The following is a 288,358-nucleotide window of genomic DNA, read 5'->3' as shown; positions in this document are numbered from 1 at the left end:
ATGGACAGAGATGTGATAGACACACACACTCTCTCTCTCTCTCTCTCTTTTTCTTTCTCTGGAATATTACTCAGCCATAAAAAATGAAATCTTGCCACTTGCAACAACATGGGTGAACCTAGAGAGTATTATGCTAAATGAAGTAAGTCCAACAGAGAAAGACATTTACCATATAATTTCACTTATATATGGAATCTGAAAAACAAAACAAAGAACACCAAAACAGACTCTTAAATACAGAGAACAAACTAGTACTTGCCAGAGGGGAAGTAGGTGGGAGTATAGGCATGTGATTTTTTTAACTTTTTAATAATAATTGTTTTTTCCTCTAATTCCAAATTTTTAATGAAGATAAAAATAAAGAGGGAATAGAAGTATGACAAAGAGCAATTGGTTCTTTGGCCTTACATTTCAACTAAAACACATAAACCAAATAACTTTTAGGATATCTACATATCACAGGTAATGGAAAATTTCACCCATCCAAAAAATATCACCCAGTTGTTTACAGAAAGCAGAAAGCAAATATCCTATTACTGTAGGACATTAACTCTATTATTACTCTATCCTCCTACTTTGTTATCAACAGGTATGATTTATACAATATTTGGGACAGACTTATACAAAAAATATATTCAGTGTGTATCTAAAATTCAAATTTAACTTGGTGTCCAGCATCTTTATTTGCTAAATCTGGCAACTCTATATTACTGGAAGTACCACATTGGGTAATAAAAACCATCATCAAATTCTACTTTGTCACCATTCTTAAGAAAATATCAATAGCTTTATTCTTTTGCATTTTCTATTTTTTTTAGGATTTTATTTGTCAGAGGGAAAGAGAGCGAGTGCACAAGTTGGGGGAGTGGCAGAGGGAGAAGCAAGCTCCCCACAGAGCAGGGAGCCTGATGTGGGACTTGATCCCAGGACTCTGGGATCATGACCTGAGCCAAAGGCAGAGGCTTCACTGACTAAGCCACCCACGCATCTCCCTTTTGCATTTTCTTTAATAAAAACTTGTATGATGCCAGTGTTCCTCCTTCTTGGGTTGCTTAAATCTCTCCACTGTCTAAACACAACAACCTCAAATGTTGAAAAATTTTTTTTAAGTATTTATTTATTTATTTGTCAGAGAGAGAGAGAGAGAGAGAGCGCACAAGCAGGGGGAGAGGGAGAGGGAGAAGCAGACTCCCAGCAGAGCAGGGAGCCCGATGTGGGGCTCAATCCCAGGACCCTGAGATCATGACCTAAGCTGAAGGCAGATGCTTAACCGACTGAGCTACCCAGGCACACCTGCTGAAAACTTTTAAATGAATTCTTTTCCAATGGGTTTATTTCAGATTCAAATTACTATTCAAGTGTTTTAACACTATACCAAAACTCAATGATTCTCATAACTGGGCTTTCAGGAGGGGAAAATATGATTGTGCTTAATGCAGAAGAGTTGGTGAAGACACTGGAAATCCTAGCCTTACAGAAATAAAGTATCCTCTTGACCAGTGTATGTACAGGGAAGCTGAAGGAGTGGTATAATCCCAGGCTTTGATGTGAGATCAGCCTGGTTGGATTCTTGGCAAGGGCAATCATTACTCAAATGAACTTTCAGCAATTTGCTTATCTGTCATCTATGTCTTCATTAAAAAAAAATGGGTCAATAGATATGTAATGGTATATTTCAATATAGTAACAAATGCAAAGTAGTTGTTGTAGAAAAAAATTCTGAAATAATATCCTATATATTGTTCATTCTCAGTAACATTTACGGTCCTGACCATGAAAACTAAAGCCCCAATTGTACAAGGCAGATGCCCAGCAAGAACAAAGAGGGCACTGCCTCCATGCTCAGGTTTGTGTTAAAATAGAAAGCACTGTAGTATGCTGCTAAATGTTTAACAAAAGTCCTTATTTGTAGCCCCTAATGATTTCTGTGGTGAAAATACTCCTACCATGCCTAATTTCAATCCACCAATGTGATATCATTGCACACAAAGTTAGCAAAGAGAGGTGCAAAAGCATTTGGGCTAGAAGAATGTTTTCTTAGTATTCCCAAAGCTAGATTTTACTTTTTAGCCTGAGGAAAAAGAAGATGCAGGATATAATGTGGTACAGTTTCCTGCCACCCAGTATAAAAACACAAATTCATAAAAACTTCTCTTAGGCTAAGTGATTCAGAGGTAGGAAAATTCAAACACTGTGTTGTTTGAAATTCTATGAGGCCTTCCTTAGATTAGGAAACCTGAAACTGTGTGCCACTGTTAAGCAGACAAAGGACCTAAGGTAAGTCCTCTGATCCCTCAAGTTCTTGTAACATGCAGGAGCTGCTTGTCCTTAAGACTCCAGTGGGAAAGATGGAAATGTTTGCTGGGGCATGGATGCTGCTATGGGATGCCCAGAGACACCGCCTTAAGGGACTGTCAACTAAGGACTTTGTTAGGTCCCTAATTCTCTCCCCTGTATCATGGGAGTCAGAAGCCTGAAAACTGCATTTTCCAGACTGCTATGCCTGAGGGAAGGAAAGCAGAAGGGAAGAGAAGAAAAAAGGAAAAAAAAAGGAAGGGAACAGAAGGGAAGGAATCCTCAATCTCAGTATTGCAAGCAGATCTCACCTATGGCTAGATCCTACTCCCAACCTCTCTGATAGAAACCTTCTCAACCACATGTTCCTAAAATTCTCCTAGTATTTGGATCTGACTGAATTGGAAAGGCCTATACTGGTTTATTCATTGTCACTGAACTGTAGCATGGTTATTTTCAAAGTTTAAGAGGTATCACACTAAGGTTTAGAATTGCCCTCCACTTTTCTTTCTAACACCATAATTCTCTCCTTCTTTCCTTTATTTAGGCACTCAGTGTTTATTAAGGCATTGTGCTTATTCTGATAGTCCTAGGCTTTCAAACAGCTTATTCACCTAACAGGGGTAGGAGATAGGTTGATCAGAAACTAAAATATGTAGTTAAGTGTTACTACCAGGCTAAAACACGTTAGCCCAAAAAGGCTGTCAACTTGGTTTCACGGGGTTATAGAAGGCCTTCTTGGGAACATGATTTCCAAGAAGAGATATGGTTCATTAGAGAAGTTGCAAGTCGAAGAAGGTAGGGTGAGAGGAAGGAGCTCCCCCAGCTGAGGGTACTTCTCAGGAAAAGGGTGTGAGCAAGAAGAGTGTGTGGAGCTTTGGGTTTAGAGCAATGGGCCCAGCACAGAAAGCCCCTTGGGATGTGAAAAGACCAGAGGTACCACTCCCCCTGCTCCTGACCCACCATCAATGGCCCAATCAATTGGCCAAGGAAGAGGAGCTGGAAAATACAAGAGAGCCACAAACCTCAATGCAGCACTTAGAGAACAGCGGTTAAATGTGGTAGAGCTGAAAGGCTGTGAACAGATGGAGGACAGAGACTGCCACAGAGAAATAGATGGGACACACAGGTAAAGCAGTAGGAAGTTCTTACTGAGCAAGCAAATGCCCACAGGAACCACAATTCTGCATCTAATGGGTGGCCTTCCTATCCACCCATCCCCCAACACGCTCACCAGCTGGATGTCCTATAACTCAACTCAACTCTGACACTATCTACCTGGAGATGGCTCCAGAGCCAGTGGTTAAGGGCTCAGTCTCACAAGACTGCCAACTTTAGATGCAAGTCTCAAGTCCATGTTGTCACCTGTGTTTCTGAATGACCGGCTATAGATAGGTTTTGTTTTGATGACCCCCTACTTGGGTTTGTTTAATTTGACAGAGTGACTCATAGAACTCATACAAACATCTTACCGTATTACTCGCTTATCTTTTTATTTTTCATTGTTATGTTAATCACCATACATCATTAGTTTTTGATGTAGTGTTCCATAATTCATTGTTTGTGCGTAACACCCAGTGCTCCACGCAGAACATGCCCTCTTTAATACCAGCCACCAGGCTAACCCATCCTCCCACCCCATCCCCCCGGAACCCTCAGTTTGTTTTTCAGAGTCCATCATCTCTCATAGTTTGTCTCCCCCTCCAATTTCCCCCCCTTCATTCTTCCCCTCCTGCTATCTTTTTTTTTCTTAACATATATTGCATTATTTGTTTCAGAGGTACAGATCTGTGATTCAACAGTCTTGCACAATTCACAGCGCTCACCATAGCACATACCCTCCCCAATGTCTATCACCCAGCCACCCCAACCCTCCCACCGCCCCCCATTCCAGCAACCCTCAGTTTGTTTCCTGAGATTAAGAATTCCTCATATCAGTGAGGTCATATGATACATGTCTTTCTCGGATTGACTTATTTCACTCAGCATAATACCCTCCAATTCCATCCACATCGTTGCAAATGGCAAGATCTCATTCCTTTTGATGGCTGCATAACATTCCATTGTATATATATACCACTTCTTTATCTGATCATCTGACAATGGACATCTTGGCTCTTTCCACAGTTTGGCTATTGTGGACATTGCTGCTATAAACATCGGGGGTGCACGTACCCCTTCGGATCCCTGCATTTGTATCTTTGGGGTAAATACCCAGTTTACTGGTTTATCTTAAAAGAAACTCAGGAAGAGCCAGATGGAGAAGATGTAGAAGACAAGATAGGAGGGAAGGAGTGCACCACTCTTCCTGAATTTCCATTTGTTCCCAAGCTGGAAGCTCTCTTTAGCCTATCCACTGAATTTTTACACAGGCTTCATTAAAAAGGCATGACAGGTTAAATCATCAGCCACTGGTGACTGCACTCCATCTCTAGCCACTCTCCCTTCCCTGGAGTTCTGGGGGTGGGCCTGAAAATTCCAACCCTCAAATCAACTGATTGGCTCCCATGGCAAGCACCCCATCCTTAGGGGTTTGCCAAAAGTCACTTCATTTACATAACAAAAGACCCCCTGATTGCGCTCATCAGAGGAAATTGCAAGGTTTTTAGTAGTAACTCTTTGCCAGGAAAGGGAACTAAGTCCAAATATACATTTATTATAAATCACAACATCACAATATCACAGGAGCTATGCAAAAAACCCCCCAAGATTCCAGGTCCAATTTACTTAACATTCCTAGGACGTTTGTTGAATATAAGCATATGTAAAAAATTTTCATGTGTAATCAGCTTTACTACACAGAAACCTCAAATATCAACAATTCAAGATAATCTTAGAATAAAATTTTTCCTCAAACTCCCCCAGGGGTTAAAAGGGTACACATTATTAGAAGTACAGATATTTTATATTGATTGACTACAAGTAAGTTTAGCATATAAAAATATACTGCTATTTTTTCAGCCATTTTCTACAAATATTTTAAGTCAATGAACCAACAATACTACTTGTTTTCAGCGTTTGTTCAGAAACTCAGACACAAGCAGTTCATTAGAGAAGGGAAAAAAAAAAAGATTATCCACTTGAGGTCTCTAAGGAGTCATTTGTTTATTCTTGGTCAGAGAGGGCTGTATCTCTTTCTTTATGAAGCCTGGGGCCAGCAAGGAAGGTTCCAACTTTCCAACATGAAGGGGAGGATAAGTGCAGTTCCAGGATAACAATCCAACTCATTAGTTCAAGAAGATGCCTGGAGTTGCAAGCGCTGGAGAAACGTGCAGTTTCTGGCCATAACATCATTTGCCAACACCAGCCCAATGCACCGTTATGGGTATTCTTCCACAGCTAGACAGTGACCAAGTAAGGAAGGCCACTGGGCACAAAAATCTTTCCCCTACAGAATACAGCAAGTATATCACATATACTTGGCTTGCTCACAAACTGAGATGCTAAATAAACCTCTTCATTGTTCATATCGCAAAAAGAAATACAAAAAGGGAGTCTTGGCATATCCAAACATTACGAGTGTATGATATGATGTGTTGTATTAAGTTCAAGTGTCTTAAGTGCAAAAATATCACCCTCATGTTATTTGTTCCAGTGAAGACTTGGAGACATGTTGCTTTAGGAAATAGGAAGATCACATGAGCACACTGAAGAAAGAAAAAGAGCCTTCTCTCTGCATGGTGAAGCCTACAGCACGAGAAATGGGAAGCGATATGAAGCACTCGGAAAAGCCTAAGGTGATGTTGTTGGAATAGGCTCACATCTCTGAAGTGCAACCAGACATGAAATACCTCATCTTCTCAGGAGGTTCTGCTACATGGGGAACTGGGCAAATGAGAAGCCCTACAGGCTAATCTAAGGACCCTCCTTGCCCAAAGTACCTTCTTCAACGGCCTCCCACAGAGCCTAAAGTTCCTCCCCAGGAAGTTCCTTTCTATCAACACACTGTCCCCAGAAGGTTCTCCTTTAAAATGCTAACATGTTTCCAAACTAGAGAGTTTAATTAACATTACTTTTTCTTTAAAGGAAAAAAACAAACAGGTGAAACAAACAGGTGCCGGATACCTGACCTATGTTCCAATCTTTCTAAGAACTCTCCTTAAGGAGTCAAATGTTATTTTAAAGCATTATCAACAAGCTGTTCTTATACATTTTGGACCAGTATTCACAGCAGTCTCTTCCCTATAGCACTTGATGGATTCATAGTGTTCCCCGGGCAGAAGCTCTCCAGTGAAGCACTTGTCCATGGATTCTGCTTGATGCTGTTCAGTCCAAGAAGCGAGACCAAAGAGATGAGCAGCAAGGTCTAGAGGACAGCGTTTCACCCAGAGAAAATTTAATGATCGTGGATCAATGCAGGAGGATGGGAGAGAAGGTTAGGGTCAGCAGCAGGAATGGTAACAAAAAAAGGAGGAAGACAGTTTCTATGAATTGTTCAAAGAGCACAAGAGCGTAGAAATTACTAAAAGGAAAATATCAGTGATGGCAGAAAACTAAAATGTCAAAGGTTCAAATGAATGGAAAGCCATCTTGAGAACTGAGAATAAGCCCTGAATTTTTTCTAATTGGAAAACAGCTATTTCATGTTTCATGAGAATTCTGCCTTGAGAAATTAATGGTACAAGAATTATTTCTATTGTGGTCTAAGAGTCACAACTTACCAAACATGTAAAAACAATCCTTGGCTGAACAGTAACTAAAAAAATCCAGCACTTCTAGTACATGCTGGAAAGAAAAAACAAAATGGGGAAATTTCCTTGGACACTGAATTTTCTGCTGGATAGAATTACTTCTGCCACCTGGTCTTCTTATAGGTGTCACAACTAGCTGGGGTATAGAACAGGAACCATCTCTCCTTGGTATAATGGCACATGGACCAATCTAACTTGGAGCCCCAGATGTCAAAGCCGAACAGCACTAAGCCTGATTACTCTGCAAAATTCCAAAAGGAGTATTTTTTTTTCATTTATTTCTTGCAATACAGAGAGCATTGCAAGGCAATACGGGTTCCTCTGATTTCCTTGACTTTTACAGAGAAAGCAAAAGGCAGTTGTCTCCTCAAAAAGTAATCCTGAATCTGAAGCTAATTCATTAACCATCCAGATGTTAGTAAAAAGGAACATCATCTAATCATTATTGTTGTTTAACCTATAAGGTCAAACTGAAGGCAATGGCCAACATAATTAACTAATGCCATGAGGATAATTAGTGAAATTTCAAATGCAAGTGGCAATTTTATCAAATTATTTTAGGTGAAAAATTATTACTGTTCTAGAACCACATAAAGTTTTTTCCGTATTTTACACCCAAACACTTGTATACAAATCAATAAAGAAAATAAATGCTTTAAAATCTCATTTAAAAGACCCCAACAGATACTTCTCAAATTTTAATATTTTTACTAGAAGAACATGTTTAAATCCCAAAGAATGGAAAATAGCATGCCTTGGTCTGAGGAATGCTAGTGTTCTTTCCATGGCAGCCTCACTTGGGCCAACCGAGTAGTATTACTTCTATGGAGCCAGTCTTTTTTTCAAAGGCTTGATACTTCTCCACTGCCTCCTAGAATTGCTGAAAGCTACGATGATTCACTTGGGTACAATTACAAGCACTGCTTTGCAGAGAGTGTTATATAAATACTACTTAGAAGGAAGAAGGAAGCTGAAAGGATAAATCAGTAAATTGGGAAAACTTTCAGAGATTTTACTTTCACCATTTGTGATTACTTGGTCATGGAATCATAGGTTAAAAAAAAAAAAAGTATGTGCTTCTGTTGCTACTGTCTACAGCAAAAGCCAAACCAAAAAAATATAATGGCCCCAGATAAATACTTGCATGTACATACACACACATGCACACCACCAATATTTGTAAGAAAACAGAGATGCACATGGTTATTCTCTTGGTTGGATTTGGTCCTGTGTGAGAAGATAGGAAATGTTTTGTCACATGCAGACTTTTGGAAAGAAGAAATGGCAGTTCCTTTTTCTCCTCACAGCAAGGCCACCTTCCAGTGTGCCCCAGGATAGTCTTACTGACTCATGAAAAACTACTCTTGTAAGAATACCAGGACCACACAAGTCAGGTTCAGGGTCCAGAAGCCAATTGTTGGTAGGGGAAAAACCAGATTTGGGGAGGAGGGAAGAGAGAGAGAGAAATCCATTCTGTAGTTCTCTACTTTCCTCTGTGGCCAGATTCTACCATTAGAGGAAAAATTGTGTAGATACTTCACCCTACTCTCTGTGGAGTTCTTAAAACAGATCTCCACCCTTCTCTCCTTTATTCTAATATGCTTTGTGGCAAGGCAAAGTTCCAGTCGTGTCATTTAAACATAAAAGCAAAGCCACAAAAATGTACTGCCTCAATTTGAATTCCAGAACATAAAAGTGGTTCTTGGTTTACCTTCAGACCTGGGCTGTATATGAACTTTGGCCTATTTGATTCCTGGTTTTGGCCAGGTACTGGAGCACTCTTGTCCATGACTGGCATGTTTCCTGTTGCCCCCCTTTTCTTGGGCCCCGCTCTCAGAGATTCTGGTTGGTAACGAACGGGTGGGGAACTGGAAGAGACAAGAGAATCTGCATTTCTAACAAGTCCTCAGGTACAGCTTCTGTTGCTGTTCTGAGTCCACTTGAGTAGCACTTGTCTAGAATTGTTCACAGACACAAAACCAGACAGTAAGAGAACTCATTGGTTCAGGGATTCATTCCTCTAGTATCAGTCACATACAGCCATGCTCAGGCCTTCTGCCGGGTTCTGCAATGCACACCTGAATAAAGCCCAGAGCAGTAAGACAGGCACATAAGTTTAATAATATGTTATGGGTGGTATAAATAGAAATATGTAGAGAATGGGGTGCAAAGAAGGCTCAAGTCTATCTGGATGTGTAGGTGGGGCCAGGACCCGGCCTGAAAGTCTGAAGAAAAGACAGTATTTGGGCTGCATCTTGAAAGGGGAGTCCAGAATCACCAGCAGGGTAGCACCATGATTAGTGGCCTGAGGCTACAAGAGAGAATGCATGGGGATCTATAGGAATATATAGCCTGAGAAAGAGAGAGAGGATGGAGACTGGACATAAGACCTGAACAGTCTTAGGTAGTCAAGGCTTGTTTAGAATAGGAGCCCTAAAAAAAAAAAAAAAAAAAAAAAAAACAACGATGGGCTAGAGAACAAAGAATGCAGTGCTAATGAGATAGAATCACAGGAATTAAGAATGACTGAACAAAGGGAATGAAGGAAGAGAAGCAATCAAGGATGGAAGATCAGCATGGATGGGGGAACAAAAGTTCATTTCTGGACTTGTCAAATTTGAGGTGCCTATGGGGCACAGAGGTAGATCTCTTAGGCATTTGGACATATAGGGCCTGGAGTCCAGGAAACAAATTTGGGCTGATACTCAACTCCGACTTATCAGAAGTTGAATCTTAGAAGTGAATACGACTACTTTTTTGTTTATCTATTCATGAAATGTTTACTGAACACCTTAGCACATGTCAGGCACATAGGAAAAGTCTATCAGTTTTCTGTGGGAACAATTATCACAAATTTAGTAGCCTAAAACAACACACACTTATTATCTCACACTTCTCTTAGTCAAAAAGCTGAATGGGTTGGGCTGATTTCTCTGATCCAAATTTTACAAGGCTGAAATCAAGGTGTAGGCAGGGCCGTGTTCCTTTCTGGAGCCTCTGGGGATGAATCTGCTTCCAGGCACAATCAGGTTATTGGCAGAATCCGTTCCTTGTGGTTGTAGGACTGAAGGCCCCATTTCCTTGCTGGCTGTCAGCCAAGCTTTGGTCTCCACCTAGAGGCTGCCTGCATTCTTTAGCTTTCCATAGGCATCCTTCAGCAACTGGGTGGAGTCCCTCTCAGGCTCCAAATCCCTCTTCCTTTCTGCCATACCTCTCTGTGGTCATCTTCTAAGGTGTCTCTCAGAGAATTTTCTCTGCTTTTAAGGAGTCATGTGAGTAGACTGGGCCATAACCTTAATTAGATCTGCAAAGTCTTCTTTGCTATTTTCACAGAATCCAAGACTCAAAGTGTGCACATCTTTGAAGGTCATTCTGCCTATAACAGGTAATGACAGATTCTGCATTTAGCAAAACAGACACAATCACTGCCTTTGTGGAGTTTACAGAGTAGGCCAGGAGGATGTTCAGATCTAAATCAAGACTAACCAAAGAATTATATAATTATAAAATATAATTGAAATCTCTGATGGAACACCGAAGTATAAAAGATTTGGTGAAGAAAAACGCCAGCTGATCTGATCTGTAGAGAGAAGCAATATTTCACCAACAACAAGAAACTGTGTTGAGATCTGAATGCTGCTGGGCTGCTAAACAGATGGAAAGGGCTAAGGGAAAAGCATTTCAGAAGGAAGGGACAACACATACAAATGGCTGGAAGTGAACGTGGCATAAGGAACTGAAAGCAGGAGTGGCTGAAGCAAAGGAAATAAGAGAGGTGGTGGAGGAGAGGGAGACTGGGCAGATGGAAGGATGTGGGAAAAGTGTTTGCTTTTCTCCTAAGGACGATGCCAAGACACTGAGAAGTTTTCAGCAGAAACTGCCATGTTCATATTTTAATTTTTATATGATTATTTTGACTGCAGTTTAAACAAAGTATTGCAAGTGCCTAGAGAGCTGGAGTCTTAGAAATATAGTTCTGTGGTCCCAGAATAAGATGAAAGGATCTTCAGACTTCAGCGAGACAGTCAAATGGAAGAAAATGTATGGATTTAAAAGATGCTTAGTAGTCTGTTAGTCAGGATTCTTGCTTCTGTGTAAGCTGCACTCTTATACAGGTGCAAAAGAAAACATAGTTTGATAGATGAGTACTTGAAGAGTACTGAGTACTTGAAGAAACTGCCCCAGATTCAGGAAACTAGGGATGGTACTGACTGAAGCCAGGGACACAAGTGCCCAGGGGCCTTCTCACTCATCTCGCAAGTACAGTGGGTTCCTTGCCTGTAAATGGAGCAGACAAACCCAGGGTGAGGATGGAGGCAGAGGTGGGGGCTATCCTGCCAACAGTCCAAGATACCCATCTTTATAGCCTGAGAAGAAATTTTATTTTTAATTCAACTCCATTAAAAATATCAAATTAGTTAAACTTCAATCACCTGTTTATCCCTAGAAAAACAATTGTGGTTAGGGGTAAGGTCCTAATATTGCAAGGTCCTGCTAATTTCCAGGCATATTTCTCAGCAAATATGGCATTTGTTCTGAGGAAACAGAATAAGTGTTCAGCACAAAAAAGCAAAGTTTATCGATAGCATGTTGGCATATGTAGGATATGGCACATGATAGAGAAAGGGCTGTTCAAAATAATCCCTATATCAATGGCTTGACCATCTAGATAGTGATGACCAAACAATGGCTCATAAGCTAAATCCTGCCTATTTTTGTAAATAAAGTCTTGTTAAAAACAAAGCCGTGCACATTGGTTTACATATTGCCTCTGGCTCCTTGATACTATAATGGCAGAGTTGAGTACTCATAACAGAAATTGTATGGCCTCTAAACCCTAAAATATTTATTATCTGACCCTTTACAGAAAATGTTTGCCAATTCCTGGTCCAAGTGGATAGATGTGTCTTTCAATAGAAGGATCAAATTTGGAAAAAAGAACATATTTTTGGTTTTCGACATATTGAATTTAAGTGCTTTTGAGATATTCAAGTTTTGGAACAGCAAATACATGTTTGGGTATCTGAAGTTCAGGTTTTTTTTTTTTTTTTTTTTTAATGGCTCAAATGAGGAATTTAATAATTTCCCATACTCCTTGGAAGAGACTTGTAGCTATGGTAACAAGTTACCATTTTAACCCATTTTAAATCAGCTTAATCAATCAATGATAACATGCTCAGCAGAGAACAGGTTTTTGAAAGCCAGCCAATAAGCAACAGTGTCCCTCTTTTGAAAGACAGTCAGTTGGCAAGAGCTTCACTCCAGGGAACATACTGGAAAGTCAACTAATTCACAGTAGTCTTACCCAAGCAACCTTGCTTCCATAGCTGATGTCAACCTATTCTCTTAACTGCCTACTTCCTAAAAATCCAATGCAAAATCAGTATTCTGCTTTGTTTGGAGAGACTGCATTTAAAAAATTGTAACTCTTCCTTATTTGAGTAATAAATTCAGCTTTGTGTTTCAGTTAATAAATGGTGGTTTCTTCCTTTAACTTAGGCTGAGATTTGTAATGAATGCAATTAAAATGCTTATTGCAACAAGTAACCTTACTAATCTCATACTCTTTTTTTTTCCAAGTAGGCTCCATGCCCAATGTGGGGCTTGAACTCATGATCTTAAGATCCAGAGTTGCATACTCTACAAACTGAGCCAGCCCAATACCCTGCTAGGCTGGGATTTTTTTGTTTTGTTTTGTTTTGTTTTTAAGTAAAGACCTTAAATGCATAAATAGATGTGGCCATAGGAGAATGACTGTTTAGGGAGAAGACAGTAAATGAGAAGTCAAGAGCAGCCAGGATGAAGTAATATAAACCTCAACATTTAATAAATATGTAAAGGAGGAGAATATTACCAAGGAGACAATGAAGAATAGGCCATGGAGATATGAGGAAAATCAAGAATATATGCTCCCATAAAACTGAAGGTTGATAAAACCATATTTTAAGAGGGAGGCAATAGAAGAGAAACCAGCAAGTTAGACTGAGAATGACCAAAGGAAAAACCAAGAGAGTAGTCCAATAGAAACCAAGAAAGAGGAAAGTTTTACAAAAGGAGTACATACTAACTGCACAGGACAAGAAATAAAATTGAAAGTAGTCAACAGGTTTTAGGAACTAGGATATCACTGGCTTTTTTTCATGGAGAATGGGGCCAGAAATCTAACTATAATAGGTTTAAAAGGTGAACTGGGAGATTTTCCATTAAACGTGGTGGGTTGAACATGATCCATTTGTTACTTATTATGTGAGAGAAAAGAACTTACTTTCCACATTATGTTTCCTATAATGAGAGTAAAGAAGCTAAAAACTGGTACTGTAGGAATACAGCACAGGATAGGATACAACATGACAACTGTCAACAAATTTTTGGAAGATGAGAAGCACATGGAAGAGTCAACAGAATATGAAAAGTAAACAGCAACTGCTTACATGTGCAAAAGAGAAAAAAGTCACTTCAATATGGTTTGTGGCCCCCAAATATTAATATGTTAAAATCCTAATGTCCAAGGTGAAGGGATTAGGAGGTAAGGCCTTTGGGAGGTGCCAAGGTCACCAGGGCAGAGCCCTCAGGAATGGGATTAGTGCTCTTATACAAGAGACACCAAACAGCTCTCTAGCTCCTCCCACCACGTGAGTATACAACAAGGAGTCCGGGAAGAAGAGGGTCCTCATTTGACCATGCTAGCACCCTGATCTTGGACTTCCCAGAACTGTGAGAAATGACTGCCTGTTGTTTATAAACCACCTAGTCTGTGGTATTTTGTTATGGCAGCTTCAATGGACTAAGACAAATATGGAACCAAGAAAAGGCTCAGAAATTGGTCATAATATGGGCAAAAAAACGTATATATGTGAAACAGCTAGATCAAGTAAAAGTCGTCATACTAAGTGATGAAATCTCCAAGCCCCCTTGGGGTTATGGGTGCTAGAATGCTGGGGCCTAGATATATATACACAAGTTGGAATTTTATTTTGTTTCCAAAAAAATACCAGATACTGCCATTTGAACCTCCTCCACCCAGATGGACAGGTCCCTGCCCAAACAATGACCAGCTGACAAAGTCTATCCATACCACAGAGTTTCCAAAAACCTAATGGGTAACTCATTCGTAAATGCAAATGAACAAGAAAAAAAAAAACCACTAGGGCGCCTGGGTGGCTCAGTTGGTTGGGCGACTGCCTTCGGCTCAGGTCATGATCCTGGAGTCCTGGGATCGAGTCCCGCATCGGGCTCCCTGCTCGGCGGGGAGTCTGCTTCTCCCTCTGACCCTCCCCCCTCTCGTGCTCTCTGTCTCTCATTCTCTCAAATAAATAAATAAAATCTTTAAAAAAAAAAAAACACTAGTCACTTGAGGAATGCCACGAATACAGCAGAGAGAGGCCAACACAAAACAAAGAGGAAATATATTATGTCCAAGAAGCAGGAACAGGGATAGGAAAGGAGGCTCAATGGGAACATACTTTTGGAGAGGACTACGTGCAGAACGAATGTGTCTGAGAATGGGAACTCAAGGGGGGCGGGGCTGTGAATTAAGAGAATGTTGTTTTTCATTATTGTCAACGTAGACTATTTGACTTAAATTTTTACCTATATTTTAATTTGACAAGAATAGGAAATATTAAAAGTAAGTTATTTAGACACAGGATGTGTGGACAAAGACTATAAATAGTCTTTTCAAGGATTTTTGCTTAAAAGTACAAAAAAGATAGTACTACAGTAGTAAGAAAGGTGCGGGACCATGGAAGGTTTTCTATTTTATTATTTTAAGTAAGATAAATGTGAGTGTACTTACAGGTTTGGAGGAAGAATGAAAAGAAGAAAGACCATCAAAACAGATAACAGAGCAAGGAGATGGGAGATAATGTGGAGAGGTAACAGGATCCACAATGCAGGCTGAAGGCTGAACTTTGAGACAAGCTATTCTCCCCTCTGAACTGAAAGAGTAGAACAGTGAAAGAGTTTATAACTGATGACTTCCATTTTCTCAGTAAAGGAAAAACAAGGTCGAAAATCAAGGTCACCTTGCAGCAAGTGACATCAGTGAAGGGCAAACAGGTAGGTGAGAATGAGAACAGTGCCAACAGCTCAGAATATCCTTGTAGCTGAAGAAGCTAGAGTTTTGTAAAAGAATTTCACAGCCAAAATGTAGGCTCATTGGAGATCATAATTTGTAGTAACAGAGGTCTACATAGCTGAATGACTTTAGATGGTTATTTATCTGCTACTTTTTAGGAAGGGTAAACAGAATTGATTCTGACTGGCAAAACCAAGAGAATGTGAGGGGACCACAAGTGTTTCACTGGAGAGGTGGGCCACAGAAGGAAGGAAATAGTGGACTTAAAAGAAATAAAAGGAGTTAAACAATTAGAAGTCTCAGGGCATTTAGAAAATCTTTATTATAGGAAATATGAAAAAAAAAACATATGAACAATTATAGTCAGAAACTGGAATACTGGAGTTTAAGGTTTCCCAACCCATGCCCAGGTCCTGAGAGGAATCCTAGCAGAGGATGTTTCAAGCAGTGGGATGGAGATTGTTGGAGTATAAGAAGAATTTCTCCACATGGATCAAGAAGAGATCAGGATGATGGTTGATCACTGAGGGCGACAAAGGAAGACAGTAAACCAGATATCAAAACTTGAGGAACCACGGGGTCATTTAGTTACATGGGGTGGGGCACAGAGGAGGACGGATGCCTGAAGGTAAAAGCATAAGGATCTATAGGTAATAAAAGGCACCAATAGCTTTTTAAACATTTCTAAATCTTCCTGTCTTTTTACTCTGCTGAATGTGGTTACCTGGCCAGACCAGCCAAAGAATCCAGTGTCACTATAAAAGCAAGTTGGATGAAAGAATTGCTGCCAAAGGAAACTATCATGAGAAAAATGCTGGAGATAGTACAAGAGAATCCAAGTCAGCCATAAAAAATGTACCTGCCCAAATGCTTAGGGCCAAGACAAAATCAGGATGGGCCCAACAGAAGGTAATCAGGATACCAGGGCCAAATCAAAGAGAATAGCTCCTTTTAATTCCAATTTTAATAGACATGTAGGCTTGGGAAATATGAAGGCTCCCTATTGAATTAGAAGCATACAGTGATCTTAACAGCATGACAAAAAAAAAAAAAATATGCATAGGAGCAGGCGTAGATGGCTAGGAAACAAATCTGGACAGTGTGGAAGGGACCAAAGCAAAGCCTACTCCAGACTGACTAACCTATTGATGTTGGTAAGAAGACCATTTGGGGGTATGGCAATGACCCTTGAGGGCTGTTTTGCATTTGCCTATGAGCGCAGCATGGAAGCTTTTGCAATGGTGGTAAGGGTAGTCTCAGAATGTGTTTCCTGCCTTCTCTTCTCTAATATCAAATGTTGAGTGTTTTCCAGCTCCTGTTGTGTGTCACACCATGAAGACTCCTCTTGTTTATTATTTCCTCCTCTGTCTTCCTGGCTCCTTATTTCCCCTTCTCTAAGGGCAGGCTCTTTCTTGGCAATTTTTACCTCTGAATTTGAAGCCCCTCCCCATTTCCTCTGCCTCTCTACTCCCCATATGTGCTTTGATTTATTAACAAATCTCCAGGGAGCCCTGGAACTAAGAGAACTAAAATAATGATTGCTACATTCCTCCTATCTTCCTGAGCCCACAGGCCCTAGACATGAACTGCCTAACTATTCACAGAAAGTTATTTTAGGGAGTGAATTTGGGGCCACTGTGAAATTCCAGTGGCTTCAGTTTCCTCACAACGTTTGGATATTCAAGCTTTTTAGACAGGACTGTGTAACGCTGTGGAGCTTAAGAGTCTCCGGAGTTATAATCATGGGTCTACCTCTAATGCCCTGTGTTAGAGCAAGACTCCAAACCTCTCTGTGCTACAAAATGGGGAGCACAAAAATAACCATCCTTGAAGAGCTGTGGTCAATAAGAGCTCATAAACACTGATACAAAACAGGCAGGATTTGGATATAGGAATGGGGTGCCTGAGGAATGCTAAATAAAATGATGTAGTGAACAGTCCAAGAATTGAGAACTCAGAGCAGTCTGCCAAAAAAATACTAATGTCCATCATTCATATAGAGTCAGGGCTTCTCAGAGGCATAATTCTGCTTAGGAACACAATACTCCATAAGCCTCCACCTTCCCTCCATTTGGGATCTCTTTTCCAACCTTTGGAACAGCAATACCCTTTTTATTCCTACTGAAAAAAAAGAGGCCTGGACCTTTCCATCTCTATACTACCCACCCCAGCAACAATTTGCATTCCTCCCCAACTTTCCCCTGATTCCTTCTGTCCAAATTTGATCTGGCCTATGTGCAAACCTCCAGGACTTATATGTCTGCCGGTAACAGCAGATAGCAAGGGGATTAATAGGGGCTATAATCCTAGCAAAGTGTTTTATTAGGTCTAAGTAGCAATGTCTCAACTCAGTACAACTATGTAGATTCTCACAAATTGCCCTCAAGTGTTGACTAATCCTGAACATTTCAAGCAAAGTAACCATCTCACTGTGTAAAGGGGGAGATTTTAGGTAATTTGGGGCTTTCAAGCATACTTAAATTGGCATTATTAAAGCAGTTCTAATTCTACCTACATCCTTGAAGGAGGGCCATCCATTAATAAAAGAAATCAATATCTAAGGGCAAAGTTTCTACCTTACTTCAAAAGAATATACCAATTACTAAGACAACTTTATCTCCCATATCCAACCAAGCAAGAGGCACCTCTTTGATCTTGACCCAACTTCTTAATATTTTAGGTAATGCAGATAAAGTCAACTTTCAACAATCTACAGGTGGATTATCTGCAAATCTGGTTTTTACCTTCTAATGTTGACACTGTCCTTTTTGTCTACTTAAGCCCTCTAAAAAGCATTACTGTTGCTTCTGTTTACTCTCATTTCCTGCATGCAATAATGATAATTCCTAACACTTGTTTGACATTTTATGATTTTTGAGATACTTTCACATGCATTACCTTATTTGATGTAGCTTCTAACTAATCTGTAGCTGAAAGGAAATTCTTTGAAATAACATTTTGTCATAAGATTTTTCTTGGAAAGGTATATGCTAACATGTTGGAAGCTGATTAAGAAAGTAAAATATATTTGACATCATGCTGGTCTTCTGCACAGGTCTGAGTGGTGTCTGTGACTATCCTAACTCCAAATGCGGAAGAGGGGGAAACAAGCAGATAGAAACTGCCACCCTCCATTTCCTCCTAGCACTGTCCTAATGATGGGCTTAAATCCTAGAACATCTCCCATTTTCAAAGGCAAGATCAAAGGCACACTGAAAGGTGGGTTTGAGCCCTTCTATTTATGGTCAATTGACTTTCAACAAAAGTAACAAAGCACATCAGTGGGGACAGGATAGTCTTCTAACAAATGGTGATAGGACAACTGGATAGTGATATACCAAAAGATTAACTTAGACCCTTAACTCACACCATACACAAAAGTTATCTCAAAATAGATCAGACTCCTGAATATAGGAGTTAAACTTATGAAACTTTTAGAGGAAAACATAGGTTTTCTTAGATTTCTTAGGACACTAAAAGCAAGGATATATAACAGAAAAAAATAAATCGGACTTCACTAAAATTCAAAACTTTTGTGCATCAAAAGATACCATTAAAGAAAAAAAGACAAGGTATAGACTGGAAGAAAATATCTACAAATCACCTGATTAAAAAAAACAACTTATATTCAAAATATACAAAGAACTCTTATACATCAACATATATAAGAAAAACATCCTAATCACAGAATGGGGAAAATGTCTGAATAGACATTTTACCAAAGAAGATATACAAGTGGCTAATAGAATATGAAGCATATAAAAAGATGCTCAGCATCATTTGTCATTGGAGAAATAGAAATTAAAACCATAACAGGGGAGAGGAGCAAGATGGCAGAGGAGTAGAGACCTGGATTTCGTCTGGTCCCAGGAATTCAGCTGGATAGGGATCAAACCATTCTAAACACCTACGAACTCAACAGGAGATCAAAGAAAATAGCAGCAACTCTCTAAACAGAAAAGCGACCACTTTCTGGAAGGTAGGACATGTGGAGAAGTGAATCTGAGGCGATATTCAGAAAATAGACGGCGACAGAGGGGGCCTCCCGTCAGCCGCTACCAGCGAGTGATAGAGCAGCAGAGCACAAAATTGGAACTTGCAGAAGTCGGCTCCACTGAGGGACGTCGCTCCAGTGGCTAAGTGTGGGGTAGAACCCTCACGGGACAGTGTGGTCTCAGGACGCTCGGGGGTCACAGAAAGACCGGGAATGCCTGGGTGCGGCAGAGCTCCCAGGTATCGGGGCGGGGAAGACGGCTGCAGAGAAAGAGCTGATGTGCAGGCTCTCAGCTCAGGGTTGCCATAAACCATGATCTGCGGCACAGTCGGGCCACTGCTCTTCCAGCAGGGACTCAAAAAGCGGCAGATCTGGGGAGACTCCCCTTCCTCCCCCAGGGGGAGTGGCGCAGGAGCACACTGCAGGGATCTGCTGGGTTTGGAGACTCCACACGGGGTCTGTGCCAGAGACAGAAATGCTCTGTCGGGCGCCTGGGTGGCTCAGATGGTTAAGTGTCTGCCTTCGGCTCAGGTCATGATCCCAGGGTCCTGGGATTGAGTCCCGCATCGGGCTCCCTGCTCCTTGGGAGCCTGCTTCTCCCTCTGCTTCTCTCTCTGTCTCTGTCTCTCATGAATAAATAAATAAAATCTTAAAAAAATAAAAAAAGAAATGCTCTGTCACAGGCCGGGTGAGCATGCAGTAGGGGCGAGACCGGAGAGACGGGAGTGACTGTTTTTCTCTGAGGGCTCACTGAGGAGTGGGGGCCGAGTTCTCGGCTCCTCTGGGGCGGAGACTGGGAGGCCGCCATCTTCATTCTCATCTTCCAAAGCTGTACAGAAAGCTTGCAGGGAACAAAAGCTCCCAAGAGCGAACCCCAGCGGATTACTTAGCCTGGACTGGGCAAGGGCGGGGCGATTCCACCTCCGGCAAAGACTTTTGGGAACCACTGCAAGAGGTCCCTCCCCAAGAAGATCAGCCAGAACAGCCAGCCAAGACCAAGTTTACTGATCAATGAGAATGGCAGAACGCCAGTGCTAGGGGAATACTGCACATAGAATTCATGGCTTTTTCCCATGGCTTTTTCCCATGATTCTTTAGTCTTTCCAAGTTAATTTTTCTCAACTGTCTTTATTTTCTTTTTGAATTTTTCTTTTTCCCTCTTTCAACCAACATCTTATCAACCCCTTCTTTGAAAAATTTTTTTATTTTTCATTTTAGAGTCATATTCTATCCCTTCATAGTAGTTAACCCTATTTTTGTTGTGTGTGTGTGTGTGTATGTGGATATATACACATATATATATGTTGTTCTCCCTTTAAAATTTTGAGATACAGTTTCCTCTAAGACACCAAAATATACCCTAAATCTCTAGTGTATGGCTTTGTTCTAGTCTCCTGCCTGATCACATTCTCTCCTTTTTTTTTTAAACCTCTTCTTTCTTTTTTCAACCAGCCACTTATCAATTCCTTTTATAAAATATTTTATAATTTTCATCCTTACAGTCATATTCCATCCCTTCACTGCATTAACGCTTTTTCTGTACATATGTAAGTTTTTCTTTCTTTAAAATTTTGGGAGGCACTTTCTTCTCACAGACCAAAATAAACCCAAAATATAGTGTGTGGCACTGATCTATGCACCAGACTGATCATATTGTTTTGTTTTGCTTTTCTTTGTTTATTTTTATCTTTTTATTTTTTTCTTTTTTCTTTCTTTCCCTTTCTTTTCCACTGGTTTCAGGTCATTTCTGATTTGTTTAGAGTATATTTTCTGGGGACGTTGTTACCATGTTAGCATTTTGTTCTCTCATTCATCTATTCTCCTCTGGACAAAATGAAAAGATGGAAAAAGTCGCCTCAACAAAAAGAACAAGAGGCAGTACTGACTGCCAGGGACCTAATCAATACAGATATTAGTAAGATGTCAGAACTAGAGTTCAAAATGATAATTTTAAAGATATGAGCAGGGCTTGAAAAAAGCATATAAGATATTAGAGGCACCCCTTCTGGAGAACTAAAAAAACTAAAATCTAACCAAGTCGAAATCAAAGAAGCTATTAAAGAGGTGTAATAAAAAATGGAGGCTCTATCTGCTAGGATAAATTAGGCAGAAGAGAGAATTAGTGATATAGAAGACCAAAAGATGTAAAATAAAGAAGCTGAGAAAAAGAGAGAAACTATTACTGGATCACGAGGGCAGAATTCGAGAGACAGGTGATACCATAAGATGAAACAACATTAGGATAAATGGGATCCCAGAAGTACAAGAAAGGGGGGGGGGCAGAAGGTATACTGGAGCAAATTATAGCAGAGAACTTCCCTAATTTGGGGAAGGAAACAGGCATCAAAATCCAGAAGGCACAGAGAACGCCCTCAAAATCAATAAAAATAGGTCAACACCCCGACATCTAATAGTACAAATTACAAGTCTCAGAGACAAAGAAAAAATCCTGAAAGCAGCTTGGGAGAAGAGATATGTAACCTACAATGGTAGAAATATTAGATTGGCAACAGACCTATCCACAGAGACCTGGCAGGCCAGAAAGGACTGGCATGATATATCCAGAGCACTAAATAAGAAAAATATGCAGCCAAGAATATTATATCCAGTTAGGCTGTCATTGAAAATAGAAGGAGAGATAAAACACTTCCAGGACAAACAAAAACTAAAGGAATGTGAAACACGAAACAAGGCCTACAAGAAATATTGAAAGGGGTCCTCTAAGCAAAGACAGAGCCTAAAAGTAACATAAACCATAAAACACAGACAATATACAGTAATAGTCACCTTACAGGAAATACAATGGCACTAAATTCATATCTTTCAATAGTTACCCTGAATGTAAATGGGCTAAATGCCCCAATCAAAAGACACAGGCTATCAGATTGGATTAAAAAAAAAAAAAAAAGACCCATCGATATGCTGTCTGCAAGAGACTCATTTTAGACCCAAAGACACCCCCACATTGAAAGTGAGGGGGTAGAAAACTATTTACCATGCTAACGGACACCAAAAGGAAGCTGGGGTGGCAATCCTTGTATCAGACAAATTAGATTTTAAAACAAAGACTGTGATAAGAGATGAGGAAGGACACGATATCCTACTTAAAGGGTCTATCCAACAAGATCTAATAACTGTAAATATCTATGCCCCTAACATGGGAGCAGCCACTTATATAAGCCAATTAATACCAAAAGCAAAGAAACACATCGACAACAATACAATAATAGTGGGAGACTTTAACACCCCCCTGACTGAAAGGGACAGATCATCTAAGCAAAAGATCAACAAGGAAATAAAGACTTTAAATGACACATTGGACGAAATTAACTTCACAGATATATTCAGAACATTCCATCCCAAAGCAACGGAATACACATTCTTCTCTAGTGTCCATGGAACATTCTCCAGAATAGATCACATCCTAGGTCACAAAGCAGGCATCAACTGGTACCAAAAGACTGTGATCATTCCCTGCATATTTTCAGACCGCAACGCTTTGAAACTAGAACTCAATCACAAGAAGAAAGTTGGAAAGAACTCATACATGGAGGCTAAAGAGCATCACACTAAAGAATGAATGGGTCAACCAGGAAATTAAAGAAGAATTAAAAAATTCATGGAAATGAATGAAAATGAAAACACAACTGTTCAAAATCGGGATGCAGCAAAGGCAGTCCTAAGAGGAAAGTATATAGCAATAGAAGCCTTTCTCAAGAAACAAGAAAGGTCTCAAATACACAACCTAACCCTACACCCAAAGGAGCTGGAGAAGGAACGGCAAATAAAGCCTAAACCCAACAGGAGAAGAGAAATAATAAATATCAGAGCAGAAATCAATGAAATAAAAACCAAAAGAACAGTAGAACAGATCAACGAAACTAGGAGATGGTTCTTTGAAAGAATTAAGATTGATAAACCCTTGGCCAGACTTACCAAAAACAAAAGAGAAAGGACCCAAATCAACAAAACCATGAAAGAAAGAAGAGCGTTCACAACCAACACCAAGTAAATACAATTATAAGAATATATTACGAGCAACTACATGCCAGCAAATTAGATAATCTGGAAGAAATGGATGCATTCTAGAGATGTATCAACTACCAAAACTGAACCAGGAAGAAAGAAAAAACCTGAACAGACCTATAACCACTAAGGAAATTGAAGCACTCATCAAAAATCTCCCAACAAACAAAAGCCCAGGACTTCCCAGGGGAATTCTACCAAACATTTCAAGAGGAATTAATACCTATTCTTCTGAAACTGTTCCAAAAAATAGAAATGGAAGGAAAATTTCCAAACTTGTTTTATGAGGCCACCATTACCTTGATTCCCCAAACCAGACAAAGATCCCATCAAAAAGGAGAATTACAGACCAATATCCTTGATGAACATGGATGCAACAATTCTCCACAAAATACTAGCCAATAGGATCTACCAGTACATTAAAAGGATTATTCACCATGACCAAGTGGGATTTATCCCTTGGCTGCAAGGTGGTTCAACATCCACAAATCAATCAATGTAATACAATAATCAAAGAAAGAACAAGAACCATATGATCCTCTCAATAGATTCAGAAAAAGCATTTGACAAAGTACAGCATCGTTTCTTAAAACTCTTCAGAGTATAGGGATAGAGGGAATATACCTCAATATCATAAAAGCCATCTACGAAAAACCCACAGTGAATATCATTCTCAATGGGGAAAAACTGAGAGCTTTCCCCCCTAAGGTCAGGAACACGGCAGGGATGTCCACTATAACCACTGCTATTCAACATAGTATTAGAAGTTCTAGCCACAGCAATCAGACAACAAAAAGAAATCAAAGGCATCCAAATTGGCAAAGAAGTAGTCAAACTCCCACTGTTTGCAGCTGATATGATACTTTATGTGGAAAACCCAAAAGACTCCACCCCAAAACTGCTAGAACTCATACAGGAATTCAGTGAAGTGGCAGGATATAAAATCAATGCGCAGAAACCAGTGGCCTTCCTATACACCAACAACAAGACAGAAGAAAGCAATTAAGGAGTCGATCCCATTTACAATTGCACCCAAAACCATAAGATACCTAGGAATAAATCTAACCAAAGAGGCAAAGGATCTGTACTCAGAAAACTATAAAATACTCATGAAAGAAATTGAGGAAGACACAAAGAAATGGAAAAACGTTCCATGCTCATGGACTGGAAGAACAAATACTGTGAAGATGTCAATGCTACCTAGAGCAATTTACACATTCAATCCAATCCCTATCAAAATACCATCCACTTTTTTCAAAGAAATGGAACAAATAATCCTAAAATTTGTATGGAACCAGAAGAGACCCCGAATAGCCAGAGGAATGTTGAAAACGAAAAGCAAAGCTGGCGGCATCCCAGTTCCGGACTTCCAGCTCTATTACAAGGCTGTCATCATCAAGACGGTATGGTTCTGGCACAAAAACAGACACATAGATCAATGGAACAGAATAGAGAGCCCAGAAATGGACCCTCAACTTCATGGTCAACTAATCTTTGACAAAGCAGGAAAGAATGTCCAATGGAAAAAAGACAGTCTCTTCAACAAATGGTGTTGGGAAAACTGGACAGCCACATGCAGAAGATGGAACCTGGACCATTTCCTTATACCACACATAAAAATAGACTCAAGATGGTTGAAAGACCTCAATGAGAGACAGGAGTCCATCCAAATCCTAAAGGAGAACACAGGCAGCAACCTCTTCGACCTCAGGCACACCAACTTCTTTTTTTTTTTTTAAAGATTTATTTATTTATTTGAGAGAGAGAATGAGATAGAGAGAGAGAACATGAGAGAGGGGAGGGTCAGAGGGAGAAGCAGACTCCCTGCCAAGCAGGGAGCCCGATGCGGGACTCGATCCCGGGACTCCAGGATCATGACCTGAGCTGAAGGCAGTGGCTTAACCGACTGAGCTACCGAGGCACCCAACACCAACTTCTTCCTACAAACATCACCAAAGGCAAGGGAAGCAAGGGTAAAAATGAACTTTTGGTACTTCAGCAAGATAAAAAGCTTTTGCACAGCAAAAGAAACAGTCCACAAAACCAAAAGACAACCGACAGAATGGGAGAAGATATTTGCAAATGACATATCAGATTAAGAGCTAGTATCCAAAATCTATAAAGAACTTTTTAAACTCAACACCCAAAGAACAAATGATCCAATCAAGAAATGGGCAGAAGACATGAACAGACATTTTTCCAAAGAAGACATCCAAATGGCTAAGAGACACGTGAAAAAGCACTCAGCATTGCTCAGCATCAGGGAAATCCAAATCAAAACCTCTGAGATACCACCTCACACCACTCAGAATGGCTAAAATTAACAAGTCAGGGAACGACAGATGTTGGCGGGGATGCGGAGAAAGGGGAACCCTCCTACACTGTTGGTGGGAATGCAAGCTGGTGCAACCACTCCGGAAAACAGTATGGAGGTTCCTCAAAAAGTTGAAAATAGAGCTACCATATGACCCAGCAATTGCACTACCGGGTATTTACCCCAAAGATACAAATGTACGGATCCGAAGGGGTACATGCACCCCGATATTTATAGCAGCAATGTCCACAATAACCAAACTGTGGAAAGAGCCAAGATGTCCATTGTCAGATGATCAGATAAAGATGTGGTGTGTGTGTGTGTGTGTATATATATACACACACACACACATACACAATGGGCTATTATGCAGCCATCAAAAGGAACGAGATCTTGCCTTTTGCAACGACATGGATAGAACTGGATGGTATTATGCTGAGCGAAATAGGTCAATCTGAGAAAGACATGTATCATATGACCTCACTGATATGAGGAATTCTTAATTTCAGGGAACAAACTGAGGGTTGCTGGAATGGTGGGGGGTGGGAGGGATGGGGTGGCTGGGTGATATACATAGGGGAGGGTATGTGCTATCGTGAATTGTGTAAGGCTGTTGAATCACAGACCTGTACCTCTGAAACAAATAATACATTATATGTTAAAAAGAAGAAGAAGAAGAAGAAGAAGAAGAAGAAGATAGCAGGAGGGGAAGAATGAAGGGGGGGAATCGGAGGGGGAGACGAACCATGAGAGACGATGGACTCTGAAATACAGACTGAGGGTTCTAGAGGGGAGGGGGTGGGGGGATGGGTGTTAAGGAGGGCACGTTCTGCACGGAGCACTGGGTGTTATACACAAACAATGAATCATGGAACCCTACATCAAAAACTAATGATGTAATATATTGTGATTAACATAACAATAAAAAAATAATAAAATGTCATTTCACATCCAGTAGGATGGCTACGATTGTTTAGAAAATAACAAATGTTGAGGATATAGAGAAACAGGAACCTTATAGGTTACTGATGAGAACACAAAATAAATTAGAAGAGCCACTCTGGAAAACAGTTTGGCAGCTTCTTATGAAGCTTTAATTTACTACATGGCCCAGCAACTCCACCCCTACTTATCTCCTCAAGAGAATTAAAAACATGTCCATGCACACACACAAAAGACTTGGGCTCCAGGGTTCATAACAGGATTATCATTTAAGATGGAATCAAACCTATTGTCTGCCAACTGGTAAATAGACTAAAAGAAATGCAGAGCCATACAATGGAATACTATTTAGCAATAAGAAGGGATGTAGTTCCAATTCTACACCATGGATAAACTTCAAAAACATATACAATGTGAAAGAACACAGATGAAAAAAGGCCAAATATTGTACAATTCTATTCATGTGAAATGTTGAGAACAGGCAAATCTATAGAAACAAAAAGTAAATTAATAATTGCCTGGAGTTAGGGCAAAGGAAGGGGTTTAGGAGTGGGATGGGGATTAACTGTAAATAGATAGGAGGGATCTTATTGGTGTGATAAAAATGCTTTAGGAGTGGATTATAATGATTGTTGCACAACTCACTAAATTTACTGAAAATCATAATACAGATGAATCTTATGGAGTAAATTATATCTCAATAAAATTGTTTAAAAATGCATTAAGAGTTATAATCAAATTTCTATTTTCCATTTGATTTAGGAGAAAAGCCATATGCAAAATCCCAAACTCTAGACTACCTAAGGAGATTTGTCATCGCACTTTGCTTTAAAGCATGTTTTCTGAATCATAATTGAATGTAAATTTCCCCAGATTCAGTTTATTCACTTCCCACAAAATTATGATGGAAGGAAAACCTCATTCAAAAGAAACTTGGAATTAACCCCCTTTCCTTTACCCTTCTCTGTCTTGCCTGCTCAATTGTTCTCAGCTCCCAACCACTGTGGGTTTCTCGAACATGTCAAGCAAAGGAGATCTATTAACTTGCAGACTTTGAGCAGAGAGATTTAGATGTTTGTGGTTCAAAGTTTAAGCAACCTGATATGCTCCAAGTTTCATGGGGCTTGGAGATGTTTATTCTAGTTTCAGTTTTCTCATGAAACTTGGGGTCATGACATAACTCACCTATCTAGTTTTCCTTAGGCTTTTATTTAATGATGCAGTCCTCACCTGCAAACTAATATAGATCAGTTCTTCCCTAGGCAGGTATAGATTTATTAAGGTATAAAAATATGACTAAGAACTTTCAGCAGCAGAAATAAACTGCATTATATATAACATATTAAAATAAGATATATATACACACACAATTTTTCAGATGTTCGTGGATGTTTTGTGATTAATACAAGGTTATTAAAATGTTATTGAAATCATTTTAGATTTGTATTTAAGCTAATAGATTTATTTTTGTGGGGGGTGATCATATATATATATTCTAATACCCCCAAAATTTGGAACCACTAAATATTTTTCTTAAAGATTTTATTTATTTGACAGAGAGAGAGATCACAAGTAGACAGGCAGGCAGGCAGGCAGAGGGAGAGGGAGAAGCAGGTTCCCTGCTGAGCATGGAGCCCGATGCGGGGCTCGATCCCAGAACGCTGGGATCATTCCCTGAGCCAAAGGCAGACACTTAACCAACTGAGCCACCCAGATGCCCCTGGAACCACTAAATACTTCTAAAGTCGCTTTCATCCCTAATTCATGCCTTTAGGCTTCTCTGATATATTCAAGTTAGACTGCATAAAGGTGATGTGACAGTAACAAAATTTTCAACTAAGTATAGAGTTAGAAGTTTTCTCAATGAATGTGACATTATGCCAGTTGGGTTTCTAGTTTAAATCTCTTTCATTACTGAACAAATAAGGAAATGTTTACAATACCTAGTTAGGATATCCAAACCAAGTGGCAATCGGCTGGTTTGAACACTAAAATTCTACCTTGGAAATAAGGGGACATTCTAGTCAGCATGGCAGACAGATTTCTTCCAAGATTCCCAACCCCTGGGGTACATGCTCTGTATAATCCCACCCGCTTGAGTATGAGCAGGAGATATGAACATGACAGAATACCACTCTATAGTTAACTATGTTCTATGGAAAAAGTAAAGGGATTTTGTAGATCTAATTAAGGTCCCTAATTATTTGACTAAGTTAATCATACGGAAAATTATTCTGGTGAACCTGACCTAACCAGGTAAGTCACTGAAAAGAGGATATACAGGAGTGTCTAGGTGGTTCAGTTGGTTAAGCGTCCAACTCTTGATTTCCGCTCAGGTCATGATCTCAACGTTGTGAGATCAAGCCCCACACTGGGCTCTGCACTCAACCGGGAATCTGCTTGAGAGTCTCTCTCTCTCTCCCTCTCCCCCTCCTCCCACTCATGCTCTCTAAAATAAATAAATAAATCTTAAAAAAAAAAAAAGAGGATGTACAGATCAGAAAAGGAAGAAGCCAGAAGAAACACTGTCCTGTTGGTTTTGATGACACAAATGTTGTGGAGAGAGTTACCTGGGAGGGAAAAGTGGGAGCCCTCTAGTTGCTGAGGATCTTGAGTCCACAAGTGTAAGGACTGAATTTAGCCAACAACCTGTGAACTTGCAAGAGGACCTTAGATGAGATGGCAGCCCTCACACCTTGATTTCACCCAGGTGAGAACCTGAGCAGAGGACCCAGGTAACCCAGGTCTGGACTCCTCACCCACAGAAACGAGCTAATACTTCTATGTTGTCTTAAGCCACTAAATTAGTGGTAATTTTTTAGAGAATGATAGAAAGTTACTATAGTCAGATTCCATAGAACAGAACAAAGCCCGGTGTTCCTGAAGGGAAGCCCACCTCTATTCCACTCCCTTTCAATCCACTGTCCATGGTTGAAGGTCAGAAGTCCTGCCTGACCAAGGCAAACCGCAGTATCTTCAGTGGCCAGTACTGGAGTTGCCTAAGGAGGCCTCGGCTCTCAGTGTGGCAGTTGTCAGTGAATGACACATAGTAGGGAGTTGGGAGTGGGGGATGGGGGGCAATGGTACATAGAAACTAGAAACAAAACGTGTTTCCACCTCTCTGGGCCACAGGCTATCATAGGGAGTGGCAGGACTCCATGATCACGTGGAACTCCCCTGAAAAAGTCCCTTTACACACCACCCTGAGGAACAAATACACTTCTGCCTTACAGTAGCATAGCTTGGAAGAGCAGATTGGGGCTTCTTCCTAGAAGAGCAGAGTGGTCCCTCTGTTGACTTGGTGACTTCCCTCTAGAAAGAGCAGCAGCTGGTACCTTGCAGTAACTAAAAACAAAATTTCTGCTTGACCAGGCATGCTGATTCTATGATATTGTCCCTGCCCCCTCGGCCTTACCCCATGCTTTGTTCCCTAAAGGAAACGGGTGATTCTTATTCCAGTAGCTTTAGAGAAACTCAGCTCATTACAAGCTTATGACCCATCCGCTAGCTCAGACAGACATTCCCTCCTGTCCCTTCCCTGGGTCTCTTAGTGGCCCACAGCTGCCCCAGCTAGGGCAGCCTTGCAGGGATGACAGCCAGCATCCTGAAGGACAGAGGCAGGGTCCTGGCGGCTGGCCCATTTCAGCATAATTATCCCGCCTGGGTTTTTGCCCATTATAACGAATTGTTTTGGAGGAAAAGATCAAACAGCAGGGAAAGCCTCACGAGGAAGAACACATCTGTTAAGAACTCCCACTGAAGAGGTTATAAAGCATTTTTGTTTACTAAATCTTTCAAGTCTGAAACTGGTTCAAGGGCAACATAGCTGCCTTGTTTTAGTAAAGAGAGAATGGAAGACAGAAAGGGAGAGAGAGAGAGATTGGAAACCAGACCTAATAAGCCACCAAAACTAATTGAAAAATCACACACTCTCTCTCTCTCTCTCTCAGAAAGTCATAAGTAATTACAGGGACTTTTGTGCGGCATAAATACCTAAAACAGGTTTATAAATATTACAAATACACATCTTTAAGACTGCCTTATACGTTTAAGATAGGCATATAAGACAAAAAGTTCTCAATAGTGCATAGAAGTGCTTTGTACACATGTAATCCCAATTTAAGATGGTTTCTAAAGATTTTAATTCTTGGCTCCAATACCTGGATTGCAAGAGATTTAAATTAACAAGGTTAAAAATGTGTTTTTGGTGTATGTCCTTGGAATTCACTCTGCCCTCTAGCAAACACTCAAGTTTCAGCAATTATATTTGTATTATCCATTGTGATCCTATAAAACCAAATGTATGTTAGAAAAAAAGAGGGGAAAAAGCCTGTAATTTCACAAGATTTTTGGTTCACAGATTGGGCATTTGCTTTATTATACATCACCATATATTAATGCTGAATTTCATTCCTCTAAATGATTATGGTAATACAGTATGATAGAGTTGTTGATTCAGTGGCTATTCTGCAGCACAAATAATACCATGAACATATTGGCTGGAGATGTGAAATCAGACTGGAATTTGTAGGAAGTACAGTTACTCCACAAACCCATAAACAAGATGACTGGGTCCTAAACATGTTGTCCAGAAGCCACAACTGTGCTTTCCTTTCTTCTCCTCTCCATCCTCCTGCCCCTTTCCTCTCTACACACACACACACACAAAGACAAATAGTTGTAGAGATTCCCACAAAAGCCCAGGAAACTGGACAGAGAATGACAGGCTTGGGCAAGATGTGGGGGGGTCCCCACTACAGAGTTGGAAATAGGTCTCTTTTTCTTGGGTTTGCATAGAAAGTCCTCTGAATGAGCTTGCAGTGCCCTGTCCCTTACCTTCTCACAGACTGCTAATACAGGCAGGAAAAGTACACACAGAAGGTTTTAGAAGGAGAGGGGAGGACTCTGGGAAATAAACTAAAAAATCAGTGAATCTCCATTTGGAAGACTATAGTCAACTCTTGGTTGCTAGAGGCAAAGAGCAGATCCAAGGCCCAGATAAAGCTTCCTTATGGCTTCCTGACAGCCACAAGTATGGAGCCCAGCTGCCCTTAACTGCTGTCGCTTCAACTGTTCTCTCCCCCAGCAATCACAGACCAAGCTCTGTCAGGAACAAGGGCCTGGGGGGATTTCCCTGCACCGCAGAGGAGGAGGGCATGGGAGTTTAGCATTTCTCGGGGCCAGAGTGCCTGCATCTCATTAGGAAGTCCTGCCCCTCCCCCCCAGGGGCCCAAGCAGTGTGGACCCAGGCTTATTTGTGTTTTAGTTTTTGAGCAGGACAGAGTGGGTGGTGATCAAACAGTGTTATCTGGAAACTGCCTGGGGCAGAACTATAGGGGGAAAACCTTCCCCGCCACACACTTGGGAGCCTCCCTTCCCCAAAACCTAGACCTTCCTGCCCACTTCTACCTTTGGTCTGAGAATTCTCACGCTGCTCTTTAGGATTCAAAAAACTCACAAAGTTGGCACTCTACCAGGCTAGACTTTCACCTTCAAAGAAGATTCTAGAGGCAAGTCTTCTTAACGAAAAGGAATAACTAAGGATCCAAGTTAGACATTGTGGTATCTTGTGGGACACAAAAGTCTTCCAATAAGGGAAAAATCAGCTGATAAACTTGTCGTTACTAAGACAACTCCAAAATTCATACAACTCTTACTAGTCATTTTTAATATTTTTTTTCTTTTTTAATACTCAGAGGGTTGTTAGGATACAGACCCATGGGATACCAGAATGCCTTCATTTTGCAAAGAGTAAACTGAGGCTGGAAACAAATACTCAAAACTTAAACTGCATATGTGCATGGTTGTATGTGGTTTTTGTTTTTTAAAGAGTTTATTTATTTGAGAGAGAGTGAAAGCAAGGAAGATCAGAGGGAGAGGGAGAAGCAGACGCGCCTCTGAGAGCCAGGTGCAGGGCTCGATCCCTGCACCCTGAGATCATGACCTGAGCTAAAGGCAGAGGTTTAACCGACTGAGCCACCCTGGCACCCCTGTATGTGTCTTTCTAATAGAAAGCACAGAACCATTAAAATTTGGGAGAAAACTATAGAGAAATTCAGGGGGGAAAAAAACCATAACATCAGTCAAGTATTTCTACTAAAAGCATACTGGTGAATTTTCTTCCCGTCTTAGTTTCTTTGAAATTATTATTAAATTTAGGGTGTTTCTGCATTCATACTGTTTGCACGTGCTGTTTGTATTCTTTTATTTTTTTAAATATATTTTTTTAAGATCTTATTTATTTATTCATGAGGGACAGACGGAGAGAGAGAGAGAAAGGGAGAGAGAAGCAGAGGGAGAAGCAGGCTCCCAAGGAGCAGGGAGCCCGATGCGGGACTCGATCCCAGGACCCCGGAATCGTGACCTGAGCCGAAGGCAGATGCTTAACCATCTGAGCCACCCAGGCGCCCTGTATTCTTATATTTTAAAATGATGTTAAGAATATGAGCATTCACGTTAACTACTTATTCTGACAAAACGTTTTCATGAATAAACATGACTTCATTTGCTACATAATTCCCCTTTTAACTTTTAGATGGTTTCCAGTGTCACACGAACATAACAAGTACTGTGTTCAAATGTCTGTACAGTATTCCCCATTACCCATGGTTTCACTTCCCATGGTTGCAGTTCCCTGAGGTCAGTCGTGGTCTGGAAGCAGATGCTCCCCCTTCTGATGTATTGTCAGAAGGTAACAGGAGCCTAACACTACATTCCAGTGCCTCCGTCACTCACCTCATTTCATCCCGTCATGTAGGCATTTTATCATCTCACATCATCACAAGGACAGGAAGGGTGAGTTCAGTTCAATATTTTGAGAAAGAGACAAAGACTGCATTCACGTACCTTTTATTACAGTATGTTGTTGTAATTGGTCTATTTTATTAGTTATTGTTAACATCTTACTCTGTTAATTTATAAATTAAACTTTATCACAAGCATGTATACATAGGAAAAAACACACAGAGGGTGAGGTACCATCCATGGTTTCAGGCAACCAATGGCGGTCTTGGACTGTATCTCTCGTGGACAAGAGGGACTATGTGTATATTTTTTGCTTTTTAAAAAAAAAAACTGGCTGAACTCAACCAATGCTCTAGAGAATAGTTTTAGATTGAGGTTTTTATTAAAAGATATTTGGATGGGCGCCTAGGTGGCTCAGTTCGTTAAGCAACTGCCTTCGGCTCAGGTCATGATCCCAGGGTCCTGGGATCGAGTCCCACATCGGGCTCCCCCTTCTCTGTGGGGAGCCTGCTTCTCCCTCTGCCTCTGCCTGCCACTCCCCCTGCTTGTGCTCACTCTCTCTCTCTGTCAAATAAATAAATAAAAGATATTTGGATGTCAAATAAATAAATAAAAGATATATTTTTAAAAAAAGATATTTGGATGTTGTTTTTAAAGGAGTTCCTTTGAAACTCTTTCATCCACTTGTTTGTATCTTCTTCTCCCTTATGCAGCCACAACTACAGTCTTTACATTTCCACAAGTAAAAAGATGTTAAAAGTGTACTGTTCTATAGCTGACTGTTGAAAATCTGCTCAGAATATTCAATAAAGACAGCAAATGGAATAAAATTATGAAGTATAATACTGAATTTTTTCTTTAAAAATTGTTTCTAGGGGCATGTGAGTGGCTCAGTCAGTTGGGCGTCTGCCTTCAGCTCAGGTCAAGATCCCGGGGTCCTGGGATGGAGCCCCAGTTGGGCACCCTGCTCAGCTGGGAGTCTGCTTCTTCTCTCCCTTTACCCCACCCCCTGCTTGTACATGCACTCTCTCTCACCCTCTCTTAAGTAAATATTAAAAAATAAAAACTGTTTCCATGTTGTTGTTTTTCAATAACTGCTTACTAGATGAACAGAACTAGCCAGAAAACTAGAAGGATCTTCTGTGGGGACACAAATATCTTACATTTAGATATAGAAATAACAGCAATCTTTATACTCGAGCCAAAACTTAAAAGACAGCCAGGCCTAGAGTCTGTGACATAAAGACAGGAATATTTTTTACATGCGTGCACACACACACTTCCTCTGCTCCTTGTCTCTGGCCTTCCAGCTTGACCTTGCCTACTTAGACATATGGGCATCCTCTCGGTCTTGTGATGTCACGATTCTGAAGCAACAGAATACTTCAAACATTAACACTTAGAGAACAGCTAAGGATCTTCCCTTTTAACGTCATTTTTTTAAAGTGAGGAAATATTTCGTCAGCATGTAAACAACTCTTATTTTCTGTCATTGGCATATTCTGTAAACTTCCTCAATCTTGACATTGACCCTGACAGAAAACTATATGCTCGGCTTATTTTTTGTGTTCCTCTTAGCCCTTCTTTTTGCCCCAAGGATAACTCTGTGTCCCAGCATTACAATACATTGTGCACAAAGAAGCTTTATGTCCAGAGAGAAATGAAACATTCCAATGGCTTTTCTTACCAAGTCCAGACACACAGTGACCCCTCGGCACCTCATGTGCAGGCACACAGTTGAAGATGGTGGATAGATAACCTGAAGCAAAACTCAGTCCTGGAATTCATGCAGCTTTGTGACTTTCTGTGTTTAATTTTCAAAGGAATTAAACATTTAGAACATTTATGATCTGTAAAATGTATCCTCTAGAGGTTGAGCCCACAGTTTTTGACCAATAATTCTAGGTGAGAGTAAAATACAACACGTGTTGGAAGCAGTGTCTGTGAGTACTCCAGAAATGAACAGCCATTTTAACTGAGCTACCTGCATTTGGGCAATTGTCCAAAAGGCTAGGCCCATTTAGTCCTCCCTGCTTTTAAATCTTGCCCTCCCCAAAAAAGCATGAAAGCAAACATTTTTGAAGACCTAGTTTGAGTTGGTATTTTTCTTTACAGTTGCTTTTATTTCCTACCCTACATAGAAGCCTGACTTTCCTGAAAGGGAAGGGAAAACAAGTAAGAAAAAGTAATTGAGAGGAGAACGAGGTCTCAGATAACCACTACCGAAAACCTAGTTTACCTAAGTTCAAATGTGATCAACTGTCGCCATCTGCTGGCTGTATTTCTGAATTTTTTTTCCCAAAGAACAGGCACATGTGCCATCATCAGGAAAATGTGTGTACACACGCACACAGCAGGCAGGCACTAAATTTTCCAGTATTCTAATTTAGTATATTTTTAAGCACCTATAGGTATTCGAGCTCCCATAGTCTGTAATTTGGTAGGGGATTCATTCAATGGAGTGACTGTCACAAATAAGATGAAGTAGAGACTGGGACAAATAACTGCATCAATTAAGGAGAAGTTCTGTTAAAAGACAGGACAGAGGCAGTGGTTCATCGGAAGTGGCCTTCCCTGAGGCCTTGTGTATTTCTCCACTTTGACGGGACCACAAATGCAAATGTACCTGTCTCCCTCTACACTTCACTCTTCAGTGTTCAGCACTCCCTGATGGTTTTTGTAGTCAACACAGGAGAGATTTTAACCAACTATACCAAAGCTCTTATTCATGTTCTTTCTGACCACTCAGAATATGCTTGTCCTGTAAAATTTCATCTAGCGGTATACTGCTTTGTGTCCTTCTGACGTTCACTAAAAATGTATTTGACTTCCCTCCACTGTCAAAGTGTACTTTCCAGGGACAGAAAGTGACTATTTTTCTTCTGATGCTTCTACATAAATGGCAAATGAAGACTTCACAAACTAGTGCCTCTCATAACATAGGAAAATGTCCAGGTCTAAACTTGTCTGTGTGCATCTTTGTTATCGGACTCTGTCGGCCAACTGTCTTTCTGTTCTATAGCACTGCATACACTCGTAATTCAAAGTAGCTTCCCAAGGTTCTAAAACGTTTTTGGAGAAACCAACTCACCTATATTTGCTTTTATTTCCCCACATGCTACAAATTCCTTTTCTTTGAATTCATTTACATTTTCTATTTGTTTTTCCTTTCTTTCACATTTATGCTGACTGTTGCAGGTTGCCTTCTCTGGAATGAGATGCCAAAACAGAGTCTGGGGCATAAGACATTTATTTGCGATCAACACCTGTGGAAGGCTGAGGGGACACTAAACTGTGAGAAGACCCAAGGAAGCTGCATCAACTCAACAGGAATCTCTGAACTACTGTCCATCAGAGTTGTGCCCAATGCATTGACTACAGCCAGGCCTTCATGCCCCTGCCTCACTCAGTCTCAGACTGAGGGGCTACACCGGAAGTCATGAACTTGGTGAGGCAGATCCTGAAGGAGCCATCTACTATGGCTTCATGAGGCTACTGTGCAATGGGCAGCAAGCCCTTTGTGATGAGGGACATGTGACACCCAGGTCCCCAACAATCAGGGTGGCATGAACCCTATCTATAACTCACACACAAGGCTGTTTCTTCCCTATAATCCATGTGATATAAGCTGTGCTTCTGCATGGAACCAGGGGCACACCAATCTACTGATGCATAGGCTCCCTCTCTTTAGAAAATTTACTAAAATACAACAGAAAAAAAAAAAAAAACTAAGAGTTGGTTTTCTGAAAGGATCAGAAAATTGACAAACCCTCAGCTAGATGAAGAAAAAAGTACAACAGAAATGTAGAGAAATAGACTAAATTACTAAAATCAGAAGTTAAAGAGGGAACATTACAACCAATACAATTTTTTTTTTTTTACTAAAATACAAAGTAGCTGTCCAATGGTCATAATCTTTGTGTGAATTTGATCCTTTGAGGAACCGACCAGAAAAGGAAGCATGGCACATTAAGAGCCCTACCTCTCCACTTCTTCAGGAAAATTTCAGAAGGGCTTCCAAAGGTTGCCTATGTTCCTTGTAAGAAGTGAGAAGAGAAGGGGCCAGAGAACACACTTCTATCCCTCAGAAAGGGGAAGGCAAACATTTGCTTTCCCCTCACCACCATAAGCTAATTCCTTGGTTTTATACATTTATCAGTTCGGGTCTTCTGAGAAGCATATGCCTACAGAGAAACAGATGTGCAAAAGGTTTCTTGGGGGAAATTTCCTATAAAGAATAAAAAGGAGAGGGAAAACCTTTGGCTCACTGCAAGTCTGGTAACTATGAAAAAAGATGAGGTATAAGGTGTGAGCACTGAGAGCCTTGGCTGGGCCAATGGGCACCCCTGGAGCAAAGATTTCCTGTTAGGAGGAGTCCTGCTTTGAGCAGGGATGACCTGGCTCCATTTCCTCACTGTACTCTATAACAAGCTAGGGATACCCAGGGAGAGCAAATCTCTGCATGAAGGATGCCGTGGATTCCACAGGTGAAGCAGCTGGAGGCTGTCATCTAATACACTGCTCATGGAAGCTTCTCTCTTGAAGGGAGATCTAACTGACATACATGCTTAACTTGCCACATTGAATCCTCAAGAATGAACTCAGAGCGAACTTAAAAAGACACGTAAGTAGTTTAATTCCCTCCATTTCTCTTCCATAGCTACTTTATTCCTGGTCCCAAAGGAGAGTCTCCAAGCAAACCCCCCAAATTGACAGCTGATTCCATTAAAACTTAAATCAACAGACCAATCAAGAAATAGCATCTTTTTTTTTTTTTAAGATTTTTATTAATTTATTTGACAGAGAGAAAGAGAGAAGCCAGAGAGCAAAGCAGAGGAAACCGCAGAGGGAGCAGGAGAAGCAGGCTCCCCGCCCAGCGGGGAGCCCCAAGCAGGGCTCAATCCCAGAACCCTGAGATCATGACCTGAGCGAAGGCAGGTGCTTAACTAACTGAGCCACCAAGGCACCCAAGAAATAGCATCTTAACCACTGCAAATATCTAAGATTTTTTTAACTGCTGTGTGATTCAAGTGTAAGCTCAATTCCACAATGTTTAATGAATCTGAATACCTACTGTGGTTCAGATCTTCTGTTGGTTCAGCAGAATCAAGTTAAATCAGGCAAAATCTTGAAAGGACAATAGGGTGTCACTTTCTGGAAAACTGAATATTTTAGTGATTTTTGTGCTTCCAATCATTTCTATCTTCTCGTGTAGTGTAACTTTAATTTTTGTCAAAGCAGAATCCTTATGTTAAACTGAAACACTGCATAAAATTTAAATGAAAGCAATCCTCTTAATTCTATTCTTTTTTTTTAATATTTTATTTATTTGACAGAAAGACACACAGCGAAAGAGGGAACACAAGCAGGGGGAGCAGGAGAGGGAGAAGCAGGCTTCCCACGGAGCAGGGAGCCTCATGCAGGGCTAGATCCCAGGACCCTGAGATCATGACCTGAGCTGAAGGCAGCCACTTAACGACTGAGCCACCCAGGCACTCCATTTAATTCTATTCTTGAGGAGACCACTTCTAAGCTTCTTTCCTGAGGTGACTATTTCTATACATTTCTGTTGTACTTTTATTGGTGTTTCATAGTAAAAATACTATGTTTCTACCAATGTCTGGTGAACTATCAATTAGACCTTACTTTTTGACTTTTTGCTTTTTTGAATTAGATGACTTGTAAACAAAGCAAAGCTAAATTTACTAAAAACTAGTTCAATGAGAGAAAACACCATCTTGATAGAGCTTTAGCAGTGTCTCAGAGGGTTAGGTCAGAATGTATCTTTACAGGCTCTTGAGGTCTACACCTGAATGGTTTAAGCAACTGAGATCGGACATTAATTGTTAAATAGTGAGTCTGGATAAGAAAATGTTTGACAAGTGACATGTTTTCCCAAATGAGCTGTTATCTCAGAAATATTGATCAGCTGGAATTTCCTGAAGGCAATAGTTATTTATGAATAATCTTATCTTTCTCAGGCGAAGTTTTTCTGGTACAAACAACCAAATCACCTTGACACAGGTTGTCTCAGTCCTTTGTCCTAATAGCTGGGTAATACTGATGCAGGTGTTCTCAGCTACATGAGACCTAGCTCACTTATTTCCCACTGCCATCCTTTCCTCCCCTTCAACAGTTATCACTCTTTTAATGTTCCTTGTGGTTATTTTGGAAACTTTAAGTAGCTTCATTAACTCTCATTTTCTTATTCTATCAATTTTAGCCTTTGACTCTCACTTTGTGAAGTGAGTTATTAATTACGCTACTTTCCCTACATTTCTTCCCCCTTCTTTTCTACCTATTTTTGTATGTGCTGTATGTGCCCCAAGGTTTAAAACATTTGCATTATGCTCTTAAAAATAATTAAATGTTCAGTGGTCACTAACGGTTAGTCAACAACTTGAAAATAACAAAGTGTGGGGCGCCTGCGTGACTCAGTCAGTTAGGCGGCTGCCTTCGGTTCGGGTCATGATCCCAGGGTCCTGGGATCAAGCCCCACGTCGGGCTCCCTGCTCAGTGGAGAGTCTGTTTCTCCCTCTCCCTCTGCCTGCCTCTCTGCCTACTTGTGCTATCTCTTTGTCAAATAAATAAATAAAATCTTTTAAAACAAGAACAAAGTGTATTTATATGAATATAAGAAAAATAATAAGGGCACCTGGGTGGCTCAGTCAGTTAAGCATCTGCCTTTAGCTCAGGTTATATCCCAGGGTTCTGGGATTGAGCCCGAGATTGGGCTCCCTGCTCAGCCGGGAGTCTGTTTCTCCTTCTCCTTCTGCACCTCCCCCTGCTTGTGCTCCCTCGCTCGCTCTCTCTCAAATAAAATCTTTAAAAAACAGTGATAATTTGTGCAGGGCAAAACCTAAGTTCTGAATATTAACTATGTCAACCTAATGGTAAACATTATTAGCTCAATTTTACAGATAAGAAAACTGGGACATTGAGAGGTTTAATATCTTGTCCAAAATGATTTGATTACTCTTCTCAAATGTTACCATAATTACCGACCCTAAAATAAACACTCCGACTCTGACGTGCCTCTCCATTAGCACACAGCTTTTCCAAAATCAGGGCCATCCCAGAAGCTGTTCTTTTTAGTGATTCCTCTCCCAGACCTTCATCTGGCCAATTCCTACTAATCATGCAGATCTCAGCTAGTATTGGTTCCTCAGAGAGACCTTCTCTGACCACCATTTATCAGAAGGTCCTGCTTTTCTCTCTCATGGCATCCATCCTGTTCTTAATTAGAAGTTGGCACAATTTGTAAATGCATAATCCTTTCTGTATATATCAATATAATGCCTCTTTTTCCTTCTCCACAGTAAGATGCATGATGTTTAGCATCTTAGGATGGCCTACGGTAGTGCTCGGTACATAGGAGATCATTTTTCTATATGTAATGTACTAGAGAGGTTGAAAAATATAATTTTATTTTCAAGTTAAATAACAAAGTTATTAACATGGAAATTTTATTGGTTATTCAGTGTAGAATAGTGGGATGAATTTATATTAAATCTAAGACCTATAATAGAAATTAATTTTAACACATCCACAATATTCGCTTGCTATCCTGAAATTTGTTTCATGTAAGTATAATGAATGAAAGATGAATAACCCTCTGGGCCATGAAAGAGAGCAGAAATAATAACAAACATCTGTAAAGCTCTCAGCACTTTGTAATGCTTTCACAATGCGCAAGCATTATGCCATTTATTCTTCCCAGTGACTCTGTGATGTCATCAACTAACCTACTCAAGGTTACACAAACTACAAATGGCAGGCCCAGTACTTACTCAGAACTCCCCACCTTCCCCTTTCTCCATTCAAATTCTGAAGCAGCAATTCCCCTAAAGACTGTTTTGCCTTTAACAATGGGATTGTTTTCATGTTATTATCAGTCATTTTGCTTTGTCTGCAACATTCAAAACACTCTTATTTCAGTAGCAGTAACTTTGATCTCTTAGGTATTTGATAAAAGACAAATAAATTATTCAAACAACATAGCGTTTAGTGGAAAGCAAGCTTCCTTCCAGGGGTTTAGCCAATTTCTAGAAGCAGCTTCATGGAAGAGGAAGTGGAGTTCAGCCTTGATGTTGCAGTTGGTCACTTAGGTGAGGGAGATGCTGAGTTTCAAACTCTGCTTCATGATGCATTTTCACCAAGGAGGATTAGCACTTGTGTATACTTCTGGGAAACCACCACTGCAGGTTATTATAGTCCATTTACATTTTTAGAACATTCATTTATTCATTTATGTACTCACTGATGGCATTCCATAAAAACTGTGCAGAAAGAACTTTGTACTTCTTAAGTGATTCAACCTCTTTGTAACCTTTGTATTTATTACCATGGTGCCTATAACAGTGTTAGATAACTGAGGTTTTCCTTCAATCCTTGGCTGATCTTGGACTTGGGCTGCAAGGACTGGTAGTAATAAATGTTGGAATTCTGCCTGTCTTGGGTCACATTTCCTAGAGGCAGAGTCTGAGGTGTGAATTTGAGTGTAAGTAACTTCTTGAGGCAGTACTCTCAAGAGAAATGGAGTGAGGGGAGCTGATGGGACAGAGGAAGGACCTGAGCAAGGGTGTTGTCTTAGGTGGAAAGCATCAGCTAATACCAGAGGTGGCCCTGAGCTGTACTGCACCATAGGATTGGTCTAACCTGAGGCACAGGTACTGATCTGTTGTACCTCCTTGTCAGGCAGTCTATAGATGCAGGCTACTGGGGTAGAAAGGACAGCTATGAGCCTTTAATAGCCAATACTCTATTTTTAATTTTTTGAGGAATCACCATAGTATTTTCCACACTGACTGCACCAAGTTACATTTCCACCAACAATACACAAAAGTTCTCTGTTCTCCACATCCTCATTAATACTCGTTCTCTCTGGTCTTTTTAATAACAGCCATTCTAACAGGTGTGAAGCGATATCTCATTGTGGTTTTGATTTGCATTTCCCTGACTAATGATACAGAGCACCTTTTCATGTACCTGAAGGCCATCTGTATGTTTTCTCTGGAAAAATGCCTACTCAGGTCCTTTGCCCATTTTGGAATGGAATGGAAGGGAAAGGAATGGAATGGGAAGGGAAGGGAAGGGAAAGGGAAAGGAAAACAGGGTATCCACACTCCCACGTTTATAGCAATATTATTCACAATATCCAAGATCTAGAAACAACCTAAGAGTCCAACAGAAGAATCGATAAAGATGTGGTATATATGTGTGTGTATGCATATATGTGTATGTATATGTTTGTGTTTACATGTAAACATATACATATATGTATGTGTGTGTATACACACACACACGGGAATATTAAGCCATGAGAAGGAACAAAATCCTGCCATCTGTAATAACATGGATGGTCCCTGAGGACATTATGCTAAGTGAAATAAGTCAGAGAATACAAATACTATATGATTTCATTTATATGTGGAATCTTGAAAAGCCAAACTCACTGAAATAGAGAGTGTAGAATAGTGGTTACCAGGGGCTTGGGGGTGGTGAAAGAAATGGAAGAGCTGTTGGTCAAAGAGCATGAACTTCCAGTTAAAAGATACCTAATTCTGGATATCTAATGTACAGCACTGTGATGATAGATAATACTGTACCATATACTTGAAAGTTGCTAAGAGTGGATCTCAAATAGTCTCACCATAAAAAAGGTAGTAACTGTGTGTTGTGATGGAGGCATTAGCTAAGACTGTGGTGGTAATCATATTGCAATACAGAAGTATATTAAATCAACAAGTTCAGACCTTAAAATTATACAATGTTGTATGTCCATTTTATCTCAAAGTTAGGGAAAGACATCAAATACTCTCAGCTGCTGGGGCCCCATTATATAGTCCAGTAAATGGGATAGGATGTGGATTAGAAAACAACATAATCTATCACAATGGCCATGGATGTGCAGGGATTAATCCTTAAAAATGTGAAAAGTCCCCTTTCTGAAACCTCAACCATCATCCTTGGAAGGACTTAGCACTATAATTATAGATCTGGTAAGTGTAAGATAAATTTAGGATAATTTTTCATTCATGTTTGAGTGACAATAAGTCACACGTGTCAATACATTTTTACACAAATTGCCCCATATAATTAATTTCATTTTTAAAAGTTCAGATTAGCATATCCACATCCCCTTTCCATCTCACTCACCTACCACATAGGCTTTTTTAGTGAACTGAAATGGATTGTTGTACATCAAGAAGAGTTTGGGAGTTCTAGAGAAATGTAAGCGCATATGTAATTACAGGAAGTGCAGGAAGGAAATGGCACAATTCAAGACCTTCCAGTCATTCCCAATCGCTAGAGCACAGAATTCATTTGGGGAAATGATGGGAGATTAGGTTAGGAAATGAAGGCAGAGCCCAGATCACAAAAGGCTTTGAATAATATAAAAATAGTTTGATCATTATCTTAAGGACAATGGGTCTATTAGTTTCCTGGGGCTGCGGTAACAAATTACCACAAGCTGGGTAACTTAAAACAGTAATAATTTATTGTCTCACAGTTATAGAGGCTGGAAGTCTGAAATCAAGGTGTGGGCAGAGCCATGCTTTCTCTGGAAGCTCTAGGGAAGAACCTGTCCCTTGCCTCTATTCCAGCTTCTGGTAGCTGTTGGCAACACACAGCTGTGGCCTCACCTCTCTCTGCTCTGCTTCATAGCATCCCCTCTGAGTGTTTCCTTCTGCCTTTCTCTCATAAAGACACTTGTGATGGATAATCTGGAATAATATCCTCATCTCATGATCCTTCATTTAGTTACAGTGGCATAGACCCTTTTTCCAAATAAGGTAATATCACAGGTTCCAGAGATTAGAATGTGGCATATTTTGGGAGCCATTATCAGCCTTCCAAAGTGGAATGCATGTGATCATTTAAATCAGAATCAGCATGATCAAATTTATGCTTAGAGAAAGTAAGAACTCTACAGCATTATTAATACAGGTTAGATGTTGTTAATACTAGATGTGGGAGACCTTACAGGAGGTTTGGCCAATAGTTCACATAGTTACTGGTGAGAAAGTATATAAAAGGCACAGGGTGGTACGGGAAGAAAAGTGGCCAAAGATATAATAAGCAGAATATATGGATGGATCAGTGAGACCCAGGAACTGGGAAGGATTCCGAGAATTTGGGGCCGAGCAACTGCCTGGATGGTTCTTTCACTGAAGCATGGCATGTATGGAGGTGCAGGCCCGGTCAAAGGGATTGTGGGGTCCAGTTCTGGCAGAGGTTCAGGAGGACAAATACAGTAAAGAGGTACACAATCCAGTATGATTGTTAACAGATCTCTCCAGAAGATGGCTCTCAGACCTTTCTCTGTTTCCCATTTCCACTGTGGTTGGAGAAATAATTTCAAGTTTACAATGACACAACACATTGACAAATGATTCAAATGTCTCTTTACAGACTGAAAAATCCATGTCCTATAATGTAGACATTATTTCCTGTCCTGCCTACGTGGGGTATCAGGACATTACATCTGGATGCCAGAATTCAACATTAAATATTCCGGGAGGGAGGCATATTGTCGGGGCTGGTGTACAGCTGCACTGATCTTCAGCAATCTGCTCCTGATTCCTCAATGTGAAGTGAGGTGTGACTATAAGAGAAGTAGGTGGAGTTGTCAGGAGATATCCAAGTGTTGTGTACCCACCAGTGTCAGCCATTGAGGACATTTTGTTAAGAAGACATGTTTCATTATAGAAAGCTCAAAAGATAAAAGAACCTGATACATGTTTAGAAGAGTTTAAGGAGATTCAAAAACAAACAAAAATGAGAAAAACGTTTAAGGATCAATCAGATGGAGATCAAAATATCCGTTCTATTACCAGGAAGGCTGTATTTGAGATCTAACTTATGTGTGAGTTCACAGACTTGCTAATAATTCTCCAGAAATGTATTCCTTTGAACAGCCCTAACACCAAGGGAGAGTTTGAGTCTCGAAGTGGACATGATGAGTTCCCTTCAGAGCACTTGTGACAGGCTTTGTGTGTCCCTCCCCCAGCTTTAGTGTGATTTCTAACTCTCAGAAACCGTGGCTCCTCTCCAGAGTATTCCCCAGACTACTGAAGCAATTTGCGTGTTCTTACAGAGGTAGAAGTGCCTGAGGCAGCCTTTGGTCAATGGCTGGTGGTAGAGGGAATGAAAGCCCAACTTCTTCAGATTCAGGACAACTCTGAGGCAGAACTTAGAGATGCCAGTTCCCCTGTGGGGTTAGGTGAATCTTCCCTCCTTGGAACTTTTCTGTTGCTCATCTGCCTTCTATCTGTTCTGCTTCCCCTTCCCCTTTACTGGCTTCCCAGGGGAGCACTACTTATTTAAAATAGGTACACATCGCTGCCTTGGGTTCACTTCTGAGGAACCCAAGCTACCTCAGGGGTCTAGAACAGATGCATTTACTCAGAGACCTGCTTCCACTTTGGCATCTGTAAGCAGCTCTACTTTTTCTTGCTAAGCCTTTCAATTCCAAACCCTTCCAGATGTCATTTCTAAACTGGCAAGATCTCCTCCCTTTCAAGCTGAGTGCATTTTCTTTTGGAAATCATGAAAACATCACAGATGGCCTTATGATATAAATAATTAGTTATGAGGACAATTACTGCTCATCTGTGAGGAATCAAACTTTTTATTTAGTCAACATCAAGCTGGACATAGTCACTATATTGCCCTTGGGTCTGTGCAGCCACACATTTTATAAAGTTATCTTTCATTTTTGCCTCTTGTGGTCATGTGCTGAATATTTATCTGAAATGTCACTATTTATATACTCTCAGAATATGTTTCTATGTTAATATTTTTCTTGGCAGTTGGACACAGGTTCTGCAACCAAAACTATAGCCTTTGTTTACAACAGTTTCACATTTCAGTACTTCTCTTAACATCTTTCATAAAAAGAAAATGCTTCTCTGATGATTTAACTAAGACACCTAAAAAGGCAAAACAATATCCTCTTTAACTGTGAGGCAGATGACCTCTTGCTTTGTATTCCTTTTTATGAGAACCTCTAATTTCACCATCCTCTCTGACCTTTGATTTAAGCTGAGATGATTATTCTTTATAACCTACTGATAACTTGGCCCCCAAAACACAAAAATACATGTTCCAAAGTAGAATGATCAATGGAGAACATACTGGACTAGGAGTCAGAAAACCCTATCCTTCTACGTCTGCTTTAACTTGCTTAACAACCAAAATGAAGTCACTGAACTTCTAATTCAAAAATCAAAAGAAGGAGGCTAGCATCATGATCTCCAAAATACGGTGTCTCTGGGAGTTTTAGTTAGGCCAGATTAGAAGAAACATATATCTACTTTGAAAAATATTACTAATTAGTATTTATATGATTGGTTCTCAAATATGATCCTTGAAACAGCAATATCATCATCAGCTGAAGACTTGTTGCTACAAAGTTTCAGCTCCACCTGAGACCTACTTCATCAGAAACTCTGGGGATGGGGGCCAGCAATCTGATGCCTGCCAAAGTTTGAGATCCACTGATTCATAAAATACAAGTCAAAAGCCATCATCATGGTATCAATGACCAAATTTTACCAAACAGGAGCCAGTGGTTCTCAAAATGACTAAATGTGGTTTCCAACAGCCACCTAAGAGATTTAATTCAATAGGTCTAGAATGGCTTCCATGAATCTTCCTTTTAGATAAAGAACCTAGAAATTTTCAGGGACAAAACTTCAGACAGTTAATACCTGAAAAGCAGGGACTAAGCCACCGCTCTGCCTTCCCAGTAGCTGGCAGAGTTCAGTGCTCAAGCACTGACTGTTGGGGGAGGGAAAGAAGGATGTGGGTGATGAGAGAGGTAAACAGGAGAAAATGCTACATTTCCTGTCACTGCCACTTCCTCGTGGCTGCGACGTCACCAAACAAAATCAGTGCCCCTACCTGTTGCCACATGCAAAGTCCCACTAGAACAAGTAAGAAGTACTTCTAGAGAACCAGTGTCGTGTTTCTGATGCAGTTTTGATAAGTACGAAGATGGGACAAGGCATACCTATGACATCCTACTCATTACAAAGGACAAGGCTATACTAGGTATACATAAAAGCTAAGGGTCAACAAGAAAAAGTGTATGATCCGCTGTCCTCCCAGTAGCTCACGGGGAGGGAAACGATGCACTCCTGCTACTCCACCCTCTTACAGTACAAGCATGCGAGTGGACTTATATGTGGGGAAGAAAAAACTGGGGATTCACACATGAAGTCATCTGAATTTACAGGATGCAATAGTTTTAAAATAAGTCCATTAATTGTCACTTCTTTCAAAAAATAAGCCCACTAATTGTCATTTCCTTCAAAATGTGAAGCCTAATGAAACTCTTTGATTCTCGGACTTAGTGACTCACTCCTAGCAAAAAAAAAAAAAAAAAAAAAAAAAAAAAAAAAGTGGTAAAATGAGGATGTATGAGGTTAGGGCATAGAAAGCCCTGCAGCTTCCACCTTGCTCCCTCTCTCACTCATTCTGGGAGAAAACAGCTCCCATATTATGAGACTATCTAGGGAGTCTGTGGGAAGGTTCGTGTGGAGAGGAACTGAGGCCTACTGCCAACCAGACCCAACCTGCCAGCCCTGTGCGTGAGCCACTTCAGAAGCGGATTATCCAGCCCCAATCAAGCCTTCAGATAACTAATAACAAGCATCAGATTAATATATGCAGTCTAGGGAAAACAGCCTCCTGGCTCCTGGAAATCTTAGGGGCTTATGAGAAGCTTTAGCAGCACTGTATTGGAGGATACCACAGGAGGAACAAGAACTTGGGATTTCAGCAAGCTCTACTGTTGGGAATCTAGGCAGTGCCCAGGTCCTGCCAAGCCATTGCCAGGCAATAGAAAGCTCCTGAATCACTCTAAAAATCCTGCTTATCATCCACATATAGCAAGCACCAGTTACAAGGCAAACACTACCACTTTGCTGGGAACTGCCTCAGTTTGGCACATGGTCCGAGAAAGACACAGACGAGAGGAAGAAATTTAAGAAGTTGTACTGTGGCTAGTTCTTTTGGTTAATTATAGAGGTATATCATCTACCATGTTTGAAATAGTATATGATATGAGCTATTATTATCTCAATATAGCTATTATAGCTATTATAGCTATTTGGTATTAATAATAGCTATTATATATATTATATATATAATATATATTATATATTATTATCAGTGAGCTATTATTTCCACATAACAAATCACATCAAAATTTAGTGACAAAACACAACATTTATTTAGAGAAATAGTACAGAAGTTGGTTGGAGGCTGGCTGTGTTAGGACAGCCTTGATCATATAACTGTGGTCAGTTGGCTAGTCAGCAGAGTGTTGGATTTCTGATCTTGGCTGGGGTCTCCACATGTCTGTGGCCTTAGCTGGGTTGAATCAGTTTGACTAAGCTCCATGGTACTCTCTCAACCTCCTACCTAGGATGCTTCTCATGGTAGCTAAAAAAGGTTCCAAAAATTTGAGTGTAAAAATGCAAGACTGTTTGAGGTCAAGGCTCAGAATGGGCACACTGTCACTCTGCCACATTCAAAGTGTAGGAAAATAGATTCTTCCTCTTTACAGGAGAAGCTGCAAAGTCACATTACAAAGGACAGGTACATTGGGAAGAATGAAAGACTAACCATTACTGCAATCACTATTTCAAATTCATCAAACTCCCTACCTGATATTAAAGGAGAAGCAACAATTATTACACCAAACATGCACCAGATGCTCTACTAGTTTGTTTCAATGGTTTTTTAAAGATTTATTTATTTGAGAGAGAGAGAGAGAGAGGAAGCAAGTGAGGGGAAGAGGCAGAGGGAGAGGGAAAGAGAAACTCAAGCAGACTCTGTGCTGAGCACAGAGCCAAGTGGGGGGCTCCATCTAAGGACCCTGAGATTATGGCCTGAGTTGAAACCAAGAGTTGGAAGCTCAACCTACTGTGCCACCCAGGTGCTCCTTAATGGTCTTAAATAAAAAACTGTCATTAAAAATACCACAGATAGATAGCATTGTCCAAGTAAGGATATTGAGACAGATGTCAAGTAACTTCCCTAATTTAAGTAAATAACTGATTTGGGAGTGCAAACAAATTGTGTCTCATTCTAAAGACACTAGTATTTGGATTTTCAGTAAAATAAATAAGAAGTCATTAGGCTGCAACAGCTGTGAATATATTAGTAATGTACTCAAGTATGTGTCTGGCACATAACAGGCATTAAGTGTTAGTGTTCTATCAATGGCCAGAAGGGTGCATGTTGTTGGAATTTAGACACACACACACACACACACACACACACACACACATTTTGGTATTACTCATGTCCTTGAGTTTTCTTAAATATTCACATATCCTTATGTAAATCTACTGTTGATGCTTTAGCTACTGTGATGGTCATCTGCCTATTCTCAATCCCCATTTTCCACCCATCTCTGCTCTACTCAGCATTGTAGGCACATTAGTGTTTGAGGACTTCCTTGACAGTGGTATCTGACTAGTTTCTGCTGATGGGAGACCTTGGTGAGATATTCAGAGTCCAGAGGAAGAAACAGGTAAATGTCTTCTGGCTTCTGACTTATGTGTATGCCTCCAACAGCAGCAGAAGCAAGAGCCAAGGGTCTCCAACCACGCACTCCTATGTAAAAGCGCACTGGGTGTGGAGCAAGATGGCGGAGGAGTGGAGACCTGGATTTCGTCTGGTCTCAGGAATTTAGCTGAATAGGGATCTAACCACTCTGAACACCTACGAACTCAAGAGGAGATCGAAGATAAGAATAGTAATAACAATCTGAACAGAAAAGCGACCACTTTCTGGAAGGTAGGACGTGCGGAGAAGTGAATCCGAGGTGATATTCGGGAGGATAGACGGCGGGGGAAGGGGCCTCTGTCGGCCACTTCTGGCAAGTGATAGAGCCGCAGAGCACAAAATCGGAACTTTTAGAAGTCGGCTCCGCTGAGGGACGTCGCTCCAGTGGCTAAGCAGGGGTGGAACCCTTGGGGGACAGTGTGGTCTCAGAACCCTCGGGGTCACAGAAAGACCGGGGAAGCCTGAGTGCGCCAGAGCTCCCAGGTATTGGAGCGGGGAAGCCGGCTGCAGAGACGGAGTCGAGGCGCGGGCTCTCAGCTCGGGGTTGCCATAAACTGTGATCCGCGGCCCAGTCGGGCTACTGCTTCTCCAGCAGGGACCCAACAAGCAGCAGAGCCGGGGAGACTCCCCTTCCTTCCCGGGTAGGAGCGGCGCGGGACCGCGCCGCAGGGATCTGCTGGGTTTGGAGACTCCACACGGGGTCGGGTGCCAGACATAGAAACGCTCGGTCACAGGCCGGGTGAGCACGGAGTGCAGCAGGAGACCGGGGAGACTTGTGACTGCTTTTCTCTGGGGGCGCACTGAAGAGCAGGGCCCCGAGTTCTCGGCTCCTCCGGGCGGAGATTGGGAGGCCACGATTTTTGCCCTGGTCCTCCAAAGCTGTACCGAGAGCTTGCAGGGAACAAAAGCTCCTGAGAGCAAACCTGAGCAGCTTGCTTAGCCCGGACTCACAAGGGCGGGGCAATTCCAACTCCTGCAAAGACATTTGGGAACCACGGCAACAGGCCCCTCCCCCAGAAGATCAGCACGAACAGCCAGCAAGCCAAGACCAAGTTTACCAATAAAGGAGAATGCGGGAATTCCAGCGCTAGGAGAATACTGCACAGAGAATTCATGGCTTTACCATAATTCATTAATTTTTGAAAGTTAATTTAACTGTATTTTTTTTGAATTTTTCTTTTTCACTTTTTCAAACATCAATCCCTTTTTAAAAAATACTTTTTATTTTTCATTTTTAGAGTCATATTTTTATCCCTTCATAGTAGTTACCCTTATTTTTGGCAGATATATATAAGTTGTTCTCTCTTGAAAATTTTGAAATACAATTTCTTCTAACAGATCAAAATATACCCTAAATCACTAGTGTATGGCTTTGCTCTAGTCTCCTGCCTGATCACATTCTCTTTTTTCTTTTTTTTCTTTTTTTTTTAAATCTTTTCTTTTTTAAAAACAACTTATCAATTCCTTTTATAAAATCTTTTATAATTGTCATCTTTACAGTCATCTTCCATCCCTTCATTGTATCAACCTTATTTTGTACATATATGTCTTTCTTCCTTTAAAATTTTAGCAGGCACTTTCTTCTAACAGACCAAAATACGCCCAAAATCTAGTGTGTGGCACTGATCTATGCACTAGCCTGATCATATTTGATCATATTCTGTTTTTTTTTGTTTTGTTCTGTTTTTGTTTGTATTTATCTTTTTCTTTTGCCTTTTTTTTTTCCTCTTCTTTCTTTCCCTTTCTTGTCCCCTGCTTTCAGGTCTTTTCTGATTTGTATAGAGTATATTTGCTGGGGACGTTGTTAACTTGTTAGCATTCTGTTCTCTCATTCATCTCTTCTCCTCTGGACAAAATGACAAGACGAAAAAAATCACCTCAGCAAAAAGAACAAGAGGTAGTACAGTCTGCCAAGGACCTACTCAATACTGACATTATTACAATGTCGGACCTAGAATTCAGAATCATGACTTTAAAGATACTAGCTGGGCTTGAAAAAAGTGTGGAAGTTATTAGAGAAACCCTTTCTGGAGAAAAAAAAGAACTAATATCTAACCAAGTCAAAATCAAAAAGGCTATTAATGAGGTGCAATCAAAAATGGGGGCACTAACTGCTAGGATAAATGAGGCAGAACAGAGAATCAGCAATATAGATGACCAAATGATGGAAAATAAAGAGGCTGAGAAAAAGAGAGAGAAACAACTACAGGATCACAAGGGCAGAATTCGAGAGATAAGTGATATGATAAGATGAAACAACATTAGAATAATTGGGATCCCAGAAGAAGAAGAAAGAGAGAGATGGGCAGAAGGTATACTGGAGCAAATTATAGCAGAGAACTTCCCTAATGTGGGGAAGGAAACAGGCATCAAAATCCAGGAGGCACAGAGAACACCTCTCAAAATCAATATAAATAGGTCAACACCCCAACATCTAATAGTACAACTTACGAGTCTCAGAGACAAAGAGAGTACCCTGAAAGCAGCTCGAGACAAGAGGTCTGTAACCTATAGTGGTAAAAATATTAGATTGGCAACAGACCGATCCACAGAGACCTGGCAGGCCAGAAAGGACTGGCACGATATCTTCAGAGCACTAAATGAGAAAAATGTGCAGCCAAGAATACTATATCCAGCTAGGCTGTCACTGAAAATAGAAGGAGAGATAAAAAGCTTCCAGGACAAACAAAAACTAAAGGAATGTGCAAACACGAAACCAGCCCTCCAAGAAATATTGAAAGGGGTCCTCTAAGCAAAAAGAGAGCCTAAAAGCAACATAGATCAGAAAGGAACACAGACAATATACAGTCACAGTCACCTTACAGGCAATACAATGGCACTAAATTCATACCTTTCAATAGTTACCCTGAATGTAAATGGGCTAAATGCCCCAATCAAAAGACACAGGCTATCAGATGGGATGAAAAAACAAGACCCATCAATATGCTGTCTGCAAGAGACTCATTTTAGACCCAAAGACACCCCCAGATTGAAAGTGAGGGGGTGGAAAACCATTTCCCATGCTAATGGACACCAAAAGAAAGCTGAGGTGGCAATCCTTATATCAGACAAATTAGATTTTGAACCAAAGACTGTAAGAAGAGATGAGGAAGGACACTATATCCTACTTAAAGGGTCTATCCAACAAGAAGATCTAACAATTGTAAATATCTAAACCCCTAACATGGGAGCAGCCAATTCTATAAGGCAATTAATAACAAAAGCAAAGAAACACATGGACAACAATACAATAATAGTGGGGGACTTTAACACCCCCCTGACTGAAATGGACAGATCATCTAAGCAAAAGATCAACAAGGAAATAAAGACTTTAAATGACACACAGGACCAAATGGACTTTACAAACATATTCAGAACATTCCACCCCAAAGCAACGGAATACACATTCTTCTCTAGTGCCCATGGAACATTCTCAAGAACTGATCACATCCTAGGTCACAAATCAGATCTCAACCGGTACCAAAAGATTGGGATTATTCCCTGCATATTTTCAGACAACAATGCTTTGAAACAAGAGGAAAGTCGGAAAGAACTCGAATACATGGAGGCTAAAGAGCATCCTACTAAAGAATGAATGGGTCAACCAGGAAATTAAAGAAGAATTTAAAAAATTCATGGACACCAATGAATATGAAAACACAACTCTTCAAAATCTTTGGGATACAGCAAAGGCAGTCCTGAGAGGAAAGTATATAGCAATACAAGCCTTTCTCAAGAAACAAGAAAGGTCTCAAATACACAACCTAACCCTACACCTAAAGGAACGAGAGAAAAAACAGCAAATAAAGCCTAAACCCAGCAGGAGAAGAGAAATCATAAAGATCAGAGCAGAAATCAAGAAAATAGAAACCAAAAGAACAGTAGAACAGATCAAGGAAACTAGGAGCTGGTTCTTTGAAAGAATTAAAAAGATTGATAAACCCCTGGCCAGACTGATCAAAAAGAAAAGAGTAAGGACCCCAATCAACAAAATCATGAATGAAAGAGGATATCACAACCAACACCAAAGACATACAAACAATTATAAGAACATATAATGAGCAACTCTATGCCAGCAAATTAGATAACCTGGAAGAAATGGACTCATTCCTAGAGATGTATCAACTACCAAAATTGAACCAGGAAGAAATAGAAAACCTGAACAGACCTATAACCACTAAGGAAATTGAAGCACTCATCAAAAATCTCCCAACAAAAGCCCAGGGCCAGATGGCTTCCCAGGGGAATTCTATCAGACATTTAAAGAAGAATTAATACCTATTCTTCTGAAACTGTTCCAAAAAATAGAAATGGAAGGAAAACTTCCAAACTCATTTTATGAGGCCACCATTACCTTGATCCCAAAACCAGGCAAAGACCCCATCAAAAAGGAGAATTACAGACCAATATCCTTGATGAACATGGATGCAAAAATTCTCACCAAAATACTAGCCAATGGGATCCAACAGTACATTAAAAGGATTATTCACCACGACCAAGTGGGATTTATCCCTGGGCTGCAAGGCTGGTTCAACATCCGCAAATCATTCAACGTGATACAATACATTAACAAAAGAAAGAACAAGAATCATATGATCCTCTCAATAGATGCAGAAAAAGCATTTGACAAAGTACAGCATCCTTTCTTGATCAAAACTCTTCAGAGTATAGGGATAGAGGGTACATACCTCAATATCATAAAAGCCATCTATGAAAAACCTACAGCGAATATCATTCTCAATGGGGAAAAGCTAAGAGCTTTTCCCCTAATGTCAGGAACGCGGCAGGGATGTCCACTATCACCACTGCTATTCAACATAGTATTAGAAGTCCTAGCCACAGCAATCAGACAACAAAAAGAAATCAAAGGCATCCAAATCGGCAAAGAGGAAGTCAAACTCTCACTCTTTGCAGATGATATGATTCTGTATGTGGAAAACCCAAAAGACTCCACCCCAAAACTGCTAGAACTCATACAGGAATTCAGTAAAGTAGCAGCATAGAAAATCAATGCACAGAAATCAGTGGCATTTCTATACACCAACAAGACAGAAGAGAGACAAATCAAGGAGTCGATCCCATTTACAATTGCACCCAAAACCATAAGATACCTAGGAATAAATTTAACCAAAGAGGCAAAGGATCTGTACTCAGAAAACTATAAAATACTCATGAAAGAAATTGAAGACGACACAAAGAAATGGAAAAACGTTCCATGCTCATGGACTGGAAGAACCAACATTGTGAAGATGTCCATGCTACCTAGAGCAATCTACACATTCAATGCAATCCCCATCAAAATACCATCCATCTTTTTCAAAGAAATGGAACAAATAATCCTAAAATTTGTATGGAACCAGAAGAGACCCCGAATAGCCAGAGGAATATTGAAAACGAAATGGAAAGCTGGCGGCATCACAATTCCGGACTTCCAGCTCTATTACAAAGCTGTCATCATCAAGACAGTATGGTACTGGCACAAAAACAGACACATCGATCAATGGAACAGAATCGAGAGCCCAGAAATGGACCCTCAACTCTATGGTCAACTCACCTTTACAAAGCAGGAAAGAATGTCCAATGGAAAAAAGACAGTCTCTTCAACAAATGGTGTTGGGAAAATTGGACAGCCACATGCAGAAGAATGAAACTGGACCATTTCCTTACACCACACACAAAAATAGACTCCCAATGGTTGAAAGACCTAAACGTGAGACAGGAGTCCATCCAAATCCAAAGGAGAACACAGGCAGCAACCTCTTCAACCTCAGCCGCAGCAAATTCTTCCTAGAAACATCGCCAAAGGCAAGGGAAGCCAGGGCAAAAATGAACTATTGGGATTTCATCAAGATAAAAAGCTTTTGCACAGCAAAAGAAACAGTCCACAAAACCAAAAGACAACCGACAGAAGGGGAGAAAATATTTGCAAATGACATAACAGATAAAGGGCTAGTATCCAAAATCTATAAAGAACTTATCAAAGTCAACACCAAAAAAACAAATAATCCAATCAAGAAATGGGCAGAAGACATGAACAGAGATTTTTCCAAAGAAGACATCCAAATGGCGAACAGACACATGAAAAAGTGCTCAACATCAGGGAAAAAGCTCGGCATCAGGGAAATCCAAATCAAAACCTCAATGAGATACCACCTCACACCAGTCAGAATGGCTAAAATTAAGAAGTCAGGAAACGATAGATGTTGGCGGGGATGCGGAGAAAGGGGAACCCTCCTACACTGTTGTGGGAGTGCAAGTTGGTACAACCACTCTGGAAAACAGTATGGAGGTTCCTCAAACAGTTGAAAATAGAGCTACCATAGGATCCAGCGATTGCACTACTGGGTATTTACCCCAAAGATATAAATGTAGGGATCTGAAGGGGTACATGCACCCCAATGTTTATAGCAGCAATGTCCACAATAGCCAAACTGTGGAAAGAGCCAAGATGTCCATCGACAGATGAATGAATAAAGAAGAAGTGGTATACATACACAATGGAATATTATGCAGCTATCAAAAGGAATGAGATCTTGCCATTTGCAATGATGTGGATGGAACTGGAGGGTGTTATGCTGAGTGAAATAAGTCAATCAGAGAAAGACATGTATCATATGACCTCACTGATATGAGGAATTCTTAATCTCAGGAAACTGAGGGTTGCTGGAGTGGTGGGGGGTGGGAGGGATTGGGTGGCTGGGTGATAGACATTGGGGAGGGTATGTGCTATGGTGAGCACTGTGAATTGTACAAGACTGATGAATCACAGATCTGTACTTCTGAAACAAATAATGCAATATATGTTAAGGAAAAAAAAAAGAAGAAGACAGCAGGAGGGGAAGAATGAAGGGGAGTAAGTCGGAGGGGGAGATGAACCATGAGAGACGATGGACTCTGAAAAACAAACTGAGGGTTCTAGAGGGGAGGGGGGTAGGGGGATGGGTTAGCCTGGTGATGGGTATTAAAGAGGGCACATTCTGCGGGGAGCACTGGGTGTTATGCACAAACAATGAATCATGGAACACTACATCAAAAACTAATGATGTAATATATGGTGATTAACATAACAATAAAAAAGTATTAAAAAAAAAGCTCACTGGGCTCCACCCCAGGGTCCTTAATAGTTTCTCATTTCTATTACTCCTCCTCCTTTCAGCTCACCCAGGCACTCTTTCATTTTGCATTTCATCCCTTCCAGAATCCGTGTAACCAATTCTCTTCATTAAATTCTCTCAATGTGAAATATTTAGAGAAGTTTCTGTTTTCCCTATTAGAGATTAAGTCTTTTAGGGAGAGCATGAAATGCTCGAAATGGTATGCAAAATGCTGTCAATGTGTAAATTTTTAAGAAATGAGGTTCCAAGTTTGTATAACATTTCTCAAAGGAGTCAATATCCCTCAAGAAATTGAGAATTACTTTATCACAGGGTCCAAATTCTGGAAAGTCAGATTCCTTTTTGGCTTTCAACGTTTCATGCCATTTTTGAACTCCTGTTTATGGGAAACTTCCTCCTACCTCCACGTTCCTAAAATTGTGTTATCGATGCTGAGCAGTTCTTCAATGGCTAGACACATTTTTGTTCCTTGAGCATGCTCAACAGGGCATTTTTTTCCCTCAGAGAGCAGAGAAGGAGAGAGCAGTGTTACAAAGCCTGCATTCTATATGAGTGGTAGAATGGCACACAGTGTACATTTAAATTATGTTTCACTTCAAAAGTTTAGAAGCTTCCTTAGAAGAAAGTTCTATGAAACAGCCAGCCACTAAACTAGAACTCCCCCAAGGAGTCTAGTTGTATTCCGAGGTTGCCTCTCGGCAACCTCGCCATTTGGCAATGTTCTCTCAAATTGACTGACCTTGGTCATATGAATTGCCAATGGGAAATGGACAAACTTGATGTGAGCAGAGATGATTAAGTGCTTAACCATTTTTTCTTCCTCTGATAGACCTCTGCAATGCCCTAAGACTCTGCCTATGTTAGGATGAAATATGTACAGTTGAGCCAATCATCCCAGCCAAGGCCATCCCACATCAGGCAGCAGCCTACTGAGTGTCCAATATGTAAATAAGCCTTAACCAAGACCCAAAGACCTGTCCAGCCAGGCTGAGCCAGCATCAGCAAAATCACACAGCCTACCTGTAGCCAAGTAGTAATAAATACCATGAGTAGTAATAAACTTTTTAACCTGTTGAATTTTGGAACATTATTGTAGCAAAAGATTATTTGATATATCTGACTAAGCCCTTGAGATTGCATACAAACCTCTGTATGTGCATGCGTTTTTCAAAAGAGAAGGTTGTTTGTTGTTCTTTTTTTAAGATTTTATTTATTTATTTGACAGGGAGAGACACGGCAAGAGAGGGAACAGAAGCAGGGGGCAGTGGGAGAGGGAGAGCAGGGAGCCCGATGCGGGGCTCGATTCCAGGACCCTGGGATCACGACCTGAGCGGAAGGCAGATGCTTACCAACTGAGCCACCCAGGCGCCCCTCAAAAGAGAAGGTTTATAGCACACAAGTCCATCTGGCTATATTTCCTGTCTCCTATTGCTCTTAAGCCAAATTAAAGTAGCCGATTAAAGCAACAAGCCAAAAACGAAAGTAACAAGATTTTAATCACTCAATGGCATCAGTTTCAGCTTCTTCTAAAAGGAGATGACCTGTTAATAGTTCAGCAGTGATAGGATAGAGGGGCTCACACAATATCAGCTCTCTAAATAGGGATGATCCCCAAGATAGGACAAGCATCTATGAGTACCAATAGTCAGTAGTGAAAATTTCCCCAGGGATCAGTGATGGTGATATCTTTGATGGACAACAGCTACTCACACCTGTCACTCTGAATATGACAACAACAGGAAAATATAACACAGCCATTCAAAAGATGAAACCACTGATTAATTCAAGAGTCTCCCAGACATTGTGATGCCCTTTGCCCTCCAAGTTGGCTGGGTATGTCCTGGAGAGAGTGAAGTCCCTGAGATGGTCAAAGAAAAGTCCAGGACCAGATGGCTTTACTGGTAAATTCTACCAAACATTTAAAGAATTAACACTATGCCCTCTTAAACTCTTTTTTTTAAAAACTGAGGAGAAAATACTCCCAAACTCATTTTATAAAACCAGAACTACCCTGATATCAAAGCCAGATAAGGATACTAAAAGAAATCTACAGACCAATATCTCTAATGCATATAGATGCAAAATTTCTCAACAAAATACTAGTAAACCAAATTCAACAGCACATTAAAAGAACTATACACTATGATCAAGTGGGATTTATTCCCCTTGCATCTTGACATGCAAGGATAATTCAATATATGCAAATCAATAAATGTAATATACTACATTAATAGAATGAAAGATAAAAATCATGATCAATAGATGTAGAGAAAGCATTTGGTCAAACTCAAAATCCTTTCATGATTAAAAAAAAAAAGTCTCAACAAATTGGGTATGGAAGGAATGTACCTCAATATAATTAAAGGCCATATATGACAAACCACAGCTAACATCATACTCAGTAGTGAAATTTAAATATTTCCTGCTAAAATCCAGAAAAATGCAAAAGGTACACACATTTCAACAGAGTACTGGAAGTCCTCACCAGAGCAATTAAGAAAGAAAAAGACATAAAAGACATCCAAATTGGAAGGAAGAATTAAAACTGTGCTGGCAGATGATATAATCTTATATCTACAAAATTCTAAAGACTCCACCAATGCCCTCCCCAAAATAAACCTGTTAGAATAAATAATACAGTAAAGTTTCAGGATACAAAATCAAAATACAAATATCAGTGGTGTTTTTATACACCAACAATAAACTATTTGAAAATTAAAGAATACTACCCAGGGCACCAAGGTGGCTCAGTCAGTTAAGCATCTGCCTTCAGTTCAGGTCATGATCTCAAGGTCCTGGGATCAAGCCTCACATAGAGCTCCCTGCTCAGCGGGGAGTCTGCTTCTCTCTCTCCTCCTCTGCCCCTCCCCCCCATGCTCCCTCTCTCAAATAAAAAATCTTTTAAAAAAATACCATCCATTTATAAACCATAAAAATAATGCTTAGAAAAAATTAACCAGAGAGATGAAAACCTGTATGCTGAAAATAACAAGACATTGATGAAAGAAACTGAAGACAACACAAACAGAAAGTTAATTGGAATTGGAAGAATTCTGTTCATGAGTTGGAAGAATACTGTTAAAATGTCCATACTACCCAAAGACATCTACTGAATCAAAACAATCCCTATCAAAATTCCAATGGCATTTTTCAAAGAAAGAGAAAAGAAATCCTAACATTTATATGGAACAACAAAAGACCCCAAATAGCCAAAGAAGAACAAAGCTGGAGACATCACAATTCCTGATTTCAAACTTTATTACAAAGCTATAGTAATCACAATAGTATGGTACTGGCATAAAATCAGACACACAGACCAATGGAACAGGAATGAAACCACACATACTCAGTCAACTATATTTGACAAGGAAGCTAAGAATACTCAAAAGGGGAAAGGTCTCTTCGACAGATGTTGGGAAAACTGGATCTTCACACAAAAATAAAACTGTACCCCTATTTTACACCACTAACAAAAATTAACCTGAAATGGATTTCAAGGGGTGGCCTGGGTGGCTTAGTTGCTTAAGCATCTGCCTTCAGCTCAGGTCATGATCCCAGGGTCCTGAGATCAAGGCCCACATCAGGCTCCCTGATCACCAGAGAGCCTGCTTCTCCCTCTCCCTTTGCCGCTCCCCCTGCTTGTGTGCTCACGCTCTGTCAAATAAATAAAATCTTAAAAAAATGGATTTCAAGACTTGAAAGATCTGAAATTATAAAACTACTAGAAAAAAACAGAGGACAAAACCTCCTTGAAATAAGTCTTGGCAAGGATTTTTTTTTTTTGTATGACACAAAAACCACAAGTAATAAAAGCTAAAATCATCAAGTGTGATTATATTAAACTAAAAAGCTTCTGCATAGCAAAAGAAAAGAATCAACAAAATGAAAAGGCAATATACAGAAGGAGAGAAAATATTGCAAACCTACAGAATGGGAGAAAATATTCGTAATCCTTCTATCTGATAAGGGGTTGATCTCCAAAATATATAAGGAACTCCAAACTCAATAGCAATATAACAATCTAAAAAGTGGGCAGAGAACTTGAATAGACATTTTTCCAAAGACACAGAAATTGCAAAGGTACAGGAAAAGATATTCAACATCACTAATCATCAGGGAAATGCAAAGAAAAACTACAATAAGATATCACCTCATACATATTAGAATGGTTATTATCAAAAAGACAAGAGAGACAAGACACAAGCGTTGGCGAAGCAGCAGAGAAAAGGGAATCCTTGTACAGTACTGGTGGGAATGTAAACTGGTACAGACATAATGAAAAACAGTATGGAGGTTCTTCAAAAAATTTAAAATGTAACAACCATATCCAGTAACTCCATACCTGGATATATATCTGAAGGAAATGAAATCACTATCTTGAAGAGATCTACACACCCCTCTGTTCACTGCAGCATTATTCACAATAGTCAAGATAACAATGTAAGTGTTCACTGATCGTTAATGGATAAAGAAACGTTGTGTGTATATATACATACATACAATGGAATATTATTCAACCATAGCAAAGAAGGAATCCTGTGTTTCTCAAGAACATAGATGGACACTGAGGGCATTATTTTTTTTAATTAAAGATTTTTATTTATTTATTTAACAGAGATAGAGAGCACAAGTAGGCAGAGCAGCAGACAGAGGGAGAGGGAGAAGCAGGCCCTCTGCCAAGCAGGGAGCCCAATGCGGGGCTCAATCCCAGGACCCTGGGATCATGACCTGAGCCAAAGGCAGCCGCTTAACTGACTAAGCCACTCAGGTGCCCCTGAGGGCATTATTCTAAGTGAAATATCAGACAAAGAGAAACATTATATGTTCTCACTTGCATGTGGAATCTAAAAAAAAAAAAAGCCAAACTCATAAAATTGGAAAACAGAATAGTGTTTGCTGGAAATGGTGGGAAGGAGGGAACAGTGAGTTGTTGGTCAGTTATAACCTTACATCTATAAGATTAATAAGTTCTGGGAATCTAATGTACAGCATAGTAATTATAATAAACAACACTATATTATATACCTGAAAATTGTTAAGAGTAGATCTTAAACGTTCCTACCATACACAGAAAAAATGGTAATTATATAAAGGGATGAAGATGTTAATTGACCTTATTGTGGTAATTATTTTGCAATATATACATGCATCAAACCATCACACAGTACATCTTAAACGTAATGTTATATGCCCATAATGACTCAGTAAAAGCTAAGGAAGTCATGAACTCTGTCCATAAGGAACTGGCAATCTATGATGTCTCTCCTTGTAAGAAACCTAAAATTTCAACAATGTAAAAGTATCACATTCTTCATTTCCTATAAATATTCTCTAATTCCAACTTTTACTGATGGCAAGAATGCAGAGACTTGCCATTTCACTGTAATCTATTTCCTTGTTTACATAGTCTTCTGTCTTTTCCACAGTCCCTATAATGGTCTCAATACCTTCTTTTCTAAAAGTTTCTCAGTATTGGGGAAGATTCTGGATATAATTCAATTACAATCCTGTGGATTATCCTAGGAAACACCCCATCACAAGACTCTGAATTGTTGTTTTCCTGCCTGGTACAGTCTAGGAATCACTACTACTGACCATTAATCCTGCCATTGGCCTCCAATCTGGACTCTGCATTCTCCAGTCTCTCCCTTTCCATTCCACATCCATCCTCAGGTTTGGGGGATGGCGAATAGCCATCAACTCAGACAAGTCAGCATGGAGCTCAAGATCCAATCATGATTGTGACACTGAATTCATCATATGACCCAGGATATCCTTTGTACCACATTTCTCATGAATGCAGGTCTTCTGGAAATCCCATATTTTCTCTCTTCCCCAAACCTTTTCTTTTTCAATTGTACTCTTTATAAATTCACGCAGACAGAACTAAAGTGTAACAATTAAAACTCATTTTTTCATCATGAAAATCACTTCCTAGAAATAATCACCACTGATTGGTACCATTCTCTCAGATACCTATTGGTGGCTCATCACTCATAAAGGAATGGTATTTATTGCCTGAAAAGAATAGTAAAGACAGAGTTGATTTTTTGAAAGAAGTGAGTTTCTGACTAGAACTTCTTACAAAGCATTGTGGAGATTAAAGTATTGGAAGTGGGAGACACCTGATGACAAGAACTATGTTTTTGAGAGAAAAACAGACCTTTTGAGTCCAAAGCCTGGATTTGAATATCAAGAGCCAAGGAGGCTGGAGGCAGAGCATAACATTTATACCATAAGCTGTAGCATAGGAAGGAATGCACAAGAATGTAAAAGTAATTTCCTGAGCTAGGTTTAATGGGAATTGTTGTGGGAGGATTAAGACCTGAGAAAAGGAAATAAAGAGAGTTGGATATTAATCTATGAGAGGGCCCTGAGCTTTTTCCTGCCTATGGTGAGATTTCCGGGGGGGTGGAGGGTAGCATCCAACTGATTTATCAGATCACATACACTACTGCTGGTGCCCTGCTCATATCCCCTCCACCAGCAGTACCCCATCCTAAGCTGCTGGGTCTTGTTTGCTAAACTCACAAGTGCCCCCTTCTTCATCTGATAGAAGATGCCTCTCCTGAGATATTATTACACTCCTCTACCCATGACTCCAAGCAGCAGCCTACAGCCAACAGCCTACAGATTCGAGGTACAACCAGGCCCCCTTGCCTCAAGATCAAAGTCTGTGGCACCATTTACTTTCAACAGCAACTTCTGGGATCATAGTGAGGCTAGACTTAGCTGAAACTACGCCCCCCCTTTTTTTAGCTTTTTCTTCCACTTGCTTCCTTCACTCCCTTATAGTACTTGTCCTCCATCTTCTAAAATCCCACATTCCCCCCAGTTCCCATCCCACAAATAACAACCAAGTTACATGAGCGGCTAAGCCAGCATCCACCCATCAAATGCATTCCTATCTCTCTCCCCAACTCTGTCACCTTGAATAAGAATGCTTGCTTTAAATCAGAGAGCTGCTCTAATTTATGAAAATCTATTTCTCTGACTCTGGTTGAAAATGCACAAAAGATAATCTCATGTATTTACATCAAATGCTCCATTTTCTTTATGCAATCTCTTGCTCATCTTCAGGTGAAAAATTTTGATTGCTTTTTTTTATTGGTGTGGAAAATAGAAGAGAGACACGTTTTCCACACTGTCAGGTTTCATAGCTCTTAGTTATGCCCATCAGTCACAGAAATAAACATCTTTAAAATATTTTCCTGCATAGTTACATTCATACAATAACAAATAAAAGCCTAGGAAGTAGTTTCCAGAACCAAGATCAAGTGAGTTACCTGACTTTAAAGGTTTTCAGATATTGATAAAAAAAAAAAAATCCAGTAATTTTTTTTTTTTTTTGACTCTTGAATCTATTAAAGATTTTAAAGGATTCTCCTGTCTTGGTACAGATGGGTAATAAGGAAAATGCCTGTTGGACCTGAGATGAGTAGACTTGTTGGCAGGAGTTTCTATACTGTCTCTCCATACCTTCTTGGGTATCAGTAGCTTTCCCACAAACTAAGGCAAGTCTTTGTTTTTGACTTAGGTTGCTTGTTTTTCTATAATTACTAAATAATTCAGAAGACAGAATTTATACAGAATAAGTTGATGGACCTTTATACGTCCACCAACAAACTTAAACTATCCCATCCCTCATCCCATTTCCTTTATGCATTCCTTCCTCCAAACGAACTACTAGCTAGTGATGTTTATCACACCTACTCATTTTAAATCATGTTCCTACCTATGTAATGGCAAAGAACACACAGAATTCTACTTTAAAAAAAAGAATTCTACTTTATGCTTTTAAACAGTAGTTGACATCACATATGCTATTTTCCTTAAACATGATTCTATACTTTTTCACACTGTTAGACCTAATACTCATTTACTCATTTCCACTTCTACATAGTGGTTATTCATAAAATTCATTCTCTTAATGAACACATTGAGGTTGTTTTCCATTTTTTGTTCTGGTAGATAATGCACCAATTCTTATATCTATCGCCTTGTGCTCATTGACAATACACTTTCTAGAATAGGTATTGCCAATTTTACCTTATTGCCAAAGTTTTCCAAAGTGATGATACCTCTTTATTCTACCACAATTACCGTAGGAGGCACTCTATTACTCCACCTTCTTTTTATTTATTTATTTTAATTTTTTTATTGTTATGTTAATCACTATATTACATCATTAGTTTTTGGTGCAGTGTTCCATGATTCATTGTTTGTTCATAACACCCAGTGCTCCATGCAGAACGTGCCCTCCTCAATACCCATTACCAGGCTAACCCATCCTCCTACCCCCCTCCCCTCCAGAACCCTCAGTTTGTTTTTCAGAGTCCATCATCTCTCATGGTTCGTCTCCCCCTCTGACATACTCCCCTTTTCTTCCTCTCCTGTTATCTTCTTCTTTTTCTTTTTTCTTAAAATATGTTGCATTATTTGTTTCAGAAGTACATATCTGTGATTCAACAGTCTTGCACAATTCACAGCGCTTACCATAGCATATACCCTCCCCAATATCTATCACCCAGCCACCCCATCCCTCCCACCCCCAACCACTCCAGTAACACTCAGTTTCTTTCCTGAGATTAAGAATTCCTCATATCAGTGAGGTCATGTGGTACATGTCTTTCTCTGATTGACTTATTTCACTCAGCATAACACCCTCCAGTTCCATCCACGTCGTTGCAAATGGCAAGATCTCATTCCTTTTGGTGGCTGCATAATATTCCATTGTGTATATATACCACTTCTTCTTTATCCATTCATCTGTCGATGGGCATCTTGGCTCTTTCCACAGTTTGGCTATGGTGGACATTGCTGCTATAAACATTGGAGTACACGTACCCCTTCGGGTCCCTACATTTGTATCTTTGTGGTAAATACCCAGTAGTGCAATTGCTGGATCGAACGGTAGCTCTAATTTCAACTGTTTGAGGAACCTCCATACTGTTTTCCAGAGGGGTTGCACCAGCTTGCATTCCCACCAACAGTGTAGGAGGGTTCCCCTTTCTCCACATCCCCGCCAACATCTGTCGTTCCCTGACTTGTTAATTTTAGCCATTCTGATGGGTGTGAGGTGGTATCTCATTGAGGTTTTGATTTGGATTTCCCTGATGCCAAGCGATGTTGAGCACTTTTTCATGTGCCTGTTGGCCATTTGGATGTCTTCTTTGGAGAAATGTCTGTTCATGTCTTCTGCCCATTTCTTGATTGGATTATTTGTTCTTTGGGTGTTGAGTTTGATAAGTTCTTTATAGATTTTGGATACTAGCCCTTTATCTGATATGTCATTTGCAAATATTTTCTCCCATTCTGTCGGTTGTCTTTTGGTTTTGTGGACTGTTTCTTTTGCTGTGCAGAAGCTTTTTATCTTGATGAAATCCCAATAGTTCATTTTTGCCCTGGCTTCCCGTGCCTTTGGCGATGTTTCTAGGAAGAAGTTGCTGTGGCTAAGGTCGAAAAGGTTGCTACCTGTGTTCCCCTTTAGGATTTGGATGGACTCCTGTCTCACGTTTAGGTCTTTCAACCATTTGGAGTCTATTTTCGTGTGTGGTGTAAGGAAATGGTCCAGTTTCATTCTTCTGCATGTGGCTGTCCAATTTTCCCAACACCATTTGTTGAAGAGACTGTCTTTTTTCCATTGGACATTCTTTCCTGCTTTGTAAAGGTGAGTTGACCATAGAGTTGAGGGTCCATTTCTGGGCTCTCGATTCTGTTCCATTGATCGATGTGTCTGTTTTTGTGCCAGTACCATACTGTCTTGATGATGACAGCTTTGTAATAGAGCTGGAAGTCCGGAATTGTGATGCCGCCAGCTTTCCATTTCGTTTTCAATATTCCTCTGGCTATTCGGGGTCTCTTCTGGTTCCATACAAATTTTAGGATTATTTGTTCCATTTCTTTGAAAAAGATGGATGGTATTTTGATGGGGATTGCATTGAATGTGTAGATTGCTCTAGGTAGCATGGACATCTTCACAATGTTGGTTCTTCCAGTCCATGAGCATGGAACGTTTTTCCATTTCTTTGTGTCGTCTTCAATTTCTTTCATGAGTATTTTATAGTTTTCTGAGTACAGATCCTTTGCCTCTTTGGTTAAATTTATTCCTAGGTATCTTATGGTTTTGGGTGCAATTGTAAATGGGAGCGACTCCTTGATTTGTCTCTCTTCTGTCTTGTTGTTGGTGTATAGGAATGCCACTGATTTCTGTGCATTGATTTTATATCCTGCTACTTTACTGAATTCCTGTATGAGTTCTAGCAGTTTTGGGGTGGAGTCTTTTGGGTTTTCCACATACAGTATCATATCATCTGCAAAGAGTGAGAGTTTGACTTCCTCTTTGCCGATTTGGATGCCTTTGATTTCTTTTTGTTGTCTGATTGCTGTGGCTAGGACTTCTAATACTATGTTGAATAGCAGTGGTGAGAGTGGACATCCCTGCCGCGTTCCTGACCTTAGGGGAAAAGCTCTCAGCCTTTCCCCATTGAGAATGATATTCGCTGTAGGTTTTTCATAGATGGCTTTTATGATATTGAAGTATGTACCCTCTATCCCTATACTCTGAAGAGTTTTGATCAAGAAAGGATGTTGTACTTTGTCAAATGCTTTTTTTGCATCTAGTGAGAGGATCATATGATTCTTGTTCTTTCTTTTGTTAATGTATTGTATCACGTTGATTGACTTGAGGATGTTGAACCAGCCTTGCAGCCCAGGAATAAATCCCACTTGGTCGTGGTGAATAATCCTTTTAATGTACTGTTGGATCCTATTGGCTAGTATTTTGGTGAGAATTTTTGCATCCATGTTCATCAAGGATATTGGTCTGTAATTCTCTTTTTTGATGGGGCCTTTGTCTGGTTTTGGGATCAAGGTAATGCTGGCCTCATAAAATGAGTTTGGAAGTTTTCCTTCCATTTCTATTTTTTGGAACAGTTTCAGGAGAATAGGTACTAATTCTTCTTGAAATGTCTGATAGAATTCCCCTGGGAAGCCATCTGGCCCTGGGCTTTTGTTTCTTGGGAGATTTTTGATGACTGTTTCAATTTCCTTAGTGGTTATAGGTCTGTTCAGGTTTTCTATTTCTTCCTGGTTCAATTTTGGTAGTTGATACATCTCTAGGAATGCACCCATTTCTTCCAGGTTATCTAATTTGCTGGCATAGAGTTGCTCATAATATGTTCTTATAATTGTTTGTATTTCTTTGGTGTTGCTTGTGATCTCTCCTCTTTCATTCATGATTTTGTTGATTTGGGTCATTTCTCTTTTCTTTTTGATCAGTCTGGCCAGGGGTTTATCAATCTTGTTAATTCTTTCAAAGAACCAGCTCCTAGTTTCGTTGATCTGTTCTACTGTTCTTTTGGTTTCTAGTTCATTGATTTCTGCTCTGATCTTTATGATTTCTCTTCTCCTGCTGGGTTTAGGCTTTCTTTGCTGTTCTTTCTCCAGCTCCTTTAGGTGTAGGGTTAGGTTGTGTATTTGAGACCTTTCTTGTTTCTTGAGAAAGGCTTGTATTGCTATAAACTTTCCTCTCAGGACTGCCTTTGCTGTATCCCAAAGATTTTGAACAGTTGTGTTTTCATTTTCATTGGTTTCCATGAATTTTTTTTAATTCTTCTTTAATTTCTTGGTTGACCCATTCATTCTGTAGTAGGATGCTCTTTAGCCTCCATGTATTTGAGTTCTTTCCGACTTTCCTCTTGTGGTTGAGTTCTAGTTTCAAAGCATTGTGGTCTGAAAATATGCAGGGAATGATCCCAATCTTTTGGTACCGATTGAGACCTGATTTGTGACCTAGGATGTGATCAATTCTGGAGAATGTTCCATGGGCACTAGAGAAGAATGTGTATTCCATTGCTTTGGGATGGAATGTTCTGAATATGTCTGTGAAGTCCATTTGGTCCAGTGTGTCATTTAAAGTATTTCCTTGTTGATCTTTTGCTTAGATGATCTGTCCATTTCAGTCAGGGGGGTGTTAAAGTCCCCCACTATTATTGTATTGTTGTCTATGTGTTTCTTTGCTTTTGTTATTAATTGCCTTATATAATTGGCTGCTCCCATGTTCGGGGCATAGATATTTACAATTGTTAGATCTTCTTGTTGGATAGACCCTTTAAGTAGGATATAGTGTCCTTCCTCATCTCTTATTACAGTCTTTGTTTTAAAATCTAGTTTGTCTGATATAAGGATTGCCACCCCAGCTTTCTTTTGGTGTCCATTAGCATGGAAAATAGTTTTCCACCCCCTCACTTTCAATCTGGGGGTGTCTTTGGGTGTAAAATGAGTCTCTTGCAGACAGCATATGGATGGGTCTTGTTTTTTAATCCAATCTGATAGCCTGTGTCTTTTGATTGGGGCATTTAGCCCATTTACATTCAGGGTAACCATTGAAAGGTATGAATTTAGTGCCATTGTATTACCTGTAAGGTGACTGTAAACTGTCTGTTGTCTGTGTTCGTTTCTGCTCTTTGCTGCTTTTAGGTTCTCTCTTTGCTTAGAGGACCCCTCTCAATATTTCTTGGAGGGCTGGTTTCATGTTTGCAAATTCCTTTAGTTTTTGTTTGTTCTGGAAGCTTTTTATCTCTCCTTCTATTTTCAATGATAGCCTAGCTGGATATAGTATTCTTGGCTGCATATTTTTCTCGTTTAGTGCTCTGAAGATATCTTGCCAGTCCTTTCTGGCCTGCCAGGTCTCTGTGGATAGGTCTGTTGCCAATCTAATGTTTCTACCATTGTAGGTTACATGTCTCTTCTCCCGAGCTGCTTTCAGGATTTTCTCTTTGTCTCTGAGACTCGTAAGTTTTACTATTAGATGTCGGGGTGTTGACCTATTTTTATTGATTTTGAGAGGGGTTCTCTGTGCCTCCTGGATTTTAATGCCTGTTTCCTTCCTCACATTAGGGAAGTTCTCTGCTATAATTTGCTCCAATATACCTTCTGCCCCTCTCTCTCTCTTCTTCTTCTGGGATCCCAATTATTCTAATGTTGTTTCATCTTATCATATCACTTATCTCTCGAATTCTGCCCTCGTGATCCTGTAGTTGTTTCTCTCTCTTTTTCTCAGCCTCTTTACTTTCCATCATTTGGTCTTCTATATCGCTGATTCTCTCTTCTGCCTCATTTATCCTAGCATTTAGTGCCCCCATTTTTAATTGCACCTCATCAATAGCCTTTTTGATTTCGATTTGGTTAGATTTTAGTTCTTTTATTTCTCCAGAAAGGGTTTCTCTAATAACTTCCATGCTTTTTTCAAGCCCAGCTAGTATCTTTAAAGTCATGATTCTGAACTCTAGGTCCGACATCGTACTAATGTCCGTATTGAGTAGGTCCCTGGCTGACGGTACTACCTCTTGTTCTTTTTGCTGAGGTGATTTCTTTCGTCTTGTCATTTTGTCCAGAGGAGAATAGATGAATGAGAGAACAAAAGGCTAACAGGTTTACAACGTCCCCAGCAAATATACTGTATACAAATCAGAAAAGACCTGAAACCAGGGGAAAGAAAGGGAAAGAAAGAAAAAAGAAAGAGAAAAAGAAAAAAAAAAAAAGATAAAAAGATAAAAACAAAAATAAAACAATTCAAAAAAGGCAGAATATGATCAAATATGATCAGGCTAGTGCATAGATCAGTGCCACATACTAGATTTTGGGCGTATTTTGGCCTGTTAGAAAAAAGTGCCTCCTAAAATTTTAGAGGAAGAAAGACATATATGTACAAAATAAGGGTTGATACAATGAAGGGATGGAAGATGACTGTAAAGATGAAAATTATAAAAGATTTTATAAAAGGACTTGGTAAGATAAGTTGTTTGAAAAAAGAAAGAAGATTTAAGGAAAAAAAAAAAAAGAAAAAGGGAGAGAATGTGATCAGGCAGGAGACTAGAACAAAGCCATACACTAGTGGTTTAGGGTATATTTTGATCTGTTAGAAGAAACTGTACCTCAAAATTTTAAAGAGAGAACAACTTATATATATATGCCAAAAACAAGGATAACTACTATGAAGGGATAAAATATGACTCTAAAAATGAAAAAAAAATAAAAAATGTTTTTTTTTTAAAAAAAAGGGATTTATAAGATGTTGGTTGAAAAAGGGAAAAAGAAAAAGAAAAAAAAAGTCAACAAAAATTAACTTTGATGATATAATGAATCATGGTATAAAAAAAAAAAAAAAAAAAAAAAGAAGCCATGAATCTATGTGCAGTATTCCCCTAGCGCTGGAGTTCTCCTATTCTCCTTGATCGATCAACTTGGTCTTGGCTTGCTGGCTGTTTGTGTTGATCTTCTGGGGGAGGGGCCTGTTGCTGTGGTTTCCAAATGTCTTCGCCGGAGGCGGAATTGCCCCGCCCTTGTCGGTCCGGGCTAAGGAAGCTGCTCCAGTTTGCTCTCAGGAGCTTTTGTTCCCTGCAAGCTCTCGGTACAGCTTTGGAGGACCAGGGCGAAAATGGCGGCCTCCCAGTCTCCGCCCGGAGGAGCCGAGAACTCGGGGCCCCACTCCTCAGTGCGCCCCCAGAGAAAAGCAGTCACTCCCGTGTCCCCGGTCTCTGGCCGCACTCCGTGCTCACCCGGCCTGTGATCGAGCGTTGCTATCTCTGGCACCCGACCCCGTTCGGAGTCTCCAAATCCAGCAGATCCCTGCAGTGCGCTCCCGCACCGCTCCTCCCCGGGAAGGAAGGGGAGTCTTCCCGGATCTGCTGCTTGTTGGGTCCTTGCTGGGGGAGCCGTGCCCTGACTGGGCCGCAGATCACAGTTTATGGCAACCCCGAGCTGAGAGCCCGCGACTCTGCTCCGTATCTGCAGCCGGCTTCCCTGCCCCGACACCTGGGAGCTCTGCCGCACTCAGGCACCCCCGGTCTCTCTGTGACCCCAAGGGTCCTGAGACCACACTGTCCCGGGAGGATTCCACCCCCCGCTTAGCCACTGCAGCGACGTCCCTCTGCCGAGCCAACTTTTAAAAGGTTCGATTTTGTGCTCCACGGCTCTAGCACTTGCCAGAAGCGGCCGGCGGAGGCCCCTCCCCCGCCGTCTATCCTCCCGAATATCGCCTCGGATTCACTTCTCCGCACGTCCTACCTTCCAGTAAGTGGTCGCTTCTCTGTTCAGAGAGTTGTTGCTACTCTCCTGTTCGATCTCCTGTTGAGTTCGTAGGTGTTCAGAATGGTTTGATCCCTATTCAGCTGAATTCCTGAGACCAGACAAAATCTAGGTCTCCTACTCCTCTGCCATCTTGCTCCGCCCCCTCCACCTTCTTTTTAAAAGGTCATATTTTACTTTACTATACTGATTGGTATAAAATTATTTTTATCTGTTTTAACTTCCTAGATTATATCTAAGATTAGGCATTTTCATATATTTATTGGACGTTACTTTTTCCTTGCCTATGAATTCTTTGTTCATGACCTTTCTTAATGCTTAAGTCCTTTAATCCTTTTCTTAGAGCTGTCAACATTTATATATATCTTTGAAAGCAAGTTTTTGACAATTTAGATATGTTTAAATAGTGTCTCAGTCTGTGACTTATCTTTTTTTACTTTGCATAGAATATCTTACAAAGCATAGAAATTTTTATTTATGGTGTCATTTCTACACAAATCCCCCCAAAATTCGGTATCATGAAACCACAAATCACTTGTTTGCTCAAATTCTGTCGATTGGCAATTTGGGCAGGGCTCATCTCTGCTCTCTGTGGTTTCAGCTGGTTTCACTCATGTGTTTGTGGCTACTGGCAGGTCTGTTGGGGAACAGTTAGTCCCAAATGGCCTCACTCATATGTCTAGCAATTGGATGAGACTTTTGGATGGGGAAATTTGGTCCTCCTCTACATGGTGTCTAGCCATATCTAGCTCAGACTTCCACACACAGCAAACTGGCTCCGAGAGAGTAGAGTTACAAGCTTTGTATCTCTTGAGGCCTCAGCCTGGAAGTCATCAATATCAGTCCCATTGCTTTCTATTGCTCAAAGCAAGTTGCAAAACCGGCTCAGATTCAAGATAGTAGAGCCACAGCCTTTTGATGGGCAAAGCATTAACATCACACTGCAAAGAGGAGTCATGCCAGGATAAGAAGAATTTGCAATCTACTTACTATAAATATAATGTATTTCTAAATATTTTAATTCAAATTCTATATTTTTAATGTTTTCAATAAGATATCCTCTCATTCTGATTACATATTTACCCATGTTTTCTTTTAGAGTTTTGTTTTATACATTTAAGGTATCTAATCCAACTGAAACGATTTCTGTGTATGGTGTGAACTAATTTCATGTCTTTTGATATGTATAACCAATCTTTCCAATAGCCTTCATCATTTCAGTGACTTATGATAGTACTTCTTCTTCATATTTAGCAATTACATTGATTAAGGAGAACTCATGAGGCAACAGCAGATGAGAACTCTTATTTTCCTCTAATGCCCAAACATTCTCTTCCCTGAGTTTGGGACTGACTATAAGATAAAGAACTGAAGTAGATGAATCTCAAAATACCAGCTTTTTGCTAGATAAAAGCTGGATTAAAGGACACGACTTAGATGTTTAGCATCAAAGGGCTTCCTAACTTCAAGCCCCAAAATTAGACCTGCCAACTTATCCAGAGCAGTTCTGAACAATCGCAGCATTAACTCCTAATGAAGTTTGGAGTTTACTCTCATGCTGGGTTGGACATGCTAACTACTAAACAAGGTATGCAAGGGGCTAAAATAATTGGAGAAAATTTAATTGCTTGAATGTAAGCAAGTAAACTATGAGGCTAAGATTTTGCCCAAGGAACAGGTTAATTGCATTTTCCCCTACATTATTGGTGCTACTGTAAATAATCATAACAACAGATAACAGTTTTGAACACACAAACCATGTGGTAGGCACCTTACATGACTTAATCATCAAATCAAATTTATGAGGTGAATTAGTCCAGGTCCTCTAAGAAACAGACACCAAAATAGGATTAGATGTGCAAGCAATTTATTAGGGGAAATTCCTATGATGGAAAATTAGGAGTCAGAGGAGGATGAGAAAGCCATCAGACCCCAGGTAAAGGAGAGAGGAAAGATATGAAGATTTAGTGGATGGATCTTTGCAGTGCCCATTCTAAGACACTGTCTCAAGGCTAGTGGGGAGTCTATACTGGATTTCTCCTGCTGCTATAACAAACCACCACAAATTTCATGGCTTAAAACAACACAAATGTAGTATCTTAGAGCTCTGAAAGTCAGAAATCCTGAAATAAAGTTATTGGCAGAGCTGCATTCCTGCTGAAGGATTTAGGAGAAAATTCATATCCTTGCCTTCTCTAGCTTTTAGAAGCCACCTGGATTTCCTGGCTTGTAGCTCTCCATGTTCAAGGCCAGCAGGGTAGCATCTTTAAACCCATCCCTCTCTGCACTATGTCTGACCTCTGTTCTGTCATCCCATCTCCTTTTCCAGACTTTGACCCTTTTACCTCCCTCTTAAAAAGACTCTTATCATTATACTGGCAGCCAAGATAATCCAGGATAATCTTCCTATCTTGATATCCTTAATCACACTTGCAAAATTCCTTTTGCCATCTATAACATATTCACAGGCGCTGAATATTAAGATGTGGACCTCTTTAGGAGGAACTATTATTCTGTTTACCACAGAGTCTTCAAGCTCAATCATCCTTAAGGGCATCCCTGCATCTTCCTTAATATCCCTGCTGTTCTCACTCATTGACTGGGAGCAGCCCAGGAGAAGACTCATTGAACACAGTCAGAAATCTGAAAGACTCATTTTCATGGCTGCCACATGAAGCAAGTAAAGGAAATGAGGATGTAGACAGGCTGCTTAACTTCTATAAAAACACAGAGCCAGTGAAAAATTTCTTTCTCTCATCTCCATTTCTCAGTGTCTTTTTTCTTTTTGAATGCTCTGCTTTGGTATGTGAACATACTGTTTTCCCTAGGATCCTGTAAGACTTGGTAAATTTTCTCCTAGTATATCTAATAACTAGTTACTCAAAATGGCAAGTTCTAAGTTTTCCTCGTTAGTATAGTGGTGAGTATCCCTGCCTGTCAAAATGGCAAGTTATAAAAAATGATCTAAAATCATCGGGAGGATAAAGAATCCCCCTTCCCCCCATGAACCCTATTCTGCCTTCTTCAACCAATGACAATTCCTAAGGAAACTGAAAATTAACAACTGAAATCCTGGTTCCCAGGCAACTCTGGCCTATCCTTAGTTGCTCCCTGAGTACACCACAAAGAGCTTTGACGTTACCTTCCTCCAAACAACAGAGAGCGTAGGTCCTGGAACATAGTATCAGTGGTCTCCTTCAACAGTCAACACAAATATGCAAAAATATGTGGGTTCCAAAAGAATCTGGCTTTATATAGACTATTGTACGTAAATAAACTTAAATGCTGTGTCACAATAAATATATTCATTCTGTCAAACCCAATTGGTATCAATGCTAGCTATTATTTATCATAATTCTAAGGAAGAAATCGTGAGAATTCTAAAGGATAGCTGTATATGAAGCCATTTCCCCACAAGAATTCAAGAAGTTTCTAAAATAAAGCATTGGATTGAAAATACAAATTTTCCCTCCACCATTAGAAAAAAATCAAAGAGACAGTCTATCAAGAAAAAAATCTCTATACAGAAATAAAATACTGAATGTTCTGAACACATGGTACACAGAGGCTGATCATTGTCAAAGAACAGCATCACCGTTAAGAAAACTGGTAGGATTTTATAACTTTCCCGTTAAAATCAAAGAACTATCAAAAAAGAAAAAGAAAATTGGCAGAAGTCCTTATGAGATTATTAGACCAAACTTTCTAATATTTCGTTCTTCCATACTAAACTCTGACCAGTAATACAGGGCCATAGGTTTATTCTATATCATCCTATCACTAAAAATCTCAACAAAATTTAAAGACTGAAGTCAGTTATTGATCCATCTCATTAACCACGTGCTATACCAGATAGTTAAAAATGATGTTTTGGGATGCATTTATTTTATTTCAAAAATATGGAAATATCTGAATCTAAATGACCCCAATTTTGGTATTTTTAGGAAAGTCTCAAAATAATTCATGAGTACAAATGTTTATAAAGATGCTCAGAGGTTTATTTCCTGGTCTGATGTATACACATCAATAATAAAGATAAAGAGATTTCAGATAATACAATGAGGAGGAAAAAAGTCAATCTTATTTCTGGGAAAATCTGCAGTCTGTTTTTCATGAGAAAACAACAGAATATGGACTTTGGCTTCCCTCCCCTTTATTCTTCCCAGGGATGCAATCCTTTCTACCCCAAAGACCTTTCTCCACTTTGATGCTCTTGGTGGCTGACCTTGACCTCTCCTGACAGAAGAATTGCCTGGGGCAAGGATTCTACTTCCCAGCAAGGCTGCAGCATCTGCTTTTTTTCTTAAATCATCAGTGAGACCAGGGTGGGAAGAAGGAAAAGAAGGCCCATCAGTGGGATTCATCTTTACCCTACGTGGCTTGTGCTTTTTCTTTCACTGTGCACACAAATAGCTCCTTTAGAACCTGGGAGCTGAAAGAAATATATACATGTATGTATACATATATATACACATGTATATATATATATATATTAGATTTTATTTATTTGACAGAGAGAGACATAGCGAGAGAGGGAACACAAGCAGGGGGAGTGGGAGAGGGAGAAGCAGCCTTTCCACGGAGCAGGGAGCCCGATGAGGGGCTGGATCCCAGAACCCTGGGATCATGACCTGAGCTGAAGGCAGACGCTTAATGACTGAGCCACTCAGGAGCCCCTGAAAGAAAATATTTTAAAGGAGTATGCTGAGTTTTACAAAAGCCATTGCTTTGCTCCATGTGCTATTTCTTCTCAGGGCTGAACAACATTCATCAACTCATTAACAAATGTATCCTTTGTTACTTTTCATTTTTTATTAGTCATTTCTGTTTGATCTCCTATGTCATACTGAAGACTTATCAGAAAGAAATATCTGCCACAAGTGTTGCTGAGCCCAAAGAGGGAATCAAGAGACTAAGTTCAAACTATGCGGTGAGTGCAAAATTTGACTCACACAATGAAAGGATATGATTTTTATGTTTTAATGATCAATACCTGTGATCTTATTTAAAAAAATATTTACTGTGCCATGAACTTAAACTGATTCACTATGTAACTGAAAATTTTCTTGGGGCAGTAAATCAATATTTACTGTAGCTACAATAGTATTACTGATAGCAACTAACATTGATTGGTCACTTAGCATGGAAGGAGCATGGTACTATGTACAATAATATGCATTCCACTTTTTATTTTATTTTTAAAGATTTTATTTATTTGACAGAGAGAGACAGCAAGAGAGGGGACACAAGCAGGGGGAGTGGGAGAGAAAGAAGCAGGCTTCCCGCTGGGCAGGGAGCCCGAGGCGAGGCTCCATCCCAGGACCCTGGGATCATGACCTGAGCCGAGGGCAGACGCTTAAGGACTAAGCCATCCAGGAGCCCCTGCATTCCATTTTTTAAAATCCTTTCAACAATCGTATGAGGTAAATGTTGTTTACTTTATAGGTAAATAAACTGATACTAAAAGATGAACTTGCCCGCCTCCTGGTTTGTAAACAGTGGAGTGGAAATTAACACCAGAACCCCCAACCCATGCTGTGAACCATTATTTTATACAACCCCAATGAATGTCCTTCAATTTCCTCACAGTGATTCGAAGAAAGTTCATACAAGGAGAGGGAGTTTTCTAATGGTGACCAAGAACACATTCACAATCTGTTCAGATATGTGTCAATTTCTCTTTACTCTTTAGTCAAAAATCAATGTTTATGCCACAGATGATCAATTTCAGGTTACATGACACATATGTGTTACAGGACACAAGAGCAGAGGACAAAGGAATCTGACATACTATTAACGATATCATTGAAACCTCTCCAACCTCTTTAGATTCAATGCTTCTGAAACATTAGCACACATAAGAGTTATCTAGAAGGCTCATTAAAAATCAGATCCTGGGCCTCATCCTCAGAAATTCTGATTCAATAGGTCTGGGGCAGGGCCAAAGAATTTGAATTTCTACTAAGGAACCAGGTACTGCTGATGCTGCTAATCTATAACTTCACCTTGAGTAGCATTGGTCTATTTGATAGAAATAATAACCTCCTATCTATTGGCAAGTTCAGTTTTGCTGAAGACAAAGGTCTAAATCTTTAACGGAATCATGGAAGAGCTTGCTTGAAATGGAAGCTGCAGAATGTCAACACCATAAATTCTTATTTGTCTGGTAGATTACAGACCACACTTTAAGAAATTAGTACTGATCTCTAAATCAGTAAGTGAGAAACTTTGATGTACCGTTGGAACTTTCTTTCCCCATTACCAACTAGGGTCTAGAAAATATCTGAAGTTTTCCCATTTAGTGTCCCATAAACTTGTAGTAATTTAGTCCTCTGGGTGCCCCTTGCATTAGATTACATCCTCATCTTCACAACTCAATAAACATTTTCTTCATGCCTGCAAGCACAGACATCACTCAAGGTGTTGGAAGCAGAGTGAAGAAGGGAATATAAAATGTTTGCATCAACTTATAATTCTCTCTGCTATTTCAGAATCCCAGTCACTTGGGGGAAACTACAAACCTCTAACCTCATGCCTACAACCCCTTTCCCTGGGGTAGATCCTATTTTCAGCATCCTTGCCATCAACTAGATAGCACTGTGATATGATACAGACATCCCACTAGAGGGCAAGGACTGTTCCTGCCTAGAAGTCACATTCTCACCTCCCACTCTCTTACAAATACTGACCCCTGGGAACCAGAATTCATTAGGCCTCCATGAATAAGAAGATTTGGAATTCTGGCCCCTCAAATGGTAATTCCTTGCTTGCAAAATGTTAATTTCTCTCAGTCAGTTTCAGATAACCCTTCATTTCTGTCAGGCATTGCCAGCATGGGCCAGGCCAACTATGACAATCTCAGAACACACAGCCTTCTCATCTCACTCGTCAGATTCGTGCTGTGGTAGAATTGATTCTGTTTCAACTGGTAAACTCTCTGGGGGAAAATTGGGAGCCAGCGATTCAGAAAAGAAGTGTGGAGGAAGCAGAAAGAGCTTATACTTCAGAGAATCAGAACTACCATCCTCATTCTACCACCCAATATCTGTGTGATCATACACAAGTTTAGCATCCCCAAGATTCATTTTCCTCATCTAGTAGAACTGCTGTGATCATTAATGAGATCAAGTTGGTAAAGTTCCTAACACAGTGCCAGGCATGAAACAGGAAATTGAAAATGGTCACTGCAGTAGATGATTGCAAAAGGAGCCCTAGTTTTCCACCCCTTCCCATATTCGTCAGCTTGGGCTGTCATAACCAAATACCTTAGACTGGGTGGCTTGAACAACAGAAAATTTTCTCACAGTTCTGGAGGTTGTATGTCTGAGATCAGGGACCCTCAACATCTGAATTGGAGTGGGGGAACAATTCAGCCCACAGCACCTCTATACAATGTGACTTTGCTGTTCCTCCCATCAAGAGGCCGTATCTATTCCTCCAACTCCCAAATCTGGATGGTCTGAGACTTGAAGTGGCCAAAGTATATAGCAAATGTGATGGAAACCAGTTCTGAGTCTTGGCCTCAAGAAGCCCTATGAGCCTCTACTCAGTCTCCTAGATCCCTGCCACGCTGCCATATGAATAAGTCTTCAGACTTGCCTGGTGGATGAGAGAGACTTCATGGAGCAAAGCTGAATCAGCCATTACCCTGGCAAAGTCTTCAGATTTATGCATAGTTCGGAGTAGGCCAGCAAATCAACCTTATGGACCTGAAACTATCAACAAAGGTGTGAGGAAACCCAGCCAAGATCAGTCAGCCTGGCCCTCATCAGTGGAACCAAAAAGCTGATCTTCAGACTCTTGAAAAGCAGTTAATAGTTATTATTTTAAGCTACTAAGTTTTAGGGTTGTTCTACAACATCATTGTATAAATGAAGGAACTGGGGGAAATGACTGCAAAGTTTGTTCAATGTTATTCACCAAAAATCAAAATTAAAATCTCTTTGTCCATTTTAACTCCTTTCTCTCCCAGTACTCCCAACACAAGTCTAATCAATCAGCAATCCAACATGTCCCAGTGACTTGGATGTAGAGGTCCTGTGGATCTGCTGGGATGAATGCACTTCCCATGGCTTTTTCCAGGGGGAAAAAGCCACATGAAGAGTCCTCCTAATATCAGCTTATGTCCAGCCTGTCTTTGGGGTGGACAACTGTCTAGGACCAGTTCTGGGTCAGATCACACAACTGCAATGGTTTCCTGATTCTCTCCAAAGCTGAAAAGGCCTGTGGACACAATGTTGTCCACTACTTAGCTCCTATTCTTAAACTGGCCCTGTATCATCCAGAGGATTTGGTATCTATTCCACTCCCCAGGCTGTTTCTTCCTCCTGTCAGGCCAGTAACTGGATGTTATGATTGTGTTCTTCACCACTGTATCACTAACAGTTGGTTCATCAAGTGTTTTTTTTTTTTTTTTAAGTGCTTTTAAAACACGTGTTCAGTGAGAATAAAAACTGGATTAATGCTTTTCCCAGTGAAAAGATCACTTTTCACTCTTCCATCTTTTAATTTTTGTGTTTTTGTAAAAACCAGTTTGACAATCACATTATTTGTACCTCTCCAGGAGCATGTTACCTTTCTGCATTTTTCATAATTGTCTATCTGTGTGACCTTTGGAATAGTGTCTAATGCTCAAGTCTTTCTCCATCCCACAGTGCCATAAAACCTTCGAGATAAATTGGATTTAAATTCTGAAGCACAGTCACAAATGAAAGCTTGTTCCATGCTATATTGGAGCCATAGTATATAAATTCCTTGGGTCCTAAATAAGGAATAAATTTTAAAAGCTAGCTAACCTAAAAAATTCAAGACACCACAAGCAGCTTGGAGATCTACTGAAGTGAAAAGAATGGAAAAACGCATCTGTCTGCTATGTATGATATAATGTTGTATAACAAACTATCCCAAATTCAGTGGGTTACAACACACATTTGTCCCTTGTTCACATGTTTTCAGGAGATCTGGGGTTTGACTGAACTAGGCTGGGCTCAACCATACTCAAATCCAGGCAGTTTGGTCCAGATCTGATCTACATGGCTCCCATCCTTTAGGGACCAGTGGCTATTGGAGGCAGATTCTCCTCATGATAAAAGACAGGAGCACAAGAAGTCAAGCTCAGCCACAGGGCATATTAAACTTCTTCATGCAGAAGATCCATGAACATTCCACTAGCCAAAGTACTTCACAGAGCCAAGCTCAACATCAAGGGTAAGGGAAGTAAACTATTCACTGCAGTGGGAAAAGCTATAAATACATAGAGAATAGGATTCCAGGAAGGGGTCAATCATGGGGAGCAGTAATATAACACCTGCGGTTGGGAAATTAATGAATGGCAAGCAGAAGTTTTTGGAGTTCACTAGAACTAAGACAAGTATTTCAATTCCAAGATGCTGCTTCATCATCACTGAATATATATAAATCCATGACTTTAGATACATTCAAGGCTATGGGTTACTTGAAAAGAAATATGGCATTATAATTAAATCCCTAGGTAGTATGTACTTCAGAGAGCAATACAGAAAATACATTTCTACCCCTTTTTCTTCCGTTCAGCTGAATTATAATCACCAAAAATAGCTGTTTAATTTGTAAATGGCACCATTAACTGGAAACAGCTTTGGTATCAATTATTGAAAGAAAATTTCTGTTAAAGCATGCATTTTCTGTTTTAAGAACTGCCTCCGAGATCAAAAAGTCTTTAGTTCAAGTAAGATGCATTACTGTCTAATATGCCATAGAGTATAGATAATCTTGAAAATGTGTAGGAGGTATGAATTTGCTACCACTACAATTCAAAGTCAAAGAAATGTTACATTTCTTTATGTTCTTTCAATCACATTAAATCTAACTTCAAATCTGGAGGGAAATTAAATCTTCCTCATTATTTTTTTTTATTTTTTTTTAAAGACTTTATTTATTTATTTGAGAGAAAGAATGAGAGAGAGAGAGAGAGCACATGGGAGAGGGGAGGGTCAGAGGGAGAAGCAGACTCCCCGCCGAGCAGGGAGCCTGATGCGGGACTCGATCCGGGGACTCCAGGATCATGACCTGAGCCGAAGGCAGTCGCTCAACCGACTGAGCCACCCAGGCGCCCAAATCTTACTCATTATTAGGAGCTATCCCATAACTCTCCCTTCACCCTGCTTCATTTCCTCCACCCTCACTTGGCATTGCCTTGAATGGTACTGGGGATCTTAGGCAGAACAAAACACTTGGGGAGTATATGCTGATCTCCAGCACACATTAGTAACCAGTAAATTCTTCATCTTCCAGCTAAACAAGTCCCTAAAGCCTGAGAGCTCTGCAATTTTCCAGACATCTCAGGACAAAATTCTTCATGAGCTGTGGAATTCCATCCACTCCATCCAACCTCCTGGAGGGACCACACAGCTATCACCTCTATGTTGCTGCTGAGTTTTTGTCTCCTCAAACTGAAATACCTGACTACCTTCTTGGGGGATATTGCATAATCTTATTAAGTTTTAGCTTTTAAAACACAGAACAAAATATATTTTCTCCAAGGGATTTTTTTGCTCAAAAACAAAAGTTTCAGCTGAGGCAAAGAAACGGGGAAAAGAGGTCTACTTACTCTGAAAGAGGGTATGTTGGGTGGGAATACACAGTGCAAAATGCTATTGACCTTCATTCTGTTTGCTTATTACATATCAATGGATTCAAAGCACAAATTAGTAAATCTATAATTATCTTGTCACTAACCTATTTATTTCACTATATTTTATGTCAGCTTCAGAATGAATTGCTTTATGTGCTTCCATTTCTTCCATATTATTTTATTCAGTAGAACTGTTAATTAAAAAGCTTTATTAACATAGATACATTTTTGTTTGTTAGTTATAATATACATTTCTATCATCTATTTCCTTTTTTTTCCTCTCAGCAGTTTCAATCTGTAGACCAGAAATTAATTTTAGCAGCTTCTGAGAAACCCCACACACAGCAAAAACTAGAATGTCAAGATCGCACAAGAGGATACCTCACAGCTTTTTAATTTCTTTTAGAATAAACTACAGAGCACTAAAAAATGAGAGCACATTTCAATCTTGCAATAACTAGATTTATAGTAGAGGGAAACTTTAATTCATTCTTAAAACTGCATGCTAATTTTTTTTCATTCTTAGTCATTTAATTAATAAATGAAGTGCTGGAAATTTTCTTCAGTCAAAACAAAGGTTAAACCTTTCTCCAATGCTACCCTATGTCAACCACTAATTAAATTTTATATGTAGGATCTATAACATACATAGACACACACACACACACACACACACACACACACACGTCTCTAAGGTATGTAACTAACTTCAGTTATCATCCTGATCTAAAGCAACATAAGATGTAGCCTTCAGTTATATACAGAAGAGGGTATATACAAACCTGACAGTAACTATATCAAAAACCACTAATATGCAAATAAAAAAGGAAATCCAAATATATCACAAAAGAAAAAAAATCAGCAAAACAAGAGAGAAAGGACCAGAGAAAATCTTCAAAAACAATAAAATGATAATAAATACATATCAATAATTACTTTGAATGTAAATGGACTAAACATTCCAGTCAGAAGACGTGCGGTGATAGAATGGATAAAAAACAAGACCCACCTGTATGCTGCTTACAAGACATTCATTGTAGACCTAAAGACACCTGCAGATTGAAAGTAAGGGGATGGAGAAACATCTATAATGCAAATGGGTATCAAAAGAAAGTCAGAGTAGCAATACTTATATTGGACAAAATAGACTTTAAAACAAAGACTGTTAAAAAGAGACAAGAACACTACAATAATAAAGGGGACAATCCAACAAGATATAGTAATTGTAAATATTCATGCACCCTAAACATAGGAGTACCCAAATACATAAAGCAGTTAATAACATAAAGGAACTAAGTAGCAGACCTTAACACCCCATTTACATCAATGGACAGATCATCTAAACATAAAATCAACAAGGAAATCATGGTTTTGAATGACACACTGGAACAGATGGATTCGGCAGATATATTCATAACATCTCACCCTAAAACAGCAGAATACACATTCTTTTCAAGTGCACATGGAGCATTCTCCAAAACAGATCACCTTTTAGCCCACAAAACCGCCTCAAATTCAAGAAGATCAAAGTCATACCATGCATCTTTTGTGACCAAAGCACTAGGAAAATAGAAGTCAACCACAAGGAGAAATCTGGAAAGACCACAAATACATGGAGGTTAAATAGCATGCTACTCAGCAATGAATGGGTCAACCAGGAAATCAAAGAAATAAAAAAGTACATGGAAACAAATGAAAATGAAAACACAACTGTTCAAAACCTTTGGGATGCAGCAAAAGCAGTTCTAAGGGGGAAGTTTACAGCTAAAAAGGCCTACCTCAAGAAGAAAAATCTCAAACAACCTAACCCCACACTTAAAGGAGCTATAAAAAGAACAAAACTCAAAACCAGCAGAAGGAAAAAAAAAAAACAATAAAGATTCGAGCAGAAATAAATTATATATGGGCACCTAGGTGGCTCAGTCAGTTGAGTGTCTGCCTTCCGCTCAGGCTGTGATCCCAGGACCCAGCCCCACATCCATCTCCCTGCTCAGCGGGGAGTCTGCTTCTCCCTCTCCCTCTGCCTCTCCCCCACTCATGCTTGTGCACATTAATATATAAAATCTTTGGGAAAAAATGATACATAAACAAAAAAAACACACAAGAACAAAATATAACAGATCAATGAAATCATTAACTGATTGTTTTAAAAAAGAATTGATAGACCTCTAGACAGACTTATCAAGGAAAAAAAGAGAGAGAAAGCACTCAGAATCACAACTGAGAGAAACCACCACCACCACCACAGAAATACAATTATAAGAGATTACGAAAAACTATATGCCAACAAATTGGACAACCTAGAAGAAATGGATAAATTTCTAGAAATATATAAACTACCAAAACTGAAACAAGAAATAGAAAATTTGAATATACCAATAACCAGCAAAGAAATCAAGTCAGTAAACAAACTCCCAACAAACAAAAGTCTGGAACAGATGGCTTCAAAGGCCAATTCTACCAAAAATTTAAGGAGTTAGTATCTATTCTTCTTAAACTATTCCAAAAAAAAGAAAAGGAAGGAAAACTTCTAAATTAATCCTATAAGGCCAGCATTATCCTGATATCAAAACCAGATAAAGGCACCACTAAAAAAGAGAACTATAGGCCAATACCCCCGATGAACATAGATGCAAAAATCCTCAATAAAATACCAGCAAATCAAATCCAACAATACATTAAAAAAAATTCACCATGATAAAGTGGGATTTATTCCTGGGTTGCAAGGGTGGATCAGTATTTCCTAATCAATCAACATAATACATTACATCAATAAGAGAAAGGATAAGAACCATATGATCATTTCAATAGATCAAGAGAAAGCATTTGACAAAGTACAACACCCATTCATGATAAAAACCCTCAATAAAGTAGGTTTAAAAGAAACATACCTCAACATAATAAAGGACATATATGGAAAACCCATAGCTAACATCATCCTCAACGAGGAAAAACTGAGAGCTTTTCCCCTAAGATCAGGAATACGACAAGGATGTCCACTCTCGCTACTTCATTCAACATAGACTGGAAGTCCTAGCCTCAGCAATCAGATGATAAAAGGAAATAAAAGACATCCAAATTAGTAAGGAAGAAGTAAAATCTTTCACTATTTGCAGATGATATGATACTATATAAAGAAAACCCCAAGTACTCCACCAAAAACTGCTAGAACTGATAAAGGAATTTAGTAGTCACAGGATACAAAATAAATGTACAGAAACCTGCATTTCTATACACCAATAATGAAGCAGCATAAAGAGAAATCAGGAAAACAATCCCATTTACAACTGCACCAAAAATAATAAGATACTTGGGAATAAACCTAACCAAAGAGGTGAAAGAGCTGTAGTCTGAAAACTATAAAACACTGATGAAAGAAATTAAAAACAATACATTCCATGCTCATGGATTGGAAGAACACTGTTTAAATGTCTATACTACCCAAAGCAATCGACACATTTAATGTAATCCCTATCAAAATACCAACAACATTTTTCACAGAGCTAGAACAAAAAAATCCTAAAATTCACATGGAATCACAAAAGACCCCAAGTAGCCAAAGCAATCTTGAAAAAGCAAAGCAAAGCTGGGGCGTCACAATTTCAGACTTCAAGTTCTATTACAAAGCTGTAGTAATCAAAACAATATGGTACTCGCACAAAAACAGACGCACAGATTAATGGAACAGAATAGAAAACCCAGAAATAAACCCACAACATATGGTCAATTAATCTTCAACAAAGCAGGAAAGAATATCCAGTGGGGAAAAAGCCGGTCTCTTCAACAAATGTTGGGGAAACTGGACAGGAACATGCAAAGGAAACAAGCTGGACCACTTTCTTTTATGATACACAAAAATAAATTCAAAATGGATTAAAGACCTAAATGTGAGACGGGAAACCATAAAAATCCTAGAAGATAACCCAGGCAGTAACCTCTCTGACATCAGCTGTAGCACCTATTTTCTAGATATGTTTCCTGAGGCAAGGAGGAAAAAAAAAAAAGGAAAAATTAACTTTCAGGACAACATCAAAATAAAAAGTTTCTGCACAGCAAAGGTAACAACAAAAGTAAAAGATAACCAACAGAATAGGAGAAGATATTTGCAAATGACATTTCCAATAAAGGGTCAGCATCCAAAATAAAGAATTTTACAACTCAACAGACAAAAAACATAATTAAAAATGGGCAGAAGGCATGAACAGACATCTCTCCAAAGATGACATCCAGATGGCCAACAGATACATGAAAAGATGTTCATCATCACTTACTATTGGGGAAAAGTAAATCAAAACCACAATGAGATCACCTCACACCTGTCAGAATGGCTAAAATCAATAACACAAGACACAAGTGTTGGCAAGGATGTGGAGAAAAAGGAGCACTCATACACCATTGGTTGAAATGAAAACTGCTGCAGCCACTCCAGAAAACAGTACGAAGGTTCTTCAAAAAGTTAAAAATAGAACTACCTTATGATCCAGCAATTACACTACTGGGTATTTACCCAAAGAATACAAAAACAGTAATTCAAAGGGATACATGCACCCCTATGTTTATAGCAGCCTTATTTACAATAGCCAAGACATGGAAGCAGCCTAAGTATCCATCGATTGATAAATGGATAAATAAGCGGTATATATACACAATGGAATACAATTCAGCCATAAAAAAAAATGAAATCTTGCTACTTGCAATGACATGGATGGAGCCAGAGAGTATAATGCCAAGTGAAATAAATCAGAATGACAAATACCATATGATTCTACTTATGTTTGGAATTTAAGAAACGAAAAGGAAAAAAATAAGACAAAGCAGAAAACACTCTTAAGTGAAAAAACTGATGGTTACCAAAGGGCAGGTGGGTCAGGGGATGGGTTAAAATAGGTGATGTGGATTAAGGATGTCATGATGAGCACTGGGTGATGTATTGAATTGTTAAATCACTATATTGTACACCTGATACTAACACTATTAACTGGAATTAAGACCTAAAAAAAAAAAATGTAGTCCTCATTTCCACATATCCCCAATCTAACGTAAAATTTGACTAATATTTGTAAAATTCATTAATTCATTCAACAACTACTTATATAGCACCTACCATGTGCCAGGTGAAAAATTTTAAACTACAAGACAAAACACAGTATGGGATAAAAAGCACAATGTAGGTTCACTCTTATTGATTCAAAGACAGTTGAGATATAAAATAATGTATTTTAACTACTGAAGCCTCACTGCTATATTCACTTCAAAATATACAATGAAAAACCCTCTCCTCATCTGTATGAGCCAAGCAATCATTCAGTTATTTCCATATTTTCTTGATTCAATTAAATTTTACTGAATGCACAGCACTGTTAAGCTCCGGGAATACAACCAAGAACAAGATAGTCATGATCCCTACCTTCACGATGCTTACAGTCTTTAAATTACATGTGACTATAAAACCATTAAAATACAAATACCAGAATGGACACATCCAACTAATATATCTTGTTTCAAAATATACATCATGGAATTTTATATTGGGAATATTTACCTCCTTTGAGATTTTTTTCAGAGCCTAATTATGTTTAACCAAATACTATCCAATTAAATTCCACAGCATGGTGCTCAGAATTTTTTGCATTAGTTAAGTAACCAATTTCAGTGATTAATCCCCCCAAAAGTTCCTTTTTCCCCTCAAAGCCCAAACTGAATGTCTGATTGGACAGGAGGTTTGTATGCTCATTCAGGGCCCAGTTTCCTTTCATCTTACTCACTTTCTTCCACCTAGATTGTCAGATGGAGAGGAGAGAGCACAGTGGATTGTAGGAGGTTTTCATGGTCCAGGCCTAAAGACCGCATACACTGATTGATCACATTCCTCTCACCACATGCAGTCACATGACCAACTAACTGCAAGGGAGGCTAGGAAATGTAGTCTAAGGTAAAGCCCAGGGGAAAGAGGAAATTGGTTTTAGTGAGCACATAGCATTTCACCGCCACAGCTTGTTTCTGGATGCATTTTAGCTATTCCCAGAAAAAACAAACATGTCTTCAAAGAATAAATATTTGTCCCATACAAGGCCATTAAAAACTAAGACACGGGGCACCAGGGTGGCTCAGTTGGTTAGAGTCTGCCTTCAGCTCAGGTCACGATCCCAAGGTCCTGGGATCGAGTCCTTCATCAGGCTCCCTGCTCAGTGGGGAGCCTGCTTCTCCCTCTGCCTGCCACTCTTCTTACTTGTACATTGTCTCTGACAAATAAAATCTTAAAAAAAAAAAAAAAAAACTAAGACACTACCATTCTAGCTCTTTCTTAATACTTTTTAAAAACTGAGGTAATTTAAATTTACAGAAGAGCTGCAACATTACAGGGAGCTCCTGTATACCCTGTAACAAGCTTCTCCTAATGTTTAAATCTTACATAACTATAGTTCATTTACAAAACTTGAAAAATTAACACTGGCATAATGCTATTATAAAATTCACCATATGCACTTCACCATATTTTCTACTAATGTCGTTTATCTTTTCCAAGTTAATTCCAAACACTTTAAACTGATGTAAATACACATACACACCCAGGGTCCATTCATTAAGTTTTCTAATCCCTAAAGTGAAAGACATTTCTCCATCCTCATAGGTAATTATTCAAATACCACCAGTTTTCCAAAAGTGAAATCACACGTAAACCATAAACATTACCAGGATTTGGCAGTTGTCTTAGGAAAGTTACTAGCTTACAGCAGCAAGGTAAAAATGATGATGCAACAGAATTTTATTGAATCCTGTGTCCACTAAGTGCTTTTCATGCAAAGTTCTCTTAATCCTTGTAGGAGCTATATGAGGAAGACAGTATTTTAACCCTTTTTTTCCTGGTAAGAAAACTAAGGCCCTAAGAGATAATTTTTCAGTCCTGCAGCTTGGGAAGAAAGAACCTGGACTCAACTTCATTCATTTTTTTTTAGAATTTTTTTCTTTTATTATGTTAATCACCATACATTACATCAATTTTTTATTTTATTATGTTACGTTACTCATTACATCATTAGTTCTTGATGTAGTGTTCCATGATTCACTGTTTGCGTATAACATCCAGTGCTCCATTCAATACGTGCCCTCTTTAATATCCATCACAAGGCTAACCCATTCTCCCACCCCCCTCCCCTCTAGAACCCTCAGTTTGTTTCTCAGAGTCCACAGTCTCTCATGGTTCGTCTCCCCCTCCAATTTCCACCCCTTCATTTTTCCCTTCCTACTATCTTCTTTTTTTTAACATATAATGTATTATTTGTTTCAGAGGTACAGGTCTGTGATTCAACAGTCTGTGAACTTCAGTCATTCTTAATCATCAAACTTCTTTGCCTGTGATGTAACAGAATCTAAGAACTTACATTCTTTTCCTTCTGCCATGAGCGGGAATCCCTATGGAAGACTGTCAGCATTGCCAGAAGGAAAGACACCACTTCCAGGATCACGTTCTTTAAACTGACTATTCAGCCTTTTACACCAGATGCATATTTCCTCTTCAGAGACAACTTCCATGATCAACATATATAAAATCACCTCCTGCTTCATTTTTCTCCATTACTTATCACAACCATAGAAACAGATGTATTTACTTTTTGTAATTAGTCTTCCCAATCAAAGAGCAATCCTATGTGGCTAGTTAACTATGTTTCCAGCATTGAGAAATGGAACCAGCATATTATAAGTATTCAATTTGTTGGATGATTAAATAAATAAAATTTCATTTTACAGGAATAGAAAGACAGTAAAAGAGAAAAAAGGATCTCACTTTTGGTAAAGACCTATATCATCTCAATTCTCCTAACAATACACAACCCTGAGATCACGACCTGAGCCAAAAACAAGAGTTGGATGCTAAACCAAATGTACCCCCCATGTGCTCCCCAACAATACACTTTTGACCTAAATATTATTTCCATTTGCCTTATGTAATGTTATGGGCTGAACTGTGTTCCCCTCAAAGTGACTATATTTGGAGACAGGGCCTTTGAGGATGTAATTAAGGTTAAATGAGGTCAGAGGGGTGGAGCCCTAATCTGACAGGACTGGTATCCTTATCAGAAGAGAAGGACACCAGAGCTTGCTCTCACTCTCCTCCACTCGTGCAGAGGAAAGGCGATGTAAGGACACAGTGAGGAGGCAGCCATCTCTAAGCAAGGCAGGAACAGTCTCACCAGAAACTGGATTCGCCAGTACCTTGTTCTTAAACTTCAAGTCCTCCGAACTGTGAGAAAATAAATTTCTGTCGCTTAAAATACCCGATCTGTAATATTGTTGTGGCAGTCCAAGCTGAGTAAAACAGATGCAAAAACAAGCCCAAGATGGTTTAATAATTTGATCAAATTTCAAAAGCCAGTGCATGGCAGAGCTGGGAATTAAAAATCAATTATGTGAAATTCTGAAGGCCAAGATATTTGCATTAAATTCAATTTGCTACCTAGTATTAGTGAACGGAGGTGTTATATCTAAACAAAAGAGATGGAAAAGATCTTCTTTCCAAAAATAAGTTAAATCAACAAAATCTGGAACAGAAAACAGAAGAATGCCAAGGGACTACTAAAAATGATGAGGGAGAAGAGCATGGCCAATCTAGGACATTTATGGAGTGGGGTTATATCCAAGCATTCATCAAAGTATGCATTATGAGGAAACTTCAGGTATACGTGTTGAAGGGAAAAAAAAAAAAGCGAGGTTATTTTAATATTGTGCCTTTATTCTTCATGGTCCAGCATTTACTTTGGATGACAAACTCCTTTCTTCCCCTGTTGTCAAAAGCCAAGCAGAAAGCAAACTGGATGGAAGAGCAAGAGCGGTGATTCGGAACTTCAGCCTTTCTGGGCTCAGCATTTCTAACCTTCACTCTCATTTTCTGCCTGTGCTTCCTTCTGATCTTTACAAATCCAAATTCCTCCTGGCAGCCTAGTTTTGAGACCTAACTCCTTGGCATTCCACCTCTATCTAACATTCTCTGCCCAAACCTGAAAGTTAAACCTTGTGCTTCCGGCAATAGCATTTCCTTGAGTCTGTCAGTGGGACGCGCCAACCTCCTTGCAGAAGTACCATCGGAGATCCATTTTAGAGTAAGTCTATTCCATTAGTGCAATCATTCTCAAAATCATTCCCTGGACTAGCAACATCAGCATAACCTGAGAACTTGTTAGAGATGCAAATTCTCAAAGCCCACATCTCAGTCCTACTGCATGAGAAATTCTGGGTGATGGAGCACAGCAATCTGTGTTTTAACAAGCCCCCTAGGTGATTCTGATGCATACTGAAGTTTGAAATGACTGAATTAGTGTCTTGCATCTTCTCATTCCTTGCAATGCCTATTTGTACAATGGATTAGGACTGAGAGAACTTACTGTTTGACAGCTCAGCAACTTAGCTGGTTGCATGACCCTGGGTTCTTGCTCAGCCTCTGTGCTTTTCTATTTTTTCATTTTTCAAAATACACCAAAGAGCTATAATTTAGCTCTTACTTTTTTCTGTGTTTGCTGATGAGTAACTAATGGAGGGTTGTGCTGTCCCATGTTAATCTTAACTGCTTGACTAATGCTTAGCAATGGCTTTTGTCCTAAAGTTGTCCTTTTGATTGCTGAGCCTCTTCTCCTGCTTTGGATTTAAACAGCAATATTCTAGCACGTTTGTATTCCATAAATCATTGGGGCATGGATTGGAATGCTATCTACTCATCTATTTGTAATTAAATTTAATATGGATTTAACCATTAGTTAAACTCTCATGCTTCAGGATTAGCTATAAGTGAAGAAGGCATGACCTTTATTCTAACATAGAAGGGCTTTCTCTTGGAGCACTTAAGGTCAAGGAATGAAAGAGGACTTTCCTGTAATACACAAATATTCCTGGTAAAAAGGTCAAGTAAAAAATTCAACCTTCTCCCAAACCAGGGTCCTTTAAGCAATTAAACTAGATAAAAACCATGAAATGAGGATGGTGGTCACAGAAAATATCAATCCTGCAGAAAGAACTGATCATGCATATGCTAACATTTCAGCAACAATGGAGAAGTCCTGAAAGGGTCACATAGAAACATTCTTTCAAGTTATTTTTTTGACCAGAACTGAAATTAAGGAGATAGATGAAAGGAGAAAAATTAGTGAAAATGAGTGTTTTAGCTTGGATTCTCCCAGGGGCAGATCTTGAGCAAGAATTTTCCTGGAAGTACTCTATTTGTGATGTGATGCCAAATGATGTTGGTAGGGGGATGAGCAACTAAGACAGGGAAGGGTAGAAAGGCAATACAGTGTGTATTATCAAGGAAGTTATTACTATTGGCTCCTGAATTGTAGGGTCAGAGTTTCAAGTGCAAGCTCAGGCTCTGTGGCTTATCAACTTGGTCCCTCGTAAAACCATATCCCTCATTATGCATCACATCCTTCTAAGAAATGGACATTAAAATGCCCACCACATGGAATGATGCTGTTGCTATATTACATAACTACTATCTATTGAACACGGATCCTATACCAGACTCAAGGCTAAACTCTCCCTCAGAAATATATATGCACAACTTTAATATTAGCGGAGGCTGGATGAAGGGTGCCCAGGACCCTCCCTGTACATGTCTTTGCAATTTCCTATAAATCACTGAAAATAAAAGTTAAAAATAGAGGCATGCATAAGATTATGGACTGAATTGTCCTTTCAAAGTTCATAACCTCCAGTGTGACTATATTTGGTACAACCACTTTGGAAAACTGATAGAATTTACTAAAGCCAAACACGTCCATATACATGACCCAAAAATTCTACTCATGGACAGGTACACAACAAAAATACAAGCTTATGTGTACTAAAAGATGTGTACTAAAATGTTCGTAGGATTATTTGTGACAGTCAGAACTGCAAACAACCCAAGTGACCATACACTATAGAACTGAGTAATTTATGTAATCATGTATTAAAATATTATAGTGATGAAAATGAATAATCTAAAAGAATATAAAACAAGAATGAATCTCACAGATGATACTGAGTAGGCAAGACAGATACGAAGGGAATGGTATAATTCGACTTCTAAGAAGTCACAAAAAGCCTAAACATATATCCATGCTGATAGAAGTCATGATAAAGGAGGAGGGATGGTGACTGGATGGAACATGAGGGGGGGCTTCTGGCATGCTTGTAATTTTCTATTTCCTGATCTGGGTGCAGGACACAGGCCGTGCTCATTTTGTGCACTCACTGAACTACCAAATTATGATCCATGTATTTTTCTGCATGCACACTGTCATTTTTAAAAAAGTTTGCTTGACAAAGAGCTCAGAGAGTTGAGTTAGATGAACTCAAAGGTTTCTTCTGCCTCTAAAATCCTGATCCTGGGAGGAGACTCAGACATCTGCCCAACACTACAGAAATGAGGGCTGATGGCAGGGTTGGAAACATGACCAAATTAGGTGGATAGACTGGCTCCGTTCAGTTCTGCCACCTGGAGAGGTCGCTCTTTACTGGGCACAGTTCATTTCACCCTCACTGGCACCCAACACAGAAACTTACACAAAGACATGCACAGTAGCCACATTTCCAGTGCTTTAGAATAATGCAATTTCAGAAACTTCCACAAGGTGGCAAGAATGCTACTTCTGGACTGTCTTTACCTTACTGCCCTTCTGTTTTCCCTCCCAATCCTTCTCACAATGTGCAGGTTCCCCTATGAGTAGCTATCACAAAAATTGGAGAATCCAGTTTCTTATATAATATTTCTAATAAATGCTCCATAGCTCAATTAAGTTAGGGGACTAATCTGCAACTTGAGAACACTAAAATAGGAAAAAGAAAAAAACAGCGGACACCAGAATTTCTGAAACATTAGAAAATTATCACAGGCAATGCCCAAGAGGAAGAATAACAGAAAAATATGGGTTGCGGGGTGACTGAATAAAGTTATGTTGTAGTTAATGTGGCACCCCTCCCCCTCTTTACAAAACGTCCCAGGCATCTGATAAGCAGAGAATGTATTTATTAGGACTACACTGGCCAGAAACAGGTTGTTTTAATTAAAAAAAAAAAAATGGCTGCAATTATTTCCCTCCACATACCCACATCCTTCTGCAATGTGATTTTGCAAAAACTCCATTCAAAGGGTGGAATTATATCTCTACCTGTTGAATTTAGGCTGGCCTGATTTAACCAACAGAAAGCAGTAAAAGTGAGGCTCTTCTCGTTCTGAACTTAGAGCTCAAAAATCCTTGCACATTTCCACTTTCTTTCTTGTGCCTTTGTCTGTCATGTGAACAAACTTGCCCCATTGGAAGACGAGAAGCTATCCAACAGCCTGCCAACTGCTAGCCATTAGCATACCCACCAGCTGACCAAAGATACATAAGCAGACTTGCTAAGATCAGATGAACCTCACCCAGGTCAGCAGAACCACACACGTGACTCAGACTTGTTGGCAATAATAAATGATAATTGCTTTAAACCACTAAGTCTCAAGGTGGTCTGTTATGCAACAATGGCTACAGCCATATCAGAAATCTCAGTTTTGCACCTGATTATTTTCTGCTAACTTTCCCTTCTGACACCACTTCACTGATGACAGCCTTAGCCTGGAAGTTAAGGGCTTTGGATTCAAGTTCTTATAAACGCAGGAAAAATGAAAGATTTGGAAAAACCACCTTTGAAGTACTGTTCAGAAATGTAAGTCTATACTTTTGTGAGTATATTAATCTTGTAATGGGGGCCCCATTTATTTGTTGGTTCTAAACAGTGAATTTGGTCTGGGTCCTACTAGATGAATGAAGTGAAAGGGAGCACCCTAAAGGCAGAAACTGTGGCTTATGAGGAATGGATAGTGTCTTACGTCAGGTTTTCCCAGAGGCAAAACCTGGGGCAAAGACTCAAGTGCAAGTAATTTAGGAAGTGACATAAGATCCCTTAGGGAATGGGCGAGTGACACAGAGAAGGGAAGGCAGCCATAAGGGTGCATTATCAAATAGGTTACAACCACTGTGGACAATTAGATTTTCATCCTGCTGGGGAACTCTGGACAACAGTGTAGAATGCACACTTTAAACTGATCCTACCCCAGAAGTAAGAGAGCTGGGCTATTTATCGCACCAACTTCCATCTACCATTGGTTGCAAGCTGATCCTAAAAGGAGTTTATTTCCAGCAACATACATGGACAGAGTAGGCTCTGTTAAGTAGGAAAAGCACTGAAACGGAGAGAGGGGTGCTGGACAGTGGAAGTTGGACAGGGAATGGCAAGGACCAAGGCAGAAACAGTAAAGCACTACAGCATCTGCTGCCAAGACGGGTCTTATACGTGGGATATGCAACACATGTAATTAATCTTGGCAAGTATACTCTATTCCTGACCTAAACATTCTCTTCTAGAACTTGATTTTCTCCCAACCTTCAATATATAAGATGGGTCCATCTCCTCTGTGGAATCCTCCTTATTCAATCTTGTCTGCTTTTCCCACCAATAAATAGATGGTGGGTGGGTAGGTAGGAAGACAGAAAGAATACATACACATACAAACATAAGAGAGGCAAGAGTATGTTCTATTTTCTTCAATAACCCCCTACATTTTACATATTACAATGTCTGAATTTACAATGTGGAACTATAATTATATTTAAGGGGTCTCTTTCCTTTTTTAGTTCCTTATGTATTTATGTAATTTCAGCATGGTGCCTGGCACATATCAGGCAGTGAATGATGACTGCCTGAACAATGAAATGCATCAATGGGCACTCACCAAATGCTAGCACAAAATCCTTATAACTTTATGATCATAACTTATATACCCTATGACTGCTAAATGTCTCCCACAGGAAGACTTTGTGTTCTCTGAAGGTAAAGATCCTATCTGTATTCACTTTCATTCCCTAATACTAAGCAAATGCATGTAACAAATTAGAAATTCAATAAATACATGTTACATGAAAGAAACTTATGAAAATGTAAAACCCTAGTGAGAATTTCAAAGTAACAAAAAACACATTAGATTTTTCTATATATTTGATTCCATTCAACATAGTAGTAAATTTGCATTTGGATAGGTTCTGTACAATTCACAGATTACCTATGCCTGATTAATGAACGGATTTAAGAAAAAATTTGCCAAATACCATGTTGGTATACCATTGTCATAAAACAAAAACCACAGTGGACTTCTACATACAATAAAATTAGAGGCAAACAAATATTTGTGGTCACAAAAAAAAATTTATAGCTGATTTTACTAGTAAGCCACAGTTTATGTTAGATGGTACGGAGTTTCAAAGCTATTACATAATAGGTTTTGCAAAGTCATAATTCCGAATTTGATTTTCCAGAGCCACATTCTTCAGAGTTCAGCTTCATACCTAAGTCTCTTTCAACAGGGAGGTACACTGACTGGGCTGGAAAATGTAGAGATTATTCTCAACTACCAGTTGTTGGTGAGCTGCTTTTGAAGGGATTCAGGGCATTTTGAGAGTATTATCAAAGATGCATCCAGAAAAAAATGAAAAACTATACAGGACCAGGGATAGTTGTAGTCACACCACTGTCAGAGTTTGGTGTACAAATGTCTTAATTTGTCATTGTAAGATGGATCTGGAAATACTGAACACATCAAAAGAAAGATCTGTTATGATGTGACAATTTTTTTTTTTTTTTTTGAGAGCTACATACCTTGAGAGAGCTTCTGTCATCCAAGTTATTCCAAGGCAGTCTTGAATTCCTGCTGTGGCTGTGAATGACAGCTTAATGTGATGCGTATGGAGGAGAAAAAAAGGAGAAATTCTTGCTCAAGATCAGGGCTTCCATGGGCCCAAGGACAGCCATACAGAATAACTGCATCTTCAAGTAAGTCTTTAACTTAAGGTGCTTTAGCATCTATATTCACTCGAGTATTAGTGAATGAGATGAATTAGATTATCTCAAATTGTGGCATCCTATGGAAAATCAAAGGCACGCTGTGTTGTTATTGTTCAGAAACTGATTTCTCACAAGAATCCTTTACTTCTTTGTCTGCCATCATGAAACTGTCCCTTACCTGCCTTAATAAACTACCATTCTCTGAATAAGGAAAACACTTGAAATAAAAAATAAGTTTTTCCCATGAACTGCTATTATCTCTAAGATCTCTAAAAGGAACCAAGATTTTAGGACTGATGTTGGGTTTTAAAATGTTTTGTTGAAAGTGAAAAGTTTCTACTGAAGTAAAAATTCAAGGTGGGGGGGCATCAACAATGATTCCATCCTGAAGTCAAAGACAGTATTTTTATTTTTCTAATACAACTTCCAGTTTTAGTCCATGCACAGATTTAAAAGGTTACAGTTTATACAATGATCATACAAGTGGGATTTTTATAGTATATGTTTACTTAAATTTTACTATGGCTTTCCCCCATTTTCCTACAGCTTTTTTTTTTATGTCTTGCTCCCATTCCCATCTACTCTACCCATCCCAACCCATTTTTAATGTAATAAATATTAGGACCTTGGTGTGTATTATTTCAGATTATTTTTGTAGTCAGACAATCGGTGGCAGGCAATCGGTGGCAGGCAGGATTCTAAAATGACCCCCAATGAAACACATTCTTATGTAATTCCCACTCCCTGGGTGTGGGTAGGACCTGTGAATATGATGTGATACCACTCTTGTAATTAGATTCCATCATATGGTCATTTGAAGGGCCTCTGCTGATCTAAGTAAGGTGTCTAATCAGCTAACTTTGAGTTAATCCTAGGTGGGCCTGACGTAATGACCTTACAAGTGGTGCTGAGCCCTTTCTAGAAGAAGGGAAATTGCCATGCTTTGAGAGGACCACATGGCAGAATCTGAGAGTGGCCTTCAGCAGGTCTAGGAGCAACTCTTAGCTTAACAGCCAGAAAAAAAAGGGGGAACCTCAGTCCAACAGTTATAAGGAACTAAATTCTACGAACAAGCTTGGAATAGGACCTCAACTGAGCCCAGCTGACACTTGAGCTTCCATGTTATGATACAATGAGGAGAGAACCCAGTATGCCATGCCCAGATTTATGACCTAAAAAAACTGTGAGATAATAAAAGGGTGTTGTTTTAACTGCTAAGTTTGTGGTTATTTGTTTCGGCATGAATAGAAAACTATTACACAATCATTTACACAGATATACAAACAACACTGTTGTTTGTAACAGAATGTTAAAATAAATTTCTATAGCAGACAAATCTACAATTATTGAGATTTCAAAACCCCTCCATCGATAATGATAGAAGTAGATACAATAATAGAATATTTGAACAGCACAATCAACAACCTTAACCTAATTATACACTCTACCGAACAACAGCAGGATGCATATCCTTTTCAAGGGCACATGGAACTGGGTGCCTGGGTGGCTCAGTCAGTAAGCATCCGTCTTCGGTTCAGGTCATGATCCCAGGGTCCTGGGATTGAGCCCCACATCAGGCTCCCTGCTCAGTGGGGAGCCTGCTTCTCTCTCTCCCTCTGCCACTCCCCCTGCTTGTGCTCACTCTGTCTCTTTCTCTCTCTCTCCAATAAAAAAAATAAAAAGGGCACATGGAACCTACCAAAATAGATACTATGGGTCATAAAACAAATCTAAATGCATTTAAAAAAATCAAAATCACACAAAGTATTTTTCTCTCATCAACATGTAATTAAATTAGAGTAACAGACTGGAGAATCCCTCAAATATTTAGAAAATAAGTAACAAAGTTCTAAGTAATCCCATAGTTTAGAGGAGAAGCAGGGGCGCCTGGGTGGCTCAGATGGTTAAGCATCTGCCTTCGGCTCGGGTCATGATCCCAGAGTCCTGGGATTGAGTCCCGCATCAGGCTCCCTGCTCCTTGGTAGCCTGCTTCTCCCTCTGCCTCTCTCTCTTTCTCTCTGTGTGTCTCTCATGAATAAATAAATAAAATCTTTAAAAAAAAATTAAAACCAAAATACTAAATTTGTGCAATGCTACTAACAGTAATCAGGGGTAAGTTTAGAGAAAGAAATTTGTATATTAGAAAAAAAAAATGAAAGCTCTCGAATGACCACAGCTTATACATAAATTAGAAAAAGAGCAAAAGAGTCAAATTAATGACAAAAATAGAGATAACAGTATATATAAATGAAATAAAAACTGAAAAACAATAGAGACAAATCAATGAAACTAAAAGCTGGTTCCTTGAAAACACCAGTAAGTGATAAACCTAGCCACACTTCTGAAGAAAGTGGGAAGGCACAGTTTACTGTGTGAAATCACACTGTTTCTATATATAATAAAAATATATATGGGGAATATTATAGAAAATGTTAGGCGAACAAGTTAAATAACAGAATAGGGAAAAAAAACCTTAAAATACACAAACCACCAAAATTCAATAAAGAGGAAACCTATGACCCAAATAACCTTGTATGTATTAATGAAATGGATTTTATTATTTTTTTTAAGATTTTTATTTATTTATTTGACAGAGAGAGACACAGTGAGAGAACACAAGCAGGGGGAGTGGGAGAGGGAGAAGCAGGCTTCCCGTGGGGCAGAGAGCCGGACGCGGGGCTCGATCCCAGGACCTGGGATCATGACCTGAGCTGAAGGCAGACGCTTAATGACTGAGCCACCCAGGCGCCCCTGAAATGGACTTTAAAGCTGAAAACTTTTCCAACTAGAAAACTTCAGTCCCAGATAGCTCTACATTGAATTCTTACAAATACAGGAAAAAATTATACTAGTTCTCCAGAAACTTTCAAAAACTGAGGAGGAAGAATACTTCAAAATTCATTCTATGAAAAAAATTATTCTATGAGGTCAGCATGACTCTGTATCAAAATAAGAATGAGGGCACCTGGGTGGCTTAAGTTCAATTAAGAAATTGAATCCAACATATATGAAAAGAATAATAATACATCATGATTGATGATATTTTACCTAAAATGCATGACTGGTTTAATATTCAAATAATCAATGTAACTTACATTAAAAAATACTCAAAGGAAAAAAACATGATTTCAGTAGACAGAAAAAACATTTGACCAAATCTAACCAACTTTCTTAATAAAATCTCTAAGTAAAGTAGGAATAGAAGAGGACTTGACAAAGGACATCTACAAAAACCTCACAGCTAACATATTCAATGTTGAAAACAGAATGTGTTCCCACTAAGATCATTAACATGAATAGTGTCCATTTTCATGACTTGTATTCAATATTACAGTGGAGTCCTAGCCAGTGGAATAAGGCAGTAAAAAATGAATGAATGAATGCATGCTTAATGACATCAGCAAGATGCCAGACTAGGAAGTCATGCTCCTCTGCCCCACAAAAACAAAAGCAATGAATAAACAACTATAAACTGATTGAAAATAAGTCTGGGAAAACTCTGACTGCAGTGAAGCAGGAGAAACTGGATCACAAAGCCTGAGGATGGTCACATAGAAAAGACAGGAAGAAATTTACCTACATCCCCCCATCCCTTAGTCTGGAGCACCTTGGAGCCAAGAGGATCCCCCTGGAGAGAGTTCACCCTATGGAGGACAGAAAAGCAAGAGGACCTTAGCAATCCTCATCATCACCATGGACGTATATAGCTTCCTCTACCAAGGAACCCCCAGTATTCTCTAATGCTGAACCCAGCTGATAAAGCTGCCTGGGGTCCACACTACTTTGTCCCCACCCCCAACCCCTCCCCCCCACCCCCCCGCCAGGGCTATAGATATTGCTCCACTGAGATCTGCCCCAGAGGACTGAGTTGTGGTTGTGCGCTTCTCTCTAAGATCGGGATGCCACAATGCTTCACCACCTATGAGGCAGGATCTGCCACTGTTTGATTTTGCGGGGGGGGGGGGTGCATTTAAGATTTTATTTGTTTATTTGACACAAACAGCATTAGCGGTGGGGGGACATGTTGGGGAGAGGAAGAGGCAGAGGGAGAAGCAGACACTGAGTAGGGAGTTCAATGTAGGGCTCGATCCCAGGACCCATGAGATCATGACCTGAGCTGAAGACAGCCACTTAACCAACCGGGCCACGCAGGCGCCCTGAGGAGCTGCCACTGTTGATGCACACTGTACCCTGGTTCCCAAGTCATGACTTTGACCCCTATTACTGAGGCCAGGCTGCCACTGCTCAGTGCCTTGCGCTCTAGGACTTGAGTCACAATTGCAACCTCCCATTCCAGGACCTGTGCTGCCATTGGGCCCCATCCCCAAGGCCCAGACTAATACTGCACACTGTCATCCCTGGGCCCACACCTCTGCATCTCCTGCACTCCACCCCACCCCCAGGCTGGAGTCACTGTGGCAAGCTCCAGAGACCCAGACTCCAGCTCGATGGGTGATCCTCACATGACACTACCTCAGATCCTGGAACCACCACAGCAACAATTACAAGCCAAATAACTAAATAAATTTCTAGAAACCTAGGACTTAACCAAGACTGAATCATGAAGAAATAAAAATTTGATAAGGAAGGAGATTGAATTGGTGATTAAAAGCTTCCCAAAAAACAAAATCCTAGGACCAGATGGCTTTACAGGTGAGTTCTACCAAACATTTAAAGAACAATTAATACCAATCCTTGTCAAACTCTTCTAAAATACTGAAGAGGAAAGAACATTTCCAAACCTATGCTACAAGGCCAGGATTGCTCTGATACCACAGTCAGACAAGGACAGCTCAAGGAAAGAAAATCACAGACCAGTATCTCTGATGACCACAGATGCGAAAATTCTCAACAAAATAGTAGTACACTGAATTCAACAGCATATTAAAAGGATCACACACACATGTTCATTATCCCTGGGATACAAGGATGATTTAATGCCCACACATCAGTAAATGGGATACATCACACTAACAGAATGAAGGATCCAAATATGATCTCAAAAGATGGTGGAAAAGCATTTAACAAAATATATCTTTTCATGAGAAAGACTCAAATTAGGTACAGAAGGAAAGCACTTCAACGTAACAAAAGTGACATATAAGCTCACAGCTAACAAAATAAAAAAGGAAAAGAAAAAAGCATACTAACAGTAAAAGCTAAGAGATTTTTCAGAAATAAGACAAGGATGACCACTCTTGCCACTTCTATTCAACACTGTACTTAATGTATTACCCAGAGCAATTAGTCAAAGGAAAAGAAATAAAAGGTATCCAACTGGGAAAGAAGTAAAATTGTCTATTTGCAGATGACATAATCTTACATATAGAAAACATGAAAAGACTCCACCAAAAGAAAAGCTATTAAAATAAGTGAATTTAGTAAAGTTGCAGGATACTAAAATCAACATATGATTATCAGTTATGTTTCTGTACATTAACTGTCTGAAAGAGGAATTAAGTATTCTCATTTACAGTAGCATCAAAAATTGAGGAATAAACTTAACCAAATAGCTGAAAAACCTATACACTGAAAACTGTAAGAATGAAGCATGCAAAAAGAATGAAGTTGGAACCTTACCTAACATCACAGACAAAAATTAGCTCAAAATGGATCAAAGATCGATACATAAAAGCCAAAACTATAAAACTCTTACAATAAAACATAGGGGGAAGTTTCATGGCATCGTGTTGGCAATCATTTCTTGGACATGACACCAAAGTCAGCAAAAGAAAAAATGGACAAATTGGATTATCAAAATTAAGAAGTTGTGTGCAAAGGACACTATCAACAGGACAGAATGGGAGAAAAGACTTGTAAATAGTTTTACAAGTAATTCAATAGCAAAGAAAACCCCACAACTCAAACCAAAGGACTTAAATAGACATTTCTCCAAAGATAAAGAAATCACAGATAAGCATATAAAAACATGCCCCACACTAGTCATTAGGGAAATGCATATCAAACCACAATAACACTTCAGGTCTTAAAATCTACCTGGGATCTGTTTTAATCATGTATGATAAGATACCTAGACATGGAAATGATGGTCATGAAGAACTTTATACTCAAAGATTTCTAGAAACAGTTAGTATGGCACCCCATTCAGAATGACACAGAGAAGGACGGAGGTGAGTCAGAAGGCAGAAGAGAGGAGAGAGGGAGAGAGCATGTCCCAGAGTCTTTACTGGGGTTTTCCTGGGGGAGGAATGGACAAGGCAGTATAGGTATACTAAGTTTAAGATTGGACAGCTTGAATGATTTCAGCAGGCTCTAGACTATAGACATAGTCCCTAGTTGTCCAGTACCCGGCCCTCAGGTGATTTATAGCAGAAAGAATATTGGCTTGCTTATAGCAGAAAGAATAAAGGGAAATGTTGGGGATGTAGGCTCTGGATTGGTTGGTTTATATATCAAAAGTACACTCACAGGACCTAGAACTAGCTAGCCCTAGGAGATGCAATCTCTCCAGGCTCAAATGTCAAATACCAAAGCATCAAGAATATACAAAAATATACTCCAACTTCCCATGCATTAAGATAGCTGTTGTCCAAAAAACAGAGTAGTGTTGACTGGGATCTGAAAAAATTGGGACACTTGGGAATTCTAAAACTGTACAACTCAGGGGCACCTGGGTGGCTCAGTCGGTTAAGTGTCTGCCTTCGGCTCAGATCATGATCCCAAGGTCCTGGGATCGAGCCCCGCACTGGGCTCCTTGCACACTAGGGAGTCTGTTTCTCCCTCTGCCTCTGACTACTGCTCCCCTTGCTGGTGCTCTCTCTGTCAAATAAATAAAATCTTAAAAAAAAAAAAAAAACACAAAAAACAGTACAACTCAACTGCTATAAAAAGTATGGAAATTCCTCAATCAATCAATCAATATATATGGATCAATAATTCCACTTCTGGACACACACACACACACACACACACACACACACACGCAAATTGAAAGCAGACACCTAAAGATATTTATAAACCCACATTCACAGCAGAATAATTCACAAGAGCCAAAAGATGGAAATGACCTAAATGTCAACTGACAAATGAATGGATAAACACAGTATATGCATACGTTATTCAGCCTTAAAAAAAAGAATGAAGTTCCCACACGTGCTACAACATGGATGACCTTGAAGACATCATGCTGAGTGAAATAAGCCAGACACAAAAGGATTAATATTGGTATGATTCCACTTATATGAATTACTTATTCAAATTCATAGAGACAAAGTAGGATGGTGGCTGCCAGGGGCTAGAGAGAGGGGAAAATGGGGAGTTATTATTTAATGGGTATAAAGTTTCACTATGGTATTAAAAAAAAGTTCTGAAGATGGATAGTGGTTATTGTTGCACAACAATATCAATGTACTTAATGTGACAAAATGTACACTTAAAACAGTAACTGTTATATATGTTTTACCAAAATAAACTTATCAGTTTGTCTCCGTAATTCATGCTCTTCATCATTTTGTTGTAATAAGGTATATTTTAACCAATATGTGCATGTATGAATATACAGTTGTACAGATTAACTTATTTAGAGCAAGAGCATTCAGTTATGATTCTTACATTTCACAAAGCAACCTTTAATAAGAATCAAACCAAAACAAGATATAGTGTGTATATACGTATGAAAAAATTATAATCCATCATTCAGTCTTCTCAATTAAAAATAGAAACTTTGTTCCTTAGTCTACCTCCATCTTCTATTTTCAGTTATATTCTTCTCCTTCTTCCTTTTCCATTTTCCACATGATCTATAGTTCAGCCTCTGCTGTGAGCATGCCAAGCAGAAAAAGGGAGATATTGACATCTCCATGGACCAAAAGGTTTTAAAATCTCCAATAACTACACCAACCATTTCTGTTGCAAAGACACCCACAGAGAAAAATAGAGGAGCAGAGCAGAGGAGCATCATTCCATAGAGAGGACATGACTTCCAGAAATTACTAACCCAAAAGCAAACGAATACGGCTTATAGAAAAAGCTAGCCTGCAAGCGGAACTCCGATCTCTCTAATGTCATTTTGACCAAAGACCATAGACTTATGAAAAAAGGTGATTTTTCTCCTCATAATTTTGGTATGAGGCAAGTACTTTAGTCAAAGTAAACAAAAACCACTTGTCTAATCAGAAAGGGGTTTACTAAGAGATATCAGTAGGCATCAGAATTAGTGGTTAGCTAAAGGAACAGACAAGGACGACCTTCCAGACAAAAAAGCACAAACCATGCTGAATAGGCTAGGTTAAAAAAAAAAAAAAAATCAATGCCATTGTCACATCACACAGTGAAAGGAAAGAATGTGGCTTTTTTGCAAGGACTTCTGCCACATGCACTAATGTCACTTGTGATTTTTTTTAATACTATGTTAACTTGCTTAGGCTACAGTCCCCAGTTATTTATTTAAACACTAGTCTGGCTGTTGCTATGAAGGGATATGGGGGATGTAACTCAAGTCCCTAATCAATTGACTTGAATAAGGGAAATTCTACTGGATAACCTGTGTATGCTTTACTGAATCAGTTAAAAGACCTAAAAAAAAAAAAAAAAAAAAAAAAAAAAAACAGGGATAAGGCTTCCCCCCTGCAAAAAAGTGAAAAATTCTGCTTGTTGACAACAGTTTCAGCCCATGCCCATGTAGTTCCATCCTGCTCATGATCTTTCCTTCCGGACTGCCTGTCCTACAGATTCCAAACATGCTTATTCAACTCACACAACTGCAAAAATCAGCTCCTTGTAACCCATTTCTCTAGGTAGCTATACAGAGAATCCTGACTGCCTACCACCCTATGACAAGATTTGGACTTTGAAACCATTACCATCTCCCAAATCCAAAGGCTGCCTATAAGCAAAATAGAATCCTACTCAAAACAATTTTCTCCTGTTCCCCACTTCCAAACCAATGTCTCCCATAGCTATGTGTAAACCTATATGCTAGCTCTAAGAGAAGCTGGGAACTCAGTTCTGATTTCTACTTTGGAAAGACAGAACTCCTCGCAAGAATATTTTCACAAACACAGAAAGGCTATTCAAAAGATAGAAGGCAGTCATGAATATAATCATTACTCCCAAAATTTCTGGCTTCTTAAAGCTTCTCAAAGAAAGGATTCACTCTTTGACTTATTAATCCTAATCAGTAATTTTATAGTAAGCTTTATATAATTGAGATCATACTGGCTTTTGTTATACAAACACATGTGATGACTATTTTCTAGGTTAATAAACATAGGTCTGTGTGTCAGTCAGAATGGTCTAGATTATTCAGCTGTAACAAATAACCTCCAGATCTCAGTGGCTTAATAGAACATTAATTTTTTTGTTCATGGTACAGCCATATGTGGTTGGGCAGGGGGCTTTTTCAGTGTAGTCACTCAGGAACCCAAAATGATGGATACTTTTCCATGAAACATACTCCATAACTGCCAAGGTATAAAAAGGAAACTTGGCATATTGTACATTCTACCTTAAAACTTCTGCAAGAGGTGACACAGGTTGCCTCTGCTTACATTTTGTCAAATTAATGCAGCTATACTAAATTTTGAAGGTTCTGGTAAGTTTAATCCTACCATATTTTTTAAAGAAGGTGAAAGGGGAACCCTCTTACACTGTCGGTGGGAATGCAAGCTGGTGCAGCCACTTGAAAACCGTATGGAGGTTCCTCAAGAAGTTGAGAATAGAGCTACCCTACAAACCAGCAATTGCGCTAGTAGGAATTTGCCCCAAAGATACAAATGCAGTGATCCCAAGGGGCACCTGCACCTCAATGTTTATAGCAGCAATGTCCATAATAGCCAAACTATAGAAAGAGCCCAGATGTCCATCAACAGATGAATGGATAAAGACACACATATACACCCACACACACACAAATGGAAAGTATTCCATCAAAAAAATTACATCTTGCCATTTGCAATGATGTGGATAGAACTAGAGGCTATTATGCTAAGCAAAATAAGTCAGAGAAAGACGATCATATGATCTCATGTGTGAATTTAAGAAACAAAATAGGATCATAGGGGAAGGGAGGGAAAAATAAAACAAGATGAAATCAGAGAGGAAGACAAACCATAAGAGACTCTTAATCATAGAAATGAATGGAGGGTTGCTGGAGGGGAGAGGGGTGGAGGGATGGGGTTACTGGGTGATGGACATTAAGGAGGGCACGTGATGTGATGAGCACTGGGTATTATATAAGACTGATGAATCACTGAACTCTACCTCTGAAACTAGTAATACACTATATGTTAATTAACTGAATTTAAATTAAAAAACAAAAAAAAACTGCAAAAAAATCTAAAACAAAAAAATAAAGAGGTTGAATATTTGTTAACCTTGACTAAAGTTTTAAACACCTGTAAAAGAAGAGATATGTTATAAAAGTATGATATATAGGCCTCCCCATCTGGGCTAAATAGCGAATTCTGGGGCAATGTTAGGATTTCTAGGATGAGAAAGGAGGAGGAAGATAAAAGCATCTATATGTGCTCTCCTTCTTAGGGTAGAACACAGGTCAGTAGGGAAAGGAACCCACCGAATATATCAACTCCTAAAGAGTTATTAGGGGAGCCCGAAAACATCAGGAAAAGGATGAATGGCCCCAATTTATAGATGCATTCTTCAGGAGAGGGCACTTCTCTAAAACAAGTTCCATGCACTCCATAGTGTCTTATCAAATGTGGAAAAATAGCATTTGCAAAGAGTTAAATCCGAAGATCTTCTGTTTCCTCGTGGTCTTCAGAAGGCATCTAGAAAGCCCAGAAATTCCCCTTGTGCCTCAGAGAAGAGGGAACAGATATGTGGCAATGGCTTGAGTATGTGATAAAGAAGCCATACCGTATCTTAGAGCAGAGGCAAAAGATTTGACCCAGTCAGCAGTAGGGGCCTGAAAAACAATTCAGAAGGCAAGGCAGGACCTGTCGCACCTCAGCAGGACTAGTTCAATACCATAAAAGATAAGTCATACATGGCAAAAACCACTGATGAATGAGGACAGCTATCTCCAACGGTTCCACCAATACTCCACACAACTCTTCCCTTCATATATCATTTGAGTAGGTTGGACAACAAAAGAGATTAAATCATGCAAAACTGAGGGTTTAAATGAGAAGTGAGAGTTGGCAACTTGCAGGATGAGCCTCCAGGAGGAATATTAAAAATTAGGTTACAGACCGGCAAGATGGCAGAGGAGTAGGAGACCCAGATTTCGTCCGGTCTCAGGAATTCAGCTGAATAGGGATCAAACCATTCTGAACACCTACGAACTCAACAGGAGATCAAAGAGGAGAGTAGCAACAACTCTCTGAACAGAGAAGCGACCACTTACTGGAAGTTAGTACGTGCGGAGAAGTGAATCCGAGGCGATATCCGGGAGGATAGACGGTGGGGGAGGGGCCTCCGCCGGCCGCATCTGGCAAGTGCTAGAGCCGCGGAGCACAAAATCGGACCTTTCAGAAGCCGGCTCCGCTGAGGGACGTCGCTCCAGTGGCTAAGCGGGGGTGGAACCCTCGCGGGACAGTGGGGTCTCAGGACCCTTGGGGTCACAGAAAGACCGGGGGAGCCTGAGTGCGCCAGAGCTCCCAGGTATCGGAGTGGGGAAGCCAGCTGCAGAGACGGAGCTAAGGAGCAGGCTCTCAGCTTGGGGTTGCCATAAACCGTGATCCGCGGCCCAGTCGGGCCACTGCTCCTCCAGCAGGGACCCAACAGGCGGCAGATCCGGGGAGACTCCCCTTCCTTCCCGGGGAGGAGCGGCGCGGGAACGCACCGCAGGGATCTGCTGGGTTTGGAGACTCCACACGGGGTTGGGTGCCAGAGATACAAACGCTCGGTCACAGGCCGGGTGAGCACGGAGTGCGGCCGGAGACCGGGGACAAGGGAGTGACTGCTTTCCTCTGGGGGCGCACTGAGGAGCGGGGCCCCGAGTTCTCGGCTCCTCCAGGTGGAGATTGGGAGGCTACCATTTTTGCCCTGGTCCTCCAAGGCTGTACGGAGAGCTTGCAGGGAACAAAAGCTCCTGAGATCAAACCCGAGCAGCTTGCTTAGCCCGGACCGACAAGGGCGGGGCAATTCAGCCTCCGGCAAAGACATTTGGAAACCACAGCAACAGGCCCCTCCCCCAGAAGATCAGCACGAACAGCCAGCAACCCAAGAACAAGTTTACCGATCAAGGAGAACGGGAGAACTCCAGCGCTAGGGGAATACTGCACATAGAATTCATGGCTTTTTTTTTTTTTTACCATGATTCATTAGTTCATCAAAGTTAATTTTTGTTACTGTTTTTTTTTCTTTTTCTTTTTCCCTTTTTCAACCAACATCTTATCAATCTCTTTTTAAAAAAAAAAAAAAACATTTTTTATTTTTCATTTTTAGAGTCATATTTTATCCCTTCATAGTAGTTACCCTTATTTTTGGCATATATATATAAGTTGTTCTCTCTTTAAAATTTTGAGATACAGTTTCTTCTAACAGATAAAAATATACCCTAAATCACTAGTGTATGGTTCTGTTCTAGTCTCCTGCCTGATCACATTCTCTCCCTTTTTTTTTTTTTAAATATTCTTTCTTTTTTCAAACAACTTATCAAGTCCTTTTATAAAATCTTTTATAATTTTCATCTTTAGTCATCTTCTATCCCTTCATTGTATCAACCCTTATTTTGTACATATATGTCTTTCTTCCTTTAAAATTTTAGGAGGCACTTTTTTCTAACAGACCAAAATACGCCCAAAATCTACTGTGTGGCACTGATCTATGCACTAGCCTGATCATATTTGATCACATTCTGCTTTTTTTGTATTGTTCTGTTTTTGTTTTTATCTTTTTTCTTTTTTTTTTTTCTCTTTCTTTTTTCTTTCTTTCCCTTTCTTTTCCCCTGGTTTCAGGTCTTTTCTGATATGTATACAGTATATTTGCTGGGGACGTTGTAAACCTGTTAGCATTTTGTTCTCTCATTCATCTATTCTCCTCTGGAGAAAATGACAAGACGAGAAAAATCACCTCAGCAAAAAGAACAAGAGGTAGTACCGTCAGCCAGGGACCTACTCAATACGGACATTAGTACGATGTCGGACCTAGAGTTCAGAATCATGACTTTAAAGATACTAGCTGGGCTTAAAAAAAGCGTGGAAGTTATTAGAGAAACCTTTTCTGGAGAAATAAAAGAACTAAAATCTAACCAAGTCGAAATCAAAAAGGCTATTGATGAGGTGCAATCAAAAATGGGGGCACTAACTGCTGGATAAATGAGGCGGAAGAGAGAATCAGTGATATGGAAGACCAAATGATGGAAAGTAAAGAGGCTGAGAAAAAGAGGGAGAAACAACTACAGGATCACGAGGGCAGAATTTGAGAGATAAGTGATTCGATAAGATGAAACAACATTAGAATAATTGGGATCCCAGGGGAAGAAGAAAGAGAGAGAGGGGCAGAAGGTATATTGGAGCAAATAATAGTAGAGAACTTCCCTGATGTGAGGAAGGAAACAGGCATCAAAATCCAGGAGGCACAGAGAACCCCTCTCAAAATCAATAAAAATAGGTCAACACCCCGACATCTAATAGTAAAACTTACGAGTCTCAGAGACAAAGAGAAAATCCTGAAAGCAGCTCGAGAGAAGAGATATGTAACCTACAATGGTAAAAATATTAGATTGGCAACAGAACTATCCACAGAGACCTGGCAGGCCAGAAAGGACTGGCAAGATATCTTCAGAGCACTAAACGAGAAAAATATGCAGCCAAGAATACTATATCCAGCTAGGTTGTCATTGAAAATAGAAGGAGAGATAAAAAGCTTCCAGGACAAACAAAACCTAAAAGAATTTGCAAACACGAAACCAGCCCTCCAAGAAATATTGAAAGGGCTCCTCTAAGCAAAGAGAGAGACTAAAAGCAGCAAAGATCAGAAAGGAACACAGACAACATACAGTAACAGTCACCTTACAGGCAATACAATGGCACTAAATTCATACCTTTCAATAGTTACCCTGAATGTAAATGGGCTCAATGCCCCCAATCAAAAGACACAGGCTATCAGATTGGATTAAAAATCAAGACCCATCCATATGCTGTTTGCAGGAGACTCATTTTAGACCCAAAGACACCCCCAGATTGAAAGTGAGGGGGTGGAAAACTATTTACCATGCTAATGGACACCAAAAGAAAGCTGGGGTGGCAATCCTTATATCAGACAAACTAGATTTTAAAACAAAGACTCTAATAAGAGATGAGGAAGGACACTATATCCTACTTAAAGGGTCTATCCAACAAGAAGATCTAACAATTGTAAGTATCTATGCCCCGAACATGGGAGCAGCCAATTGTATAAGGCAATTAATAACAAAAGCAAAGAAACACATTGACAACAATACAATAATAGTGGGGGACTTTAACACCCCCCTGACTGAAATGGACAGATCATCTAAGCAAAAGATCAACAAAGAAATAAAGACTTTAAATGACACACTGGACCAAATGGACTTCACAGACATATTCAGAACATTCCATCCCAAAGCAACGGAATACACATTCTTCTCTAGTGCCCATGGAACTTTCTCCAGAATTGATCACATCCTAGGTCACAAATCAGGTCTCAACCGGTACCAAAAGATTGGGATCATTCCCTGCTTATTTTCAGACCACAATGCTTTGAAACTAGAACTCAATCACAAGAGGAAAGTCGGAAAGAACTCAAATACATGGAGGCTAAAGAGCATCCTACTAAAGAATGAATGGGTCAACCAGGAAACTAAAGAAGAATTAAAAAAATTCATGGAAACCAATGAAAATGAAAACACAACTGTTCAAAATCTCTGGGAAACAGCAAAGGCAGTCCTGAGAGGAAAGTATATAGCAATACAAGCCTTTCTCAAGAAACAAGAAAGGTCTCAAATACACAATCTAACCCTACACCTAAAGGAGCTGGAGAAAGAACAGCAAATAAAGCCTAAACCCAGCAGGAGAAGAGAAATAATAAAGATCAGAGCAGAAATCAATGAAATAGAAACCAAAAGAACAGTAGAACAGATCAAGGAAACTAGGAGCTGGTTCTTTGAAAGAATTCACAAGATTGATAAACCCCTGGCCAGACTGATCAAAAAGAAAAGAGAAATGACCCAAATCAACAAAATCATGAATGAAAGAGGAGAGATCACAACCAACACCAAAGAAATACAAACAATTATAAGAACATATTATGAGCAACTCTATGCCAGCAAATTAGATAACCTGGAAGAAATGGGTGCATTCCTAGAGATGTATCAACTACCAAAAGTGAACCAGGAAGAAATAGAAAACCTGAACAGACCTATAACCACTAAGGAAATTGAAGCACTCATCAAAAATCTCCCAAGAAATAAAAGCCCAGGGCCAGATGGCTTCCCAGGGGAATTCTATCAGACATTTAAAGAAGAATTAATACCTATTCTCCTGAAACTGTTCCAAAAAATAGAAATGGAAGGAAAACTTCCAAACTCGTTTTATGAGGCCACCATTACCTTGATCCCAAAACCAGACAAAGACCCCATCAAAAAGGAGAATTACAGACCAATATCCTTGATGAACATGGATGCCAAAATTCTCACCAAAATACTAGCCAATAGGATCCAACAGTACATTAAAAGGATTATTCACCACGACCAAGTGGGATTTATCCCTGGGATGCAAGGCTGGTTGAACATCCACAAATCAATCAACGTGATACAATACATTTACAAAAGAAAGAACAAGAATCATATGATCCTCTCAATAGATGCAGAAAAAGCATTTGACAAAGTACAGCATCCTTTCTTGATCAAAACTCTTCAGAGTATAGGGATAGAGGGTACATACCTCAATATCATAAAAGCCATCTACGAAAAACCTACAGCGAATATCATTCTCAATGGGGAAAAGCTGAGAGCTTTTCCCCTAAGGTCAGGAACGCGCCAGGGATGTCCACTCTCACCACTGCTATTCAACATAGTATTAGAAGTCCTAGCCACAGCAATCAGACAACAAAAAGAAATCAAAGGCATCCAAATCGGCAAAGAGGAAGTCAAACTCTCACTCTTTGCAGATGATATGATACTGTATGTGGAAAACCCAAAAGACTCCACCCCAAAACTGCTAGAACTCATACAGGAATTCAGTAAAGTAGCAGGCTATAAAATCAATGCACAGAAATCAGTGGCATTCCTATACACCAACAACAAGACAGAAGAGAGATAAATCAAGGAGTCGATCCCATTCACAATTGCACCCAAAACCATAAGATACCTAGGAATAAATTTAACCAAAGAGGCAAAGGATCTGTACTCAGAAAACTATAAAATACTCAGGAGAGAAATTGAAGAAGACACAAAGAAATGGAAAAACGTTCCATGCTCATGGATTGGAAGAACCAACATTGTGAAGATGTCAATGCTACCTAGAGCAATCTACACATTCAATGCAATCCCCATCAAAATACCATCCACTTTTTTCAAAAAAATGGAACAAATAATCCTAAAATTTGTATGGAACCAGAAGAGACCCCGAATAGCCAGAGGAATATTGAAAAAGAAAAGCAAAGCTGGCGGCATCACAATTCCGCACTTCCCGCTCTATTACAAAGCTGTCATCATCAAGACAGTATGGTACTGGCACAAAAACAGACACATCGATCAATGGAACAGAATCGAGAGCCCAGAAATGGACCCTCAACTCTATGGTCAACTTATCTTTGACAAAGCAGGAAAGAATGTCCAGTGGAAAAAAGACGGTCTCTTCAACCAATGGTGTTGGGAAAATTGGACAGCCACATGCAGAAGAATGAAACTGGACCATTTCCTTACACCACACACAAAAATAGACTCCAAATGGTTGAAAGACCTAAACGTGAGACAGGAGTCCATCCAAATCCTAAAGGAGAACACAGGTAGTAACCTCTTCGACCTCAGCCACAGCAACTTCTTCCTAGAAACATCACCAAAGGCACAGGAAGCCAGGGCAAAAATGAACTATTGGGATTTCATCAAGATAAAAAGCTTTTGCACAGCAAAAGAAACAGTCCACAAAACCAAAAGACAACCGACAGAATGGGAGAAAATATTTGCAAATGACATATCAGATAAAGGGCTAGTATCCAAAATCTATAAAGAACTTATCAAACTCAACACCCAAAGAACAAATAATCCAATCAAGAAATGGGCAGAAGACATGAACAGACATTTTTCCAAAGAAGACATCCAAATGGCCAACAGGCACATGAAAAAGTGCTCAACATCACTCAGCATCAGGGAAATCCAAATCAAAACCTCAATGAGATACCACCTCACACCCGTCAGAATGGCTAAAATTAACAAGTCAGGGAACGACAGATGCTGGCGGGGATGTGGAGAAAGGGGAACTCTCCTACACTGTTGGTGGGAATGCAAGCTGGTGCAACCCCTCTGGAAAACAATATGGAGGTTCCTCAAACAGTTGAAATTAGACCTACCGTTCGATCCAGCAATTGCACTCCTGGGTATTTACCCCAAAGATACAAATGTAGGGACCCGAAGGGGTACGTGCACCCCAATGTTTATAGCAGCAATGTCCACAATAGCCAAACTGTGGAAAGAGCCAAGATGTCCATCGACAGATGGATGGATAAAGAAGTTGTGCTATATATACACAATGGAATATTATGCAGCCATCAAAAGGAATGAGATCTTGCCATTTGCAACGACGTGGATGGAACTGGAGGGTGTTATGCTGAGTGAAATAAGTCAATCAGAGAAAGACATGTATCATATGACCTCACTGATATGAGGAATTCTTAATCTCAGGAACAAAACTGAGGGTTGCTGGAGTGGTCGGGCGTGGAAGGGATGGGGTGGCTGGGTGCTGGACATTGGGGAAGATATGTGCTACGGTGAGCGCTGTGAATTGTGTAAGACTGTTGAATCACAGATCTGTACTTCTGAAACAAATAACGCAATATATTTTAAGAAAAAAGAAAAAGAAGAAGATAGCAGGAGAGGAAGAATGAAGGGGAGTAAGTCAGAGGGGGAGACGAACCAGGAGAGATGATGGACTCTGAAAAACAAACTGAGGTTTCTGGAGGGGAGGGGGGTGGGGGGATGGGTTAGCCTGGTGATGGGTATTGAGGAGGGCACATTCTGCATGGAGCACTGGGTGTTATGAACAAACAATGAATCATGGAACAGTACACCAAAACAAATTATGTAATATATGGTGATTAACATAATAAAAAAATTTTTTTAAAATTTAATTAGGTTACAGGAATAAAGATTTTATTTATACAACTCAGTATAATTTTGTATAAATTTGAGATCCAATAACAAATACTAAATACCTTTAAGTATTGTGTTGAATTGGAGTCTATCTCCATGGAAGAGTGGACCATTTATGAAAGTTCAAAATAAGTATTCAAGAAATGAATATCCTTCAGGTATTCTTTAGAAACTGTACTCTATAGCAACTCTATAGATAAAATGATTCAAGAAACTTCTCAAAGATCATTTTTTAAACAAGTGTTGGTGAGAATATGGAGGAAAAAGAACCCTATTCACCTTTGGTGGGAATGCAAACTGGTGTAGCCACAGTATGGAGGTTCCTCAAAACATTAAAAATAAAATTACCATATGATCCAATAATTCTACTACTGGGTATTTACCCAAATAAAATGAAAACAGTAATTTGAAAAGATACACACACTCCTATGTTTATTGCAACAATTTACAGTCAAATTTTTTTTACAACAGTCAAACTACAGAAGCAGCCCACCTGCTCACCAATAAAGTGATAAAGATGTGGTGTGTATGTACATAATGGAATATTACTCAGTCATAAAAAAGAATGAAATGTTGCCATTTGCAAAAACATGGATGGATCTAGACAGTACAATGCTAAATTAAATAAGTCAAAAGACAAATGCGATATGATTTCGCTATGTGGAATTTAAGAAACAAATGAACAAAGGAAAAAAAGGCAAACCAAAAAACAGACTCTTAACAATAGAAAACAAACTGATAGTTACCAGAGGGGAGGTAGGGGGTAGATGGGTGAAATAGGTGATGGGGATTAAGAGTAAACTTATTGTGATGAGCACTGAGTAATGTACAGAATTGATGAATCACTATGTTGTACACCTGAAACTAATATAACACTATGTTAACTATACTGGAATTAAGAATTTTTTTAGAGAAATTCAAAAAAAAAGAATAATCATTTGTTATTTCTCTAAAAGTGGAGAGCATTCTAAAAGGAAATCCTGTATGCTTATCATCCATATTCAATAATTATCAGTACTTTACCATTCTTGCCTAATTTATTCTCTCACTCCCTCATTCTTTCTCATTTTCTTTCTTTTCCTCTTTATTTTTAAGGCTGATATAACCTTGATAGGCAAATTTAAATATTATAGCACAAAGAAATAAACTGCATACCAGTATCATTTATGACCATCAGCACAAAAATTCCCAATAAAACATAAGCAAAGTAAATCTTGCTCTTGCATACACAGCATTTGTTCATCCATATAAAAAAACATTAGGAAAAGCTGGGTTTATTCTAGGAATGTGAGGATCTTTTTCATCAAAAAATCTATTAATGTAATTTGATATAAGCTGATTAAAAGAAAATAATTTTCAACAGATGTGAAAAAAATATTTCAACAGATGTTCATTAAAAAATAAATCCTTGCAATCCAAGAATAGAAAGAAACTTATTAAAACCTGATTGAGCAAATATATTCTTATAGGTATATGATGGGAGTATTTACTTTAAAATCTGCAATAAGATGAAAACATTCACTGTGAATGTTTTAGTATTGTACAGGAGGTCCTAAAAGGAGCCTATTAAAATGAGAAAAGAGAATTCAAAATATAAATACTGTAAATGAACAATGAGGATTTTGCTATAGATGCTACAATTATTTTAACTGTCAACATAGGAAACACAAGTTAGTAGAGTTAATGGAAGAGTTCAAGAATATTACTAGGTACAAAATCTTTATAAAAAATTGCATCTCTAGATATAGGAATAGTTGAGAACATACTTTTTAAAAAGCATTATATAAAATGTTCATAAATCTTATGCAATACAGATAAAAATTAAAACATAATATTCAAGGACATAAAAGAGGACTTTAGTAATTGAAAAATAAACCAAGTTCATGGATGGGAAAAGTCAATATGGTAAAAATGTCAGTTCTTCCAAAATTAATCTATAAATTCAATCTAATCCAATCAATACACCAACAGCATTTTTAAGGAACTTGCAAACTAAATTTAAAATTCATAAAGAAGAGTAAAGGACCAAGAATAGTCAGGATAACCGAAGAACACAGTAGGGGGTCCCAGCCTACAAAATAATTATTAAAATTATTAATCTTTCCTAGTTAGGAAAGAATGGACTAGATCATAAATCATGTCGGGGCAACTGTTATCCACTGGAAATAAACCGCATGTCTAACACACCATAAAAAAACTTCCCAGTTGGATTAAAAATCTCAATATTGAGGCCAGAAAATGTCCTTATGACCTCGGTTTAATAGGAAGAATTTGTTTTTATAATGTACAGACCATAGAGAAGGAAATGATGAATCTAAACTCACCTTCTATTGAAAATTTTCTGTTCATTAAAAGACATTTAAAAAGTGCAATGACACCTCATAGATTGGAAGAAAATGTATGCCAGGTACACAACAAAGGAGTACTACTTTCCGCACGTATGCATTAGTTTCCTAATACTGCCATCCCAAATTAGCACAAATTTGGTGGCTTCAACAATATAAACTAGTTATCTTGTAGTTCTGTGGTCAGAAGTAGGATTCAGGTCTCACCAGGCAAAAACCAAAGTGTTGGCAGGCCCTGTGCCTTTCTGGAGGCTCTAGAGGAGATCTGTTTCTTTGCTCATTAAAGTTACTGACAGAATTCAGTTTCCTGTATTTGTACAACTGAGGTCATCATTTCCTTGCTGTCAACTCAGAGCTGTTCCTAGCTTCTAGATGCCACCCACGTTTCTTCCTCCACTTGAAAGACTATAATGGTGGGTTCAGTCCCTCTCAGGCTTTGAATCTCTCCTTCCATCTCATCTCTCTACCCACCCCTGCTTCTCTCTCCTACACGTTTAAAGATTCATGTGATTACACTGATCCCACCCCAGATAATTGGGATAATCTCCCCATCTTGAGGTTTTTAACTTAATCACATCAGCAAAATCACTCCATGTAAGATAACCTATTCACAGGTTACCAGTGTTAAGACAGATATCTTTGGGAGCTATTACTTCGCCTGTGGATGTATCCATCTCTGTATTTACACTTTACAAATCAATAATAGAAACAAATTACCTAGTTAAAAATGAAGGATATGAACAAGAAATTCGAAGCTCAAATTGATAATACAAAAAGGTTCTTCGTATCACTAGTAAACAATGGAAGTAAACATTAAAATTGTGTATCACTATCTGACAACACCTAGTGCTGAAAAGTGAAACAGTGGAAAATCCCATATTCTATTGACAGAACATTAAATGTGGGAAGCCACTTAGGACAGCAATTTGGCAATACTGGTCACGTTAAATATCCTTATTCCTCAATCCAGAGGGTTCACATCTATATGAACATCCCTGAGAAATTCTCATGTGCACACACACAAAAAAATTCTCATGCACAGACAAAAAGGAACATGTACAAGGACTGTCACTGTAACTGCAATAGCAAAATAGAAATAAATGTCCACCGAGAATGGATATTTTGTTTCGTTAACACAATGGAACATTAAAAGATACAAATGTAGGGATCCGAAGGGGTATGTGCACCCCAATGTTTATAGCAGCAATGTCCACAACAGCCAAACTATGGAAAGAGCCAAGATGTCCATCAACAGATGAATGGATAAAGAAGATGTGGTGTGTGTGTATGTATATACATACAATGGAACATTATGCAGCCATCAAAAAAACCGAAATCTTGCCTTGCCCACTTGCAACAACATGGATGGAACTAGAGGGTATTATGCTAAGCGAAATAAGTCAATCAGAGAAAGACAAGTATCATATGATCTCACTGATATGAGGAATTCTTAATCTCAGGAAACAAACTGAGGGTTGCTGGAGTGGAGGGGGTTGGGAGGGATGGGGTGGCTGGGTGATAGACATTGGGGAGGGTATGTGCTATGGTGAGCACTGTGAATTGTGCAAGACTGATGAATCACAGACCTGTACCTCTGAAACAAATAATACATTATATGTTTAAAAAAAAAAAGATAGTAGGAAGGGAAAAATGAAAGGGGGGGGGGGGAATCGGAAGGGGAGACGAACCATGAGAGACTATGGACACTGAGAAACAAACTGAGGGTTTTAGAGTGGAGGGGGTGGGGGGATGGGTTAGTCTGCTGATGGGTATTAAGGAGGGCGCGTATTGAATGGAGCACTGGGTGTTATACGCAAGCAATGAATCATGGAACACGACATAAAAAAATGAATTTAAAAAAATACAACGGAACATTGCACAGCACTGAAAATATAAGACCCAGAAATCTACTCAATACAGAAGAATCTCAAGATATGTGAAAAAAAATCAACCTGCAGAATATACTCATTATAAATGCTGTATGTTTTCATACAAAAAACTACATATAGTTTAGTGATACAATTATGTGTAGGAAAATTATAAAGAAAGTCATGGGAGTGCTTAACACCAAATTCAGGACAATAGTTTCAAGTAAAGGAGCAGAGAGGGAGTTGGAGTTTACAGAGGGACTCAGATCCATTAGTGTATTTTTTAAAATATTTTTAAAAGATTTTATTTATTTGAGAAAGAGAGAGCAGCAGAGGGGAAGGAGATACAGTCTCTTCACTGAGCAGGGAGCCCAACGTGGGGTTCGATCCCAGGACCCTGGGATCATGATCTGACCCTAAGGAAGACACTTAACCAGCTGAGCCACCCAGGCGCCCCCATTAGTGTATTATTTTTAAGTAAATGATGAGTACATGAGTACTTTTAAAAAATATACTTTGTATGTGTGAAGAATTTTATAGTTTTACAAGAAAAATATCACTGAAGAAATATAGAGAAAAATCCAGAAGGGGTAAATACAGATGCTGTAAAAGTACCGTGGCTACCACAATGATCTAGATGAAAGAGGAGAACCCAAAACAACATGGTGGTAGTGGAACAGAAATGGAAAGGTGGATGCGACAGACATTTGGGGGAATCAATCTGCATAACCAATTTAATAAATAATTTCAGTACTATAAGAAATATTTCATCTTTGTTCCTGGTTTCTGGCACAGAGTTCATATAACCCTTGTAATCTGTAACCCTTGTCAATCCAGTTCATCTTTTGTTACTCACAATAAGCCACTTTCAACCCTATTGGATTTGACCTTTAGAGATACTTAGAGGGGAGACTCCAGGGTGAGTTTAATTTTCTGGCTTGCGTAACTTTTTCTGACAATGGGCCTGCTCCACTGGCACAAAAGAGAAGCCAAATCAGCTCCCAAAAGCTGCCACTGACCACCATGTACTACAGGAAGTTGATGGTTATTTTCCCCAGTTCCTTTTTCCTTGTGCAGGTTAACCCTGGGGCTTGTACTTTACAGAGTCCTAGAGTTTCAGATGGCATTCCAGTTGCCCACAGTGCTAACTTCCTTGAAAACACAGCCTCCACTCTGTACTTTCTTCTCCATCCAATCTCACACCCTCATGCCGCTAGCATTTTTTGTAACTTAACCAATTAAATGATCTGTACTCAAGCCGTTTGAGGCTTGCTCCTAGAGAAACTCAAATGAAGAGAGAAAGCTATCCAAATGCTGGCGGGTAGAGGGAGAATCTCAGCACAATCTTGCCCGGATACTGCCTAGCCGAGCTACAGAAAGATGGATGAAGATTCCCAACATAACTGGCACTGGGGCGGGCTCCAAGCTCCTGTCTAGTCACCAGCATTGCACCCCAAGCCTGACAAAGTCTCCACAAGGTGTTCTCATTCGTGCTGTGCAGCAACACCACCATAGGCGGCTGGAAAGATGTGCTTAATAAAACAGAATGACACATTAAATTTATACTGTCATTACTCTGATTAAAAGAATTACAACTGTGCGGGAAGAAATCTCTCCTTGTGGAAACACTGTTAATTGACAGCTGGGAAAAACTGTGGTGATAAAGTTAATTAACTTTACCAAGTTTCTCTGGATTTTACAATACCTGTCTTTTTTAAAGGCCACTGCCAGCTATCTTGGTGCAACAAATGAAAGAGTTCTGCAATAGTAACCCAACCTTTCTATTTCACAGCAAAGTCTGAAGTGAACATATGGCAGTGGAATGAACGACAGTTCAAACAGCTCTCTGGGGAAAATGGCCATCACTGGCTTTCTTTAATTCTAGAGCAGTATTTTCCAGAGTATGATAATGCATGTACAACTTGTACCAGAACCTCCTGTGGTACTTTTGAAAATAGATAATATTGGGATCAACCCTGGATTTACTGAATCCAAATTAATGGGCAGATGGCCCAGGACTCTGCATTTTTAGCCAGCTCACCGGGTAATTATTCCTAGAAACATTTACACTTGCCACAATAAAATATTACCTTTATTTGGGTTAGCAAGCATCATTTTTTGAATAAGCAAATTAATGGATTTTTGGCCATTCATACGTCAATATTGATTTAAACTAAAGGGAGCTCAATTGCACTAAAGCAATGGTTATCAAACTGCCTTCCAAATATGCTATATGGACCCAGCATATGTTTGACATAGCACCATCTCTATGCCTAGCACAGGAAATGATGCAGTTAGTGAACACGGAATATATTTTGCCATGATGATGTCAGAATTTTAGCCTTACACATTTCAAGTGTTTAGGTCTATCATTTATATTCATCGACTTCATAATTTTTCAGGTGAAGGTGGAAGAATTCTTAAAACCAGAAGTGGATCACAGATTAAAGAAAAAACAAATTTATTGTTAGAATGGAGAGATTGAGCAGGCACAAGAGGAAATGACACCCCATCCAATGTGATTAGCAATGGGTTTTTCAGCCAAAGGGGACCACATTATAACAGAATGAAAGTCTTGTAAGGAAAACTCTCATAAAGTTCCCGGAGACAACAGAGCACAAAGATGCTTATTAGGTATTTGGTGTTATTTTTATCATGCAGTAAGTACCGCCCAAGTGCTTACTTTTATGCAGTGAAATTTTTATATTTTCTCCTATAGCCCTTCCCAGGTTACAAGGCCATATTTAAAGCTAACAGTATAAAAATAAGGATTCCAGCCTCTTTCAGCATAAAAATTGCACAGCTTCATATTTTCAAAATGCATGCAAAGTGTAGACACAAAGATTACACTATAATATACACTGTAAATACACAAAATTTTAACTAAAATATGCTATAGTTTCAAAGGAGTTAAGGAGAAAAGCATGGACAAACAGCAACAACAGTCAGTACCTTTGCCTGATAACAGGGAACATCTAACCTTTGTCCAACATAGTCTATCGAGGAGTTTGTGACCATTTTAATTTTAATTCAGATGAACATAAAGAGAACTGACCTTCTGACCACCTTGGTTTATTTTCTGAGAAGCATGTTTTTGTGACAACCAGGCAGGGAATATACTGTTAAACATTTATGTCTGCTTTCAACTTGCCATCATATATTTTGGCACTTCTACGTTAGACTACCTGAGCTGATGGTACAAAGGCAATGGCACAAAGCATGACAGGAGTAGAAGCTCTCATCAAAACGCTGCTGAAATATACTCAAGTGAGGGGAGTGCTAACTTTGGATGCCAACAGCTGTCAAAAGTGTTGGATGATAGCACCAATGCTGTCATTTTTATAACAAGGTGGCCTTCCAATTAGATTTTTGTGAGTCCCCTGAAACAACACAAATGATGATACCCAAACTTTATCATTACCTGCAGGCATTATCAGGCAGCCCTAAGGTGAGGGGTTCATAAGATTTCTGTTGAAATAATACATCCTGTATATCTTTATCCATGAACTATGAATAAAGCCTAAGAAGGCATCACCTTGTATGTGCACATCGGTGCTCTGTTTCTTGTAGTAAGTTTACCTGGATGACCTACTCTATACAGTAAGTCAGATGAGGTGGAGCCTCACGTTGCCAAGATAACTTAATGGATGTGGGTGAGAGGAGGAGCCATGCTGGATGAAAGGGTGGGAATAAGGAAGTTGTGGAAAGGAGGAAGAGAATGAATCCCAGGGTCCCCCACTTTATTGATTCTTCTTTGACCTGGAACTGGACACTGGCTGCCCCAGGTGGAAGGACATGTAAGAGCAAAATGAAGGCAATTCCTTTGAAGTCGACCGCTGCACTTGACTCCACATAAACAGGGATCAGTTGGATGGGGTCAATGATTCCTGAAGTATAAAGAGATTCCTTTAACTAACTGTACCTCCAGTTAACATGGCTGCCCACTTTGCTGGATTTTTCTTTTTCCTAAGCTGAATAACCTCTATCATGCCTTAAAGAAAATCATCTGGTATAGGTAACATTTCATAGGTTGTCAGAAAAAAACATTTTTCTGAAATTTTGAGTGCACTGCTGAAGAGATGAGCACTGAATATTTTTAAGTGAGATTGCTGAATATCTTAATTTTCTGAAAGGCATTTTCCATTGCTCTAAAATGAATGTTAAAGTATTTAAAATAATTAGATCATTAGATAATTAAAATAATTCTCTTTTGAAACTATGTTATTTTATGTCATTTTCAAATTTGTGGATATGTTTGAAGTGCATTTTGATATTTCAAGATGAATTGTTAACAAACTTGTTACCATTTGCCACAACCTATTTGAGTCAGGATCTTTTTTTTAACTCTATATGCAAAAAATATTTTAGAAAATGAAACTACATGATAAGGTTGGTGTAAGACTCCAAACACCACTTAGCAAGCCCTGATTTTGCATCAGTGTTCAGCCAAGATCCTTAATAATCTCCTGGTTGCAATTAATAAGTAAATCTAATGAATTGGAAGTTGCAAATAAGTATGTAAGACAACACTGCTTTTATCTGTCTACTGAAGGAGCAGATAAGACTTTGTTAGGATCTCACTATAAAAAGCATTTGCAAACCACAGTGCTAAGGCAGGAGGAATTTGATTAAAAAGCATGGAGCAGGAGTTCAGATGACACCTGGGCTAGAGGTGTGGGGCCATATGGAAGAAGGGACCCTGAGGAAGGAAGAAGGCGACAAGAGAGGACTGGAGATGAGCATAAAAAAGAAGATGGTAAAGATAGATTTTCCTGCCAACTTTTGCCAGACAGAACCTCTGCCCAGGAGACAGACACTGTTGGTGTAATAAAATTTCAAAACAAGTGCAAAATTGGTGGTGTTGCTGTAAGAATTTTTTTTTTTTCCATCCAGGAATCATATGTGATCAGAGACGTTTTCATGGCTACAATCACACATGAAAATTGCATCCTAGACCAGATGACTCTACACCGTGGATAAAAGCTGACACCTAGGAAGCCAAAACTGATAAGCTTTCCAAACAGAATGGGAAATCAAAAATGGTTAATAATTTTTATCATTAAACATGCTTCAAAGAACTTCTGTGACTTTCTCTTTTAGGTTGGTTGGTTGGTTTTTTGTTTTTTTTTTTTTTAAGATTTTATTTATTTGAGACACAGGGAGAGAGGGAGAGAGCACGCACACACAAGCAGGGAGAGTGGCAGGCAGAAGCAGACTCCCTGCTGAGCAGAGCACCTGACATGGGGCTCAATCCCAGGATCCTGGGAACATGACCTGAGCCGAGGTGCCCCACTCTCTTTTAGTTTTTGAAAGAAAAAAAAAAAAGATGCAAAGTTAAACTTCCAGTTAAGGACACGAGTCAAATTAGGATGAGAAAAATGTACAGAACATGATAACTAGAGGAAAAAAATTCGTTGTAACTTCAGTGGCAACTCAGCAAAGGTAGAAAATAAATTGTGTGCTCAATAATCCAGGTGAAAGCCCAAACACACTGCGTTTTGAATACACCCGTTGTCTTCTCAGGAAAAACAGTACAGTTTATTATCGAGGCCAGATTTGAAGAGGTAGCCTTGGGGGCAAAGGGCTTGCAATAGCATTACCAACTCATGGGGCATTTTAGCTGCCATAAATGTCTGTCATGATTCCAGTGATAGTAAAACCATTTCCAGATGATTCAGCTACAAAAATAACATACTATGATTAAATAAAATCAACACAAGCCAGAATCATTAAGCAAAATTGCCAACTCTGACCTGGAGTGGTAGGTTGCCACAATACTGAGCTCTGTTTGGCAGTGAAAACAGTAACACATATCAGAGAATTCCAAGTTATTATGACTTTCCTTGGCTATTGAGTCAAAAATGCTTTTAGTTATGCAAGCATACAAGAGTAGAAATTATCTGTCCCCCAAAGACTGTTGGGATGCACTAGCTTTCAAATTTAGGTGATAATTTCAAATTCTGATTGCTCATGAACCACCACTGAAGGGGATAAACTTTTCATGTATTAGTGCTTGCTACATCACAAATAACCCTAAAACTTGGCAGCTTAACATGAGTGTATTTATTATCTCACATGGTTACTATGGATCAGGAATTCAAGAACAACTTAGCTGGGTTAGGTTGTAGTCATTTGAAGACTAGAGGATTCACGTGTAAGGTGCTGGCTATTGGTGAGATGTCACAGTTTCTCTCTGATGGCCTGTTTGTGTCCTCACAACATGGTAGCTGGATTCCCTAAGAATGAATGGTCCAAGGGAGCAAGGGAGAAGCTACAATATCTTTTATGATGTATCCTTGGAAGTCACACACTGCCATTTCTGCAGTATCTCACTGGTTACACTGGTCATTTTGATTCACACAAGAGGGAATTACACAGAGCATAAATAGAAAATGGGGACCACTGGGGGTCATCTTATAGGCTGGATACATTCCCCCAAAAGAAACAGTTGTGAACCCCACTCTTCTCCTCTCTTCTATTTTAGAATAGAAAACACCCTCAAGTTCAAAGTGTTAACCAGCTACAGCACTTCAGCCACTCCTATTAGACTATAAGTGACTTTTGAGAATAGGAGTATTTAGGGGTAACAATTTTAGACTTGTATAAATTCTTGAAGTGCTGAGACCAAAGTTATGCCCAAGAGAATCTGTTAATAGAGCTGTGGTTGACCATAAAACAATTAAGCAACCCAATAAAGACAGTTGAGGGAGTGCCCCATCTCAGAGGAAATTTAGTAAATAGCACAGACTAGTATAAAAAACAAAAACAGAGCATGGAGACAGACCTTAAAGATCATGTGTGCCCACAAGAAAAAGATTTTTCTGTAAAAAAAAAAAAAAGAAAGAAAGAAAATTAAAGTGACTCTTTTATAAGTGCTTTCACATACATTTGAGAGATCTCAATCTTTTTTTTTTTTTATTTTCCATTAAAGAGTCTTGATTTTTTTGTACCACTCTTACGGGCATAAGACATCTGGCTCCTAACCAGTGATGTGCTGGTAAATACTTAACACCTGGAACTCCAGGGGGAAAAAAAAAATCTGATTTACAAAATTTGCCAATTCCTGTAGTGGAAATATTCCCGTCATGGCTGATTTCAAGGTACCAACATGATGTCACACGTAGAACTGGAAAGAAAGACAATTCCACAACTGGCTCCAGCACATCTCTGCTTATAACACATGCCTAATACACAGAGGTCTTTTGTTCCCTTTTAGCTTTCGTCCATCTGACCTTGGCTCATGTCTTAGGTAGACATCAGCAAACTTTCCCTTAAAGAGCTAAACAGTGAATACTGTAGGTTTTGTGGACTATACACTGTCACAAATATTTAGGTCTGCTACTGTAGTGCAAAAGCAACCACAGGCAATGTGTAAATGGATAGGTATAGATACTTTCCACTAAAATTTTATTTGCACAAACTGGTAGCTGGACTGTAGGCTACAGTTTTCTGACCTGTGACTGAAGGTGAACAGATGCCCTGGAAGCAGAGCCTGAGACAAGAATTTGGGTGCATGTGCTATACTGAGGGAGGACTTTTATAAGGAAGTCGGGGAGCAAGACTAGGAATGGCAAGGAGATGAGCAAGGATGCAGTAAAATCTATGGCATGATCTCACAGAAGAGCTCTGGAGCATATCATACAATAGAGTTGTCTTGCCTTGAAGGAAAGAGGCTGGGCTTTTATATGCCCTTATCAAGCAGATGTTGGGCAGGCTCCAGAATGGGGACTGTGGCATATCTCTGAGGGGTCTCCATGTCTGGACAAAGTAGTTCAACCAAGGACAATCATTTGGAGGTTGCGGCTGTGGGCTGTTAGCTGCTCACAGATACTCACAAATGACTGCACCAGTGGTAAAGGGAATCAAGCCTGGTACCAGCAGTGTCTACACAGCACAGGTTCTTTAACTTGTGTGAGAATCCCCTGGAGGGCTTGTTAAAACATCAACTGCTGGGCTTCACCTCCAGAGTTTGTTTCAGTAAGTCTGGGTTGAGACCCAAGAATGTGCATTTCTAAGTTCCCAGGTGATGCTTATGATGCTAGTCCAGGAACCACACTTTGAGAACCACTATATTACAGTATTAATCCCTTGAATGCAGAAAGCTTGGATGATCCAACAGCCTTACTATGGCTTTGTATTTTGATCTGAAAAATGAGAGGGAAAGTATAAGGGAAGAAAGAAATTTTTCAAATGGTTTTTATTCTCTTTGACTTCAACTTCCACTTATTCAATAAATCTTTTACCTGAGATACATTTGTAGTATACCAAATGGATTTAATAATTCACTATCTTATTTGAAGAAAATTTAATAATGTTCTTTTTACTAGTGTCCTACTTCTGACGGCTGACACCTCCTACATTCCATGAATCACCCCACAACAACTTTAAGGTAATAAATTATCAAAAAGTGTAACTTTTAACCCAAAGCTGATCCTATCATCCAACTTGTATGATGCAGGGGCAAAAGCAAATTATCAGATTACCCCCAGGGCTTCCCGGGACAGCTGCAAGAGGTAGCTCACCTCTAACAAGCACTAATAGTAGAAGTTGGGAGGACAGCTGCTCTTGCCACAACTTGGTGCAGGTGGAAACAGAGCTGTTTGTGAAATCAATCAAACGACAGTGGCAGAACTGGAATGCCAAGTCTGTGCTCTAGCCAGGTTGGGCCATTTAATCCCAGCACCTTGAATTTTCTTTCCTTCGGGGAATCCACTGCTGGCAGCCTCCGGAGATCATTAGCCCTTTGAGAAGGAGAAAAATGACAGTACTCCTGACATTCTCCAACTTATAAATATGTTGTGCGTTCTATCTTTGCATCTTTATTTCTCCATTTTCATCTTATAGACAGTCCATGGCGAGGCTTCTATAAGAATGGAACTACAGAATCTCAGAACTGAAGGATTACTGGAAATATCTAGGATACTTGTGACATCTTGACACCAAAATGGCAGCTCAGTTTGAAGCATGACCAAATAATTTGTTCTTAATAACAGACAGCAACAGTTACAAGTAACTTTAATGACTTGGAGTGGACCTGGGTTATTTTTATATCAATGTCCTGCACTTGCATTCTAAAATTTTCTTAAGTGAGAAAATCTTGATATAAAAGATGTTTCTGGAATTGTATGTCCCTGCCTATGCCTATAACAGAATTTCACTTGGAAATATCAATGGGCATGTAGACAAAGAACTTTTGGTAAAACCTCCACAATCCCACAGAAATACATATGGACCACAAAGTTAAATCACATATGGAATTTTAGTATTTCTAGTAATCCCACTGAAAAAAGTAAAAACAAGTGAAATTAATTTTAATAGATTTATTTCATTCTCCATATACCCAAAATATCATTTCAACACATAATATAAAAAACACTAGACATTTTAAATTTTTTTCATACTAAGGCCTGAAACCTGTTGTGTACCTTACACTTAGGGCAATGTCAATTTGTTTCAGGTGCTTATTAGCCAAATGAGGCCAATGATGACCATAATGGATGCTCAAGTCTAGATTAATCCTTTTACTTCAATGGCAAAAAATATAATCCCAGGCCCAAAGTGACTTGCCCAAGGTCATGAAGCTGATTACAGAAGAAAAGGGGATTTAATCTATGCCCACTCTATCCCACACCAAGAAGCCACACCACCTCAACTATCCTGAAGAACGGACCAACTTGACTTCAGGGCAATATAGTGTGGCGATTAAGAGCATAGGCCTTGGGGCCAAAGTGCTGACATTCCCACCCTGGTTCTTCCATAAAGTGTGGTCTTAGGCAAGTTACTCAGCTTCTCAGTACTTATTTCCTTATCTGTAAAGTGGGGATGTTACTAATAGCACCTGGCTTCCCTGGGTGGTATAAGGGTTAAGTGTATTTATGCATTATTTATACATACATACATACATACACACACACACACACACACACACAATCATATAGTTATCCATACAGAACTAAGAAAAGTAACTGGAACATACAAAATCGTATGTAAATGTGAGCTGTGTACTAAAATTTTTCAAAATCTTCAAAGGCAAAATTGTAAGTATAAATTAAACTCAAACCCATATGCTTTTACCCAACAATCCTGCACGATGTTAAAAGGATCTAGTGTATCATCACAGTATACTTAATAGATTTTTGAGTTTTTAATTAAAAAAAATGTTTGGGGGAAAAAATGGAGTTCCTGATTGACTTCTGTTTAGCCACAAATCTAAACATAAACCTCTCCATGACTGCAATAATTGAGTCAATTAAGGTGTTACTATACTGTTTTTGTAGTTTTCTTCCTCATCTCAAAAGGAATGCAGATTTAGCTATCCTCTGCATCAGAAACGCATACATAATTATGTGAAAGCTAACTGAATACACAAAAATTGTGACTGCCCAGATTCAACATGGATCAAAATATTTGTTGCCAACTCAGTACAAAATAAGAACCAGAAGCTCCCCCAAAGTCTGGTTTGTAGCTAGAAATGGCGGGTGGGGGTGGGGGTGGGTGTGGGTGTGTGTGTGTGTGTGTGTGTGTTTTAAACAAACGTAGGTGCACAAAGGTCAAAATAATTTTCTTTATTGCAAAAACAACAGAAAATGGTTCTGTAAAATAGGTTCTAAAAATAATAGTTATCTGATTACGAAAGAAGGTCACTTTGTCTGAGGGGTTTAGTAATTGTTGTTTGGGGAATTTATAAGGTGAATTTATTGTGGGTAGGTTGTGAAATGGGGTCATAGCCCCATAGTTTATTTTAAAAACTTTCCTACACTGAACCAAGCTATAGAAATCTATAATTTCACCGCAGCTGGTGACATTTGTTCTTGGAATCCACAAAGTTTTTATGTGCTAAAAGTTGGATTATTTCTCAGGGACTATGTTATTTTAGATTTATATATAGTGCCTGTTCCCTGAATAAGCTAGTCCTTTTACATATCACCAGTGCTATCCTTTGAACTCAAAGATAACCCCTTGGCTCGTGGTTAGGTCAAGAATGGGGAGAGCTGGTGTGATTTATTTATTTTTTTTAAAGATTTTATTTATTTATTCATGAGAGACGGGGCGGGGGGAGAGAGAGAGAGAGAGAGAGAGAGAGAAGCAGAGGGAGAAGCAGGCTCCCAAGGAGCAGGGAGCCCGATGCGGGACTCGATCCCAGGACCTCGGGATCATGACCCAAGCCGAAGGCAGATGCTTAACCATCTGAGCCACCCAGGCGCCCAGCTGGTGTGATTTAGAGAGACCCAAAAGTCTTTCTCTACAGCATGTAATGGTCATACAATGCCTTAGGGTTGTAACTGCGCCTACTGGTCTAATTCCTATTGCTCATCGGGACTATTTGTCTTAAGTAGACAACAGTTTTCCATACAAAAAAAAAAGTGGACTATGGTCACTACATGCCAGATTTTTCTTCCTCCTGCTAGAATTTAAACACATCTCATTATAAGCTTGTATTATCTTTGTATCCACAATTCAGCTTTTTTCCTTCTTGATTCTAGTCCAATCTGCCTTGACATAGATTTTAATAACCTTTTAATATCCATTCTCCATGCTCAAAGGAATTCTTTAGTGGTACCACTATAATGTTTCTTGATTGTCAATATTTTAAAGCCCAGTTGGAAATTTAGTACTATTTTTTTACCAATAACTTTTTGATTTGGAAAAATCAATAGCTTATTTTCTTTCCAACTCATTAGAAGCAAAATAGCACAAATAAGAAACCATGAGAGACTATGGACTCTGAGAAACAAAACTGGGTTCTAGAGGGGAGGGGGGGAGGGGATGGGTTAGCCTGGTGATGGGTATTAAAGAGGGCATGTTCTGCATGGAGCACTGGATGTTATACGCAAACAATGAATCATGGAACACTACATCAAAAACTAATGATGTAATGTATGGTGATTAACATAATTAAAAAAACAATTTCACTAATGCTGGTAATTCTGGGATAGGTACATTAAATACATTTTCAGGGTCATATGTGCACTTGGTGAAAAAAAAGTACTATTATGATTTGGCACTAACACTGTAGAGAAATGAATACTGGATCTAGAATCAAAGGAGTTGAATACAAGGTCTGCTCCACATTGCTGACTGTGTGACTTTGGCAAATTCCAGAATCTTTCTGAGCCTTCATTCCCTCATACATAGAACAGGGCTTAGAACTCCAGTGGGGAGGTCATTTGCCTTCCCAGCTGACCCTTCCTTAGTGACAATCTGTTCCTACCCCATGTCATCCTCACAGGACTATCAGTCACGGGTCATAACCCTGACAACAGGACAAGTGACACACTCTAATCCAATCACATTCTCTTCTCCAAATTTGAATCATGAATGGGAGTTCACAGAATGGAAAGTAAAGGAAGTGAATCACTTTAGGATTCTATGAATTCCAAATAGTTCACTGAGGGCTAAGTGCCAGACACAGTTCGTGTATTTCACATAAATTACCTCATTGAGTTCTCACAACTACCTGACCTATAATACCTACTTATGAGATAGGATATTGTTGTTTTAAACTGGATTCCTCCAAAAAGTAAAACCCATTGACAGAATCTGGAAGTAGTCTCTTCAAGAGGCAATCCCAGGAGGCATGTGGTGTTTGCAGTAAGGAAGAGAGTAAAGCCAATAAAGGTTATGTTAATGATCCAGAGTTTTCATGACGCACAATGTTAAGTGTAACCTTTCCAAGAATCCCACATCATGAGTAAAACTATTTACATGCTTTGTGTGAAGTTTTTGTATGGTTTTTTGATTATAGTGTCTTGTGGAAATCAAGAGACTATATTTTGGGGTCAACATGGAATGAAGTATAAATGGTGAAGATGAAAACAGAAGCTCAGAAACAGAAGACAGTGTAATCTTTTTAGGACTCCTAGAAATCATGGAATGAACTTTGAGATTTCACAAGATATGGAATGGCTGAGAATATGAAATTGCAGGTTGCACTTTTTTTCCCTACATTTTTAAGATCTGGTAGACCTCAGATAACATCTAACTGAATTAAAATAAGCACAAAGTCACATCTGTCCATTTCTCCTGAATTTTCCTGATTATTATTTATTCAAGTTTCGGGCTATAGTAAAGAACTTCTGGGTTTGGATGGATTCTCAGTAAAATATGCTCTACCTAAAAGTCAACATTGGATATAAGTTCACCCTAAATATTAAACCACAGCTGGTACTTCTATAATTTGTATTTTCCCCCCTATGAAACCACTTAATATATAGCTTTGCCAATGGTTTGAAATCCGTCAAGTAGGAAATCTGAAATTCAAATTTTATCTTACTTCTATATTTCAGTTTGCAAGATAGATCCCAGGAAGGAAAAAACTGACTTCATTTTCTTTCCACATGGTGCTGAGGGGGAGAGGGGGAAGGTTACTCAGCGAACAGGCTGAATATATACTGACTACATAACTTTTTCCAACAGCATCTTAAATCCAAGTTATTACTCTAAGTTGTTTATCTGGTACTTTATATTGCTTAACATTTGCTACTGACAGATTTAGGACAAAGTATAAGTCTTGCTTTGTGCTTGAATCCTTGAATAACCTAAAGATGGATAATAGTAAAGACAGTTGGTTCTGAGATAGTTGCAAGAAACACTGCCTTGGTAATGGGAGAGAAAGTATTCATTCTAAGAGTATGACCATGTTCTCAAACTTGATTATCCATTGAAGGTGAACATCATTCTCATTGCTGCCAGAGAATTCACAGGCCTAGATCTAAAATCTCATTTCCTTTTGGGAAATGAAGATCAAGACTTGGTAAAGGCAAGTTAACAAGCATGAACAAACTCTTACTTTGTGTTCCCAGTATTGGCACAATTGTGGAGTCATATGTCATCTGGAGTGTCCCTAACTCTTCAGAGCTAGCAAAGTTTGCTCATGTTTCCGGTCTATCCTCAATGGAATATCAAAGTCTTTCCTGAAGACATCTGAGGAGTCCAGGGATGCTTGCATTCTTAATATCCTCCTTCTGAGCTCTCATCTGCTAAAATAAGTTGAAAAATCATCATCCTAGAGGGGTGGGAGGGATGGGGTGGCTGTGTGATGGACACTGGGGAGGGTATGTGCTATGGTGAGTGCTGTGAATTGTGTAAGACTGATGGATCACAGACCTGTACCCCTGAAACAAATAATACATTATATGTTAATTTAAAAAATAAAAAAATCAAGAAAATGAAAACAAAGAAATCATCATCCTATATATTTAGCACCCATTAACTAATCTACATACTTCCCACCTCCCCGCCACATATACATACATACACACACACACACGCCTAACATGTGGAACTCATTCTCATCAACATTCAACAAACAAGCATAACAAAACCACCCAGAATGCACATCTGTGTGTAGCTTTTAGGATTTAGAATGAATGATAAATTTGGGGGTTTTCTTGTTAGCCATGGAAAAAACTCACATGGAATATTAGGTATCACCATTCATTAAACTCTTACATTCTGCACTACCTATAACTGTCCACTAGCCACTTCACTTCATGTATTCACCCTGCTCCACACTATATTCCTGGCTGTTCTCTTCTTTTTCTCATTTATCCCCAGACCCTTAATCACCCTAGGAATTAAAAGATTTTATCTTTCACTTGAGCATAATAGTGGCTCTTACACCTCGAGGTACATATTAAACACTAAGATGACAATTCTTAGGGCCAAAGACTGATAATCAGTTGTAGGGTAGAGCCCTGAAATCTGCCTTTCCAATAAATATATTAGATTTCTCTTTCGCAACCTCTCCATAGAACACCATTTGAAAAACTGGTATATTTACTACCTTTCTTTCATATGCCTCTATGCATGTTTTACACAGGTCTTTCACAGAAAACATATAGCTAGAGCAGCAGTTCTCAAACTTTAGCATGCATGATCTGGAAGGCTTGTTAAAGCACAGGTCTTTGGGACCCATCACCAGACATTCTGATTCAGTAGGTCTGGAGTGGGTTTAAGAATCTATATATATATTTTTTAAGATTTTATTCATTTATTTGACAGAGAGAGAGACAACAGGAGAGGGAACACAAACAGGGGGAGTGGGAGAGGGAGAAGCAGGCTTCCCGCGAAGCAGGGAACCCGATGCAGAGCTCAATTCCAGGACCCTGGGATCATGACCTGAGCCGAGGGCAGACGCTTAAGGACTGAGCCACCCAGACACCCCAAGAATCTATACTTCTTCTAATAATTTCCCAGGTGATGCTAAGGCTGCTAGTCCAGGGAATCACACTGTAGGAACCACTCAGCTAGAAGTTGCCTTTTAAGGTTTTCTCATGTCCTACAATCTTTGTCTGAAACATTTAATCAACATTTATCCACCCTCATCTATTATGTCTACTTCTATTATATTTGATTTTATTTCTACTCTTTGCATGGTTTTTTAAGATTTATTTGGCAGAGAGAGAGGGAACACAAGCAGGGGGAGTGGGAGAGGGAGAAGCAGGCTTCCCGCTGAGCAGGGAGCCTGATGCGGGGCTTGATCCCAGGACCCTGGGATCATGTCCTGAGCCGAAGGCAGATGCTTAACGACTGAGCCACCCAGGCGCCCCTCTTTGCATGTTTTAATGTAGGCTACCTTTCCTATGTTACTTCATCTTTCCTTTCTTTAGATTGATTTTTTTCATTTTGTTTCCACTAGCTTAGAAATTATATTTTCTACCTCTCCTTCTGTTGGTTTCCCCAGAAACTGAAAACGAGAACTTACCAAACTCAAGTTTACCAGTATCTCTGCACATCTTCAGATAATAAAAGGACATTAAACACTTATAAATCCAATCATCACCCCCCTTTTTACCATGTATTATGTCTTTAAAAAAAAAAGACATTTTTGGCTAATTATTCCTCCTTGCTTCATAAAATCTCTCTGGAATAGTTTTCCTTCTCTCTGAAATACATCATCTAGAATTAATTGGCGAGACTCTAATGGTGATAAACTATGTTTTCATACTGAAAAAGTTCCATTTTGTTTTCATTATGAAAAATAGTTTTAGGATTTTTGGGGGAGGGGGACAGAAAATTCAAAATCAACTATTATTTTCTCCCATATCACTGAAAGTATAGTTTTACTATCTTCTGGCTTCCATAGTTATTGCTATAAAGTTGGCAGTTAAAATGTTCTTTTCGGGGCACCTAGGTGGCTCAGTCGATTAGGCAGCTGCCTTCAGCCCAGATCATGATCTCAGGGACCTAGCCTGCTTCCTCCCCTGCCTGCCACTCCCCATCCTTGCGCTTGCTCTCTCCCTCTCTCCCTGTCAAATAATCTTTAAAATTAAATAAAATGTCCTTTTCTTGGGGAGGAGGGAAGGGTGGTGTAATTTGTCTTATTCACTAAACTTTGGAAAATCTTTTCTTTAGCACAGATTTATATTATTCTGTTTCAAAATTGTTGGGCATCCTGAACCTGAAGATGTTACTTTAGTTCTAGAAAATTCTCTGGTAATATTTCTTCAAATATTTCCTCTTCTCCATTATCTATGTTTCATTCTAAATATATTCTTTAAATCTACATTGCAGTTAAAAATAATTTTCTCTTCAGCCAGATTTAATCTATTGAACTCATTTAACTTATAAAACTTCATAATTACATATGTTTTTTCACATCTAGAAGTTTTCCATTTCACTAAATGTTATCAGGTATTTACATAACTTTGTTTCTCCTCGCTCATATTTTCAATCTCACATTGAAACTGAAATGCATTAAGTATCCATTTTATATTCTGAGTTGGATAATTCTAATATCTGAAGTCTTTGCTGGTCTAATTCTCTCTTGATCCTGCTGACTTTTGCTTTGTGTTTTAAAGTTGTGGATTGTGATTTCATATACTTGAGAGGTCTTCTGGACCTTTGAGACCTGGACTTGAAGGTGGGTTTCTTAGTTTACTCATAGAGTGATCCATGGACCACTAGCCTCTGCTTCACCTGAGAGATTAAGAGACACACAGAGTCAAGCCCCAGGCCTGCTGCATCAGAATCTGCATTTTAATCATAACCCATGTACATTAGAATTTGAAAAGGGCTAGTCTAGGGAGGAGAACTGGATTTGTAGAGTTTTTTCTGCCAGGCACCTATAGGCATCACCACACTTTATATGAAATTCTCAGCCGGAGGTGGAGGTGTGTGTTTGTTGGAGCACACAAGTCATATTAATTCAAGATGCAAACTCACATGTGGGCTCAAAGACAACTTCTTTCCCTTCCACCCACAACAAGGTACAAGAGGGGCAAATTTCCTTGCAGCCCCATTAGGAAGGAGGTGGGGCATGTTTTACCTTTACAGCTTAGAGACAGTTCTTTGTGATCAATTTTAAGAACAAAGGGGAACCTCCTAATACACTGCCCACTGGCTGCAGCTTTATCTCCTAACTCTTGAATGCCCAGGAGGCCATGAAAACCCAGGCTCCACATCATACTGGCTCAACAGATGTTTTCTGCAAATCTCCCACCACCTCCTCCACCCTGTCTGATTCTTACCTTCACTAAGTTTTTAGCTTTCAAAGACCCTACTTTCTTGCTACCTCGGTGATAAATTTGAACAGTTTGTTTTTAAATACTCAAGTATTTTTTGTTCTAGCAGTATAGTCACTGAGAGTACTCTGATATACCCCAAGACACAGAAATCCAAGCCTGAAGACTTTCAGTTTCATTAAAGAGAATGCACACCAGGGGCCCCTGGGTAGCTCACTCGGTTAAGTATCCAGCTCTTGGTTTCAGCTCAGGTCATGATCTCAGGGTTCTGGGACCAAGCCCCATAAAGGGCTCTGTGCTCAGCAGGGAGTCGGCTTAAGGATTTTCTCCCTCTTCCTCTTCCTCTGCTTCCCCCCCACCCCACCACCACTCTCTCTAAAATAAATCTTAAAAAAAAAAATAAAGGGGCACCTGGGTGGCTCAGTTGATTAAGCATCTGACTTCAGCTCAGGTCACAATCTCAGGGTCATGAGATCAAGCCCTGCGTCAGGCTCCCCAATTGGCGAGGAGTCTGTTTGTCCCTTTCCCTCTGCCCCTCCCCGCAGTCATCCTCTTTTCTCTCAAAAATCTTTTTTTTTTTAATTTAAAAAATAAAGAGAATGCATGACTAGGCATAAATGGAAAAGTCATTTATTTGATGACCAGGAGACAAAATGGTATCATTTAATAACAAGTTTCTACCATACTTTTATCTGGGGTCAAATATAGTGCTTTTCACATACTACTTCATTTAAATCTCACCCCCCCCCCCCCGGCCGCGTTGTAGATGAGTTTTATCAAGGCCACTCATCTACAAAGAACTAGGATTTGAACCCACGTTCATCTGAGTCCAATGTGCACTTTCTAATCACAGCTCTTGAACTGTGATTCAATTCACCCTAGCTTACCTTCCACCGAGTCCTCAAGCAGATGTCCCATCTATCCAACCTCCAGGACATCCTGCTTAGGACTCTCAGCCTAAAACTGTTGTTCCACCTCTCTACCTCCTGCTCAAGAAGTCGCAGTGGCTCCCTTCATAATTCAGGGTGGTTCAAAACCCACCACACTATGTAATAATGCCAAATCTACAGCTAATGTTTCCTTGAAGCCCCACCCAGCTCCTCCAGTCCACAAGGACTTTTTTTCCAACTGGCATTGTTGTAGACCCTAGCAATCCTTTATCATTTCTATATGTAAGCTTGATTTCATGACCAAACTGAAGGCTACTCTAAGAATAGTGGGTTGCTTTATTTTTACTGTTTTTCTCCCCTCTCCCAGAACTAAGCAGTTTATATGTCACTTAGGTATTAAACAAATACTTATTGGGGCGGAGCAAGATGGCGGAGGAGTACGAGACCTAGATTTCATCTGGTCTCAGGAATTCAGCTGAATAGGGATCAAACCATTCTGAACACCTACGAACTCAACAGGAGATCAAAGAGGAGAGTAGCAACAACTATCTGAACAGAGAAGCGACCACTTACTAGAAGGTAGGACGTGCGGAGAAGTGAATCCGAGGCGATATTCGGGAGGATAGACGGCGGGGGAGGGGCCTCCGTCGGCCGCTTCTGGCAAGTGATAGAGCCGCAGAGCACAAAATCGGACCTTTTAGAAGCCGGCTCCGCTGAGGGACGGCGCTCAAGTGGCTAAGCGGGGGTGGAACCCTCGCGGGACAGTGGGGTCTCAGGACCCTTGGGGTCACAGAAAGACCAGGGAAGCCTGAGTGCGCCAGAGCTCCCAGGTATCGGAGTGGGGAAGCCGGATGCAGAGACGGAGCCGAGGCGCGGGCTCTCAGCTCGGGGTTGCCATAAACTGTGATCCGCGGCCCAGTCGGGTCACTGCTCCTGCAGCAGGGACCCAACAAGCGGCAGATCCGGGGAGACTCCGCTTCCTTCCCGGGGAGGAGCGGCGCGGGAACGCACCGCAGGGATCTGCTGGGTTTGGAGACTCCACACGGGGTCGGGTGCCAGAGATACAAACGCTTGGTCACAGGCCGGGTGAGCACAGAGTGCGGCCGGAGAATGGGGACAAGGGAGTGACTGCTTTTCTCTGGGGGCGCACTGAGGAGTGGGGCCCCGAGTTCTCAGCTCCCCCGGGTGGAGATTGGGAGGCCACCATTTTGGCCCTGGTCCTCCAAGGCTGTAACGAGAGCTTGCAGGGAACAAAAGCTCCTGAGATCAAACCCGAGCAGCTTGCTTAGCCCGGACCGACAAGGGCGGGGCAATTCAGCCTCCGGCAAAGACATTTGGAAACCACAGCAACAGGCCCCTCCCCCAGAAAATCAGCACGAACAGCCAGCAAGCCAAGAACACATTTACCGATCAAGGAGAACGGGAGAACTCCAGCGCTAGGGGAATACTGCACATAGAATTCATGGCTTTTTTTTACCATGATTCATTAGTTCACCAAAGTTAATTTTTGTTAACTGTTCTTTTTTTCTTTTTCTTTTTCCCTTTTTCAACCAACATCTTATCAATCTCTTTTTAAAAAAAAAAACATTTTTTATTTTTCATTTCTAGAGTCAAATTTTATCCCTTCATAGTAGTTACCCTTATTTTTGGCATATATATATAAGTTGTTCTCTCTTTAAAATTTGAGATACAGTTTCTTCTAACACATAGAAATATACTCTAAAACACTAGTGTATGGTTCTATTCTAGTCTCCTGCCTGATCACATTCTCTCCCTTTTTTTTTAAATCTTCTTTTTTCAAACAACTTCTTACCTTATCAAGTCCTTTTATAAAATCTTTTATAATTTTCATCTTTACAGTCATCTATCCCTTCATTGTATCAACCCTTATTTTGTACATATATGTCTTTCTTCCTTTAAAATTTTAGGAGGCACTTTTTTCTAGCAGACCAAAATACGCCCAAAATCTAGTCTGTGGCACTGATCTATGCACTAGCCTGATCATATTTGATCACATTCTGCTTTTTTTGTATTGTTCTGTTTTTGTTTTTATCTTTTTTTTTCTTTTTCTCTTTCTTTTTTCTTTCTTTCCCTTTCTTTTCCCCTGGTTTCAGGTCTTTTCTGATTTGTATACAGTATATTTGCTGGGGACGTTGTAAACCTGTTAGCATTTTGTTCTCTCATTCATCTATTCTCCTCTGGACAAAATGACAAGACGAAACAAACCACCTCAGCAAAAAGAACAAGAGGTAGTACCCTCAGCCAGGGACCTACTCAATACGGACATTAGTACGATGTCGGACCTAGAGTTCAGAATCATGACTTTAAAGATACTAGCTGGGCTTAAAAAAAGCGTGGAAGTTATTAGAGAAACCCTTTCTGGAGAAATAAAAGAACTAAAATCTAACCAAGTCGAAATCAAAAAGGCTATTGATGAGGTGCAATCAAAAATGGGGGCACTAACTGCTAGGATAAATGAGGCAGAAGAGAGAATCAGTGATATAGAAGACCAAATTATGGAAAGTAAAGAGGCTGAGAAAAAGAGGGAAAAACAACTACAGGATCACGAGGGCAGAATTCGAGAGATAAGTGATTCGATAAGATGAAACAACATTAGAATAATTGGGATCCCAGAAGAAGAAGAAAGAGAGAGAGGGGCAGAAGGTATATTGGAGCAAATAATAGCAGAGAACTTCCCTAATGTGAGGAAGGAAACAGGCATCAAAATCCAGGAGGCACAGAGAACCCCTCTCAAAATCAATAAAAATAGGTCAACACCCCGACATCTAATAGTAAAACTTACGAGTCTCAGAGACAAAGAGAAAATCCTGAAAGCAGCTCGGGAGAAGAGAAGTGTAACCTACAATGGTAAAAATATTAGATTGGCAACAGACCTATCCACAGAGACCTGGCAGGCCAGAAAGCACCGGCAAGATATCTTCAGAGCACTAAACGAGAAAAATATGCAGCCAAGAATACTATATCCAGCTAGGCTGTCACTGAAAATAGAAGGAGAGATAAAAAGCTTCCAGAACAAACAAAAACTAAAGGAATGTGCAAACATGAAACCAGCCCTCCAAGAAATATTGAAAGGGGTCCTCTAAGCAAAGAGAGAGTCTAAAAGCAGCAAAGATCGGAAAGGAACACAGACAACATACAGTAACAGTCACCTTACAGGCAATACAATGGCACTAAATTCATACCTTTCAATAGTTACCCTGAATGTAAATGGGCTCAATGCCCCAATCAAAAGACACAGGCTATCGGATTGGATTAAAAAACAAGACCCATCCATATGCTGTCTGCAAGAGACTCATTTTAGACCCAAAGACACCCCCAGATTGAAAGTGAGGGGGTGGAAAACCATTTACCATGCTAATGCACACCAAAAGAAAGCTGGGGTGGCAATCCTTATATCAGACAAACTAGATTTTAAAACAAAGACTGTAATAAGAGATGAGGAAGGACACTATATCCTACTTAAAGGGTCTATCCAACAAGAAGATCTAACAATTGTAAGTATCTATGCCCCGAACATGGGAGCAGCCAATTATATAAGGCAATTAATAACAAAAGCAAAGAAACACATTGACAACAATACAATAATAGTGGGGGACTTTAACACCCCCTGACTGAAATGGACAGATCATCTAAGCAAAAGATCAACAAGGAAATAAAGACTTTAAATGACACACTGGACCAAATGGACTTCACAGACATTTTCAGAACATTCCATCCCAAAGCAACAGAATACACATTCTTCTCTAGTGCCCATGGAACATTCTCCAGAATTGATCACATCCTAGGTCACAAATCAGGTCTCAACCGGTACCAAAAGATTGGGATCATTCCCTGCATATTTTCAGACCACAATGCTTTGAAACTAGAACTCAATCACAAGAGGAAAGTCGGAAAGAACTCAAATACATGGAGGCTAAAGAGCATCCTACTAAAGAATGAATGGGTCAACCAGGAAATTAAAGAAGAATTTAAAAAATTCATGGAAAGCAATGAAAATGAAAACACAACTGTCCAAAATCTCTGGGAAACAGCAAAGGCAGTCCTGAGAGGAAAGTATATAGCAATACAAGCCTTTCTCAAGAAACAAGAAAGGTCTCAAATACACAATCTAACCCTACACCTAAAGGAGCTGGAGAAAGAACAGCAAATAAAGCCTAAACCCAGCAGGAGAAGAGAAATCATAAAGATCAGAGCAGAAATCAATGAAATAGAAACCAAAAGAACAGTAGAACAGATCAAGGAAACTAGGAGCTGGTTCTTTGAAAGAATTCACAAGATTGATAAACCCCTGGCCAGACTGATCAAAAAGAAAAGAGAAATGACCCAAATCAACAAAATCATGAATGAAAGAGGAGAGATCACAACCAACACCAAAGAAATACAAACAATTATAAGAACATATTATGAGCAACTCTATGCCAGCAAATTAGATAACCTGGAAGAAATGGGTGCATTCCTAGAGATGTATCAACTACCAAAAGTGAACCAGGAAGAAATAGAAAACCTGAACAGACCTATAACCACTAAGGAAATTGAAGCAGTCATCAAAAATCTCCCAAGAAACAAAAGCCCAGGGCCAGATGGCTTCCCAGGGGAATTCTATCAGACATTTAAAGAAGAATTAATACCTATTCTCCTGAAACTGTTCCAAAAAATAGAAATGGAAGGAAAACTTCCAAATTCATTTTAGGAGGCCACCATTACCTTGATCCCAAAACCAGACAAAGATCCCATCAAAAAGGAGAATTACAGACCAATATCCTTGATGAACATGGATGCAAAAATTCTCACCAAAATACTAGCCAATAGGATCCAACAGTACATTAAAAGGATTATTCACCACGACCAAGTGGGATTTATCGCTGGGCTGCAAGGCTGGTTCAACATCCGCAAATCAATAAACGTGATCAATACATCAACAAAAGAAAGAACAAGAATCATGTGATCCTCTCAATAGATGCAGAAAAAGCATTTGACAAAGTACAGCATCCTTTCTTGATCAAAACTCTTCAGAGTATAGGGATAGAGGGTACATACCTCAATATCATAAAAGCCATCTATGAAAAACCTACAGCGAATATCATTCTCAATGGGGAAAAGCTGAGAGCTTTTCCCCTAAGGTCAGGAACGCGCCAGGGATGTCCACTCTCACCACTGCCTTTCAACATAGTATTAGAAGTCCTAGCCACAGCAGTCAGACAACAAAAAGAAATCAAAGGCATCCAAATTGGCAAAGAGGAAGTCAAACTCTCACTCTCTGCAGATGATACTTTATGTGGAAAATCCAAAAGACTCCACCCCAAAACTGCTAGAACTCATACAGGAATTCAGTCAAGTAGCAGGCTATAAAATCAATGCACAGAAATCAGTGGCATTCCTATACACCAACAACAAGACAGAAGAGAGACAAATCAAGGAGTCGATCCCATTCACAATTGCACCCAAAACCATAAGATACCTAGGAATAAATTTAACCAAAGAGGCAAAGGATCTGTACTCAGAAAACTATAAAATACTCAGGAAAGAAATTGAAGAAGACACAAAGAAATGGAAAAACGTTCCATGCTCATGGATTGGAAGAACCAACATTGTGAAGATGTCAATGCTACCTAGAGCAATCTACACATTCAATGCAATCCCCATCAAAATAACATCCACTTTTTTCAACGAAATGGAACAAATAATCCTAAAATTTGTATGGAACCAGAAGAGACCCCGAATAACCAGAGGAATGTTGAAAAAGAAAAGCAAAGCTGGCGGCATCCCAATTCCGGACTTCCAGCTCTATTACAAAGCTGTCATCATCAAGACAGTATGGTACTGGCACAAAAACAGACACATAGATCAGTGGAACAGAATAAAGAGCCCAGAAATGGACCCTCAACTCTATGGTCAACTTATCTTTGACAAAGCAGGAAAGAATGTCCAATGGCAAAAAGACAGTCTCTTCAACAAATGGTGTTGGAAAAATTGGACAGCCACATGCAGAAGAATGAAACTGGACCATTTCCTTACACCACACACAAAAATAGACTCCAAATGGTTGAAAGACCTAAACGTGAGACAGGAGTCCATCCAAATCCTAAAAGAGAACACAGGTAGCAACCGCTTGGACCTCAGTCGCAGCAACTTCTTCCTAGAAACATCACCAAAGGCACAGGAAGCCAGGGCAAAAATGAACTATTGGGATTTCATCAAGATAAAAAGCTTTTGCACAGCTAAAGAAACAGTCCACAAAACCAAAAGACAACCGACAGAATGGGAGAAAATATTTGCAAATGACATATCAGATAAAGGGCTAGTATCCAAAATCTATAAAGAACTTATCAAACTCAACACCCAAAGAACAAATAATCCAATCAAGAAATGGGCAGAAGACATGAACAGACATTTTTCCAAAGAAGACATCCAAATGGCCAACAGGCACATGAAAAAGTGCTCAACATCGCTCGGCATCAGGGAAATCCAAATCAAAACCTCAATGAGATACCACCTCACACCCGTCAGAATGGCTAAAATTAACAAGTCAGGGAACGACAGATGTTGGCGGGGATGTGGAGAAAGGGGAACCCTCCTACACTGTTGGTGGGAATGCAAGCTGGTGCAACCCCTCTGGAAAACAGTATGGAGGTTCCTCAAACAGTTGAAATTAGACCTACCATTCGATCCAGCAATTGCACTACTGGGTATTTACCCCAAAGATACAAATGTAGGGACCCGAAGGGGTACGTGCACCCCAATGTTTATAGCAGCAATGTCCACAATAGCCAAACTGTGGAAAGAGCCAAGATGTCCATCGACAGATGAATGGATAAAGAAGTTGTGGTATATATACACAATGGCATATTATGCAGCCATCAAAAGGAATGAGATCTTGCCAATTGCAACGAGGTGGATGGAACTGGAGGGTGTTATGCTGAGTGAAATAAGTCAATCAGACAAAGACATGTATCATATGCTCTAACTGATATGAGGAATTCTTAATCTCATGAACAAACTGAGGGTTGCTGGAGTGGTCAGGGGTGGGAGGGATGGGGTGGCTGGGTGATAGACATTGGGGAAGATATATGCTATGGTGAGCACTGGGAATTGTGTAAGACTGTTGAATCACAGATCTGTACTTCTGAAACAAATAACGCAACATATTTTAAGAAAAAAGAAAAAGAAGTAGATAGCAGGAGAGGAAGAATGAAGGGGAGTAAGTTAGAGGGGGAGACGAACTAGGAGAGATGATGGACTGTGAAAAACAAACTGAGGTTTCTAGAGGGGAGGAGGGTAGGGGGATGGGTTAGCCTGGTGATGGGTATTAAAGAGGGCACGTTCTGCATGGGAAAAAAAATAAAGTTAAACAAATACTTTTTGACCGATCACAGAGCAAACCATATTTTTGTTCTGTTCATTTTTTGTTTTTGTTTTGGAAATAGTCATAAGAAGCAAAGAAAGTGGAATGATTGGAATCTTAGGGTTGCAGTTAATATTGACAGAAAAAAATTCCCAGATTATGAACAGTTTTTGTTTTTAAATGTGTATTCCAAGCACTGCTTTGGTCGATTCAGTTTAGGCGACAGGTAATTCTTAGAGATGATTAATTCCAGGTGGATCAAACCTTAATATCCTGAGGATGATTCACTTCAATTTGCTGCATCATTACTTTTAGGAGACAGCGAATGATAGCAAATACTATACACGCTTGCACATTTCTCTCCAACTTCCCTCCAAAGTTGAAAACCATTTAAAAATAATTTGAGATAAAGTTCATCCAGTTAGCTAGTTACAGCATTCTCTTAGGTTAGCATTAGCATTAATTAATATTTGTGGACTGGTCTGAAAATCACAAATGCTATGGAAGTGCTGACTATTTAGTAAAAGCACAAGCCATGAAAGCTGAAATTTGAAGGCGATTGCACACTGCTGAAATGTTTTAATATTTAAATGAACCAGCCTGAAGAAAGTCTCTGACTTCCCCTGTTTACAAATTAGGGAGAAAAGAAGTCTGAAGTGGAGAGATCTTAAATGACTTAGAAGAGAATACGGAAGTGGAAATGAGTAGGAATAATTGTTGGCTATCAGAGGAGGGTAGTTACACCCAAAGATGATCAAAATCATGACTGGGGGCTCACACATCCATCATGTTGGAGATTCCTCCTTGTGCTGGAGACTGACAGTGACTTGGGAAGTGAAATATGGGGGAGGAAGAGAGAGAAGAGGAAAACTAAGAGGAAAAAAAGGAAAAGGAGATCTTTTGACTGAGCTTAAAAATAATGCTGATGAAACTGGCATTTCTCCATTGCAAATCAGTCCAAGAAGCAATTACATCCCAATAAGGACTCCAAATTGAAGCTACCTTCTGATTCTGTCCTCACTAACAGTCATCTTCAAACCCCCTCCATTACTGGTTGGCATGTGGAGTGAGATTTTGTTCCCACTCCCACCCTATGTCAATTGCATTCTTTTGCATCCATCACATGGCTTCCTGAGTTAAGGCTGGCATCCTATGCTCTTTCTCACCCCCATCCTCCACTTCCACCAAGACCCTCAGAACAGACCAGTCCTGCTGCCTTCCACACATTTCCTGTGTAAGTTTTATCTTCAGGATTGTCCAGACACTCAACTTTTCCAATAAAGTTACATTAGGCCTTTGTCCCCATATATCAGCTGTTCTGATGACTGAGATCTATATGCTCTACCCAATGAAGATTTCCTGGAATATGCTGAAACACTGAACTTGTTCCTTGGTGGAACTTCCTAGATAACTTTGCTGTGGTACCACTGGAAATTAGGGGCATAAAATAAATGGCCAAATAGCAACCTGTGATGTGATAGAAAAAGTCCTTACAGAAGAGATAAGGAATGGTCTTCCTTCTCTCCTCTGTTACTTTTAAGCATAGCATTTATACTACAGGATATTTGTAAAATTGGGAAAAAAAAAGTAAGCATAACTACAGCTCCTTCGCCCAACTGTATCCACATCCTGCATCCAGTCAGTCCCTGTATTATAGTCATGTTTACATTATATGTCATTTAAGTATAACTGCATTATATATTACATAAATATGAATTAATGTTTATATGTAAGCATTTAATACACTTAAATATAAATATATTTGTAAGATACATATTGAATTAAATATATTAAATGTATTTATAGGTCTACATTATAAAATATTTTTCATTGATGTTTTTATAATGGTTTAGTATTCTGTCACGTGGATATCCCATAGGCATCTTTTAAATTTAAAATTACACTTTTATTGTTTTTACTAAATTTGTCCTTATAATATTATAATAAAGACCTTTGGGCAAAAGTTTGCCAGAATTTTTCTTAAATGGCACAAAGGCTATTTTCAACAGTCATTCAAATTTTATGTTTTCTAATTTCCTTACCCCAACAACTGTTAAATATGCAATTGAAAATAAGTTTCTCCTAGTCAGGGTAATCAGGGAATCTGTGAGTATGGAGATCATCACATTTTAACAGAATTTTGCTTCTGGTCAGAGATTTCAAAGCCTATTTAAAGAGTAAAACAAAATGAATTACACTGCTTCTAAAACATCTGTTAAATGCCCAAATGTGTCAGGCACTGAGAACACAAGGATGGTACTAGAGAAACCAAAATGAATGAAAAATGTATGGTCTGTGAAAGTCTCTTGATCCTTCATTTGGCCCATGTGGTAGACGCACTATAAAAATGTGCACAGGGCGCCTGGGTGGCTCAGTTGGTTAAGCAACTGCCTTCGGCTCAGGTCATGATCCTGGAGTCCCAGAATCGAGTCCCACATCGGGCTCCCTGCTCAGCAGGGAGTCTGCTTCTCCCTCCGACCCTCTTCCCTCTCATGCTCTCTCTCATGCTCGCTTTCTCAAATAAATAAAATCTTTAAAAAAAAAAATAAAAATGTGCACAGTTCTTCCGCTCCTTGTATTCACAACAATGCCAGTGTGATGCTAAAGTACTTTCTGTCCATCCCCTACCTCTTGAGTCTGGGCTGGCCATGTGACTTGCTTTGGTCAATGGAATGCACCATAAGTGACTCTGCACTCATTCCAGTCTGGGACTCTGGGACTTCATACACCTTGCTTGCTCCCTTGAAACCCTGCTATTGTATGAACAAGCCTGAGCTAGCCTGCTGGAGGATGACCAGAGATGAAGTGGCCTACAGACATCACCTTCGAATGGCCAGTCCCCAGGAAGCCAGCAGTTGACAACACATGCCAACTAAGGCCAGAAGAAATGCCCACCTAAGTCCAGAATCCTGAGCTAAATCAATGTTTGGGTGGTTTGAAACACAGGAGATGCTAATTAATACAGCCCATACACCAACTGCAGCAATATGCTTGGTATCATAAACGAAGAGGCAAAGGAGCTGTAAGTAGTTGGTTTCTCTTCCTCAGCTGCTTTTAATCTTGTTGACATTAGAGTTTCAAGTAGTGTTACAGCCTTCAGAGAGCTTTCTACAAAAGCGTGAAAACATTCTAATAAAGAGATAAAACAAAGTTCTCTTTCTTCCCTTAAAACAATGTTAACTCTGCATATGTACCTTCCCTGGGCTGGGATGCAAGGTTACCCAACTGATGGAGGTAGCTGAACTGAGCTACAAATCCTCTTGTTTTGGTTTGTGGTAATGGGTGGTCATTTGTGCTGCCAGGGAAGTAACTGCATAGGTATTCTAGCCCTGAGAGGCAATACTACCTAGCCTGCGTAAATTGTCTGATGTGTCCAAGCTAATAGTATTATCCAAAGAGCTCTTTTCTGCTCTAAGCAGCAGCTTTGGATTTGCAGCTCTGGTTCAGTTAAGCCAGCATCCTTGTGTTCTCTGAGCTTCCTCTCTTTGGTAAGCCCATAAATAAAAACCGTTCCTGAACTTCCCCGTGTTCCCATCAAAATCTAGCAGCCAATTGGACCTTTCTTCTAGACTCCTGCTTTCTGCTACATCAGTGCATCACAAACTTTAATGTACGTAGAAATCACCTGGGGATCTTGCTAATTTGCAGATGCTGATTCAGGCCTGGGGTGGGGACCAAGAATTTGTATTTCTAACAAGTTCCCAGGTGACACTGATAACTGCTGCTCCCAGTATACATTTTGAATATTAAATTAGTTAGTGTATGACAAAGGAATTAATCCCTACTAACTAAAGGCTGGTTGATGGATAACCTGAATTAGAGAGTGCCTAATCTCACTTAAAATCTTCCTGCTCTTATTCATAGTCAGGTGAGCAAATCATAGCCTTTACCATCCAGAAGGAGACAATGGGTCAGACTAGCTTTGATAGTCCTTGTGAGGGCTACTCCAGTAAAGGTGTATTTTCAAGTACAGCATCATTTATTTTTAAGAACTCACTCACTGGAAGTTACTCCTAACTCCAGCATGCAATGGTGGTTCCCCATGAACTCCAAAATTTTTACTTTTCCTCATTTCATCCCCAATTCTATTTCTGACCATCTCTTATTCCTGTATTCCAGCCTTGCATAAAAGACCCTCCAAATTAAGATACTGTTGACCAATGTTCCCAAATCTCCCAACTCCTATTTAATTGTGTGAGCTCCAGGAGCCCCTACACCTACAGTGCTACATTTGTTGGCAGATCTGCTACAGTATAGCTGACAACTTTGACACCTGATTCTCCTAAAAACAGTTATTTCATTTTAAAAAGTAGGCATTACTTCTCTACCAGGCCATGCATTCAATAGTGCGGACCCTCAATGCTCTAGGTGGGATCCATAGATCAGCTGCATCAGCATCACCTGGGAGCTTGCTAGAAATGTAAACATTCAGCTCCATCCCAGTGAATCAGAATCAGCCTTTTAGCAAGATGCCCAGGTGACTTTTATTAAAATGTGAAACATACTAGTGTAGAAATTTCAAAACACCTAGCTACTCTTGCAGTGTGCATTCCAGGGCAACTTTTACACTATGATAGAGGAAAGACCTTGCTTCAAACTGCTTCTTCCAGTCACTAGGTGTATGATCCTTTATATCTGAGGATAGTGAGGATACAGCTACTTATAAGTGACAATGGAATGAATTAAGATACACATTTTACATGGTATCTGGCATGTTGGTGGCATAGAATAGTTTTGCTTAATGAAAGATGAAAAATGTTAAAATATACTGAATTGAAAATGTATTTAAGAATAAAATCTGACAAAAGAATTAGACATTTAGAAGTAGTACTTTATGACCACAGAGCAATAAATGTATACTTCTCAAGGGTTTGCTTTTTTAGCTTGGAACTAAAAGACTTCTTGTCATTCAAAAAGTATACAAATGTATACATTTGAAAATACTACCACACCTTGAACAGTGCTAGATATGGGATATCAGAAACGTTTGCTTTACCACTTCCAAAAATTTACATGGCTGCTTTGCGCTCACAAATATAGCCTAACATATCTTTCCAATATAATATACAGAGGTTTAAAAAGCCAAATTACTGCTGATGGCAGCAAGATGTTGAGTAGAAGTTACCTTCAAAGTATCCAATCTCAATGGAGAGAGATTAAACAAAATCACTTGGAGTTTAAAGTTTTCTTGGAACCCCATTTATGTGGCTACAGAAAGGTAGGTCTCTTTTCAAACTGAGATTGTCCTTGAGCAATATTAATTGCCCACAAAACCAGCTTTTGTGTATCTTGAAATCAACAATGAACAAAAAAGCTCAGCATGATTACCCACTTCAGTGCATTAAAAAAAATCAATATTTATAAAGCTTTGTGTATCTACAAAAATATCTTTATATAAATCTTTGTATTGATCTACATCTTGAAATCAACAATAAAGGGAAAAATCCCCAAATGATCACCCACTTTCACGTATCTCTATCATTTTGAATACCAGGAAAAGGAATCCCATTGCTTTCAAATGCCACACCTAGAGTTCATTAAGCCACTTCATTTATTATCCCTATGTTTCCTTCTCAATACCAACAGGAAAGCTAAATATGTCCTTTCTTCTTTTATAATCTATTTTAATTTCAAATTGCTTTTAAGAAAATATAGCATGCACGCGTTCTCTCTCTCTCTCTGGCAAATCTCAGGACCTCTCCCTAAAGTATCCAAGCTGCTCTTTGGAGAATCACTTTAGATTCAAACTTTAAAAATATTCTAAAAACACATGCCACATAATCTGTTATGTTGCACCACATGAAACTGCCAATATCTGACAATTCTTGACCCATGATATTGGTGACTTCATATGGCTCAACCTAATAGTTTCCTTAATCCACACTTTAAAGAGACACTCCACGTAGACATTTTCTATTTATTGTAATGTCAGTTAGGAAAATGTATTTTTAAATGACCAAGAACCCAAGTTGTTTTCTGGCAATCCTTAGGTTACATAAATTATAAGTTCCTAATTTGCATATTTAAACCACCTGGTAAGTGAACCAGTCTTATCCTGTTCTGATTAACTCTTAGTAATTGCATCAGCAGGCAGGAAGTTGAGCACTACCTTTCATTAGAAGGCGAGAAAACAAACTAGGGTGGTTTTTGTAAAAGTTTCATTTGGAAAAATTTAACAAAATGGTTTAAATTTTTTTTTCCTTTCAGGTAAGTGCTTTGACCAAAAAAAGTCTTACACATGGATCAATTATAGTGGAAAAGCTTGAATAACTATTCATGTCCCTAATTCTACAACTCGAGCTTTAAAGATTGAATGATAAAGTTATCAGAATTTTGCCCAATAAATAGCTGGAGTGTGTCATAGAGAACAGAATCAGCCCATCCATCCATCCATGTTTGCTGTCCAGTACTGTATGAAGTGTTGTTTTTAATGATTACACAGAGGAATGGTAAAATCCTGAACTGCCTTTAAAGCCATTAAGGAGATTTAGTCATGTTCAGCAGAGCAGTAGACGTTTATGTATTTCATTGCTTCTCAATTTCCTGAAGACTTGATTATTTTTAATAGAATGATGGTATATAGAATTAACTTTGATGTGGGCTAACCAAAAATTTATATATACTACTGTTCTGAATAATGAAAAAATTCTTTTGAAAACAGGCTTGTAATATCCCACCTCTTTCAGATGATAAATGAAATCCTTGGCTTTCAGAGCATGTGTCTATAATCCAAAGACTCACAAATAGGGATGCACAATCAAAAGATTGTGCCAGACCCAGAGGCAGCCCGTGAAGTTCCTCAGCCTAATAAGATAGCGTCTATTAGCCCACCCTGCAGTGGGTAGCAAAGTTTTCCTAAACTCAGTAACCACTGTCATCACGTAAGAAAAGCCCTCCCAGAGTGTTCCAGAGAGCAGCTCAATTTCCAGGTGGAAGCGATTAACAGGCAAGGCCTGACTACTTAGAAGAAACTGATCCCAAGCTTGCTACTTTACATGAACATACTATCAGAAAAAAACGAAACAAAACAAAAACCTGAATTTATCAAAGGTTAATCTGCTTAAAATCCAACATAGCCAAACTGAACGCAAAAGCAAGCAAGGAGCATATTAACACCTATTACTCTTTCTTTACAGAGGAGTAAATCATATCCATGAAACAGTATTCTTGGAAGAATGTCAGAAGGGTAAGCGAATCTGATTTGAGAAAAAGCTTTAAGAATTTATAGGCACTTTAAATCTTCACAATGCAAGAAATAATTTAAAACAATTATTAAGCAACAACCAACTATAGAAAGTGCGAACTAACACGAAGTTTGCTCAAAACTTCCAAGAAGGATATAGTTTGACACATTACCTGGTCCAGGTGTATTCAAGGTGGTGTTCGTAGCTGAGCACGTATTTTTTCAAAGAGTGCAGCTGGAGTCCACACGGTGCACTTTGTGACTTCGGGTGTGTGTGGGTCTTGATGGAGCGGCTGGGAGAGGGAGGGCTGACCCACAGAGGAGGCTGAGAAGCGCGGAATCAAGCCCCAGACGCCCCAGCCTTGACCACTCTTCCCAGAGCAAGTCAGATCTCGCGGGATCTTGGGAGTTCCGTGCCTGGACGCAGAGAGTCCTTGGATAAAAACACCTGCGTGCATGGAGGTGCATGAGGCCCCTCCTCCCAGACGCTCCCGCAGGTCTGGACTCACACCACCTATCACGCAAACCCCAATGCACCTTCCGCCTGACCCCTTACTGGAGCCCCAGAGGCCGGGCCGCAACTGTACAGGGGAGGCACTGCCTGAGCCCACAAAAGAGGAGTGGGCTGCGCATGCTCCGCGAGAAATCTAGACCCTTACAGGTGCCTGAAGGACTGGGAGATTAATGGGGGCTTCTGGCGGCCAACCCTGGGGCCCCAGTCCAAACTTTTGTATGACTAGGTACACAGGTTAGAACACACGTTGGAAAGAAATGCAACCTGGGGCACCTGGGTGGCTCAGTTGGTTAAGTGACTGCCTTCAGCTCAGGTCATGATCCTGAAGTCCCAGAATCGAGTCCCGGGCTCCCTGCTCAGCAGGGAGTCGGCTTTTCCCTCTGACCCTACCCCCTCTCATGTGCTCTCTCTTTCTCTCTCTCTTTAAAATAAATAAAGAAATAAGTCTTAAAAAAGAAAAAAAATGCAACCTTTATAACAATTCAGCTGGATCATTTTATGTCTGTTGAATCTAGTATTAATATATTTGTACTTAAACTTTTTATAAATCTGAGCAACTCATTGGATTCTACAAAAATGCCGGTCCACCATGTATTGGAAATTTAAAAAATAATAATCAGAAACGAACAAAAAAACAGTTCCTTCCTTACAGAAGTTCCTGTCAATCTCCAGTTTCCAAATAAGTCTTTCCCAAAGCTAGCCATTGCTAGATGCTTTCATCTTGTTTTTAAAGACACCAGGTGAAAAGTAATGTTATGACTGCCCCCTTGGAGTTCATATTAGTGTTTCATGCCCTCACTATTAGGAACCCCAGGCTGGTAGCTAAGGTAAGTCTGGGGCTGCCCTGTGATGCACTATGGGGCACCTTGACAGACATGAGGAGCAGGCTACCACACGCTTCGTAATCCATTCTCCAATACTGAGAAAAATACTGCTTCTGTTCTCTGTGCCTGTTTCCCCACATACCCCATGCCCCCTTTATGCAAGAGAAGGACGGAAAGTGGAGTTGATTTTTACCTGAGCTAAATTTTAACATAGTTTAGAATAATAAGCAGCCCACAGCCGTCAAAAGGAATGAAATCTTGCCATTTGCAACGACGTGGATAGAACTGGAGGGTATTATGCTGAGTGAAATAAGTCAATCAGAGAAAGACATGTATCATAGGACCTCACTGATATGAGGAATTCTTAATCTCAGGAAACAAACTGAGGGTTGCTAGGTGGTGGGGGGTGGGAGGGATGGGGTGGCTGGGTGATAGACACTGGGGAGGGTATGTGCTATGGTGAGCGCTGTGAATTGTGTGAGACTGTTGAATCACAGACCTGTACCTCTGAAACAAATAATACATTATATGTTTAAAAAAAAAGAAGATAGCAGGAAGGGAAGAATGAAGGGGGGGAATCGGAGGGGGAGACGAACCATGAGAGACTATGGACTCTGAAAAACAAACTGCGAGTTCTAGAGGGGGGTGAGGGGATGGGTTAGCCTGGTGATGGGTATTAAAGAGGGCATGTTCTGCATGGAGCACTGGGTGTTATGCACAAACGATGAATCATGGAACGCTACATCCAAAACTAATGATGTAATGTATGGTGATTAACATAACAATAAAAAAGAAGCAGCCCACCACTGAATTCATTTTTCTTTGTTTTGTTTTTTGTTTTCTTCATAACTACCCTGAGGCTGGAATCACACTTGCTTATCCAAAGCTCACAAGAGGGTCCCAAACACTTGGATGAGATGCACTCCTCTGAACAGGTCAGACCAGGGGTATGGCCCATGTGTTGGAGACAGAAAGCATGTATCTTGAAATTTGGTTAATTGTGATTGCTTTGTCCTTCAGTCTAGGCATTAAGGGTCCTCATCACTTTACCATGAGTGGGATATTTTAAGTCAGCAGAGGTTCTAATTATGCACCGATTAACCTTAATTAAGACAGTTCTTGTGTAACAGCACACCCAGAGATTTCACTAAACAAACAGCTTGACAAACACTGTCATTTAAAATCCTTTCCAAACATGTCCTAATTTCTTAATTAGGAAATCAAGTTGTGAAGACTCTATATTCACAGACGTTATTTGGGAAATTCATGTAGCAAACATGGAGTCCAGTTCTTCTTCACACTCCTGAAATGCATTGGTTACAGCTGAACATGCTGCCATGGATGGACCCATAGGGCAGCACAACAAAGAGCACTGCTTATTTTTTGCACATTTGCTTCAGGTGGAAAGTAAAATTGTATCATATTGATGCAGTTTCATTTTTCTTTTTCTTTTTTTTTTAAGATTTATCTATTTATTTGACAGAGAGGGAACACAAGCAGGGGGAGTGTGAGAGGGAGAAGCAGGCTTCCTGCTGAGCAGGGAGCCCAATGTGGGGCTCCATCCCAGGACCCTGGGATCATGACCTGAGCCCAGGGCAGACGCTTAACAACGGAGCCACTCAGGAGTCCCTGTAGTTTCGTTTTTCAAGGAAAGATTAGGAAATGAAAGAATGTATTTCATGGAAATAATGAAAGGATTTAAGATTGATCCTTTTCCTGTTTGTATTAAACTGGAAGACACATACACTATAAATTTAATAGAAAATGATGACAAATTTGGTGTTATAAACTATATCTTTGACATCCTTATAATATAGAATCTTATTTTTAAAAAGACATATTTCTATTTATTTAAGTCATGATTTATGCTAGTCAATGGATTTCTATATTCAACTGGCACATTTCTTATGTTTTATACTTCTGTTACTTTTTAAATGGAATCTTTTCTTTCAACATATTTAATTTTAAGATATTTTAATATGAAGCCTACCATACATACATATAGTGTTTTAAGAAAATTTATAATACTTAACACCCAGCTTAAGAAATAAACAATTAATGGGGCATCTGGGTGGCTCAGTTGGTTAAGCATCTGACTCTTGGTTTTGGCTCAGTTCATGATCTCACCGTCGTAGAATTGAGCCCCGCATCAGGCTCCATGCTCAGCAGGGAGTTTGCTTCTGATTCTCTCTCCCTCTCCCTCTGCTTCTCCCCATGCTTGCACTCTCTCGCTCTCTCTAAAATAAATAAATAAATTTTTTAAAAAGAAATAAAACATTAATAATTTTAAATCCCCCTGTTTTTCCATCCTTTATTACACCACTTTCTTCCCTTCACTCTAGAAATATCTTCTCCTAAATTTGCGCCAATAGTTTTCATCATTATGTTTAGAATTCCCCCACCTAAGTGTAGTATAAAGCTAAATTTTGTGTAATTTTTCACATTTTTTCCATGTATACAAGTGGAATCACACTGTAATATTGATTTAATTTTTTATCACAACATACTTTTGACATTCATCAATAGAGGTATATAATTTAACTTCATTTGTTTTCACTGCTATACGTTATTCTGTCATATGACTCTATTATAAAAAATACAATGATCTACTCTAATGATATTGAACATTTGGACTGTGTAGCAGGCAGAATTCTAGGATGGCCCCCAAGATTCCCAACGCCAGTGGACACATACTTTCTCCTATCTATTCAGTCAAATACTAATCTACTGCTGCTGTGAAGCGACTCTGTGGATATCATTAAAATCCCTAATCAGTTGACTTTAAATTAGGGAGATATTCATAAGTGGGCCTGATCTATTCAAGTGAGCCCTTAAAGAAGATCAGAGAGATTCAAACCATGAGAAGGCCAAGGAACAAGGAACCACTGGCAACCATAAGAGCTGAGAGAAGCCCCCAGCCAACAGCCAATAAGAAAATGGGGACCTCAGGTCCACAACTGCAAGGAGCTGAATTCTACCAACCATACAAGCTTGAAAGAGAACACTGAGCTCTGGAAGAGAACAAATGCAACCAGGCCAACACCTTGACTCCAACCTTATGATGCCTTGAGCAGAGAATTCAGCTAGACCAAGCACAGATTTCTGACCTACAGAAACTACGAAGTAATTTATGGGTGTTATTTTAACCCATGTAATCTGTGTTAATTTGTTATACAGCAATGGAAAACTAACACAGGTTGTTCACACAATTGTTCTATTATAGGCAATGCTGCTCTGAACAATTTGTATATGTTCCCTGGCCCACGTGTGCAAGAGTTTAAGGCACATACCTAGGAATAGAATAGAATTAAATAGTTACATGATATGTACATTACTGGATAATGTCAAGTTATTTTCCGACATAATTTCAATTCATACTTCCACTAGCAATCAAGAGAGTTTTCTTTGCTTCACATCCTTCGCCAAACATGGTATTGGCAGGATTTAAATTTTTGCCAGACTAATGACTGTGAAATGATATTTAACTGTAGTTTTTAATTTGCAGTTCTCTGAATTATTAATGACAAAAAGCAAGTTTCCATGTTTATATGCCATTTGTATTTCTTCACCTGTGCAATGCTTTTCAGGGGACCTTTTATTACTGATTCACAGTAATGTTCAATCATTTCCCTGCTAATCTACTGAACCAGTTTGAACCACATCAGCTCTCCAGATTCCTGAGTCTTCTTTTGGGTCTCTGTTCTATGCTTATGGGAGATATTTATCTATTCCTATGACAATACCAGACTATATTTTATATATATATATATATATAGAGAGAGAGAGAGAATGTATTTTCTCTTTATAATATATATTATATTTTCTCTTTATATTTTCTCCTTATAATATATATATTATATATATTATATATATATCTCCTTATTATATATATATATAATCTCCTTACATAATGTCCTTATAATATATATATATAATTCATATATATATATTATAACCTACCTATAGTGCAAATTGTATTTATGACTATTTGGGGCCCTTTCACCTTCCATATTCATTTTATAAAGAGCTTATCACATTTCATTTAAAAAATGGTATTATTTCTATTATACTAAATCTATAAATCAATTTGAAAACAAATGGCATCTCTAAGATAGTGAGTTTTTCTATTCATGGAAAGAGCATGTTTATATTTAGTCCTTCCTTACTGTTACTAAAGTTTTACAAGTATATACATAGGATCTTCTATACCTTTTGTGAAATGTTCACCCTATGTCTTTTTTTTTAAAGGCAGTCTCTTCAACAAATGGTGTTGAGAAAATTGGGTAGCCACATGCAGAAGAATGAAACTGGACCATTTCCTTATACCATACACAAAAGTAGACTCAAAATGGATGAAAGACCTAAATGTGAGACAGGAGTCCATCAAAATCCTAGAGGAGAACACAGGCAGCAATCTCTTTAACCTCAGTTTCAGCAACTTCTTCCTAGAAACATCGCCAAAGGCAAGGGAAGCCAGGGAAAAAATGAACTATTGGGACTTCATCAAGATAAAAAACTGCACAGCAAAGGAAATAGTCAACAAAACCAAAAGACAACTGACAGAATGGGAGAGAGAAATGACATATCAGATAAAGGGCTAGTATCCAAAATCTATAAAGAACTTATCAAACTCAATACCCAAAGAACAAATAATCCAATCAAGAAATGGACACTACATCAAAAACTAATGATGTAATGTATGGTCATTAATATAATAAAAGAAAAAAAAGAAAAAAATACATAAAACATCCAGATAAATACTTTTCAAAAAAAAAATGGGCAGAAGACATGAACAGACATTTCTGCAAAGAAGACATCCAAATGGCTAACAGACACATGAAAAAGTGCTCAACTTCACTCAGCATCAGAGAAATATAAATCAAAACCTCAATGAGATACCAACTCACACCAGTAAGGATGGCTAAAATTAACAAGTCAGGAAAAGACCGATGTTGGCAAGGATGCAGAGAAAGGGGAACCCTCCTACACTGTTGGGGGAAATGCAAGCTGCTGCACCCACTCTGGAAAACAGTATGGAGGTTCCTCAGAAAGTTGGAAATAGAGCTACCCTATGACCCAGCAATTGCACTAGTATGTATTTATCCCAAAGATACAAATGTAGTGATCTGAAGGTGCACCTGCACCCCAATGTTTATAGAAGCAATGTCCACAATAGCCAAACTATGGAAAGAGTTCAGATGTTCATCGACAGATGAACAGATAAAGAAGATGTGATACACACACACACACACACACACACACACACACACACACACACACACACACACACACACACTGGAATATTACACAGCCATCAAAAATGAAATCTTGCCATTTGCAACGATGTGGATGGAAGTAGAGGTTATTGTGCTAAGCGAAATAAGTCAATCAGAGAAAGACAATTATATTATCAATTATCAATTATCATACGATCTCATTGAGATGTGGAATTTAAGAAACAAAATAGAGGATCATAGGGGAAGAGAGGAAAAGTTAAAACAAGATGAAACCAGAGAGGGAGAGAAACTGTAAGAGACTCTTAATCATAGGAAACAAACGGAGAGTTGCTGGAGGCGAAAGGGGTTGAGGGATGGGGTAACTGGGTGATGGACATCAAGGAGGGCATGTGATGTAATGAGCACTGAGTATTGTACAAGACTGATGAATCACAGACCTGTACCTCTGAAACCAATAATATATGTTAATTAATTGAATTTAAATAAAAAATGTTTTTAAAAAAAGGCATGTTCACCCTATGTACCATATAAATATATATATATATTGCTATTGTATATGGCATCTTTTTAAATTATATTTTTCTAGGCACCTGGGTGGCTCAGTTGGTTAAGCATCTGCCTTCAGCTCAGGTCACGATCCCAGTGTCCTGGGATCAAGTCCCACATCGGGCTCCCTGTTCAGCAGGGAGTTTGCTTCACCCTCTTCTTCTGCCCCTCCCCACAGCTTCTCCCCCTCCGCCTCAAATAAATAAATAAATAAAACCTTAAAAAAAAAAAGGTTTGGCACTACTGATGTACTGATGCACATTTGGTTTCTTTAAGAATTCCTAGACTTTATTACTTACCTCCTTCTATTTTTTAGATTAGTTTTATTTTTGTTGTTCATCTCTCTGAAGCTGAAATCTTAGCTCATTAATTTTTAGCCTTTCTTCCTTTCAAGCATAAGCCTTTGGGGCTATTGTTTTTCCTCTATTTGTGTCACACAAATTTTAATGAGTAGTTTTATAATTATTTAATACTAATAAATTGTTAAGTAAACATAAAGTCCTTTGCTTCTTCTCTTGGTCTATAACAAACATGTGAACACACAAAATAGGATGATTTTGCCTTTTTAATGCTGTGCTTTACTTCTCTTCCAAAACTACCTTCCATATCAGACTAATGGTGAGTCTCAAAGTCCCCAGTTCACTGAAGAAATGTCTGATTCGTCTTTTGGTCACACAAGCAATGATTTGTCTTTTCTGCTATTCCTTTCTATGCTTAGTGATCATTTGAACTTCAGTAAATACACTTCACAGCTATAAATTATGGAACTAAGAAAGTGCCAATCTTACCTTGACCATTCTATCTCACTTTATTGGACCAATATAATATATAATAATGTAATATATAATATATACTGATGGTAGTATCAGTATGCTTTGATCTAAAAGTCCTTGGATTCTGTCTCCACACACATTAGAAAAACATTTATTTTATTCCTGAACTTTTAATTACAGAAAATAGTGTCTTCTAGACCAAGTAGAAATGACCATTGCTACAGGAAACAACAAACCCCCTCCCTTTTTGCTATGTCTGTGTGACAGAGATTTAACAAGCTTCATGAATATCAAAGGCTAAACAGAGCTGAAGAAAAGTCTCATAATGCCTTTTAAATCCTCTATCTTTCCTTTTCAAATCTGCAATGTGTAAGTATTCATTATATGCAACTTGCATTCAAATTTCTGCTGTTCAAGCAGAAGAAAATGTCTTTCATCAATTGTAAATTCTTTAAATATTTCCTAAAAATATTTCCTAATCCTCCACATGTAGGTTAGAGCGAGCAGCCATTTAGAAGATTGAAATAATTCCTCCTGATACCTGTATTTAGGCAACTATTTTGACTGCAAGTAACAAAAACACAATTGTACAAACATAAACATAAAAAGGGGAATTTATTAGTAAGAATCAGGGGGGTTTTGTGGACTCTGTGACCTGCTGGGTCTGAGAAGGGTCTAGAACTACAAGCCTGAAACTACCTATAGGCTGTTAGAGCCCAAATATCACTCTAAATCCCCATTATAAATTCTCAAGAGAGAGGAAACTCTATTGTGCATAGCTTGGGGCAGATGCCTATTCGTTGTCTAATCAATGATAGAGCTAGGGTAAGGACAATATGAAAAGGAGTTTCTAGATCAATTGCTTTATGTAGGGCTAACAATTTTTGGAGGAAAAAAGATAGCTATTTCATAAAAAGGAAAATTTATCCTGCATTAAACTTAAAATTAAAATTCTTGAGAATTTCTGCCAGAATTTGGAGGGAAAAAAGTCAAACTAAAAATGATTGAAGAGAATATAATGTAATTTTTATAGCAGCAAATGAAGAGTAAAGATGTAAATAATCAACCTTTCTTTAAAAAAGAAAGACAAAGAGCACACTACAAAGTTTTGATATCAAATCAAGTTAATTAAACAGCATGAAGAAATATTCTGAGATGAATAAAGATCTGACCCAGGAAATAATTAAAGGTATGATTCTAACACATACTGGTGAAAACCTAAATATAAAGAAATAACTTATGACTATACAAGCACTCAATAGAAATAATACAAAGGTGGGGGGGAAGGATATTTAAAGAAGAAAATTAGGCTGAACTTGGATTTGTTTTATGAAATTTAGATGCCAGACAGCTCTGAGAAACATGTAAAGGTTTTGAGTAGAAAATTGGAGATTCTCATAATTTAAAATAAACATTAAAATAAACCAAGTTTTCTATCATGTGTATAAATCAAAGAAAGATAGTCTCCTCTCTTTCTACTGGGAAAAAGTGTTCTGCCAACTGAGAGAACCTATTTCCTCAGCCTGCAAAGGTCCTAGTCCTCTCCTTACCTGGAAACTCCTTCTTCTTCTTTTTTTTTTCTTTTTAATCATCCTTTAGAATCAGCTCAATGATATAGTTCTTTCCCTGGACCTTGAAACTAAAGAATGTTGCCAAGTTACTGTCTTTTTTGCAGAAAAAATCATTTTGCTTCATAGCATATTTCAGAATTGTATTTATATATTTGTGTTCATTAAATATCAATCTTCCATATCAAGTCATAAGACTCATAAATGCAGGCACAGTTTCTATTTTGTTGACCACTGTATACCCAGTAAATGGCACAGTGTCTGGCAGAGCATACCCAATAAATATGGTGGGAAGGGAAGGAATAGAAGAGAGTTGCACATTTTAATGAATTGGTGGGGAGGAGACAGCGGGGCCAAAAGAACCACAGGCGTAGAGTGTTAGTCAACTCAGGCTGCTACAACAAAATACCCAGAAATGGCGTGGCTTATAAACAACATAAATTCTCACAGTTCTGAAGGCTGAAAATCTGAGATCAAGATGCAAGTGGGGTCAGGTTCCAGTGAGAACGCTCTTCTAGGGTGCAGATTGTAGACTTCTTGTATGTATCCTCACATGATGGAGAACAGAGAGCAGTGGAAGCAAGCTTACTAGTGACTCTTACAAAGGCACTAATCCTATTCATTAGGCTTTACCTTCATGCCCTGGTCTAATCCTAACGACCCCCCAAGGCCCCACCTCTTCATACCATCATACTGTGGGGTAGAGTTTCAACATATGACATTTGGGGGGACACAACATTCGGTCCATAACAGGTAGACTGCTGGGCATAATATCTGAGAAGGGCTCCCAAGAGATCCCTTTCATAATGAATGAATGAATGAAGAGAAAGCCTCATTCAAGTCTCAGTATGAGTTTTCAGTAGTTACAAATGGTTCTGCAGAGTGGACGGAGAGATGGATGAAGGGGTTTGTGAAAACACAGGGGGAAAATAGAAAAAAGATGAAACAAGCATATTTTTCTCTGATCCCCAATGAAAATTCCTCCCTTTTAGATTTTTATTGAATAAGTAGAAATTAGGTGTGTGTCCCAAAAAGACAGGTTTTAATTCATAACATATCTCTAAGTATGGTGTTCTTTTCAAAGAGTTGACAATGAAAGCTATTTTTTTCTCTGAAAAAAAAAATGTTCTTCATATTATGTGTATTCCATTTAGCTTCAGCCTTAGAAGGAAAATTATTTCCATCAAACAGTAGCATCCTGAAGTAGTAAATTCTCTCCAGCTCCCTTTGTAATGGGGCAGTTTTCACCACCTAAGTGACCATTTCTGGACTTTGCTTTTTATACCACTACAGTTCCTCTGGATATTAAGGGCTCCATCATTTGTTGAGGTGACAGGGTAGCGTGTCTGTGCTTCTGTCATAGAATATTGACACTGGGCGACTGATAGTCCACACCAGGCAGTTCAAATAAGGTTAGGCTAAGTCCCAAGGCACAAGTGGTGTTCCGCTACTGGACATCCATAGGTGTTCTGCTGATAATTGTTGATGGAAGTTCCAATATCCACAGTGAGAGATGAGCAACTATTATGGCTCTTCTACCTTGGAAACATACAGCATTAGCACAAAATGGTGGCTTGGTTTAGCTCTCAGTGCTTAATATTAGCAAGGCATGGCTCTCACCTAGTGCTGATTCCAAGTGTTCCTTGTGGTTCCCTAGGGTCAGTACGCTTATACCACACCTCCTGACCCAGACAATGTTCCTCTAGCTTGGTTTTTCCTTTTGTTTCTTCAGAACAATTCCAGGGCACCTGGGTGGCTCAGTCAGTTAAGCATCTGCCTTTGGCTCAGCTCATGTTCGAGGCTCAGGTCATGATCCCAGGGTCCTGGGATCTAGCCCCATGTTGGGCTCCCTGCTCAGCCGGGAGCCTGCTTCTCCCTCTCCCTCTGCTGCTCCCCCTGCTTGTACTTTCCCTCTCTGTCAAATAAATAAATTAATTAATTAATTAAATAAAATAAAATCTTAAAAAAAAAATTCCAGCATATCATGATCATAAATTCAGTGTTTATAATTACCATTAAAATTTTTAATATTTCAGTACCTGTTTGGTTTTTTTAATTCATAAATATGTGTAGAATGTGAAATGAAGAAAAACAGAACAAGGAAAATAGGCATATGTGAGAAGTCACATTACCAGTCAGTGAGTAAACAATTATAAATAATAGATAATGTTATAAAATGTTATATAAACGCATATAAATTATATGCATTCTTATTTTTCTGCTTAATTTATCCATTTTTGATAGTTTCATTAAAATCTCCAATGTTTCTATGTTTGTTAATTTATCTTTGTGATTCTGCAAGTTTTACAGTTAATAGCTTGAAGGTTATATGGTTGAGTGCCTACAAATTCATGATCACCGTAACTTCCCATTGGCTTGTTCTTTTTTCATAATTATATGGTATCTCAGTAATGTTGTCTTAAATTTTATTCTGCCAGACATTACTTATTCTCATGCTGTTTGTTTTACTTAATATTTTTTTTTTTGTTTTTCATGGCTTTGTTTCAAATCTTTCCATGTGGTGTTGTTTTAGGTGTATTTTTTTTGTTTTGTTTTATTTAATAGCCTATTTCAAATTTGATTTTACAAACTGTGACTTTTAGTAGGAAAGTTCAATCAATTTACATTTGCTGTGAGCCTAGTAGGGTATATTTGTATTACCTTATTTTTGGTTGGAGATAACAATGCTTTTCTTTCTTGCCGTTATTCTCTTTCTCTGCCTTCTGCTGGTTTGGTAAAATGTATTTTCCCTTTTTTTTATTTGCTTTGCAATAAACTGTTTTGTTGTCTGTTTGTTTTGGTTTCACAGTTGCATCACCTGGCCATCCAGGGTCCTAATCTGAAGCTAGGTTCCATCACCACCAGGCATGTTGGGAATGGGGCAGATCCGGGCTCAGAGAAGTGACCCAGTTGCCACAGCTCCTGAGCACGCAGATGTGTCCATGTCTCCACCTTTCTTAGGCTCCAGCTTACTAGTAACTCTATCCCCAAGAAAGGATTGGCAGAAGAATTACACTTTCCCATCATAAGTGGGGGTGTCATCTCCTACAGAACACTTTTAGTCCTCTTGACTTGGAAGTAACCAAAAGCCCTTCTAACTTCTGCCCACTTCACATTCAAAGTGCAATGAGGTCTTAACCTTCTGCTTTGCTCACTATTCTGTCTTTCTGTTCTGGTCCTTGACTATGGAAATGCTTGTCTTTTATTGAGTCCAGCCATGTCTCTTTATGTATATATTTTTTTCCCTTTTGCTAAATGATTGGAGCAAAGATGCCATCTTGACCTGAAGATTCCCTATTCTCTTTCTAGTTCTATGATTATGGCCTAAACATTGCTCTGTCTCTCTCAAGTCATCCCTTTTGATTCTCAAAACGCTGTTTTGGAAGTCAGAAAGCTGAACATTGACTGTTTCCTCTTTGTATTTTCTCTCTAATGATCTACTTATCCTCAAGGCAATGTGGATGAGAAGGGGAAAGGTCATGATGAAAAGGAAACAACAAAAAGTAAAAGCTCAAAAATTACTATTTTGAGATGTTTTGTATATATTTCCTTAATGAGATATATGCTTCAAAGCCTGGCTTAAGTCACTCATATGTGCATGGAATTAAACATAGACCATTCTAGAAACAACTGCTGAGACTGAATTGATATGGCTTATTGACTTCCTCCAGTATTTTCTATTCCCTCTGGTGTGTCAACTACAGAAACTTGAGAAAAATAAGGAGGAGAATACAGCATTCCTCAGGCTCTGAGAAGTGAGAAGCAGGGAGGAAGGCAGCTGTCATAATGGGAAGAGGAAGAGATAGAAGTGGACTTATCCCGTGGGGACTGTGAACACAGGACCAGTTCTCATCTTTTGTGAGGTTGGATAAAGAGATGACATCTGAGTAGTAAGACAGGGAATCCTCCAATACGTGGTATTTTAAAATACATACCTGCTGAACTGGTCCCTATGCTCACATCCAAGATTTGCTCACTTTCCATTCTCTTCTGGCTGACTTTCTGAAACACTTCCAGGACATGCCAAATGCCCAGGTTAGCCAGATTCCATGTGGACTTTGATGCCTGTGAAATGACACACACACAATATGGTACCCATGGCTGATCTGAATACATCAGTAACAGTAACTATGAACTTAACTTAAAAAATTATATCTTAATATACATTTTTAAAAGTAAGTACACTGGAAATAGGGATAACAAAAAATGAAGTAAAGCATGGATGTGCTTTAATGTGTCAGTTGGCTAGGCTATACACCCCAGTCATTCAAACACTAAAAATATTGCCATGAATGTATATTAGAGATGTTACTAACATCTACAACTGGTAGACTTTAAGTACAGATTATCCTCAAAAATCTGAGGTTTCTCTCACAATAAAAGCAGAAATGATGTTTTCCTGATGAAAAGAAATTCTGCCTATGGTTTGTAGTTTTAGGTTGTGCCCAATAATTTCTGGCCTTCTCTTCCTGATGGCCCATTCCATAGATTTCAGAGTTGCCTAGGCAGCCCTCATAACTGCAAAAGCCAATTCCTTACAATGAATCTCTTGATGTATAAGTATGTGTGTTCCTGTGTGTATGTATGTGTGTGTGTGTGTGTGTCTGTGTGTGTCTATGTATGAACTTGTGTGTGTGTGTATCCTACCAGTTCTATTTCTCTTGAGGAACACTTACTGATACAGATTTTTATACTAGAAGTGTTTTGAGAGGAATGGAATCTTAAGAATGAGTTTTCAGAATTGATATTGAGATTTCTGGAATGAGTTCTCTAGTTCAATTAGATTCAAAGGAACTAATGAATATTTCCAGTGGTAAAGGGGGTAGTGATAATCCATTGTATGTGGTAATATAGACAGACAAAATACCACCTTTGGATATTCTTTACCAAACACCTATAAGAGGTAGGGTTCTACATAACTATGTATTTGATGCTGTGTAACATTTTAGTTGAACTAAAGAAAATAATGGGATTGGCTGATTGCTCCTATTTGCTTTGGAGAAAGTAAGGAAAGGCAATGAGGAGCTCAGTGCTCAAGCTCTGCATAAATGACTTGAAAGTTTCTATGTCTGCCCTGAAAGGAACCTTTATCTCCTGTAGGTGTATGGCTGAAATTTCTAAAACCCACACCCAGATTCTCATCCTGAGAGTGGCTGAATTACAATGCAAATTGAATTCTCAACTTTATGGATATCCTCTTTTAAGGTGAGGTCATTAATTGAGAAGGAAAGGGGTCCTGAAAATTGGAATGGGAACATATGGGAAGATCCCAGGGAAGCTGGGTATAGCAAACCACTAAATTCTGCTGAATCTTCTTTGCCGGTAGAAGCCATTCTATCTCTGTCTGAGGAGGTTAAATCTGCTTTGTCTGAAGAAGCCATAATGGCCTATCCTGAGGTAGTTGCCTTGAAAGACACTTTGATTCCCCTCAGGAACTATCTCCACCACTCCTTTTTGCTAATGGACCTATAACTACACTGAATTCCCAAAAGGCCTCAGTGGATGAGATGCAAAGTATGACCTGTGATAAAGTGTACTACACACCAAAATAACAGCATGGTTTTTCCAATTTATATAGACAGAAATGTGGGAATAGATATTAGGGGTGCAGGATAATGGTGTAAGGAATATCAAATTGGATTGGACCAGATTTATTGGTATGGGTCCACTAAGCAAGGATTCTGCATGTAATGTTGCAGCTCAAGGGGTTAGAAAAGCCTACCAGGTGGTCAGCTTGCTGAAACATAGGCCAAAAGTAATCTACACTAAATGAAGTGGAATACTGTCTTCATATTCGGCAGAGGAAGGTATCCAAAGTCTTCAGGAGATTAAAATGTTAAAATGGATTTATCATTTAAGACCTGCTCTCACCTGCTCTGGGAGAAATAAATTTGTGAGGGGAATCCCAGCATCTCTGAAAAGCTCTGTGGTTGCTCTTCTCTGTAGGTCAGAAATTACATTGGGAGCTGCTACCTGCTACTGAACTCTGATCTCTAAATTCAGTGGGGATAATTAGATCCCAGAGTGGTAGAATTCAAGTGGCACAACCTTACTGCTAAAGACAAGGTGGGTGTGGCTACCAGGATAGTGAAAATCAAAGCAGTAGTAGTCAGAGTAATGTGATTGTCAGAAACTTATGGTGTTGGCTAATTGATCATGGACTGTAATTGAAAGCAAAAAAGAGCATGTCTAGAAAACAGGAGATCCCTTTGGGGTCTCTTAATGCTACTATGCCCTGTGATTAAAGTCAATGGAAAATTACAACAATCCAATTAAGGCAGGACTGCTAATGGCCCAGACCCATCAGGAATAAAGGTTTGGTTCACCCCACCAGGGAAAGAACCATGACTAGCTGAGGTGCATGCTGAGGGCAAAGGGAATATAGAATGGGTAGTGGAGGGATGCCTGGGTGACTTAGTCAGTGAAGCGTTTGCCTTTGGCTCAGGTCATGATCCCAGGATCCTGGGATTGAGTTCTGCATTGGGCTCCTTGCTCAGTGGGGAGCCTGCTTCTCCCTCTGCCTGCCGCTCCCCCTGCTTGTGCTCTCTCTCTGACAAATAAATACAATCTTTAAAAAAAAAAAAATAAAAGAATGGGTAGCAGAAGAAGGCAGTTATAAATATTAGCTATGTGGCTAAAACCACGTGGCCAATTGCAGAAATTAAGACTTTATTGTTATAATGACTTCCTCATTCTGTTATGTATATGTTTGGGTGTATGCATAGCAAATATTTTTGTTTTCTTTTCTCTTATTCCCTTACCATATAACATAAGATGTAGTAATAATAGTTAACTTTACATCATTGTATTTAATTTACAGAATATCAAAGAGAAGATTTAACATCATCCAAGGACTGTGTCTTCTCTTCAAGGGAAAGGAAGGCAGGAAGGAAGACAGGCAGTCAGGTAAGATGAAAGAGGAAATATTTAATTTCTATGAAGATGTTCATCCAATATTTAGTAGTGGTAGAAGAGATTCTCACAAATTCTAAAATGCTAAGATATGAATTACTCATCCTAATGTTTAAGAGTATGCTACCATGTGAAACTAATAATTTTGAAGGGGAAAAAGCAGGAAAGAGTGGAGACTTGTATCAGATTAACTTAAGGGTTTTTTTTCCCTTTTCTTCCCTTCTTGTTTAACATAAACACCCCATGACTCCTGGAATAGTTGTATAAGGTCCTCGTCCCCACCAATAATTGCCTAATGAACCACAGAGCTCTACCCTCCTAGACCTCTTAGAGGAAAACGTAGGGTTGAAAGTCACTGACCCAGACCAGGTGACTCAGCTCCTGCAACATGAATTCAGAATGCTGGGGTACTCCTGGGGCCAGAGAGGACCAAACACGAACCTGAGAAAGTTGGCTTTCACGTTGGAGAAAATCCACAAATTCTGGGAGGATTTTCACCATCCTTGGTCTCTAGATATGGGGTTCTCTTCTCTTGTGCTAGACCCCATATGAAACTGCTGCTGTGGAACAAAAGAGATCTCCAAGCCTGCTCTGTTCAAAATCCATATCCTGAGGGCTGGAGGAGACAAAGCTAGAAGCAATAGTTTCTGGCTTAAACTCTAGGCTCTTGTCACTGGAAGTTACAACTCTTCTAGCAACGCTGCTACTTGCAGTAGCTAATGGCACTCAGGTCCTCTTTCTGAATTTGAGTTTTCTCACCTATAAAAAGGTGAATGGGAACAGGTAGATAAAGTGCAAAGGCATTACTATGTGAAGGCTCTATCATGGGCTAAAGAAAAGCCTGCTGAGTTATTTTCCATTTACTTGATGTAGGAGTAGACTGGTTTGAGATGGAGAGCAGGAGTATGTGTACATGCCTTTGTCTGACTCCAGGGGGCAGCAGCTTCTTGGGTAAAGCGAGGTCAAGAAGCAATAAGACCGCTTATAGCGTATATTGTCATCTTCCATCTCTTAAACCCTGAGGTGAGGAGACAGGTCCACCAAAATGGGCTTTACAAAAGAAACATAAAATCTTCAAAAATCATGCTCCAATTCTCAAGAAACTATGGCTCCCAGGGAATTCTCAGAACATGAAAATCTTTGGTGCAATGACAATATTTCTCCTGGAGGGTTTTCCTTAGATTTTCCTGGATGGGTTTTTGGTGAGAGCAGATTTATTTTTAACAAGTGCACACACATCGCATCCTCTTGCTTGACGACAAGGACTTTTTATTTTTCCAAAATGTGCTTAGAAAGCCGCAAAGCCAGAGAAACAGGACTAGGAGGCCTGATGTTACACAATGCATTACAAGCCACGGTCGAATCTGTTCTGGTTCCCAGTCCCTCCTGTTAAGACAGGGCTGTGTTGCATTAGCACTCAGGAGCTTCCTACCTAGTAGCAAATCCGCACCTTTACCTTTTTTGCCATGTTCATTAGTGGGAAGGAAGAAAGGAAGCTAACTCAAAACGAGAAGACTCAGATAATTCTAACAGAATTCCCAGCTTTTAATTTTTCTTCCCCCTGTGTGGTTTTCAGCCCAGTGTTTGCAGCAGGAGGCTTTGAACTCTTGCAGCTAGGAAGTTGAGCTTTCTGAAGGAATGAATATTCAGGGCACACATAATCTACAATTTATTAGCCTGTTTCCCTGGTCATTACTGAGATTTGATTGTAATGCTTAGTGGCATTAACATCCCCTCCACATCTCCCTAACAACATTTATGGTCAGTAATAATATTAGTTCAGTCTTTGAGCTGTGCTCTGCAGAATGAATCTGATAGGGCTCATCTTGCCCCATTACTCCTAACAGGACTCCCATAGTCATGTCACACTCCAGTGACACACCAGACAGAAAGACAGCTTTTAAAAATTTTCTCTGACATACTTCATTTGAAATGCTAGCCTTTCTATTAGTGGTATGCCCCAGGAAGTGATAGATTATAGAAGAGCTGCTTCTCTAGGTAGATGTGGTATGAGTAAGGTGTCACAACAGTATTGGAGGGCTAGAGAAGACTTGCAGGAAATATGTCCAGGAAAGCCCCTTTAAAGTCATTTCCTCAGCGCAGGTGGACACCGTTGGTGCTCCATCCACACGGAGCACTGTGCACCCATTCCCCAGCTTCTGCATACCTTGCTGCTAAGAGTTGTCTCCTGCCACTGTGGACACTGCAGCTACCCAGACCCTGCCCCTCAAAGGAGCCCATCTAATGACCGACTGGTGCAGAAGAACAAAAGCCCAGCTCCTTGGCCTTGAGGCTGGATGAAGTCTGAGGGCTCACTTATGCCCCAGAGCCCCTTGCAGGCTCCAGCCGCAGCTGGGATTTCACTTGGAATCATACCCATGCCGGCTCCCTCCCTTTCCCTTTCCTGCTTTCATGCTTACTGGCCTCTCCAGGGAGCCCTTCCTTGACAAATCACTTTCACGGGAATGAATGTTTGACTCGGGGTCCGCTTCTGGGAGAACCCGAACACGGATGCATTAGGCAGGCTCTCGGCTCTCCAGCTGTGTTCAAGCCTTGTGGCTGGCCATTCTACTCCTGAATTTGCTCCACTACAGCCAGATCGCCTAGAAGCCCAAACTGTGTATCCTCCCAAACCTCTCCACTTCCACTCAAAGCCCAGGGTCCTCCAGCGGCTTGGGTCTTCTGTCCAAAACAACCTAAAGGAATCAACTTTTTTTTTATAGTGCTTACTACTGCCTTTTAGGTATGTACTTCCTTTTGCCTTCTCACCAACCATTTCAAGTACTTATTAGTGGAACTATTTTATTTATTTGTTTGTTTTTGATAGATTTTTTTTATTGAGGTATAATTGACATAGAACATTGTATTAGTTTTAGGTGTATAATATGATTCAGTGTTTCTATACATTGCGAAATCATCACCACAATAAGTCTAGTGAGCATCTGTCATCATATGGTCACAATTTTTTTTCTTGTGATGAGAATTTTTAAGATCTAGTCTCTGAGCCGCTTTTAAATATGTGATATAGTAGTATTAACTATAGTTACCATGCTGTACATTATATCCCCAGGACTTATTTATCCTTATTTTTATTTTTTAATTACTGTTTTTTATTTGAGTGTCATTGACACACAATGTTACTTTAGTTTCAGGTGTACCATATAGTGATTTAGCAAGTTCAAATATCATGCGGTGCCCACTGCAAGTGCAGCTACCATCTGTCACCATTCAATGCTGTTACAATACTATTGACTATATGCCTTATGCTGGGCCTTTTATTCCTGTAACTTATTCATCCCATAACAGGAAGCCTATATCTCCCATTCCTCTTCACCAAAAAACTACTAGAAATAATAAATGCATTCAGTAGGGCGGCAGGATACAAAATTAATACCAGAAATTGGTAGCATTTCTATATACTAATAATGAAGTAGCAGAAAGAGAAATTAAGAAAAGAATAAAATCCCTAGGAATAAACTTAACCAAAGAGGGGAAAGACCTGTACTCTGAAAACTATAAAACACTGATGAAAGAAATTGAAAATGACAGAAACAAGTGGAAAGATATCCCATACAAGGAGTGTAAGCATTAATATTGTTAAAATGTCCACATTATGCAAAGCAATCTTCAGAGTCAGTGCAATCGCTATAAAAATACCAACAGCATCTTTCACAAAACTAGAACAGATAATACTAAGGTTTATATGGAATCACAAAAGACCCAGAAAAGCTGAAAAAAATCTTGAGAAAGAAAAACAAAGCTGGAAGTATTATAATTCCAGATCTCAAGATATACTACAAAGCTGTAGTAACCAAAACAGTATGGTACTGGAACAACAGATCAGTGGAACAGAATAGAAAGCCCAGAAATAAACCCACAATTGTATGGTCAATTAATCTATGACAAAGGAGGCAAGAATATACAACGGGACAAGGACAGTCTCTTCAATAAATGGTGCTGGGAAAACTGCATGTAAAAGAATGAACCTGGACTACTTTCTAACACTCTCCACAAATGTAGGCCTATTTTATAACTTAGGAAACTGTAAGTTCAGAAAGATTATACAAATTAAATCAATTCCCACACCCAAAAGATGCAAGGCCATTAAGCCAGGCTTTTCACTCCAAATCCAGTGAATTTTTCACATATTTTGCTACAGTGACCCCACTGGCACTTAGGACATGATGTTCCCAGCTGAATATAAGTAATGCCCATATAAGCCACATCATGATCATGTCTGCAACAGGACAGAGACAAGGCCAGTCCATAGCCACAACAATGACTAAACATCTCTTTTGACTAACAGTCTTGGTAAAGACTGTTTCTTTACCAACAACAACCCTAGCGTCACTTTGGCCTTCCTGCCTTCTAGACAAAATTTACCCTAATTTCTTGACAGCATCTAATCTAGAAACAGCTCCTGCTTCCTTAATTTCTCCTGAGATTCATCCAAAGCCCAAATCCTCTCAGAAGCCCTCCCTCCCAATCCCCCTTACTATAATGCTCTCAGGCTTTCTCTAAATTCTATTCTCCTTTGCGGCAGCAACCTAAATAAACCAGCCTTCATTTACTTTAGGTATGTTCCTTATGGTATCTTTATCTAGGTTTTATCACCCAACAGGTTATTTTTCAAAATAATTTCTTCTAAGAATAATTATGCCATTGCCTAGCACCATGTTTCATGAAACGTTAGGCTCTATTAATTGTAAAAAGCACATGTACCCATAAAAATAAGAAAACATTCTGCCAATCAAACTATGATATGACTTTATGATACACCTGTGCGAGACATGAACCCTTCACATCAGCTTCTTGTGGCTTTGGTTTATGTTTTTGTTTTGTTTTCACGTATTCCAAGGGACATGACCACTTCTCATGACTTCAGTTGCACTGGTTGGCATGAGGTAGATAATACTTTCACTGGTGCCTCAGTAACAAAATTTTGCTACTTTACTTATATCTTCCTTTTTTAATTCCCATAAAGCAGCTGGCTTGACTCTGCAAGAAAATGTGGAATTTTGTCCATTCCACTCACATCAAATATTTGCCTCATTGATATTGAATTTATACCCCAAAGCTCTATGACGCATTTTTGCCTTCAAAATATTTCAAGGTCAAGTTATTGAAGACAATTTAAACAGAACACAGTACCAACATGATACATAAAGTATATGAAGTGATGACCAAGTTTTCTCAGGTATAGGCAACGCTGCTAGGTACTAACTTTCACCCAACCCACAGGGATTGTCAAAAGCAAGATGAATCATGATTTGGGCAATATTAGAATGTGGAAAAACATGCATCTTAGCATTGATGAAATATATGAATGTAGCTGCAATTAGTTTTTATTTTGAAAAGAATTTCCATCATACTACTTTATAATTAAGTACAAAATAGAACAAAGATTTTTTATAAAAAGGAGTAGAAACAAATAGGAATGGGGTTAACTGTTCTTTCAACTAAAGGAATCACATGAAGGCACATAATGTTCCGTGTTTTAGAAAAAGAGAAAATAACATTTACATCTATAGAGACAAAGTATTTAATGCTGCTTTTTCAATGCATATTCAATTATGTTGTTTGAAAAAAAAAGTGAACTTCAAATAAATGTCATGCATGTATTCCATGTATATAGAGGGTTGAGAAAGGGAGATGGCCTGGGTTAGATGGAAGAGGATTTCCCTTGACTCCACCCCATGCCATGAGTCAACTGCTTCCCAACCTCATCCCAGCCATACCAACCCCAATACGGGGTGACACTGTACCCAATACTGGATGACCTACCCATTTGACTAAGTATATATGGTGGGTGTTCTTGGTACCCCACCCAAACCCCCTTTATTGGGCTGTTTTACCCATTCCTAAGCTGCTATGAGTACTGGCTACTAATAGCTCAGGGCAGTCCTCTACTTTAATTGACCTTGGACAACTTAAGTCATATCACCTGTAGGTAGGAAGAAAGAGAGGTAAATAGGTAAGTTGGTTACTCCCCCCATCCCCTGGAAATGGCCTGCTGCCAATGATTTCAGCCGATCATATTAGGGGGCTGTACAAATCAGCTCTCCCTTGCCCCAAGGTGGGAATGACACTGTGGTGCCATTCACGCTCCAGAGCTTTCCATGAGATTACACTTAAAACCTAGACTCCTATCCTTATTTGATCTCTTCTCCTGCCTTAACTTGCTGCCTTCGCTTCCCCTGCCCACATCTCCCTTGAGGGCCTCCCCTCTTAGTAAATCACCTGGATAAGAATCCCCACATCTAGCTCCAGACCCAAGGGAAACTAAGACAAAAGTAAACCTGATCCCAAAGGTCTTTGCATTTTCATCTTTCTCTCTACATGCAGTTGGTTTTGCTCAAAAGCATCTAAAGCAGGAAGACAAACCTGGCTTCACCTTACCGAAATTAACTCTGCATCTGCTATCTCATGGGGAGAAGCAACTTCAAGCTGCATCCTCTATCCATCTACCCTGGAGTAAGGAAATATAGAAATAGCGACTTCTCAGCCACTGCCTAGAGATAATTTCAGAGCTTACAGAGAAAGTCTTAAGGAAAAGTCACTTTGGAAACCCTGGACTTTCCAACATCTATCCATCATTTTAGTAAGTATCATCTTCTATGTGGTTGTAGAAGGAGGCTCTTTTGAGTCCCATCATCTATCTACTGTCCCATCCCTCAGGCCAGCTGTGTTGTGATTGCAGACTTACTTGTGCACAGCTCTGTTTTGCCTCCTTCCCTCCTCACGGTGCTTATTTTTCCTAACTCCCTTCTTTTTCCTCATTCAGCAGTAATTTGTTGATTGCTTTCACTCTGGACGGTTCTGAAAACAGAGCCCCCAAAGGATTTGAATCAAAAAGTCTCTCTGTTGGAAAAAAAAGAAATATCCTTTTTATTAAGAGACCTAAACATTTCTTTGACATAATGTTTGCTAAAGTTTAAACTCATTTATCCTCCCCTCTCAATACTTTATTTCCATTAAGAAAAAAACACCTTGTTTTCTTTTTGGCAGTTGATTTTAATTATCATTGTATCACAATCATATAATAGATGTTCAGCTCAAATTACTATTATATTTCATTCCCTAAGATTTTTCACTCTTTAAATTCCACTTTGTTCCTTCCACATCATCTATGCTGGCATGTTTATCTTTTTCTTATGTTCAGTCCCTGATTTATAGTTCTCAAATTCGTAGGAGATTTATGTAAAATATAAATATTTAAAAAATATGAGAAGAAATAAATTCTCTGAAATCCATGTTTTAGGAGTTCTTTTTGATCCAACTAGTTTCTCTTCTTGATTTTATAAAGGACAGTGATTTGGTAAGATTTTAAAGTCCTAAATAAGCAGAAGGGCATCCAGCTGGTCAATCATGATGAAATAATTGACCTTGGACCCAGATCACTTCAAGTAGGGGATCACAACCTCCCCCTTGTCTCACTACCATGTCTCAAACCATTTGAATCCTTCTGCTTTTTCTCATATCCCCAAAGTGTCAGGGAGAGACTAGCCATGGATTTAAATCAGGAGTCAAGATTTTCTGTAAAGAACCACATGGTAAGAATTTTAGGCTTTGCAAGCCATTTGGTCTCTGTCAACTACTCAACTCAGCGTTGTGATGCAAAAGCAGACATAGACAACATATAAACAAATGGATGTGTCTGTGTTCCAATAAAAATCGCCAGAGGCTGGATTTGGCCCTTGGACCACAATTTGCTGAGTTAAAAGATTAGGGAATTCTGATATCTAAAAATAAAAATTATTTGAGCTGCTATAGTCATGGGTAGAGATTTTAGAGATGCAGGGACACAGAAATGCAAAAGAAGGGTCCTGGACTTTATCCATTAATCTAACAGTATTGTTAGTTAAAGGAAAATGGGTAGTAAATTCACCTTCTTATCTATTTTTCTTCTGTGGTCTGTTGGTAGCTGATACAAGAATTCTGTTTTAAAGAAACAAGGTGATGCATTCATACTAAGGTGAGAATGACTAAAGAAGCTCAAGCTTGATATATTACCATTCCCAAAGCCATTTGCAATTTAATAAGGAGACCTACTTAGCACTGAATGGGGGGAAAAAAGGGGCATCAGGGGGACTTCTATCATTAAGAAACTACATCAGTAAAGGAGAAGGAACTAACATTTATTTGGCACTTACTGGGTGCCATTTCCTGGGTGCCAATCACATCATTCTTTTATTCATCTCAGTAATCCTGTAAGGTACAAACTACTGTTATTTTCATCTTAAAGATGTGGAAACTGAAATTTAGAGCAATTGAGTAACTTGTTCAGGGACAATTAGCTGGTAAGTGGCAGAGCTGAAACTCAATCCTAACTTTCTTTTTTCCCAAAGCCTGTTCCATACCCCAGTATGGCCATTTCCAGTGGCTCCAAAGGGTTCTGGAATCCCAGTCCTGTTGAGATTCTGTTGCAAGCTATGGATACTAGAAAAAAATATTTTTATGTACTTTTCGATACAATTTCAGAGCTTTACACTATTTTGCATAAAATGTCAAGGGCTTCACAAATCTCTCCAGATCCTATTCTCCAGAGATTTATTCCTTCAGAGAGTTTCTTTAGAAGCCCGAAATGATGCCATGTACCAACTGCCTATTGACCCTTAAACCCAGCATATTAATTTTGTGTGGCCCTAAAGATACCAAACCAGCTTTGCAGTTGTGTTGAATGGAGAAAAGGAGGATGAGAGAGGGGAAATAAATTTGTTGTTTAATGTTTTGTATTTATTATACATTTCCATGTGCCAGAAAATAGCCTCCATGTTTTAGATGCACCATGTCATCTAATACTCAAAGCAACTCTGGGAGGTAGATATATTATTCCAGCAGTATATGAAGGAGAATATTATGGTCCATTAGAGAGACAAAATAACTTACCTTAAATCACACCCCTAGCAGAGAAAGAACTCAAACCATGAACATTTATTCTCCAGGGTATCTCTTCTTAACCACTTACATATCCAGAAACATTTTCCATAGACTTCTACAGGGAGCCAGGCAGAGTTCTCTGTGTCCTACATAAAAACAACTGGCAATCTCTGTGATGAATATTTATACTTTAAAGTGTCTGGTATTTGTGCTGTATACATTGTTGTCATTAAAAAATGTGAAGGTAAATATTTATAAACAGCTGGTAAGGAAACTAGACTTGTGGGGAGGAATTTTGAACTCAAACTGCTGCTTGGAGGTTTTCTTTTTAAAATGGAAATACACAGACTGACTCTAAATAGAAACCTTTCTCCTATTTCAATTCCTGCCTCTCACCACCCAACTAAGGCTTCTTTAGAATTCAGCACTAGGTCCCCAGGAAAACCACTGCTTTGAAAAAGCTTAGCCACAATGAAATACTACTTCTCACCTGCTACAATAACTAGAGTAATCAAGAGAGTAATATCAAGGATTGGAAGGATGTGAAGAAACTGGAACTCTCAGATGCCTCTCTAAGGAGTGAAAAATAGTACTAACCCTTTGCAAAATTGTTTGGTAGTTCCAATAATGTTAAATTCATTTACCTACCGTACAACTCAGAAATTTCACATCTACGTATTTATCCAAGAGAAATGATAGCATATAGCTATCCAAACAAATGTATAAGAATATTAATTGAAGTTGTATTCTTAAGAGCCACAAATATCTATCAACCAATGAATACAGAAACAAATCGTGGTATAGTCCTACAATGGGATGCTGCTCGACAAAGGAACATCCTACTAATACTACTGATAACATACTACTACATGGATGAACATCAAAAACATTGTTCTGAGCAAACAAAGCCAGACCAAAAAGATTGTATCCTGTATCATTTCATTTATATGACACTCTAAAAAAGTGCAAACTCATCTGACAGTTGGAAAGTAGATCAGTGGTGTCCTATGATGGGTGGGACATTAAAGCAAAAGGGCATGAGGGAATTTGTTGAAGTGATGAGTGTATCTGCACCTTGTCCTGAATCTTGATGGGCAGAGGGTACTATGGGTGTACATACTTGTCAAATTTCTTTGATACATATACTTAAACATCTGTGTATTGTATGTAAATTACACCTTAATAAAATAAGAGTACTGGAAGGAAAACAAACCAGTTTGGACGATGAATGTCCATCCTTGGAAGACTCAGCTGACAGCCTGTTTTCCTAAAGCACAGGCCCCCACAGTTGCTTATAGCCCCTTGCAGTTTCCTTGGCTGAGCCCCTCTGGTACATGGGAGGGTCCAGGCAGGAAACAGACACCTCTGAAGACCTATATGGCCTCACTGCTCTCTGAATGAAGCCAGAAGTCTTTGCATACTTGCAAATTTCAAACAGCATCTTGACTTTCCTCATGTTTACTTCCTGGAGTCCCAGACCTGAGAAATGACTGTGAAACCCTCACAAAGACACTTTGTTTTGGTGGCTTCAATTTCCTTCATTGCTGATCTGGTACTGACTTGGGGATTCCTCCGAGGCCTGGGAGGAGTTGAAAGGGGCATGCCACTACAAGAAGGTACATACCAGAAGGTACATATTGTCAGCGGAATCTCTCCCTCTGTGATTCTGATAAGCCCCTTCCTTGGTAGCAACTCCCTCGCCGAGGAAGTGCACTGGGCAGAGGAGCAGAGCAGAAGTAAAGGTCAAGAACCACAGTCTTCAGAAGGAAAATACCTCTGACAATTTCCATGCAGTCGTCCAGGCTGACTAACCCTCCAATATGCCTAATGAATTCAGAGACATAGCACTTTGATTTACATAATAATATTTTTAAAAACATGATTGCTTTGGGGAATTGTCTTCCTTTCTTTTTTCCTTCCTCGAACTGAACTGTGAGTTACAAATACCCTCCCAGAGAGCCTCAGAGGAGACAAATTTGGCAGAGGAGAGAGAACATAGAACAATCCATGCCTTGCAAATGCCAAGAGGAAGGCAATCTGGATTTAGCTGGCAAGTCAATCCTTAACGGCAGGATTGCAAGTTGGGGCAAGGATCTTAAAAACCACTTTGTGTAAAGGTAAAATGCATTCCCCTCTCCTGGAAAACAATGCTGCCACGTGTGGGTTTATCTCACCTCCCGGAGGCCCTCTAGTCCTTCAGGAAGCAGAGCTGCGAGGGGACAGAATGCTTCACGGTGGTGGTTGTGTGGCTGCCAAGAGGGCAGCGTGCGTGCAGCTCTACAGAGAGGCAGGATGCCAGAACCCAGGAGCAGCGACAACCTTCCTCGGTGCACCTGTTCTTCCTCTCCTTGCATCGGGAATGTGCCACTTTCCCCCACCTCATGCTGCTTTCCCCTGTGTGGCTCCATTTTGTCTTTCCCAATGGCAGATGCCCGCTGCCTTCCTCCCAGCACTCATAGGGCACTGGGGGTGGAAATGGCCTTGTCAGGCTCATCCCTCACTCCAGCTCATTCCTGCATCCCAGCTATCAGTCTGCAGCAGGTGCTGTGACATTATGACAAACCCTCAGTGACTGGATGCGTCACATGCTGTGTCTCAGTGTTGCCGACATTTCATCAATCATGACCTTGATTATGCCACTCTCGGTCTCTGGGCTCAACTTTGGGCTCCAAACAGAATTTATTGCAGCTGAACATGCTTCTTTCCAACGTGGGCATGGCCATCTTGTTTACAATAACATAATCCAGCTAGAAGATCACACTTGCCCATGCCAATTGCCCAACCTTTGGCTTGTCAATATCACAGTTAAGTGTGCATCAGGCACAAGAGCCTGCTGGGGAATTCTGCTTTCCCCCATCCTCCCACCATTTGCTGCAAGTGAAGGATACACTTCATTGTCCCTCAGAGTGCTGTATTCGAGGGAAAGCCATGACTGCCAGTGTATGATTACTGATAACAATAGATCCTCTCATGGAAAGGGAAGCAAAACTCTACTCTGGTAATGATTAAAAGCTTGGTTCTAACTAGCTGCCTACATGCATGAGGTTATTTACCAGTTAGCATTTGTTGAGCTGGTAGTCTGTGACCAGCCACGTGTGTGAGACTATTTGAGGGTGCACAGATAAGAAAAATATGATTGTGGCCCAGATGAACCTCAAAATCTAGCTAGGGAGATAACTATGCAAACATTTATGTAGCAATGTATTGACCCCAATTTTTTGCCTGGTAATGAAGGCAATCTAGAACCTGACCAGAGTAGACAGGTCCCTCACATGGTTTCCCAGTTAGTTCACTCCCTTTCCCTGGAATGTTCCTTGTCTTTTCTTCCTTTAGACTTAGGCTAATGTCATTGTCCTCATCTGGGGCCCCACTCCCCACATATTTCTCTAAGTCAGAGATCAGCAAGTTTTTTCTGTACAAAGCCAGATTGTAAATATTTTAGGTTTTGTGGACCAGGAAGCACAACTATTCTTGCTGAAGGGTTAAGAGTCTTGTTTACATTTACACTTAAGATTGTAAAAATCATTATTAGTTCATGGACCATGCAGAAATAGGTGGTGGGCCGGATTTGGCCTGAGGGCTGTAGTTTGCTGACCCCAATCTAAATCCTATTTGTCTTTTAAGACATAGCTCAAACTCCAGTTGCTGTGTGAAATATATTTGACAGTCTGAATCCAAAATTCTCCTCTCTCTTAGGAATGTCTAATTTATGCAATTTGTAGAGCAGGCATTCTTACATTTATGAATGCCTCTATCAGGCAGTAGAGTTGGAGGAGAAAATAGAAATTTTAAAATCAAACAGAATAATGCTCAAATTCTGATTTCTCAACTTACAGTTGAGTGGCACTGTGAAAACAACTTATTCTCTGAGAACATGATCAAAGGGAAATACATCAAAATATGTTTATATCTATGTAGGAGGTAGTATTTTTTTTTCATTTCCTTACCTCGGTTTTCTAAAATTATTCACATCAAATATGTACCCCCTTTATAACACAAATATGCTGATTACCTAATCCACAAGGTTATTTGTACTAAATAAAATATGTCTGAAATGTAAAGGCTCAGTAAATATTTTCTTTCATCTCTTCATGAATTCTTACTATATTCTCATAAAGGGTGCATGTCTTATGTTCAAACCTAAACTGCATTTTTTTTTAGCACAAAGATACTACCTCATACTTTAAGCCATTCATAACACTTAATTGAGACCCTCTATTAGGCTGGTGGTCAGAATTATTTGCTATTAATTTAAAAGGTACCTAAAACTCCAGTACACTAAAGCTTTTCAAAAGAATTTTTTCTATTTCTTTTTATTTGCCTACTCTTCAGTCTAATTCAGTCTGTCTTCTCTCACCCTCACTTTATCAACCTCCATGTCTCTACACCCACTGAACATATTTCAGGACCCATCTTATTTGTACAGTCCATAGAATGTACAACATTGAGAGCAACAACTGTAATGTAAACTATGGACTTTGTGTGATAATGATGTGTCAATGTAGGTTCATCGATTTTAACAAAAGTACCACTGGGACACAGGGTGCCAATAATGGGCACTGGATTCAGTGCTTTTTGATACATTGATTGCTTTGAATTCCACAATATCAGGCTTCCCTGGGTTTCCTCCTTACTCTCTTATCCCTCCATTTCTGTCTCATTCACAGGATCCTTGTCATTAGGAGACCATTAACCATGGGCATTTCTAAAAACATAGTCCTTGCTATTATCTCCCTATGCCCCCAGTTTCAAATAACATGTATACATAGATGTGTCACAAAATTTAACCTCTCTCAAAGATCTCCAAGGTCTAGCTCAGTTATCTCACTCAGAGTCTCCTCAAAGTCAACAGGGACTCATGCTAAATCCATGGCCCAGGCTAATAACCCAGGCCTGCCTCTTAAAGCTAGTCTTCCCTCTGAGTTTTCTACCTCAAGGAAAAGTATCACCATTCTTCCTGTCAAATAAGCCAGAAACCTGGGAATTATTCTGAACACTTACTTACCTCTCATCTCAATAGCTAATTCATTACCAAGCTCTGTAGATTTTATCTCTTTTATAAATCTTGAATAATTATCTCTCTTTTATGGTCAATGCCATCATTGCAGACCAACTAGCATCATCTGATACCTAGATGTTATGCCACATTACCTCTGCTTCTCTGCTCTTCCCCATCTGTCTCTATATCACAGAGCAATGTTCTTACATCCCAAATCCAAATGTGATCACATGATCTCCTCACTTAAAAACTCCTATTTATCCTTCATATCAATGTAAGTGTCCATTCCTGAAAGAAAGCATCTCTTAACTCCATCTTCTAGAGCTTAACCTCAAACTGATTATTTCTCCTTTGGAGCTCTTGTTTCAGCATATAATTAACCACTCAGTAGGATTATTATCTGACATATTATCTCCCGCCCTCTCTAGACTACAGGATATTTGAGAGCATATAATGCTTCTAGGTTTGCTGATTACTGAAGCTCAAACATATGACATGGAAAATAACAGTGCCTGGAAAATAACAGGTGCTCAATTAATATTTGTACATTAATAAATGGATGGACACAACAGAAAGGATGATGGAAAGAACTTGGCTAATAAATCTTTATGGATTACCTGAAGATTCAACCATTAAGCAGTGTTAAGTTAAAGTATTAATGGTTTTATTTCAATAAATGGAGTATTTGGGAAGTTCTAAACTTCACCATCCATTCACATGGAGTTCAAACGCTTTTTTCCAGATTATGGCACCCACCACTTTATGCCATCAGTCCTTTTTGATGTCAGATACAGATACCCATTTAGAAGAACTTCCCCCAGAGAATTGTCCTTTGCTGTTGGAAGTGACCGTGGCCTACTGGAGGGATAGGTATAACAGCATTGCTATTTTAACTCTGGGTGCAAAAAACTCTAGTGTTTCCAGTGACAGAGATGAAAAGCCACAGGCTGAGCAAAAATATTTATGAAAGACACATCTAATAAAGGATTGTTATCCAAAATATACAAAGTACCTTGTTTTTTAAAGATTTTATTCTTAAGCAATCTCTACACCCAACATGGAACTTGAATTCACAAACCCAAGATCAAGAATTGCATGCTCCACTGACTGAGCCAGCCAGGCACCCCTAAAAATATACAAAGTATTATTAAACTCAACAATAAGAAAATAAACAACCTGATTAAATAATGGGCGGGGGGAGGAGCAAGATGGCGGAGGAGTAGGAGACCTGGATTTCGTCTGGTCTCAGGAATTCAGCTGGATAGAGATCAAACCATTCTGAACGCCTACGAACACAAAAGATCGAAGAAAAGAATAGCAACAACTCTCTGAACAGAAAAGTGACCACTCTCTGGAAGGTAGGACGTGTGAAGTGAATCCGAGGCACTATTCGGGAGGATAGACGGCGGGGGAGGGGGCCTCTGCCGGCCGCTTCTGGCAAGTGATAGAGCCGCGGAGCACAAAATCGGAACGTTTAGAAGTCAGTTCCGCTGAGGGATGTCGCTCCAGTGGCTAAGCGGGGGGTGGAACCCTCGCAGGACAGTGTGGTCTCAGGACCCTCGGGGTCACAGAAAGACTGGGGGTGCCTGAGTGCGGCAGAGCTCCCAGGTATCAGAGCGGGGAAGCCGGCTGCAGAGACGGAGCCGAGGCACGGGCTCTCAGCTCAGGGTTGCCATAAACTGTGATCCGCAGCCCAGTCGGGTCACTGCTCCTCCAGCAGGGACCCAACAAGCGGCAGAGCCGGGGAGACTCCCCTTCCTTCCCAGGGAGGAGCGGCGCGGGAATACACCGCAGGGATCTGCTGGGTTTGGAGACTCCACACGGGGTCGGGTGCCAGAGATAGAAACGCTCGGTCACAGGCCAGATGAGCACGGAGTGCGGCCGGAGACCGGGGAGACAGGAGTGACTGACTGCTTTTCTCTGGGGGCTTACGGAGGAGCAGGGCCCCACGTTCTCAGCTCCTCCAGGGCGGAGATTGGGAGACCGCCATTTTCACTCTTGTCCTCCAAAGCTGTACTAAAAGCTTGCAGGGAACAAAACTCCCGAGAGCAAACCCGAGCAAGGGCAGGGCAATTCCGCCTCCGGCAAAGGCATTTCCGAACCACGGCAACAGGCCCCCTCCCTCAGAAGATCAGCATGAGCAGCCAGCCAAGACCAAGGTTACTGATCAATGAGAATGGCAGAACTCCAGTACGAGGGGAATACTGCACATAGACTTCATGGCTTTTTTTACCATGATTCTTTAGTCTTTCAAAGTTAATTCTTATTTTAACTGTCTTTTTAATTTTTTTGAAGTTTTCTTTTTCCCTTTTTCAACCAACATCTTATCAATCCCTTTTTTAAAAAACATTTTTATTCTTCATTTTTAGAGTCATATTCTATCCCTTCATAGTAGTTACCCTTATTTCTGGCATATATATATATATATATAAGTTGTTCTCTATTTAAAATTTTGAGATACAGTTTCTTCTAACATATCAAAATATACCCTAAATCTCTAGCGTATGGCTTTGTTCTAGTCTCCTGCTCGATCACATTCTCTACCTTTTTTTCTCTCTCTCTCTTTTTTTAAATCCTCTTCTTTCTTTTTTTCAAACAACTTCTTATCTTATCAATTCCTTTTATAAAAATTTTATAATTTTCATCTTTACAATCATATTGCATCCCTTCATCGTAACAACCCTTATTTTGTACATATATGTTTTTCTGTCTTTAAAATTTTGGGAGGCACTTTCTTCTAACAGACCAAAATACACTGAAAATCTAGTGTGTGGCACTGATCTATGCACTAGCCTGATCATATTTGATCATATTCTGTTTTTTTCTGTTTTGTTCTGTTTGTTTTTATCTTTTTTTTCTTTCTCTTTTTTCTTTCTTTCCCTTTCTTTTTCCCCAGCTTCAGGTCTTTTCTGATTTGTTTACAATATATTTTCTGGGGACATTGTTACCCTGTAAGCATATTGTTCTCTCATTCATCTATTGTCCTCTGGACAAAATGACAAGACGGAAAAAATCACCTCAGCAAAAAGAACAAGAGGTAGTACCAACAGCCAGGGAACCACTCAATACTGACATTAGTACGATTTTGGACCTAGAGTTCAGAATCATGATTTTAAAGACACTAGCTGGGCTTGAAAAAAGCATGGAAGTTATTAGAGAAACGCTTTCTGGAGAAATAAAAGAACTAAAATCTAACCAAGTTGAAATTAAAAAGGCTATTAATGAGGTGCAATCAAAAATGGGGGTGTTAACTGCTAGGATAGATGAGGCAGAAGAGAGAATCAGTGATATAGAAGACCAAATGATGGAAAATAAAGAAGCTGAAAAAAGAGAGAGAAACAACTACTGGATCACAAGGGCAGAATTTGAGAGATAAGCGATACCATAAGACATAACAACATTAGAATAATTGGGATCCCAGAAGAAGAAGAAAGAGAGAGAGGGGCAGAAGGTATATTGGAGCATATTATAACAGAGAACTTCCCTAATGTGGGGAAGGAAACAGGCATCAAAATCCAGGAGGCGCAGAGAACCCCCCTCAAAATCAATAAAAATAGGTCAACACCCCAAAATCTAATAGTAAAACTTATGAGTCTCAGAGACAAAGAGAAAATCCTGAAAGCAGCTTGGGAGAAGAGATATGTAACCTATAACAGTAGAAACATTATTAGATTGGCAACAGACCTATCCACAGAGACCTGGCAGGCCAGAAAGGACTGGCATGATATATTCAGAGCACTAAACGAGAAAAATATGCAGCCAAGAATACTATATCCAGCTAGGCTGTCACTGAAAATAGAAGGAGAGATAAAAAGCTTCCAGGAAAAACAAAAATTAAGGGAATTTGCAAACACAAAACCAGCCCTCCAAGCAATATTGAAAGGGGTCCTCTAAGCAAAGAGCCTAAAAGCAACATAGACCAGAAAGGAACACAGACAATATACAGTAACAGTCACTTTACAGGCAATACAATGGCACTAAATTCTTATCTTTCAATAGTTACCCTGAATGTAAATGGGCTAAATGCCCCAATCAAAAGACACAGGTTATCAGACTGGATTAAAATACAAGACCCATCGATATGCTGTCTGCCAGAGACTCATTTTAGACCCAAAGACACCACCAGATTGAAATTGAGGGGGTGGAAAACCATTTACCATGCTAATGGACACCAAAAGAAAGCTGGGGTGGCAATCCTTATATCAGACAAATTAGATTTTAAACCAAAGACTGTAAGAAGAGATGAGGAAGGACACTATATCCTACTTAAAGGGTCTATCTAACAAGAAGATCTAACAATTGTAAATATCTATGCCCCGAACATGGGAGCAGCCAATTATATAAGGCAATTAATAACAAAAGCGAAGAAACACATCGACAATACAATAATAGTGGGGGACTTTAACACCCCCTGACTGAAATGGACAGATCATCTAAGCAAAAGATCAACAAGGAAATAACGACTTTAAATGACACACTGGACCAAATGGACTTCACAGACAATTTCAGAACATTCCATACCAAAGCAATGGAATACACATTCTTCTCTAGTGCCCATGGAACATACTCCAGAATAGATCACATCTGAGGTCACAAATCATCTGTCAACCAGTACCAAAAGATTGCGATCATTCCCTGCATATTTTCCGTCCACAGTGCTTTGAAACTAGAACTCAATCACAAGAGGAAAGTCAGAAAGAACTTAAATACATGGAGGCTAAAGAGCATCCTACTAAAGAATGAATGGGTCAACCAGGAAATTAAAGAAGAATTTAAAAAATTCATGGACACCAATGAAAATGAAAACACAACTGTTCAAAATCTTTGGGATGCAGGAAAGGCAGTCCTAAGAGGAAAGTATATAGCAATACAAGCCTTTCTCAAGAAACAAGAAAGGTCTCAAATACACAACCAAACCCTACACCTAAAGGAGCTGGAGAAAAAAACAGCAAATAAAGCCTAAACCCAGCAGGAGAAGAGAAATAATAAAGATCAGAGCAGAAATCAAGGAAATAGAAACCAAAAGAACAGTAGAACAGATCAAAGAAACTAGGAGCTGGTTTTTTGAAAGAATTAACAAGATTGATAAACCCCTGGCCAGACTTATCAAAAAGAAAAGAGAAAGGACCGAAATCAACAAAATCATGAATGAAAGAGGAGAGATCACAACCAACACCAAAGAAATACAAACAATTATAAGAACATATTATGAGCAACTTTATGCCAGCAAATTAGATAACCTGGAAGAAATGGATGCATTCCTAGAGATGCATCATCTACCAAAACTGAACCAGGAAGAAATAGAAAACATGAACAGACCTATAACCACTAAGGAAATTGAAGCAGTCATCTAAAATCTCCCAACAAACAAAAGCTCAGGGCCAGAAGGCTTCCCAGGGGAATTCTACCAAACATTTAAAGAAGAATTAATACCTATTCTTCTGAAACTGTTCAAAAAAATAGAAATGAAAGCAAAACTTCCAAACTCGTTTTATGAGGCCACCATTACCTTGATCCCCAAAACAGACAAAGACCCCATCCAAAAGGAGAATTACAGACCAATATCCTTGATGAACATGGATGCAACAATTCTCACCAAAATACTAGCCAATAGGACCTAACAGTACATTAAAAGGATTATTCGCCACGACCAAGTGGGATTTATCCCTGGGCTGCAAGGTTGGTTCAACATCCGCAAATCAATCAACGTGATACAATACATTAACAAAAGAAAGAACAAGAATCATATAATCCTCTCAATAGATGCAGAAAAAGCATTTGACAAAGTACAGCATCCTTTCCGGAGGACACAGGCGGCAACCTCTTCGACCTTAGCCACAGCAACTTCTTCCTAGAAACATTGCCAAAGGCAAGGGAAGCAAGGGCAAAAATGAACTATTGGGATTTCATCAAGATAAAAAGCTTTTGCACAGCAAAAGAAACAGTCCACAAAACCAAAAGACAACTGACAGAATGGGAGAAGATATTTGCAAATGACATATCAGATAAAGGGCTAGTACCCGAAACCTATAAAGAACTTATCAAACTCAACACCCAAAGAACAAATGATCCAGTCAAAAATGGGCAGAAGACATGAACAGACATTTCTGCAAAGAAGACATCCAAATGGCCAACAGACACATGAAAAAGTGCTCAACATCGCTTGGCATCAGGGAAATCCAAATCAAAACCTCAATGAGATACCACCTCACACCAGTCAGAATGGCTAAAATTAAGAAGTCAGGAAACGACAGATGTTGGCAAGGATGCAGAGAAAGGGGAATCCTCCTACACTGTTGGTGGGAATGCAAACTGGTGCAGCCACTCTGGAAAACAGTATTGAGGTTCCTCAAAAAGTTGAAAATAGAGCTACCATATGACCCAGCAATTGCACTACTGGGTTTTCACCCCAAACATACAAATGTAGGGGTCTGAAGGGGTACATGCACCCCGATGTTTATAGGAGCAATGTCCACAATAGCCAAACTGTGGAAAGAGCCAAGATGTCCATCAACAGATAAATGGCTAAAGAAGATGTGGTATATATATATAATGGAATATTATGCAGCCATCAAAAGGAATAAGAGCTTGCCATTTGCAACGATGTGGATGGAACTGGAGGGTGTTATGCTGAGTGAAATATGTCAATCAAAGAAGGACATGTATCATATGACCTCCCTGATATGAGGAATTCTTAATCTCAGGAAACAAACTGAGTGTTGCTGGAGTGGGGTGAGGGGATGGGGTGGCTGCCTGATAGACATCAGGGAGGGTATGTGCTATGTTGAGTGCTGTGAATTTTGCAAGACTGTTGAATTAGAGATCTGTGCCTCTGAAACAAATAATGCAATATATGTTAAGGAAAAAAAAAAAGATAGCAGGAGGGGAAGAATGAAGGAGGGGAAATCGGAGGGGGAGATGAACCATGAGAGAGGATGGACTCTGAAAAACAAACTGAGGGTTCTAGAGGGGAGGGGGTAGGGGGCATGGGTTAATCTGGTTATGGGTATTAAAGAGGGCACATACTGCATGGAGCACTGGCTGTTATACGCAAACAATGAATCATGGAACACTACATCAAAAAGTAATGATGTAATGTATGGTGATTAACTTAACAATAAAAAATTTTTTAAAAATTGGCAAAAGGCCTGAATGGGCACTTCACCAAAGAAGATATACAGATGACAAGTATATGAAAAGATGTTCATTGTATGTCATTAGAGGATTACAAATTAAAACCATTATGTGGGGCATCTGGGTGGCACAGTCGGTTACCATCCAACTCTTGGTTTCAGCTCAGGTCATGATCTCAGGGTCCTGGGATCGAGCCCCATGTCAGCCTCCACGCTAAGTGTGGAGTCTACTTGAGATTCTTTCTCCCTTTCCCTTTCCCCCTCCTGCTCATGCCATGTCTCTCTCTCTCAAATAAATAAAATCTTTAATTAAAAAAATAAATAAAACTATAATGAGATACAATTACACATCTATTAGAATGGTGAAAATCCCAAAGGCTGACAATACCAAATGCTGGTGAGGATGTAGAGTAACAGGAACCCTCATTCATTGCTGGTGACAGTACAAAAATGGTACAGCCACTTTGGAAGACAGATTAGTAGTTTCTTACAAAAATAAACAAACTCTTACCATGTGATCATGCAATCACACTCCTTGATGTTTACCCAAATGGCTTGAAAAATTATGTTTACACAAAAACCTTCACATGGATGTTTATAGCATCTTTATTCACAATTGCTCAAACCTGGAAGCAACCAAGATGTACTTCAGTAGGTGAATGGATAAACAAACTGTTGTACATCCAGGCAATGGAATATTATTCAGCACTAAAATGAAATAAGCTATCAAGCCATTAAAAGATATGGAGAGAATCTAAATGCATATTACTAAGTAAAAGAAACCAATCTTAAAAGACTACATAATGTATTATTTCAACCATGTGGCATTCTGTAAAAGGCAAAACTGCAGAAATAGTAAAAAAAAAAAAATAAGTGGTTGCCAAGGGTTCAGAGGGAGGGAGAGATGAATAGGTAGATCACAGATGATTTTTAGGGCAGCAAAGCTATTTTGTGTGATACAGTGGTGGATACCTGTCATTCTATATTTGTCAAAATCCATAGAATGTACAACACTGAGAGTGAACTGTAATTTAAACTATGGACTTTTTGTGATAATGATATGTCAATGTAGGTTCATCAATTTTAACAAAAGTACCACTGTGATCCAGGATGCCAATAGTGCAGGAGGTTCTATGTGTTTGAGGATAGGGATTATATGGGAACTCTCTGTACTCTCTGCTCAATTTTGCTGTGAACCTAAAGCTACTCTAAGAAATAAAGTCTATTAATTAAAAAAAAATTTGTGTCATTTATGCTGGGTGGAATCAGGCCAAAGTTAAAATTCACATAAACTCACATCTTTTGCTTACTTTCTCCTGCCCTGTTCTACTTCTCCCTCTTCTTTCTCCTGAGATAATAAATCACTTAGGCAAAAATCCCCATCTCAGCCTCTGCTTCTAGGGAACCAAACTAAGGCAGAGCTGTAGGTGGGCATGCATTACTACTGACATGTGCAGGCATTTTCTTCTACTTAAAAGACTGGGAAATAACAAAGTGATTCTTGATGTAGAAGAAAAATATTTAACAGAAGTCTGGAATGTAGGTGCTGGTAGAAAAAAGCAGGTCTGGAGAGAGTAGAAAAGAAATTTCATCCACATTACCACCACAACACCTAGGAAGATGGAAATATACCAAAGACAAATCTGCCTACTTTAAAGAGTTGTCTGGGCGCCAGCTCCTAATTCTATAGGAAGGAAACAAAATGCTCTCAATTCCTTTCACTCACTGTATTTGTTTCCTGTGGCTGATGTAACAAATGATCACAAACTAGGTGGCTTAAGATAACAGAAATTTATTCTCTTGTACTTCTGGAGATCTGAAGTTCAAAATCAAAGTGTTGACAAAGCCATAGTTCCTCTGAAGGCTCTAGAGGAGAATCCTTCCTTGTCTCTTCCAGCTTTGTGTGGCTCCTGGGAATCCTTGGCTTCCTTGGCTTGTGGCCATATCACTCTAATTTCAGCCTCTGACTTCATGTGACCTTCTCCACTGTGTCTGTGTTCTCCTCTGTGTGTCTTTTTAAGGACACGTTTCACCGGATTTGGGGTTCATCCAGATAATACAGGATGATCTCAAGGTCCGTGATTTAATCACATCTGTGAAGATCCTTGTTTCAAACAAGGAAACACTCATACATTCCAGGGATTAGGAGGTAGACCTATCCTGGGTGTGTGTGGGGTGGGGGGGCATCACTCTGTCTCCTACATTCACCAAATTTTTCCTTAATTCTATATAATATTTCTTATGTTTTTATATCAAGTTACAGTCTGCCTAGATCTTTCAACTAAACAACCTATTCATTACCATAACCAATAAACATAAGAACAATAATACCCACTGTTAAATTGTGCCCTTTGTGACAACATGGATGAACCTTGAGGTCATTACCCTAAGTGAAGTAAGTCAGGCAGAGAAAGACAAATAGAGTATGATCTCATTTATATGTGGAATCTAAAACAAAACACAAAGTAACGAAGCTCATAGACACAGAGAACAGATTGGTGGTTGCCAGAGGTGGGGGGTAGGGATGGGAAAATGGGTGAAAGTGGTCAAAAGGCACAAACTTCCAGGTATAAATAAATAAGTCACAGGGACATAATGTGCATCATGGTGACTATAATTAGTAATACTATATTGCATATCTGAAAGTTGCTAAAAAATCTTAAAATTTCTCATCATAAGAAAAAAACCTTGTAATCATGTATGGATGTTAACTAGACTTCTTGTGGTGATCGTTTCAGGATGTATACAAATATTGAATCATTTGTACACCTGAAGATAATATGTGTTATGTCAATTATACCTCAATAATAAAAAATACCCATTCTTTAATGCATTTTTCTCATGTCCCAGACATACCCTGTGAGATGTTATCATTCCTATTTTACAGCTGAGGACACTGAGGCTGGAATGAGCTTTAAGTTTTCACCTTTACTATTGCAACCTTGGTATTTCCATTGTGCTTCTGTCCCCTGTAGGACCTAGAATCAGAAGGCTCTCCAACAAGAAGGAATTCACTCTGATCCCTGGGTTACTATTTTGAGTACAAGGCAAAGAGTAATATTCTTAGGAGCACAGTAGATTTAGAAGAGTTTAGGCTGGCTTGGACGGACCCTCATTTGCAGTTTAGAGTGTCCTATTAGAAGGAACAAATGTTCTGGGTCCTGCAGAAGTAGCTGGAGTCCTCACAGTGTTCTCCTACTAGCTTCCTGAATTTGGGCAAGTCACAAATTTTTTCTAAGACTGATTCCTAACCCATTAAATTCACACGTTCCCACAGGGCTCACATGACTGTTTAAGAAATAATTGAGTTAAAAGCAGAATCACCTTCATTGGACCCAGTACACATCAATACCCATATTCCTCCTTACGTATTTGCAGGAAGAAGGCACCCGGAGAGCTTCACATTCTCCACCCATTAATGCTCAACAGAGATCTCCCACCCTCCTCGGTCCTGGCTTCCTCCTCCAACACACAGCTAATAAAGAAAACTGAGATCTTATGAGAACATAAATGTTCCCTTCTCATCTCAGTTGTTGCTTCCCCTGCTTTTATAGAAGTCCTTTTCTTGAATTACAAACACTCATTTCTAAAGGATCATGAGTCTACATCTACCTAACATGAGTTATAGAGTAGAGGCTTTTTTTCCTTCTTACCACCCCCGACCATCACCACCAAATGGCTAAGATTTAATGTATGAACATCTTAAACAAGAGAGAGAAAAAGTTCACTGTTTTGCAGAAAAAGAAAGTCATTCAGCAAATCAAGGTCACCATTAAGAGGCTTCAGTGGCCTTGCCAGCCTTACCCCTCCAAGTGTGGAGCCCAGACCAGCAGCCCCAGTAGCACCTGGGGGCTTGAGAGGCATGTGTATCGACAGTGCACACCAGAGCAGCTGAGTCAGAACCTCTACCATGCGGCCCATGAGCCTGCCCTTAACAAGCCCTCCAGGTGATTCTGATGCACACTAGAATTTTAGAAGCACTTTGCTACAGCAGTGGTTCCCAAACCCAAGCATGCATCAGACTCACCTGGAGGAGGTTGTTAAAAGAGATTAGCAAGGCTCCACCCCCAGAGTCTGATTCACAGATTTGGGAAGGGGCCAGAGAATCTGCATTTCTCACAAACTGCCAAGTGGTACTGGTGCCACTGGTCAGAGAACATGATCTGAGAGCTGCTGTACTATCACACATCCAAAGGTAAATTCATTGGTTTCTTTTCTCTCTCTGAATATGAAACCTTGAATCGGGAGTATTGTCAAAAGGGAAAAAAAAATCCATGATTTGGAGGATTGTTTTGATACCTGAATTTCCCATTAGATGTAGGTTCTCCTATGCTGCTTTGATACCTATTAAGAGCTGGTTCTTCCATTTCTATAGAAAGGAAGCCACCAAACCTTTTCATGTCACCCTCAAAATCTCTCAGACACATCTTTTGACTCCTTTGGCTGGTTATTTTTTCAAGCTGGTCCTTTCAGCTTCCAAATCCATTCCATTTTTGTCTTCTTCACACTATCACCAGATACACCTTCCCTAAGCCACATTTTGGTTGCCTCTCTTGCCATTTGTAAAACTTTCAAGGACTCTTTAGTTCCCACCATATCACATCTAAACTCTTTCTTCTGGTTTTCAAGACCCTCTATCATCTAATTTCTCTTTAAAAACAGTCCTCTCACTCACTCACTGTCTCACTCTCTGCTCTGCTCAAATTGGTCCTTTTACTGAGCCACACACAGATAAGTTCATTTTTCATCCTTGCTACTGTCTTTCACTTGGAATGCTCTTCTTTTCTCATCTAAAGCCAACACATCCTTCAAGGCCCAGATGAAGTGCCATTTCCAGCCCAGATTTGCACACTAGCCACGACTTCCTCCTGTCCACAGCACACATTGCAAGTCAAAAGGGTAACTCAAGCTGACATACCAGATACCACCTCTGAATCCTACTTAACACAACACTCCAGGCCACTACTACCAATCACAGCGTGCACAGAAGATAAACCTTAGTATTCCATCCCTTTATGGTTTTTGTTTATTCACATTATCCCAAAATCCACAATGTGGTATCTTTTCATTGTTATTCACTAAATTGTAAGCTCACTTAGGAGAGGGATAAGGCTTTAAATACTTCTCTACTCCTTCAGAATTTCACACAGTCCTGACTAGAGGGCAAGAGCTGAGGAATACATTTGTTTTCTAACTAAACAAAAAGTACTATAACAGGCAGTGATGCTTACACTAATTTGGCAGACTTCACTCAATGGAGAGCCACAGTTACCTGAATTCCTTATCTACCACCTCGAAGAATAATACTAGAAGTATTTGCTTAATTAATTCCTTAGGTTTCCAAGAATAAAACAAAGTTTATCCTCATCTCTTCAGTAGGGAGGGAAGCATAGAGATATGAAATTTATATCAGCTCAAAAACAAACCAGCACCAAATAAGGCTATAAACCAAGCATTGTGTCTAACATAAGAACAATAAGATAATGGCAATTTTTGACAGTGGCACCATATAAACACCGAGCCTTATCTTGGTTTGAATCAACATTTACAGGAGCTAGTTTTTTTTAATCTGAAATAAAATCTTGACCTTAACTCTGTTTTTTCCTCTTCATATCTTTGACATACGAAATACTGAGGGAGATGTGGAGGAGGCATAGAGGCTGTGATTAAATCTGTTTCTCGAATCCATTATCTTCTCACTTTTCATGAGCTCTAATTTAAACATCTTATTTATAGGGTAATGTTCTTAAGAATTTGCTGGGTCTATTTAAATGGGTAGAGTTAATTGGGACTGTTCTAGCAGAAGTCGGCCCCAGCTCCTCTCTGCTCCCGAAAAATAATGTTAATTTCCTCCTTTTCGGTCTAATTTTCATGTTCATTGTTGCTGCTCTGAATATTGTGACCTAAGGCTATATGAGTTTAATAATGTTTTTAGTTTTAATATTATCATTAATATTGGCAATCTTTATATCATAAATTTGGTATCTTCCTACAGAATTTCCCGCAGTTCTTGACATAAAAATTAAATAAAGTCTAAAGCAAAGAACAGCTTAAAAATAGTATGGATTGGGAATTGAAAAAAAAGTGAAAGATAGATGCTATGTTTTAAATATATATTGAATGAGCTTAGAAAGTGAACAGAAACTATTTTCCAACTGCACCAAGAGTTGCTCTACCCATCTACTCATCTTCCCAGGTAATAAGTGCTTTGAATAATAAGTACAATTCTATTATTTGTAGCTAAGTGGAATAAACAGATGCCCAGTATATAGGGCCACATGCATAAAGTAATTCATACACCAATTTCTCTTGTTCTCCCCCAAATCATCTATCTTAGGTTGAGTTCTCTGGAAGCAGATCCCGAGACAAAGGTAAGTTGTTTATTAAGGACCTGGCCTTGGAAAAACTGGTAAGAAATGGGAAAACAGGACAGAGAAGGGGACAAGACCATATAAGGGGGTGATTTCAGGTCTCTGGGAGAGCTCCCACTGCAAATGATCCCTCTGAGTTAATCCCTCCTTCAAACAAGGGAGCTGGGCTTTCATACTCACCAGTCATTGGCTACTGGTGATCCCCAGGGACACAGCCTCCCAGGCACTTCTGCTTCCCAGTATGTCTGGGCAGAACATTTCAGTAGCCCAAGAGTAGATCTATGAAGAAGACCGCAGGTGCCAGGTATTTGCACCGATCATCTTGCTCATCTAATCAGCTGCAAGGGTCCCTCTTTGCTTCTCCTAAAGATGGGTTTTTGGGGAACAACCTCCAGCTGTGCTCCTTCCATCCCATCAGAACCCAATAGGCAGTAGTGTGTCAGGAGCTCCCAGGCCCACCCCAACTATCCCCAGTAGTAACTCCCAAGGCTTCGCCAATACTCCCAGATGGAGGGACACTCCCTATCTTCTCTTCATCAGGTTCCCCTCTTTTCAATCCTGCTACTGCAACATAATGAGTCATAAGGACAATTCAAGTATCTTAAAACAATAACCAATTATTAGTGTAGGAGTCTACGGGTTAGCAAGCTGAACTGAACTCAGCTGGGGAGATCTTCTGGTCTTACTGTGTTCCCTCATGTATCTGAGGTCAGCTGCAGGTCAGATAGGAGGCTTGCTAATCCTAGGTGTACCCTATCTCATCTGGGGTGTCAGATGGGACAAGTGAAATGATTCATATTTCCTCCACATGGAATGTGTTCTCTCATCCTTTAACAGGCTATCCCAAGTTTATCACATGACCCCAATAGGGACACCAATAGAACAAGTAGCAGTGTGTAAGGTCTCTTGAGGTCTAGGCTCAGAATAAGTTCACTGTCACTTCCTTCACATTCTATTAGTCAAAGCAAGTCATAGAACCAGGCCAGATTCAAGAGGTGGAAACAAGATGTAGAGTCATATTCCAAAGGACATGGACACACAGGTAAACAGTTGTACATATTTATTGCAACACACCACAGCCTCTCAATGTGTAACCTTCTTACTCCCAGAAATATCAACATAATTCCAGGATAAGCCTAATCTTCCCAACCAAGGCCCAAGGGGAGGTTTTCTTCATCTTGTCTCCCGATACCCAAAGATGATATACTCCAAGTGTTGTAATATCTTCTCTACTCTGGAGTGATGTTTTAGTCAAGGTTCTCCAGAGAAACAGAACCAATAGAGTTTATAGAGATCTATAGAAAGAGACTTATCATGAAGGATTGGCTCTTCTGAAAACACCCTCACAAACACACCCAGAAATTTTGTTTACCTGCTACCTGGGCATCCCTTAGCCCCAATCAGGTACACGCATAAAACAAACCATCACAGTCATGTAAAGTAGGGAGGTGGAGTTCAGTTCATATCTTCTTTTCCCTGGCAGCATAGACAAGAGAGAAATTACTCCCAATAGTTTATCCCTCTAGATACATTCAACAAGGCTTATTTTCTGTCCATTTTACATGTGTGTTGGGGGCTGGAGGGGTGGGTCATGCAACTTGTTTATCTCCATGTGACACCCAATGACTGAGATTCACAAAAGGGAGTGAAGAACATAATTCTATTCTTAGCTGCTGGGTGTGTTTAGTTCTTGTGCCAGGAGATCATTCCCAGGGTTTCTCACTTATGAACTGATAATGATAAAGGTTCATTATGTGCCCTCATAGCCAGGGGTCCATTCTAAACAAGGTAATTCATAACTGAAGGCTGTCCACAGGGTGTAAAGCTGAAGAAAAATCTATACGAGCTTCAAAGGATCAAATGTACCCAAAGAATTTCTTCACAAAGTATAAAATACAATACACATTTTATTAGTTCTAAGATGCTCGTTTTTCATATTTTAACATCTCTGAAATTGGGATGCATCTTAAAATTGATGGTCTCTTAAAATTATTTGGCAGTATTTTCTTAATGGCCTATAAAAAAATGGTGAATCTTACAATCGATGTCTTAGATTCGATGATATATGATAAGCAGAAGAATTAGCTGTTTCCTCATATAAAACACAGGCCTGCAAAACACATGTGGACCTGTTAAAATGGTAACAGGCAAGGCTTTTGAATATGAATTCTCAATAATTTAACAGGCTTCACATTTTACCTGACGAGTAAATTAAACTCCATGTTCAGCCAAGTTGAGTACATGGGTGGGATGGGATACCCAAGTTAGCATCAGAGAAATCCTCCAGGATCTCTGCAAAATACTCTGGAGTTAAAGGGGAGAAGACTGTCTGGCTTTATAATCAGCTTAAATTTTAAATTAGCTGTACCGTGCAAAGGAGTGTTACTGGGTCACCATCAAAAAGTAGTCTTAGATGAATAAAATTATGGCAATTCTCTTGGCTTTTAGATCTGAGAAAAGGCAATTTCACAGGAATCAACAGAGATCTGGCATTTTCAACCTCACCCTCTGGGTTCATGCCTCATATATTCTGTTTGAAAATATTTTCCCTCATTACCATGAGTGATTCCCAGTCAACAGCTCACCCAAATGTGAGCTCACCTCTTCAGGTAAAAATGTATATATTATAAAATGAAGCGTATTTAAAAATCTCTTTTCAGCAGTTTCCCACATCTTGCCTGTTTTCCCCAGTATATATGTATTACCTTGATAATCAGAAAGTGTGTTTAAATGAAGGAAAGGGGAGCAGGATTTGAAGATGAGAAATCAAGCTCCAGAACATATGCTACCTATACTGTGATGAATAAACAGGAAATGAACATGAATAAACATGGTCGGAGCCTCAAGAAGTCATTCTACTTCTTTACCTCTTTATTAGTAATCCCATCCTCTTTTTTTCCCTCGGGACTTGGGTAAGACAACAACAAGTTCTGCCCAGAACTTGTTCCCCAATGCTCTCTCTTATTCTGGCACTAAAATACTGACCTGTTTTCTCTTGTATCTCAGAACAAACTTCAGTAGCCACAGTTCTCACTGTGCCATCAGCGTCTTATGCAGGATCCCACAGCCAAGGCAGAAAATGCGAGGCACGAGTGTCACAGCTTCCTCCCTTCCTTGTCCATGGCAGACATTGATAATCAAGCTCAGATTTCATAGCAACCTAGCTGAGCCTCAAATGCCTCTGAATCATTCTTAACAAGTGATCTAAGCAGCCACTCACTATTAACAATCAAATAGAATGAATAGCTGAGATTAAATCTATCTGCCATTCCTGTTGTAAAGCAGTCAAAAATGCCATTACAAGCAGAAATTAGAATTAAAAAAGTAGGGAAACTCTTGAAATGTAAAGTTGATAATAGAAGTTTGGCTACTTCAGTTCTGACACAAATTAGGTATTGTACGGGTCACTTAGCCTTTTGTACCTCCATTTCCTTATAGGTTTTTTTTTTTTTTTAATTCCAATGTCATTAACATGCAGTGTTATATTAGTTTCAGGTGTAAAATATAGTGATTCAACAATTCTATACATAACTATACTCTTAATCCCCTTCACATATTTCACCCATTCCCTCCCCCACTCACCTTCCCTTTGGTAGCCATCTGTTTGTTCTCTGTAGTTAAGAGTCTCTTGGTTTGTCTCTTTTTTTCACCTTTGCTCATTTATTTTCTTTCTTAAATTCCACATATGAGTGAAATTATATGGTATTTCTCTTTCTCTGACTTACTTATTTCACTTAGCATTATACTCTCTAGATCCATCCATGTTGTTGCAAATGGCAAGATTTCATTCTTTTTCATGGCTTAGTAATATTCCACTATATATATATATAATGGAAGATGTGAATATATATATATATTTGTGTGTGTGCGTGTGTATTTATCCATTCATCTATCCACAGAGACTTGGGCTGCTTCCATAGTTTGACTATTGTAAATAATGCTGCAATAAACATAGGGATGCATATATCCTTTTGAATTAGTATTCTCATACCCTTTGAGTTTTCGACAAATGGTGCTGGGGAAACTGGACAGCCGCATGCAAAAGAATGAAACTGGACGACTTTCTTACACCAAACACAAAAATAAACTCAAAATGGATTAAGGACCTAAATATGAGAACTGGAGCCATAAAAATTCTAGAAGAGAGCACAGCGATTTCCTTTTAGTTCATAATGAGAGTTAGATTCTGGTCTCTAGCAAAATCAATTTTGATTTTAGCCAATAGATTCCTTTTCTAACTTCTAACATCTTCCAAATTAGTATGAGTTTCTGCCTTTCTTCTTACCCACATGAGTTGCCACCCCTAATTCTTTCTCTCAACCCATTTAAGCCATACTTTGACACCTTCAAATTCTATACCCCCTTCAAAGCTATTTTTTGGCTACTCTGGTTGATAAGGACCTCACATTCCACTGACTGGCCTTATCATTAATCACCCATGGATTCAGTTGTCATCCTTTGTTCTGGTCAACTAGACTGCAAGCTCCCTAAAAGGGTAGGCCTGGAGATCACAGTTCTTTAAATCTCAAAGCCTTGCACAGAGTTCTATATGTAGGAGATGCTCAATGATGAATACCTGAATTTATATTGAGTTTCAAAATTTTCAAAGAAATTTCAAGTTCATTTGTTCTAAATTGATCCACTCCATTTCCCTGGTAATTTTAACCTTAGAAATGTTAGCTAATGATAATATTTAGGGAAAGGACTGAAACTGGTCTTCCAAGTTATCCTTCAAAAGCATTTCTTTTTCTCCACAGTCTATCTCATTATGCCAAGAGTATAAACTGGGAAAAAGAAAGAGATTTAAAAAAATGTCTTAGGGGGCCTGGGTTGCTCAGTTGGTTAAGTGACTGACTTGTGGTTTCCACTCAGGTTACTATCTCATGGGTAATGGAATCCAGCCTTGCATAGGGCTCCATGCTCAGCAGGGAGTCTGCTTGAAGATTCTCTCCCTCTGCCCCCACTCAAATAAACAAATCTTTTTTAAAAACATCTCAAATAATAAATTCAGGATCATTTCTTAGAACTCAACTTTAACATTGTCAGGCTGATTTTAAGTATTTCTTTTATTTTATTTAATATTATTGCATATACTTAAATATATTTTATAAATGGTATATAATTGACTTATGATTGCTATAAAATATAATAATATTAATATTATAATTAGTTTATAATGTAAATATGTTTTATAATTTGAATACAGATATCTTATAACCTAAAGTCAAACAGATATTATAATTCTATTTCATACTTTGCACAATAGTGATTATTTATACCATTTCTTTTCAAAGAAATTTTTGAGGTAGATTTTCTAGAATATAGTTGAAGTAATGAGATGTACTATAAAAAAAGGCTTTATAGTTTTTACTTCCCACCCACCTCCACTCCACATCCTTTTGTTTGTTTTTATTTTGATGTAAAACATTTGTTTTTCTTTTCTCTTTCCAGTGCAGGCTTCCCCTGCATGGGGCCTACATCAGAGGGTATAAAGAAAGTAGGAAGGATTAAGACATGGTTGGATTATATGATAAAGAATCTGACTGGAAAAGAAATTCCATTATCACCACACTGGAAGTTGAGCTCCTTTCTTCACATCAAATGGTGGGGGAGAGGGAGGGAAAAATGTCTTCAAAATGGATTTCCTTTCATTTCCACTCCAACTCACTGTGGTTGGGTGCTCAGTACATTCCATACTCTCAGACTCTGAAAGAACTTGAATTGGACTTTAACACATTCGGAATTTCAAGTCAAGCAGATCTGACAGGAGAAGACAGACGCCTGAACAGATGCAGCTTGCATAGAGAGAGGTTATTTTTTTTTAACCAAAAGTTGCTGATTTTTCTTCTAAAAAAAACCTTTTCCCTGATGAGATAACTTTTAAAGTGTGAAAATTTTGACATTTTTCTTTGCACATCATAGGTTTACTGTGTTTATTTTGTGTCTGTGTGGCTAATGTAATCGTCCTATGGTGGGTTGAGAAGGCAATATTCAGATTCTGTCAAAACCCCTGGGCAGAAGCCATGTTTTTGAAACTTTTAGCACTTCACTGAGCTTACCAGGGGCCTGGTTTCCCTGATGTGTGAATTGCTACAAAATTAAAACATGGCCAATGCTGGAATCTCAATGACAAGCTGGTGAGGTCCATGTCCCTGGAGTTCCTCTCAAGTCTTACTGATCCTGTCAGAGAAATCACTACACCTGCTCTAAATTGCTACCTGAGGAGAAGATTAGGACTTTACAGGCATCTGAAAAAGTTGTGAGAGAGGTGAGAATTCTGGGCAAAAGAAGAGGAATTTCATATGTCTGTGGGTGAACTGAGCTGTGTGAAATATATAAATGACCTCCTGTTCTGTATTTGCATGGGAAGAGATCTGAGAAGAACAGATATGGTTATGTAGACAATGGAAGAAAATGTTTAAAATGAGTACTCTATTCGTCCTACAGTTTCTGTAATCATGCAATAAAACATACCACTTAAGTTGGTTGACTGACCAACACTGTTGACCAACATTGACAAATATTGACCCTCAATGACCCTGAGACAAAAAAGCCAAGAGAGAAAGATCCATATTTTCTTCACCCAAGCTCCTCTCTTCTCAATGACACCATTCCCCTCCCTTCTCTAGAGTAGTAGCCCCCAGAGTGTGGTCATTAGACCAGCTACATTATCATTAACTGGGAACCTGTTAGAGATGCAAATTCTAGGGCCCCATCCCAGAACTACTGAATCAGAATTCTAGGCTGGAGCACAACGATGTATGTTTTCACAAGTTTGCAGTATGTTCCTAACGGACACAAAAGTTTGAAAACCATTGTTCTAGTGTACAGCATTATCAGTCTCTCAATCTTAACTTGTTTATTTTCATCAGCATGCAATATGTTCTAGTACTTTCTACATTAACAATTTTCTTCTCTGGTCTTCACAACTTCTAGCTGTCTTCCCCTCTATTCTCTGTCACAGCATTTAAAATCTTATCTGTACAACAAGATAACAAAATAGGAAGCCCCTGACTTTGTTCTCCCACAGAGGCACTGACATAACAATATATATTCCAAAAGCCTTCATGGACTCCAGAAGCCAGTAAAGAAGTGGCAGTACCCTAGGTGTGTTCAAAGCCAAGAATAACCACATTAAAATGGGTTAGAAAAAGCATTTTGTCTCTTCCATGTAAAACTTTCCCCAAGTTGGTACAGCTTAGCACGATTAGAAATAAACGCATACTTCACGGCTTCTCCATGGTGGGGGATTGGAGGGTGGGCAGGGAGAAAAGCGGAATGTATGTCCAACATTCTAGGTTTTGGGGGGTTGCCAGAGGGACTCGTTCCCACCTTGTCTGACTCTGAGCACTGATGGAGATCTGGAATACTTCGGATGTCCGGGTAATGTTGAGGAAAAAAGAGCTCCTTGGTTTAACACTAGAGGACCTGTGGAACTAAAGACAGACACCAGAGGGAGAAAGAGATTATGAGCTCTTGAAAAAGAAACGAGCAAAGAGACCTACACCAAGACACATTATAATTAAAAGGTCAAAAGTTAAAGACAAGGAGAGAATCTTAAAAGCAGCAAGAGAAAAACAACTTGTTATATATATATATATAAAAAAAAAACCCTCAAGAGACAATCATCAGATTTTTCAGCAGAAACTTTGCAGACCAAATAGGAGTGACATACATTCCAAATGCTGAAAGAAAAAAACTTCCAACCAGAACACTCTAACTGGGAAAATTATCATTCAGAATTGCAGGAGAGAAATAGAATTTTCCAGACAAGCAAAAGCTTAAAAAGTTCATCACCACTAAACAGGCCTTACAAGAAATGTTAAAAGACTTTTATAAACTGAAGATAAAGGGTGCTAATTAGTAAAAAGAACACACAAAAAAGGATAAATCTCACTGGAAAGATAAATATATAGTAAAGATAGTGGATTAACATGAAGATTAAATGACAAAAGTAGTAAATATAACTGTAACTAAAATAATTAGTTAAGGGCTACATAAGATAAAAAGGGGTAAACTGTGACATCAAAAACATAAAATTTGGGGGGAGTAAAAATGTTGAACTTTAGAATGGGATCAAATTTAAATTGTTACAAACTTAAAACAGACTGTTAAAGATGTAAGTTGTTATATGTAAACTTCATGGTAACAACAAAACTAAAACCTATAGTAAATACACAAATGATAAAGAGAAAGGAATATACGCATACTACTAAAGAAAGTCATCAAACCACAAAGGAAGAGAGCAAGAGAAGAAGGAACAGAGAAGAACTACAAAAACAACAAGAAAACCATTCACAAAATGGAAATAAGTACCTACCCATCAATAATTACTTTAAATATAAATGGACTAAAATTCTCCAATCAAAAAATATAGAGTGGCTGAATAGATTAAAAAAAAAAGAAAAAGTCCCATTTATACTGCCCACAAGTGTCTTACTTTGGGTGTAAAGACACACATACACTGAAAGTGAAAGGATGGAAAAATATATTCCATGCAAATGGAAACTGAAAGAAAACTTGAGTATCTATAGTTACATAAGACAAAATGGACTTCAAAACAAGGGTTGTAATAAGAGACAAGGAAGGGTATTACATAATGATAAAGGGGTCACTCCAACAAGAGGATATACATTTGTAAATATTTATGCACCCAACACAGGAGCACCTAAATATACTAAGCCAATATTAACAGACCTAAATGGAGAAAGAAACAGTAATACAATAACAGTAGGGGACTTTAATACTCCACTTACATTAATGGATAGATCATCCTGACAGAAAATCAGTAAGGAAACTTTGGCCTTAAATGACATGTTAGACCAGATGGACTTAACAGATATTTACAGAACATTCCAGTCAAAAGCTACAGAATACACATTCTTCTCAAGTGCACATGGAATATTTTCCCAAGACAGATCATATGTTCGGCCACAAAACAAGTTTCAATAAATTTAAAAGGCCTGGAATCATATCAAGCATTTTTCCAAACACAGTGGCATGAAATTAGAAATTAATTACATGAAGAAAACTGGAAAAATTCACAAATATGTGGGAGTTTAACATGCTAATGAACAATGGGCTGAGAAAGAAATCAAAAGAGAAATTTAAAAAAGTTAAGACAAATGAAAATGAAAATGTAACATACCAAATTAATGGAAAGCAACCAAAGCAGTTCTAAGAGCAAAGTTCATAGCAATAAATGCCTACCTCAAGAAACAAGAAAAGTCTCGAATAAACAACATAACTTTACACCCCAAGGAACTAGAAAAAAAGAACAAATGAAGCTAAAAATTAGTATAAGGAAGGAAATAACAAAGATTAGAGCAGAAATAAATGAAACAGAGACTAAAAAAGATAATAGAAAAGATCAATAAAACTAAAAGCTGGTTCTCTGAAAAGATAAACATAATTGACAAACCTTTAGCTAGCCTCAGCAAGAAAAAAAGAGAGAATACTCAAATAAATAAAATCATAAATTATGAAAGAGGAGATGTTACAATTGATAACACAGAAATACAGTGGATCATAAGAGACCACTATGTACAACATGCACCAACAAATACACCAACAAATTTGACAACTTAGAATAAATGAATAAATTTCTAGAAATATCCAACCTACCAAAAATGAACAGACCAATTACTAGAAAAGAGATTGAATCAGTAATGATGTGGTGAAATTAGAACACTTGTGCACTGTTGGTAGGAATATAAAATGGTGTAGCCACTGTGGAAAACAGTATGATGGTCCTCAAAAACTTTAAAATACATAATAAAATAAAATAAGTAAATAAAATAAAATACAATTACCATATGATCCAGCAATTGCATTTCTGAGTATCTACCCAAAAGAATTGAAAACAGGACCTTGAAGAAATATTTGCACCCTCATATTCAATGGAGCATTATTCAGATTAGCTAAGAGATGGAAGCAACCTAATTGTCCATCAACAGATGAATGATAAAGGAAGAAGAAATGTGGTCTATACATAAAATGGAATATTATTCAGCCTTTACCAAGAGGGAAACCCTGTCATATGCGACAACAGGGATGAAACTTGAGGACATTATGCTAAGTGAAATAAGCCAATCACAAATCATAAATATTTCATGATTCTACAATTATATGAAGTATTGAAAATAGTCAGACTCTTAGAATATAGAATGGTTGTTGCCAGGGGTGAGGGAGGGGTAAAAGGAAGAGATGATTTTCAATGGATGTAAAGTTTCAGTTCTGCAAGATGAAAAAGTTCTAGAGATCTAAGACTACTGTACTGTACACCTGAGATAATTAAGATAGTATATTATGTATTTTTTTACCACAAGAAGAAATATTTTTCAAGGTTTATTTATTTATTTGAGAGAGAGCATGAGGTGGGGGGAGGGGCAGAGGGAGAGGAAGAGAGAGTCCTAAGCAGACTCTGCTAAGCATGGAGCCTGATGCGGGGCTCAGTCTCACGACCCTGAGATCATGATCTGAGAGGAAATCAAGCGTCGGCAACTTAACCAACTGCGCCACCCAGGCACCCCCACAACAAGAAATTTCTCTGAATAAAATGTCATCTATATCCTTAGGGAGGAGCGATACCTCCAGTCATCATTTTGTCACCAGCATCCCACTGAAACAGACCTTTCCAATGTTGAGGATGATTGTCTGTTGCTAATACCAACGGTCACTCAGAAGCTTGCAAGACAGTTCAACCTCCTTTCTTCTTGAAACACTCCCAATTTTTGATTCATTACCACCATAATTCTGCTTTCTCTTTTGCTCACTGAGATGCAAAAAGGTTGAGATAATCTGACCCAGCAAACAGATAGGTGTATTCTTGATTTCACTCCTTCTTGCCACAAGTTGGTTCTTCACAATATATCATGATTCATCCAGTTCTCTCCATCTTCCATGCCACCGCCCTAGTCCAAGCCCCTTTGGTCTTGCCTCTTACCAAGCCTCTTGGGTTCTACTCTTTGCTTCTACCATCCATTCCTCTCACGGCAATCGGTCAACTTTGAAAATACAAATTTCACTCTGTCACTTCACTGTTGAAGCTCTCCCATGATTTCACAATGCACTTGGGGTACACTCCAAAATCCTCAACACTGCCTGAAGACCCTGCATGACTGACCCTCATCTCTCCTCTTTGCTCTGAATGTCTAAATGTTTAAAAAAACCCTCCTACTTCACTTCTTGAAACTCACCATGCTTGTTCTCATCCCAGGGATGTTGCACCGGCCGTTTTTATTGCCTAGGCTGTTCTGCATCAAGATTTTCCTGGCCCCTCCTTGTCATTCTGTCCTAGTTCAAGTACCCCTCTCTGGGACACTCTTCCCTGACCACACAGTCACTTTCCATCCTATGACCCTATTTTTTTCTTCCTGGTTCTTGTCACTATATTCTTTTCTATTTTATTACCTGTTGATCACCTGCATGTACACACTCCAGAATATAAACCCAAGGAGAACAGGAAACTTATCTGTCATATTCCCTGATATACCCCAGGTACTAGAACACTGCTACTGGATAAAGGATATAAAATGAAGACCTGGGGCACCTGGGTGGCTCAGTTGGTTAAGCGACTGCCTTCGGCTCAGGTCATGATCCTGGAGTCCCGGGTTCGAGTCCCACATCGGGCTCCCTGCTTGGCGGGGAGTCTGCTTCTCCCTCAGACCCTCTTCCCTCTCATGCTCTCTGTCTCTCATTCTCTCTCTCTCAAATAAATAAAAAATAAAAAATAAAATCTTTAAAAAATAAAAATAAAATAAAATGAAGATCTGCAGATAAAATAAATGATAGGGTACGACTTCTAATCGCTCATACCCAACATGCTTTTTACAGCCCCTGGGCCTTTGCATAAGGTGTTGCATCAGACTGGAATGGTCCTTCCTAACCCCTTTACCTGGTTGTATCTTCACCTGTTCTTTGAATCTCAAGGGGACTCAAATATCATTTCCTCTGGGAGGCTTTCCCTGATTCTTTCAAATCCCCTTCATGGAAACCAACTTCTTCATAACACATTTGCTGGGTTTCCTTTGCTTATGTGACTATATTTGATTCATGTCTATTTCCCCAAAGGAAGACACTTTTGATTTTGTTTCATATCTTATTGCCAGCTCAATATATACATTAAGTGGTCAATAGATACTTAATAAAAAATACCTCTAGTAGCTTTTAGTAGCATGAATATGCATGCTGTTTTTTTTTTCAGGACAGGCCTGAAAAACACCTGCTATTCTGGCATAACTGTAAATAAAAGGGTCCCAGTTTGGATGATCAATTAGATGCTCACTCCAGTTATGTGATATCAGAAGTGTCACTAAAAATGTATCAGGATTAAAAATCTAATTAAATCACTTTAAAAAATGATTGGCTTTTATTTAAGTCTTTCTTTCTTTTTCTTTCTTTCTTTCTTTCTTTCTTTCTTTCTTTCTTTCTTTCTTTCTTTTTCTTTCTTTTTCTTTCTTTCTTCTTTCTTTTTTCTTTCAGAGAGAGAGAGCACAAGCAGGGGGAGTGGCAGGCAGAGGGAGGGGGACAAGTCAGCTCCACTAAGCAGAGAGTCCAACATGGGGCTCAATCCCAGGACCCTGGGATCATGATCTGAGCTGAAAGCAGGTGCTTAACCAACTGAGCCACCCAGGTGCCCCAACATTTTACAAACTGCAGGTCAACACCTAATAGTGGGCCATGACTACCAATTTTTTTATGAATCAAAATAAACTAGAATAAAATAAAAAGTATTCAGATTATTCACATTGACCCACAAGTGGATAAATAAGCATTATTTGGGAATTTTTTTATTATTTTGGTTTTATTTTTAGTACATAGCTCTATTTGTATAGGTCACAATGCAAAGTGCTTACCTTTATACTATGGGTCGTAGTGGTGCTGTGGGTCTCCACCCAGACCCCATTGACCAGGCTGGTGTACCCATCTTCCTACTGCTTTGACCATTGGCTGCTAATAGTTTTCAGTTATGCCCTTTGCGGGGGAACTGCCCTCTGGAGAGCCTCCTTCAAATGCCTGGTGGTTTTCCCCTCCTTCCAGGGACAGGTGATGACTGACCAATACATGAGTAGAAAAGACTAGCTCCTGACCTCAAGGGGAGCAGCTACATGGTACACTTCATGTTCCAGAACTTTCAGGTGAGATCAAGCCAACATAGATTCCAGTAGAGCCTATATCCATGCCTCAGTTTTTCCCTGCCCATCTTGCTTTCTTTGGTCCCATGCAGGTTCCTTCTGAGATCAATTCCCCCTACCAATATAGCACTTGTACCAAAATCACTAGCTCAGGTTCTGTTTCTAAGAACCCAACTTAAGACAGCTGTCATTTGAAAAATATGAGAAACTCGAATACATTATTTTATTATTCTTTATTATTAATGACAATAATTTATGTTTACAAAGGGTTTACTTTATCTTTCTGCATGGTCTCTAGGAAAGGTGCAAAATCTGACACAGAAATCTTGAACAAGTGGATTGTTTTTTGAACCAAGACTCAGGAAAACAGGTGTGCCAGCCATCTGCTGGTGTGTTGGGGATGCTCTTCCCAAAAATGTGTCAGTCCAGACATCAATTCACATAAGACTCAAGACCTACAATGTGTTGAGGGAAATGGGGTAGAAGAAGCAGCCTCATTTCCTTCTGTAAACCAAGGCAGAAAAATGTAGTCGAATGCCAGAGCTGCTTTAGAAAATGTCCCGTCAGAGCCAGCTGTGCTTTTCTACTGAAGAGTCCTCTCACTTCATCCCCAGACAGGAGACAGTGCCCGCAGTCGGCACAGACACCTGAGCTCCCAAAGTCCTCAGGGCCACCCAACAGCTGCCACCCAGCACTTCCTGGACTCCTGCTGGGTCCCTGGCTCCGTCACCTCACACTGCTCATTGTTTGACAAATGCCAAAGCTTCTGCGAGGATGCATCTCTCCTGTGGTTCCTGGAACAGTGTCCAGACTAGAGAAAATACACCACAGGCTCTGAACAAGAAGAACAAATGGAAGATTGCTGTACCCATCAAATACAGACCCTAGGAACCATGAACCAGAGAAACAAACACACCCTAGCTAAACAATCGGGGATCTTCCATTGGGAGAGTTACTCATTTATTTATGGAGCACTCACCTTCTGGAGGCATTTTGGGCTGATTTTCAACAATATCACCAGGCAAAAATCACCTGGATTTGCTGAATGTCTTGTAGACAAAAGGGAAAGGAAAGAGCACAGGAATGCGAAGAGGCTGTGGCCCAATCAAAAACAGAATTCCCAGAAACTCAAAAAAGCGGCCCCTAAGGAACCAAACGGTAATTAACCTGACACTTGGTAGAGAAGAAGCACTTCTCATTCTCCTGCAGTACCCTTTGCCAATTAGAAGCCAGTTTCCAGGATTTGTTAAATGAATTCTGGCTCATTCAGGTATAGCATGTAAGAGAGCCGTTTTCGAAAAAGGAGACAGATTCTATGTTTTGATACAGAGTGCTCTCCAAGATAAAATGTTTAGTGGGAAAAGGAAGATACAAAACAATAGTTGTGGCAAAACAATGAAGAGTCACCTTATGAACGTGCATATTTTTAAATGCGCATATATGTGTGTGTAATATAATGTAACATTATATATGTGGTATAATATATAGAAATATACACACAAGAACATTTGGAAGGAGATCAGGGAAGGGATATATGAGGGGAACTATTTCCACTGTTCACCTTTTTCCTAGAAATTTTTTCCATGTGCATCTACCACCTACTTAAAAACATTTTAAAAGACTACAACCCACAAACCAAAACACTTAATAACATGCTAACCAATACAGTTTTTGTTGTGGAGGCTGGCTAGTTAAGTACTGCTATTCATATTTGCTAGTCAGATTCTTATTATTGATACAGTATTCCTTGGAATTCCCACAGGCGCTTGAAAATATTGTGATGATTGTAGCTTCCTGGGTACCATGTTGTGCTCTTAGACCATAATTGCTATGTCCTAACACAGTGGTCTCAGAGAGGCAGCTGTGTTTACTGATGTCAGATTTGAACGCTTAGGGGAAATGTATGCAAGTGGGAGATCCCAGACTTCCCCACTCCCAAAATAGTTCCCAAGGCTGCTGTAGAGAGACTGCCTAGAACAATGGGTCAAAGTCACCGCTGACTCACACAAGTAAAAGACTAAGTACCTTTGAGTAAATAGGGTACTTATCTTCTCGGAAGAGAGAAGGATTCCGAGGTAGATAGAGGCTTCAAAGTCCAGACTAATTCTTTAGGCACCTGTATTAGGGAGTGGTATTCTTAATCTTTTTGAAAAATATTAGGAATGAAAACCCAAATCTCTAAAATGTTTACTTGAGAGCAAAGTGTAGCATCCGCCTAGTAATTCTCGAGGATGTAGCTGCTAAGAGCTAAAAATACCTTCTGGGGGAGGGTTGTGCAGATGGGGCTTGAGAGTGGGGGGAGGGGGGGCAGAGAGAACCCAGAAGAGCAGCTATCTGAGCAGATTTCACACGATTAATAGGGAGTTTGTTGGCTGGTGGACTTTAAAAATAGAACCTCCTTTCTGAGGGGTGGGTGCCCTGCTCCAAAGCCCTAGAAGGATCCTGCTGAGAGGGATGATTAACATGAAAGACTGTGGAGCTTTAAGGAAATGTTGGCATAAAGAAATGGCAGCGATTACTGACGCTGCAGCCACCTTCTAAAAGGTTTCTGCAAATTGCTTTCCTTGGATGAAATACCAAATATCTGTTCCCAAATGTTATGAAGCAAAATAAATTACATTCCATTGACACATCCAATATGTCGTATCAAAGACCCTGAATCCAAACAAAGCAAGGCTGCCGTTACCTTGGCGCTATTACGTTTCTTTCTCCTGCTTTTGAATTAAAGGCTGCAAGATGAAAACTTGTTCTTTGTAAACAAAAAAATTATCTCTGCCTCCTCCCTGCAGGAAATGAGAAATCAAATCAGCCACTGACAAGTTTTTAGAGTTCAAAAGTAACTCAGAAATCGTTTACACTGAGCCCGGACTTTTCTAAATGAAGACTGTGCCACCCAGAAAGGGTGAAGCACTTTTGCAAAGTCACATTGCTGGAGATCCATGCGGGCAGAACTGGAATCTGGAGCTCTCAGCTCTCAGTGTATCAATATATGTCCCTTCTGCTAAATAGGGTGTGTTGAAGTGTTCAAGGTGGTATTCCTTTGTTAGACCTTGCATTTCCACTTGAATCAAAGTTTTAAGAAGACTTTGCATTAAGAAGAAGTCTTTCTTTTCTTTTTTTAGGTATGCAAAGAAAGGAATAGGGTTAATGTCTTGATCTACAAAATAATTCAGCGTTAACGTTTATGTGCACTAAGAGACTATTTATTGCATCTCACAAATGTAAATACTGAGGCATGGTGCAACCAGCAATGTTTATCCAGGTGTAGAAGCTGCTGTTGGATGACCTTCACCATCAGGTTGCCCCCACCTCCTAGCTCCTGTGAGTACTGGCGTCTAGGAATTCAGGATTGTCCCCTTCTCCATTTGCCTGCTTCCCCAGAAATGCCTGAGAAAATTACCAATGACAAATTGATAAGGGGGCACAAAAGGCCAGCCCCCTTGCCTCAACTTTGTGATTTTTTTCACATTCCAGAGTTCCCTGTGAGATCAGGCTGAGACCAGACTCCAGCTGTGACCACATTGTTGTGCAGCTCCTTCCCCTGCCCCATCACATCCTGCTTCCCTCACCTCCCCACAGGATGTCCAGGGCACCTGCCTTCAATAAATCGGAGCACATCCAGGGAACCTGACCTGAAACACCAAATGAGTATGTAGGAGAAATAATAAATGTCAGATAGCAACTTCTACTATCTGTTATCTTCCTCACCCATTTATATTTTGGTTTCCATGCAAATGTGTATTTGAGACAGAGAGTTCTGCATGTTTCTGCTGTAAACAGATGCCTGTGTTCTCCTTGTCTGGAATTATGGCATGTTTCCCAGGTCTTCTGCTTAGTCATATGCTTTTTGACTTGTCCATCCAATTAAGCAGGACCTCTTCTGTCATCTTTGCATTTCTCCTGAAAACAAATAAACAAAAACCAGATTGTTAAGTGTGGTAATGACTGGCTGAGCAAAGAAACACACCTGAAGGAACAAATGTGAATTATGAGTCCCTAACCCCTTTGATAAGAGCCTGAGTTGTTCTCCTGTCTTCTGTTTTTGGAATTTTCCTTCTGTGCAGTAAGGAGCATGATACCAGGTTCAGAGACCATGATCTTTACAGCAGATTGAGGGCCCTCAGCAGTTACATAGAGGGATGAAAAGCTCATGGGTTGTCTCTGTTGAAATTCTTTATCTGTCAGCAATAGAAAATAACTCTGCCCTGTTTAAGCAAAAGGGTTATTTACTGATAAGGTATGAGGGAGCTCAAAGGCTTGAAATGACAGATGCAGAGAAAGTACAGAGTAGAGAATGCTGCATGGCCAGAGGTTTGGGTGCTGCTGCAAAATGGTTCTTCCATCTGCTATCAAGATGCAGGGTTCTGGGAGGGAGGCCAGCTGGTGAAGCTGAGGTCATAGTCCCACTGCTTGACTGTGCTGGGTCAGTGAGAGTAAAGATCTAAGGAAGGGGTTGTCTGATTTTGGCTGCACATTAGAATCACTTGTGCAGAGCTTTATAAAACCTGATGCTTAGGCCATGGCACAAACCAATTAGATCAGACTATGTGGAGGTGGGACCGAAACATTTGCTATTTTATCCTCCCCGACCCTAAGAGATCATTGTATAGCCAAGGTTGTAAAACACCGAGCTAAAGAAAAAGCTTTCAAAAAGCACTTCAAATTCTTTGTAAGAGAACATGATACAATTCTTACCATTATGGCATGACTATACCAAATTGAAAAGAAGACAACTTCTAAGAAGATAATTGGGTTCCACTAACAAGAAAGGGAGATGGACACTGAATGGACAATCAATGAATCAATAAACAGACAAAGCTCCATTGGGCATGCAATCTAGTCAAACACCATTCCAAAGCTTAGAGTAAACTCTGGCACACAATAAATGCTCCGTAAATAGTTGTTGAATACATGAACAAATAACAAGAGTTTCTCAAAATGACATGTATAACATAATCCCATAAAGAAAATCACTGATTTTTTTCTTATTTAAGCCAAGAAAACCTCTAACACAGATTAAAAAGAATAAAACTTTACCAAGAGAGAATGATACAAAGACACAGAAAAAAATTGACTGATGCATCTATGAGAAATTGTTATGAAATGTGTGGAATCTTATTAGGTTGTACACTCCTACTAGACATTAATCTTCATCTATCACCGCCACTGATGAATAGATTCTGCTAAAGTCAACTAACTATACTAAACTCTCTTTGTTTACATTTTCTTTTTTTTTTTTAAAGATTTTATTTATTTATTTGAGAGAGAGAGAGAATGAGAGATAGAAAGCACGAGAGGGAAGAAGGTCAGAGGGAGAAGCAGACTCCCTGCTGAGCAGGAAGCCCGATGTGGGACTCGATCCCGGGACTCCAGGATCATGACCTGAGCCGAAGGCAGTCGTTTAACCAACTGAGCCACCCAGGTGCCCTCTTTGTTTACATTTTCAATAGGACCATCTGCTTTGATTGATTAAATAGAAGCCATTTGTTTCATGGCTTTAAGGCCCTGGTACTCAAAGAGTGGCTGGAGGACCATCAGTGTCTCTCCTGGAAGTATGTTGGAAATGCAGAATTTGGAGCCCCACCCCCAACCTACTGAATCAGCATTGCATTTTAATAAGATCCAGAGGGAAGTCATATGCACACTGAAGTTCAAAACCACTGGCCTAACCCACACTATACCTGTCATTCAAACCAGAAGAGAAGAAGTTTGGGAACATGATATTCCAAGCATGATGCTATTGGGTCACTGCTCCCAGCTCCAATCCCTTTGCCTCTCCCAAACCAAACAGCAAACAGTGAAGCTCTGGTTTCTGTTGAGGTCCTGAGCATAGATAAAGGTGTGGGCCTTTTGAGCTCATAAGCTGAGCAAGTAAGTGGAGAACAGCATCACAGCCTACTCAAGGATCTAAAACACAGGATTCTGGGGGGAAACTTGGCATATAGAGATCCGTGCCCCCAAGGGAATGTTGATGTCAACTCTGAGTGAAGGTGCTGATATCCCCAAAAGGCCAAGTGGGAGATGACCAAATAGCTGGGGATTTCCTTCCTTCAGGTGAGAGACTCCAGTAAGATGGAAGAGGTGGGAGGTGCCAGCCTGCCTACTTCTATACAGCAGCCTGTGGAGGTACAGACCCCCTTGCTTCCCACAACCTAGAAATGTAAAATGCTTATTAATTCAAGTTGAATAAAGAAAGAAAACACATCCACAGGTATAACATGAAAAAAATATATATCCTGATCTCTAAGGAAAAAGAACATGTAAGACTCTTAAAGATGGAAAAAATAATCCCCTATAAAAGAATGTCTTACCACCAACGTTGGATAAAAGAGGATGGTGGATCAACTTACATCCAGCTTAAATATCATTGATCTCTTCAGGGCAAACAAAAGCTATTTTAGGAGAGGAAAGGATTTGGCAAGAATATCACTCTGAAGCCCATCTGAGAAAAGCACTGAGAAGACTCTATTCCAACAACAAATGAGAAAATTCAGAAACCTGTTAAGATGAAAAGGAGTGAGCAATGATTATATATCATATGCATGTTGCATATACACACATGCATTGTGTCTGTGCATGTTACACATATATACACAAGCCCATAGTTATTAAGCTATATAGATACATATAAGTAAGATTCAGAGATTTATAAGAATAGGTTATATAGCAATGTGTAATTATCAAAATTAGTGACACACTACGGAAGGACATCTTTAAGAAAAAGTTCATCTTTAAAAAGTTAGTAACCACTACCCCTTACCTGGCAAGCCTAGGAAAAATGGTTACCAAGGTGGCAATAAAAAGATTTCAGCATCTCTTTAGGGGAAGGAAAAAAAGGAGGACAGAAGAATGGCAGTAGGTTTGTAAAAATCTCATTTTATTGGAATGGAGCAAAGTAGGAAAAAACTGATTTTTTTTTCTGAGAAAGAGGAGGAAACTCTTTTTTAACAAGTAGTAGACATTATTATCACTTACATCAAGAGAATAGAAATTAACCATCAATGACAAGGAAGAATACAGCAGACTTTCCAAATTAGCAAAGGGAAAAAACAGGAAAAGTAAAACAAAGAAAAAGAGGAAACAACCATCTATCCAGTAGTAAACATAAAATAAGGTCCAAGTAACACACTAGGTTTATCAGTCACTGTATAAATTATCAAAGAATAGGATTCTACCATGAAAAGACAGAGGCAACACATTTCTTTATAAAACAAAACACAGCCAGATGTTACATTAAAGAACACTCTCAAACAAGATTTTTTTTAAAGATTTTATTTATTTATTTGATAGAGAGAGAAATAGCGAGAGCAGGAACACAAGCAGGGGGAGTGGGAGAGGGAGAAGCAGGCTGCCCGCTGAGCAGGGAGCCCGACGTGGGGCTTGATCCCAGGACCCTGGGACCATGACCCGAGCCGAAGGCAGACGCTTAACAGCTGAGCCACCCAGGCGCCCTCAAAAATGCTTTTAACATAACATAAAGATAAATGGAATTAGCAAAGAGATACCAGGACAATGTAAACAAAATGGAAGTAAAAATGGCAGGATTAATATCAGCTAAGTATAATTTAAGGGCAAAAGAACCAAATAGGATCAAAAGGGACAACACATGATGATAAAGGGCACAATTGTAGAAGCAGCAGTCAAAACTGGCAGGAGCCAACCACCACAGAAGCTCAATACTTAAATCTATTTTTAAAGCAAGAAGGGGGCGCCTGGGTGGCTCAGTTGGTTAAGCGACTGCCTTCGGCTCAGGTCATGATCCTGGAGTCCCAGGATCGAGTCCCGCATCGGGCTCCCTGCTCGGCAGGGAGTCTGCTTCTCCCTCTGACCCTCTTCCCTCTCGTGCTCTCTATCTCTCATTCTCTCTCTCTCAAATAAATAAATAAAATCTTAAAAAAAAAAAATAAAAAAAAAATAAAGCAAGAAGAACTTGCTAGAAATATAATTATGGTGGAAACATCAATATACTTCTCTCAGAACTGAAACATCTAGTTCAAACAATAAGGGACACAAACTGAAAATACAATTAACAAACAAGTGGATCCACCTTATCTTTGAATGTACTTTTTCAAATACTCATGGAACATTTTTAAAGGTTGGTCATATATGTGGTCACTGAGGAAAAAAACAACAACTAGAAAAAATGTGTAAATGGAGAGTTTTTATAAATTATATTCTCTGATCAGAAGCTAATAAAAATAGAAATAAATTATGAAATGGTAACCAAAAATATCTTAATGACTTGACAATGAAGCAGCAGGCTTCTACATAATCTTTGATCAAAAAGGAAATTAAAAAGGAAATTAAAACCTGCCTAGAAGGCATTGAAGAAGAACCTCCATAACAAAGCCTACAGAACACATTAAAGCTATATTCAGAGGAAAATTTATAGCCTTAATTGCCTTCATTATTTAACAAAACCTGCCAAATAAAGTAATATTTCATCTAAAAACTGAAATGTGAAAAGCAAAATTAAACAACAGTTAAGAAAAGGAAATTTAAATATATTTTTAAGATGGGGAAAAATAGGAGAAGGGACAATTTTAAAAGCTCATTCCTTGAAAATATCAATAAAATACAATTCTTATGATTCTGATAAAGGAAAAGAGCAAAAGCCAAAAGTAAACGTCATGAAGACTGGGAATGAGATGTAGCCAAGACACAGAGAGATTAATATCATTATAAAAAAACACCATGTGTAATTCTATGGCTACAGGTGAAAATGAATAATATTTTAGCAAGATATCCCTAGTCCACCAACTTTTCACAATTTCTACCATTTCACCATTTCTGTCTCCTTTTTATATATGGCACCTCCTCTTCATGCCCAACCCTCTACCCCTATTTTCCCTCCATCAAGGGTCATTTTAGTTATACTGGCCGAGTCTGGGTCTGGGAGGAGACTTTCTTTCTTCCATCTCGAATTCAAAAAGGGTGGATTGTGTATACTGATGTTCGTACCTTACTTCCCAGTTCTTGGAGAATCTCTTTCACATGTACCCCATTTAGTCCACACATGGCATCTCTCTCATTTCTTTTAATATTTCAAAGTATTTTCATATTCATTATAGTAGCAATTTTTAAAATTTTATGTTGTGAAGCAAATGTTACTACTCCAAGCAATTGTTTCAGACGAAAAATAAAACAAATTGTTTTGATAAGGCCAGAGGACATTTCCACTAGTTTTTGATTATTAGAGTTATTTCTCACACATGTGTGCACATACATACATAATAAAGCATGTATTATCTCACCAGTAGGATAGATCAACCATGATCCTCAGGCTCAAGAGACTTAAAGTAAAAATGCTTAGCACTCAGTAAGATTCTATAAATTGCATAACAGTTTATGTTACTGTAGGAACACAACTGAGGGTGACAGACTAGCACTGAGGGGCCCTTTGCTCCCAGACCTGGGCCCAGATCTTAGGCAAATCACACATTTTTCAGCTCACTCTCAGATAGTTAAAAATAGTCTCATTTTCCAGATAGAAAAGAAAAGAAAATCCACTATCATCCATATTAAATGTTCACAATTTAATTGGTTGGATGGCGCAATCAGTGGGCATCCAACTCTTGATTTTGGCTCAAGTTATGATTTCTCAGGATCATGAGGTTAAGCACCATGTTGGGCTCTGTGCTGGGTATGGAGTCTGCTTGGGATTCTCTCTCTCCCTCTCCTTCTACCCCTCCCCCCCACTCTCTCTCACTCTCTCTCAAAAATAAAATAAAATAAAATAAAATAAAAAGCGTTCACTCCATCAGTAAGAATTTGCTGTGTAACAAACCATACCACAAATTAGTAGCTCATAACAACAGCTAATTATTTAACCTATTACTCTGTAGGTCAGCAATGTGGAGTGGGTTGGGCTTGGTTAGGTAGTCTGAGGCTTTCCCTAGGTTCCCTCATTAATCTTTGGTCAGCTGATGGTCAGCTCTGTTCTCTGTCTAGGGATCTGGCAGAAGCAACTGGGCTGACTCAACTCTGGTCAATGTGGTCTTTAATCTTCCAGCAGGCTAGCTCATTCTTAATCATGCAGCCCACTGGGCAGGGTTCCGTGAGAGAAAGTGTTTGAAGCCCCTTGAGGCATAGGCCTGGAACCGCTGCAATGGCATTCTTGCTAAACTTTTTTTTTAAAGATTTTATTTATTTATTTGACACAGAGAAAGAGAAATAACAAGTAGGCAGAGCAGCAGGCAAAGGGAGAAGGAGAAGCAGGCTCCCCACTGAGCAGAGAGCCCAACACGGGGCTCAATCCCAGGACCCCAGGATCATGACCTGAGCCGAAGGCAGAGGCTTAACCGACTGAGTCACCCAGGTACCCCATTCTTGCTAAATTCTATTTGCTGAAGGAAGTGACAAGGCCTGCCCAGATGGAGTGGGGAAAGAGACCCTAGCCTCAACAGGAGACATTCTATAAGCACACTGCTAGGATATGAAAACAAGGAGGGGAAGGAACATTGCCACTATGCATCCCAACTATCTAAGTCTTTTTTCCTTCCTGTGGATGCATGGCTGGCCCACAGGAAACACCCACCTGTGTCTATTGCTGCCTGCCCCGACTTACCCTGGCTCCATTCAGCTGTTCTCCCTCTTGCTTCTCCAGCTAGGAGTCACATCAGTCCCTGTGCCTCCCCACCTTTAAATTCCATGGGCACAGGTCAGGTGTTCCTCATCCTTGGCACTTAATTCCAGCCTTACCCCTCTCCACCATGCAGTGCAGGAAGTGCTCCCCAAACAATTCTCTCCATATAAATCCTCACTGTGAGCATTTCTCAGCCTCTCTCCATCTTCTTATGTCCATTTATGATGATGTGGTCAGGACTAAAAAACTAGTTTCATGTTTTTCTTAGTTTAGGTTCCCCTAGAAGCAATGGGAGATGAGAGTGCAAGATTGGGGAACAAGGGAGAGAGACAGTGAGAAGAACAGAGTGTGTTTTTCAATCCAGTTACTGCTATGGGCAAACACTCTGGAAGTCAGGGTACAACACAGATCTCAGAATTATCCCACCTGGGGATGAGGGAGCTGGGGTATTTATGCACCGCTATACAATCATTCTATCATTGATTGAAGCTGCTCTAGGTGAGCAGTGGGGTAATTCCCTGGCACTTCCAACCTGCTATGATATGTGCAAGTAGAGCAGGCATGAGCAGCCTGAGGAAACCATCGGGCAAGAAAGGCAGGTGCTGGTGGTCTGGCCCTTTTACCCTGAAGTGGTAAGAGTGAGGAACCTAGTGATGGCTCCTGGATGTCATACTTGTCCTATGTAGATGTTGTAGCAACTCCATCAAGCTCCAAAACAATAGGAAACATTGAGTTTAGCATTTTATTACAGAGACGATACTCTTAAAATGCCATTCTCTTAGTCTCGTGTACTCTCGAAAGTATGGTTTTCCCTTCTAGCCACATTTTATTATTTTTATCACTTAGACATATTTCCATTCCTGCTTTCCTAAAGCCTTTAATCCTAAGATTAAGATTCACTATCTCCTCCCTTTTCCTCTACCTGTATTCTGTATTACCATCAGTTCTCTCCTGCCAATATCTTCTCTGATACGTGTCCTGCATCTTGTATAGGGTCTGGCCCACAGTAAAGGCTCAACAAGTATTTCTAGAATAAATGAATTTATAAGTGAGATTCATTATTCTTTGCAATCAGGCATCTCGGGTATTTTCCATGACAATACCAGATACAAAATATTTTTGTACTTCCTCTTCTGGGCTCCCTTGAGAGGTACAGCCTCTCATTATCTGAAAGTTTGTACTAGTTTTAACCACTGGTTTATTATGGAAGAAATTCAACCTGACACCTCTCATTAGTCATAGTCATTCTATTTCCTGCAACCTAAAAAAAAATTTTCTGAACATCTATGCCTATCACTTTCCATTTTGTAAGCCTAGATTACCATGAATTTTATGCATTATGCTAGGAATAAAGAACTGCATTTCTGTCTCCCTCACTCTCCTCCTTCCTTCTTCCTCTTTCCTTCTCTTTCCTTCCTTCTCTATTTTTCTCTCTTTCTCCCCTGACCCCAGCTCTGCATACAAACATAACAGTTGAATTATGCTTTTTCATGTTCTCTCTGCCAAGAATTTCATTCTTCTCCATCATTGCCTACACACCTCAATTGTTTTTAGTAAACTTTCTATTGAGGTGAAACCCCCAAATAGAAAAGTGCATAAATCCTAATACACAGCTCGATGAATTTTCATAGCTGAACACACATGTCTAATCACAGGGCTCCCCCTCAGTTCTGGAGAGGCCAGCAGTAGACCTCCAGCCTCCTTCTGTTGAGGGCTGCTCACTCTTCCAGAAGGACCCATGGCAGCCTCTGTGAAGTTCTTTCTCCCCCATAGTCCACATCCAGGCTGAGAATTCCCAGCAACCTGGCCTGCACAGGTAGGTGCAGGTAGGAGATAAGCCTCTTCTCTGCTTATCCTTCCAGCCATTGTGTTATTTCTATTTTCAGTTTTTGATGCTACCTGCTTGCTTTCTAGTTCCTTCTCTTGTTTGATCTCTTAGGTGAGTTCTGTTCTCTATCATTTCTTTGAGTGTCTAGATGTGTACTAATTCGTTGGAAGGGGCCCTCTGTTTCAAAGTAAGTTTCCCATGAGCATTCTTCACCTGTCCTTTGCAAATGACCTTCATTTCACCCTGTTGAAGAGTAAGTGCTATGACTTCTCTATCTGTTTCACTCTCTGTCCCCAGCACCTAGAAGAGAACTTGGCACATTGCCTGTGCTCAAATGTTTGCTCAGTTGTTAACATGCAATGAACCTCTGCCTACTTTCCATGCAGAGACCTTTGACTTCTTCCTAATTTTTGAATGGGACAACTCTCTTCCAATATCTAATTTACTTAAAAACACCTAGATAGCTTTATAGGGTAGGAGTGTGCAATGGATGATTATGTGAATATATGATGAATTGGGCCAGCCAGGAGAGTAAAAGTCATTATGCTGTTTTAGAACAGTTTCCTACTAATTTTCTAGTTTCTGCCCTACAAAGCTTCTATCAGCTTTAAATACCTACCCACTCCCCCCACATACATACACAACTACCCACACGCCCAGTTAGCATCATTCTGTACAGTCAACACTGATGAATAGCTGTGATGCTGTTGGCTACTTCCTCTCATGAATCCACACTGCCATAGCTAGTTCTATAGAGTAAGAGTGCAGATCACAAAAAAGAGAAACATTAAGATAGCATCGTGTTCCAACTATCTTCCTTTTGGCCCCTGTATGACTGCTGTATCAAGCCAAATAGCACATTTCAGAGATCGACCCTTTTCTCCCTGACTCTCACCATGTTCCGATTCTTTATCATTCCCACAGAATCCTCCAATTTATTTTCATAAAATTATGCATACTGCTTTAAATCTGAGTGCTTCTGTATTTATTTGTGACATCTTCCCTCAAATCTATCCAAATTTACCCATATTTAGCTAATATTCCTTATTATCTTTTGTCATGGGCTTCACCAATCATCAGTGTATCTAGGTGGGGGTCTCTTAATTGTCTATCCTTTCCTCCCCACCCTCATGTCAGCGGGGTTCGGGGAGAAAAAATTGAAAGAAGCTATTATTCCACCACCAGTCTTATTCTGTATTTTAAAATACCATTTTAATTACTGAGATGCTCTGACTCAAATGTTCTCATGTCACAACTAAATTCTACTTCTTTTGCTGTAAAATAGGAAAAGCAAATCAGTAAATAAAAGCATTTCACAGGTTGTTTTCAAAGGAACTTTTGGAGTTAACTTTCTGTTATCCTCAGTCATGCTCTTTGGACAACTCTTAAACCACTGTCCTAGAAGTGGCTGAGTGGTAGCTTCTGAGCTTTGAAATTCTGTGAAGTTACTTCTTAACTTTGATTATGACTCTTCTTTGTCCATATTTATATCTTCTTAAGTTATAATTACCCATTCACTAACAGCAAATAAGATATTCCTGGAAGGAGAAACTGAGTCAGTAACCAATTGCAGATTCATTCTAACGTCTATTTTGTTGGGATTTTTTAAGATTTTCTTTATTTATTTGACAGAGAGAGACAGCAAGAGAGAGGGAACACAAGCAGGGGAAGCAGGAGAGGGAGGAGCAGGCTTCCTGCAGAGCAGGGAGCCCGATACAGGGCTCAATCCCAGGACCCTGGGATCATGACCTGAGCCGAAGGCAGGCGCTTAACCAACTGAGCCACCCAGATGCCCCATCATTCTAAAGTCTAAAAGGAAAGCCACGGGGTGCCTGGGTGGCTCAGTCAGTTAGACATATTGCTGGATTTTGGAAGTGCCATTTCTCATGTCCCCTCCTGGAGCGGACATGTCCATTGATGGTTTTGTGCCCTGAGAAAAACCCTTTGTCTGATGAAGACCAAATATATATTTGGCCCAATATACCACCACATATACCAACCCCCTGCTATAGAAATAGTCAGTGGTTATGGCTCCATATAGACACACTTCTACCCTCTCTGCCTCCATTCCCACATCATAGCTGGATGTTCACTGCTGTCTCCTGGACACTAGGATCTTTTAAAACAAAGGGTCCAGGTGTATGTTGTTTCTCAAAATGGGTTCCAGTGGGAGGTTCAAGGTTCTCAAATTCTTTGCCATCAGGTCAGCCAATGTAACTCTGTTTTGTCTGTCCTATACATGGTATCCTTTACAGAATTCTGATTTTTTAAAAGAAGTTCTACCGATAAAAAGAAGTTTAAAAACTTCTTCAACCCAAATGATGTTAATGCATCAGTCTTCCACACCATAAAACTCAACATGGGGATCTGTATTTTATTAAATACCCTGTAAATAATAATGGTTGGGATATTCAAATAGAGTGATTTCATTTCATTTTCCTTCTTGTCTTTTCCATCAGTGCCCTACTCAAACAAATGTTCTCTCCTTCTACCCCCAGGATATGGGTGTCAATGTTCTAAACCCTCTTTTAGGCATATATTGGATGAAAGAAGACTGGGAATGGGAGGGGATGTTTTCTGGCTAAAGTTACAAGAGCTGGATGGGACACCCATTCACTGAGTACATTGGTAGCAGTCGGACAAAGTCATAATCAAACGGGTTTTTGTTCTGACTTTAGTGTAAGGCTCAAAAGTGACTATTGACAAATAGTCAAGGTTTCAGAGAATATTCAGGCTGGTGGGAAAGACATCTTTGACCTGTCTCTCAAAACCCATGACAAAGACAAAAATCCAAACACCTAAACATCCAACCTCTTACTCTCCTGCTTTAAGTTACTTTGTAGGATATGTGCTATTTTTGCCACCCTCATACACATTCCACACTCAATATCATCAAACACCCCTAGATACTCTTTTCTAAATGCAAAGACCAGCAACACTTACAGGCTGTAGATGCATTATTACAATGTTCCCTGGAAAAAAGTGCTACATATCCTATGATTAAATAATCATTACATGGCCTAAAATAGTTTCATGCTGTTTAAAAAAACACAAACAAAAAAAGAGCAGAAATCAAGTGTTTATTATTAGCCAGAATGTGATAAATCTTTTTTAAAACTGGGGATGGGGAGGTATGTGTGCATGTGTGTGTTTCCCATACTATTAAACTTAATTTGGTGCTCACTGAATTGTAAAATAAACGAAGAATCACGCTATACTCTTTATGTCAGCCAAATGCTAGGAGGCTAAAAATCACCCAAGATCTATTTGAACAGGTGCACATGTTTTTTTTCTGCCAAGAGGATGGATCTGCCAGCAACTAAATTCTGGTTCTTTCCCCCAGTTCTAGCTAGAGGCTCTGTGTTTATTGGGCTTTAACTTCTGCTTAAAAGTGAGTGTGGGTGTCTTGGGGGCTGATCTGGTGAGATGGCTGAGCAAAAAGCCTGACTCATATAGACACACACCCACACACATACACACACGTAGAGGCATCCAGGGCTAAATTAGGTGTCACCTCACAGGACCTTAGTCCTGCTCCCATATTTTTAGCTGTAGAAGAAGAGAGTATGAGAGAAAGGGACATGATTTCCTATAATCTGCATTCAAATAGAGCAGCAAATTCTTAACCACAGTGGAAGGGCATCCATAAATAAAGCTTTCATGAGTGGTTTGTGGCCTCCTTAAGTATACATATACAGAAATAGAATACATATTTCTGCTTATTTTAATTTTTGTGTATATATAAAAATATTTTAAAATTCTAGCATACATATATTTTCAGCATGAAATGGACCATCCCTCTGGATTTCAAATTCTGCCCTGTGGTGTCATGTTGTAAAGAAGAATGAAGCTGCAGATCTTATTTCAGAACCAGCACCTAACTTAATTATCCTGGGGAAACTCTATGTCCAGGTCTTGGCTGTCTTAAGAAACTTCTCCTACCAGAATTACGAGGCCCCAGTAGGACCAAATTTAGTGGCTTTATTAAAGGCACTGAAAGTGGTATCTGTGTTGCATGATTTGAAGATCACATTTCCCCAAATATTCAAAGCATCATTGTTTTATTTCCCTTAGTTAATATCTTCTAAGTAGATATTTAAAAATCCTCTTTTAAAATGTAAATGCCCATGGGGAAACATAATACATCACAGAACAAATTAGTTGTACAGACCCCGCGATCAGGATGAAAGAGTAGAATCAAAGGGAGAAGGTGAAGGTTTTGACAAAGAAGGTAACAAAAGATACTAAGCCACTAACAACTGTATCTCTCCTTCTGTTTGCTTAAGCCTGGCTGAAGGCAATGTAAGCTAGCTTTTCACTTCCCAGCAAAGTTGTCCAGTTTTAAAATTCATCTATGAGCATAGAAGTTACAAGGATGCAAACCATCCAGCAAAAGGACTAAATAAATAGTGAAGTCTAGTTTATCACCAATTCTGTTGAATTCATCTCCTAATGTTATTTTACTTCTTCCCACCTCCACCTCCCACATCTAAGCCATTATCGCTCTACCACAGCCTCCCCCAAAGGCCTTCCTACACTTATTTTTCCCTGAATGCCAACCCATTTATTTTCATAACACAGCCCGAGTGATTTTTTTCAAGATATCAGTCTGACCAGGCCAGCACGCAACTTCACACTCTTCAGTAGTTCTGCATGGTCCATTGGACAGGATTTAGACTGACATGGCTCTTGGGTCCTACAGCTTAGGACTCCTCCAGCTTCCTCCAGCCTCCTCCAGCCTCTATCTTTTGTTTCCTCACCCCACCTGCTCACCATGGGCTCTCCTCCCCAGGTCCCTTGCACTCTTCCCTCCTGTCTTCACCTGCCCATTCTTGAAATCCAAGTCTCACTCCCTCAGTGAAGCCTTCCTGGTTTCTCTAATTAGATCAAAACCTATAAATAATAGGCCCTCTTATATTCCTCTCCATAAAAATAACTGCCACAGCTGAAATTGTCCATTGGTTTTATATGTATCTAGTTAATGTCCACCTTTCCAGTGATATTGTGAGTGGCGAATGAGCAGGACAAAGTACGTTTTATTAACCCTTTGGGCACATGGCTAGCCTGTATTTCCTAGCTGGTTTGGTGTGGCCATATGACTGAGTTCTGGCTAATGGTATGTGGGCAGAAGTGATACGGACCACTTCAAGAACAGACCAATTTAAAATTATATGCAATACTCTGTACTCTTTTTCCTTAAAGTGACTGAACAGAGAAAGATCTTGGAAACCATGTTTTGAAGATGAGGGGAACTGAATCACAAACAGGAGGAAATTCACTCAACCTAAAACATCCATAATGGGCTTCTCATTGTGTTAAGCCACAAAGATTTGGGAGTTTATCTGTTGTGGCAGCTAGCATTGCCCTAATAAAACAATATTCTATTCTCCATGCCTAGCACAGTATCTAGCACATAGTGGATGTTCAATAAATACATATTGGTTAAGCAAAAGTGTTATTTCTTCGTTTATGGAACGTCCTTTGGAATGGACAGAGGGGACCAAGTATCTGTGTTTGTGTTGGTTCATAAATTGGCCCCCTCTACATGGAGGGCAAGGAGAGCCCAAACAAAAAGACAGTCCACTACAGATTGGTAGGTGGTAGATTTAGTAAGTAAGGGGACTTACATAGGAGGCTTGTCTTAAGCAGCCACAAGATGAGCAGATTTCCACACTTCCCCACCAGAATCTTAAAAGTTTATATGGAGGACTTAACTAGACTCGGTCACATATACCATCAAGATGGTCTCAACAACACATTACTCTCTTAAGGCTGCATCCTCCAAATGGCCCCTAGTGGGGGAACGGCAGGTAGAACTTACATTCCAAGGACAGGAAAGAGGTGAGGATCCTCTGATTACCTACGTTCAGCTCTCGGAAAAACTGCTGATCATACCCTTTCAATTACCTCCTCCAATTTGATCAAGACTTTTGAGAATAATGTGATTTTCCTAAGATTATTGGAAGAGAAAAGGAAGATGCACAAATACCAAGTACAGACTGAGTTTGCACATAAAAAAAAATGACTCACTCTTAATTTTTTTGATGTATTTGAACAAGGTAATTGTATGTGCACCTAAATTTAATGACAACAATGAGGCACTAAAACACTAGTTTTAGCCTCTAGGGTTCCTATCTGGCCCAACTGGAAACTTCATGAAATAGTATTGCAGAATAGTAGGGGCTATAGAGTTGAGCAGATCTGTATGCGACCTTGTCTATTCCAAGTATGGGCCGGTGTCACCCTGGGCAAGACCTATAACTACTCCAAGCTCTAGTTCATCCTCTGTAAAATGGGAATAATAATAAAAAGAGTACTTGATGTCATGTATATAAAGCATTTTCCAGAGATGGAACATTCTAGTTATTCAAACTGTGGTAGCAGTTATAGTGGCGATGGTGGCAATAGAGCAGCATCTCTGGTTGCCACTATGGAAAAAGTGGATATTGATTTCTTGAGGTAAAGAGTTAATGAGTCAAATGGTATTGATTTGGCAGGCTTGTCCAAGCTATTCATTAAAGAAATCACCAGGCTGAAGTCACCTTTCAAAAGTTCTGTTCTGGACGCCTGGGTGGCTCAGTCATTAAGCGTCTGCCTTCGGCTCAGGTCATGATCCCAGGGTCCTGGGATCGAGTCCCACATCGGGCTCCCTGCTCAGCGGGAAGCCTGTTTCTCCCTCTCCCACTCCCCCTGCTTGTGTTCCTGCTCTCGCTGTCTCTCTCTGTCAAATAAATAAATAAAATCTTTAAAAAAAAAAAAAGTTCTGTTCTGTGGTTATAAATGTAATGTTTACTATATAATTTTTTTGAACATTCATGTATAAAGAAAATAAAATGATCATTTCCAAAAGGACACTGGCATTGCTATTTTAATGCATCTATGTCATGACTTTGGCCTGCTACCTAATAATACTTAAAAATAGAAGCAAATGTGTACATGTGAGGTTACAGTTCAATTCTTAAGAACCCAGGCTCTGATACCAGATTACCTGTGCTTGCATCCTGGCCTCACCATCAGCTCTCTATGGGCTCTTACTGCAACTTTTTAAGTCTCAGTATTTTATTTGTAAATTGTGGCGAATAATTATATCAACTTCATAAAGTTATTATGTCTATTAAATGATACAATACATGCAATGTGCTTAGAATAGTTTCTGACACAACTAGGAAGCATTAAATACAAGTTAGCTTTGATACCAATAACAATTATGATGATGATAATTGATACATGTGTCTAGTTCTCTAGAGGAAATGAATGCACAAAGGAAACCAAACTCAACATAGCAGGACTTCATTTTGAACAAGGGCTTTGATTTCATATTCAAGTATACAATTCTAATGGGACAATCTAAGCCTACAGAAAATCATTTGATTCTTTCAGTTTCAATTTTGAAGTCTGTTCTATGTTTTCTATTTATCTAATTTGGTCTACATTTTCCTGAGATCAGTACCACATTATTTAAAAAAAATTTTTTAATTTTATTTTGACAATTGCTATAAGTACATCTATTATTCAGCTTTTTTTTTTTTAAGATTTTATTTATTTATTTGACAGAGAGAGATACAGCAAGAGAGGGAACACAAGCAGGGGGAGTGGGAGAGGGAGAAGCAGGCTTCCCGCAGAGCAGGGAGCCCAACGGCGGGGCTTGATCCCCGAACTCTGGGATCATGACCTGAGCCGAAGGCAGATGCTGAACGAATGAGCCACCCAGGCGCTCCTATTATTCAGCTTTTCTAAAATATTCTTGTAATTCCTATCTTTTTATTCTTGCAAATAAATCTTAGGATTTTTAATCATCTTCTAACCTGATTCGGTATAATTTTGCAATTACATTAACTTTTAGAATTCTTTTGGAATGAACTGAAACTTTACAATATTGAGGTTTTTCATGTAGAACCTGCTATATGTTTCCATTTAATTCAATTCTCTTTTGTATCTTAGGTTTTCATAATTTTCTTTTTTTTTTAAATAGAACTTGCATATGTCTAGTTTCTATTTTCACTAATAATGTGGATAAGATCTTTTATTTTTTTCCATTTTATTTTCTGACCAGTTATTTTTGCTATAGGAGAAAGCTATAGATTTTGGCCAATTAATTTTGTACCTAGGAAAATTACTGAGCCCTTTCATAAGTTCGATCATTTGTGTATCAATGTTCTTGGATTCCTGAGATGGACAATCAAATCATCTACAAATAATAATTGGGTCTCCCCTTCATCAATGACTTATTTATGTTTGCTATCTTAATTACACTAAATGGAATATATTTTTTTAAAGGTAAGTTATGGCAACAATAAAGGAACTTAAATTATCTATTATCTCCCTAATTCTACAGGAGGTACTCTCAGTGCACTACAACTAGGAGGAATGAATGCCAACACTGATGGTTTGGTAGTGATTTTTAAAACTCATTTTAAAGGACTGTTCTATATATATTCTAGCTTATAATTTTTTAATTGAGGCATATGCTGAAATTTATCAAAAGAATGTTGTTAAATATCAAATTAATAGTACAATTTTGTTTTCATTGTATTATCGAAAATGTATATGTTAATCAATATCAATATTGAAATATTTTCATATTCCTGAAATAAGTCCTACTTAATTTGCATATTCATTATGAATTGGGGATGTGTTTACTACATAAACTGTAAGGGTCTATTGACCCCACTTACACTCTGATAATTTCTACACGCACACTTTATTGTATTCAATCTACTCTATTCATTCATCTATTCAGGATTCTGCTCAGTATCTGTTCATTAAATTATAGCAATGAATTCATTTAGATTTATTTTTATGTCTAATATAGAAAAACTGACTGGTATATAAAATCATTCACTATATATATTTTTAAATTTTCTTGTTGTTCTAACAGTTTTGCCTCAGGTATTTCTTTTTTTATTTTTATTTTTTAAAGGTTTTCTTTTTTCTTTTTTTAATTTAAATTCAATTAGCCGGGCGCCTGGGTGGCTCAGTTGGTTAAGCGACTGCCTTCGGCTCAGGTCATGATCCTGGAGTCCGGGGATCGAGTCCCACATCGGGCTCCCTGCTCAGCAGGGAGTCTGCTTCTCCCTCTGACCCTCTTCCCTCTCGTGCTCTCTATCTCTCATTCTCTCTCTCAAATAAATAAATAAAATCTTAAAATAAAATAAAATAAAATAAATTCAATTAGCCAACATATAGTACCTCATTAGTTTTTTATATAATTTAATGTTCAATGATTCATTAGTTGCATATAATACCCAGTGCTCATCACATCATGTGCCCTCCTTAATACCCATCACCCAGTTAAAGATTTTATTTATTTATTTATTTGTCAGAGAGAGAGAGTACAAGCAGAGGGAGTAGCAGGCAGATGGAGAAGCAGACTCCCCACTGAGCATGGAGCTGGATGCCAGACTCATCAGGACCCTGGAATCATGACCTGAGCTGAAGGCAGATGCTTAAACCACTGAGCCATCCAGGCATCCCATATATTTCTTTTTTTAATAGAAGTATAGTTAATTGCCCTATATATTTCTAATTCTATAATATTGGATTGTTATTATTGGGAGCTATGCTTTTTATCAATGATTATATTAGATTCCTTTGGTCTTAATACTTCCCACTTTTAATTTCTCCTTTGGTATTAATATTGCTTCCCTTGCTTGCTTTCTTTTTATTCAAGGAGGGTATGTGCTATGGTGAGCACTGTGAATTATGTAAGACTGTTGAATCACAGACCTGTACCTCTGAAACAAATAATACATTATATGTTAAAAAAAAAAAAAAGAAGAAGAAGATAGCAGGAAGGGAAAAATGAAGGGGGGGAATCGGAGGGGGAGACAAACCATGAGAGACTATGGACTCTGAGAAACAAACTGAGGGTTCTAGAGGAGAGGGGGGTGGGGGAATGGGTTAGCCTGGTGATGGGTATTAAAGAGGGCACGTACTGCATGGAGCACTGGGTGTTATACACAAACAATGAATCATGGAACACTCCATCAAAAACTAATGATGTGGGCGGAGCAAGATGGCAGAGGAGTAGGAGACCTAGATTTCATCTGGTCTCAGGAAATCAGGTGGATAGGGATCAAACCATTCTGAACACCTACAAACTCAACAGGAGATCGAAGAGGAGAGTAGCAACAACTCTCTGAACAGAGAAGCGACCACTTACTGGAAGGTAGGACGTGCGGAGAAGTGAATCCGAGGCGATATTCGGAAGGATAGGCGGCGGGGGAGGGGGCCTCCGTTGTCCGTGGCTGGCAAGTGACAGAGCCGCGGAGCACAAAATCGGAACTTTTAGAAGTCGGCTCCGTTGAGGGACATAGCTTCAGTGGCTAAGCGGGGGGTGGAATCCTCCCAGGACAGCGTGGTCTCAGGACCCTCGGGGTCACAGAAAGACCGGGGGTGCCTGAGTGCAGCAGAGCTCCCAGGTATCAGAGCAGGGAAGCTGGCTTCAGAGTCGGAGCCGAGGCGCGGGCTCTCAGCTCGGGGTGGCCATAAACTGTGATCCGTGGCCCAGTCGGGCCACTGCTCCTCCAGCAGGGACCCAACAAGCAGCATATCCGGGGAGACTCCCCTTCCTCCCCCGGGAGGAGGGGTGCGGGAGCTCACCACAGGGATCTGCTGGTTTGGAGACTCCACACGGGGTCGGGTGCCAGAGACAGAAATGCTTGGTCACAGGCCGGGTGAGCACTGAGTGCGGCCGGAGACCAGGGAGACGGGAGTGACTGCTTTTCTCTGGGGGCGCACTGAGGAGCAGGCCCCGAGTTCTCAGCTCCTCCGGGTGGAGACTGGGAGGCCACCATTTTCGCCCTGGTCCTCCAAAGCTGTACCGAGAGCTTGCAGGGAACAAAAGCTCCTGAGAGCAAATGGGAGCAGCTTGCTTAGCCCGGAACCCATAAGGGCGGGGCAATTCAGCCTCCAGCAAAGACATTTGAAACCACGGCAACAGGCCCCTCCCCCAGAAGATCAGCACGAACAGCCAGCAAGCCAAGACCAAGTTTACCAATCAAGGAGAACGGGAGAACTCCAGCGTTAGGGGAATACTGCACATAGAATTCATGGCTTTTTTTTACCATGATTCATTAGTTCATCAAAGTTAATTTTTTTAACTGTTTTTTTTTAATTTTACTTTTTCCCTTTTTCAACCAACATCTTATCAATCCCCTTTTAAAAAAAACATTTTTTATTTTTCATTTTAAGACTCATATTTTATCCCTTCATACTAGTTACCCGTATTTTTGGCATATATATATAAGTTGTTCTCTCTTTAAAATTTTGAGATACAGTTTCTTCTAACAGATCAAAATATACCCTAAGTCACTAGTGTATGGCTTTGTTCTAGTCTCCTGCCTGATCACATTCTCTCCCTTTTTTCTTTTCTTTTTTTTAAATTTTCTTCTTTCTTTTTTCAAACAACTTATCTTATCAATTCCTTTTATAAAATCTTTTACAATTTTCATCTTTACACTCATCTTTCATCCCTTCATTGTATCAACCCTTATTTTGTACATATATGTCTTTCTTCCTTTAAAATTTTAGGGGGCACTTTTTTCTAACAGACCAAAATACGCCCAAAATCTAGTGTGTGGCACTGATCTATGCACTAGCCTGATCATATTTGATGATATTCTGCTTTTTCTGTATTGTTCTGTTTTTGTTTTTATCTTTTTTTTTCTTTTTTTTTTCCTCTTTCTTTTTTCTTTCTTTCCCTTTCTTTTCCCCTGGTTTCAGGTGTTTTCTGATTTGTATACAGTATATTTGCTGGGGACGTTGTTAACCTGTTAGCATTTTGTTCTCTCATTCATCTATTCTGCTCTGGACAAAATGACAAGATGAAAAAAAATCACCTCAGCAAAAAGAACAAGAGGTAGTACCGTCAGCCAGGGACCTACTCAATACGGACATTAGTACGATGTCAGACCTAGAGTTCAGAATCATGACTTTAAAGATACTAGCTGGGCTTGAAAAAAGCGTGGAAGTTATTAGAGAAACCCTTTATGGAGAAATAAAAAAACTAAAATCTAACCAAGTCAAAATCAAAAAGGCTATTGATGAGGTGCAATCAAAAATGGGGGCACTAACTGCTAGGATAAATGAGGCAAAAGGGAGAATCAGTGATATAGAAGACCAAATGATGGAAAATAAAGAGGCTGCGAAAAAGGGAGAGAAACAACTACAGAATCACGAGGGCAGAATTCGAGAGATAAGCGATATGATAAGACGAAACAACATTAGAATATTTGGGATCCCAGAAGAAGAAGAAAGAGAGAGAGGGGCAGAAGGTATATTGGAGCAAATAATAGCAGAGAACTTCCCTAATGTGAGGAAGGACACAGGCATCAAAATCCAGGAGGCAGAGAGAACCCCTCTCAAAATCAATAATAATAGGTCAACACCCCGATATATAATAGTAAAACTTACGAGTCTCAGAGACAAAGAGAAAATCCTGAAAGCAGCTCGGGACAAGAGGTATGTAATCTACAATGGTAGAAATATTAGATTGGCAACAGACCTATCCACAGAGACCGGGCAGGCCAGAAAGGACTGGCAAGATACCTTCAGAGCACTAAACGAGAAAATATGCAGCCAAGAATACTATATCCAGCTAGGCTGTCACTGAAAATAGAAGGAGAGATAAAAAGCTTCCAGGACTAACAAAAACTAAAGGAATTTGCAAACACGAAACCAGCCCTCCAAGAAATATTGAAAGGGGTCCTCTAAGCAAAGAGAGAGCCTAAAAGCAGCATAGATCAGAAAGGAACACAGACAATATACAGTCACAGTCACCTTACAGGCAATACAATGGCACTAAATTCCTACCTTTCAATAGTTACCCTGAATGTAAATGGGCTCAATGCCCCAATCAAAAGACACAGGCTATCAGATTGGATTAAAAAACAAGACCCATCGATATGCTGTCTGCAAGAGACTCATTTTAGACCCAAAGACACCCCCAGATTGAAAGTGAGGGGGTGGAAAACTATTTACCATGCTAATGGACACCAAAAGAAAGCTGGGTGGCAATCCGTATATCAGACAATTAGATTTTAAAACAAAGACTGTAAGAAGAGATGAGGAAGGACCCTATATCCTACTTAAAGGGTCTATCCAACAAGAAGATCTAACAATTGTAAATATCTATGCCCCTAAGAGGGGAACAGCCAATTATATAAGGCAATTAATAACAAAAGCAAAGAAACACATTGACAACAATACAATAATAGTGGGGGACTTTAACACCCCCCTGACTGAAATGGACAGATCATCTAAGCAAAAGATCAACAAGGACATAAAGACTTTAAATGACACACTGGACCAAATGGACTTCACAGACATATTCAGAACATTCCATCCCAAAGCAACGGAATACACATTCTTCTCTAGTGCCCATGGAACATTCTCCAGAATTGATCACATCTTAGGTCACAAATCAGGTCTCAACCAGTACCAAAGATTGGGATTATTCCCTGCATATTTTCAGACCACAATGCTTTGAAACTAGAACTCAACCACAAGAGGAAAGTCGGAAAGTACTCAAATACATGGAGGCTAAAGAACATCCTACTAAAGAATGAATGGGTCAACCAGGAAATTAAAGAAGAATTAAAAAAATTCATGGAAACTATGAAAATGAAAACACAACTGTTCAAAATCTTTGGGATACAGCAAAGGCAGTCCTGAGAGGAAAGTATATAGCAATACAAGTCTTTCTCAAGAAACAAGAAAGGTCTCAAATACACAACCTAACCCTACACCTAAAGGAGCTGGAGAAAGAACAGCAAATAAAGCCTAAACCCAGCAGGAGAAGAGAAGTAAAAAAGATCAGAGCAGAAATCAATGAACTAGAAACCAAAGGAACAGTAGAACAGATCAAAGAAACTAGGAGGTGGATCTTTGAAAGAATTAACAAGATTGATAAACCCCTGCCCAGACTTACCAAAAAGAAAAGAGAAAGGACCGAAATCAACAAAATCATGAATGAAAGAGGAGAGATCAAACCAACACCAAAGAAATACAATTATAAGAACATATTATGAGCAACTCTATGCCAGCAAATTAGATAACCTGGAAGAAATGGGTGCATTCCTAGAGATGTATCAACTACCAAAATTGAACCAGGAAGAAATAGAAAACCTGAACAGACCTATAACCACTAAGGAAATTGAAGCAGTCATCAAAAATCTCCCAAGAAACAAAAGCCCAGGGCCAGATGGCTTCCCAGGGGAATTCTATCAGACATTTAAAGAAGAATTAATACCTATTCTCCTGAAATTGTTCCAAAAAATAGAAATGGAGGGAAAACTTCCAAACTCATTTTATGAGGCCACCATTCCCTTGATCCCAAAACCAGACAAACACCCCATCAAAAAGGAGAAGTACAGACCAATATCCTTGATGAACACGGATGCCACAATTCTCGCCAAAATACTAGCCAACAGGATCCAACAGTACATTAAAAGGATTATTCACCACGGCCAAGTGGGATTTATCCCTGGGCTGGAAGGCTGGTTCAACATGTGCAAATCAATCAACGTGATACAATACATTAACAAAAGAAAGAACAAGAATCATGTGATCCTCTCAATAGATGCAGAAAAAGCATTTGACAAAGTACAGCATCCTTTCTTGATCAAAACTCTTCAGAGTATAGGGATAGGGGGTACATACCTCAATATCATAAAAGCCATCTATGAAAAACCTACAGCGAATATCATCCTCAATGGGGAAAAGCTGAGAGCTTTTCCCCTAAGGTCACGAACGCGGCAGGGATGTCCACTATCACCACTGCTATTCAACATAGTATTAGAAGTCCTAGCCACAGCAATCAGACAACAAAAAGAAATCAAAGGCATCCAAATCGGCAAAGAGGAAGTCAAACTCTCACTCTTTGCAGATGATATGATACTGTATGTGGAAAACCCAAAAGACTCCACCCCAAAACTGCTAGAACTCATATAGGAATTCAGTCAAGTAGCAGGATAGAAAATCAATGCACAGAAATCAGTGGCATTCCTATACACCAACAACAAGACAGAAGAGAGACAAATCAAGGAGTCGATCCCATTCACAATTGCCCCCAAAACCATAAGGTACCTAGGAATAAATTTAACCAAAGAGGCAAAGGATCTGTACTCAGAAAACTATAAAATACTCATGAAAGAAATTGAAGAAGACACAAAGAAATGGAAAAACGTTCCATGCTCATGGATTGGAAGAACAAACATTTTGAAGATGTCAACGCTACCCAGAGCAATCTACACATTCAATGCAATCCCCATCAAAATAGCATCCACTTTTTTCAAAGGAATGGAACAAATAATCCTAAAATTTGTATGGAACCAGAAGAGACCCTGAATAGCCAGAGGAATGTTGAAAAAGAAAAGCAAAGCTGGCGGCATCCCAATTCCGGACTTCCAGCTCTATTACAAAGCTGTCATCATCAAGACGGTATGGTACTGGCACAAACACAGACACATAGATCAATGGAACAGAATGGAGAGCCCAGAAATGGACCCTCAACTCTATGGTCAACTTATCTTTGACAAAGCAGGAAAGAATGTCCAGTGGAAAAAAGACAGTCTCTTCAACAAATAGTGTTGGGAAAATTGGACAGCCACATGCAGAAGAATGAAACTGGACCATTTCCTTACACCACACACAAAAATAGACTCCAAATGGTTGAAAGTCCTAAACGTGAGAGAGGAGTCCATCAAAATCCTAAAGGAGAACACAGGTAGCAACCTCTTGGACCTCAGTCGCAGCAACTTCTTCCTAGAAACATCGCCAAAGGCAAGGGAAGCAAGGGCAAAAATGCACTATTGGGATTTCATCAAGATAAAAAGCTTTTGCACAGCAAAAGAAACAGTCCACAAAACCAAAAGACAACCGACAGAATGGGAGAAAATATTTGCAAATGACCTATCAGATAAAGGGCTAGTATCCAAAATCTATAAAGAACTATCCAACTCAACACCCAAAAGAACAAATAATTCAATCAAGAAATGAGCAGAAGACATGAACAGACATTTTTCCAAAGAAGACATCCAAATGGCCAACAGACACATGAAAAAGTGCTCAACATCGCTCGGCATCGGGGAAATCCAAATCAAAACCTCAATGAGATACCACCTCACACCAGTCAGAATGGCTAAAATCAAGAAGTCAGGAAACAACAGATGTTGGCAGGGATGTGGAGAAAGGGGAACGCTCCTACACTGTTGGTGGGAATGCAAGCTGGTGCAACCCCTCTGGAAAACAGTATGGAGGTTCCTCAAAAAGTTGAAAATTGAGCTACAATACGATCCAGCAATTGCACTACTGGGTATTTACCCCAAAGATACAAATGTAGGAATCCGAAGGGGTACGTGCACCCCAATGCTTATAGCAGCATTGTCCACAATAGCCAAACTGTGGAAAGAGCCAAGGTGTCCATCGACAGATGAATGGATAAAGAAGAAGTGGTATATATACACAATGGAATATTATGCAGCCATCAAAAGGAATGAGATTTTTGCCATTTGCAACGACATGGATGGAACTGGAGGGTGTTATGCTGAGTGAAATAAGTCAATTAGAGAAAGACATGTATCATATGACCTCACTGATATGAGGAATTCTTAATCTCAGGATACAAACTGAGGGTTGCTGGAGTGGTGGGGGATGGGAGGAATGGGGTGGCTGAGTGATAGACATTGGGTAGGGTATGTGCTATGGTGAGTGCTGTGAATTGTGCAAGACTGTTGAATCACAGATCTGTACTTCTGAAACAAATAATGCAACATATATTAAGAAAAAAGAAAAAGAAGAAGATAGCAGGAGGGGAAGAATGAATGGGAGTAAGTCAGAGGGGGAGATGAACCATGAGAGACGATGGACTCTGAAAAACAAACTGAGGGTTCTAGAGGGGAGGAGGGTAGGCGGATGGGTTAGCCTGGTGATGGGTATTAAAGAGGGCACTTTCTGCGTGGAGCACTGGGTGTTATGAACAAACAATGAATCATGGAACACTACATCAAAAACTAATGATGTAATATATGATGATTAACATAACAATAAAAAATTTTAAAAAAATAAAACAAATAAACAAGTAGAATGAACCACAAAAAAAAAAACTAATGATGTAATGTACGGTGATTAACATAATAAAAAAATATCTTTTCCATATTTTTATTTTTATAGCACTTTCTCTCCAAATTGGGTTTCCTATAAATGAGACACAGTTAAGATCCTGAGCTCTTTAGGGGAAGAGTCTTTTCAGTCTAGACTAAATTAAAACAACCAATATGAGAAGGCCTCCTTAGAGACAAGCTGCAGAAATATATTTATCAAAGATTAAATTCAGGATATCACTTATATAAATAAAAACATATCAAATTCCATTTTACCTTCTGAAATGGAATCTTATGTTATGATAATTTTTATCCTAAATATTTTAATCTATTTTCTTATCTTCCCATATCAACTGCTAACATTGAGATGATTTGGTCAGCTGTGCTTTGCAGGGCCCTGGACGGGCAGGGCAGTGCATTCTGAGCTCCCCACTCTGTCCCTTTTTGGCAGCCTAGAGTCTCTGTACTCTCACCTGTCTCTCAGGAAAGCAAGGGCGTCTCTTCCTCTCCTACTTTGGCCCAAAGGAAAATGATATTATCTCAACTAGCCTGAGTCCAAACGAGCAGAACTCTTAGCATTGCCTTCCTTCCTTAAGAAGAGAGGATTGATATGGGAGCCTGCGGAAAGATGGAAAGAGATGGGTATCAAATAACCTTAAAAAGCTGGTGTATACACCCAGAATCCTACTAGAAGTTTGGCCTTAGGTAAATTACTTAACACCTTTCTATCATATTGTTTTCATGTGTTAAATGGAGATAATAAGATCTACTTTACGGAATTATTGGAGGCTTAAGTGTGAAAATCTAACAAAATGTAACGCCTACCACTTCATTGGTATGCCATGGACAGGTATTACTGATCACTATCTAGCTCGTATGCCTTACTCTTCTTATAGCCTAATGGTGTTCTGGTTTTGTTTGTAGAAATATCTGTTCCCAAGCTTTCCTTCCTTCCTTTCTTTTATCCTTTTATTTCTCTATTTTTAAATTAATCATTTATTAGTTCAGAGAAAAGGATAAAAATTTAGAAAGTCAGAAAAGATTAATAAAACAAATATCTATTTTGGGGCACCTGGGTGGTTCAGTTAGTTAAGTGTCAAACTCTTGATTTTGGCTCAGGTCATGATCTCGGGGTCATGAGATCAAGCCCCACATCAGGTTCTGTGCTCAGTGCAGAGTCTGCTTGAAATTCTCTCTGTCCCTCTGCCCCTCCCCCCTTTATACGCTCTTTCTCTCTCTCTCTAAAATAAATAAATAAATGTATATACACACACATATATATTCATATATATATACATATATATATATCACACACACACTCATTCTCAACATAAACACAATATCATTGCCTTTAGCTTGGGGTCACTGCAAACCTTAGTTTGCATCTCAGCTTACCCACTTCCCATCCGTATAACTGTTGGCTATTGTTTAATTCTATGAAAAATGCAAATGGGCATATATCCCAGCTCTCTATTTACAGCTCAACAAGATAAGTGCACTGATCCTGCGTTTCCTTGTCTGGAAAACAGGGGTACTAATAATGCTGATTTCAGAAGGTCAATACGAGAATTAAATATGACAATAAACTGGAAATTGGCTTTCATATAGGAGATCAATAAATAACGGTTGCTGTTATTTTTTTAAGCAAACATAATAATTCTCACTTTATAACTAATGAAGCTTAAGTGAGCTAATATGGAGGAGGCTTTGCACAGAGTAGCAACTCTGAAACTTATAATTTCTAGTTTCCCTTTTTTCCCCTCTGTGCTCAGTGGAAAAAAAAGCCATTTAAATGGGCTGATGAGAATACTCATTGTGGACAATGTATACTATTTGTGGAAGCAGAGTGAAATAGGTTATTTCCTTTAGCCCGTGCTAGTAATACTGTCTAGCAGAAAAAAATCTCACTCAAAAGAGAAGACAATGGATTCAACAAAAGGGGCTTTGAAACCCCACTGGCCTCAACCGCATCAACTTTCCTCCCACCACGGAATCCACAGTCTCTCCCTTACTTTTAATCGAGATGCCTGTTAAACCATTAATACTCCTATAAGAAATGCTTGTAAGTATTCATAGCTCCTCTAGAGCGTGAGCATGAAAGGGATTTAGAAGCAGATTTTTAGGATTTATGTTTAGGGATGTGCATGAGGGAAGGAGGAGAGGAGAAAAGGTATGTTGAATCGCAGCGGGAAGTGGGAGGAGGAGCACAAACCCCAAGGGGATAAAGAAAAAGACAATGTTGCTTATTTCATAAATTTGCCCAGATTTAATTCTGAGGCCCAATCTGTAAGGAACCTCTACTATGTATTGAGATATCTGAGTGAATCTCGTCCTCAAGAGAGAACACATTTTCTTACTATGCCCTTGTTGCTCCTTTAGCCTTAGTAATTAGTGACCCCAAAATGGACTTTCCTAGCTTTTCAATTCTTTCCTCATCTGGTTAAATCTTTTTGGGTATATCTCTGTGGAATTTACTTCAGGGAAAATGGGACAGAAATGCATGCTTAGTTCAGAAGTTCTAAAATGGAAGGTGAAATTACTTGCAGTTTTAACTAGTGATTGCATAAAATAGCTCCCCAAGAACAGACAAGGAAAAGAGAAAAAAGAGAATTATATTTCTTTAAAAAAAAATTCTTCCATGTCAACAATTAACCCCAAAGACAACAAAACAGGGTATTTAGAGAGAGATTTTTTTTTTAGGACATGCCCACACATTCTCTCTCTCTCTCTCTCTATATATATATATGGTATTCTGGGATGGGGGAGGGTGGGATTGTTGAGAGTTCAGCAATAAGATAGAAAGCCCTTCTTAGGGTTTCAGGTATATGCATGAGTTGCTCTGCTGTTTTCTCAAGTTTAAATGTAAGATACTGAATTCCATGTTCACATACAATGCGTAGCATAGAAGCACATATATTTCTCCAGGCATAACCACACATGTGACAACACTCTCAAGACCCAACAGTGAGTTCCTCTAAGGAATACTGACTGAGTGAGATTTCACATTCTGTGGATTTCAGCCGTCAATTCAGTTTCTCCATGTTCCTGAAATCTCATTGTTACACTCAGGATTTGTCTTCTAGGGATCACTTTCAAAGCATGTCATTGTCTGTGACAAGACACAGTAAGTAAAATGATGATGAGTTTGGATTTCTTTCCCCAGACTCTCAGCTTTTCTATCCTTTAGTTTGGCATTTCGCTCCTCGATTATTATAAGATGCCATATTAGAAATCCCTGCTGATATTGAGATATATCAAAGGTGCTGACTGAGAAGGCATTAGGTACTGCTTAAACTCAGTCTTTAATCACTACCACTTTTAAAACATTTAATAATGTCATTAGGAAAAATTCAGAAAGCACTTGAAAATGTCAAATAACAACAGATCCAGATCTTAGGGAGCCTGTCAGGTATTATTACCCCATTCCTGGTATCAGTACTAGAAGGATGAGTCATTTTTTTAAAGATTTTTATTTATTTATTTATTTGACAGAGAGAGAGAGAGAGAGAACACAAGCAGGGGGAGTGGCAGGCAGAGGCAGAGGGAGAAGCAGGCTCTCCACTGAGCAGGGAGCCCAATGTGGGCCTCAATCCCAGCCCCCTGGGACCATGACCTAAGCTGAAGGCAGTTGCTTAACCAACTGAGCTACCCAGGCACCACCAATTTTTCAATATATTCAGAAATAATATTTCAGACTAAAGTATGAATTCAATGTCCTATTTTGGTCTGTTCTTTCTCACTTTTTTGTGTTCCCTTTTTCTTGAAAGACTCTAATGAATTAAAAAAATGATCACATTCTTCAAAGTTCTCACTTAAAAGTAATGATTTAAGATTTCTTAATCTGGGAGAAAGTCTTGGGAAAGAGCAATCGTTTTCCAAATCAAAAGATTAAGATAATTTATTTTAAACTTATTAAATCAGGCCTAACTAGTACTTCATTCGATTTATTATAATGAAATGAAATCATCAGTAAGGCACCCCAACATTCTGCATTAGTAAATTATTTTCTGGGGTGCCTTGGTGGCTCAGTCAGTTGAGCATCCAACTCTTGGTTTTGGCTAAGGTCATGATCTCAAGGTCATGGGATTGAGCCCCATATTGGGCTCCATGCTTGGTGGGGAGTCTGCTTGAGATTCTCTCTCTCCCTCTCCCTCTGCCCCTCCCTCTATGCTCTCTCTCTTTCTCTCTAAAATGAATATTCAAAATAAAATAAAAAAATTACTTTAGAAAGTCCCAGATGATAGGGCTATAAAGAGGAGACAGCACTAGGCACATACTTATTTTTCAGTTAGTAGGTTTCCTAAATAAATCATTCTGTATATTGAGAATTTTACTTCAGTTGGAAAGGTGCTACAATGATTTGTTTTCATTTCATTATTAAATCAGAGCATGTTCAATAAAACAAATAGATTGCATATTAAATACAAATCTACTGATAATATTCACTAGATAACTATGATGTATGTCCTAGAGGTGAGAGATTCAGAGTTCCTATTTCCAGGAAAATTACGTGTTCATTGTGATATGTTTCTTACGCCTTCTACAAATATTTAATTTTTTTAAATTTAATTTACTGTAAAATAGTTGTTAGATTTTATGCTCCTGCAAGGAGAAAACCTGAATTCACAAACAGAGGCACATGACATGAGATACATTAAAAATATTTTGCAAATAGAATATGCCATAGTTAGCAGAAAAGTCTGCTTTGGGGGAAACTTCTATTATGAGTAAAATTGTTGTTTGTCACTTTTATTTTACTGGGAGGCAAATTAGTCATTGCATAGCTTGTTCCATTTTTTTCTTGAAATCAGGTCACTTAATCCCTTCTGGGATGTATTCAGAATGAGAGCCTATATTTTCCTCTCAGATTAATCTGGAGAGAATTTCAAGTTGCCGGTCTTCATATAATAGGGCATATGGAAATGGAGTCTAAAGTGTCTGACACTTTTAATGATATAACTTCATTCACAATGGCATTACTTGTGGATATAATTTAAGTGAAAATGTAGGCGAACCAAATCCCCATATGACCTCAGCAACTCTAAAATTATATTCCTGTAACGTGCTTTATAGCTTCTCTACCTAAATAGAGCTGGTAACCTCTAAATGTCAGCATTTGTGGATGGAAATCTATTTCTGAGTGCAATATATCATCTGTTCCGAGGATATAACAGGTATTATTCGTTCTTCTTGGACAAGAATTCATGTTTCATAATATTTATGATTTAAAGTTAAAGCTAGCTAAATGCATGAAATTCAAAAGTTCAGTTGGACAGTGTTTTATTCACTAATCAGTTTTCTTCATTTTTCTAAATATAATAACACACTGAGGAGGGAAGGTAAGGTTGCTTCAGGCCCCTGACTTAAAAGCTGAGAAGCAACTGAGTAATTATTAAACTAACTTATCTCTAAGAGAAATCTGCAAGACATAATATTTCCTGTTTTCATAAAAGAACCAAAATATGGATTTTAATGCTAGTTAGGGCCCTAATCATATAGGAAAGAGATCCAGACAAAATCAGGATAGATGGATAGACAGATAGATAGATAGATAATTATCAAATGGTCTGTAGTAAAGGACCAATTTTGTTTTTAATTTCCAATCTGTCAAGGATGTGTATTTTTGCAAAATAAAATAAAAATGACTCATAGAAAACCATGAGAGACGATGGACTCTGAAAAACAAACTGAGGGTTCTAGAGGGGAGGAGGGTGGGGGGATGGGTTAGCCTGGTGATGGGTATTAAAGAGGCACGTTCTGCATGGAGCACTGGGTGTTATGCACAAACAATGAATCATGGAACACTACATCTAAAACTAATGATGTAATGTATGGTGATTAACATAACATAATAATAAAAAAAATGACACTGAAATAAAAGCAAGCAAAGACATACAAACTACAAGCCTAGATTTTCATTATTGGATTCAACAGTCAAAGAAATAACATTGCAATGAACATTATCAGAAAAAGAATAACAGGGAGGTGCCTGGGCGGCACAGTTAGTTAGGCATCTGACTCTTGGTTTCGGCTCAGGTCGTGATCTCAGGGTTGTGAGACTGAGCCCCATGTCTGGCTCGATGCTCAACAGAGTCTGCTGAAGACTACCTCTCCTTCTCCCTCTGCCTCTACCCCCTCATATAAATAAATAAATCTTTATTTAAAAAAATAAGAATAACAAGAACATTAATACAGAAGCTTCCAAATGCTTACTGTTGACTTCTGCACTTTTTTTTTTTTTTACCACAGCCAGGCACCAGTCCATGGACCACACTTTGAGAAGCAGAGATAGAACAACCATTCTTGCCTTGCCTTTCTCCGTATTTTGCATTTGATACATATCTCAGCATTTCTAAACAGTGTGCTAACAGCAGCATTTTAGTAAAAGAAGTAATTTTTTTTTTCCTCTCTGGCTAACCTTATCTGTTAGCTAAGGATGATGCTGGGAGGCTGGGAAAGGTGGCATGCCCCCCAAAATATAAGGTGAAGATATATAACTCTAAAGATATATAACCCAATAAGAAGGAAAGATATATAGAAGTCAACAGTAAATCTATTCTGAGCTAAAGATAATAAAAATAATAGAAAATAAGTTATTTTTAGCCTAGAATTCTCTTAATTTATGTCATCTACATAATGATGTCTGCACAATCGCAGATGTTTAATCTTGGGTCTTTGGAGCCTATCCAACTTCTCAGAAACCAGAGCAGACTATTCTTCATTTTCAAAAGAGGAAGTGGAGGGCAACAGGACTAAAATTTCCCCTGGAAATTTTCAGTTTGAAAACCAGATTTGAAATCAGATTTTTCATTTTGAATACACCATGACCAGGAAGTGTTGCCCGACAAAGAGACAGAACTTCAATCTGAGACACCAAGAGCCTGGAGATTTTGGATACGCCTCTGGCTTTTAAAGGGCACAAGGGTGGGCATCCGGGTGACTCAGTTGGCTAAGCGTCTGCCTTCACCTCAGGTCGTGATCCCGAGGTCCCCAGGGTCCTGGGATCGAGTCCTGCATTGGGTTCCCTGCTCAGTGGGGAGCCTGCTTCTCCCTCTGCTTGTGCTCTCTCTGTCTCTTTCTGACAGATAAATAAAATCTTTTTTTAAAAAAAGGAAAGATATATAACCTAAAGATATATAACCCAATAAGAAAGGAAAGCACCAGGAACTACTTAATGGAGTGCTTCTCCACTCTGGTCATAGATTAGTGGGGTGTCACAGACTTCTTTCAAGTTGCAATTCCTACATGCACCAAATAACATCAGGAGACTGAATAAATATTTTTTTGTGTGTATAAATTCTTCCACTTTTCCAGTCAATGGGTGCAGCTGTAATTAATAAAATATTTGTTTTAAAATCCTCCAGAAACTAATAGTAATTATATACTTCTATGTGTATACTCTGCCAGCAAATTCTAGAGATACAACTACAGTCCTAAGGGCTGGCACACAGAAAGAAGGAAATACCAGCAAACATTTTTAGAGGATTGGTACCAACAAGGATGGCTGGCATGGCTGGAGAAGGCAGTGGGTGTGAAGGAAATCTGAGTTTGTGTTGGAGGAATATGTGTGACTTTTTCTTTTTTTTTCACAGAAATCATTCTAGATGTAGGGAGTAACAAGTGAGAACACGAAGCCACAACGAACTCCCTATGGAAAATGAAACAGATCACGGGGTAAGTTAGTGGAGAAGGAAATACGTAGCTTGATTGTGCAGGACTTGGAACACTAGTTTATGATGGACTTTTATCCATTACACTGGGGAAGCAGAACCATCGATGACTGATGTCTGCCACGGGCACATGCCAGGGGAGAGATGGCAGACATTTATTATTTCTGCCCCAGAGCTGTGGTTTCAAAACCTGTGGGAAAGATGAAAAAAAATTATGGGTTTAAAAAATCCAGCTCTACAAGGCCCATAGCATTTAGCAACTAGTCTGTATAATAGAAGAAAATTAAAGTCTTTTCCAGTACATACATGTGAGATACAAGATGGAACCCTGTGTACTAGACACAGAGTGGGAAAGAGCCCAGGACATGAGCTGATGGAGAGCTGTGACAAAATTACAAAGACACACACACATACACACACCAAAAATCTCATTTGGGAACATTCCAAATGTCATAGCATATTAAATCTGATAATTAATTTTAAGATTCTATAGCCCAACTTTCATGTTAATAATATAGAAAAACACAAAGATGTTAAGCCTCTTGCCCCAAAACATTTGTTAGCAACTTAAAGCATAGAACCACACTCACTAATTTTCCAGATTTTCCACTTTTGTTTCTGACATCAATAGAATTTAACAAATCATTAAATGTGAAGATCAAGATTGAAGAATCAGGGCTCCTGGGTGGCTCAGTTGGTTAAATGACTGCCTTCAGCTCAGGTCATGATCCCGGAGTCCCGGGATCGAGTCCCGCATCGGGCTCCCTGCTCAGCGAGGAGCCTGCTTCTCCCTCTGACCCTCCCCCCTCGCATGTACTCTCTCTCTCTCTCTCATTCTCGCTCTCTCAAATAAATAAATCTTTAAAAAATAAAGATTGAGGAATCACAGATAATTCTAAGATTTTGAGACTGAATTACTGGAAGAATAATAGGCTATCAGTAGAGGAATGTATTTTAATTTTGATAACAAAATATTTGTCAATGAAATGGGTCATTAATAGAGTTTTCATTAGAAGTGTTTCTCCCTCAAGTACATTAGATGACATATTCAATTTAGCATGCAGCAAAAAAAAAAAAAAAAAAAAACAAATCTCAGCAACTTAACATGACAAAAGCCTATTTCTTGCTTTCAGAAAGTACACCTCTGGGTACAAATGATTCTCAAGGGCAGCTTTCCTACACCTACAGGTGTCAACTCAACATTCCAGGCTCCTTAACCTACCAGTTAATGCCTCTATCTAGAAATGACTTCACTCACATTTCTTTGGCTAAAGCAAGTCACATGGCTATGCCAACTTCAAGGGAGAGGGGTGATGTAATGGTCCTGCACAACTGGAAGAGGATATGCTGATGAACAGTCATAATGCTACCAACATAACCAGTGCAATAAGATTTAAAAGAAGGTGAGGATGAATGTGACCCAAATGACGAATATCTGCTCTGTGAGTGTATTCTGCTGACTTCTTTGGGCCAAAAGTCATGTGTAGTTTGTGTGATCCATGAAGGGATTCTAGTCCACAAGAATGTAAATGATCACTAAAGCGGTGTTTTGCTACTTCTCCATATGGTACATAGCTCAAAGGGAAATGCAGTAAAGGAAAAGTAAGTTTCAGATCAAGACTAGGATACCTTTTATGGCAGCATTATGCCAAATAAACAAATATAAATTTAAAGGACATCTGTTTAACAAAATAAAATTCTAATTTACCTATAAAGTGGAAACACATAGATTTACTGGTTTTCCAATTTTGATATCTAGTTAAATATGGGTATGTGTATCCCCTTTTTTGTTTGTTAGAAGGCTGGTGTTTGCAACTTAGCTTCCTGAGGAATTTTTAAAGGAATCCTTAAAAAACTGTCTGAAGTAGCAGTGCCTGGGTGGCACAGTTGGCTAAGCATTTGATTCTTGGTTTCAGCTCAAGTCATGATCTCAGGGTCATGAGATCCAGGCCCATGTGGGGCTCCGGGCTCAGTGAGAAGTCACTGGAGATTCCTTCTCCCTCTCCCTCTGACCCTCCCTCTCATTCTCTCTCAAGTAAATAAATAAATCTTTTTAAAAAATACTGTCTGAAGTACTATGCCTACATCAGCTTCATTATATCTAAACATAATTTCACAGGATAATTTTGGGAAAAACAAATCAAAATTAAAACAAAAAAGATGCAAAGTTTAAATTCTCAAACCCCAAATATTGGTTGGGTAGCCACAACAACAAAGCAAATAATTGAAAATTGAAAAACCCTGCTGATCATCAAGTTATTTGTGGCCAAAAGGCCACAGTGCATACTACAGAAAATTAATGGGTTGTAGGGATATATCTTTTTTATTTCCATCTCTCAAAAGTGTTGGAAACCATAATGTCAACAGGAAAAATTGTTGCTTGATTATTTACACAGACTATATGAGGCCGGCTTTTGTGAACTTCATGCCCTAAAGCTGGCTCTCTGTGGCCCAATATGAAGAGCAGTAAAAAGGTCTTCCCGGATCTGTTTGCCAGTGAGGGTTGCATTTCTACAAGCAATGGTAACTTGTCACATGTCGCCACCCCAATGCCTTATAAAATGGCAGAGCAAGGAGCTTCCAGTGTACCTATGTGCACATTTCTCTGGAGTGGAATGTCCTGGACACAGGTGCTACGCACGTACAACTGGATTAGCAATGCCAACTTATTTTCCAAAGTGGTTTTGCCAATTTCCTCCCTCCATTGATGTCTGAGAGTCCTTTTGTTCCATGAAGTGCAAACAAGGGCTACTCACCTAACTGCACACTTCACACCTGGTGAAAGAGTTTCTGTCTGGGGCAACTCACAGAGAGAGGATCAGTCTGGGTGAGAGGGTCTCCTCTTTGTTCCCATCACCTTTTGAGGCAGCATACAGCAAACTGACATGACCAGAAGCCAATTCTGGGAGAGAAACTCCCACGTTTTGGTCTGAGGGATTTTAGGAATTACCCCTGAGAAAGCACTAGGGTCTCTCCTCGTATGTTCAGACTCCAACACAAGAAAAATAAGATGTAGCAGAGTCTTGGCTCCAGGCCTTTCCTGTCAGCTCAGAGTCAAGAGCTGGGGGCTGTGGCAGCTACCCTTCTCCTGGCATGACCTGACCCGAGGTCAGTGGTCCAAGCCTTCAGGTGACCCCTTAAGGGCTCAACCAGAACCAGATTCCACAAAGTTTTGAAAGAGGCCAGTTGCTTTTCTGCAAGGTCATTCTTCAGGGTACCAGTCTTGGAGAGCTTAACCCATGATTTCCTTCCTTTTGGCGTCACTTTGTTATTAATTTCTAACTTAATTATGTTGAAGGTAGGACTAAATGGTACCTGTGATTATAAATCTTTGAAAGTTGAGACTTTCTTCCTAGCCTAGCATATCATTAAATTTTATAAATTTTCACTCTGTTGCCAGGAACAATATTTTAAACATATCTGTTTTTATCACTTAATTATGTTGTTCAAAACTTCCATAGCTTAAAAAAAAAAGCAAAACTTCCATAGCTTTATTTTTGCTTAACTAACTTATTAATCACTTAGGTGTGTGGAAATCTCTCAATATGCTGATGGATTTTTTAGTTTCCTCCAATGTGGCTTTATAAATTTTCAGTTGTTTATTTTAGGTCTATTTTGCAAGACCCATTAGGTTTATAACCTACCTTTCTGGTGAATAAAAAATTTTGGCCAATATGTAAATGAGGCTCTTCCTCTCTTGTAATGCTTTTTATTTAATTTTGCTTATGATATTATACCCCTACCAACTTTCTTTTAATTAGTATTTGACATATATTTGTTCTATACTTCTACTTTTCAAATTTTTGTGACCTCTTTCAAAAGGCATTCCTTTTTTTTATCTAGCAGGGAAAAAAAAAAAATCTTCAAATTCCAGTGGGAATTTAGTTCTTTACCATATTGATTGTGAGCACTGATACGTTGATTTTTATTTTTCTCAGGTTATTTTCTACCCATGTGTTTTATTTTTTTGTTGATGTGTTTGCTTCCTCTTTCTGTATGTCACTTGAACTGAGGTTTATTTTCCCTATTCCATTTTTTAAACATCCACTAGTTTGGAAGTTCTGCATTCAATTTCTATTTTTTTAGGGATTCCTCTGTAAATTTTAAAATGCATTCTTAGCTTAAGATGTTTAATCAGTAGCTTAACCCTTCTCCTAAATAAGAGACGCATGTTAAGGTACTTAGCTCCAGGCACTTGTCCTTTCAAGTTAGTTTTGGCTGTCCAGAATTTAGGTCTATCTTGATTTTTTTTAACGTCCCAAATTAGATATTATTATTGTTACCTCTAATCAATGTTTTCATTTCAGACATAACTTCTGGAATCATTTTCTTTCTACCTGAATAAATTGTGCTCCCTTTGTGCTTATAAACTGTCTGTTTTGGTCTAAAAATATCTTTGCTTCATGCTTGCTCTTTCTCAAGTTGTACACTTACAGATTGGCAGGTATTTTCTCTCAGCACATTATAGATCTTATTCCCTGACTCCTGCCTTCGATTGTTGAGGCGAGAAGCCAGCCATGTCTAATCGTTATTCTTTTGTAAATTAATTGTCTTCTTCTTAAAAATAACTGACTGTAAGATCTTCTGTCTTCAATTTACTACAAGTTCACAACCATGTGTCTAGGTGAGTTTCTTTTTTGTTCATTCTTCTTGGGATTCATTGGAACTCTTCAATCTGAGGACTGGTGTCTTTGATCAATTCTGGAAACATCTTAAGCATTATCTTTTAAGAATACTATGACTCCCCATGCAGAAGAATGAAACTGGACCATTTCCTTACACCACACACAAAAATAGACTCCAAATGGTTGAAAGACCTAAACGTGAGACAGGAGTCCATCCAAATCCTAAAGTAGAACACAGGAGGCAACCTTTTCGACCTTAGCCGCAGCAACTGCTTCCTAGAAACATCGCCAAAGGCACGGGAAGCCAGGGCAAAAATGAACTATTGGGATTTCATCAAGATAAAAAGCTTTTGCACAGCAAAAGAAACAGTCCACAAAACCAAAAGACAACCGACAGAATGGGAGAAAATATTTGCAAACGACATATCAGATAAAGGGCTAGTATCCAAAATCTATAAAGAACTTATCAAACTCAACACCCAAAGAACAAATAATCCAATCAAGAAATGGGCAGAAGACATGAACAGACATTTCTGCAAAGAAGACATCCAAATGGCCAACAGGCACATGAAAAAGTGCTCAACATCGCTCGGCATCAGGGAAATCCAAATCAAAACCTCAATGAGATCCCACCTCACACCCGTCAGAATGGCTAAAATTAACAAGTCAGGGAACGACAGATGTTGGCGGGGATGTGGAGAAAGGGGAACCCTCCTACACTGTTGGTGGGAATGCAAGCTGGTGCAACCACTCTGGAAAACAGTATGGAGGTTCCTCAAACAGTTGAAATTAGAGCTACCGTTCGATCCAGCAATTGCACTACTGGGTATTTACCACAAAGATACAAATGTAGGGACCCGAAGGGGTACGTGTACCCCAATGTTTATAGCAGCAATGTCCACAATAGCCAAACTGTGGAAAGAGCCAAGATGCCCATCGACAGATGAATGGATAAAGAAGAAGTGGTATATATACACAATGTAATATTATGCAGCCATCGAAAGGAATGAGATCTTGCCATTTGCAACGACGTGGATGGAACTGGAGGGTGTTATGCTGAGTGAAATAAGTCAATCAGAGAAAGACATGTATCACATGACCTCACTGATATGAGGAATTCTTAATCTCAGGAAACAAACTGAGTGTTACTGGAGTGGTTGGGGGTGGGAGGGATGGGGTGGCTGGGTGATAGACATTGGGGAGGGTATGTGCTACGGTGAGCGCTGTGAATTGTGCAAGACTGTTGAATCACAGATCTGTAATTCTGAAACAAATAACGCAACATATTTTAAGAAAAAAGAAAAAGAAGAAGATAACAGGAGAGGAAGAAAAGGGGAGTATGTCAGAGGGGGAGACGAACCATGAGAGATGATGGACTCTGAAAAACAAACTGAGGGTTCTAGAGGGGAGGGGGTAGGGGGATGGGTTAGCCTGGTGATGGGTATTGAGGAGGGCACGTTCTGCATGGAGCACTGGGTGTTATGAACAAACAATGAATCATGGAACACTGCACCAAAAACTAATGATGTAATATATGGTGATTAACATAACAATAAAAAATTAATAAAAAAAAAGAATACTGTGACTCCCCTTCTTTCCTCTCTCTCTGTTTAGATATATGTAACTATAGCTTTCATGTGTCTTAAGTGCTCTTTCATATTTTCTATTCCCTTGTCTCTCTGTATTGCATTCTAGGTAATTTCTTCAGCACTCATTTCCAGTTCACTAAGTAGCTCTTCAGTTGTGTCTAATTTGCTGTTAAAACTATCCACTGGACAGCAAATCCATATCTGAAACTTTATGCCTTGAAAATACACAAGTCCACATAGGTTTTTGTAAAGGATGTTCCTTGTAGCCTTATTTGATATAAAAAAAAGAGAAAACTAAATATCTCTCAGTAGGGAAACGGTCCAGTAAATCACATACATCTGTTCAATTAAATTAACACTACACGACCACCTGAATCAAGGGTTTTGCTTCATATACTCCAACTTGGATCAATGCCCATCTACATATAGTAGAAAAATGTAAATTCCAGTGTGTGTGTAGACAGAATAGTCTAAAAGTAGCTACTCCAAATCAGTATGTACTTTTAGTATAAAATATACTCTGGATTTCAAAGACTTGTATGCAAAAAATGAAAATGAATCCATTAATAATTTTATATTGATTGCATGTTGAAATAATACTTTAGATATATTGGGTTAAGTAAAATATGTTATTAAAATTAATTTTACTTGTTTCCACCTTTTTCTGTTTCTAATAGGTATTTTTAAATTACATATTATTTAAAAAGCTGTTGATTTTCTAATTTAAATTTTATTTTACATCTCTAGAATTGCCCTCCAATCTTTTATTTATTTATGTATTTATTTCTTATTGTTATGTTAATCCCCATACATTACATCATTAGTTTTTGATGTAGTGTTCCATGATTCATTGTTTGTGCATAACACCCAGTGCCCCACGCAGAATGTGCCCTCTTTAATACCCATCACCAGGCTAACCCATCTCCCCACCCCCTCCCCTCTAGAAACCTCAGTTTGTTTTTCAGAGTCCATCGTCTCTCATGGTTCGTCTCCCCCTCTGACTTACTCCCCTTCATTCTTCCCCTCCTGCTATCTTCTTCTTTTTCTTTTTTCTTAACATATGTTGCATTATTTGTTTCAGAGGTACAGACCTGTGATTCAACAGTCTTGCACAATTCACAGCACTCACCATAGCACATACCCTCCCCAATGCCTATCACCCAGCCACCCCATCCCTCCCACCCCGCACCACTCCAGCAACACTCAGTTTGTTTCCTGAGATTAAGAATTCCTCATATCAGTGAGGTCATATGATACATGTCTTTCTCTGATTGACTTATTTCACTCAGCATGACACCCTCCAGTTCCATCCATGCCCTCCAATCTTTTTACTGGTAAAGGCACTATTGATATTCTCTATTTCTCAGTCACACTTTCAATACTCCTTTATTTCCTTGATTATATCCATCACACATTTCATATTCATTACCTGGTAATTACAATACTGACTGTCATTACAGGCATGATTCTGAAATGTGTTTTTCTGCTATCTCCTATGGTGGCTTATTTCCTCTTACATTTATTAATGCTTGGAACTTCGGGAAAACTCTGGATATAATTTATATTTCTCCTAGGCAAATTAGCATTTTCTTCTACCAGGGATGTGCAACTCTACCACCCCGGCACAAATTAAAACAAATGTTCACCTACTGAGTTTGGGGGAACTGTCACATAGGCAATGTGATTTTTTTTCACTTTTTATTGAAGTATAATATATATGCACAGAAATGTGTTCATATCATAAGTAAAGGGCTCAATAAATTTTCACAAACTAAGCATATCTGTGAAATCAGCATCCATATCAAGAAACAGAATATTATAGTCACCTAGAAGTAGAAGCTCTCCACAGGCTCTGCACTTTAGGGTGGCATTATATATGTATTTCACTACTTGGTACTTAAGAGCAAAGACTGCAGCAGTATCCTCAATGTTTCCTCTATGGGTACAGCCCCTATTCCCTGGAGCTTGGCTCTGCTTTCTCACTGTTTGGGTTCCAGGCTTTGTCCTTTGTCTGCCTTGTGAGTGGCCAATTTAAACTTGGACTCCAGGCAATTAGGGAAGTGCAAATACCCTTATTAAAACATCAATTCTAGCACTTTAAGATTCTCCAAATTTGGGCTCTTCTCTTGCTTGCTTCTGACCTTAGAAAAAAGGCTGCCACAAGCTCAGGAACGTACTACATATACATTTACTTACACACACACACACACACACACACACACACACACGTGGGGAGAGAGAGAGAGAGGGAGGGAGAGAGAAATGTTGATTTTAACATTTAAACCAGCAATAGGAAATTAGTCCAATAAAATATATGATAAAGATGAAAAATCCTACAGCATTACAAATCTTGCTTTCTTAGAGAGTGTTTTAATAATATGTGAAAATGCCCATGATATCATTAAAAAGAAAACAGTGATTCAAATCTGTAAAATGTGATCTCAAATTTGTAGAAATATTTATGTGTACAGACCTAAGCTACAGGAAAGAAATGAATTTAAGCATTAGCAGTGATTTTTCTCTGGGGAATAGACCCAAGCACTCTTTCCTTATACTTTTCTGTATTTAATACAAGGTACGCATCCTCATTTTATAATATGAAGAACATTAGGAAGAATTAAGAAAAAACCTCAGGAACCAGAAAACACTTTTCCCATCCGCCCACACTCTTTGTCACATGCTCAGACCATGTCAGTGACATGTGAGAGACTGGAAAATATTGAATAGTCCCAATAATGCTCAACAAGCAAAGTCTGCAGCAGAGTGGGCAGCACACTGCTCTGCCTTCTACACATGCTGATTACAAACAAATGGAAAATGTGACTTCATTGAGGAGGAGGATTTTGACTCTTTCCACCCATGGGTTTTCTTTTATGTTGTAGCATTAAGCTGCCTGACTCCAAATAGCACACTGCAGGCATAGAAGGGATATAACAAAACTCTTCATACCTTTCATTTAAGACTCATGATCTTTTGGTTTCTCAGCTTGATTGACTTCATGGAATCCTGGGCAGCAAATGATTCCAGAAAGGAGCGAAAAGCAATAGCAGGTTTTTACCAATTTGTATTATTTGCAAATAAATTATTGGGAAGAGCTGTGCCTTATTTCCAACCTACCATGGTTGACGTGCACTTGTGCTTTTTTGGCCCATCATTAGAAAGTAGGACCCATTATTTAAAACCACTTTTAGGACATGACCAAAAATAATAAAAGGATGGAAATAATTTGCCTACAAGAATGGTCTTGTGATTTTCTCTTTGGAACTACGAATAGAGGTACTCCAGTCTCTAAGGTCTTGCTATTCAAAAGAATATACAGAGACCAATAGCTTCAGCATCACGTGGGTGCCTGCTGGTAATGCAGGTTCTTAGGCCCCACCCCAGACCTGAATCAGAATCTCCAAGGATCTATGGTTTAACAACTTATGTAATGGTTCTTATACACATTAATATTTCAAAACCACTTGAGAGCATCCAAAAGTAATACCAAGAAACCACAGTTCAAATAGAAAAGAAAAGGAGACCATTTATTCCTCTGATTTTCTGAATTCCTCTCTCATATGAAAGGAAAGCTTCCCATAAGCCCTCACCTTACTAGCCACAATTAAGTGTGAGAACTCAATGCCGATCAAAAAACAGAGATCAGGACTGCATTTAAGCAGCCTGGTCCATAACTGCTTCCCTTCCAAAGTCAAACCCCAGGAATGGACTTTTTGTTCAAATTCTTCTTTCATCCTCTTGGAGGAGAGGCAACTTTGAACTAACAGTGTCACTGTTGGGAACTTCTTTGTGCCTGCCATAAATTGTGTCTTTCTCTCCATGACTCTCTGGTGAGCCAGAGCAAAAATAGGGTCGAAACTAACAAAAAATTCAAGGGAACAGGAAACACTCTAATCAGAGGAGTTGGCCAGCTTAATTTACTTTTTTTCCCTCATGCACTGCCATGCTATATGATTTTCTACCTTCCTTTTTAGAATTATGGTTGATTGAACACATAAAAATGTCTTGACGGTAAGGTGTGATAGACTATGAAAAATAAGTGAAAAATCTAAACTGTGCCTTTGAAATCTTTTTTAGTATCATTCACCACTAAGGACCAACACTTTTATCCATCCAACTTTTGAGAAACAACGACTGATTATTTACCATGTGTTAGGAAGATTTCAGGGTAACAACTTCCTCCCATAAAAATGTACTTATCCTATTTCCTATTCTCTTAAATGCTGCATTATGATAATATATGAAACTCTGCTATCATAGTAATGTATATGGATGACTGTGTTCCACATATTTTTCTCCCTTGCTCCTATTTCAGTTATCTATTACCACAATAATGCTGTGTAACAAAAATAAAATCACAAAACCTCAGTGGCATAATACATCAGCGTTTATTACTCACATGTCAGGGGTCAGGGGATCTTCTCTGTGTCCTTTGGCTGGGCACTCAGCTTGCTCACTTGGCTGTGCCCACTGGCTGTCCATTGACCTAGACCATACTCAACTGGGCTGACTGGGCATTTCTGGTCTGCTATGTGTATCTGTCACATTCCAGGAGGCTACTTCAGGCCTCTCCTCATGGAGATGACAGAGACATAAGGAAGAGCAAGGCCTCTAGAGCCATAAACTTGGAACCACTGCACTGGCACTTCTATTCTATTGGCCAAAGCCAATAGGTACATGGTCAAGTCCAGAGACAGGCAGAGGACACTTCACGGTTACATGGCAAAGCGGATGGATGCAAGGAGGGCAAAGGATCAGGGTCATGTTTGTGATCAATCTACCATGCCTCCTCATCCAACCCATCAACAAGACCTGTCAATCCCACCTTAGAAATATTTTTCACATCTGTCCAATTTTCTCTCTTACTCCTACCACCACTTCAGGTCACTAGGACCTCTTGGCTTTAGCCTTCTGACTGTTCTACCCACATATTTCTTGTTCCGTTGCTCCTTAGACTATTCTCAAAACAGCAGTCAGAAGAATCCTTTTAAAAAGAAAATCTACTCTTGCCACTCATTTGCTCAAGTCCACTCCATGGTTTCCTATTGCTCTCAGGACAAAGGCGCACTTCCTGAATATGGTAGGTAAGGCTCTGAGCCATGTGGATATGGAGCTTGCCTCTCTCTTCAACCTTATGTAGCTCCCCTGTACACTCTGGGCTCCAACCACACTGGCTCTCCATCACTTTCTCCAAAGCTGTGCTTCTGCACATCACAAAGCCTATACACCTGTGGGCCCCTCTATGTCAAATAATTTGTGCCTAGTTCAATTCTTTGCATCTTTCAGATCACCATTCAAACATCACTTCCTCACCCCCCTCAATCCCCTGGCATTATAACGGGGTGTCCTAGTTTTATGCTTTCAAAGCTGCTTTCTAATTTTCCATCGCTGTCCTTATAAGTTAACTAACAATTATCTGTGTAATTAATTGGTTAACATCCACCCCTCATTAAACTATAAAATTCCATGATATCAGAGGTCATGTCTATAAGTTCAATGTGGTTTCCTAAAACATTTACCAAACTAGAAAAGAAAAATGAATTCCATTTTACTTAATTTTGAATACAAGATTTCTTATATCTTGAAACTTAAATGAAATGACTATGTGGTGCTGTGTACCTGGATTCATTTTTTAAAAACAGCATTTCAAATAAATGTAGCAAAATAGCAATCATTTCACTGCCTTCCAAATTTATCAGCCAAATCCTCTCTTTAATGGAGCCCATATGCCTTGCCCCGGGAATAAAACCATGAAACAGATTAACCAGATTGCTAGTAAAATTATTCTTGAAGGTTTCTGTTTATTTTTTGGTCATTTTAAAAATGATTCCCTACATCCTCTATAGGGGGAAAGCATAAATTCAAGTCTGCGCCAAAAATGAGTAAAGCAAAGTGTTAAATTTGTATTCTGACAACTGAGAAGCACTACCTACACATTCGACATAAATAGTATTTCCCTCTTTTACAAAAACTTAAATTATAATGAAAACTGTAAAAACATATGCATGCAATAGTATTTAACAGCGATTTGGTATAAACAAATTTAAGTATTTCAGAAACTTGGTCAAGGTGTTTCTATATGTGTTGACCTGATGAGCAAATGTAAACATGATAGACTGTTTCAGAAAAGTCACTTACTATATTCAGGAATCATTCCCCCCAATTCCACACTTTTCCTTTTTTGTGAATCCATACTCAGCCCCAGAAAGGGCAGCCCCATGGAACATGGTACCTCCCTCCACCTCCTGTTGTAAGTGGTTTGACCTGGTTTGGACCGCTGATTGAAACTGGACCAGAGTTCTCCTCCTAGCAGTTTGTAATTAGGACACAAAGACATGAAGCTATATGCAATTGGAAGGTCAGGTAAATTCCAGGATTCCTCTTTTTAGGGAGCTACTCAGTACAGTGTATGAAAAGGAAGAAAGGAGAATGAAGGATATTCACAGGAGAATCAGGGAATTCTTGTGGCGGGACAGGCAAGGAGAAGGAGAGAGTGTGCAAAAGCAACCAAGGCATTCTTGGTTCCTGATTCCATTCATTTTCAAGTCCATGCCTGGTAAAGCTGGGTTGTGTTTCCTGTCATGTATCCGGAGAGAATTCCTTCAAACTCTGTAATAAATTCCCTTACTGATTCAGAGTGCCTGTTTCTTATAAGAAAATAATTTCTGGCCAAGACAGAGATATTCAAGAGAGAAGAAGAGGCTGGTAAACATGCTCAAGGCCCAGGGATTATTGCTGTTTGCCTTTTCAGAATTTCACTATAGAGTCTGGGTCCTTTTGTTCTTAGGATGACCTAATGTGAGTCTGACTTTATCTGGGCATTTACTTCTTATGATGAGTTGCAACCCTAAAAGGGGGCCTCCTGTGGGAGAATTGGACACTTTTAGTGCCAGAAAAGAACTCTGAAGGAGTTTGTTCACTGTAGCTGTACATTGGAGCCATTTGTAAACTTTATGAGAACATAGACGTTAGGGCCCAGCCACCCAGATTCAGTGGATCTGGAATGGGGACAAAGCTGTTGGACTGACATCCACAGGTGATTGTTGTGCACAACCTCAGTTAAAATTATAGTGCCTAGGATATCAGCCCACCAATTCTTCCTTTAAAGATGAAATTGGTGACGCTATTCTCAATTAACTATTGCTGTGTAACAAACAATCCCAAAAACACAATAGCTTAAAATAATAAGAAATATTGATTCTGGGCATCTTGCTTGGATCCACACATTTAAACAGGGTCACATAGATGCTCTGCTGGGTGGAGCTGGGCCCTTTTGTGTATTTAGGGTCCAGAGGCTGGCTGCTCTAGAATGGCCTGAGTTGGGGGTGCCTAGGTGGCTCAGATGGTTAAGCATCTGCCTTCGGCTCAGGTCATGATCCCAGGGTCCTGGGATCGAGTCACACATCGGGCTCCCTGCTCCTTGCGAGCCTACTTCTCCCTCTGCCTCTCTCTCTCTCTATCTCTCATGAACGAATAAAAATTTAAAAAAAATAGAATGGCCTGAGTTGGGACAACTGTGGTCTCTGCTATGTGGTTTCTCATCAAGCAGGCAGCTCAAGATTCTAAGAAAGGATAGCAGAAGTGTATAAGGCCTCCCCTTTCTCTGCATCCCCGCCAATATCTGTCATTTGTTGGTGGGAATGCAAGCTGGTGCAACAACTCTGGAAAACAGTATGGAGGTTCCTCAAAAAATTGAAAATTGAGCTACCCTACGACCCAGCAATTGCACTACTGGGTATTTACCCCAAAGATACAAATGTAGGGATCTGAAGGGGTACGTGCACCCCAATGGTTATAGCAGCATTGTCCACAATAGCCAAACTGTGGAAAGAGCCAAGATGCCCATCGACAGATGAATGGATAAAGAAGATGTGGTATATATACACAATGGAATATTATGCAGCCATCAAAAGGAATGAGATCTTGCCATTTGCAACGACGTGGATGGAACTGGAGGGTGTTATGCTGAGTGAAATAAGTCAATCAGAGAAAGACATGTATCATATGACCTCACTGATATGAGGAATTCTTAATCTCAGGAAACAAACTGAGGGTTGCTGGAGTGGGGGTGGGGTGGGAGGGATGGGGTGGCTGGGTGATAGGCATTGGGGAGGGTATGTGCTATGGTGAGTGCTGTGAATTGTACAAGACTGTTGAATCACAGATCTGTATCTCTGAAACAAATAATGCAATATATGTTAAAAAAAAAAAAAAGAAGAAGATAGCAGGAGGGGAAGAATGAAGGGGAGGAAATCAGAGGGGGAGACAAACCACGAGAGATGATGGACTCTGAATAACAAACTGAGGGTTCTAGAGGGGTGGGGGGTGGAGGGATGGGTTAGCCTGGTGATGGGTATTAAAGAGGGCACGTTCTGCATGCAGCACTGGGTGTTATACACAAATAATGAATCATGGAACACTACATCAAAAACTAATGATGTAATGTGTGGTGATTAACATAACAATAAAAAAAGAAGTGTATAAGGCCTCCTGAAGGGAAGTTCAGAACTGACACAGGGTCACATCCTCTGAATTCTATTGGTTTTAGCAGGTCACATGGCCAACCTAGACTCAAGGGGTGGGGAAATGGACTCCATTTCTGATGGGGGAAGCCCCACAGTCTTGCTACAGGGAAGGGTGCATCATTATGGCAAGTTTTTGCAATCCACCTATCAAAGCCCCATAAAGAGTTAAATAAAGCTCAAGGTAGCAAAGAAACAAATCCCCCAATATTTGGTTGAGTGTTTTTCTACCACCTGTGCTTAAGATCCCTTTTCACAAGTTATAAATACAGATTCTTTTTTTTCCTGTTTCCCTTGGACAAACACCTGAGAATACTAATGGCAAAGGTTGACTTGGTTCCTTTTTTGTTCAAGGCTCCATGTCAGCTTATATCAGCTAACACTGCCAGAAGAGAATCACTAACTGCCAGGTGGCTTAGAAGGACTCGGAACACAAAGCCAAGAATGCTTCTCAAATTCAGCCTAAATGACCCAGTCACCTCCATTAGGATGAATGCATCTTGGGATAGTGTAAATTATGAAGATTTCATTCTGCTTTTAAATGCAATTCTTGGGAGTGATTGCTGTGTCTACTAAGCAGCCAAATAAGCTCATTTCAGCAGAGGCAGACCTGGATGCAAATCAAGTGAAAGCTAGATGCAGAAACTGGAGGAAAGTAGCAAACACAAGTAAGAAGAGAGAAGAAAAACCAAATTGAATAAATAGCCTTTTACATGACAGATTTTCTCTAGGATGCAGTATGGAGAGAGAGAAAGGCCATCATTGATTCCAGGTCTTCTGATACCAGTGCTTCCTTCCTGCATCCTGAATCCCATATCACAGAAATATAAGTATATCTTAAGCAGAACCAACAAATATTAGGACCTTCCTCCCACAGAGCTGTAATTCATAACCTTGGTAGCCCAATGAAATCCTCTGGTGAGCTTTGAAAATACTGACATCTGGCCCAGGGTTCAGTGATGTTAATCAGTCCAGGGTATGACTTGAGCATTGGGACTTTTTTTTTTAAACTCCCCAGTTCATTTTAATATATGCCTAATTTGAGGACTTAAACAGACACATGGTTAATTCTTAACTCATGCAACCAACATATTGTTTTAAGCATCTCTTGTGTGCAAAGCATTTTGCTGATGCTGTGACCAAGAGGAAGTAGACCATTTGGTTCAAAGAAGAAAGATACCTATGCAGGTGAAGCCACCACAAGTTGAGCCACTTAAAAACAAATCTAGTGTGAAAAAGATCAATGGCATGCTAGGACAATAGAGGAAAGACTAGCCTGCCACTGCTACTAAGGCCCAAACTTGTTCAGCCTTACCCACAGACTTCCACTGAGCAATCAGTCACACACTGGACAAATGAATCACTCAGGATTCAGAGCCCAAATCCCAGATGTGAATCATCATTCAGCCTCATGCCCAATGAGTGACCCCAGATAAGTGATTTCAGTCTTCAAAGCTTCAATTTCCTGTTGTAAAATGAGAACAATCCTTGTTTCCCACCTCATCGAGTAGTGAGGGAAATGAGATGGTTTAAGTGGAGCAGTAAGCACCATGCCTGACCTACAGTAAATGGTCACTAAATGTTAATAAGTATTTGATAATTTGTCATAATAACAGAATAACAGCAATAACTAATAATGTCTGATCTTCCTATCCTGTCCTGAGGACATTTCTTTGACCAGAGTATTAAAAAAAAAAATGTAAATTCTCAAAGATAGCAGAAGTGAGAGTCAAGATGGAAATAGGAGGCAGAACAGAGAAGTGAATACAGAGCTTAAGCGAGGATCGGTGCAGACATATTTTGAATAATTTCAGATGTGTTGCCAGAAAGCCAAGAGATCCTGGTAATTCCACCTGCTCCCTGCCTCAACAACACATAAAAGAGGATTTAAGGAGACCCTGCAGATCCTCCTTAATACCTGGCAAGTCACTCTTCACTCCCCACTAAAAGCTGCCTGAGAGACCAGCCCCTAAAGATGTTGGAAATAATCCCATCATGCCTTGTTTCCTCTTTTCCTCTAGTCACCAAAGGTATACCAGTTATCCTACATGTCCAAGGCTCTCATATTTAACTAACCCTGTTTATCCTCCAATCTAACCCAATATAACCCCTTCTTGACCCCTCACACTCATTCTCTCCATCATCTTGAACTCATATGGTGCACTGTCAGCAGAACCCCCAATATCTTCATCTTTCTGAAATGAACCCTTTCCCACTTGACTCTAATTGGAACCTTAGTCTTCCCCTAAGGATATGACTCCCTGCAGCTATCCCAAGTACTAGCTGTAATTGTTTGATTCTCACTCCATTTACTACTAAATTTAGAAGAAACTTACTCCTTATCACTGTTTCCAAATAACTGGTCTTTCCTTCTCCCTAAACAACTCCATCTTCTTAGAATTTCTTGCCATTAGGCTACACCAGCTGGCTATCTCTCCTTGTTGCTGCCATTGACAGGTCTATTGGAAATTTTCTCATTTATTAAAGTTTTTTAAATAACCTCTCTACTTCCAGAGCTCCAACAGGATTCCAGCCATCATTCTTGGTCATTTCAATGGCCGCATAGCTGATTTATCCAATCCCCCTGATCTCCCAGAACTTTGTTCTCTTCATCCACCATAAGCTGCCCCTTGCCCTCTCCCTACCTCAGCCACACATTACCATGGTCATCTCTGGACCTTGCCATTTCTTTGACATTACCAATAACCTCACCTCCTCCAAATCTCAAGTGTAAGCACCCTATTCTCTCACCACTACCTGCTATCTTCCTACTTCTCTTTTTAAAAGCCTGACTCCCTCTATAATGTGACTTCCATTCTGCTTACTCTGCCACCTTGTCACTGTTTATGTCCTCCTTTATGCTTCACTTTCTTCCTCCTCTGGCTTAGATTCCATTCATCATTATGATAACGCCTTCATATTATCGTATGCATGATCACATTCTCATGTATTAATAAGAATTCTGCTGAAATAATCCTACAAATGATGCAAAGTCCCAGTGGCTGGTAAGAGGAATCTATAGATGCAGATTTCTGAATCATGCATCTGTAGGGCAGCTGAGGCAGCTCTGCGTCAAGTCATAAACTTGTGGACCACATGTCCTCACTCTAGAACAGCAGTTGCCTAGAGCGGGCTTTCCTCATGGTGTTGGCAAAAACTCAACAGAACCAGTCTAATCACGCAAGCCATGTTTCAAGTCTCTGCTAGCCTGACATCTGCTCCCATTCTGCATTGGCTAAAACAAGTCACATCGTCAGACCCAAGGTCACTGAGACAGTGGTTAGTGGCAAGCACTGCAAGTCACATGTTGAGGACTGTAGATGTATAATCCTATTTACCGGATAAAGTGAGAATTGGGAACAGTAATACAACCCATCCCACCTCAACTCTAATCTCTCTCTTCCTCTATTGAAATCACTTAAAAAAAAATGCCTAAATTCACTGAACCCACTCTCAAAAAAATTTAAAAATGAACAGAGAAAAAATCCCTGTTCACTTTATAATGATCTCACCTGATATTCATGACCACTGACCTTGAGTACTACTTAATTGATGCCCAAATTCTACAATTACCTAGTAAAGTTGTTCTTTTTTTCTTGAGATAACTATTCACACCTCCCCAGTTTTCTCATGCCCAGCACCAGGTGATTTCTTATTTCACTGAGAAAAACAATCAGTCAAAGAGAACTTCCTTCTTCTACAATATCCAATTTACAACCTTTCTGCTCAGAACCTATGGGCTCTGTCTCCTCTATTGGAAGATGCTTTCCTTGTCTATGCTCCATATGGACACCTAACCTAATCACTACTTCCCACCTAAGGATCTTGCTCTTCTAGGTATTTATCCCTGTCCTGCATCACCAATTTTCCCCCTTTCTATTAAACCATTTTTAGCAGTGTACAACATTCTCCAACATGCTGTACCATCTTTCAATGTCAATGAAAGCTTCTTTAACTCCCTATCTCTCTTCAACTACACTACCATTTTCTTTTTGTCCTCTAAAAGTTACCTACACTTTTCATCTCTACTTCCTTGCTCTTAACTCAGGCCCTGATCCCTGCCAATCCACCAAATCACTTTTGTCAATATCATCCATGACTTCTAGGTTGTCACATACGATGGTCAATTCTTATTCCAACTTACTGGATCTATGAGCAGCAGTTGAATCATTCCATGACTCAGGGCTCTGTAAATTATTTTCTTCACATGGCTTCTGGGACATTGCAATATCCTGGTTTTCCTCCTACTTTGTTATCTCCTTTGATGTCTGCTCTTCCATTTTCTTTTGAGAGCATGTGAGGGCTCAGTCCAAATACATCTTTTCTTTTCTAACTATAGTCCTTAAATTATGCTATTCATAAGATACAGTTTTAAGTATCATTTATGTGGGGTTGTCTCAATTTTATTTTTCCAGTTCTACTTTTACCCTAAGCTGCAGGCACATATAAGTATCTCTCAACACTACTAACCTTATTGAAATGCCTCTATTATCACCCAGTTGCTCAGTCCAGAACCTTAGAGCCATCCGCGACTTGTTTTTCTTGTGCCTCTTGCCTGCTCCATCTGCAAAGTCCTGTAGGCCTCATCTTCAGGCTGTATTCAGAACCCTACCATATCTTCTCTCTTGTACCAATAATACCCTACCCAAGCTACCATCATTTCTCTTCTGGGCAACTATAACAGGCTCCTAATTTGTCTCCCTATTTCCATCTTGCTTTGTTATAGCCTGATCTCCATAGAAGAGTCAGTGTGGTCCTCTTAAAATAGTACCATCATAGCACTTTCTAAGTCAAAAGCCTTAAAATATAAGTACAATCATATCACTTTCTAAGTCAAAAGCCTCCAATGGCTCTGTTCTGTTACTATTGCTGCATAGCAAATTACCCTCAAAACTAGTGGCTTGAAACAACCATTTTATTATGCTCAAAGATTCTGTGAGTCAGAAAATCAGACAGGGTACAAAGGGAATGGATTAATTGTTTTGTGTTGTCTTGAGTTTCAAATGGAAAAACCCAAAGGCTGGAGTGATTCAATGTCTGGTGGTTGGAATTATAGGAACACTCATTCACTCATTTGAGCTGGTGTGACATGAAGATTAGACTACTGACCAAAGCACCTGCTCATAGTCTCTCCACGTAGCTTGGCTTCCTTATATAGTACGATAGACTTGGGGATGCTTGTATAAGCACTCCCACAAGCCAGGCAGAATGTGTACTGCCTTTCATTACTCAGCCACTGAAATCATACAGCATCACTTCCTCCATACTCTATTCATTGAAGCAGTCAAAGGCAACCCAGAATCAAGGGATGGGAAATTTGATTCCCCCTCCTGATGGGGGAGGGGCAAGGTCACATGCTGGAAGAGCACATGGATAGGTGATATATTTGTTGCCAGCTTTGGAAAATACAATCTGCTATCAGCTTCCCATGATGCTTGGAATAAAATCCATAGTACTAAAGGGGTCAAGTAATAGGAAATAGTTTCATAAATATTTATGCACCCAACATAAGAGCACCTAAATATATAAATATATAATATTAACAGACCTTAGTGGAGAAATAGACAGGAATACAGTAATAGTAGGGGACTTAAACATGCTACTGAACAAACAGTGGGCCAAAGAAGAAATCAAAAGAGAAATAAGAAAATGTCTAGAGACAAATGAAAAGGGAAATACAAGTTACAAAAATTACAGGATGCAGTAAAAGCAGTTTTAAGAAGGAAGGTCATAGCAATAAAGGCCTACATTAAGAAATAAGAAAGATCCCAAATAAACAACATAATGCCCAGATCTTGTTTTCAAATACCATTATCCAATAAAAGGAGCCAGGGCTCCTTGGAGAAGTGTCTAATTCTACAACTAAGGAGGGGAATATACAAGATGAGCCTAGATATTCTGTAGTGCTAGAAAGTAAAGACGTGCTCAAAACAACAACAAACCTCACATTGTGGAGAGTATGTCAACCTGAAGGAATCTTCAATGGTTAAACTTGAAATAATTTGGGCAAAACACAATAAAATAGTGCTAGATTATAACCCAAAGTATAAAATAAATATCCATGAATCCTTACTAATATAATTTTTTTTAAAAAAGGAATAACTTTACTATAGAGAACCTGAAAAACTCTGCCTTAACCAAATGATCAAGGTCAACATCAATAGTGATAAATATGGTCATTGTATGATGTGATGATCTATCTCTGTGATTTACCTCCCCAAACCCATAACTTCATCCTTATCATCAGAAAATTATTAGACAAATCCCAATAGAAGGGCATCTTACAATATAGCTGACCAGTACTCCTCAAAAACAAGGAAGTTCAAGAAACTGTTAGAGCAGAAAGTAGCCTGGGGAGATATGACCCATGTAATGTGGTATCCTGGATAAGATTTTAGAACACAAAAAACACATGGGGTGAAAACAAAGGAAATGTGGATGGAGTACAGACGTTAGTTAATCATAATGTATTAATATTGGTTCAAGCGTTAGCAAGGATGTAGAGAAATTGGTACCTTCATGAACTGCTCAATGGAAGGTAAAATGGTTCAGCCACTTTGGAAAACAGTTTGACAATTCCTCAAAAATTGAAACATAGAGTTACCATATGATCTAACAATATTGCATTCCTAGGTATATACTCAAGAGAATTGAAAACATACATTCATGTAAGAACTTGTATAAGAATGTTAGTGGCAGCATTATTCATAATTGCCAAAAAGTAGAAACAATCCAAATGTCCCTCAACAGATGAATAGATACATGAAATCTGGTAGATCCTTACAATAGAATATTATTTAGCCATAAAAAAGAATGAAGCACTGATTCATGCTACAAAACAGGATGAATCCTGAAAATAGTATACTAAAGGAAAGAAGCCAGATATAAAACATTGTTTTGTATGATTACATTTGTATGAAATATACAGGATAGGCAAACCCATAAAGAAAGTAAATAGACTTTTAGAAAGAAAACCTAGAAAGTAGGTTGCCAGGCTGAGGAAGTAGGAATGAGAGAGGGTGACAGCTAAAGTGTACAGAGTTTCCTTTTGGGGTGATGAAATGTTCTGGACTTAGGTAGTGGTCATGGTTACACAACCATGTGAATATACTAAAAACCACTGAATTGGGCACTTTAAATGGGGTAATTTTGTATTTGATCCGAGTGTGTTTTGAGGACCAGTAACATCATTATTACCTGGGAGCCAGTTAGAAATGTGGATCTCAGGCCCCAGGCCAGAACCTGCATTTTAATGAGATCCTCAGGTAAATTTTTCTTAACCTTGCAAAGTTCTGTTTGAGAAATAAAAATGTAAAGACTTTCCCAAACAAATGCTGAGAAGTACATCAACACAAGATATGTCTTTTTCCCCCCTTTAAATGTATATATCTTATTCCTTTCCATCATTTCTTTACATTTTCATTTTATTTTATTTGAGTGTAGTTAACATGAGGTGTTACAATGGCTTCCAGTTATGGAATGAATAAGTCACAGGAATAAAAGGGTACAGTGAAGGGAAACACAGCGGTATTGGGTGGTGACAGATGGTATGCTCACAAGTGTGAGCATAGAATCATGTATAGAGTTGTGAGCATAGAATCATGTATAGAGTTGAATCACTGTCATACATTTGATCCTTGGGTAATTTTTATGCACACCCAAGATTGAGAAGCACTGATTATAATAACGTTGCTGGCAGCTGACCCTGCCCAGTAGCTCTATGACTGTTCAGCAAAGAAGAAATCATTCTTTAGTTGGATATAAATTCTCTAACTTTACCCAATCAGCATTTCAATTCTTTTCTACTCAACTTTCGCCCCACATGTCAGAATCCAATCTTGTTATTTGCCCCTAATTGCTCCTTAGACTTTAGTACAGCCCTGGCTGAGAGTACAAGATCCAGATTATTCCAAGTTCAGGGTCACTGACTAAATTTAGTGACAGCTCTTTGTGTCTGTAAATCTACTAAGGATGACAGTTTTGAAAACCGTCCAACTTTGCTTACCCAGAGTTTTATCTCCAGCAGAGGTTGTGGAAGAACAGCCATCCACAGTGTATAAACGATGTTGAACAAACTGGGGCAGCCGTGGGTCAGATATTTTCTATGTTCATGGGAGCAATGCGTGCTAATTTTATAAACAATTCCCGACATTCCACATCTCCCTTTCTCCTAATAAAAGGACAAAAAAAGGCAGAGGTACAGAAAGAATACAACACATTTGTTTTTATTTATGTTTCAGTTGTGCTTAAAACAAACTGCAGTGTATTCTTTCAAGGACATTCATTACTCATTAAAAACTATTCTAAAGAAGTTGAGGGTACATTCTTATATTTACCGGGAAGTGATTCTATCTCTAAAGGACTCTGGGTTCTAGTCCTTTTCCTGTTACTATGGAGTAGGAAATTTCAAACAAACAAAACATGATTGAGATTTACAGCATTTAGGAGTTTCCTTTTTTTCTTTGTGTATCCTGAACTTACTTTCCCTTTGTCTCCCTAACTTTCATGTCCTTTTTCTTTTAACCTGAGAAATACAGAATATTAAGACTACATGAAATGTTACAGTTTTAATTGAAAACATTGACATCTAACCTGATCTTATCCCCAGTGTATTGGTATACGTAAAATAAAAATACATCGTGAGTACTATAAATATGTTTGTTCTTCATCCATATATGGAGGGCTTCCTTTATACGATGAACTTTGCTGAATAGAAGGGAGAATACGGAAACATGTGAAACGGGTGCTCTGCCTCTCCCAAAGTGTGTGATATATTATGAACATACACACAATGAAACAGAGCCAAAAGTTATAAGAGAAAGTCAGAGCTATGCAACAAGCCTTTTTAAAGTTCATGTTGTAACAATGAATGAGAGAGAAGTCACGCTGGCGTGGAGGAAGGAACAGGTGGCCAAGAGAAGCTGCCGAGAGAAAATGGCTTTTGAGCTAAAATTGGAGGATGAGAAGAATTTGGAAATGTGACAATATTGGAATACATTATTCTAGGAAAACAGAAGAAGTTTTTAAAATGCCATGGAAGAAGGTAAATAAAAAATATATCTACTTCTGTCCTAGGAACCATTTTATTAGTGTTATGCTACCGAGGTTGTGACCAGATCAGTTCCATGCTCTGAGAACCAAAGAAGAGGAAAATGAAGTTGAATTTTAAGGAATAACTGCTTGCTGCTGAAATAGCCAGGGAAGAAGACACAACTGGCAATTTTACTTCTAAGGAGCCATAATATTCTATTGTTGAACAAACTGCTGAACAATTAAATACAAATGGAGGACTTTTATAGTTTTTATTTTCATTTTTAGGTAGAACCCTGCATACAATCAGTATTTTTTAGCTAATTAAATCAATATGAAGTAACTGTAGTAGTAACTGTTTTAATAGAATCAAAATTGTTTTTCCTGTTAGTTAAGTTACAAAGCAAAAAGAAGAAAACTCTTAAGAAAGAATTTGAAATCACGTCTTTTTTAATGCATAAACTATGTTCTTACTAAAGTAAAAAATAGTAATTTAAGGTAGTAGTTGTAACTTTTAGAGAACATCAGAGTCCTATTAAGGGTACCGACACATTTACTGAAGAGTTTTCTAGAAACTCAAGGGTCTTTATACATCTTCCAGAAGAAACTACCTTTGGCTAAGGCAGAACTCAGGAACTGAGATAAGGAAACATTTTATATTTTAATACATGTGTTTGTGATTCACACACATGATGCCAACATTTCTTTGGCTTTTTCTTTTTCTCTCATAAAAAAATAATGTAATGTTAAAATGAAGTGATTTTTCTCAAATCTCCAAATGTATTTATCTTTTTCCCCCTCTCATAAGGTCAGACATTATTTTTGGCAGATGATGTTGAAAACAGAAAGTGTTTATAGTTTAACGACTTGGGCAGCTGTGGGTTCTTTCCTTTTCTTTCCAATTAATGAATAAGCGCTTCCTTGCAGCAAAGAATGGAACTGAAGTTAGCATTTAAATGACAATGTAACAATCTCAAAGAAAAACAAGTATCTGAGAGGGAAGAAAAATGCCCTCAAGAAACATTTTATGTTTATGCCTCTCACGTAAGATGTAGCCATCTCTGCCTGCACCTGTTTTCAGATGGGAAGAATTCCAGGTCATATACAAGAAATAAACTTCTCTTTTCAAGTTGATTGTTTCTAAATCTAGCTCAACATAATGGATCTTCACAGTTTGCTTTTTTTTTTTTCCAACAAAACACAAAAATCCCTACTGGTTTTGATTTGCCCGTACAATCACTGCTACTTCAGAATATGTGTACATACATCTTCTTGAAAGTTTCATTATTAACAATTGTAGTTAACTCCCCGTCCCCCCACCCCCCGCTATCATTAACCCTGTCTAGTTCACATTAAATCTTGTTGAAGCCTTTGGTTATTAGAATGTTGTGGGGACGTAGTGGGGGGTGTGTGGGATGCAGAGAGATCCTCCTTCTGCTTAAGGACAAATTCAGTGATATTTTCAAGATCACCCTCACTGTGTTCCTCTACGATATAGACTGAAAGCTCTTGGAATTAGCAAAATGCTGCATCCACAAAAAGAAGCGTTGTCAAAAAGGAAAGTACCTTATTTGTCTTAAACTTTGATTAGTATGAAAGGCCTACCGTTGGCAGTTTGAAAGATGTTACCAATAATTGAGGAGTTCCAGACTCTACTCTGAAACATGCCTGTGGCCCAGAACTTCTAATATTTATGGGGCATGACCTCTGTCAGTGATCACTTATTTTCCACAAAGGTATTTTGGGGCAAATGCTGATTGCCTGAGGAGTCAAGAACACATTAAAGTTTCAGATTCAATATTGAACTGGCACTAGTCAGGGACTTCATCTTCATGGGGGTAGTCATCACTGTTGATCACCAATGGGCAACTCAGAATTTATCACCAAGTGTTGAGGATATCAAGACTTTTTAACTCTCCAACAACAGAGCTTGTACCATCCAAGGAATAACTGTGTCCCTTGTTAAAACATGGCCTTTCAGAAATGTATAAAAGACCAAACTTCACAGTTGTATGAGTCATTGAAGAAAATATAACTGAAAGAGAATGAGTGTCCAGAAGAATAAAAAAAAATATTCTTTAAAATATTTTAAGAATATTTGTGTTACTTCCTTCTTTAAGATGAAAGAATATCAAAGTCTGGATGAAGCATCCTCATTTTTCAAACTGAGGAAGGACTAGTGAAGGGGATTGAAACTTTTTCCAACCAAACACAAAATGTTCCAGGGCCTGTAGAAATCCTCACAAGAAGTATGTATGGGAAACTGATATCAATGCCCCAGAGCCTTGCCCCTCAGAGGGAACCCTGTAGTATTTTGACAAGTCCTCTCTTATGCATATATATATGCTTACATGTATTCTTATGAAGTCGAATAGGCTTGTTATAATATAATTCCTCCTTCAGCAGCTTAGGACTAGACCAAGGAACAAGCCAAGTATAAGTAAACTAAACATTTCAGTCCTGAGGTCATATGGATTTGGTAACACCCCGTGAACTATGAAGAATCCCCATTTGATATAGGAAACATAGTATGTCCTTTGACAGAGTGAAAAATGCTAACTTTGGGGGAAAGAAAGAAAGAGCTGATAGTTAACTGATTTTAAAAGACTATCTGAATTGTTTCATTTGCAATTTCATAAATGTTTTTTGTTTTTTTTTTTACTGTGTTCTTGGTCAGTTGCTAATCAAACAAAAGAGAATTTACTAAAGTCCTTGATTGATAATGATATAGTCCTTCAATGCCTCAGTGATGAACCACCTACCTTAAAAAGAAAATCCCACATAAAAGGGACAGAGAACAACTTGAAAACAGGAATGAAAATCATGGCTGTGTATGTGTGTGTTTGCACATGTGCTGTCCTTACTTCAGTGAAATCACATCATGAAATCAAATACTCGGACAACTTTTGCTTAAGTTACTCCACCAGTCATTCAACTCCAACATGTCATCCTATACAGCTCCCATTCTGATCAAAAGACAGATACTCAAATGGAAACAGCTAAGTTTCACTCATTCATTCAACACGGATTTATTGAGTGCTACTAGTCCTGTGGAATATATCAGTGATTAAAACCAGACAAAGATCCTTCCCCTCTTGTGGTTACATTCTAGCGGGGAGAGAGGGAGGAAAAAAAAAACCCATAAATGAATAAACTAATTAATAATCAATATCATTGTATATTGTAAGAACATAAATGCTATTTAAAAATTAAGATGGGGGGCACCTGGGTGGCTCAGTCGGTTAAGCGTCTGCCTTCAGTTCAGGTCATGATTCCAGGGTCTTGGGATCAAGCCCCATGTTGGGCTCTCTGCTCAGCGGGGAGCCTGCTTCTCCCTCTCCCCTTCCCCTCCCCCTGCTTGTGCTCTCTTTGCTCTCTCCCTCTCTCTCTCTCTCTCAAATAAATAAAATTTTTTTTAAAAAAGTAAAGTAGGATAAAGGAAACTGATGGTTAGTTAGGGTTCGGGTACAATTTTAAAAAGGTGGTATTTGAGCAAAAACTCAAATAAGGTGAGAGAGGGAACCAGGAAAATATATTGAGGAATAGTGTCCCAGGCAGAGGAACAGCCAGTGCAAAGGCCCCCATGTAGAGGCTTGTCTGTGCATCTGAGGAACAGCAGGGAGGCCAGTGTGCCAGGAGTGACTGAGTGAGGGGAAAGAGTAGTAGGAGAGGGATCAGAGGTGTTGGAGGTGGGGCGGGGCACATCAGATGGGGTATTGTAGACCAATTTAAGCCTTGCCTTTTACTCTAGAGGAAATGAGAGCCCCCAGAGCGTCTAATTTACACATTGAAAGCATTCTTTGGCTGCTGTGCTGAGAATTAGGTATTTGGAGGCAAGAGGATGGGGAGGCCAGTTAACAGGCTTTTGCACAAATTTAGATGAAAGATAATGGCAGCTCAGATCATGGTGGTAATGGTGCAGGTTGAGAGAAATGATCAGATTCTGAATGTATTTTGAATGTAGATTAAAACAGGACCGATTCTCTGATTGATTGGAGGTAAGAAAACAATAGCAATCAGGAGTGCCTCCAAGGATTTGGGGCTGGGCAGCTAGAAGGATGCAGTTGCCATCAGCTGAGCTGTAACAGGCTGCACAAAGGGCAGCCTTGGTGGGTAATAAGATGCTCAGTTTTGTATGCCTAGTTCAAGATGTCTTGGACATCCAAGTAGAAATATCAACAACCTGGAACCAGTAATTCAGATCTAAGACTTGATCCATGGTTACCAGCATATGGTTATAAGTATGGTGTTGGTACTGAAATGCACAGAGACAGAAGCGTATTTTAATTGTCTCAGCCACTAACTCTGCATAAAAATTACATTAAAAAATAGCTGATTGTCAAGTTAGAAAAACTTGAGATTTGAATTCCAGTTCTTCCATATATGAGCTATGTTGTCCTCACCCAGTTACTGACCTGTATGAGAGTCCATATCCCATCAAAAAAATGGAGTGTCTTGAGTCAGCATCCCAAGGAGCAGAACCTGAGAGGAGGATGATTTTGTGTAAGCAACTTATTGAGTGTGCTCTCAGGAGAAAGAAAGTGGGGAAAGAAAGATAGGGCAGGGGAAAGAGCTAAGAAAGTTAAGCTTCAGTTCTGGTGCCAGAATAATACCAAAGTCGATCCTACCTTGAGACCAGGGAACCAGCAGCAGCATCTCTTACATGGGGGTCATAATAAATACCACTCATGTTTATTGTAAAATTAGAAGAACATAGTGACTGTCACATAGCAGGTCTTCTGTGAATGTTTCCAGTCTTCTCTCATTATTAATGATTCATGTCAATTCTAAATATTTACTGGAAGGTATATTCCTTCCTCTCTTCGTCAATGAATGATTTGCTGGATGTGCTTCTCATTACATGCAGATCTATTGCTGTTCCCTTCCATTCGAATTTCCTTATAGAACTAATTATTCACATATTTTTTAAAAGATTTTTATTCATTCATTTGACAGAGAGAGACACAGAGAGAGTGGGAACACAAGCAGGGGGAGTGGGAGAGGGAGAAGCAGGCCTCCTGCCGAGCAGGGAGCCCAATGCGGCGCTTGATCCCAGGACTCTGGGATCATGACCTCAGCCGAAGGCAGATGCTTAACAACTGAGCCACCCAGGTGCCCCAATTATTCACATATTTTTAAACAGCCCTTCTCTTCAATAACGAAGCTATGAGCATGTTTCTCTTTCACCGGCACTGCAAAAACAAAGCCAGGCGAAGTGCTCTCCTCACCAATGCTGGGCAGAACTCTTTAGTTCCAGAATCAAACATCTGCTGCCTATCAAAAACATTTTGTTTTCTTATGAGAATCCTGACCATGGCAAAGAAAAGAGAAAGTAGGTAAGGAGATGAGATAGATTCTAAAACAATTTTATGTTTATTGCCAATCTAGAGACCTAGAAACCTAGGCATTTGATCACTACATTAGGAAAGGACACAATGGAACATACTGACACCAGGAAGAAATGAATTTAACAAGTAGAATCAGCCTTGCTTTGTAAAATGTCGTAATGCTAGAGGTTGGCTTTGCACCTTGCTTCTGTCCATTTTCTATGGCAACCGTGGAAGGCTGTGTATTCTGGTTACCTGGGAATCTTTATCAGAAAACTATTTTCCTCCTGTAAACTTTATTATCAAAAATCACTCTAAAATCACCCTACACTGTATACATTTGCACATCTGCAAATGGAAAATTGAAATATTTATACTCTTTGCCACAAGAGGGTGCTAGGTAGGGTGTGAGCCAAGCAGGGCACCAAAGTCCAGTCACTTCCAGCTGGGAGCAGCCTCATCCATTTTCCTCTGTGGGCCATAGAAATATCATTTTTGCTGTGAGCCAAAGTGCACAAGATTGAGAAAGCTCTGAGCAAGGACAGTAGATGAAGGAGACATAAGAGACTGACATGAATGCATCTTACCTCAGTCTTCAGTTGGTTTCCTCATGTGTAAATTGGTAAGAGTATCTATCCAGGATATTGCTAGGAGAACTAAATCAGTCAATATATTCAAGTCACTTAGTATGGTGGTACATAAGAATTCAGTATTTATTCATACTGAATAAGAATCTTAAGAAAATACTTGGCACATAAGAGGAGTTTTGTATGGGATCTGTGGTAAAAATGATTCAGGGACCCGTACATCAGGTATTTTATGAAAGGAGATCCACACAGAACATTAAGAGGAAACTAAACTGGACACTACTAGGAATTAGACAAGGTTCTTCACACTCACTATCACATTTAATATTTTAATCAGCCCTGGGGCAGGGGGGTGGAAGATAATTGTGGTAGCTGTGGAAACTCAAGTTTTAGAGAGGTCAAGTGACTTGCCTAAATTCATACATTCACAGGAAAGATCTCTGTTTGTGGCTGGGAATATGTTTCACAGCATGACAATTTAACATATTTTTAGATTGCCTGACTGTCTCCAAATTTTCGAGACTCAGTGGCCACCCCAATCAAATATACTTCGGCCACTAGGTAAGGTGCCTTTGCAGTAACTTGTTGGCTCCTCACCAACCACTTGGATGAGGGAAGGAGCAGTTCCTGGAGAAAGGGCTGTGGGGCAGACCAAAAGAAAGTTGTCCGTGCCCTAGGAGAGCATATGCTAAATACTCTTACATGATAAAGATAGTCAGTGATTATAGGATCCCGGCCTTCATTCAGTCACTCAACAAACTTTTGAGAGTTGGGAGCATATAATGTCCCTATGACTGCTAGATGTTTTGCCTTAAGAAGAAAGATAAAGGATATTTACTGGAATGCTTTAAAATGGAGAACAAATTTAAAGAATCAGGCTTCAAGAAACCTCAGCTTCAACCAAATTCTCTTTAAAAAAAAAAAACACACTTTATTTATGTATTTGAGACAGAGAGAGAGAGAGCACAGAGGGAGATGGAGAAGCAGACTCCCCACTGAGCAGAGAGCCTGATGCGGGGCTCGATCCCAGGATCCTGAGATCATGACCTGAGCCACCTGAGCCTAACCAACTGAGCCACCCAGATGTCCCCCAAATTCTCTTCTTAAATGCATCTGCCAGATCAAATTTCTGACAGAAAGACTCTTATCATCCCAGCCTTCGTTTTATTCTAATCCCCTGATCAGTTGTTTCAGCTAGGGCACCCAACTCAAAACCCCATAAACTCCCTAGGACCACATTGGATGGCAGTGGAGAAGGTGCCAAAGAATAAGCCAAAGGATAAGTATTCTCAGTAGAAAAGGAGAAATGCTGTAAACTTAAAACTAAAAGAGGTATATGCTAAGCAACACCATTAACACTAGAATACAAGATGATAAAATATGGGCTCATTTTCAAGATTTTAGACTGATAGAGGGAAAATATGTATACAAACATATGTATATGTGTGCTTCCATTGCAAAAGGTCCTCAATTCTTTGTCCTCCTCAGAACCATGTTCTTTGTAATGTGGTTTTGCAGTGCCTCCCTTCAAGAAGTAGGGCCAATTTCTGGGGGCGGAGCAAGATGGCAGAGGAGTAGGAGACCTGGATTTCATCTGGTCTCAGGAATTCAGCTGGCGAGGGATCAAACCATTCTGAACACCTACGAACTCAACAGGAGATCGAAGAAAAGAATAGCAACAACTCTCTGAACAGAAAAGTGACCACTTTCTGGAAGGTAGGACGTGTGGAGAAGTGAATCCGAGGCGATATTCAGGAGGACAGACGGCGGGGGAGGGGGCCTATGTTGGCGGCTTCTGGCAAGTGATACAGCCGCGGAGCACAAAATTGGAACTTTTAGAAGTTGGCTCCGCTAAGGGATGTTGCTCCAGTGGCTAAGTGGGGCGTGGAACACTCTCTGGGACAGTGTGGTCTCAGGACCCTCGGGGTCACAGAAAGACGGGGGGTGCCTGAGAACGGCGGAGCTCCCGGGTATCAGAGCGGGGAAGCCGGCTGCAGGGACGGAGCCGAGGCGCGGGCTCTCAGCTCGGCGTTGCCATAAACTGTGATCGGCGACACAGTCGGGCCACTGCTCCTCCAGCAGGGACCCAACAAGCGGCAGATCCGGGGAGACTCCCCTTCCTTCCCGGGGAGGAGCGGTGCGGGAGCACACCACAGGGATCTGCTGGGTTTGGAGACTCCACACCAGGTCCGGTGCCAGAGATAGAAACACTCGGTCACAGGCTGGGTGAGCCTGGAGTGCGGCCAGAGACTAGGGACACAGGAGTGACTGACTGCTTTTCTCTGGGGGCGCGCTAAGGAGTGGGGCCCCGAGTTCTCGGCACCTTGGGGCGGAGATTGGGAGGCCGCCATTTTCACTCTCGTTCTCCAAAGCTGTACGGAAAGCTTGCAGGGAACAAAAGCTCCCAGAGGCAACCTGAGCAGATTATGTAGCTCGGGATGGACAAGGGCGGGGCAATTCCGCCTCCGGCAAAGACATTTCAAAACCACAGCAACAGGCCCCTCCCCCAGAAGATCAGCAGGAACAGCCAGCCAAGACCAAGTTTACCCATCAATGAGAACGGCAGAACTCCAGCGCTAGAGAAATACTGCACATAGAATTCATAGCTTTTTTACCATGATTCTTTAGTCTTTCAAAGTTAATTTTTTTTAATCTTATTATGTTGAATTATTCTTTTTCCCTTTTTCAACCAATAGCTTATCAATCCCTTTCTTAAAAGAAACATTGTTATTTTTCATTTTTAGAGTCACATTCTAACCCCTCATAGTACTTACCCTTATTTTTGGCATATATATATAAGTTGTTCCCTCTTTAAAATTTTGAGATACACTTTCTTCTAACAGATCAAAATGTACCCTAAATCTCTAGTGTATGGCTTTGTTCTAGTCTCTTGCCTGATCACATTCTCTTACCCATTTTTTTCCTTCTTTCTTTTTTTTTTTTGTAAATCCTCTTCTTTCTTTTTTCAAACAATTTCTTATCAATTGCTTTTATAAAATTTTTTTGTAACTTTCATCTTTATAGTCATATTCCATCCCTTTATTGTATCAAACCTTATTTTGTACATATGTCATTTGTCTTCCTTTCTTTACAAATTAGGGAGGCACTTTCTTCTAACAGACCAAAATACACCAAAATCTAGTGAGTAGCAATGATCTATGCACCAGCCTGATCATATATGATCATATTCTGTTTTTGTTTTGTTTTGTTCTGTTTGTTTGTTTTTATCTTTTTCTTTTTTTTTTCTTTCTTTTTTCTTTCTTTCCCTTTCTTTTCCCCTGGTTTCAGGTCTTTTCTGATTTCTTTAGAGTATATTTTCTGGGGACATTTTTACCCTGTTAGCATTTTGTTCTCTCATTCATCTATTCTCCTCTGGACAAAATGAAAAGACAGAAAAAATCACCTCAACAAAAAGAACAAAAGGTCGTACCATCTGCCAGGAACCTACTCAAAACGGACATTAGTACGATGTCGGACCAAGAGTTCAGAATCATGATTTTAAAGATACTAGCTGGGCTTGAAAAAAGCATGGAAGTTATTAGAGAAACCCTTTCTGGAGAAATAAAAGAACTAAAATCTAACCAAGTCAAAATCAAAAAGGCTATTAATGAGGTACAAGCAAAAATGGGGGCACTAACTGCTAGGATAAATGAGGCAGAAGAGAGATTCAGTGATATAGAAGACCAAATGATGGAAAATTAAAAAGCTGAGAAAAAGAGAGATAAAAAACTACTGGATCATGAGGGCAGAATTCGAGAGATAAACGATACCATTTCCCAGCAGGAAAAGAGAAAGAATAAAGATCAGAGCAGAAATCAATGAAATAAAAACCAAAAGTACAGTAGAACAGATCAATGAAACTAGGAGCTGGTTCTTGGAAAGAATTAACAATATTGATAAAACCCTGGCCAGACTTATCAAAAAGAAAAGAGAAAGGACCCAAATCAACAAAATCATGAATGAAAGAGGAGAGATCACAACCAACACCAAAGAAATACAAACAATTATAAGAACATATTATGAGCAACTCTATGCCAGCAAATTAGATAACCTGGAAGAAGTGGATGCATTCCTAGAGATGTATCAACTACTAAAATTGAACCAGGAAGAAATAGAAAACCTGAACAGACCTATAACCACTAAGGAAATTGAAGCAGTCATCAATAATCTCCCAACAAACAAAAGTCCAGGGCCAGATGGCTTCCCAGGGGAATTCTACCAAACATTTCAAGAAGAATTAATACCTATTCTCCTGAAACTCTTCCAAAAAATAGAAATGGAAGGAAAACTTCCAAACTCATTTTATGAGGCCACCATTACCTTGATCCCCAAACCAGACAAAGACCCCATCAAAAAGGAGAATTACCGACCAATATCCTTGATGAACACGGATGCAAAAATTCTCACCAAAATACTAGCCAATAGGATCCAACAGTACATTAAAAGGATTATTCACCACGACCAAGTAGGATTTATCCCTGGGCTGCAAGGTTGGTTCAACATCCGCAAATCAATCAACATGATACAATACATTAACAAAAGAAAGAACAATAATCATATGATCCTCTCAATAGATGCAGAAAAAGCATTTGACAAAGTACAGCATCCTTTCTTGATCAAAACTCTTCAGAGTATAGGGATAGAGAGTACATACCTCAATATCGTAAAAGCCATCTATGAAAAACCTACAGCAAATATCATTCTCAATGGGGAAAAACTGAGAGCTTTCCCCCTAAGGTCAGAAATGCGGCAGGGATGTCCACTATCACCACTGCTATTCAACACAGTATTAAAAGTCCTAGCCACAGCAATCAGACAACAAAAAGAAATTAAAGGCATCCAAATCGGCAAAGAAGAAGTCAAACTCTCACTCTTTGCAGATGATATGATACTGTATGTGGAAAACCCAAGAGACTCCACCCCAAACCTGCTAGAACTCATAGAGGAATTTAGTTAAGTGGCAGGATATAAAATCAATGCACAGAAATCAGTGGCATTCCTATACACCAACAACAAGACAGAAGAGAGACAAATTAAGCAGTCGATCCCATTGACAATTGCACCCAAAACCATAAGATACATAGGAATAAATCTAACCAAAGAGGCAAAGGATCTGTACTCAGAAAACTATAAAATAGTCATGAAAGAAATTGAGGAAGACACAAAGAAATGGAAAAACGTTCCATGCTCATGGATTGGAAGAACAAACATTTTGAAGAAGTCCATGCTACCCAGAGCAATCTACACATTCAATGCAATCCCCATCAAAACACCATCCACTTTTTTCAAAGAAATGGAACAAATAATCCTAAAATTTGTATGGAACTAGAAAAGACCCCGAATAGCCAGAGGAATATTGAAAAAGAAAAGCAAAGCTGGTGGCATCCCAATTCCGGACTTCCAGCTCTATTACAAAGCTGTCATCATCAAGACAGTATGGTACTGGCACAAACACAGACACATAGATCAATGGAACAGAATCGAGAGCCCAGAAATGGACCCTCAACTCTATGGTCAACTCATCTTTGACAAAGCAGGAAAGAATGTCCAATGGCAAAAAGACAGTCTCTTCAACAAATGGTGTTGGGAAAATTGGACAGCCACATGCAGAAGAATGAAACTGGACCATTTCCTTACACCACACACAAAAATAGACTCCAAATGGTTGAAAGACCTAAACGTGAGACAGGAGTCCATCAAAATCCTAAAGGAGAACACAGGCAGCAACCTCTTCGACCTTACCCACAGCAACTTCTTCCTAGCAACATCGCCAAAGGCAAGGGAAGCAAGGGCAAAAATGAACTATTGGGACCTCATCTAGGGAAAAGCTTTTGCACAGCAAAAGAAACAGTCCACAAAACCAAAATACAACCAACAGAATGGGAGAAGATATTTGCAAATGACATATCAGAGAAAGGGCTAGTAGCCAATATCTATAAAGAACTAATCAAACTCAACACCCAAAGAACAAATAATCCAATCAAGAAATGAGCAGAAGACATGAACAGACATTTTTCCAAAGAAGACATCCAAATGGCCAACAGACACATGAAAAAGTGCTCAACATCACTTGGCATCAGGGAAATCCAAATCAAAACCTCAGTGAGATACCACCCCACACCAGTCAGAATGGCTAAAATTAACAAGTCAGGAAACGACAGATGTTGACGGGGATGTGGAGAAAGGGGAACCCTCCTGCACTGTTGGTGGGAATGCGAGCTGGTGCAGCCACTCTGGAAAACAGTATGGAGGTTCCTCAAAAAGTTGAAAATTGAGCTACCATACGTTCCAGCAATTCCACTACTGGGTATTTACCCCAAAGACACAAATTTAGGGATCCAAAGGGATACGTGCACCCCAATGTTTATAGCAGCAATGTCCACAATAGCCAAACTGTGGAAAGAGCCAAGATGTCCATCGACAGATGAATGGATAAAGAAGTGATACACACACACACACACAGACACACACACACACACACACACAAACACACACACACACACAATGGAATAATATGCAGCCATCAAAGGAATGAGATCTTGCCATTTGCAAAGACGTGGATGGAACTGGAGGGTGTTATACTGAGTGAAATAAGTCAATCAGAGAAAGACATGTATCATATGACCTCACTGATATGAGGAATTCTTAATCTCAGGAAACAAACTGAGGGTTGCTGGAGTGGGGGTGGAGTGGGAGGGATGGGGTGGCTGGGTGATAGAAATTGGGGAGGGTATGTGCGATGGAGAGAATTGTGCAAGACTGTTGAATCACAGATCTGTACCTCTGAAACAAATAATGCAATATATGTTAAGAAAAAAAAAAAGAATATAGCAGGAGGGGAATAATGAAGGGGGTTAAATTGGAGGGAGAGACGAAACATGAGAGACCATGGACTCTGAAAAACAATCTGAGGGTTCTAGAGGGGGGGTTGGTGGATGGGTTAGCCTGGTGATGTGTCTTAAAGAGGGCATGTTCTGCATGGAGCACTGGGTGTTATGCACAAAGAATGAATCATGGAACACTACATCACAAACTAATGATGTAATGTATGGTAATTAACATATCAATAAAAAATTTAAAGAAAAAAAGAAGTAGGGCCAATTTCTTACTCCTTACACATGGTCTACCTTGTGATTTACTTAAGTAATAAGGTATACCAGAAGTGATGATGTGCCAGTTCCCAGCCTAGGCCTCAAGGGGATTTTGTACACTTTGCCTCTCTCTCAGAACCTGTCCAGCTGCCACGTGAACAGGCCTGGGCCAACCTTGTTGAACGAATCATAAGAGACCACAGGGAAGACAGCCTGGTTTTCCCGTCCAAGGCTGTCCTGGGCCACCTAAAGCCTGCTGAGCCCCAGACATGGGAGATCCCAGCAAAGAAGAGCAGAGCTACTTCCCAATCTACAGTTCACCACAAACACATCTGCAAACCCAGATGAGACCAGCTGACCCATCGTCTTAGGAAAGATAATACATTTTTTAAGATTTTAAGCCATTGAGTATCAGGAGTCTGTTATGTAGTAACAGCTAATTGAAATTTATGTAGTTATAATCCAAAAGGGCATTCAATGGCAGTTTAAGAGGGCTGGAACTAAATATTATGGGAATTCAAAGGAAGTTGACTTCTGGATTAGAAAACCAGGAATAAATGTTATCTCCTTCAGCCTCTCTCTTATAGAAGAAGTAATATTCTTTCTTAGCCTTGAGGTTAAGTAAGATTTTCTCAGGTAAAGATAAAAAGAGATCATACATCTTTATTTTCAATAAGTAATTCTTCATGTGAAATATTCAATGGCTTTGTTATGTATTTAATATCTTAAATAAAGGTTTATCCCCTTCCTTCATTACTGAGAAGAAATTATACAGATACATAAATTATCCTCCTCACATGGCAAGAATCAAGACTAGACTTACAGTTTTGGAAAGGTAATTATATTTCCAGTGACTCGAGAAACACTCTACAGCAAACACCTACATCACCCCAGCACTTGTTGAATAAAAACGTGCATATTTTATTCATAAAGTTCAACTAATTAGCAAGAGTGGATTTTTATAAAACAGAATTTAAAAGGCAATTACTCTAAGTGATAGTAGTCTAACTGTTATACATTTAATATGTTGAGTTATCCAGTGAAGGGAGGGAGGGAGGAAGAATAGGAAGGATGGAGAAGAAAAAAAGAGAAAAAAGAAAGAAACCTTATAACATTATTCAAGTGATCCCTCACAGGTCACCAATGAGAATTGGTCACCTTTCTCTCCCATGATCAATTATTAAAGCTCTAATTCTAATAATTTTGTGAAATAATGAACTATAGGATAAGAATGATTTTCAAAGTACATGGAAATGAGAAGTAATTACTGCTACAAAAAAAACAATAAAACCACTATCAGCAAACAATTTAATAAAGCAGAAAATTCTGGAATGCAATTACAGTAAAATAATAAACACAAAGAGAAAATTCCCTTTCCACTTTCCCCAGATGCAACCACATAATGACATTCTCCTCACAGAATTATAATCACACACATATATACACACCCCTCCTTAAATTGGCTATCAAGATTTTATATCAGAACAGTGTTTAAAAGCAGTATTTTCTACATTAAAAATAAAGCAGGGAATTATCCTCCAATTTACATTCAACATTACGACCATGTTAACTTTACAAAATGCAATTCAGACTGAGTCACTCCACTGACTTAAAATTTTCAGTGGCTCTCTATTATTTATAGAATCAAAATTGCAGTCTGAAGGCAAGCTCCCTAAAAGCTGAGTGTGAGACTGGGATTCTTGTGCCTGCAACTTAGTGAGGTGTGCCCTCAAATGAAGGGAAATGAGGGAAGCAGGATAGGACAGGCGGAAGGAGCTAAGCAAGGATGTGGTCTCAGCTGATCCTCTGCAAGCTCTGGAGCAGGAACAGCACTGCAATGTTGCCCCATTATGAAGCGAAGAGCACGTTCTCATACTCCCAGATCAGTAAACTTTTGGCTCTAGGTTTCCCCAACAGGTGAGGTTCTATAACCTCTTGGCATTTCTGGGTGGTGGCTCTTGTAGTCTAAGGGAAATTCTCTGGAGAAAGGGAAAGAAATGAGCCAAGACTCACAGCAGCTAGAGGAAGGGGACCTGGGTAGAGCATCAAAAGAATCTTACATGCTTTTATAATCCAACCCCAAACTCCTCTGCCGTCCTTAACTCCCCTTCCTCTCCCCAGGCACATCACAAAGCATGCACTCTCACAGCAATAACTTTGCAAAGTCTGTTCCCTTGGAGTGGACTCCCCTTTCCTCTCTGAAAACTCCACCTTATTCTTTACAACCAAGAGCAATTGTCTCCATAAATTCTCCTTTGATCCCTAGGAAGGATCAGTTACTCATCTTTTCTGTTCTTTCAAGGTCCTTTGTATAACTCACTCTTGTGGTATAGCCCATCATTTAAGTATTTGTTAAATGAGTTAACCCCCCAGCTAGATCATTAGTTCCATGAGGACAGGGATCAAATGTCACTTTTTTTTTCCCTGTCCCCAGCATTTAAATACTAGGCCTGGAGTATAGTAGGTGCCTTATGACTGACTGATGCATCAATCAATGCCTACATGAGACAATGGTCTTCTTTGGGGAAGAGCAAAGTCATTCATTCAGATTCTGCTTTCTATTTAAACTAGACAATCCCCGGTGAGCCATAGTTTACTCATAATCTGGGAGGCTTGTAGCTAAAATGTTGCACCGTCCATTTCACTGACATAGGGTGTGCAAACAATTAAAAGAGGACAATAACAGAACTTCAAGCAAATGTTGATTCAATTACTAGGGCTCCCTGGCATTAGCCACTGGGTTCAATGATCTCCAAAAGGAAAAATTTAAAATCTTGGATCTTTCTAGATACAATGACTATATTGAACTTGATTTTCTGGTAGATTTTTCTGATCAGTTCTCCCCACTTCCATGTGTTCTGAGAGAGACCTAAAATTTTTTTGGAAATTTTTTTGGAAATTTATATAGACATATTACATATATACTGGAAAGAGTACAAATCATAATTAATTTGTAATAATAATCATAAATTGATTTTTATGAAGTGAGTACATCTATAAGACCAGCATCACAACAAGAAATTGAACATCACCAGCAGCCCAGAAATTTTCAGTGACCACCCTTCCAAGGGCTATTAGTCCAGCCTGCTAGAGAATAAGGAGAATCATTCAAAGGATACTTTTGTATCTGGCTTCTGTCACTCAGTCTCATGTTCCTGAGATTCATCCATGATGTATACAGTTGTAGATCACTCATGGTCATGGCTGTGTCATAAGGTATAGTATGAATATGTCACAATTGATTTGTCATTTTAGTATTTACTGATTAGCAAATAGGTTGTTTCCAGTGTAGGGCTATTAAAAGTAGTGGTGCCATGAAAATTCTTATACATGTTATCTGGTAAACACAGTGTACACTTCTATTGAATTCATTAAGTGAATACAGCATAGTATTTCTGTCTGATAGTCATCTTTCTCTGTCAGATTACTAAAGTGTCAGGTAGAAAATAAAGCCACCCACATAAATAAATAAATAAATAAATAAATAAATAAATAAACAAATAAATAAATGACATTATCCAAAATAAAAGAAATATTGAATGCATGAATCCCATGTAACCAAATTTTTTAAAAAATTGATTCAGAGCAATAGGCATATGCTCTAATTTTTTGCATATTAGATTTATTTCTCAAATTAAAGTTTAAAACATATACTTTGATGTGCTCATCAGAAAATATCAACAACTTGAAAAAGAAAAACAAAGGTGGGGGCATCACGTTGCCTGATTTCAAGCTATATTACAAAGCCGTGATCACCAAGACAGCACGGGACTGGCACAAAAACAGACATATAGACCAATGGAACAGAACAGAGAGCCCAGATATGGACCCTCAACTCTATGGTCAAATAATCTTCGACAAAGCAGGAAAAAATATGCACTGGAAAAAAGATAGTCTCTTCAATAAATGGTGCTGGGAAAATTGGACAGCTATATACAAAAGAATGAAACTCAACCATTCTCTTACACCATACACAAAGATAAACTCAAAATGGATGAAAGACCTCAATGTGAGACAGGAATCCATCAAAATCCTAGAGGAGAACATAGGCAGTAACCTCTTGACATCGGCCACAGAAACTTCTTTCAAGACACATCCCCAAAGGCAAGGGAAACAAAAGCGAAAATGAACTTTTGGGACTTAATCAAAATAAAAAGGTTCTGCACAGCAAAGGAAACAGTCAACAAAACAAAGAGGCAACCCACGGAATGGGAGAAGATTTTTGCAAATGACACTACAGACAAAGGGCTGATATCCAAGATCTATAAAGAACTTCTTAAACTCAACACCCAAAAAACAAATAATCAAGTCAAAAAATGGGCAGAAGACATGAACAGACACTTCTCCAAAGAATACATACAAATGGCTGACAGACACATGAAAAAATGTTCATCATCATTAGCCATCAGGGAAATTCAAATCAAAACCACATTAATATACCACCTTACACCAGTTAGAATGGCAAAAATTGACAAGGCAAGAAACAACAAATGTTGGAAAGGTTCTGGAGAAAGGGGAACCCTCTTACATTGTTGGTGGGAATGCAGGCTGATACAGCCACTTTGGAAAACAGTGGGGAAGTTCCTCAAAAAATTAAAAATAGAGCTACCCTATGACCCAGCAATTGCACTCCTGGGTATTTACCCCCAAAGACACAGATGTAGTCAAAAGAAGGGCCATATGCACCCCAATGTTCATAGCAGCAATGTCCACAATAGCCAAACTGGGGAAAGAGCTGAGATGCCCTTCAACAGATGAATGGATAAAGAAGATGTGGTCCATACATACAACGGACTATTACTCAGCCA

This window comes from Zalophus californianus, chromosome 8 (assembly GCF_009762305.2).
Source record: "Zalophus californianus isolate mZalCal1 chromosome 8, mZalCal1.pri.v2, whole genome shotgun sequence".
In the NCBI taxonomy this organism is placed as follows: Eukaryota; Metazoa; Chordata; class Mammalia; order Carnivora; family Otariidae; genus Zalophus; species Zalophus californianus.
The sequence above is the reverse complement of the archived record's forward strand: the minus strand, read 5'-3'. Positions refer to the sequence as shown.